Genomic DNA, 243,793 nt, shown 5'->3' on the forward strand with positions numbered 1-243,793 from the left:
TCTATGTGACGTATAAAATTTTCTGACGTCAGACACACAAATCAATGAATGTGTTTGTAGATAGATGTTTTTGTGTTCTGTTAAATTGTTACTTTTAAAATTGTTATACGATGATGACTGATGTACCCAATTTCTGACTATTTTATTTATTGTGTCTGTTTAGCTAACGCATCAATGAAAATATAACGGAAATTGATGAGACTGTCATCAAAGTGAGAGGGTTAGCGCTATTAAACCAGGTTTAATCCACCATTTTCTACATTAAAATACCTGTACCAAGTCAGGAATATGACAGTTTTTGTGCATTCGTTTTTGATGCGTTTTGTTATTTGATTTTGCCATGTGATTATGGACTTTCCGAATTGATTTTCCTCTAAGTTCAGAATTTTTGTGATTTTCTTTTTTATGGCAAGAAGAAGTCATTACAAAAGCAATTGCCCCATCATTATTTATGAAAGTTTATTTGTGAAAATACAAACAAAGATATTATTTTTCTTGATACAGTCATTCATAAAGGGAAGAGGTTCATGAACACCGGTATTCTTGATATAAATAGCTGCACACCACCAAGTAATTCATATCAATATTTGAATAGGGCGTCTATGCATACCCCATAATCTTCTCTTGAATTATAAAGTGGGACTATTCGCCAGCATCGACATAATAGTAACACACAGATGTTAAAAGATACAATTTGTAAATTCAAAGGTGATCATAAGCAAATTGGATATAAAGAGTATGAAACATATATATAACTAATCACAATATCGAACAATCGGAGTTATTCCGCTTTATATACCTATATGGAGTTATTTTTTTTTCAGAACGACAGGTCATTCTTTTTCAGAATCAACCTGGACGATACCATGTTTCATTGGAATATGCTAAAAGGCATAAAATAATGACCTGTGTGAGGTCATTATTTTCCTTGATAAAAATGCAATCTATAATTTACTTCAAAATTTTATTCGTCTGATAGTTTTTTGTTGCCGATTTGGTAATTTATATTTTAAAGTTCAATCGATGATAGATGTAAAAGAAACCTTCATTGCCCGCTTTTTAATTTTTAATTTGGTTGCTTGCTTAACGTCAAGTGGCAAATATTTCATGCATGTTCAGGACGATAAACGCTGAATAAGAAATCATACTGTGACCTACATGTATTTATATTCGTCTTTGTGTCAGTTCTTAACTTTTTTAAATTTATGTATACCTTTTACTCTATCAAACGATCAACTAATAAGATAATCTTATATTCTATTGAATAACATTAACGTAACTCAGAAAAGGCTTGGGTGGGGAGGGTATATAATTATATCCTGATTATCTATTAATAAAATGTATTGCTATTCAAAAGACAATCTTTCTGAATTTGTCATTCGATTCAACTAAAATTGTTAAAAAAAATAACCACTTTTTCGCGATAGAAATGACATTACAAATAGAAAAAAAACACCTCCCCCTTTTCCATAAACTAAGTGGTACAATAAATTACTTACAATGTGTCTTGTATTTGTCATACACCGTTATCGGATGGTAACAATACATTTGTGTCTTACTTCATGGAGTTACAGTAATATTTTTATTGTGTATGGATAATATTTTTTAAAAGGTTTATATCTAGATTAATTAGTGAGTTTCATTTTACATTCAAAATGAGCTGTAGGTCGTATTAAAACCTGAACGCATTAGAAAGGAATATCCCACTTTAGTGTTGTCGGTAATATAGGATACTAAATTTTTCAAATCTATATAAAAAATAACATTTTTTTGACGGTATATAAGTCAGATAATGCATATATTAAGGTTTTCTGGTCGTAGAACACACCTCGGGGAGTCAGGATTGCTCAAAGAAAGACCTCCCTACTGTCGGTCTTTCATTTGATCAATCCTGACACCCCTCGGTGTGTTCTACGACAAGAAAAACCTTAAAATATGGATTATCTATAACTTAAACAAGAATCTGACAAGCATATATCACTTGTATTTATAACCAATATCACTTTAATTAACCAATAAAAAAATATAAATGAAAATTACTTTAGAACGCAAAATTAAGGGGGCATTTTCGAAAACCACAAAAAGTATAGAAGATATCGGAACTGCAAAGAAACACAGACTAGCTCGCTTGTCAAACCTTAGAAAAATATACTGCAGACACACGATGTGAGTTCCTATAGAAACAGCCAACGTAGCTGTTAGGTACTTCTTAAAAGTTAACAAGTATATGACCTGAATTCCAGTTTTGCTAATAACCACGTGTTTGTTCATATCAATTACCATGAGGAAATGTTTGCAATTCAGAATGCAGATTATGAAATGAACATTGCTTATAAAGTTAGTCAAAAACTAAAACTTCGTCTCCAAATGATCGGTTTAGGAAGACAAAATCGTATTGCCACACCAAACACCTTTAGTTGATAATATAGAAATCAATAAAACAATTTGTCATTAGGGGGCCTTTTATGGCTTATTTTACAAGACGGGATTTGTGCATTGCTACAGGGCGTAGCTGACCTGTAACTGTTCACATCTTTGTCCTAAAGGATTTATGAAAAGTTGTCTAATTGCAAAACATACCATTATTTCTTATTTCATATCTATATGAATAAATTTGTCATTTTGTATTTACATACATTATTGTACTGGTTGGAAAATCAGAAAAGAAAACTTTGTAATTAGTGTTGTTCCTTTTTTATCCGTCCAATTGAACTTTTCTTTATCACAAAGGAATTTTCCAAAAATGTTTTAGAATAAACACATCAAAGTCTGTTAAGAAGAGGGGGAACATTGCAAATAACTGTTTTCGTACACTATTGAAAATAAATTTATAACTCATTTTTCTATGTGACAAAACATTACTACACCTCTTAATTGTATTTCCAATCGGAACACGGAGCGAACTTTCGCATTTTTCGTAATCAATGCTAAACATATGCATGCAAATATAACATGTACGATGATTAATCGTTTTGTATCTTTAAGTTCTGTTTTCATCCACAAATCTACATTCATTCTGATGTAATTATTCCATAATGAATTGTATAGGAAAATGTTTGGCTTGCTAAGGTGAGAATTATCTATATGTTAATATTTACTTGAAACCAAGGTGGTAGGTTTTTAACTAGATAACCTAAATTTTAATTTAAGCACAACAGATACATAACTTTCAATCATAACTATATTATATACCAGAAGATATGACGGTAAATAAACTTTAATATCATTTTTTTTTACAAATATGTCAAATATTTTTGCAGTTATTTAATTGTTTTTTTTTTATAAATCGATACCAACTTAGTTGTATCGTGTCAGAACAAAACCACTGGAAAAGTGTTAATGTTTTTTAATGTTTCATTTAAACGAAAGTCTAATAACTATTTTCCGTGGCCACTGATTAGATAACCAGAAATTCTGTCATATTCCATAGTAGAATATACTCACCATTAAATACACTTTTTAAATGTTTTAAATCTAGACTAAGAGTTTCAGTATCAAAGCTTCATCTGTTTATTCGGATACTTCAATTCTGATTCATTGTTATGCTTAACGTCATTAACATGGACATGGACATAAAGGTAAATGGTAATTCTAAATCTAATATTTTTTGGAAATATGACCGTAAAAAGAAAAATCCCAAAAATGAGTGAGACATACAAAGCCTAAGTTTGGTCAAAATATTGATTGATCTTTTTCTATAATGACTAAAATTTAAAAAAAATGACTAACGCATGTGTGCTACTAACTCTATGTTTTACTAAATGTTGACAGTTTGTTTAATAGATTCTTACCAGACAGTTGATGATAAAGTTTAACATTTAATTTTGAACTCCTCTTTTCTTTTGAATATGAATATGAGTTTGTTTATTTTTGTGATTTTTTTTTCAGTTTAAATGCAATTTTCATTTTAAATCCATTGCTTCCTTCTTAAAAAATTCAACATACCCCCTTTTGACTCAAATAGATTTGTTTTAAGCAGACTTATGGGCGACATTTACATCCTATAAATAAATATTGGTTGTCGCTGTCGTTTGAGGCAAACACTTTCAGGGTTCGATCATACATTTCTTTTCTATTAAAGCATACAATTGATACTTCACTTAAACACAATTTATTTTTGCATTTGACAGATATTAACACATTTTTATATTTCATGCTCATGATGTTCATACAACAATTTCATAATTTAGTAGGATACAAATTAAGACGTCATAAATCTGCTTCTTTTGTTTGTTCATTAAACAAATTATTGTACATTAAAATGACAATGGCACAGTTTTTAGCCTTTTAAGCAAGGTTGCTAATGCTTTCGTCTCACCATGATTTTATTCGATATTATTAACAGAAATATGTCTTCTCGAGTTTCACTTTGAATTTGTCATAATTTGCCTTTAAGTTTATTGCTCTTCAACGTTTTATACGTTTTGCATATTCAATATCTTACTTTAAACACTGACAAACTTTTTTGAAGACGTATCACAGTTAATTTTAGTACTTTATTGTGATTATGCATTTTTCATTTATTCTATAACACACATATAATGCTTAACCAGTATAATAAGATGTAAATTATCGCTAATAGTTTGAGCAAATACACGGCCATTACAATTCAGCTTAAACCATCAAAACACTTTAGTATAATGAAAACACTTTTAGATTTTAACGAGAGAAATTTATGTATTACTGAAAAATTATTACACAAGGGTTTTCGATATCACAAACTAGTCAAAACATTTGCTAAATTTTATCATCGGTATAAAGACATTATTCGTAAATATAGCTCAACATGCAGACTTTTAATACGTTCAGGTATTTCACATCCAATTTTTTATGGTAATATTCTTTATAAAGCACAAAGGTGTCAGTATTCACCTCAGAAACTTACAAAACCTTTGAATAGACTTATTAAGAAGGGATATAATTACGATACTGTTGTCAAGTCATTAAAGATTGCATATTTTGGCGTTAATATTGAGTCATTGATAAGGTCTTTGCATCGGAACTAAACACATTTATTCTAAAAACAGTTGTTGGCATGACACGGGTTATGTTCTTCTCATATATGTTATGATGGTATGATACTAAACCCCTAACGGGAAGGATTGTGCCTGATGTGCATATGATGAAATCATAATCTTTCAGTCAGTTTAGTTGAAGTCTGGAGCTGGCATGTCAGTTAACTGCTAGTAGTCTGTTGTTATTTATGTATTATTGTCATTTTGTTTATTTTCTTTGGTTACATCTTCTGACATCAGACTCGGATTTCTCTTGAACTGAATTTTAATGTGCGTATTGTTATGCGTTTACTTTACTACATTGGTTAGAGGTATAGGGGAGGGTTGAGATCTCACAAACATGTTTAACCCCGCCGCATTTTTGCGCCTGTCCCAAGTCAGGAGCCTCTGGCCTTTGTTAGTCTTGTATTATTTTAATTTTAGTTTCTTGTGTACAATTTGGAAATTAGTATGGCGTTCATTATCACTGGACTAGTATATATTTGTTTAGGGGCCAGCTGAAGGACGCCTCCGGGTGCGGGAATTTCTCGCTACATTGAAGACCTGTTGGTGACCCTCTGCTCTTGTTTTTTATTTGGGCGGGTTGTTGTCTCACATTCCCCATTTCCATTCTCAATTTTATGATTTTAAACCAGTGCTTTGACTTTGAATAAAATATAGGAAAGCTATCAATCGAAACTAGAAAACAAATATCTTAGCTTTCATTGATTGCCTAACATTAATTGAACCATATTCGTCTTTAATATCAATAACATAAAAAATTGATTTTACTGTATGTTCATCTTTATACCTTTTTTTTTCATTCCGAAGGTTAAGATAATTTAAATCAGACGAAATATGTAATACAGACATATAGGTATTTGTCTACTAAGGAACATATTTTAGTTGTTGTGTTTGTTTTAATCTTAACATGTTCTGTCCGTATAATGTTTGGGTGGATGACAGGTCCTTATAGTCACTAATAATAAGTAAGGTCTAATAGGATAAAAATTACCTGACCTGTCCCTCAAAATATCCATAAAATGCCTAAAATTATGGTATTTTAATGTATAAACGAATAAAAAGGTATAACCTACGGACTTTACAATATTTTAAACAGAGTAAAAAGGCGTTCTATTAATGTTTGCGATTATGAAAATATCTTTTTTTTCAGACTGTTGAAAGATACAATGGTGTTATGTTAAGAAGAAAAAACAATTTAATAAAGAAGTACGACAGATACGCGATCCGTCTACTCAAGACTCCTCAGTACTTGAATAAAAACAATTGAAAGGTAAAATTCCTTGCAACTTTTTCTGATTGGAAAACACAGAAATACGAAATATTGATCGAATTGTGAACAATGAAATATTCTTTTTTTTAAACGGAGAGCAATATTTTTACACAATGCTTTTATTAAACAGTTTGATTTATAATAACTAAGTTGTTTGGAAGGAATTTATGTTTGAGGGAAATCATTCATTATCATGAAAAGATATTTTTTTTATAATTTAATATGGAACAAAAAGTAATTTTATCTTTGCTAAAAAATCATAGAGATATTTGTAAACTATGATATTGGAGGATTAATTTTTTATAAAACTGTAAGATTTGTGAGAGCCGTGGTGTAGTGGTTAACGCATCGGACTTCAAACACAAAGGTTCCTGGTGAGGAAACTGGGCTGGTGATATCCTCAAGGGTATCACCAGCCCAGTAATTAGCACTTCGGTGTCGACATGAATATCAATTATATGGTAATTTTTATAGATTTCCTGTTACAAAACTTTGAATTTTTCTAAAAACTAAGGATTTTTTTTATCCCAGGAATGGATTATCCTAGCCGTATTTGGCACAACATTTTGGAATTTGGGGTCCTTAATGCTCTTTTACTTTGTACTTGTTTGGCTATATAACTATTTTGATCTGAGCGTCACTGATGAGTCTTATGTAGACGAAACGCGCGTCTTGCGTACTAAATTATAATCCTTGTACTTTTGATAACTATAAGGAACTGAATATTTGGCTCTCCCTCGACCGCATTTGCGTGTATTGTCTTAAGAAACGACGATAGTCCATCGGAAAGGGACGATAAATGGCTGACCAGTGTTAAGAGAGAACAATATGTCATATGTCTTGCACGTAAAAGATATTCTTGTTGATCCTTAAAAGAGCATGCTAATGCCAGGATTAATATAACTTGTAACAACTTGTTTCCCAACTCACTATAACTAAATATGTTGAAACTAAAACTCAAGATTTAAAATAGGTGAATTTCAGAATTGTGCCAATTAAAGAAAGATGCTTCTTCATGCGCAATTCGAAAAGTATAGCAAACCGTAAGTAACATCAAAATAAGAAATAAGAAATATGTATGATCCGTTCATCCTATTTTGACTCTTTACAATTCAAGAGTCTATCCTAAATTGATGTAAATTATATGGCCTTCCAAATACCGTTTCGATTCCTAACAACACTGAAGAGACATTAATGGTCGAAATCCGGATCTGAATTTGCACTTCATGTGTGTTGTTTAACATCTTTGCCGCAAGTTTATTGTTTTCTGTTTAGAATTCAATTAGTATTCAGATCCATTTTGTTACATCTAGTGATCAATTTTATTTGTCAATCGCCAATGGCAGTCAGACGGGTTTAATAACATCATTTATTCGACCTGTTAGTCAAATGCGTTTTGTAAAAATATACTTTTTCACTTTTTCGGTCTGATGTGGTATGAATGCAATTAAGACAACTCTCCATCCAAGTCACAATGTGTAAAATATTAACAATTATAGGTCAAAGTACGGCCTTCAACACGGAGCCTTGGCTCACACCGAACAGCAAGATATAAAAGGCCACAATATGCATATGACTAGTGTAAAAAAATTCAAACAGGAAAACCAACGGTCTAATCTATATAAAATACGAGAACACTTAAGAACTGCATCAACAAACGACAACCACTGAAACAAGTTCCTGATGAAAACAGGTGCCAAAAAATGCAATGGGTTTAAATTAATGACCGATATGTTCTATCATTTTTTTTCAAATAAGATATACTTAAACTAAAATATTGTAAAAATTTAAGCGATTTCTGCAATTTTGTTCTTTTTTTATTTCGATATTACCTTTTTTTTCTCCTATTAGTTCAACAGAAAAAAGTACCTTAACAAAAATGCATGCTTCTTTCGAAGGCAGATTATGAGCTCAAATGAACGGTTACACCATATTTTTTATTTAATTTTTCTATTAAGTATAGGATAAAGTTTATTTATAAAAAAAATTGCGAAATCCTATATTTGAATTTTTTTTATGATTTATACCCGCGGGCCCCCTTAAACAGGCGCCAACCTTCACCTCATATACATCCAGGTGCGGAATATTTCTCTGTGTTGAAGACCCATTAGTGGCATATGGTTGTTTAGTTGGTTGTTGTCTCGTTGACATATTCCTCATTTCCATTCTTAAGTTCATATATTGAAATTTTTTTGTTACAATAGAGAAAACAATATAAAAGATATGTTTTTACATATTAATTCAGAATATAATTGAGATACCTGTGGTAACCTCCTGAAGGTAATGCTAAACATTGATTACATTAAGAGTATAACATGTAATATGTTGGATCTTCTTTTTAACATTTTATTCTTCACTGTAACATTCAATTCGTGGAAGATCTGCAATATTTAAAGTTGTCATTGGTGAATATAACCATTCAGGATTATGATCGCATGCTTTATGTGACTATTATACAAGTAAAAGGTTTAGCTAGCTATAAAACCAGGTTTAATTTATCATGTTCTACATAGAATTCGACAATTGTTTTTCAAGTGTTGGAGCTTTTGATTTTGCCATTTGATAAGGAACTTTCCGTTTTAAATTTTCCTGGGAGTTTGGCATTTTCGTTTTTTTTCTAGATGATATAAGGAGTAAATTAATTAATCCAAGTTTATGATTTAGGTTGAAAAAGAATATAAAATTATAAAAAGAGCTAGTTTTTATAAATGACACGATTTTTCCTATTATAAAATTACCGTCACACGTGATGCTCAATTACGGTACCCTTTTATACCTAGAAAAAAAAAGAGAAGACTTGAAATAAATGCTAGATAATATCTAGTATTGCTAAATGAACGAGTCATTCAATATAGGGATATGATAAATTTTAGCCCCATTGGGTAGTTAATCAGTCATTAACAAGACGCATACAGCACATTTGATTTTTTACTGAAGAAAACAGATACTTGTGTATTTTCACATGTATCTTTATTTCAGATTTTAATTACATTTGGTGATGTAGAGGACGTTTAGAAATTTATAAATATTGCTAATTCAAAGTTTCTCAAGAAAGAAAGATCTCCCTATTGATTTCCCTGGCATCTGGGAACTGATGAACTCGTTTGCGTCCCTGTTTCGCTCATGGTTATTATATATCTGGCGAAGAACATTCAAATATGTTAAATTTCCACATAAAATTTCAAAGTCTTTATTCATATATATTTGTTTATTTCATGATTGAGAATGATATAGTTGAGCACAAGTTATAACTGACGTTAAATCTAATAATACTTTTCACAAAATATCCATTGATTTCTGGTAGTAACACACAGGGATTCTTCACCTGACTGTTGCACTAGAGATATATGTTGTGCATAACAATAATAAAAGAAACACATTGCAAAACACAGAAAATCTAAAGAAACCTTGATGTACTTGTCAACGATCTTGCTGCATTACTTACTAGTTGATGCTAACCTTTTCTTTTTCTTTCTGTCTAGCAAGAAACAAAAAAAGAAGACGTGTTACAATATACAGCTTCTCATGAAGCCATTCAGAAGATTTTACAAGGTATAAGCGAAAATCCTTTGGCTCGGAAAGCTTTACAACATCTTCGTACTGAAATCTACACCATAGTTAAAGATGATTCCACCCCATATAAGTGTAGTATCTATATTCAAGATTTGGCATTCTCTTATAGTATTGGAACAGGAGGAAACGAATTAGTTATCAATGTAATGGAGCACGGGGCAGAGTATCAATGGGTGTACAATAAAAGAGGATGGTTTAGTTGGTATTCACCTTCAAATCAGAGTAGCAAGAAACTAGCAATTAAATTCAGGGAAGATGAAACCACCAATGCAAAAAGTACATGTGCATGTTCATGTACATGTAAGTGTACAAAGAAGAAGGAATAACGTTTATGATTTTATCGGTCAACTATCTAATGTATTGTTTTTTTTTTATATACGAGGAATTTCGGAGAATGGTTTTAACTGTAATTATAAATAACTATGTCAATTTGCTGTGCAAATTGTTTTTTTTCAATGCAAATGTCATTTTTTATATAAAAAATAGTGTTATTATCTAACAGTTCTTATCATATAAATCATCAATAAAATTAAAATGCAAATATGCTTACTTCTAAATTATACTGTCTTATGGTTAGACAACACATTACCTATCTGTTTTATTGTATTTGTGATGCTGGAAAGAAGATGAAAAAAGTAAATAAAATAGTGTGTAAAAGACGGATGTGGACGATAATTCTGAATTGTGCAACCTTCAGTGTTTTTTGGTCGATGGTGATATCAAACATGTCTGTAGAAAAAGGGTGTACATTCTGAAGTGTCTGGTTTTTTTTTATACAATCATAAATATGCAAATGAAATCAAATTTGGATAATTTCAAACAAACACAAATGTTGGCAGTGTTGAAAGGATCTTGTACAAATACAAGAAAATTGGATAAAAGTCATATAATAAATAATTGTTGACTTTTAATTTCAATTGAAACAATGATTCATATCTGTGAGGTTGATAAATCCTTGTATCAACCTCATCAAAAGTCAATAGATATACAATAACAAACGTTAATATCAAACAATAAAACTACTCATTTATATTTTTATATTTACTTAAATATATCAGCTTATCTCAATTAAATTTTCTCATATAAAAAAATATTTTAAGAAACCTGCAAACAAGATTCAGAAATCTCAGAGATACTTTGATGAATATTAAAGCACTTCTCCCAAATTGTCTCCTTATTGCATAAACAAATTTCCAATCATAATAATAACAATAGAAGGATACAAACTAAATATGGTCATGGCCTTGAACACATTTTAATGTTGTTAATTCAAATACCTTCAATAAAACAGACCTTATTATCTCTATCAATTATGGCTTGACATTTACGAAACATTTCACTCACACAAATCAAATACAAATACACAAAAGAATGGAGTCTCCTAATCGCTGCTGCCAAATTTTTCGAAAACATGATATGTGGCAAAATATTGTAGGTGTGTTGTTGCAAAGGAGAGGGTACAACAGTGTTCCGGGGATAACAATGTTAAGTGCTTGGTTAAGCATATTTATTTCTATAAGCATGATATAAGCATGTTGATATCCACATGTTGATCTTCCCGTTTGAATGGTTTTACACTAGTAATTTTGGAGCCCTTTATAGGTTGCTGTTCGGTGTGAGCCAAGGCTCTGTGTGGAAGACCGTACCTTGACCTTTAATGGTTTACTTTTATAAATCGTTACTTGCATGGATAGTTGTCTCATTGACACTCATACCTCATCTTCCAATATCTACTTACGACACAACTAAACAAGTTGCAAAAAAAAACAAAAAAACTTATTGATATAAGATATTTGATGCCTTTCCACCCGAACCAACTTTACGTAAGATTTTAATCAGGATTAAATCTAATAGAAACACACGTGACAAAGAGGATAGCTCATTTCACACTAAATTCATCAATAGTGTTTATGGAACTTCTTTTTATGGCATAAGTAGATAGTAAGCACCTTCCATTCAAATACAAATCACTTCGAGATGTCATATAAGATCTTACTTCGCGCTGATGCCAAAATTTTATAAATCCTATATTTATTTATAGATATAAGGGATAACATCTTTTTTTGCTTTCACGATTTTCACTTCCAGTGATATATGTTACTTTACTTACACCGTTTCGAAATGAATATATGCATATATGATATAAGTGCACAGAAAGCTACCTCTGCTTTGGAAAAGTTTTCTTTCGATTGACTTGTTGTGCAGTCATGTATCTGCAGCCTAGTAATAATAGTTAAAGAGAATTATCATCGTACAGCTTATTTAATTTACAAAACGGAACACTCCAATTTATTAATCAACGTACTTAACAAGCAAAATTTTTATGTTTCGACATGTCGCAATTAATAATTAAGTTAAAACATTATGACTATAACGTTAATCGTTTCTGAAGACAAGTGATATAAAGCACAAATACAATTTGAACATGACCCTAAACTCTGACCTACAACTAATTCCTTCTTTATGATTATGGATTCATATATATATATATATATACAACTCGTCTAAACATCATCCCAACAATGTTAGATCTGTAAATTTGCTTTCGCAAATTTTTGGTTCTTCCCTCGCCGGGATTCGAACCCATGCTACTGTGATATCGTGACACCAAATCGCCTGCACTATAGCCGTCCCGCTAGACCACACGACCACCTGGGCTCTCACAAAAAGAGCTTTCGCTGGCCGTATGTTACATTTCCTCGTCAGTTTTAATCTAGCGGCGAACTACAGTACATGATATATAAGGCATGAAGATGTTATTGTTACAGATCAGCTTAATTATCTATAGCAAAGGATCCTACAAATTAATGTAATATACAGTCACAGAAAATAATTATATTTATAAGTACGTCTGAGTCAGTGACAACTCTACAACAGATGTATCCATCGGATCGCCATCAATGATGGTGATACATGACTTTGTACATAATGTATATACAACTCGTCTAAACATCAACCCAACAATGTTAGATCTGTAAATTTGCTTTCGCAAATTTTTGGTTCTTCCCTCGCCGGGATTCGAACCCATGCTACTGTGATATCGTGACACCAAATCGCCTGCACTGCAGCCGTCCCGCTAGACCACACGACCACCTGGGCTCTACCAAAATAGTCTAGCGGGACGGCTGTAGTGCAGGCGATTTGGTGTCACGATATCACAGTAGCATGGGTTCGAATCCCGGCGAGGGAAAAATTTGCGAAAGCAGATTTACAGATCTAACATTATTGGGTTGATGTTTAGACGAGTTGTATATACATTATATACACAGCCATGTATCACAATCATTAATGGCGATCCGATGGATACATATGTTGTAGAGTTGTCACTGACTCAGACGTACTTATAAATATAATTATTTTCTGTGACTGTATATTACATTAATTTGTAGGATCCTTTCGCTTGCACACATAGGTCTAAAAGTTGTTCAATTACAAGCACAGAAAAATAATAATGCAAACAATAAAACTTCCCGATTTAAAATTGAGATAAATCGGACAATATGTTTTAATGTTTTTACTGTTAAAAGAACAGTAAAAACATTAAAACATATTGTCCGATTTATCTCAATTTTAAATCGGGAAGTTTTATTGTTTGCATTATTATTTTTCTGTGCTTGTAATTGAACAACTTTTAGACCTATGTGTGCAAGCGAAATGTCCGATAAATTATGTCATTTCGCCCCAACTTTTACGTTTGCATCTGGACGACGTTTATAGCGAAAACGTTCACCTTTTTAGAGTGACATGCGGTACTTCAAACAAAAATCGCTTTTATCTTTTAAAATTTTATTACTGTAAAAGACTGGTTTCTAAAAGAAAAACTTTCACACAATCGAATGAACTAGGTATAAGATACGGAAAGATAAGTGAACATAACATTTTGTTCGTAATCCTGTAAAAATATAAAATTTAAGGTAGTTAGTGGTTGATTAGAAGCTTTATACCTACCTAAAAATCTTAATGAGCTAAAAAACTTTACTTTTAGTTATCTCTGGTGTACTTCTGATTGCTTGGCTTGAAGCGAGAACAGACGAAATATGTCTAGTGCTGCTAAAAAACGGCCGTCTTTCCCGAACGTCGCGAAAAAAACTCTTTTGTAAACGTAAATAAAGGTGAAAAAATATTTTATTTCATGCACATATATTACAGTTTGAAACAAAATAGAATCTTTGCTTCCTAAATATCTACTTTTATTCACATGTTCTGCCTCCAAAACATTAATTCGGCAGTTTAAAGAAAGTTCATTTTTTCATTTTTTGTCCAGTGGCAGATATAACGTCTTTGACGTCGCAATCCCACAGAGTCCCTAATAAATGTAAAAAAAAAAAAAAAAAAAAAAAAAAAAAAAAAACAGGTAGCCTATGTTCTCTCTAAATAGAACTGCAAAAACATTAAGACTTGTATGTTCTCTCTAAATATGCATGACATACTTGCAACTGGACAATACGCGATCATCAGTTTAAAGTTTAGTTTAAAGTTAATGTGTACAGTACAACTGTAAAAACATTAAAACTTGCAAAACTATTGTGCGCTCTAAATATGCATAAAGTACTTGCAACTGGACAATACGTAATCAACATTCTAAAGTTTATTTATACACTACAAAATAAATTTGCATTTAAAACCGGCGTTGATCACATAACAGTAATATTCATAAAAAAAAGAATCTATAAAACTGATGCATGAAATATTTGGCACTGGACGTTATGTTTCTTATCGTTTGTCTTTAGTGATGGTGGAAACCTAAAATTTATTAAAAACCCGGATAACAAGTTTATAATTTGATCGGCTTTTGAAATAAACACAAACTATTGACAAAAGTAAAAAAAAATACTGTTAAAACCCCGCCATGCAATATTCGGATAAATATAAAAGGCATCATCGGAGTTTATAAGTACAAAATAATTAACAAAGTTAACGATTAATTCAACTCCAGAACTATGTGTATGTTCGCTCTAAACGAATATGAAATACTTGCAACTGGACAATAAACAACTGCAGTCAAAGTTACTTAATAATAACAGATTAATTTTGCAATTATTATAATCATTAAAAACTTACATCGAACTAACTTAATCTGATAAATGACATCTTCATCACGTGTCTCCCATCATAGAATTGCCGTAAACGTTATCAGCGATTTTATTTAAGAGATACATGTAAAAGCGCTAAAAGACGTGTAACGTTTTGGCGTTAAATATTGGACACGTTTTGGCGAATAACAATTATCGGACACGTTTGGGGGTTATAAAATCGGACACGTTTGGGGAATATTGGATATTACGGACACGTTTCGGGAGAATAGACACGTTTGGGGAATCGGACACGTTTGGAGGGAAGGACACGTTTGGGAGTGTATATATATATATATAGGTTTGAACGTAGTTTTCGATTTAGACTCATTTATATTTTTTCGTTTGGGCTTGTACCATATTTTCCCTCCGGTTTATATGATCCGTTCATCCTATATTGACTCTTAAAATTCAAGAGTCTATCTAAAAATGAGTGTACTTTTTGTATGGCCTTCCAAATACCGTTTCGATCCCTAACATCACTGAAAAGACATTTATTGTCGAAATCCGTATCTGGTGTACTGAAAAAATATTGACACCGTATGATTGTGGCATAACATCGTGGCCACAAGTTAAATTGTTTTCTGTTTAGTATTAAATTTATATTACGATCCATTTTGTTACATCTTGTGATCAATTTTATTTGGCAATCGCCAATGGCAGTCAGCAGGGTTTAAGAACATCAGTTGTTCGACCTGTTAGTCAAATGCGTTTTGTTTAAATATACTTTTTCACTTTTTTGGTCTTTTGAAAAATGTTGTTTGTGCTGTTATTAGACCCTTCTACAACGAAATTTGTTTTACATGCACACGTATAAAAATTGCGGTTTTTTTCCAACGCAATCATAGGTTTGAACGTAGTTTTCAATTTAGACTCGTATATATATATATATATACCTTTGGTCTCTATTAATTTAACAATCTTATAACAGCTCAACCTACTGAATAAAAAAACCCATGTGGTTTCAAAAGAGGGACGAAAGATACCAAAGGGACAGTCAAACTCATAAATCTAAAACAAACTGACAACGCCATGGCTAAAAATGAAAAAGACAAACAGAAAAACAATAGTACACATGACACAACATAGAAAACTAAAGAATAAACAACACGAACCCCACCAAAAACTAGGAGTGATCTCAGGTGCTCCGGAAGGGTAAGCAGATCCTGCTCCACATGTGGCACCCGTCGTGTTGCTAATGTGATTACAAATCCGGTAAATAGTCTAATTAAGAAATAATTCATGGAAGCCATAGATTTGTTGAAAATTTACACATGGCCTGGGCCGTGATATTCGAATTTTATCCTGAGCGTTAGCGAGGGATAAAATTAACGAATATCACGGCCCAGGCCATGTGTAAATTTACAACAAATCTATGGCTTCCATGAATTATTTCGATTCTAATAGGACAAATAAGTCCATTCAAATACCGAAGCGAGGGTGGGTATGCGTGTGTGTAGCTGTTCTTTTTTACTCCTTGTTGGATAAAGCTCAAATATTTTCATAAATCTGTAGCTTGCATTGATTATTTCGTTAATAACCGCTAGAAAAAATATGTTTAATTCTCAAACCCAATATTCCCGATTTTTAATTTACATGTTTTCTCGTAAACTACCGTCAAATCCAAAATTGACATTTCGTAAAAGGAAGGAGCTGCCATGTTGACTCGCTGAAATCAAATGCAATAGAATAGAAAATAAAACCTCAGAATTCCATTTTAATACAATATTATACGAACTTCGATGGTTACAAAAAAGTTTATTATTTTTGTGACATTGACTAAATATTGTTTTTTTTATACTGCAACTCAGTAAATTAGTAAATTGATAGCTTTTTTAATATCGTAACATAAATATCAAGCTTATTTTCATCCCTCAATGACCCCCTGATTGTAGAGAAAGTGTTCCATGATGAAATTGACATTGCACAAAATATAGCTGTGTTACAATTTCGGAAATAAACAAAACTAGTTGCAATATATTAATTCTTTTTATTATGCATCCGAATAAGAATAAAAGTTCTTTTGTCTTTTATTTTATTACAATTTATAATACAATAAAATTGGCAAAGCTTTTGCAAAGTAGGTTCAAATACATGTGGATTTACGTGGGAGGTAAATGGTAACATTCATTATTATGTATATCTCTGAGTCTGCGCTAAGTATAGATATATCGAGTTTTTTCACACAGTGTTGTTTACAAAGCGAAAGAAGGACGTCATATTAGAATTCGGTAGGTCACATTCATGAAAGGGAAGGGGATTGTAGTTACGACGTAAGGAACATATCCGATATCATTTGTGAGACGGTTATTCCATAACGGTCAACCAACTCGTGATGGCGTCCGTAAAATTTACGAAGGGATGATTCAACTTCAATATATGTTTGCCTGAAATAAAAGATAACTTTTTTCGGTTTTACAGTATACATTTTTGATATAATATGATAGCTTTTCTTTCACTGATTTTGAAAATAATAATTTGTCTGGTCTTTTCTTTGAAATTATGGGCGATAATTTTCTACTTACTTAATTTGAAGTAAATCACTTCCGGTCCCATATCATAGATTAATGTATGCCGATTAAAAATATATGGTTAAAAAGGTAGGGAAAATGCATTTCCGGTTTACATTTGTCAAGGTAGTTAGTGTTAGATAGATTGTTTCATCTGACTGAAAGACACCGATTTAATATTTTTGTAAAATCACTTGACCTATTATTTTCATTATCTGCATTTAGGTTCATCATTTCTATAATGTCAAAATGAATTTGTCTGCTTAAAGTTGTACATATTTATTCATGATACCATGTTAGTTTTATGGAAACGAATTTGTTGATCAATACGATGTGCCGGTGTCTAAACGAAGATATGCAAGTAAACATTGATAAAACAAACAAAAATCAAAGCTTAAACAAATCTTAAACAAAGTACAGTTACCATTTTATAGTGCACAAAAAACGCAAAAAAACACACATTTTTCTTTAAATTTGCACTATATAATGGTAACTGTTCTTTGTTTAAGCTTTTCCTTTTTTTTTTTGAATTTCATATTTCTTTTGGCTCTTCTATCCAAAATTTAATCGGAGAAAGATGAATTGTGCCAAGTACTTTTTAACACTTTTTTTAATCTCTCTACTATGAGGGTGGTAAAGGGTTATTTTCGTGCAACGTGATCGCCGTTTTTTATTTCACGTTCAACGTGTTTTTACTTTTTTTATTTGACGTTCAGTCGTGCAAGACGGGTGCCTCGTTCAACGTGTTCTGCTTATTTAATTTAACGTGCATCGTGATTTTCAAAGACTTATTTTGCGTGCTCGGTATTTTCAAATAAAATTCAAACACTTGGCAGGGATCGTCAAGAAATACTTTTTTAAAAGCCGAAAACCAATTAAATCATAAATGTGTATACTAAATCGGGAATATCAAGTAAAACAAAGAGTTAATATATACAAAAAGACAGTGATTCAGTCACAAAAGGTTCACATAAAAGTATTTATTTTTCGTGCAACGTTCATTACAGAAATTATTTCACGTTCAACGTGAAATTATGTCTTATTTCAAGTTTTTTCCGTGCAAGCACCCACCCCCCTTTACCACCCTCTACTATGAGAGTTTTTTTTAATTTGAATGACCACTTATTTGTATTGTGAACACGTGAGTTCTTTAATAATCCTGAAGCTAATACTGACAAGCCGGGAAGCTGTTTTCAATTTTTACAGTGTTTTATATTATTTTGATTTAGATTTATCAATGTTTACTTGCATATCTTCGTTCCTTACCACATTGTACTTTTCACGTCTAACAAATCTCAACAAAAATACCATAGTTTTGAACGACAGACGAGCGTTTCGTCTACAAATGAAACATCATTTAAACTAAAAAAAGTTAAGGCCAAATGAAATATGAAGATTAATAGAACTGAAGGCCATTAAATTCCGAAAGGTATTTACAAGCTTAAGTTTTTACCAAAAGTTAAGGTTATAAGACGAAAAAATAAAACAATGACTACACATTTCACTTGTTTGCTTTTGCAAACGGAATATTGGTAAATTATGTCCACTGTAGAACATACAATTAACTTCAGAATATAATTAAGACATTATTCATGCTGATCAAAATTGTGCTTCTACTATCGACAAACTGATGAAAAGACCTTAGCATGAGTTTTTGAAGTATTCAACTAAATACAAGAATTTCGAAAACCTAAACATGTAATTTTGTAGATTTAATATACTGTCAGACAGAGTTTTCCCAATTATGTTGATTACCAATAGATCATGTTTTTTTTATCACTATTTACGTCTGGCGTACAAAATTTGATCCTGGAATGTATAATTTATACATGTACATAATATTTTCGTTCTAAATCTTCTTTTAACGTTTCGGGAATAGGTTCACATTTACAATGCTATGTCAATTATTCTGATACACGATTTTCAATTTGATATTTGTTTACTTTGTGTATCAGACCCATTCAAATTATTACTTTATTTAGAAGCAACATTACTTTTGGCGACTTTTAAATATCATGAACGGAAGGAAACTTTAAAAGAGAGGCGAAAAGAACGAAAGGTACTTTCAAGTCAAAAATAAACAACTCCGAGACTAAAAAAGAGAAAAAAAACAATGGTACTGCAAACACAACATAGAAAACTAAAGACTGTGCAACACGAACCCCTTAAAAACTGGGGATGAAATTCTGGTGCTCCGGAAGGGTCAGCAAATTCTAAATTAAATTTGATGCTGGTATTGATATTATACACAATATATATTTAATAGTCTTATACATTTGTAAGTTTTGGTTGTCACGTAGAACGAGATTGCTCAGATAACTGATAGCCACGTACGCACAGAGTCATTTAAAAGACATTCATACGCGAAAGCAATCACAGGCTAGTTGTTATATGTAGTTATCGGATATCAGACCACATTCCATATGAACTGTTGAATATGTTTTGTAGAAGCAATGCACAAGAATTTGATCCCACTATCGTTCTCTTTGAAAGTATCTTGTTTCATATTGTTATTCAACATATAATGAAAGTCACTAGGCTTAACAAATATATGACGTTTGGTTTTGAGTTCACAGCCAAATTCAATACATACTAGTTATACACACAAAGAAAAACAATTTACCCCCAATTTTGAAAAATATACAAAAATAAGATAATTAGTCGATCCGGGAACGAATATCTTAATCGAAACGTTTCACAATCATATAACTTTTGGTCATTTTTTATTTTCAAAAACCAAAGCATATTTTGTGTTTAATTGGTATTTAATTTGTAGATTCATCAACTATATTTCATGAATCATGCTAGTTAATTCATGTACTAGGATATTATGTTACTAATTGAAGGGCATTCGGTTTATCAGCGGCTCCACCTTTGCCATATTCTCCAAAGTAAAAATCCAGCTGGACAACTTATTAGTAACGATGCAATTCCAATCAAATCGAAACATGAATAACCAAATAGATTTAATTTTGATAGATATGTTTTCTTCTCTAATTTGGAACACTTAACTTTAGGGTTTCCGTTTTCTGAGTTTATAACAAAGGAATTTCTGCCATCTCCACTGACAAGGACCAACGTTTTCATCGAATCGTAGATATAAACCTTCGCATTTTTGAATATGTTCTTGTCATACTCATCAGTATAAAGACGATCTATTGCAGCCTGTAAAAGTATTCGCATTGATTCGTTTTTAGAGGTTCCTTCATTTCCACATTTTCGTATAATACACTTTCCCAGAAATGTCTTAGTTATTTCTTTGCAATGAATTTGTTCAGGTTTGTTTTCAATGGCTGTTATGGTAATTAGAGGATCATTTATATCCGTCAAGTCAATGTTGATCTGGTGATTCCCGTGGCCACTGATGATTTTCCATTTTTGGTTATTTGGTCCTAGCACGCTAATTGACGCATTATTTACTTCAAACCTCGCTCTTTCTGCAGAAACGAAAGGAATAATGTGCTTATTTATGACGTCTTTCACCGAAACTGGAAACTTTGTCATCAAATCGCGCAGATGTCTTTCAGTTAGTGACGGTATCGTCCACATCTTTGTCTCATTAGCATTTTCTAGTTCAGAAAAACTCAACCCAGAACCTAAATCTAATGAATTTTCTGAATTGAAATCCATCTTATTGCAAACCCTAGAAAGAATTAATAAAAATAATATGTTGCCATTAGAATATAGGATGTCAAATTTTAAGTTAGAAGAAAATATAAATAATCGTAACTAGAAAATACAATACCTGTATCTTGGGATTGCACAAGGTCATATATTTTTTTCTGTCTGTGTACCACATCTTTACACTAAATCCAATAGATGTTGGATGTGTACTGATTATTAATTTAGTCTTAGATGCATGCTTTTTTGTTAGTTGTGATTGGCTTCGAACTAGCTGTCAGTAACTTAGAATTTTTATTGTTTGGATGTACAACTATAAGTACCCGGCCACGTCCACTCTGTGTTTTTGTTAGATGCAGTTCCATTTGTATTCATCAGATGAGATTTTTCGAATGATTTTAATAGTAAGTTTTTATGTTGTACTGTTACACTACTGTTCCAGATTAGGAAAGGGATGGGATCTCGCTAACATGTTTAACCACATCATATCCTGTATGCATTTGCCTGTCAAGATTCATGAGTCTATAAATCAGTGGGTGTCGTTTGTTGCTGTGTTTGTTTTTCTTCAGTTTTTGAACATTAATTAGGCCGTTAATTTTCTCGTTTGAATTGTTTTATATTTGTAATTTCGGGGTCTTTTATTGCTGACTACGCGGTATTGGCTTTGTACATTGATGAAGGCCACATGGTGACCTTTAGTTGTTGTTATTTTCTGAGTCGTTTGGGATCTTGTGACGAGTTGACTTATTGCCAAAATACCACATCTTCTTTTGTATACACACTAAAGTGACGATTTAGGTGATTTGAAAATTGAACGAGATATAGTAAGAGAAGATTGGTTATCGGGGCTTTCATGAACGTTTATTTGTCTCCCTTGTATACATCAACATGAATTGTCTATAATGTAGCTAACAAAAGGAATATATTTCTGTTATATTTGTTTTGGTCCATACAAAAGTAGTAATACATATGAAACAGTTCCACACGACGAATACAAGTCGTACAAATCTAAACATATTGTCCGAATTTTATTGCGGTGCCATGTCTTGTCTCGTCTTGTGTGAAAATCCTGTCTTTCAAAGACAAATCTCTGGTTACAGAGTAGAATGAATGGTGTCTTTAGCACCCACTAAAAGTTTATAACAATTTTAAAATCTAAAACAAAAGATAATTTAGATTTTGAATATTCACGCCTTTGACTGAGTGGTTGCCAGCAACCATTTCTTGCAAAGCAAAGCAGAGTTTTCTACTTATGTATTCTTGAAGATGAAGAAAGTCTGTACAGTAATTTTGTGATTTTATTTTAACATTGACAGTTAAAGGCAAGGCAATAACTGTATGTACACACAAATATCGTGATGCATGTATACTTTGGCATTATTTCGATTGAAATTGTCTTGGTAATACAGTATCATTCATATGTTGATATTAATAAATGTATTGTTTACAAAACCTTGATTTGTTCGAAATACTCAGTACGTTCTGCCGTAGGAACAGATTACCTAAGCCTTGGTTGGAATAACCTTTTGGAATATTTTATTCTCAATGATTTTCAAATTCTTATTTTATTTGGCCTTTTGAAGAAAAACGTACAGCTTATAATGACGCAATACATTCGACACCAATATATTAGATAATGATCCATGGACAAGCAACTTTTTTGTACAAAGTTAATTTTTGATATATTTTACCATTCAGTATTCCTTACATTTTAGAAATAAATATGAAGATATTTTATTTATTTACAAAAAAAACCATTGTAATCTTAATCAAACACAACAATTTAGAAATAAAAAGTACCTACACATTGACATAAAGGAAGGCGTTGAACGCTTTCAAAGATGAGAAATTCATACATTTGTTAGATTATTATCGACTTAACTGTTCATTGAAGGTGAAGATTTGATACAGATATGGCGTGATATTAACATACTATATTCCTTTTGGATTTATTTTGAGGATTTTTCAACTAGAGCTTAAATAGGCAATTGCTACAATTTAGACGAACAACTAATATATGATTTGTATTTGTTTGAAATATTTTGAAAACATAGGCAAATAAAATTTCGCTGTAAGTAGTAATTAGTTATCAAAGGTACCAGAATTATAAGTTTGTTTAAAGGTTCGATGAGTTTACACGGAGCACATAGTATGTTCTGGTTGTTACAATTTGTCGATAATTAGGCATTGCACATGGTCATATTTGTTTTTCGTTAATTGTGTTTGGTTACAAATTAAGCAGTTACTTTTCACAATTGAATCATTTAACATTGTTTATGTCGAGGTCTTTTATAGCCGACTATACTGTATGTTTTTTTTTCATTGCTGAAAGCCGTATGGGGTTTCCTATAATTGCTTATATCCAGTTCTATTTGAACTTTATTGGATAGTTGTCTCATAGTAAATTATACCAAAGCTCCTTATTTTTTATATTTTACTAAAAGAACACATTACATAGGATAATTCACCCCCAGTTTTAGGTGGGGTTCGTGTTGTTTAGTCTTTAGATTTCTATGTTGTGTCTTGTGAAGATAGATTACCTTAGCCGTATTTCACATCACTTTTTGGAATTTTGAGTCCTCCATGCTCTTCAATTTTGTACTTCTTTGGCTTGATAACTATTTTGATCTGCGCGTCACTGATTGTCTGTCTTTCATTTTAGCCATGGCATTGTCAGTTTATTTTTTTATCTATGAGTATGAATGTCCCTCTGGTATATTTTACCCCTCTTTCATAACGATTCGTTATAAAGGTTAATATTTATAACTAGAACTAAGAAACAAAGGCTGACATAAGTGTTGAATTTTCGGTAAAATGTTACTTTATATGCTCAAATTTTTTGGAATCAATAATAATTTGCAAAACTAATCAAGTCTTAACAATGAAATCATTTGGGTAATTATTTACAAGGATTCTCGTCCAAGTGCTTTTGGTCAATTTATTTGTTATAACAGTTCAGAAAAGTGTAATAAAGATAAAAAAGATTATGTACATAAACATGTTTTTTAAGAGAACATCATCAGCATAAAACTAAAATTCTATGTGTAATGATCAAATGGTATATGCTGCTATGTTTTTAGTTGTTTCATATTTTTACATTATGATATAAAAAGAAGATGTGGTATGATTGCCAATGAGACAACTATCCACAAAAGACCAAAATGACACAGACATTAACAACTATAGGTCACCGTACGGCCTTCAAGAATGAGCAAAGCCCATACCGCATAGTCAGCTATAAAAGGCCCCAATAAGACAATGTAAAATAATTCAAACGAGAAAACTAACGGCCTTATATATGTAAAAAAAAATGAACGAAAAACAGATATGTAACAACTAAACTCATTAAAAGACCTTTAATAACTTGCTGTTCAATATTGATTATGCTCAATGCTGAAGATTGTAAAGTATCCTCCTTGTCTTTTTAATTAGTCATTTCGATTTTATAGTTATATATGAAAAAGTTGTCATTTTCTACTTGATACATTTTTTTACTTGAGGGGTAGTTAGAAAAAACACTCCAAGTCTTAGTGTTGTGGTTTTTTTTTACCGTCAACCTGAATTTTTTTCTGTCCCAGGGAAATTATACAAAAGATCTCATATAAATCTTCTCAGCCTGCTTATCTAAAACGGAAACCCAGTGAATAGTCGGTATCCTACAATGTCCGTTGCACATCATGTATTATTCACTTATAACAAAATAAATGAAAAGAAAATCAACGTATTTATGATCTGTATAAATTTTAAAGTTAAATAGAAAGTATTCCTATCTAATCATACAATCTTTAAAAAATAATCTTATTTTAGTGCTATCTTTCCTTATGATACACAATAATCTCAACTTTTAATTATATTTTCAACAAGAACACGAAGCAACTGTCTCATTTTCATATTCGATTTTTAATAAATCAATACAAACATTATGTTTAAATGTTGTTTTTTTAAAATTCTTTTTCAGTTTTTTTTCATCCTAAATAATGTAATGCTTACCTGCTATATTGAAATGTTTCCTTGCTGAGTTTAGAATAATAAAGGTATACCTATTTACTACACACCAAGGTGATATGCTTTAACTAAGTAACCTTAAAATTTATTTTAAGAACAACACGTATATAACTTTTGAGCAATACTACATTTTATATCAGAAGATATGACGGCAAGTAAATTTTACCAATATATCTAAATTTTTTAATCTCATTTCATTTTTTTTAATCGATTTAAAATGATATATTTTGTGTCATATTTCTGGAAATAAACGTAAATGTAAATCATAAAATAAGCCTATGATCTACCTTTTGAGAGATGTTCGTTAAGAAGTTACGGCAAGACAGTTTGAAGTTGTTACCTCTGGTTTTTTTATTACTTAAAATGGATCTTATTTTCAAAATAAACAAATAAAGATCAACAATGATTTTTGCTCAATTTAGATATTTTTTTTAATAAACCCTTACCAGTTTTAGTCAATTTTCATGTTTATATATATTAAGATGCATTTTCTATCTAAAATACACATGACACAAACTTTCACTCAAATAGATTTTGTGAGGGAGATTTACATCCTTCCAAATATTTATTTGTCGCCGATGTGATTTCATTTAAAATTGGATTGTTTCTTTTAAATTGTAAGTTACTTCAACAAAACATTTATTTTCAAATGCGAATATCGTGTATAATATAGTTTTTGTATCTGATAACTCTATTCACTTTCAGAGCGATTGAATACAAATCACGCCTTTACATTATGATTATCAACATCATTATTAAAGTGGGGTATATAGTTAATTGGATATATGTTCGATTATGTTTTTGCTTTCTATTTTGGTTTGGATGAAAGAAGAGGATTCTGTTTTAAGAAATCAACATATTACCCCCGTCCCTATTAGAGATATTGATGATGGGCCTTTGAATAAATTGAAAGTCTCTGACACAACTTAATCGTCGTTTGGCTGCTAAAACCCCAAAAAACAATTAAAGCTAAATCTAAACATTAAATCAGAAGTATGCAGATTTCAAATTTACAATAACATTAACAGATTTGAATGACAAAATGTCCGTTTATGAGATCAATACCGATAAATTAGCTTCAGGGATGATGATACCCTCGGAAACCAAAAGCCCACCTGCAAATTAAAGATACCGACCTTATAGCACAAGATGCACACTTCAATGATTTGTGTCTCTCCTGTAATGTTCGAGGTAGATATTTCCCTTCATTTAAAATGTAAAATCACAAAAATACTGAACTCCAAGGAAAATTCAAAAAGGAAAGTCCCTAATCAAATGACAAAATCAAAAGCTCAAACACATCAAACGAATGGATAACAACTGTCATATTCCTGACTAAAAATGATTTCTCAATTAATTTTACATCATCAAAAAGCATAAATGATATGCGCTAGTAGTGCATTGATTATTGAAAATCTTATCTTAAATATCAAGAAAGTTTTGGTCAAGCATTCAAAAGGTTGGGGAATGTAAATGTATTTTTTTTAACATATATGTAAATATATATAATTATTTTGAAAAGTAACATTTTTGAAAACAAATCATTTGAATTCTGCATTCGTATTGAAGAGAACATTCAGTTTAAACTGTTATACCCATCATTATAATAAAAATAGCCAATATTTTGAGAAATGTAAGTCAAAAATATATTTGTTGTTAAACCTTTTAACATTTCTTCTATACTTTCAACTGAAAGCTCTCTTTTTTTTATCTCATGAATTATTTTATCATAGTACAGTTGTCGTCTACACATATTACATCGTCATGTGTTCATATAATGATTTAAGGTTTGTTAGGCAACGGTTTAAGGGTATCACAAGCCCAGTAGTCAGCACTTTTGTCTTGACAGGAATAATCATTGATATGATCATAATTATAATTGTTTTTTTAGATACTTAATGGTCTTCAACTTCGTACTTAATTTTGTCTTATTTAACTTTTTTTTTATTCGAGCGTCACTGAAGAGTCTTTATTAGACGAAAGGCACCTCTGGCGCAAAAACAAATTCAATCCTGGTATTTATGATGAGTTTATTTATTATCAACTGAGAAGTCTTTGTACTCTGCATTATTTATAAATAGTTGGCGTACTCATTTTATGCATTTATAATTGTTAAATATTGTTTCACAGCAACATCACTCACAACAGACAGTGTATATACAATACAAGACATCTCATGAAGCAATTCAAAGTATATTAAAAACCGCTGAGGGAAATCGTTTCGCTCCGATGGCTTTACAAGAACTTCGTACAAAGATCTACGAAATTATTGGTGATGATGACACTCATTACAAGTGTCGTATATATATTCAAGATTTGGATTTCGCTTTCTGTAATGGAAAAAGAGAACAATGTCGTAATGAATTGGTAATCAATATAAATGACAATTGTAAAAAGTATCAGTGGCAGAATCCTGACAAAATTTGGCTTACAAGTTGGGCTGGATACGTTTTAAAAACTTCAAAGAGCAAACAGCTTTATCTTGAGAATGTTAAATAACATAATAAAAAAAACGGAATTGTACCTACAGTTAAGAGAAGAAAAAAACCGTATCATAATAATAGAATGTATAAATCTAGATCATGACAAAAGTTGTATTACTACACATTTTTAATTATCAATGGTCTTACATCATAGCGAAACTTTTAGTTTGTTATTTCACAAGGAAATGCATATTCAGTCTTTTCATGAAATTAAATGTATTTCTGTCGGATGTGACTCTTCATATTTTACTGAAAGGAAATATAATTTATTTATAAGTTGCTCAAAAACGGTTTTTAACATTCCATATGTACCTGTCTGAAGTCAAAATCTTGCAAGACACTTTATTTTTTGAATATATATATGTTTTAGACCATATGAGTATTTAGACCGTATGCGCACTGTCCGGACCGTATGCGTATACTCATACGGTCGGACGATATGAGTATACTCATACGGTTTAGGACGAACTTGACCATTCAATGTATCTGAATTATATGGTTTAGACAAATATTTATCAAATTCTTTTATTGAGTTTCACAATAAGATAAATGTTTTGAAATAGTGAACATTCATTTAAATGTAATTAAGGTAGTTCAGGGGTATAGAAAAAAAACGACAGAATTTTCTTATACTTTGTGAAATTTAACTTTGAAGTATTGTAAATGAAAAAATGCAAAAAAAATTGGAGGTCACCGGTCATCTAAAAGATATTTTGACCTCTGAAAATGAGTGCAAATAGGTTATATGGAAATATAGGGAAAATGGACAAAAAAACAATTTGATTGAATTTTCAATGCAAAATAAATGACAGAAGTTGCTCATTTTTTCATAAAGTAAAGCTTGATGTCTCTATTTTATAAAATTGAAATAAAATTTGGGGGTCACCGGCCACCCAAGAGATTTTTTGACCTATGAAAATGAGTGCAAATAGGCTAAATATATGGAAAACAGGCATAAAATATATTTGATTGAATTTTCAGAGCAAAATAAATGACAGAAGTTGCTCATTTTTTCATACTGTAAAGCTTGATGTCTCTATTTTATAAAATTGAAATAAAATTTAGGGGTCACCGGCCATCCAAGAGATTTTTTGACCTGTGAAAACGAGTGCAAATAGGCTAAATATATGGAAAACAGGCATAAAATATATTTGATTGAATTTTCAGAGCAAAATAAATGACAGAAGTTGCTCATTTTTTCATACTGTAAAGCTTGATGTCTCTATTTTATAAAATTGAAATAAAATTTAGGGGTCACCGGCCATCCAAGAGATTTTTTGACCTATGAAAACGAGTGCAAATAGGCTAAATATATGGAAAACAGGCATAAAATATATTTGATTGAATTTTCAGAGCAAAATAAATGACAGAAGTTGCTCATTTTTTCATAAAGTAAAGCTTGATGTCTCTATTTTATAAAATTGAAATAAAATTTAGGGGTCACCGGCCATCCAAGAGATTTTTTGACCTATGAAAATGAGTTCAAATAGGCTAAATATATGGAAAACAGGCATAAAATATATTTGATTGAATTTTCAGAGCAAAATAAATGACAGAAGTTGCTCATTTTTCATACTGTAAAGCTTGATGTCTCTATTTTATAAAATTGAAATAAAATTTAGGGGTCACCGGCCATCCAAGGGATTTTTTGACCTATGAAAATGGGTGCAAATAGGCTAAATTTAGGGAAAACAGGCATAAAATATCTTTGATTGAATTTTCAGAGCAAAATAAATGACAGAAGTTGCCTATTTTTTCATACTGTAAAGCTTGATGTCTCTATTTTATAAAATTGAAATAAAATTTGGGGGTCACCGGCCATCCAAGAGATTTTTTGACCTCTGACAACGAGTGCAAATAGGCTAAAAGTAGAAAAAAACAGGCATAAAATATCTTTGATTGAATTTTCAGCGCAAAATAAAAAACAGAAGTTGTTCATTATTTCATACTGTAAAGCTTGATGTCTTTATTTTATTAAATTGAAATAAAATTTGCGGTTCATCCGCCATCCAAGAGATTTTTTTAGAAAAATAAATGACAGAAGTTGTTCATTGTGCAATGAGGGGTTTACCTCTGCGGTTGTATAAAGCTGCGTCCTGCGGAGCATCTGGTAATTTTTGTACTTAATAAACCATATTTGTGACAACATATGTTTTTATCCATAAGTCTCATTCTGACTTTCTATCTGAAAGGTTTTTATGTGTCAATATTTGTGTTTCAATATAAAAGGAAGATGTGGTTGATAATTGATTGTTAATGAGGCAACTCTCCACAATAGACCATAAGACACTGAAGTTAACAGCTACAGATCAAAAGCTTTTATTGCATAGTGAGCTGTAAAAGGCCCTTCAATTACTAATGAAAAACAATTCAAATGAGAAAACTGAAGGCATATTAATGTACAAAATGATGAACAAAAAAAATATGTTACACAACAAAAGACAACCACTATCTGAATTACAGGTTCATGACTTGGGACAGGCACATACATAATGTTGTGGGGTTAATGTTTGAAGGTGACAACCCTTCCCCTTAACCTGGGACAGTGGTGTAAATTGGTACAACAGGGGTCTTATCAATTTGTATTATTCATTTTTGAACTCTAAATCTAGCGAAAAGTAGATTATCACAGATAAGTTTGCAGAATGAGTTGTATGAATAGTCGGGACTCTTGTCTTACAAACTTTATGGAGCAAGAAAAATGTGATGAGATTTGTATGTACATAAAGTCTGTCATAAAATTAAAGATTTCAGTATATTCGCATTTTACAATATTTTTTGTAACTGCTGTATTTAACATGTTATTTTTCTTTTCTACTGTAGGATAGAAAAGAAAAGTAAGTGGTTCAAATATACATGTACAACATGTATGCCTATTGAGACTAAAATTACATGCAATAAAAATCAGCCCCCAAAAAAGCAAATTTTAATAACTACAGCTGTAGTATGCATTTTTAAATGTAAATACAATGTATGTGCTAGGGGCCTAAATTAACCCTGAATTATTTCAAGTGTTTTAGCCTTAGACTTTTTAATACATAACGTACTATTAAATTATTACATGTAATATACTATGCCATTTGTAATTTCCTTTCTATTTAAAGTACATTTTAAACATATCGGAGGATTCAGAGGTGCCCAGCCCTGGGAAAAATTTGGTTAATAAATTAGGGAATCACTGGAGCATGACCTGAGCGGGTCCCCTTTTAGGCAGTCAGTGAGCCCCCACTTATGAAAAATTCTGGATCCGCCACTGGGATTATTTATACAACAAAAACATTCACGAGGTTTTAAATTGCAGGAAAATATCACCTCTTCATACAAGCCCTCCCCCTTTTCATTCAAAAACCTACTAAACATGCTGAAAGGCACATACTCATACATTTTTATAATTTTGACTTTTGAATAATTATTATACATTCTACATGTCTGATACATGTACATGTACATCAAATTAGTCTTTAAAAACATTTGTCTATAACATATATCTTATAATTGCCATGAAACTTGGTCTGTAGGCTTTTAATTTAGTAAGCTCTGGTCACACAAAGTTGGTTAAGATCAGTTAGTTCCTACTATATCCTATTTGATAGGAACATAGTTAATTTATTATCCTTTGATTTTATCTTTATTTACAAAATACAGACTTTAGTTTTCTCGTTTGAATTGTTTTACAGTGTCTTACCGGGGCCTTTTATAGCTGACTATGCGGTATGGGCTTTGCTCATTGTTAAAGGCCATACGGTGACCTATAGTTGTTAATGTTTGTGTCATTTTGGTCTTTTGTGGATAGTTGTCTCATTGGCAATCATACCACATCTTCTTTTTTATATCTTGTGTGAACATTACAATGCCTGAAGCCATCAAGAGAATATGACACCCACTTAGTGCAGGTGTAATTTTTAAAAGTTTGCATTTAATGTCTTTAACATATTAATGAAATGCACTTCGAAATAACTGTGTAGAGACCTAACAGGCTTTTAAATTTAGAAAAATATCATTTTTATGAAAAGACCGCTTTTCCTGTTTAGGTAGTAAAAGTTTTGTTTTCTCTCATGAAGATTCTGTAGGATCAAATATATTATAGGAGGGTAAGGAAAAGATTTAAAGAATAGAGAATAATGCATGAAATGTTCACAATACATTTGTAAATATAAAAGAAAATAGACATACATGTAACAATGAAGAAAAACGGGTTGTTAAATTATAAGAAGTACAGAAAAATGGAAAAAAAATAAATAGAGATAAATGGTATAAAGAATTAGATAGGAATGAAATGAAGGACCCTCAATCCAGACCATCGGTTGGAAAGGTAGTTTTGTGAAATGATTCATATTTAAAAATAATTTATACAGTCTAGATCCCGCTAACTTGTTTAACCCCACCACATTATTTATGTATGTGTCTGTCCCAAGTCAGGAGCCTGTAATTCAGTGGTTGTCATTTGTTTAAATATGTGTTACATATTTGTTTTTCATTCATTTTTTTTAAACAAACAAGGCCGTTTGTTTTCTTGTTTAAATTGTTGTACATCATGTACATTGTCATATCTGGGCCTTTCATTGCTGACTATATATGCGGTATGGGCTTTGCTCATTGTTGAAGGCAGAACGGTGACCTATAGCTGTTTATGTCTGTGCCATTTTGGTCTCTTTTGGATACATTGAAGTTGTCTCATTGGCAATCATACCACATCTTTTTTATATAGATGGGTTTTGTTCTAACATGTCTCAATTTTTAAGTGTGCATGCTTAACCAAAAATGTTATAACTGGAATCCTAGCAAAATCAACTGCATTCACATTCGAATACTCCAGGTTTACAACAAGAAAATTCTGTTTGCATATATACATGTAATTATATAAACCCCTAGTCCAAATAATTAGGACGTCTGGCCAGGCTATTTTTTTTTCTTTCTGGGACGCCTTCCTAGCCCAGAAAAAAATAAAATAGCCTTGCCAGACGTCATAATTATTTGGACTAATAAACCCCCTACTTTCATGAATCATGACCTTTTCTCCCAGAAACCTAAATGGTCTGAACTCTATGCAGATGACATATTTCTCTGGTCCACAAATTTTCAAATCTATTACATGATAAAAGTACCATGAGCTATGCCTTTATTTACATTCATAATTAATTTTCAGCCTGAAAAGGGGGGGGGGGGTGTCATTGTTTTGTTGTTCGACACGGATATTGTTTTGAAATTTATTTACGCTTAAAGGTTATTTTTCAGTGGTCGTGAATCGCTCTTTGAACTTGTATATTCAATTCATTAGTACTTACTTGTCAGTTTAAATTCCCCCTTTTCATGATTTGTTTACATCATCTTTCGCATGTTTGTCGGACCCTATCTAGTGTAAGACAAGGGTGAAACTGCTTCATAAGCTACCAAAATGAAGATCGTTATCTATAATTTCGATCTGCATTACAGTATTCATGAAAAGCAGTCCACGTGTTCAATAAATGTGAGTTATTCTCTTTTCATTCTTCTCCTTCGTCAGAAACATGCTTCATATTTATTTTTAGAACGGAAGTACTATTTCAACAATGAAAATTGTAGGAAGAAATTTTATTAAGTTTTAAAATTGCATTTTAAAAGTTATTCAACTCTTTTTCAATGCATTTGAATAAAAAAGATTATTAAAAAGATCATATTTTACTGTTATAGAAAATTACGACAATGTACATCACTTACGATATCAATGCGCAACTTTATGCGCAGACGGCGCGAAAATTTAAATCCCTGAACTACCTTAAATATATATAATTGAATTCTATTGTGACACTCTCATCCAGGTTGACACTTGCTGCCATAAGGAACGTCAGATCTTTTTTACATTTACATGTTTTGTTCATGTAGGTTCCTTTGCCACAAGATAAAAGTTTGTTTGATTTGCGGCAGCTGATGCAATAAAAACTCTTCTGTTCTTTAATGTGCAGTTTCAATTTTGCGTGTCAATAGATCTATATCATGAATATCATATGCTAAGAGTTCAATATGCCAAATTCACATGATAGTTAGAACAATCTTGCATCTCCATTTAACTCCCGGTAAATTCAATTTTTGTTGGCATAATTAAATTGCATCTATTATTTACTTGGTAAATAACAGAAGCTTAGCAGATTAAATTAACGTAACTATTTGTAGATAGTTTAAATATTAAGTTTTTATTTCTTTTACTATTGAACATTTTACATTAATTCCAGATTTCAGCGTAATTGATCTGTTGTAAACATTCATATCTTATATCGGAATTTGACTACTTAAATATGTCCAAATACTCGTATGGTCGGGAACATATTTACATAAAGCTGTATTCATCCGATACATCTAGTCTTTTATGTGGAATACCAGTACATGAATAAATAGATTACACAATAATTTTCATTCAGCGCTAGCTGTTCCATAGCAAATAACGATTAACTGCATTACTTTGACTGAAGGTTATGACCACATTGAAAAAAAAAACTACAACAGTTCTCGGTATGTTTGCCATCAGAGATATAACTATTATCATTGTCAGCGTCGCTCCATAGAGTTGATATAGTTCAGGAATTTTTTTAACGATGTGTAAAAAAATTGCTGACATGTTCAATTAAAAAACAGATAAATAATATTTGTAAATCAAGAAAAGAAATTCAAAAAGCCTTACGCTTTTTCAGATACTAGGGCGAAGAGGAATATCATAATTCAACTAACGATATCTTCATTTACAGTTGGTTGAGTAGTGTAAAACGGTGCACATAGTGCAGACAGCGTTACCACGATGTCAAAGGCATAATGTTGGATGTTTATATAAACTATGATGTTTACTCCGTGTAGCCATAGGCATTTCGATGGAGAACGTCTGTCCTATAAATTGGATACATATCTTATATAGATATAAGAAGATGAGGTATGAGTGCCAATGATACAATCCTCCATCCTAGTCACAATTTATAAATGTAAACCATAATAGGTCAAAGTATGGTCTCCAACACGGCACATTTGCTCACACCGCCCAGCAAGATATATAGGGCCCCCCAAAAATACCAGTGTAAAACCAAGCAAACGGGAAAACCAACGGTCCAATCTATATAAAAAACGAGAAACGAAAAACACTTCAGAACCAATGCAGCTTACGACAACTACTGAACATCAGATTCCTGACTAAGGACAGGTGCAAATAAATGCATCGGGTTTAAACGTTTAAATAGATACCAACCTTCACCCCTATCTGAAACAATAATGTAACATCACAACATAGAAAGACACACTAGGAAATGTCAAGTGACACGGCTAGGACCATTATTGATACAAAAATGTAAATAGATAAAAACTATAGATTTTATATCACAAATTACTGATTTAAACCCGTTCCAGTTCTAAAACTTATCAACGATAATATTTAATTGTTGATTCAAGTTCACGTCAACGTTCAGACTGAAATCACGCATTGTACATATGATTCCAGTTGACAATCAATCAGACTTTAAGCAGGACAAAACCTTTTAAAGTAGAAAAGTAGAACGTGTTTCAAATCTAAATGATTTCTGTGTAATTCAGTTTTACGATAAAACCAAAATAGACAGTCCTTTAGCTGTTATACTAGAGAAGAGGAAGACATTGTATATAATCCCTGGCAATTGCGTCACACAGCCATAAGACATTTCTTCTCGATAAAACTCAATTGTAATATCAAGTTTCTACTAAATTTAAATACTTGACTTCCGTAGGTCAAATAACGGGAAATAAAATGATAATACTTATTATGATAATCATTTATCGTCCTAAACATTCATGGCATATTCTAGAGTAAGAAAGCATAATTATGCAACAATCTCTTTTGTAAAAAAAAAGGTTGATATAAGATTAATGTTTCCTCTATTAAAGTTTTAAAAAATAAACAGGAAAAGCAATGTTATTGAAAACAGAATAAAAATTAGAACAAATTCGATATTACCGAACATGTTTAACTCAAGAGTTCGTTGATAATTGACAGAAATTAAAAACTTATATTGGGTTACGAAAAACCCATTCTTGTAAGCGTTCAAATCAAAATCAGGTAGTAGATTTAATTATTGTGATGCCAAATCTATCCTCTTTCTGTCTAGTATTTTTTTCTTTTTCTTTATATTTTTCTTTTCATTAATTTCGTTTTGATTAATGCAGGTTCATGGTTATATGATAAAATAAACCTATTTATACATATATTGCAAATTGCTTTTTGATATGATGCAACTAACTTGTCAAGTCTTCATTTTTTTTATAGAAAGCATTTGCCAAAACAAAACTTCAATTGAGGAGTATATTCTTAATGTTTATATTTTTAATCGTTCTATCTGAAAAAATCAGGAGTCTTAAAAAAAAATATACAGCCGAAATTTACCCAAAGAAATCTTACTCCAAATGTAATCAAATTAAAACGGTGAAAACTGTCCTGTTCTAGATATATATATTTCAGTTTTGCACTAAAAGTGACGACATTTCATTTCCTGTTTGAATTTTTTCTTTGGATGGTAATCTTCCTTTTGTTCTATTTAAAGGTGTTGATATTTTACAAATGGTTCGGTTTGCCCGTTTCTTAAGTGTTGTTTTGCATTTCAGTGAACGTAATCTATGTATTATTGTATATTATATTTGCTTTTCGTTCATTGTTTTGTTCGATAATCAAGTCGTTAGTGTTCTTGCTTAAATTGACATTTGTCATTTCGTGATCTTATAAAGCTGACTTTGCAGTATGGTTTTTTGGTCATTGATGAAGGCCGTACAACGTTCTATATTTCTATAGTTGTAACTATGTAATTTAGTCTGTTGTAGAGAGTTTTCTCATTGGGAATTATACCATATCTCCTAATGTTTACATAATCTTCAGGACACAGCTTGAAAAACTTAAAACTGAGTAACATTACCTCTTAATAATTGTACAAAATGCACTCAACATCATGATTTTCTACCGCTAGAATATATTATATTAGTTGTATTTGGTAAACCCTTTTTGGAATTTATTACCCTCAATGCTTCTCAGTTTCGTTCTTTATTGCGCCTTTTTCAATTTTTGACTCGAGGGTAACTGATGAGTTTTTGGTAGACCAAAGGTGTGTCTGATGTTCAGAATTATCAGCTTGATATCTTTGAGGTGTATTCTTTGTATTTACTGAGTCACCGCTACTACTGATGGATGTCTCCTCCAAGTTTATCACCAGCCGCGTAGTCAGTACCTCTGTGTTAACAAAAGTTGTATGGAAATGTTAACTTATTAGAAAACTTGAATTCTTTGAAATTTAAGATTGTTATACCCCAGAACTATAGAATCTTCAATGCTTATCAACTTAGTACTTTGGTTTAGTATATAATGAAAAAAATAAGACTAGAAGTATATTGATCTTGATTTGAAATCCACGTCTGATTTTATTAAAAAAATATGCATAATTAATAAAAATTCGTTATGGGTTGTGCGGAACCCTGTGTGTCGCCTACGATGTCTGCTGTCAGTGTTTTAGTGTTATGTTAACTATAAAAAAAAAATGAGCTCATTAATCAGTAAAACACAGAATACAAAACAAAAATTTAACTTTTTCTTCAGATGCAATTTCTAGGTTTTGGAGATTAGCTTCTGTCCAAGTGTCATGACAATCCATGAAGGCTTACAAACTAATCATGTAAAAAAACAAAAAGAATCACGGTTTGTAAATATTAACTGTACAAAATTCATCAATCATAAAAAAAAAAAGCTTCTGCTAACGTTTCATAAAATTCTATGACGGTTTGACAAAGAATTTGAAGTTTGAATAAACTCATCATAAATACCATGATTGAATTTAATTACTAAATTTTATATTTGCGCCAGATGCGCGTTTCGTCTACAAAAGACTCACCAGTGACGCTAGAACCAATAATGTTAAAAAAAAGTAATAAAAAAAACGAGCACACTGTAACCTCATAGGTATCTACTTGTTAAGTGTGAAATAAAATAACTTCATATTTCATCAAAATATAAAAAATGAAAATTGATATTCATATTTTTATCTCAAGTTTGAATATATCCATGGTAGGTGAGTTTTACCACCTATTAACTTGATCGGTATATGCTTTTAGATACTTATTGTTGTCTTTTATTTTTAAATAGGAGAGGGGGCTACCATTGCTGAACAAAGATTTTTCTTTATCTTTGATAAATTCAATGAACCTGGAATTCATAAAAAAAATAAGCATACAATGTTTCTTTGATTCAACAACAAGCCAGCATAGATATGTACTTATCGTTATTTTATAGTTATTATTACATTCTAAATCTATTGATTATACTGATTACATTTTCCCTTTTATAATTGTTTAATATTGTTTCTTAGCAGAATCAGCAATTACAGTCAGTATATAGACAGTACAATACATCTCATGAAGCAATTAAGAGTATATTGAAAACCGTTGAGGAAAATTCTTTCGAACAGATGACATTACAGATTCTTTACTCTAAGATCTACGAGATAATTGGTGATGATGACAAACCCTACAAGTGTCGTATATACATTAAACAGTTGGATTTTTCTTATTGTATCGGAAAACGAGAACTATGTCATAGTGAATTGGTAATCAATATCAATGACAATTATAAAACATATTGTTGGTTGAACTCTGACAAAAGCTGGTTCAAAAGTTGGCTTGAATTCGGTTTTAAAGCTTTCTAGAGCAAACAACAGCTCTGGAGAATGTTAAGTAACAGTCCTGATAACACATTTTTTTTTATTTCAGTATTTTATGGTTTTTCTTTGTATTTTTCTTTGAATTAAAGTAACAGTTAATTCATATCGAATGATTCATGTCATGTCATCATATAAAATTAGATATGTCTACTGATTCGAGGTACACGGGGTTTATCAAATAAAAACAACAATCACAGGACATTCTCAAAAAAGTATTATCATGTCAACAGCTTCACTATTATAAGTTTCCAAAGTTACAAAACAAATCACAAAAGTACTGAACAGTGCCTATGTCGTCTAAAAATAACGTAAAAGTATAGAAAGCGTTTTCGTATTTTAAAGCAATTTCTCGAGCAAATAGTACACCCTGAGATTTATAAAAAAAAACTGCCAAACGCATACTGAGAATAAATCACACATTGATGATTTTGGAAACACTTTGAGATTAAATATATGAAAGGTAACTCAGATAAGGAATTAATTGAAAAATTGAAATTACACATTCATTTTGTGTGCACATATTAAAGTTCAAACTGTATTCAAACCGTCGAAGTATTTGCATGTGGTCAAATAATTAACATTTTGAAAACCAACTTGTAATCATTCACAGACAAGTAATGCATAATTGTTTTGTTTTTTGTTATGTCCGTCACTTGTATCTGAATTTTCTGACATCAACCTCTCCGACAAATTCACAATATTTGAAAGGATTTAGTTAATAAAATTGAGAATGGAAATGGGGAATGTGTCAAAGAGAAAACAGCCCGACAAAAGAGCAGAAAACAGAACACATATATCTCTTTTATGTAAATGAGGCCAGCTGTAGTTTTTAACTTACTTTACACATCTCTTTAAACGGAATGGCGTGAGTGTTATCTAGGAATATATAATTGATAAACATTTTACTATCCAATACATTCGTTTTTCATTATACTTCTAATAATTGTTTTAGTTGGTATCATATTATACTATATAAGTGTTTGATAAAGTATCTATTTTTGTCTTCAAATTCAAGTATACTTGACCACTCTTCTTATGACGAGTTAATAAACATTTGTTTTGTGTTCATTCAGAACTCTACCAAAATGATGATCTAGGCTTGAAATGATCGTCACTAATCCAAGACTTTCAGTGTTTTTATATTCCCAAAATAGTTGGCCAATCCTCTCAGGAAGTAAATATGATGCCGGAAATTGCTACCCAACTAATTGTATGTGTTATTCCAGTGAATGACAATTTGCAATAATCATTGACTATTTTGATTTTGCCTTTTATCAAGAAAAAAGAAAAAAAGATTGAAAGTTTTAATAGCAAAATAATCAACAAGACAACATTCACAAATATGTCTACAACAAGGCAAGCATAGCATATTGCCATTGTTTAGAATTAACTTATGGAAAAAAGACAATTTTTCAGAAATATAACGATCTTACATACTAAGTATTGTTAAAGTATTAAGTGCATGGTTCACAAGATATTGTCTTGTAAATAAATGTTTCATATGATTTAATGTTTGTATTTTTGTTTCATCTAGAAATGTTGATGTGTATAATTTTTTTAACTTGATAACAGTGTCCATTTAAATTAAGTGATGTAATGCCATCAGTTCTATAGATCTAGTTTTGGACTGCAATATACATCCAATTGTAAACTGTGTATCTTGTTGAATGAGTCGAGATAATGCTTGTTAGAATATTAAAATGTTATGGCTTTCGGATTAGAATATTTAAAGGTTGTACAATTTAGCAAAAGATGTACACTATAACATTTTTCAAAATAATAAAAGGATTTCATTTTATTACTTGTTGCTAATTGGTTTCCACTTATCTACAGCTGTCATTATATATACACCGTCTTACGCCAATATTTTCATGAGCATTTAAAAAACAAATCATTTCAATATCTTTATCTTAACCTCTGTTTTGGCTCAGTTTCATCGATGATGTTGACATGTTATGGATTGAATCCCAACAAAAACTGGATGATTTTATCAAACATACAAACAACGCCCACCAGTCAATTAAATTAAAAGATGAAATGTTTGACTCTAAAATATCTTTCTTGACTATTATATTTATTGTGTCTGTTTATTTAACGCATCAATGTAAAAATATCGGAAATTGATGAGACTGTCATTACAAAAGTGAGAGGGTTAGCGCTATAGAACCAGGTTTAATCCACCATGTTCTACATTTGAAAATGCCTGTACCAAGTCAGGAATATGACAGTTCTTGTCCATTCGTTTTTGATGCGTTTTGTTATTTGATTTTGCCATGTGATTATGGACTTTCCCAATTGATCTTCCTCTAAGTTCAGTATTTTTGTGATTTTACTTTTTTCTTAGACACAACTACATCTATAAAGGACAGTCTCGTATCAACTGACCTCTACTATAAACATACAGATAAATATCAGAACATTTTTCCCTACAGCTGTCATACAAAACACTGTACAAAACGTATCTCGTACAATATAGCTCTCAAAGTAAAGCGGATTTTATCCTTTGACGAGTCTGTCACAAAACGGCAACAGGAACTCCATGGATTTTTTACCAATGTCATAAGTAATGGGACCTAGATAAGGGTTTAGCGCGTGCTAACAATAACAGCCGCAATGACCTATTACAGAAGAAACAAGAAACGAAGCGAAATAGTTTGTTTTAACATACAATCTGTCACGTTTGATCAGTGCCAAATGAACAAATTATTGCCAAACTACCTGTAATTATCCAAGATCTTTCCCAAACCTCTTGTCTTACCTTTTCGGAGACCAGCAAGTCTGAAAGACTTATTTTTGATAGCTGATGTCTCCTCTAACAAAATCCCTTCAACTACAGGATGGTGTAAGTCGTGTAGTCACAGACGATGTCTGACTTGCCACCACATAACGAATACTCAGTTATTTACAAGCCACTCCAACGGGTCTGTGTACACTATATTTTACAATGAGTTTTGCAAAACCTAGAATGTTGTATATCTTCTTCAATGTCAATGTGGAATACAGTATGTTGCCGAAACAAACAGAAAATCAGCAATCACATGAATGGTCATCGACGCGACTACAATTGCAAGCTCGACCTCCCGAAAGTTGACATTTGTGATCACCTATACACGCCCAAGCTGATCTCAAAAACCTTACTATCACTATCATAGACCATAACGAGGGTAAAAGACCCACAGACTTGCTCTTATAAACTTAAAAAACTGGAAAACTGCTTCTAACATACAAATTGACTTCTACATCGACATACATTGAAAATGAAGTGTGTGCATTTCAGCGTTACCATCATCGCACGTCGGTGTAGCTATCAACAAGATAGTGTCACAATGCCATCATCGCACTTCAGCGTGATCAAAAACGCACTTCAGCGTCAAACTATCGCACATCAGCGAGACAATCGCTGTTAGGAGTACCGTCGCGGTTCAGAGTTCTTCAAATATATTATGTTCAGTCTAAGTAGCCGAGTGTTCTAGAGCGACGGAGAACAACTCTACGACACACCCATCTATTTTTTAATATAAAATGTGTTTTCAGACATGTATCAATTTCACTTGTGTTCCAATGGATGAATGTGTATAGATATAAAAAAAAAAGAAGATGTGGTATGATTATCAATGAGATAGCTCTCAACATGGGACCAAAACGACACAGAAATTGACAACTATAGGTCACCGTACGGCATTCAACAATGAGAAAAGCCTATACCGCAAAGTCAGCTATAAATGGCACCGAAATGACAATGTAAAACAATTCAAACGAGAAAACGAACGGCCTAATTTATGTTGTCACTTGTTTCGGCGTTACTTACTTATGTGGCTGTATCTTTAAGATCCTTTACGATAGAAATTTCGCTAGTCTTCAATCAATTCCATCATCGTGCCTTACATATATTAGTCAACAAAAGAAACGATACACGACTTTTGTCATCATTTTCTGCAAAATTAATTTGACCCTTGTGTTCAATAACTTTGGTCCGGTTGCGGGATTTTCTCGTTGCGTTGAAGACCCATTGGTGGCAAAAAAGGTCATCGGAATGTACCAAGAACGTTTTGATAAATATTCCGTATCAACTCCACAAAAAATACATGGTCTTGAAGTATAGATTCTGGGTACTGACGTTGTGCATCATCTTAATAGTGTGTTATAGTTTTCTTTTATTTGTCTTTATTAATATAACATTTACCAAACAGTCTGTTTTTGGTGGTATCCGTTTGACTTGACTCTATACTTATACAATTGTCTATATGCCTTTTTGTGTTTCTTTATTACATATGACGTGGTCATGTACTCATACATCCCGTAATTGTGTTATTGTTCTATGAGACTTTATATATTCTTATCTTTCATTTTCGCTAAGATGCTGTGTCTATATGTCATTTTGTGTTTTTTGTAACACAAGACGTGTCTCAGAACTTATAAATCCCGTCATTGTGTTATTGTGACATGGTATATGTTTGTCAACATATTTGTTTGATTTTATAGATATCAGGATTATAACACAATGTTGACTGCTGTACCCCTAATTTTGACAATTGTACCTATTATGTTTGTGTTGCTCCCACATCATTGTCAATATAATGGAATATAATGCGAGTGAGAGGCTTAGCTAGCTATAAAATCATGTTAAATTCACCATTTTCTAATTAAGAACAAACCTGTACCAAGTCCTGAATACGACAATTGTTGTCCATTCGTTTGATGTGTTTGAGCTTTTGATTTTTCAATTCGATTAGGGATTTTCGATTTGAATTTTCCTCGGTGTTCAGTACTTTTGTGATTTTCCTTATTTTGTATAGCTGTCTTATTTGCAACCATACCAGATCTTCTTTATTGATTCTGATTTAATATCGGGCAACCATACTTACATATTAAGAATTTGACAATGAGGGTTTTTCGAGAACAAAACTTTACGACATAAGAAATTTTTAAGCTTCCCTATTTTGAAATTTCAATTGTTATGTAGCAACAATACAACAGCGCCAGTATGCGGAGTATATATCTCCCATTTGGCATATATTCCAGAGCTTACAGTTCTTATTATGATTTTTCCTTGATAAAGGGTTGGTGTTCACAAAAAAGCTTATAAACAAAGGGTTCGAGTGAAAAAGTTTTGGAGATTTGACAAACATAATTAAGAGTTGGTTAACCGTTGTGAAATAAATGTTTCAAAGATGACGACGAAATTGTTCCACATTTCGTAACTGAAATCCGATACTCCTTTTTTCAAATGTGATTTTCCGAATTAGACTTGTTATTTTCTCTCTATATATAATTTAAGATAATTGATAAGCTATTTCATTTATATGATTTTTAGTTGAAAGCACAGTTCTGATTTAGAAGAAAAAACAACGACATGGTTAAAAAATACAAATAATAACACCATAACATACACATTTCCATTTAAATATTCTCGTCATAGTTAGAAAAGACATAGCATGACACCATTACAAACTCAATCTTAAATTCTATTTTAAATAAATAAGCTTTAAAAATATTCGAATTAGTTCTCGCCGCAATATATCCTTTTTGTGCTTATGCGGCGTAAAGCAAACAACAATCAATCAATCAATAAAAGAATTACCTGTGATAATATGAATGTCAGAAAAAATACGTAATGTTTTGTGTCGTTGATAAATTCGTTAGTCGCATCGTTAAAAATTCGTTTGTTGTGTTTTGCTGTGTTGTAGTGTCATATGAGGTGTTCGATGTTATTCTGTGGTTTACATGATGCTATGTTCTATTACATTATTTATTTATGTGTTTCTCTGTTCTGAGTATTTTGGGGTATATTTGTACTGTATTCAAAATTTAATACTGGTATCTATGATGAGTTTATTTACAACCACTGGGTCGATGCCACTGCTGGTGTAGTTTTAATTATCCAAGGGTATCACCAGCCCAGTAGTCAGCACTTCTAGGAATGTTGGTCATCAATGCTCTTCAACTTCGTACTTTAATTGGCCTTTTTACTTTTTTGGATTCGAGCGTCACCGATGAGTCTTTTGTAGACGAAACGCTCGTCTGGCGTAAATACAAAATTAAATCCTGGTATCTATGATTAGTTTATTTCCTTTACGTAATGTTGATGCGTAAGGTTTATCAAGCCATAAATTAAGATGCAACCCTCCATTTTGTTCTTAAAATGCCCTGTACTAAGTCAGGAATATGACAGTTGTTATAAAAAAAGTTGTTTGTTTTTGTTGGAGTGTTTCTGTTGTGCCGATGTTTTCCCGTTTTAATTGATGTGTTTCCATCGGTTCTGGTTTGTCAAACCGGATTTGTTTTCGCTTAATCGAATTTTGACTATTGAACAGCGGTATACTGCTATTGTTTTTATGAAAACTTTGGGAAGCAAAAGGAGTTTACTATTCCCGAGATCATATCTAGTTATTGTTTGGGTTAAAATTATTTAAGTTTTTAGTTTTTTGTTGTGTTTTGTCTATTGTAAATATTGTAAAAGAGCTAGATTTGAAAGATTACATCAAACTTATTTCATAGATCCCTGAAGTCTTTTATGTAGGTACATGAATTAATAAGTCACATAACAGTTTAAATTCAGTTGGTTCTGTCTATATTTACATCCACTGAATTTTTTCGGCTGAAAGCACTAACTCCATAACGGAACACATCTATTATACTAACTTTTTGTGTCAAATGTTGTATTGAATTGAACTAAAATCTGAAAGGATAGAAAAGATATTTCTATTCCTTTGTTTCAGTTAATTTTTTTAATGGGGCACTAACATTCAAATATATGTTCTCCGATTTGACTCAAATTCTCTTATCTGATTTATAACATTTAAAACGTATATCGAATTTACAATAAGTCTGAAATAAACGAAGCATGTAATCGATGATATTTATCAGAATTTCGTGTGTATTTAGTCAAGGCGCAACGAAATTACCTCCAAATAGTGCCGACGATCACATAACCCGATATAAACATAAACATAAATAAAAACAGATTGCGACTTCGTCCAATTAGATTTTAATGGGTCTGTTTGGTAACATGTTAAAGGTTAACCAAATAAGTTAACTTATGCTTTTACCTGAATAAGAATTATTTTTTTTTGTGGATCGAATTAGTCAACGAAATTGTTCACCTTTGTTTCACTTTCAATATTGACATTTTATCCTTTTAATTGCTGAATACGAATTATGCATGTGTAACCAATCTATAGCGAATGACTGCAATTGACACACATGAATATAGATTTAATGAGGTTGATTTTTTCACTAGCAAGTGAATAATTCATCAGCTATATTTCTTTGCTAATTTTGACGAAACTAAACCAAGTTGGTTGCTTAAAACGTTTTTTTTTTACTTTTATTAATGATTGAACCTAACGATATTTTGTTTTGATATCTCGTCGCTGGTCCCCTTTTAAATATTTTCAGTTGAACCAAACACATCAAAGAAATGTTTCAAAAAAATTAACAAACATTGTCAGTGACCCATACACAAAAATACAGATACTTTCATTTTGGAAAAAAGAGAAACAAAGAGCATTTAAAAATACTGAGGAATGTCTTGAGGTATAAATTCTGTTAAAATAGAATGAAGTGAAAATTTGTCACTAGGGCTAGAAATTATTTGTAGATTGATAAACACAAAAACACGACACTAGTATTGTAAACGTGATTTTTTTCTCGCGTAGTAACAAATCATTTCATCATGCATAATTGATATCATCGATCTAAATTGCATATCAACGTAAGTATGTCTTTGATAAGTTTTACCTGAGACAAAATTATTCACGTTGCTTAATACTTTTTCATTTACATTACCAACTGAAGGGTAATTCCTCTGTAGTATATGAAAAATAAAGCAACTTTAAGTTGAAGTGTTTGTCAAATGTGTCCGAATTTTGTAGAGAGTATATATATATATATATATATATCTTTAACTTGACGGCAGACATTTCAATTTGATAAGCCGTTGTTATACAAAGCTAACACAATAATATATAAAGTTCGTCTCAAATCTAGACCAAAATTAAAGAATCACATTTTTGTTCTTCCTTCTGCGGTGTTTGGACCTGCTTCTGAGGCAAGCAAGCCTGCACGGTGCCCAATGTCATAGACTGCTCCACCAGTAGAGTTTATAAAAGTATTGTCTTTCCTCGTCGGACCTAATGATTTTTTTTTTATTAAACTCTGATTTTGATATATGTATTTTCAGCGACAACTTCTCAGCAAAAGTTCTAGATCCGTGATGGATTCCAAATCGAGTCATTGTAGTGTTGATATGAAAAAATGAAAAAAAAATAAAAAAAATTATAATACAATAAAATTGAGAATGGAATCTGGTAAATTGTTATATCTATGATGTAGTAACCATAAATTACACAAAAGCTTTGGTTTTCGTAGATACAAAGATGATTTGGAAGTTTGTTTGTAAAATTGTTTTTGGTTTACATTCTGAAAGTTTATAACAAAATCACAATCATCAATAATCCAGCTGAAACCGTGTCCCTCTAAATATACTATGTAACGGACTTTCTACAACAGTTATATTTTAAAGCTATAATTAATCAGGGAGAGCTAGAATTAAAATTTTATAGAAAACTACCTTCATTGGATATCTGATTGTTTTTATGCAGATACATTCATTAATAAGTCCCATAAAAGTTCATTTTAGCTGTTGTATTCTTAACCCTTTAACGATCCTATCGTACAATCTGACCGATAGGCCAAATTTTGATTAGTTATTTGCATGTAGTGTGGTACTGTTGACATTTTGTGACGTACAGATGTGGTTGTGGGCTCAAATTAATGTTCAGAATACCAACACCTTTATTGTTGATGCCTGAAACCAACACCATGCAATACATTATGTCAATTTGCACTTTATCGGCAAGAATATTTTGGGGAAAACTGTTTTATTCTTACTTTTAAATGGACTATTTTCAGAGAATATAATAAAACAATTTTTTTTGTTTTTTTTAACATGACAATTTTGATAACTGTGTCGTGTTCTTTTACAAGAATGCTATTGAAACTGTAATTAAAACCTGTAAACATACAAAAGATCTGATTCATAGAATATCAACACTGAAACAAACTCAAATCACACGGAAAATTCATGTTTTGTTTTGTCAGTTTTTATGGCAAAAGAGATGAAAACATCTAAAATGTCTTGAAAATTCTTAGCTGAGTTGGAAAAGCAGTTACAAAACTTTGTTTCTTTAATGTGCAATTATGAGTATGTTGGATATTTATGTCGCTTAGATAAAGACATAGTGACAAATCGATAAAAAAACGAACATTTCTGAATAACCTTTTTATATATTTTCTTTAAACATAGTGATTTGCAAAACTAGCTTCCTTAGAGAAAAGAATTAGAATTCTGTTCTCCCAAACATAGTTTCTCTTCTTACAGAGAAGTTGACTTATATACATAAATTTCATAACTTTTCCATGGTTTCTGTGGCTCAGTGGCTCAGTGGTTAGATGAACAATTTGACGTCAGAAAGATCGCGTGTTCAAACCTCACTGCTGGGGGTAAAGAAATAATTTCCTATATTAAATGTAAACTTTACTTTCAATTTCAATTAAGACAACTGAAATGCATGATTAAGTTAATAAAGCAATTACCCCCCTTTTTTTCCTTTCCCCTCTCTCTCTCTCTGCTTTTGTTACATTCTTAGCCTGGCTACTCAACCATACCAGATTATCATTCAATATTGACTGAACATTCTCTCTTAAAGGCTCATTCTGTAAGCAATTTTGAATATTACATATTTTACATAAGTTTGGGCTATTTATTTGACTTTGACAAAAAAATTTCAAAAATCCACTATTTTTCAGAGTTTCTAGCATTGATATATCTACTCGTCTGGCAGGTTTTACATCTTTCTGTATGAAGTTTTCACCAAGTACGTTTCAAATAGTCTTCATGCATTACTTTTACACTAAAACTTTGTTTCATTTTTGTCACTAAATGTCTGTACAACCGCTTTTCCGGTTGAATTGTACATTTTTTTCACTTTAATTCGGCATGTCACGTGACTTTCTGAGAGATATCATGTGACTAACGGAAGAATTATTTTCCTTCAATCTATGAGGATGACTCTTCCTCTGGTATCTTTCGTCCCTCTTTTAAACAAACCACGGAGTTACATGCTCCTGACTTGGGACAGGCTCATACACACGGAATGTGGCGGGGTTAGACATGTTAGTGGGATCCTAACCCTCCCGCTAACCTAGGACAGTGGTATAACAATACAACATAAGAACGAACTATAAAACTCTGTTGAAAAAGGCTTAACTTATCAGATGGATACAAATAATTCAAATAGAAGTGGACTTGGCCGGGTACTTTTACATCCAAACAACACAAAGACAATAAGTACAGATCTGAAAGTTCTCGCAGTTACTGACTTCAAGTTCAAAGCCACTTACAACTAATAATAAAAATCATGTATCTAAGTGTTAATTTTCAGTCAATACATATCCAACATCCAATGGATTTAGCATAAAGACGTCATAATCTGTCAGAGAAAAACATGACCTTGTGCAATGCAAAGATACAGTTATCGACAGATTGTACATAGTTTGCTTTTCATTTCCTGATGACAAAATCAATATTCAATGATCAAATTACAGTGTTGAATTGGTAACCCATTAAAATAATTTTATTTAAAGGATCGATAAGTTTACCAGGATCTTTTCTAAATTTCCGGGCACGGTAAACAACATTTCTGTAAACATGAGGATGTTCCATCCCGTTTTAAATAAGTTTTCTACATTTAGAACCAAACTTCCAAACCAAATCTTTATATCTATGGAAGAATTTAGTAAAGGTTTTAAATAATTTGTGGTAACGAAATCCCTGGCTAAATAATTTTCCAGTAATACATAGATTACGTTCGTTAAAATAAAAAACGTAACAACAGACACGGGCATAGCGAACAAATTGTGAAATATAATACCGGACGGGTGACCCGAAAAAGTATACTATTATATTTTAAAGACTTGTCAAGGAGAATCAATTTGAAATCCACAAAAAGTAGCTTGTTTCTGAAAATTGGCTCTGTCATTAATGTAGTTTTTATATGATGTAAATCAACTTAACATTTTTTTTTAGTCATAGCCCTTTATTCATGTTTCTGTCTTTTCGAAGGAAAATTATTATCTAAATAATTCTTTGATCTTAAATGCAAAATCTTATTTTGACTTCTACAGAAACCATATATAAACCCTTAAACGATTGTATTCTTAATTCATTTGAATTTGTTTGTTGAAAATTGCAACAACAAAACTGAGAATGTCAGGCATTTTTTACCTAATATAAAACCACCAATCTCTTCAGAAAATGCCAGTAGAAAGTCAGGAATAAGACTGCTGTTTTTCATTTGTTCCGTTGATTGATAATATTTGATCATGTCAGGGTTTTTTTACTTCCACGTTTTGAATTTTCCTTGGAGTTTTTTTTATACTGTTTATAATTGGAAGTGACTGCTTCTCTTGGACATAAAAGTTCTCTTGTATTTTCTGTTGGTAGCATGATTATGTTGCGTTATACCATAATGTAAACTTTTTTTTTCATTTTACCTATTATGTCTGTTTGTTTTGTTTACGCATCGTTGTCAGTATAATGGAATTTGATGCGACTGTCATACAAGTGAGTGGTTTAGCTAGCTATTAAACCAGGTTCAATCCACCATTTTTTACATAAGAAAATACCTGTTCCAAGTCACGAATATGACATTTGTTATCGATTCGTTTGATGTGTTTTAGCTTTTGATTTTGCCATTTGACTAGTTTTGAATTTTCCTTGCAGTTCAGTATTTTTGTGATATTACTTTTTACAACTCACTAACACATGCAGGCAACGCAGAAGTATTAAATAAAAACCAAAAACTAAACTGATGCACACTTCATATCGGTGTTATTGATTACTAGTATTACACTAATCTAGCTTTGCCAACTGAGTTTTATTTGAAGTATACACATGTTTGAATAAAATATGAAATCATAAGGCATTGCAGTAAATACACATTGTGACAGGTATTATATTCACGATTTCAATTCAATTAAAGTGGGCTTACACAGAGTTTAAAGATAAAATCATGACGTATCAACTTGACATTGTTTTAAAAAGGATGTCACTTTGAATTTTGATCAAATATTTTCAGTTCATAGTTAAAAAAAACTAATCTTAGTTATTTCTTCGTTATAAAAGAGATCATAAAGATTCTAGAGAATCATTCAAGCATCTGCTCTGGATTTAGATCCATCTAATAACGACGGTTATCTATAAATAATAACTATATGGAATAAAAAAATTATAGATAGTAAATTTTTATTTAAAGCATACTAATTAACAACAAAAAAGTAGACACTCACGCACTTAATTTCGCAACAATATTAAAATTATTTTGAACCTGTTTAGAATTGAGGGCGTACGATAAAGTTGCAGGGGAGGAAATGATGTTGCTAACGTTAAATGTTATTTTCGCGACAACAAACTGTGACATATCGGGAAAGACACATTTTTCGACTGACTTTTATCATTCAATCTGATTTAACTTGAAAACGAGTTCATGGACCCCTCGTTTATAACATGACATTTGGTTAAATAACTTATGAAGGCTATTTGTAACAATTTTCATAAAGAAGTCAATAGTGCAATTTTTTAAAATTTGATAAATTTACAGCAAATATTTAATTTATGAAATTTGATAAACATGATTTATTTCTAAGAAAAAAATACACAAGTTTATATAACATTTATATAGAATAGATATAAAATAATTTAACAAAAAACAAATTTTGTCTATCTTTTTAAATAAAAAAAAGGTGTGTTATTCTTTCAAAAGGAAAAATACGTCCACAAATCCGAATTTTGTACAAAAATCTGAAATTTCGGCCTCATTTACCCAAAAATAAGCACATGAAGGTATGTTTTTCATGTTTGATTTATTCAGGTAAAAAATATCCTATATGCAAATTTTCATCAAAATTTCAATATAGGATCAAAATTGTATCGTATGCCCTTAAGATAGATGGTGAAAAAATTCTTAGTGAAAAATACATGATTGTGAAAATCAGTTTACAGATTAACCTTAACCGAGTATCATCAAATGAAACCTTCAAATGATAAAAAAAAAAGAAGAGTTTAGAAAAATACAAAAATATTCGTTTAAAAGTTAATCGGAATATGAATCAACGAAGTACATTTTTCAATCATAGAATCAATATATGATTTTGATTTACACTTTTTCTGCTCTTTTGTGCTATATCGAAGTATCAGACGTTCATCCGCTGAGTTTATAACAAAGGAATTTCTTCCATCTCCGCTGACAAGAATTAAAGTTTCCATGGAATCATAGATGAATACCTTTGCATTTTTCAATATATTTTGGTCATAATGGTCACATAACTGATCAATGACAGCCTGCAGTAGTATCCTCAGTGATTCGTTTTTATGTGTGCCTTCATTTCCACATTTTCGTATAATACACTTTCCCAAAAAGATCTTAGTTATTTCCTTGTTGTAAATTTCTTCTGGTTTGTAGTCATCAGCATTTAATGTAATCAAAGGATCATTTAAATCCGTACAGTCAATGCAAATTTCGGATTTTCCATGGCCACTGATGATTTTCCATTTTTGATTGTTTGGTCCAAGCACACTAACAGAAGCATTTTCTAATTGAAATCTATCGTTTTCAGTAGAAAGGTATGGAATGATATGTTTCTCCGTGATTTCTTTCATCAAACCTGGAAAATTTTCCATCAGCGGACGCAAATGTTCCTCAGTAAGCGACGGTATTGTCCACATCTTTATTTTATCTGCCTCTTCTGGTATGTCAAAAGTAACTGCTCCTAAATTCAATCTATATTCAGAAGACTTCCCTTGGCAGAAATCCATTTTATATCGACGGTTCCCTAGAAAAAATGAGTTAAAAGAATATATAATGTTAATTAGTGATTGAAGTCAATGTTGAAGTACAACTGTCATTTGATATCATAAATTGAGGTACACATAGACAAATACTGATATGATAACAATAGGAATAACGAGTTTAAAAAATTCAAACAAGACAAATTATTCGACAGGATAAGTACACGCAGGTAATCTTTCTGGAAGATGAATTCAAATTAAACGCAGCAAAATACTATACGATACATTATATTTTAACAGATAAGTGACCAACCTTTCTAACATTTATTATGAAAGAGATTTTCTTATATTGATATTGATACCAGTTAATTTGGTCTTGTAAATTTACATTTTTTGAAAGGTAAGTTATTTATCACTTTATTTCTTATGCAGCAAAAATACTGCAATCTGATTGCTTAATAACCCCGGTGTAACAAAATATTTTAAAAAAGAAATGTAAAAACAACAGATAAAGAATGAATGAATTTGAGGACAAATTTTTAGATAAATTTAAACAAAAATATTTTCCGAAAGTTCTAAAGAACAATTTTTTTTTCTGAATTTCCCAAAAATTAAATAAAAAATATTTGTCAATGCGCAGCAACATCGACGTTGAAAAAAATCTTACAATGGAAAATTTTCATTACCTTTTTTTTTTCAATTTAACGTCGTGGTTTAAAAATGAGTAAAGGAATCGTTCATAAGAAATGAATTCGTTTTCTTGGTGTAATCAGCGGTGTACAGAATTTTACATCGTTGTTGAAAATTCATTCACTCTGAGTACACCCCTGATTACACTAAAATAACTATGCAAAAATTAAAAACGGAGGAAGGAATTTATTAATTCAATTGATACATTGAACCTTAAAAACATTCCAACCAAATGCACATATTTGAAAAGGAAGATATTAACACATGTAACATGTCGTTTAAAATTATTTCATTTTCGGCGTCAAATGAGATCGTACTTTATGTTGATTCCGTTTATATATTATTTTTCTTGAAATACAAATGTAAAGGAGATTTTCTGACTTCACTTACAACTTTATATTACAGGTTACTTGAAACTGATTCCAAAAATATATGGTTCTATACAATTACGCCACAAAATGTCACTTCTGTGTGATTTTTTTGTCTGCAACATAATACAAATAAGTAGTTAATCAAAGATCAAAATCTAAAACGTCGAATTAATCTTTGGCCTTGGCCTTGACCTAAATTTGAATGTAATAAAGCAAGAACCTTAAGTTAAAAGACTTTATGTGTCCACTATATATGTTTAATGAATTATCATCACGCAGCTAATTTTGAATGTAACAGGGCAATTAAGTCCCATTATAGGACAACGTACACTATCCACTGAATGTTTTGTGTTACGACAAGTCGCACCTGGTAATTAAGTAAAATACATTTTGATATCTAATACGGCCATGAACTTGACATAATTATATTTTGATGGACCAATCTCATGAAATAAAAAGACCATAGGTCTCTATCCCTTATGATATTCCAGTTACAAAAACTTATATCATAAACACAAGGAGAAATTACTATTTCGATCGCTTTGGTCATAATTGTTTCCGATATTTTGATGATGTAACGAACAGTTATGATGCTCTTTTATGATCAGGAGTGTGAAAAATAAAATCAGTGTTGAGAAAATAACTAATAAAAGAAAAAAAAGAATTCGGTTAGACAGGGTCAGTGTTGAAATTGCCCAATAAAATAAACAAAATGTCTAAGCGACATCTTTTGAAACAACAAAAATGAGCAAACAAAATTACTCAATAAAATAAATAGAAAAAGTGCCCAAAAAAACCTCCTATTGTTGAGAGAATAAAGGTTTTCCAAACCAAATGGACACAAGTCAATGACATTAAAATACCTTTGTTTTATCACCATGCATATCATACGAAATATGCCAAAAAGGAAAAATCATATAAGAAAGGTTATCGTACCCTTTGAAACAAAAAATCCTACAACGACATGCTGCAAATAATGATTCCGTGAAAATATTTTGTAGATATCGATCATAGCTTCTTAAGAGCAGAAAAAACTATCAAACATAAAAGTTCGGACGTAACCTTGACCATAGACCTTGATCTTATTTTCCTTTATTAGGACCAATGACATCAAGAGACGTATGGTCTCATTCACTCACGGTTTATATTGCGTGTTACGATTACATTTAACCAACCTCCATCACACACATGGAAATGATAATCATATGGTGAAATTACTCAAGGAAAAATGTTCGTTCAAGCAGTGACAGTTAAATCAAATACATTGATATATATACTAAATATCTAAAGAACGTCTAGTAAAACTACAACAAAGCATAATTAAGAAGAAACAGAATGAAGAATAAATATAAAGATCGATAAATAGTTTGAAACCAAATGCTGAGAGAGTAATTGAAGTTCTTTCTTCCCAAAATATTCACACTCGGTTTTTAATGTCAATTCTGGTGTCAGATAATAGTTTTGTTTACACTTATACCAATAGTTTTTACATAATTCTAATAACAAATGAGAGATAAGTGGATACCTCTGGTTCTAATAACTCACTTCTGGTTTCATTTTAACAGAACTTCAAACTGGTTACAAAACAAAGAAAGTTCTTGTTCTTTTTGCATGAAAATAATGCTTAATTTCTACTTCCGATTTACCACAGGTCAGAAAGAGTTGACCGTATTCAAGTTCATGTGCCTGTTTTCAACGTAAAAGACTATGACTCTGTAAGTTACCAATACGAAGTTAAAGCAAAGATAAAAATCAAGTCGGAAAATCAAACTTTTAACTGACCGCATTTTTAGATATCAGAAGGCTAGGACCTCAAATAAAAAGCCCCATGTCACTTGTATAATTAAGAGCATTTACATCATGCAGCTAATTTTTAATGTGAGAAGGGGTAAATTCCTAATGAACGTAATATTTTAACCAAAATTTGTTGTGACATGTTGCAACTAACATTTTAAGTACAGACAACAACAACAAATCACAATAATAAACAGAATGAAGAAGAAAAATAAAGATTGATAAAAAGTTTGAAACCAAATGCTGAGAGAATGATTGTAGTTCTTTCTTCCCAACATATTCACATCCGGTTTAAAATGTCTATTTAATTATTAGTATGGATAGCAGGAGGGATGTAAGGTTTGTATTTTGTGATGTATCTAAAGCTTTTGATAAAGTTTGGCATAAAGTACTTTTATTTAAACTTAAACAATCTGGCTTAAATGTTCGGTTGAAAGTTATCTTTCAGAACGTCAACAAAAAGAGAAACAGAAGGCTTTACGTCAAATCTAAGAAGTACACATGCAGGTGTCGCTCAGGGATCAGTTTTGGGACCCTTCCTGTTTCTTATTTACATAAATGATATAGTAAATGACATTGCTAATGATATTTTCCTTTATGCAGATGACACCGCTTTATTTGTTAAAGTAGATGATGATCATGCTTCCTCGACTGATGACTTGGATGTTATCTCAAATTAGGCAAAATTACGGGCTGTTCAATTTAACTCTAAGAAAACTAAAAATATTGTATTTTCTAGAAGGGAAAGGGAGCATCCACCTGTATTTTTTGGGATAAATGGCGAAGAGGTTGCGAAAATAAATGTTCACTGTAATCTTGGGATAAAATTTCAGTCATCAGCTTCATGAAAAACACAAATTGATATTATTTATAAAAAAGCATGCTCTCGTTTATCTGTGTTTCGTCAAGTTAAACATTTATTAGATAGGAATTAACTTATACGCATTGATTATGTTTTTATTAGACCTATATTAGAGTATGGTGATGTTGTTTGGGGCAATTGCTCCCAGCATGAGTCATAGCTTCTTTATTACAGGATTACGACGTAGTTCCTCAAGACAAAAACTTTATATTGCATTAGGTTTAGAAACTCTGGAGAATAGAAGTAATAATTATAAGCTTATACTATTCTATAAAATATCAAATGTAATGACACCTGCATACTTATGAGTTAATTCAGCCATATCTCCCCAGACAAACCCCTTATACTTTGAGGAATGAAAATAACACTTTTCATCTGCTTCTTGCTAGAACTAGCTCCTATTTATAGTTTCATTCCTTTCACTATAAGACTTTGGAATAGTATTCCTGTGAGTTTACATAAATCCCCAAGTTAAGGCATATTTAGAAGTGTACTGAACAAGTTTTATAGAACTGATGATATATTCAAACCTTTCAACTATGGGATAAGGAAACTTAATATAAGTCATTGATGTAATACAGATCCTATTTGATTCCATTTATTCCATTGCTGATAATGTTGACATAAATATTGAATTATTACTTTTTGGAAACAAATTATTTTCAAATTGTATGAATATTGCTATTTTAAAATCTGTTTAGAAATATATCAGTGACAATTAACGTTTTGTTTGTTTACTAGAATTGTAATATATTGTTTAAAAGATCCTAACCAAATTATAAATATAAATATTAATATGTATTGCATTCTACAAGTTCATATATATATACCAACACTTGTTTATTTTAAACAACATATTTGTCTCACTTCTTGTTTTTGCTAATTAGATAATTTTCACATGTCTGATTTATCTTTTATATTATATATCATTTCATATATATTGCACAACACATCACACAATTTGTAATTGCAAAAAAAAAAACAGACCTTCGTTAAACGCATACCTGTCAAATAAAAGGTGGCAGTAATTAGCTTAAAGTGAACAGAATGTGCCCCCGTGCTTGTAGTATATGCTCTCATGATTTTACAGTTAGGGTTATGTGCTTGTACATGTTGTAGGACAGGTGTCTACATATTCAAGTATTTGTCATTTAGTTTCTTGTAAAGAGTTGTCTCATTGGCAATCATACCACATCTTTCTTTTTCTTAAATATATAGCTATTTTAACAGGTACTATTATTTACTAAATATGATTAAAAAAATGTTCATTTAAGACATAGCATAATGACCCTAAACACAATTTTAGAAATTATTTTTCCATTTTAATCAGAATGTAATCAAAAAGAAATCAGGATTACAAGGTAATTGTAATATTTTGTTGTTGTTGATTAATGATAACAATGGTTACTTGAAATAGTACAAGGCTTATAATTTGATACGTAAGACGCGCGTTTCGTCTACATAAGACTCACCAGTGACGCTCAGATCAAAATAGTTAAAAAGTCAAACAAGTATAAAGTTGAAGAGCATTGAGAACCCAACACTCCAAAAAGGTGTGCCAACTACGGCTAAGGTCATCTAAATTGTAATCAATTACAGCTCATTGAGGATTACAATTGCAATTAACCCAAATCTGGTTTAAAATAGAGGCGAACTATATCTAAGAAATATTCAAACTCATCAGTCTTCTCCTTTTTATAATATTCTATACTTGCCCATATTTGATTACTGTTGTACCTAAGAATAGATTATTTGACATAAAAAGGAACTACTTTAAGTTTGAAATTTCAAAAATGTGGTGTTAGCATCTAAAGTAGGTGCCAATATTTTCACCTCTTTAGAACATAATGTACCGACATTAAAAATGCTGCTTTTGGTTGTCAGCATTGATATATTAGGTGCTTTTTTTCCTTGTGTTATAATACAAATGTATGAGGTAACAGCAATAAACTGCTGATATTTCTGATAACTAATGATTGATAGTTTTACAAAGATTAAGATCTAGATAAGTATACAGCTGTTAACTCTTATGTCGAGAAAAAAAATGTCAATATTTCTATTCTACTTGAAATATATCATTTTATGACTAATTCGTATATTTTAACTAATTTGATACATTCATGGATAGTCACATGTTAAAATATATTTTCGAAGGTAGATAGAAAACGGCGGATAGCAAAAAGCATATTGCACAGGAAAAAGCATATTGCACGGTTATTTTTAGAAAATCTAAAAACCGATATAATGTGTGACGTCATGAAATGTATTTCATGATATTGTTAAAAGTTATGATCGATTATTTGAAGAAAAAAATATTTAAATACATAAGAAGAAAAAAAGTAAATGAAACTAGAATTGCCATTGCAACAAATAGCGGATGTCACCCTTCCCCCCCCCCCCCATTGCCACTAAGCGGAAACATGACATTTTTGCTGTTTCCATGGCAACGGCAGCCATTTTGAAATTTTCAAAGTCAAAAGTCTCATCTATACATGCCAGTTTACAATAATATTAAGTTTCATTAAGTTTGGAGCATTTCGAAAATATTTCACATTTTTCCAGTTTCCATGGCAACGGTAGCCATTTTTGAAATTCCAACTTTAAAAGTCTCATGCAGACTTGACAGTCAACAATCCTATTGAGTTTCATCAATTTTGGAGCATTTTGAAACTTTTGAAATTTTTGACATTTTGATTTGTTACTATGGCAACAGAGACCATTCCCAAAAGTTAATGGCATATACCACATTGGCACATGGGAGGGACCATACCATCAAAGTTTCGATCAATTTGACCTACCATTTTAAGAAAGTAAATGCCACTTTAAGGTTTTTGAACCATTTTGACCTGTTTTGCATTGTTTCCATGGTAACGGCAGATATTTTTGAAATTCTAACGCCAAATTCCACATCTACCAATGTTGCTCATCGTTACTGTAAAGTTTCGTTAAATTTGGAGCATTCTAATATTTTTGAAATTTTTGGTGTAGTTTCCATGGCAGCATAGTTTATTCATTCATTAAAACCAAAAACTGGATTTTTTCACAATTGTTCTGTTTCCATGGTAACGGCAGCCATTTTTAAGTTCCAAAGTTGCACTGCAACTCGAAAGTCAGGGTTCCTTGTGATAGTGAACTATCATTTAAAGGGTTCCTTTGTTTCCGAGAAAGCGGTCGGACAAAATTAGGTGGAAGAAAAAAAATAATAATACGGAAAAAGAAACAGAGGAATAGCAATATGTCACCCGACATTGTCGATCGGGTGACATAAATTTAGATTGGTTCCTTTGGTTCCGAGAAAGCGGTCGGACAAAATAAGGTGGAAAAAAAATTAATAATACGGGAAAAGAAACAGAGGAATAGCAATATGTCACCCGACATTGTCGATCGGGTGACATAATAACAACTAATATGTTGTTATTGTCTATCTCTAAAATTCCAACAAAATCAAATAACGATTTTGATACAAATGTGGTTGGAAATTAATAATATAACAATTATATCATATGTATGGGGTTAATACAGGATATAGCGACCAAAATAAGTATATCGACCTGGTAAATTTGAATGTGTCAAACCAGGAGTAAACCAAAACATCACCGTATTGAATCATGAAAGGTGTCAACAATATAAATTTGATTGACCAACAGACAAATTAATAAATACTAGAAGTGCAAACTAAAATACCGATAATTAGATATAGGAAGATGTGGTGTGAATGTTTGGTTTTTGACAACACTCAATTGATTGTCGTTGATTCCCGTAATGTTTTTGAACAAGTCACTGATTGATGTGTTGTCAAAAGTGATGACATGCATGATAAGTCAATTCAGTTATTTTGAAAATATTGATTTTGGTTAATGATGCACACTTTCGTGATCTGCTGAACAATTCTGAAGACTGATATAAAGATAAAGTAATTTCACCTTTAGGGCAAAAATGAGTTTGCATATCAATTTCCTAAAAACTCGACAATTAATAAGAATTAATGATCTAATTAATTTATTGCTTTCAAAATACATTTATTTATGTGTTGTGTTTCGAATGTACATTGAGTCAATTATTTACCATTTAAATCCTTACATAACCGTATATCTAAACATACAAAAGAATATGCTTTGACGCGCCTCGTGGAATTTGGTCATATATAAACACGTGTTCACGCTCAATTATAATTCCACATTATTTTTTCAATAAGATTGCACAACCCAACCTCCATCTCATTAATAAACAAAATTGCTGCGCTTTAAGTTTTCTTTTCAGATTGCATGGTGAATAGATCCAAATGTATTGAATGATCCAATAAGATTGTCATGTATCATCGAAAATGCCAGACGTTACAACATTCATCGGCAGATGCAACGAAATCTAAACATGCAGGGAATATGCAGTAATAAATACAAAAAATATATCTAGTCATGGCATTCCTTTAAATATGGAAAGTGCGTTGGATGTCAACCTCAACATGATTCAATTAACAATTATTCAAATATTGTTCCATGAACTGTTATGGATCTGCCCAGCGCAGCCGAAGGGTGTACAGGGTACTGAAGGGTGTTAAAATACCCATATCTACGGATATGAACGTAGATAACAAATTTATCCCCGGTCAAAGTCCGATTTGGGCGATTTTTAGGGAAATTCGGGTACAAAGTGTAACGTGAAAACAACGTTTTTTACATTATTCAAAAAAGTTTTATTGAAATTTGGAAATTTCACATATAAATATTGTACATGTTATGAATTGTACAATGTAAAAATATAAGTTATAACATTTACAAAAGTACCTCGTTAATATTATAACATGTACAAAATGTTGCTTATTCTAATCGAAATGGCTAGTTCGCATTATCCAATTTGCGATCATATCTCATTAACTAATTAGAATGACTTAATTCGTATTCAAAATATTTGACGTTCGAACGTAAATTTTTGATACGAATTGTAATGTGCGTCAGAATCGCTTTAATCTCCTAATTACGATCACGTTTTTAATCTCATTATCAATAAATTAATTATAATTTATAACAAAACAACCAGTTTAGCTCTAACAACAACTACCATATGAATTTTGTTTGGAGGGTGCTTGGATCAAATTTGAAATAAAAAGGATGGATCTCAAAAAGCCTTTATATTTCTCGCTGTGTGATTCTGTCAGTTTTTCTTCTTTTATATAATTTAGATCTATTAAATTATTGTCGGGCATGTCGGACTTGTCGGCATATATTCACGCATATGACGTCAATATGAATATAATTTCATTACCACAATGACATTATGATTTTGGCATACAAGAATTAAGTGCCTGCGTGTACACATGTCCTGGCGGCGTTAATCGATACTTGCTTTATGAGGTGCTCAAGGTTGATAAAAGCACGGGTTTAATGAGTATGGAAAATACTTGATTTTACTTATTATAAAGGGAACATATCTGAGAAAGTACTGCAATTCTTAGACATGTGTACATGCAGGCACATAATACAAATGTAATAAAGGGCTGCGCTTTAGCGCATGATACGCCCGTTGCTCTTTTAACTTGTCTTTTATGCTTTAAATGTATTGTCCCAAAATTGGAAAATCCCCCCTTTTTTAAGCATAAAAATTCATAACACGGAAATGTAAAATCTGAAATTTATAAAAGTTGAAAGGGAGCATCAATAGATATAAACAATTCACCAAAGTTTCATGGACATTGGTGAAAGCCTTTTTGAGTTATTGTCCGAAGTGTTAAAAATCCCCCTTTTTTTATGAATAAAGCCCCATAAATCTAAAACTTAAAATCTGAAATTAATAAAAATTGAAAGGGAGCTTACATCAATAGATATAAACAATTCACCAAAGTTTCATGGACATTGGTGAAAGCCTTTTTGAGTTATTGTCCGAAGTGTTAAAAATCCCCCTTTTTTTATGAATAAAGCCCCATAAATCCAAAACTTAAAATCTAAAATTAATAAAAATTGAAAGGGAGCTTATATCAATAGATATAAACAATTCACCAAAGTTTCATGGACATTGGTGAAAGCCTTTTTGAGTTATTGTCCGAAGTGTTAAAAATCCCCCTTTTTTTATGAATAAAGCCCCATAAATCCAAAACTTCAAATCTGAAATTAAAAAAAAACGAAAGGGAGCTTACGTCAATAGATATAAACAATTCACCAAAGTTTCATGGACATTGGTGAAAGCCTTTTAGAGTTATTGTCCGAAGTGTTAAAAATCCCCCTTTTTTTATGAATCAAGCCCCATAAATCCAAAACTTAAAATCTGAAATTAAAAAAAAAACGAAAGGGAGCTTACATCAATAGATATAAACAATTCACCAAAGTTTCATGGACATTGGTGAAAGCCTTTTTGAGTTATTGTCCGAAGTGTTGAAAATCCCCCCTTTTTTATGAATAAAGCCCCATAAATCCAAAACTTCAAATCTGAAATTAAAAAAAAACGAAAGGGAGCTTACGTCAATAGATATAAACAATTCACCAAAGTTTCATGGACATTGGTGAAAGCCTTTTTGAGTTATTGTCCGAAGTGTTGAAAATCCCCCTTTTTTTATGAATAAAGCCCCATAAATCCAAAACTTAAAATCTGAAATTAAAAAAAAACGAAAGGGAGCTTACGTCAATAGATATAAACAATTCACCACAGTTTCTTGGAAATTGGTGAAAGTGTTTTTGAGTTATTGTCCGAAGTGTGGACGACGGACGGACAGACGGACGGACGGACGGACAGACGGACGGACGGACAACGGTATACCATAATACGTCCCGTCCCGGGTGTATAAAAAGCTTTTCTTGATAATCATCCTAAAAAAAAACTATTAAATGGACATTCTGTTTAGATTGGTTAAACTGTTAACATAGATCAAATGAATTCAGTTTGGATTTCAATATTAAGAGTCGACAATTTTATTTTTAATACCCAAGAAGGTTGTATAACAAATACAATTTACAATGAATTAAACATTGCAATAAAAATTATTTTTTCAAAGTTAGGATTATTGAACCAAATTTTGAAAATAAATAATGTATCCAAAAGTGTTAAAAAACTTGTATGCTCTCTACATAAAATTATTTGAATAAAGAAAGAAATACAAAACTTTGTTCGTGATACAATTTAGTCAAATATACAGGTTGCATAATATTTTAAAAATTACCTTGCCTAGTTGTGCCTAGTTGTGAATGACTTATCCATAAGATATTAATGGTAAAAGGAAAACAATTTATGGTTATGTATTACTAGGTCAGCTGATTAAATGTAAAGTATCAAGTATCAAAACGTTTCGAGCAATATAGATATAAGAATCAGAAATTATGACTGTAAGTACACACTTATATTACTTTTAATACAATTTCTTCAATATTAAGATGTATATTTACGTTTAGCTCGTATTTTTGTCATTTACAATATCAATATCAAAGTAGTTTCTTTGTACACATATGTTTTTGTCTTCACAAATATTTTTTACAGACAAATTCATAAGAGAATAATCGGATATTAAGTTTTGAATTTTTTGTTGATTACAGAACAGTTTCATTTGTTACGAATGTAAAAGTAAAATCATAAAAATTCTGAACTCCGAGGAAAATTTAAAAGCGGAAAGTCCCTCATCGAATGGTAAAATCAAAAACTCAAAACATCAAAGGAATGCTAACAACTGTAATTTTTCTGACTTGGTACAGGCATTTTCAAAAGTAAAAGATGGTGCATTAAACCTGGTGTTAAAGCTAGCTAAACCTCTCTCTTGTATGAAAGACGAATCAAATTCCATTATATTGACAACGATGTGTGAACAAAACAAAAAGACATAGAAGGTAAAAATGTCAAAAATAGGGATACAGCAGTCAACATTGTGTTATAATCTTAATCGCTAAAAACAAAAATACGTTATAAAGAATCACTAAAAGGCATGTAAACAAAGCACAAAAGCAAACAAGAATTCTGATTCATTTAAATGAAAGAAGACAATTTGAAGTTGAAATGTTACAAAACATATCGCATGATACACCCCGTTACTTTAATAACCGTTAATGTAAAGCGAAAGAACAGTGATAATCTGTACCTGTATATGCTTGCTGTAGCATCTTCGTTGATTCAATGTACGAGTTTCCGAACCATTGAATTTTTACTCGTCTCTTTTCTTATGCAATGCATTGAATAATATTTTTGTCCTCCTTAGAATTAAACAAAAATAAACTTTCATTTATGATTCCTGCTTGAAATATGTATGTCAACACGTTTAAATTTTTTAGCATCGACTAGTAATATAAAGTATACATTGAGAACGTTACATAGAGTCACAGTATTCAGAATATTATAGTACTTTGCTTTACTGGAAAGTAAAAAAAATCATTACATTGTTTGCAATTAATTACATTGATTTTCCAGTTAAATAAAAATCGATAATTTCACCAGTCCCGTGAAATAAACGTGTTTTGTTTTTAACTCTCTGACGTCATACACAAGAGTCGTTGTCAAGACATCGAAAATGTCGGATCAAAACAAATTGTAAACGCGAACAAAAAATTAATAGACCTTACATTTTCTACATTATAAAAAGTCATTTGCCAATGTAATAAAGAATAACTAATCAAAGAATTCAAAAAGAAAAAATAATTAACTGGTGATTACGCGCATTCGTGAATTATTGTGTTGTTTGGTCAGTCGTTGAATATTTTTCTCTATTTGAATTCTTCGATACATTATTCCATAAACAATTATCTATGATATTTTCAAAGCTCAGGTGTGATATGAAAAGTGCAAAACACGACAATATGTCAAATGCAGACCTTTCATTATGTTTGTTAAGAAGCTAACACATTCTAAAGGCAGGTTAAAATACTGCACAAAATGTGCACCTAATGCACACTATCAAATGAATGACCGCCTTAAACTTCGTTGTGTACGATTGAAATTGTTATGATAAACTATGAAAAAAAATGTGTATGATAAAACAGCTGTCATGTCATAATTTTTTGTTGAAGAATAAAAATGAAAGACCGTAATGTGCAAAAGCATTAAGAAATTTCAAGGTTTATGGTGTATTACAGGAAATCATTTATTGAGCCTCTAAAATGCTATAAAAAGCTGAAAAAAATTGAGAACAGAAATTGGGCAAAAAACAGAAGAAGGCCACCAATGGGTCTTCAACACAGCGAAAAAATCTCGCATAAGGAGCGGGTTCAGCAGCTGGCTTCTTAACAAAAATATGTACTAGTTCAGTGAAAATCGACGTCACACTAAATTCCAAAACATATAAATGAACTAAAATTTAAATTAATTAAAAAATATATAGAATAAAAAATGCCAAAGGGTCCTGACTAGGAACAGGCGCAATAAGGCTGCATGTATTGTGAGATCGCAACCATCATATTTTAGAGCCAATATAGAATAAACTAACGCAAAGCAATATTACAGTAAAATTCAGTGGAATTATACTCGGAGATCAGTTTTTGTGTGATTTTACTTTTATCAAATGATGTGAAAGAAACGATAAAATATAAATAAGAAACTCCATTTTAAATGTGCATGACTGATACGTGTTGATATATTTTATTCATTGTTTTAGTTATTAGTATATTAATTTGATTTAAAATTATATGAAATATGGCATTTTATGGTTCGATAATGTAAAAAAAATCAAGCATCTAGTGGTTTATAAGTATTCAAATATATGTGTAGTTTCAAACTAGGCAAACAGCTGAAGATGACATTTCCACCACCTATACATATTCGACTTTATGTAAATTTTTCCCCACTCACATTTTGTTTGGAATCTTTTATAAATTAGTCACTTGCGAAATATTGCGATACGTCATAAAAGAATGCATTATGAATTGAATGTCATCGGTTTCATTGTTTAGATCGAAATATCTTTGCGTCAATAATTCATTTATTTTGATTATTTCTTTTTCTTTTCTATTTATTTCTCACTAGCACCAACCAAAAGAACACACGGTGGTAAAATACAAAAATTCTCACGAAGCCATTCAGGCTATATTACTAAGCATAAAAGAAAATGAGTTGGCTCGAAAAGCTTTACAGCTCCTTCGTACGGAAATCTATAAGATTATTAATGATGATAAAACCCCCTATAAGTGCCGTATCTACATTCAAGATCTGGATTTTGTTTTCCGTATTGGAGTAGGAGGAAATGAGTTGGTTATCAATGTAATGGACATCGGGACAAAATATTGCTGGGTGAATAATGAAAAAGGATGGTTCGGAAGTTGGTTTCAAACTTCACTTCCGAGTGGCAAGATAGAAGCAATTACATTCAAGGAAGATAAAACAACTAAGGCAAATGAAACAGATATTTGCACATGTATGTGTTCCAAAAAAAGGAACAACGTTTTGTAATTACACATGTCGTCAATTTGATATATACTTTTTGCAGACAAGGAATTTGAGACATGTAACTAGTATTATTTATGTCAATATGTTGAGCACTTCTTTCTGTTTTGAACAAAATAATCTTTGCCAAATAAGACCTTGTATATATAACGATACATATCGTTTAGAAGACCGTAACTAATAAAAGTGTTATATATTCTTCTGCATTTGCTTATGTCTTATTGTTGGACAGGAGAAATTTACCCATCACCTTTATCGACTGCATATCCGCTACACATTAGTTCAAACCCGCTTATGATTGGGTCTGTGTTGCTTAATCATTGGCTACATTTAGGTTTCGGTTTTTCTTGTGCCCATTGTGTTTATATGTTTTTATTTGCCTTTTCATCTGAACTCAACATGTTTAAACTATAACATGTTTACATATATATAAGACCCTCTATCGAGAAATTTCATTTGCATGCTCACGTATAAAAAATGCTGTTTTTTTCCAACGCAATCCTAAGTTATTTTCAATTCAGAATTGTTTATTTTTTTCGTTTGGACTTGTATTATATATGCCTTCGGGTTTATAGTATCCGTTTATCTTATTTCAACTCTTTAAAATTCAGCAGTCAGTACTTAATTAAGGTATATAATACGACCTTCAAAATACCGTTTCGATTCCTAACATCACAGAAGAGACTATCATTGTGGAAATCCGGATATGGTGTACAAATTTTTGCACCCCATGTTTGCGTTTTATCAGCTTTTCCGCAAGTTAACTGATTTCTGTTTGGTTCTTGATTAATGATTTAGATCCATTTTGTTACATCTGGTGATCCGTTTATTTGGTTGTCGCTATGGCAGTCAGCAGGGTCTAAGTCCATCCGTTGTTTGACCTGCTAGTCAGATATGTTTTGTTAAAATATACTTTTTAACTTTTTTGGTCATTTGGAAAATGTAGTTTGTGCTGTATAAAGACCTCTCTACCACGAAATTTGTTTTGCATGCACACGTATGAATATTGCGGGTTTTATCCAACGCAACCATATGTTTCAACGTTGTTTTCAATTTAGACAATTTGTATTTATATATATATATATATATATATATATATATCAGCGCCTTAAAAGTGTACAAAACAACACCAATACAAAGAAAGGAAACATTAAATGTTATTATCTATAAATATTTCAGATAACAGATATCCTTCATCAGTATTTTTATTATGTAAATCATAACAATCTTTTCTGATCAAACTGTAACAATCTTGAAATTTGAGAAATGAAACTGTTAAAACCGAACACAGAAACGCTTGTACAATTCAAACATTTCAAAAATGACGTAGGTTATGTTGATATTAACAACAGAGACTGCAAATATATGCAAGGATAAATCAGCTCTCACAATACTTTTAGGCCTACAAAAAGCAAGTACAGGTGGCTAGGTGAAAATATTGCGTAGATGAACTAACTTTCCGTACACCCAAAAGCCTAAAAGACTTGCTGGTAAGAGCTGATTTATCTCCTAAAGCTTTTCGTCTTCGTCATGTAAAGGTTGCGGAAACAAACAATGTCTGGCTTTTGCTCATAAGGAAGCTTTTAAACCAAGAGTTCCAAATGGTTAAGTTGAAATCATCCCTTCATACTTTTGTTGACCGTGATGGAATAAAAGAGGGACGAAAGATACCAAAGGGACAGTCAAACTCAAAAATCTAAAACAAACTGACAACGCCATGGCTAAAAATGAAAAAAACAAACAGAAAAACAATAGTACACATGACACAATATAGAAAACTAAAGAATAAACAACACGAACCCCACCAAAAACTAGGGGTGATCTCAGGTGCTCCGGAAGGGTAAGCAGATCCTGCTCCACATGTGGCACCCGTCGTGTTGCTTATGTGATTACATATCTGGTAAATAGTCTAATTCGGTAGGTCACATTCATGAAAGGGAAGGGGATTGTAGTTACGACGTAAGGAACATATCCGATATCATTTGTGAAACGGTTATTCCATAACGGTCAACCAACTCGTGATGGCGTCCGTAAAATTTACGAAGGGATGATTTCAACTTCACCATTTGGAACTTTTGGTTTAATAGCTTCCTTGTGAGCAGTAACCCTCTATCAAGAAAATCATGATAGGAAATGCAAGTACGGGAATATCGTATCAATTGGGAGATATATACCCAGTATGCAGGTGCTGCTGGAATGTTGCTACTTAGAAATGGAAAGTTCACAATTGGAAAGCTGAAATCATCTCTTTTGTCGTAAAGTTTTGTTTTCAACCGACCCTCATTGTCAATTTCTAGATGTAAGTCAAGATATGAAGCCGACTTAACTGTATCTGTAGTATCCTTTATCTCCAATTCGATGGGATAGATGCGTTCCACATAGTCACCAAATTTCGAATTGTTTAGTGAAAGAACGTCATCTATATAGCGGAAAGTAGAGTTAAAGGATATTGCTACCTTCTTATCTTTTCCTAAGAAGTTCCTGCATGAAGTCAGCCTCATAATAATAAAGACACAAGTCGGCAAGTAGAGGGGCACAGTTTGTTCCCATTGGGATGCCGACAGTCTGTTGAAAAACACGTCCTCCGAACGTTTCAAATATGTTGTCAATCAAGAAATCAAGCATCTTGATAATATCGGTTTCAGATAATTTTTTGTTTGAATCAGAGTGATTCTTTACAAAGTATGATTTATCCCTCCCTAAGACAAGATACTTGTATCTACGTTGGCCATTCTTTTTTATGAAGCAAAGTAATACTAACTCTTTCAATTTGTCTTTTAGTTTGGAATGTGGAATACTTGTGTAAAGAGTAGAAAAGTCAAATGTTTTAATACTGTTACAAGATGAAAGAGAGTTAGATTGTATGTACTCTAAAAAATCTTTGGAATTTTTAAGTATCCACATCTGATTCACGCCACCTCTAGAATAGGCAGTTTCACAATAACTTTGAAGCCCGTCTTTGATTGCTGATAAAATAGATGTTAATAATTTAGAAAGAGGTTTCGTGGAGCACTTGGAAGACCCAGCAATATACCGTTGTTTGTAAGGACACTTATGGAGTTTAGGTATCCAATACAGTGATGGAAGATCTAGTTCTTCATCTTTGGTTGAAATACCAAAGGAACAAAGAACAGACCTATGATTATCCAGGATTTCCTCTTTGGTAAGTGTCGTGAGGGTATATGTTGAGTTTCCAAGTGAATTGTCTATACCTAATTCGTTTATCAAGCAATTAATGTAGTGACTTTTACAGACAAAAACGATGTTATTTTGGGCTTTGTCTGCGCGGACAACAACATATTTATCATGGAGGTCGGATAAGTGTTTAGCAACATTTGGGTCTTTAAAGATTGACGTAGCATGGGCATTGGTGGACCCATTCAGTTTCTTGATTCTGATTTGTATTAACGACATCACTGCCTTAATCCATTCGGATAGAGTGCCTACGTCTTCCTTTTCACGTTTAGCCCATTGCCTGGCATAATCCTCGACTGAGTCCATCAAAGTTTTAAAGTTGTATTTCCAATTGATTGATTTAGGCTCATGATATTTCGGACCTTTCGATAACACATTTCGTAGAGAAGTGTTATTCACAATGTTAAGGTCACCGCTAATAACGTGGCCAGCAGGATATCCATTTCTCAGCTGATATTGGATATGTTTCTTTTGCCGTAACTACAATGCCCTTCCTTTTTCACGAATGTGCCCTACCGAATAAGATTATTTACAGGATTTGTAATAACATAAGCAACTCGACGGGTGCCACAATGCAGCATCTGCTTACCCTTTCGGAGCACCTAAGATCAACTTCATTTTTTGGTGGGATTCGTGTTGCTCAGCCTTTAGTTTTTTATGTTGTGTCTTTTGTACTATTATTTGTCTGTTTGACTTTTAATTTTTAGCCATGGCGTTGTTAGTTTATTTTCATACCGAATTCTTATATTTGTACATTTAAGTATGACACGACCACGTGTACTCTTAACGTTTTGGAAATATTTTTGTGTTGCGCAGTTAGAATTACACAAAATTTTGAAACAAGTATAGTATTAAAGATGCGTGAGCAAGACGTATTTAGGAAATGATTTAAATGTAATGACTATGTATCACTGGTTAATGATGTTGCATATTGAAATAGATATGTCAATTAAAAATCGACATATTTCATTGATTTGAGAACGTCTTCACCATCTCAAATAAACGAACCAAGTGTCAACTTTCTAAAACTAATAAAGAAATAAACAGAGTAATCATTAGTCAGATAACATATTGATCTGTCTTATCCATATACATAACTAAAAATTAGAGAATCTAAACTATCACACAAAGGGTTATATCCCATATAACAACAGAGCTTGGACGCTTCTCCAAAAATGATATTGCATCTCAGAATATTAACCAAGGGGTCAAATAAATTATTATGTATAATATGTATCTTACTGTTTATGAAATAGATGGATAAAATCTAATTTTGTATGTAAGTGATATAGCAAATATTTTACATGTTGCTTTTCTAAATTTCTGAAAACGGTTTGTTTAGAAATCGGCCGTATTTTTATTTTTAAAATCTTTTAAATGTCGAAAAACAAAATTGAATTTCACATCAACCAATTTAACTCATAATTATTCTTAATTAAGAAATAATTGATACAAGCTTTACTTTATTGTATTTATAACATGGGTAGGCATTATATTCGTGATTTATGATTGGCTTTATAACTATTTTGATCTAGGCGTCACTGATGAGCCTTATGAAGACGAAACGTGCGTCTGGCGTATAACAATTATAATCCTGGTACCATTGATAACTATTTACCACTGTGTCGATGCCACTGTTGGTGGACGTTTCGTCCCCGAGGGTTTCATATGCCCAGAATTTAGCACTTCGGTGTTGACATGAATATCAATTATATGGTCAATTTTAAAAACTTTGAATTTTTCGAAAAACTAAGGAGTTTCTTATCTCAGGAATAGATTACCTTAGCCGTATTTGGCAAAACATTTTGGGAATTTTGGGTCCTCAATGCTTTTCAACTTTGAACTTGTTTGGCTTTATAACTATTTTGATATGAGCGTCACTAATGATTCTTATGAAGACGAAACGCGCGTCTGGCATATTAAAATTATAATCCTGGTACCATTGATAACTATTATTGTGCGAGAGCGATATTGAGGGTTAAAATAATACGAATATAATGCTTACACATGTTAAAACAACAATAAAGTATAGCTTGCACCAATGATTTCGATTCTGATAAGGACAATTAAAATAATTTCTATGTCCAAATTGTGCAAATGTACAGCGTCTGTGTGTGCTCTTCCATGAACTTCCCCTTTTTGTAAACAAGCAAACGACTGGTAATGTGATTTTTTTAAAGGGACGAGTTTTGAATAGCCAGGATGAAAGGTTGTCGTATTTAGGTCAAATATGTAAATTTCGAATTGCAACACATTATAGTCACAATAAATGAATTAGTAACAACATGTGCATCATTTGTATTGAATGCATGCCAAATAGATCAAATTCATTATTCTGCAGTAGTCAATAAACGTGTATGCAAACAAATTTTATTGGATTTAGAGCACGGGTTTATTCACAAAGCGAAAGAAACACGTCACATTAGAATCTTATTTATATCATACGTTATGCTCATTTTAACAAGGTAAGGCAATATATTTGTCATTGTCTTTACACCAAGTGTAATAGTCGAATAAAAATATATCAAATTGAAATAAAAAGTGTAAGGGAGCAAAGGAATGAAATTATCAATAAGTCAAATTAAGGCACAATACAGTTCTGCACTAAAATAAATCAACTACATACCTTAAGTGTATTATATACAAATATGAAAAGAAATGTTTTATGCATATGGTTAAAAATTAATTCAATTCAAAAATTCAAACTGAAAATGTTCGTCCTGTATATTCGAAGTTATTTCTACAACGTTTTTAATTATTGTTTAAACCAGATATAAAATTAAAATTTCTGTTTTATTGAGAACTTAATGTGTAAATTTGAGAATAGAAATGGGGAATGTGTCAAAGAGACAACAACCTGCTCATAGAACAGACAACAGTAGAAGGTCACCAACAGGTCCAGCAGCTGGCCCCTAAACAAATATATATACTAGTTCAGTGAAAATGAACGCCATACTAAACTCCAAATTGTACACAAGAAACTAAAATTAAAAATAATACAAGACTTACAAAGGCCAGAGTCTCTTGACTTGGGACAGGCGCAAAAATGCGACGGGGTTAAACATGTTTATGAGATCTCAACCCTCCCCTATACCTCTAGCCAATGTAGAAAAGTAAACGCATAACAATTAGCACATTAAAATTCAGTTCCAGAGAAATCCGAGTCTGATGTCAGAAGATGTAACCAAAGAAAATAAGCATAATGACAATAATACATAAATAACAACAGACTACGAGCAGTTTACTGACATGCCAGCTCCAGACTTCAATTAAACTGACTGAAAGATTATGTCTTCATCATATGAATATCAGGCACAATCCTTCCCGTAAGGGGTTTAGTATCATACCATTATAACATATATGAGAAGAACATAACCCGTGCCATGCGAATAACTGGATTTTAAATTAATGTGTTAAGTTCCAATGCAAAGACCCTATAAGTGAATCAATATTAACGCCAAAATATGCAATCTTTAATGACCTGACAACAGAATCGTAACTATATCCCTGTTTAATAAGTCTATTTAAAGGTTTTGTTAGCTTCTGGGGTGAATACTGACATGTTTGTTCTTTATAAAGAATATGTACTTGTCAAAAACTAACTACATGTATAAATTAAAATAACAAAAATACTGAACATCGAGATAAAATTCAAAACGAAAAGTCCCAAATCAAATGGCAAAATCAAATGATAAAACACATCAAACGAATGGACAACAACTGTCATATTCCTGACTTGGTACAGACATTTTAGAATATAGAAAATGGTGGATTGAACTTGGTTTTATAGCCCTTAATATCAAACTTGTATGACAATTGCATCAAATTCTATTGTATTTATAACGATGCATGACAAAACAGACACAACAGATAAAATTGTCAAAATAGGGATACAGCCATCATCACCGTGTCACAATCTTAACCAGAACAAAAACAAAAAAATATGTAACAAAGAAGCACGAATAAGGGGGAAATATAAAATTTAAGAACCACATACATTGCTTCTTATCTATTATTTAAAATCAACCCAAAAGGACTGCATGGAGAGGTTCACATGAGTCGCGTGTTTTATGATACTTAATCTGTATCTATATCTGTAATATTAATTCTGCCAATGTAGGCACACCTCTTTCGAGTATTGGAGTTGACAACATGAATAAAAATATCTTCAACCAATATCACTGTACACTATTTACATTGTATTCTTGTCGATAAAACTGGGCTTAATGTCAATATAAGCTACATCACCACTATAAATATTTTAAAATCTAAAATAAAAGTAATAGAATTTATGAATTTCGAACAGAGGTATACTACTACTGCCTTTATTTACCGCATCAAATGTTTACTTTGCATCAAGCATAGTAATTATTGTTCGATCTTTAACACAATAAAGAAAACAGTAGTATACCTCTGTTTGAAATTCATAAATCGATTGAGAAAAAAACAAATTCGAGTAACAAACTAAAACTGAGGGAAACACATCAAATATTAGAGGAGAACCGGGACACAATAGAAACAAAACACTCATATGCATCAAACACAAAAAGGAACTATAATATAACAATGGCCATTTTCCTGACTTGGTACAGGACATTTTATGAAAAAATGTTGGGTTGAACTTGGTTTTTGACATTGCCAAACCTCCCGCGTTTATGGCAATGTCAAATATAACATTAAAATGGCAACATTACATGACAGGACAACACAATCTTTATGAAATTCTTCTATACTAGAAGAACAGTTAAATGGTGCTGTTCTTCTAGCATAACCACGTTGTAACGGATTTTGATATTTTATAATGTCAGGATTAATTCTGACCTTTAAAACATCCTCAATGAGTTTGGATAATGTTAGAGGAATTGTTATTCTACGAAAAATTTAACTGTCTTTACAACTTCCCTTATTCTTAAAAAGTGGACTTACTATCCCTAATTTCTGTTCGTCTGGTATATAACAAAGTCTAAAAGTACTATCCAATAGTTCTTTAATATGATAGATAAGAGATTGTCCACCTAATATTAAATTTTAGTTGAAATTCCAAATATATCTGGTGATTTATGTAAAGGAGAAGGTCCAGTAAGACCCCTTTTTGGCCCCAAAATATAGCAGTTTTACAAAATTGTTAAAATGTAAACTTTTAGTTATTTATTTGACAGTAGAAAGCTTCTGCTACATTAATATGGGCTCTTTTTGACAATACAATGCACATATGTCAGGTACTGGCACCATTAAGTCATGCTAAATTACTGAAATCTTCACAATTCTAGCATTTAAGGTAAATTTTAGACGGTTTTCGTGTTAAACGAAAGTGGCCGCATTCGTGTTCATCCTTAATATTGAAATGTAAATTGTATTTTATGATAATACATAACATATATAAAGGTTGAGGATGAACACTTTCATTTTTGACAAATACCATCTGAAAAGTGACATTTTTTGGCATATTTGGTAGATTTTTCATATTTGAGCTTGAATCGGATAGTTTTTAATGACTTAATCAGTTAAAATCTTTCACATAAACTAATTGATTCAAATGAAATAGACACTTAAGTGTTTAAAAAGTGGTCAAAATCTTTTGTCAGATGAACCTGAAATTTGAGGCCAAAATCGGTCCTTACCTGACCTACTCCTTTAATAACTTCAAAGCTTCTTCTATTTCATTTTCAGTAATACTTTGGTGCTGAACATAGCTCTACAAATGTCAATTATATCAATATATTCTTGTTCGACCTTTTGTTGGTACTTGTTATCAAAATGCTCATGAATATAATATTTCGTTAAAATTTTCAAAATTGTGTTTCCATCCAATTAAAATGTTTTCTTCTGTACTATACACTGTGTCACCTACAGCTAATTTATATATATGATTACTTAATTGTCCCCTCTTTTTTTTAATAAATTTATCTGGTAAGTTTTTTATTTTCTATATTTACTTCCATGATCTTTTCTTTTTCATCAATTCTATTCATGGCATCTGCCTTGCGATAATGTTTTCGTAAATTTTTAGTTGCCTCTTTTCTTTTCTGGATATAAAGTTCGTTTCTGAGATTTTCAGACCGCCCATTAATTTTCCATTGATAAAAAGAGTCAGAAATTCTTCGTTCGCTTCTTTTAATTTTGATCTTCTAAATCTTTTTCGTGGAGCTGGACAACAACTTTTTGCTGAATTAAAGAGTTAATTGTTTACATTGTGAAAAGCAAGTTCCACTTCATATTTATTTTCTAAAGATGATGACAAGTTATCTAAACCATTTTTAACTTGAATTTTTATGCGTTTTTATCTCTTTTTTCTATCGAGTTTTACCAGACATGGATAAAAGTTTTGAATTTGAACATTTTGTTTTTTCTTCAGCATTGATGATCTATTTCACTTTCGCTTGAACCGGATACTAATCAGATACGATACGTTAGTAGCTACATTGTCCATTGTTTCCATGCAGATCATATTCTCTTTAAAATCTTGTTTAAAAAGTAAAAAGTCAATAGTTGAGATTCTTCTACCGCTACAATTTACAAAAGAAATTCCTTTTACTCCAGTATATAAACGATTTTCATTCAAAAATCTTACCTAATATTTGTTTCTTCTCGTATCGATTATCTCAAGATATTTTCGTTAAAATCGCCACCAATTATAAAAGATAGAGAGTCACTGTATCTTTGAACAATTTCATGTATTTGATCTATACGGTTATGAAGGTATAATAAATCAAATGGTGGTCCTTTACATGGTTAATAAAAAGAGGCAAAAAGTAGATTTCAAAATCCTAAAAGTTCAGCTCAGCAAATTCTATCATTTCCTATATCTAATATCTAATGGGTTAATAAAATTGTCGAAATCTTCTGAAAATAACTTCACACAAGAAGAGATATAAAACAATTTTGTCGTTGAAAGCACTTTCAATATTATAATAGAACAATAACATAATTACATTATAATAGAACAATAACATATATAGATACATGTGTATATATATGGTGGGATGTTAAAAGCACAAAACTACGTCATGTACCAAAGAAACACAAAAATAGCACGTTCAAAGCACACCAGCAAAACTGAAAGATATTGCAAACAACACATTGATATAAAATAATTTTGTAGTTCAAAGTATATTAAATAAAGGCAACAGTAGTATACCGCTGTTCAAAACTCATAAATCCATGGACAAAAAACAAAATCGGGATAACAAACTAAAACCGAGGGAAACGCATTAAATATAAGAGGAGAACAACGACATAACACTAAAATGTAACACACATAGACAAAATCCCACGAGAATAACAAATATAACATATATATATAACATCAAAACCAAATACATGAATTTGGGATAGACAAGTACCGTGACACGTCTTATCGCAATGTGAATTTACACTCAAAAATAAGAGAAAACAAACGACACAACGTTATAATGTAATACACACAGAAACGAACTATAATATAACAATGACCATATTCCTGACTTGGTACAGGGCATTTTTAAAGGAAAAAATGGTGGGTTGAACCTGGTTTTGTGGCATGCCAAACCTCGCACTTTAATGGCCATGTGAAATATAACATCAAAATGACAACACAGGACTACAATATAAATAAATTGGAGAACACAATTGACAAAGAATCACACGAACAACAGCCAACAAGAGGCAACAAGTTCAAAATTTTAATACGCCAGAAGTGTATTTTGTCCACACAAGACCTATGTGTGACGCACAGATACGAAAGTTTGAAAGCCGAAACGAGTACAAAGTTGAACAGCATCGAGGACCAAAAGATCAAAAAGGTTGTGCTAAAAACGGCAAGGGTTTTCTGTTAAGTTACCAGAAAATCCATATAATTTAGAGTAATTTATACTTTTGCAAACAGGAAATTTAATAAAATGAATATTCAAAAGATGTACATGATAAAGCTGAAGTATTAACTAATTACAGGAAACAACTGAAATACATTTACATAACCAGACATTTGAAACACAAAAGTAGACACATCCGAATACGTTTAAACCTCTACGCCAAGTGACGTCCTATTTGAAACTGAAAAATGACGAAAAAATGACGTCATTTGAATTAGTAAAACAGAGCATCAAAAAATGAAAAATGACGTCACATAAGAATGAATAAGATAGAATTAGGATTAATTTAAGATTATATATTTGAACTAAATACTGATATTGCATTTAATAACAAAGCACATTTTAATTCTTATTAATATAAAACTGAGGTAGCAATTAACTATATTATAAAACTATGTCAGGTTTGTTATGAATCTAACTTCAAACGTAAAATATCATACTGATTACTTTGAACGAAATCAAATCTGATAAATGAAGGCGGTGATTAATTATCTTTACCATAACACATAAATATAATAGAAAAGACGTCAACACATTTGACAAAATCCGATGAGAATTACAAATATAACATTAAACATTTAAACTAAATACATGAATTTGGGATGGATAAGTACCGTACCACGTCTTATAGTAATGCGAGTTCACACTCGGCAAAACAGTCACAATCGGGAATAAGTCACGTTTGGTAATTAAAAGATTAGACGACATTATGACAAAACACAATCTACCATGTGGTAAAAATGTCCTTAGCTAGTTTGGTCAACGAAACATCGTATGGATCCACCAAATCGTGATGGTGTCCATAAAATTTACGGAGTGTCAATTTAAAATCATAATAAAACATTAAGATCATAGTATTTTAATAAAACAAAAACATAATGACGGGACGTTTAAAAGTACAGAGCCACGTCATATGTACCAGAGAAAAACGAAAAGTCACACCCGCAAATAAAGAAAGATATAAAAACCAATTCACCCTATGTATAAGTACCGAGCCATGTCAAATGGATATTACCGAAAACAGACCAAACAGTAAAATGAATATAAATAAGAGAACAAAGACACTTAAAGGACAAAATAGCACGTTATTAAATGATAAACTACGTCACTACAAAGAATCTATAAACCTAGACTATCAGGCATTATTTGTATATTTGTAAAGTTGATACGATACCTATATTAACAAGGTATTGGTACCTTCATTTGGACATTGTAGAAAAATGACAAGACATTCTTAAGCGTAACCCTGGTTCATCAGCTTTTTGTTCAGACACTGGTGACGTTTATCAAAATTTGAAAGGAGCTGCAAGCTCTGAAATATTGAATAAGTTAGGGAAAGAATATCCCATATGCAGGTGAAGTAGGTATATTGCTACTAAGGTGGGAGAAATTGATAATTTAAAAAAATAAAATCGTCTAGTTTGCCATAGATTTTGGTACTGAGATGACAATGTATGTCATATTTGAGGTATACATATAAAAATGACTTCTAGTTCTGAGGGATATATTAATGGAACCAAAAGGTTCGGATTGTTAAGGAAAGGAAAGAACTTCATCAATCTATCTGAAAGTGAAATTAAATAATCTGGCTTCTTTGAAGTATTTAAAGTCTATATGGCAGGACACGTTTGAATTAAATTGTATATATCATAAGTACTTGATCCATTGCTGTTTTGTATTATCTATAACAATTGCATTAAAGAATCTATAAAGTGATTACTTGCCTTTTTAAGGAGTATAAGGGCTCAACTTTTTTGCTTTTAACCGTTTGATAGTACTTGATTTTAAAGTTAACAGAACACAACCTTTATTCGATACCAGAGATCTTCTATGCAGAATAAATGGATAAATAGATCAGATTAAAGTTTCAATACAGACTGAAACTACGTATTGTATAAATGATTCTCGTTAACATTCAACCAGTCTTAAAGAAGGTTAACATATCTTATCAAAAGAAGAAAAGTAGAACATATTTGAAATTTAAATGGTATCTGTGCAATTCAAGTCCATGATTAAACGAAAATAGCACTCCTTTATCAGTTAGATAATATAAGAGGGTGACACTACATGCAATCCCGGTCATTTGCGTCACACATTTGTTCTCAATTGCACTTAAACATTAAATCATTAGATATAAGAAGATTAGGTATGAGTGCCAATGAAATAACTCTCCATCCAAGTTACAATTTGTAAAAGTAAACTATTTTAGGTCAAAGTATGGCCTTCAACACGATGCCATGGTTCACAGCGAACAGCAGTCTATTAAGGGTCTTACAATTGACAAGTTTCAAACCATTCAAACATGTTTTGACGTTAATTAAAATACATGCATTCAGTAGGTCGGGTAACAAAATATCAAATAATGGTGCTTATGATGATAATGTGTTTTCGTCCAGAACATGCATGATATATTTACCACTGAATGTTAATGATGACAATTTGAAAGAGAAAACAAATCAGTTAATCCACTGTGTTACTATTAATTTATGTTCTGAGCTTGTCTACCGAAAAAAGGGGCATTCATGCGTTTAAAGTCATCGTCACTTTCTTTTCATATTAAGTGATCGGTTGAAGAAGATGATGCTAAATGATACGAATTATTCGACAATTTAATTCTTATGATTGGGAATCAGCACTGTAGTGGAAGATATTGGCAAGCAAAATCAAGGGAATTGTGAAAATGATGATACAAGCAAGAAAAGTAGCACGAAGCATCATTATTATGTACTTTTTAAGAAAATACTGCTTGCCATAAGAAAATTTCATCTTTTCAAGATGGCCACCATCTTTTCTAAAATGGCTGGTTTTTTTTAGATTGAAATACTTATTTTTCTGGAAAACGTTTTCTTTGACCTTCTTCGAGTAAAAAATATTATCAGGTTTGAAAGATACCTTCTTTTATACATGTGACGTTTATACTAGAAATGAATATTTGACAAGTTCTGGGTTTGCGCATGCGTGAAAATGTAACAAAATTCACAAACAAACATTTGAACTATTTATTACATGCTTAGCGCTTTTGCATTTTTAATGATGTTATGATTTTGTTTGATGACATTTTAAGGTTATGATACACATGCGTGTAACAATTTCGCGCATGCGCAAACTATTGGTATAATAAGAACGAATAAAACGTAGTTCAAGGGCACAATAATGGAAATCGTAATTCATTTAACAGATGAGGATTTGAATTTCTTAAACATATCCTGGATCATCCTTCATTCCTCTAAGCAGCTAGGCTCTTCTGTTCGAGTATAAAGTGTTACTTCTTTGATGCCACTGTTTAAAACACGCCCTTTCAGTTGCAATGATCAAGCAGTCGATTGATAAGGTGAAAAAGATTGTTAACTTTCTTAATATCTGGCAAACATCAATTATAGCTTCAGATAAACCCTTTGGCATTGGCTAAGCAATTTCAGTCAGATTTGTATGGAGAACATAATGTTATCGTCATGTTTGGTCGATTGTACATTACAATGGCTTGTTTTAAAATTCTGAGTGATATATTGCTTGATAGTGGATGGACATGTGCCCTCACTAAAGCCGATATTGCAACACCTAGAATGGCAGATGCTTGTCATGTATGTTCAGATTTAATAAGGAATAGACATGCGCATCAGATAATTGTATGTGGTTTGCTTGAAATGATAATGCCAGCCGATATGAAAGCGTAAACATAGAACATATAGTTCATGACTCTGTAACGTTCAAGTATGTGATCAACGGGTGTAAGGAAAGATAGTGATATCGACCACAGATTAATTTTTGGCGTTCAATTATGAGTTAAGAACTTCATGTGCCTTCTATGGTACGCCCATTTCACGAGTCAGACATCGTTCTTTACAAACAGTTCATATCAAGCCTAATACCAATCTTGGTCTTGATCGTGTAAATTATGCTCGATTGTTACCAATCCATCTCCAAGATATAGATTCCCTTTACGAACATCACTCACATGTGGCAATGGAATTTGAAAATGATAATTTTTACTGTACGTAAGACCAGCGAGTTGATTTCTTGTATTACAATTGATCAGACACAAACACAGAATAATGAGTCGTGAACGGCGATGTTGGTACCATATGTTTGATCGAAGATCCCTTTGAGACGATGGATGGTAGCTGGACTAGAAGTCAGTAGACTGGTAGATGAATTTGAAAGATTTAGTGGTTTGTGTCATTCAACAACAGATGAACGACGTCATGAAGATTTTACGAGAACAAAAAAGGATGTCTTCGAAAAACTTTAAAGGCTTTCTGAGCGAGTTGAAATCTTTTCTAGATTTGTACAAAATTTACTCTTTTAAGGGAATTGTTGATTCAGCAGTAGGTAAGATATGTATATAAACTCTAAGATATTGTATCCAAAAAAATAGTGTATCCATATAAAAGTCGTAAAATAAAACTGGAAACTTCTTTGTCAAAAAAAAAAAGCTAAAAAAAACCTGAACAGTGATTGCGATCTCTTTTCTCGACTTTTCGTTTCTTCTTTAGCCATGAAAACCAAACTGCTCCTCCGTCTTCGTGTCAGGATGTGATATTAAATCGCAGCAAATGGGTTTACTCGAAACATTCTACGATTTGCCATCAACTGATCCAGATTTTGACGCATTTATCGTTGGCAATGCAATGGTGCATTTATTGCCACCACTTGGGGCAAAGATATTTGATGATAATGCAAATGATATCAACTGCCTTATATCAAATCTTCCTTCGATAAGTATCCAAGAGTAGACATCGATTTGATGTTTACTAAATTATTCATTTAAAGGCTGGGACGAAAACAAAAGGCAAAGTACTGGTGCTTGAAGGAAAGTTGTTGTTTCTGGTAGAAAGCAAAGGGTTTGGATTAGTTTTCTCTGTGAAGATGACAACAAAACGGAATTGTTCAAGTTTTTTGCTGCTGAAATGGCTGTAAAAAGTAATGTTACGTCGTACTGACATAGATGTAGTAGCATTAGGAATTGCAGTACTCGCAAGATTAGGTGTGGACAAATGGATAGGTTTTTGAAGGAATAAAGACTTTCGATTACTTCCTGTACATGTTATATCAAATGCGTTTGGTCCTCGTGTAGCAGCTTTTTCTTTCTTCCATGCATTTAGTGGGTGTGACACTGTGACAGTATTTCATCGGAAAGTGAAGAGGTCAGCATAGCAGACATTGGAAGTATTCTCAGATGTAACGGAATTATTTCCCGATTTTGTATGAAGACACAGACATTGACATCATAGAAGAATTTGTTTGCATCATGTACAGAAACATCACCGTTTGCTGTTAAGGAGGCACGATTTAAATCGTTTGCAAGGAAGCAGTGGCCTTATGATGCTATTCCGCCTACCATAAAATCAGTATCAATACCAGTGATAGGCAGAATAGCATCATTAGGCCGCTGCTTCCTTGCAAACGATGTAAATCTTCTGAAGCACATCGACATGTTTGGGCTGGTCCGGATTTATGCAGTCGACAGGTTCATGTACCAAGTCATGTACACAGGAGTTGGGTTAAAGAAAACAATGACAATTGGAAACCAAAATAGACTTCTTTGGTGGCCGCTGATCCTCGTGTCATGATTGTTTGAAATGCGGATGCAAGAAATTCAGCTGTGTTGGGAACTGTAAATGCTACCATTTTGGGACCGGAAGTCACTTTTTTGCTTCGAGGAAGTATTGTTTTTTCGTACTTAAGGAACTGTAACTTAATTTTTATCAAAACTTACATTGGATTATACCTATTACACAGCTTTCAAAAGATTTACGAAATGTAACCAATTGGATATGACGCCATTTGCATTTCCATCTGGAAAAAATGATTTCTTTTTATGGCCAGCAGCGGATTTTTTCAATTATCATTTATTCTACCCATATACCAAATTTCATGCTTGTATCACGATTTGCACAATTAGGTCCATGGGCCACTACTGCTGTCATTTGGAAATTGTGATTAAGTGCATTCGAAAAAAAAACAATATCTTGAGTTCATCCTGCATAATGTCGACCTCGACGACTCTTGATGAACCTTGATGGTGCAGGAATATAGGCAACCCCTCTGTTTCGTAAATAATGTAATACAGGAGGTCATAATTGACAAACTGTTCTGGCGAAGAACGAACCTCGAAAGTGGTACATTAGCTAATAGTAATGTATTTTTCTTTCAGCAATACACTCACTTTAAATACAGTTTTATCATCCTAACACATTTTATAGGAAATACAAGACAATGGCAGGTAAACAGATACCACTTGAATAGAGAGAAGTTTTTAAGGAAAATTTGTCATTATTTTGTTTGATTTGAAGAAATGGCTCAGTAAAAAACATAAAAGAACAAATTGTCGGCTTCCCACAGTAACAGTCCGGGAGACTTAGAAACATTATCCTCAAAATATATATTTTGACAAACAAACAAATAAACATCTAGGTTGCAAAGAAATTTGAAGATATTTAAGAATTATACAATTGAAATTATCGAAACAAAATTCAAAGAAAACAAAAATTAGAGCAGATACTCAGGTATGCAAAACTCATCCCGTATAGTCAGTTATAAAAGGCCCTGGCATGAAAAATTGAAACAAATTGAGAAAATAACGGTTTACTTCATAACTTAATAATGTACCAAAAACCAATATCGCAGACAATAACCAACGACTACCAGTGAACTCTTCAGATTGATACAAAGCAGAAAAAATAGAACGGACGAGGCTGCACATTCAACATTAAAAAAAAACACAATTAAAACCCAATTCTTCAGAGAACAATTGAAGGTCTTTCCACCTCGATAATAAAAAAGATATTTAAAAACGATGTCAGAAAATGTCACTCCTTGTTAAAGTAATTTAATGCGTTTCCCTCGGTTTTAGTTTGTTACCCCGATTTTGTTTTTTGTCCATGGATTTATGAGTTTTGAACAGCGGTATACTACTGTTGCCTTTATTTGGCACTTCAAACTGATATAAAAAAAATAAGATTAATAGGTATATGCAGAAGACTTAACTGTTTTATAATGAACAAGAAAGAATTTTTAGCAAAGGTCAAAATCTAGAACGTCAAATTGACCTTTGACCTTGACCTCAATTTCAAGGTCATACGTCAGTGACCTTAAATCAAAAGACCCAAGGTCAATCACTTGTATGGTTGTGGAGAAATACTGATTCAAATACAAATGGGGAGAAAACTCCTATCAGGGTTGACAAAAACACTTTGACTTATATGAGTTGTTGTTGCGCCTTATTGTAAACAGTTATTTGGAAAACACATCATATCATTAACTGTTACTGTTTCTTTTGAATAAAAATAACAAGCAAAATTTAAAGTTTAACATGACCTTGACCTGTGGCCTTGGTCTCAATTTCTGCCAAATGGACCAAGGACTCCAATTCAAAAGACTTTAGGCCTCTATGACTGATAATGTGTGAATTTATCCAACATATCGCCTATCTTAAATTTTCAAAGGGAAATGACCCCCATAAGATGTCATCCGATCACCCCAGTCAAAATTAACCAAATCATTCTGCAGAGTAGACGAACAAATTGGTGAAAACAGTTTGTTAAAATCTTGTACAGTTTTAGAAATATAGCGATAACAACAAAGGGGATGTGGGGAGAAAACTCCAAAAGGAATAAGTGTTCGGTCACACAGGGTGATTTTTGAAACACCCATTACTGTACAACATCATTGGCACAAAATCCATGCGACATGTTGTAAAACAAAAAAGCATCTCAGGCGGCAGAAGAATAAAAATAATCAGAAGAAAAACAAAAGGTCTTTAAACGAAAAATGGAAGACCTTATAAATAAACATAGGAGAGTACTCGCAGTTATGCAGCTGTTATACAAGTGAAAAGTTCAATAAGCTATAAAATCAGGTAACATCCACAATTTTCTACATAAGGACATGTCTGTATTAAGTCAGAATATGACAGTTGTTTTTCGTTCGTTTAATATGCTTGCTCATTAGTGTTTACCATTTTTATAAAGAATTTTTTGAATTTTCCTTGGAGTTTTTTTTATGTAATTTTATTTTTACTAACAGCTAATTCAAAGACAAACAACAAATGAAATGCATAAAAGACTAAGATATCATCGAGTACATATCCGACATCACTAGTTGTAACCGAGAATGGTGATAATAAATAGGATATATCATTATTGTATTTGATTGTCCTTAGTGAAATTGCATAAAAGTTTACACAAAAAAAGTCTTAGAAAATCATAAATATGCATAGGGCAAGCATGCATATGTTAGCGGCAATAAGTGAAACTATGCATTAAGCTTAAATCCTATACAATAAGCTAACGCCTAGTGATTCAGCTATTGCCTGAAATTTTCAGGCATTAAGGTGGTACCTAGGGTGCAATCAACAGTTTTTTTCTATGACGTCACATTTTGAGGGACCATGTATAAGTGACCCTTCGTGGTGGAATGATTTATAAAGATACTTGTATAAAACTAGATATCACTGGAATCAAAATGTTCTCTAGTTTATAATGGAATAAAAAAAAAAGTGTACTTTTAATAGTATAAAAAAGTTTTATCCAGAGAAACTGGGGAAAACATTGCCTAATTTAAGCTTAAAAACCTGAAATCAGGTCATGTGCACACCCCTGAAGACATGATACCTACACATTTTTCATAATCAAAATTGTATGAATTTCATAGATTTTTACCTGGTCTTTCAAAAAATTCATACTTCAGGCAACGAAAAGAACTACAGTGGCTGCAAATAATTTTTCAACTTTCACTGCCAAAAAAAAAAGACTGTTTACAGTATTGTCTCCCTTCAAAACATGTATATCTAATCTATTTTTTAAAATCGTTTTAATCATTCAACCTGCTGAAATTGTAGTTAATTAACATATCTTTACAATTAAATACAAAAAACATGATAGTTTTTCACCAATTATGTTGATAAAAAGGGACTTCCCTCCATGTCTATTTTTAGTTGGGGAATAACCCCTAGTTTTTTTTATACGAAACTGTTTATAGCACCCCTAGCACTTCAGGGAGATTCTGTGAAATCAGTTAAACATTTTTATCACGTGGTATTGTTAAGAAAATTGTAAGCTTCTCAATGATCAAAATTACTGATTGTCAAACTGCTATATATCCAACCAATTTTTTTCCGAGAAAGTGATTGATTCAAGATTATTTTTTTTTCAAAGGGTCGAAGAAAATATTTGCTCAAAATTTCATAAGATTTGAACGAATTTTAGTCAAGGTGTCGGGTACCACCTTAAGTTTATTTCCTGAAATCTGATGATGATTATTCAGCCTTTTGCGGAACATAATTGTAGGCAATTAGTGAACTCCAGAATTTTTCTACATTCAGTGGTTTATTCTTGAAATAAAGTAATTTCTTAATTACATATCAATCAAATATTAAAAAAAATTTATTTGACAGATTGTCAAATTTTAGTATTTTTCGTTTTCAAAACAAAATTAACTCATACCTTTTTTGTGGTTACAAAAACTAAAAAAAATAAAGGTTTGAAAAAAAGTGATTGTATCCAATTGAAAAAAGGGGGTAGGAATCTATATTACAATTATAATAAAGATTTGACATTTTTTGCACTTCACTAGACCAGCTGGTTTGAACTGGTCAAAAGTAGACAAAATTCAGATATGATTTTTTGCTCACACCATTTTCCAAATTCTTTTTTATTGAAAAAATAATTTTTCTTTGTAAAATTTTGTTAAATAACCCAGGTCATTTTATCTTTCTCACTTCTTTTCTGGATTGTTAGCATTAAGTGACAAGATGTCGATTAAGGACACATTTCTTGAATGTTTGCAGTGTAAATTCGAATCGGCGAAAACTATGAAAATAACCTTACAGAAAAGTACCATTATATTTTGGCAAAGATTCAACTTTTGGAATCATCAGAAAAGAAGGGGAAAAAAGATTACTACTATTTTAAAAGATATGATTAAACAACTGAATCAATAATGGATATTCTAATATTACCCGTGATGATATCGAACTATTTCTTTCACTTAATAAAAAATTTTAATATGAAAAAACACAAATAGGGAAGGGAGTAGTAGTGACGCCTTGTCATTTTATCTTAAGACTTAAGTAGTAGAGAACAAGTTGATTTGATGGATTTTCAAATATTTAAATAAAAGGTGCAAATTTTAAAAAAAAATAGGAAACAGTGCAATAGTCGATGCCACAGTTACAAATACTCAATTTGTGATAATAAATGATATTAAGATAAAAATAAAATGCTTCGCTGAGCGCAGCCTGATACGACCACAGTGGTCGAACTCTCAACAGTTGGGGCAAATTCGGTCACAAAATTCAAGCTTGATACAGAGAATTTGAATTGTGATCAAATTTTTGAAATAATATAGGTTTTTGACACAAAATACATGTGGTCAAAGATCTTACAAAGCTATTGCGCAATACTGTACAATTGAAGATTTCTTCTTTAAACTTTTTGAAAATCGAATTTTGAAAAATTTTGAAAAAAAATATGAATCCTTCATAAAAATTCTTGTAAACAAAAAATCCCCCCAAACTAATTGAAACCCCCCTTGGAGCAATAACCCCAAATCTCAATCCCAGACTTTCCTTTGTAGTATGGAACCTTTTAGTACAATTTCTTTGAGATCTATACACTTAAACACAAGTTATTGTCTGGAAACTAGAAACATACTTGTTGGCCCCTTTTTGGCCCCTTATTTCTACATGTTTTGGGCAATTAACCAAAACCCAATCACAGCTCCCTTTGTTATATGGAACATTGTGGTACAATTTTAGAGAGATCTATACATTACACACAAGTTATTGTCAGAAAAATAACAAAATGATTGTTTTTGCCTCTTTTTGGTCCTTTATTCCTAAACTGTTGGCCCCATATCCCCTAAAATTAATCCCAACCTTCTACTTGTGGTTTTAAACATAGTGATACCATGGCAGAGCAATTGAAATAATTATACACAAGTTATTATCATAATACTAGAAAAATGCTTGTTTTTGGCCCCTTTTTCGGGCCTCTTATTCCTAAACAGTTGGGACCATCATCCCCAGAATCAATCCCAACCTTTCTTTTGTGTTATTGAGACTTCAGAAAACAATTCCTAAAGATCTATCTACTTAAACTAAAGTTATTGTCCGGAAACCAATGTGTCTGTGGACGACTCACACATCGAAGACGACGCAGACGACGCAGACGACGACTACGACACCATACCATTATACGATCCCAAAAGGTCTTTGCGGTCATATACAAAAAACAGGAGACAGTGCAATAATCGGTATAAATGAATGAGTCTTTTATTTACTTGAATTTATATTTTAAGCATTAAGCTTATTCCCTACACACATTTTTCAGGATTTAAGCTTAAATCCTAGGTTTTGAGACTAATGCCTAACATCATTTAGGTAATGGACATAATGCCTAGACGTTAGCTTATTGTTTAGGATTTAAGCTTAATGCCTAATTGTACTTATTGCCGATAACAAAGAATGTATTTATTGCAAAATGAAATTTCTTTGGGCTGAGACAAGTGTAGCTGATGAGAGCAAAGGTTTTGATTCATTCATACACATAGTATATATAGATCTAAATAAAAAAAACATAATACTCTTACATTTTTAAAAATACAGCCCCAACTGAAGCTGTGCAGACCACTTTAAATGATAGAAAAGGTGGAATTAGAATGCCTGAGAGAGCAGATGATAGAGGGTTTATCTTTACGGTCCCGGGCAAACTGGCATAAAATGGTGAAAAATCTTCCCAATTTTTTGGTAAAAAAGAAAAGAGAAATTTTATAAAAAGACAATGGTTGAAATAATTGGTGATTAAGGTAATCATTTATCAAAACATTGCAAGATTCACTTAGAACAACATAATTTTTATGAAAATTTGTATTCAGAGAGAAACATTGATTGTTCAAATGAAAGTTTTATCGCAAAATGTTGTCCTTACACAGGATAGCAGGACCTGATTGAAGGTAACTTGACATATGAGGAACGTGCTAAAGCATTGAATGTGATGAAAAATGGAAAATCCACCGGAAGCGATAAATTTACTGTCGATGTTTACAAATTCCTTTGGAGAGATCTTCAAAAATACCAAAATAAGGAAAAGATAGGTAATATATTGGTAATTGGCGACCTACCAGCTTATTAAATACAAACATTAAAATAGCTTCTGCAGCTATATCAAAGAGTCAATAGATAAATGAAGATATGGTATGAGTGCCAATGAGACAATTCTCCATCCAAGTCACAATTTATAAAAGTAAACCTTTATAGGTCAAGGTACGGTCTTCAACACGGATCATTGGCTCACAACGAACAGCAAGCTATAAAGGGCCCCAAAATTACTAGTGTAAAACCTTTCAAACGGGAAAAAAAACGGTATAATCTATATGAAAAACGAGAAATGAGAAACACTCATGAACCACTGAATATCAGATTCTTGACTTAGGACAGATGCAAATAATTGCAGCGGGATTAATGGTACCAGACATTCTTTCTTTTCTAAAACAGCAGTATAACATCACAACATAGAAAGACACACTATAAAATATCAATTGGAATGACTTAACTCAATCTAAAAACAAAGTGACACAAATAAACACACAATCAACGAAAAAAAGTTATCTGTGATACAATGTAAATATAGAGTAAATAAAAATAAGGGATGAATTATTAAAGTAAAAGAATAAAACTGCTGTGAAATGTTTAACAATTTTAGAAAAACATCAACTTTGAAAAAAATCGTTATATCATACAAGTTATTAGGTATACTTCTTCTGTCTATATCATATTACCATATAATATTAAGGACACTCAAAAGGAATTTATAAAGGGGAGGTTCATTTGGGAGAACTATAGATTATTGTATGATTTGATGCATTATCTTAAATATCTAAACATGAGCGCATTACTATTATAGTTTGATTTTGAAAAGGCATTTTGACTTTTTTTTTACAAAAAGCATTAACAAGTTTTAATTTTGGTCCTTCGATGTGCAGATGGTTCAAGACTTTCTACACAACTGCTAAAAGTTATGTAATCAACAATGGCCTATTTAATTTTTTTTTTCAATCTGACGAATTTTTCACCGGAAGGATTAACCATGGTGCATTTTAATTCTTTCTGTACATTTTAAATATTCTTGGGTAAAGAGATTTTTATCAAAATCAGATGGTACTTGGCAGATTTCGTTACTCTCAGAACTAAAACATTTAGGTGGTGACAAAGTCTTTACATTACAAAAGGATAAGATTAAAGAAATTTCTAATTGATCAAAACCCCATTTTGGAAAGACATATTCAATCGTCTACACATGGAAAAGCCATATAAACAGTAATGTGTTCCAGAAATTATATCATTGGATATTTAAAACTTGATAATAATATCTGAATACCCTGTTTATATGAAATGGAAGTATTATGGTAAACAATTTATAAAGAACATTTTAGATAGTCAAAGTAAATCATTGTAAACATTTCAACAAGTAAGACAAAAACTTAATATGGGAATGTTTTTTTGAAATACTATTGTTTATTATCTAGCATCCCAAAATATATTAGAAAATACATCAAAGATTATTGTATTTTGAACTTAGAAAAATTTGTTCCTTTTGACGCATTCTCTAAATAAGATCTTGGAACATAAAAAAATGAAATTTGTATACAGAGATCAAAAAGATAAAATATGCATACATCAATACGAGAGAAATTTTCAAATGGGAGGAAGAAACAAATTCTGAAATCTCAGAATGGCCTAAAAGGAGCGGCGAAATGTACCACAGGGACATTCACACTCAAAGATCGAAAATAAACTGACACCGCCTTGGCTAAAAAAAGAAAAAAAAAGGTAAACAGACAAATAATAGTACACAAGACACAACAGAGAAAACTAAAGACTAAGCAACACGAACCCCATTAAAATCTGGGGGTGATCGCAGGTGCTCCGGAAGGGTAAGCAGGCCCTGCACCATATGTGGCACCCGTTGTGTTGCTAATTTTATTGTAATCCCGGTTAAAAAGGGGACGGGATTGTAAATACGACATAAGAAACATATCCGATATCATCTGTGAAACGGATATTTATTAACGGTCACCCAACTCGTGATGGCGTCCGTAACATAACGTTAGATGATTTCAACTTCACCATTTGGAACTCTTGGTTTAAGCTTCCTTGTGAACAGCAACCCTCAAAGTTTACAAAACAATTGGTATTATTTATATATTAGTCTTAAATTCATATGAAACGAGTGACATCCGAAAAATAATGCTAATCCAATTCAAAAACCAATGCAATCTTGTTGTGCGTATCTGTTCTAGGTTCGGAACCACCTGATGTTCAGTGGTTGTCATTTGTTGGTGTGGGTTATAAGTGTTTCTCGTTTCTCATTTGTTTACATAGATTATACCGTTTGAATGGTTCTACACTAGTAATTGTGGGGCTTTGTATAGCTTGATGTTCGGTGTGGGCCAAGGCTCCGTGTTGAGGACCTTACTTTGACCTATACTGGGTTACTTTTACAAATGTGACTGGGATGGAGAGTCGTCTCATTGGCACTCAAACCATATCTTCTTATATCTATATATAATAAATATATTCTTCTGTGGAGCCTTTTATTAATTTTTGCATCCATATCGTTTGATCGTTCAAACAATATTTCCCTCGATCAGTGTTGATGTGACAAATGACAGCTAATCAATTGTCGTGTTTTGAAGCCGAAAATTTCCAATTGTCACCTTTGTAAACCCTCAACAAAAAAGCATGGAAATTGAGGTAAGTACGTGTAGAACATGTACAATTAGATATGAAAATAGAGAATGGAAATGGGGAACATGTCAAAGAGACAACAACCCGATCAAAGAGCAGACAATAGCCGAAGGCAACCAATGGGTCTTCAATGCAGCGAGAAATTGTCGCACCCGAAGGTGGTCCTTAGCTGGCCCCTAAATAAAATTGTGTTCTAGTTCAGAGAAAATGGACGTCACGCTTAACTCCAAAACATAAAAATGAACTAGTTTTAAAAACATACAAGACTAACAAAGACCAGAGGCTCCTGACTATGGACAGGCGCAAAAATAGTTTATTTCAAAGACGGAGCGATGTTTACGTTTGTTGACTCTCTCTGCCCCGTTGGTTTTCCCCTTCGCACTTGCATATTGCGATGTTCGATTTTTTTTATAAAGGTCACGCTAATTTTTCTGCATACGGGAAACTGATCGATGAATTATTATCTGGAATGCCAACGATTGAAAAAGATTGGTTTTTTTTTTAAATTTGGAAAAATTAAATATTTTTTTCAGTAAAAAGTATATGTACATAAGATTTATAACAACAACTTCCATTTAGTTATAAAAACATATGGATAATTTTTTTTTTAATTTAAAGTTTCATAATACTTTTAATATTTAGGTCGTCAAAACTTTCGGCATTTTTAGGTCATGAAACATCTAGTGTGTAACAATGAATGAGTCTTAAATTAATATCGATCACGTGACTGTGGTGACAAAATAAATTGGTGCCTATATATTCAAGAAAATGTCTCAAACTGAACGATGTCGATCACATATTGATCAATGTTCATGAATCATTTTATTGCTCTAAGGAGTCGTCAAATATTTTTTTTCGTACTCCCCCCCCCCTTCCCCCAAATGTCAACACTTATAGAGGGCTGTTTGAGTAATTGAATGTTCGCACCTAGCGCAATGACCAGTTGAAGAGTTATATACACTTGTAGTGTAATTTATTAAAGTTATAAACTAATGCATATATTCATATTGCATATTTCCAAATTATGTAAAACCATTCAGATTCTTATAAATTTTACTCTTAGACATACTTGAAGAGTTAAATTGAAATCACTTATTTCATTGGTTTCAATGAATTATAGTGATTTTCCAGTGAAATAAAAAAAAAACGTTGATTTCACATGTGAATGGAACTTAAAAAAAAACCTGTTTATGTGTGGAAAAAGATAGCATTTTCAACATTATTCCGTTTAAAGGCCCATCTTCGATGTAATAAAGAGAATAACTAATAAAAGAATTCAAAATTTAATTATCGAAAAATATTTAACTCTTGATCAAACAAAACGATAATAATCTCAGGAGCGACGCCCATTCGTGATTTAATGTGTTGTTCGTTCACTTGGTTGAAAATTTTTATATAGTTTTTGAAAATTTTCAATAGTTAAAGAATAAAAGAAGTCTCAATCATATATTTAAGCATGCATGCATATACGTACAGTTTTTTGTTTTGTCTCAATCAATACAAAAATGAATCATAAACCTATTCTCCTTTTATATCTGCTTACATTTTGATATATGTATTCAGGGTTTATATGCTTTCAGTACTGAAAGGGGTTTTAAATCAGCGGTTGGTAATATATTGTTCTGCTGTAATACAAGTATGCATTAAACAACATGTGGTGATATCTGTTTACCAGGTGATCAAGAATGTACACAAAGTTAAAGCATTTGAAGTAAGAAATAATTTTGTCTTATCAATTACCCCATGTTGTGTGACACAATCAACTTAAAACGTTAAGGAAGACCGGGAAGCCCCCAGACCGCACATCTGTGACCTAAAATGTCCACATGGTATGGCATCCGTTATATCGATTGCTGTCTACCTTTAAAAAGATTAAAAAGTATACGGAACAAAGAATGTGGTTTTTGGTTTGTATAAAAAAAAGTATATGATCAATACTTACGTCCCTTTAAACAATAACAAATTCATAATAAACTCCAATGGGGGGAGTTCATTTATCAGTAAGATACGGAATAATGAAAACAAATACATTACTTATTTGCTGTTAATACTGTATTTTGACAAAATTTTATAAAAGTACATGAACAATAATCGCTGACTGAACCTTAATGTTGATGTCGACGCTGACGTTCGAATTGATAATGGCTAAGCCTCACTTTCGGAGAATAAAGGCAACATTAGTATACCACTTTTCAGAAGTAAAAAATCGATGGAGAGAAAACAAATCCGGGTTACAAACTAAAACCGATGTACCACATCGATTGTAAGAGGAAAACAACGAAACAACAAAACACTGAACTAAAAATGTTCATCTACATTCCATAAATGATTTTAAAAAGTTATCTCCTCTTATATTGCTGAGTTGAAAAATTTAAACGAACAAAACCAAATATTTGGTATTTGTAAAAAAAAGTTTAATGGAAGGCACTTATCTTTTTTTCTACATATCAATAGACAAGCTTACTCATTAATTGTGATTTGTTTAAAAACTGGCAGATTGAAACATAGAACAAGGCCTATTATTTACTGCTTACTTTCAAAGATGGCCATATATAGTCAATTATACCATTATACAACTTTTGTTCATTACTTTCCGAAAGTCGGAACATATATTGTGTTTGAATGTAATTTGATTTTTATTAATAAACGATATTTTATAATTGTACTAGTATTTCTATGTACTAGTATAAGAATATTCTATAAAGACAATATAGATCTAATTGAAGGGAAATCAGTTTATCGGCTGCGCCACCATTTACATAGCTTCCAAAGCGTAACTCCGTGACAGATTACACAAAATGGCCATGGAAACAGTAGTAAAAATGTTAATCCAATCACAATCACACAAAATAGTTTTCTTTTTGATTGATATTTTTTCTTCTCCAAATTTGTACATCTAAGAAGAATGTTTCCATTTTCAGAGTTTATAACAAAAGAATTTCTGCCATCTCCACTGACAAGAATCAACCTTTCCATTGAATCGTAGATGCAAACTTTCGCATTTTGCAATGTATTTTGTTCATACTCATCATGCAAGCGATCTATTGCTACCTGTAAAAGCTTTCGCATTGTTTCGTTTTTCTTGGTCCCTTCATTTCCACATTTTTGTATAATACACTTTCCCAAAAACCTCTTAGTTATTTCTTTGCAATGAATTTCTTCAGGTTTGTTGTCGTCAGCTTTTATGGTAAATATAGGATCATTTATATCCATAAGCTCAATGGTGATCTCGTATTTCCCGTGGCCACTGATGATTTTCCATCTTTCATTGTTTGGTCCGAACATACTTATGGATGCATTATTTAGTTCAATACTCAAATTTTCATCAGAAATAAACGGAATAACGTGTTTTTTTATGATGTCTTTCAACCAATCTGGAAATTTGAACATCAATTCATGCAAATGTTCTTCATCTAACGACGGTATCGTCCACATCTTTGGCTCAAGAGTATTTTCGAGTTTGTCAAACTTAAATCCGGAAACGAAATCTGACTTTAAATCCATTTTTGTGCACCTCTAGAAAGAATGAAAAAAATGGGATTCCTATAACATTTAAAATATATAGGATGTCAAATATAAGGTAAAAACCGGAATAATATAAAATACCGTCAATGCAGGTGTAAAATAACCACACACTAAATAAAGTAAAGTAGCATTTGTTGTCTTTTCGTTTGATGTGTTTGAGCTTTTGATTTTGACATTTGATTAGGGACTTTTTTTTTAATTTTCATCGGAGTTCACTATTTTGTGATTTTTACTTTTTAACGTGATTTCACTATTCAACGAGCTATAAACTGCAATTAAGGTAGCACTGTATTTCACCACCCCAGTAGCCAGTACTTCGGTACTGGCATAAAAATACAGATGTTTTGTGTTATTAAAATTACTGTTACAAAATGATAAAAATTATTATAAATTAAGGAATGTATCTCCCTCATGCAAAGCTCTGATTCCTTTCACGGATTTGGCTATACTTTTTTGGACCTTTTGGATTATAGCTCTTCATCTTTTATATAAGCTTTGGATTTCAAATATTTTGGCCACGAGCATCACTGAAGAGATATGTATTGTCGAAATGCTCATCTGGTGCAAGAAAATTTGTACCGTTAATTTTATTATGGAATATTGTCAGGACGACACATTCTGAAAATTACAGGTAATTGTGGCATTTCAACTGTTAAGTTATCACCATTATATATTATTAAAATGAATAATTAAATTAACGAGATTCATCTTATAGCAAAAAGAAAATTCATAATGAAAAATCCCAAATGACCACAGACCAATGAACAAGTCAAGAGATGTTCTTGAACTGTAATCAGTACCATTTTGCACCTGGTCTAATCCAATTAGTTGCTTTTGTTTCTTATTTATTATTTATAACTGTTGATGCAAATGTCCTTTGGTCTAATGAGACTGTGTTTACTCCTTGGTTTTGATTGTTATTGTCTTTCCATTTCAAAATCAGTTACAATAAATTATCCATAAAAACTAAGAAATGTAAAAGATCGGTAAGAAACAAATTAATATAATTTAATGAAAGGAAACTATATTCGTGAAGAACGAAACTCGAACAACGAAACGTGGGATCATTAGTTGTGTTCTAAGGCCAAATGACAAAATCAAAAGGCCAAATACATCGAACGAACGAATAACAGCTGTCAAACTCCTAGCTTGATACATGCATTTTCGTATGTAGATCGATGTATTCAATCAACAATCTATGATAACCAGTATATTTCATCGGTCAAAAGAAAAACATTGACTTCTCAGATAATATATGGTGGTTTTGTAGTGTAGATTCTAGGTACTAACGTTGCTTGACATCTTTATAATGTGTGCAAATGGTCCTTTCTTTATCTTTGAAAATTATTACCGCTACCATGTTTACTGTTTAGTCTGTTTTTTATATCTCTTTAGCGGAGCTGGGTCTTAATACAGCCGTCATTGTGGTATGGTGCTTTGTACAATTTTTGTAGTCTTTTTTTTTTGACATATTTTTTTTTATTCCTATAGTGATTAAAATTAAATCAAAATGTTTACTGCGGTACCAACCCGAATTCCCGATTTTATCTATTTTGTATGTTTGTTTTGTGCACACATTGCTGTCGATATAATCAAATTATATGCAACTGGCATGCAAGTGAGAGGTTAAGATAGTTATGTATATATATATATATATACAATATTAGTATCGGTAGAACCTCGCCCTTTCCCAGTTTCTCAGCTTCATACAAAAAGGTTTATATTTTTGTGACATTGACCTTATATTGTTTTCATACTGCAACTTAAAATAATACATTGCAAGCTATTTAAATTGTAAAACAAATTTCAAACTTATCCTTTAAGGAACACCTGATTTTGGAAATATTCTCCATGATGAAATTGACATTTCACAAAATATAGCTGTGTTGCTTTATTAAGGAAATAAACACAGCTAGTTGCAGTATAAAACCAGTTTCAGTCAACCATTTTCTACTTTAAGAAAAGCATGTATTAAACATGTAATATTAAAGACGCTGTGTTTGAGCTTTTGATTTTGACATTTGATAACCGTTTCAAAATTTCCTTATATCTCGGTACTTTTGGTATTTTATTTTTTATGAACAACGTTATCGTCTAAATTTATGATATTGAAATTGAAATAATGTTACTAGTTTATTATAAGGTACAAACATAAACACGGTTTAAAAGTAAACGATAAATGTCACATTAAAGTTTATAAATGAAATCTTATATAATATATTATTTATAGCTTAATGATAAACTTAATGATATATTATGAATGTACTAACGGCTTTTATTATTTTTGAGAAAAAAATCCATTACATGATAATTTACAAATTATTGATTTATATATCATTTAACCCAATTTAATGCACCACTTATATATGCATTCCAAAATCGCAATACCGACTGCTTAGGATACCATCAGCGAAGAAGGAAAACAAAATTTGAAAAACTTAAATTCATTTTTTTGGGGGAAAGCGTATTCCTTGAGTTAACTTTGATAAAAGAGGTGTCCGAACAATCTGTGAAAGAAGGATACAAGTTTTAGAGGGACAGTCAAAATGTAAACATATTCAAGAAAATCTGTTTATTCTTTGATTAGTGATTAATATTATATTACAATGTTTACTGCTATCTCACTAACATAATAATTTCTAAACATATCCATGCAAGCACAACGTTTAACATTTTATGTTCATCCACATATTTCATTATTCATTATTCTTATGCAACGCTTACCTTCTATATTGTTTATAACAATTTACCTTGTTTAGCTGTGAATTATCAAGATGTTAATATTCCAATGTGATAGATTCCTACTAGATAAATTTAAATGTTTGTTAAGAACAACAGGTAAAATACTTTCGAGCGACACTACAACATACATCTCAAGATATGACGGTGAGTAAACTTTAAATCAAGATATTTTGCAATTATGTCAACATTTTCTGCTCTGGGTTCATATTTTTATTTAATTGCTATGAATGCCAGAACATATGCACCAGACAAGTGATCATGATTTTCAATGTTTGATATGGTCGGATTTCCAAAATGTGGTTTTGTCATATTATGAAGAATTTATTCGTCATCAAATATACTTTTAATCTGAATTGCGATTTTCAGTATAAAGACTTCATGCATTTATATGAATATATTCCTCTTTGTGTCATTGTTTTACTAATTTTTTCTGGAGATAACCAAAATATTTTCAGGCTAAAATTATACTGAAATCTAGCAGTTAAGAGGTGACGGTAAATGCGAAAAGGGTGAGAAATTATGAATTTGACCAGAGTTATGATACTTGAATTAAAAACTTAAAACCAATACCATTTTTTAATAGTTAAAAAGATCAATAATACATGTTTGCTTTTATTTATGTTAAAATGCTTACCAGTTTAAATTCCTGTTTATATCAATATGTGATAATTCTAAGGCATTTCTATCTCAGGAATAGATTAAGCTGAAATATTTCGGAAATTTTGGTCCTCAATGCTCCTTAACTTCGTATTTCATTTGGCCATTTTAATTCTTTTTTAGATTTGAGCGTTTCCCATGAAATGCACTTAACATACATTTTCACTCAAATAGATTTTAGAGCGAGATTAACATCGTACAATAACATGTATTTGTCGTCAAGGTCTTTTGTTCACAAAACCAAAATTCAAAAACGAAGTTTTAAAAACAAAATTCAAAAATCCAGATTTCAACCTTCAAATGTTAAAATCACTTTAACCTTATGAATCATTTTCATTCCCGGTAAAATCAAGTGCCATGAAGGACAATACTTCAAATAATTTTGTTAACTAGCATATCGGGTTAGGCATTAAACCAGAAGTAACAAAACACTACAGTCATATATAACCTAACCATGATTTTGCGGATAGTTTTGTGTTTATAGACTACTTGTTTCTTCAGGGTTTTTCACAATAATTGCTTTTTCCATAGTATTATATACTGTTGTGTATATTATTTTGGTAAGATGTCTATCACATGATGAATTTAACACCTATACCCTCTTTCCACCTTGCAAAATATCATATACTTCAAAGGGTATTCAATATATAGATAAGAAGTACGGCCTTCAACAATAGGTAAAATCCATACCGCATAGTCAGCACTTAAATTCTCCGAAATCACAAATGAAAAACAATGTAAACGAACAATCGGACAGCTTGATATACGTTTAAATGATAACGAAGCCCCTACTATTTTAATTTTATACAATAAGACTTTTCTCAAAAAGTGTATTTGACGGATTATAGTGATGAAAGGGAAGTTTTTTCACTTTATTCTTTTCCAGTTGATATCTTAATGTTTTGGGGTTTTTTTTTATATCCAGGTTCAGTAATTTTTATCAGTTACAAGTTTTAAATAGTGCTATATGCGTTAAAAAAAAACTATTATGGGATAGTTGTTAAGAGAAACCCAAAGTTTGAATTTACAATAAAATTGACTTTACTTTAAAACATTCAAAATTAACTAATTTTAAACTAATCAGAATAAAAGAGAATTCTGAATAAATATTTTGACATAAACTATGTTAGATGTACAGATGTACAGATGTCAGTAAATCTATTCAAGTTTTTATAGTGAAAAGGGTGTTGGCCAACTTTTTTGATATACTACTAGTCATTAAATCAATTATTTCGTAAAAATATGACCATATGAAATTCTTTCGGCAGGGTGAAAAATAAAGAATATATATTTGTCTTTATGTTACGACCATTTTTAGCCGTATGTTATTCAAATTCTAGACGATTGTTATCCCTACTGCCATCGTACTATAAGTGAAACCAGTTATCATAATTATCAAAAAAAACTTAATTCACATTGTTTTTTCACTGACCCTTCCGCTCTTAACTTAATTTGGGAAAATGGTTGACTAATATGAGCATATGCTATCAGAATATTCTTTTTGTTTTCCTTAACAATGTATGTGTTGTTATGTATATTGACTTGGGCATCATTCTTTAAATATTGTAAAAAAAGTGATGTGTATTTTTATATACCTAAAAAATATCACTGTTAAATTATAATTTTATAAACACTACATCCAGCATGGATTCTGCATGTCTTATCCCCTCCCCCAAAATTGGCACGGATGAATAGAGGGTTTAAGGTTTTGATTGTTTTAGGTTCTTTTCTCAAATGAATACATAACAGATCTTTGTTTCAAATGAAAATAGCTTTAAGCTATAGAATAGTTCATTGAAATGAATGGTATGACAGGGCAGCCGACTGTGGAGATAGTGAAAAGCACAATCCCAAATGAAAGTAGTTATTGTGATGTGATCTATGCAATTTCTTTTCAACGCCTGTTGTGTCGTGTTGACAATGTCATATTTTTCTACTATCTCGAAAAATTCTATATAACTTTTAAATTTTTATTTTAATCTTTTTTTAATAATTGAATACCCATCACAGTAAGATTTATAGTTTGTTTTTTTAGAATTCGACCATGCCATCTGGACCAAAACAATCTTGGTCTGTGTGTGAGTTTCATATAATTTAAAATTCAGTATCGATAAACTTTTGGACTACGTAGATACTATGGTTCATTTCGCAAAAAACGTTGCTTTCCAGTACGATATGATGGCTTTCATTTGGTTTAAAAGTCCAAACAAACGTTAGGACCGAACTTGAATCCATTTTTTTCATTCAAAAGATCGATGTAGGATAAATAAAAGTTGCAGGGATTTTGCCCCTCCAACCCCCTAAATATTTGAATTAAGTTTTATGTATCCTACATTGATCTGTTGATGTCGTCCATAAGATTTTAAGGTTATTCAATATTGACATCTCGTGAATTTGCTTCTTTTTGTGTATTAATAAAACATGGTTGTGAACTACAGTTTCCTTTACGCCACTTCTTTTTGTATGAAAGAATGTTGTGTTTGTTTTTGCTTTCGTAAAACTGATAGAAATTGCAATTTTATTTACGGATAAGTTAATTTCTTTTCAACGTTTTAAAATATTTTTGCGTTTTCATTAACTGGTTTTAACTGGTTTGCTTATACCAGGAAGGGATTACCATTAACATTTTTGAATTTTGAATGCTCTTCAACTTTGTACGTGTTTGACTTTATAACTATTTGATCTGAGCTTTACTGATGAGTCTTATGTAGACGAAACGCGCGTCTGGCGTAGTAAGTTATAATCCTGGTACCTTTGTTTTTTAAAACACTACTGAGGAACGTTTTTTAAAGACGTGTTGCGTCGTAGATTGAATTCAACATTTTGTGATTTTTCATTATTTATTTTTTTTTGCTCGCGAGTCCTTTTTGTATCAAGAATTAGATTGTTGCTTTTAAATTGTAAATTACACCAACAAAAAGTCAATTTAAGAAATGTGTATAACGTGTATAAATATATTTTGCATCTGGTATTTGTAGCCAATTTCAGTAGAAATTGGTTGAATACCAATGCTACATTTCGCCTTGAGATTATTAACATTATTTAAGTTGGATCAATTAATTTTGATTTAAGTTTTATATCTTTATTTAAGTTTTGGTTTGGCTTAAAACAGGAGATAGCGGTTCTTAGGAGTTTAAATTAAAAACCCCGTTCCATCATAGAGATGTTGATGATAGGCATTTAAAAGAAAATATAAAGTGTAAAACTTAACTCAATTCTTCAAGGCTGATAAAACAAAAAAGGTCTTAAGGTAAAACAAAACCTAGCCTAGGAATTAGTGTCAGCAAATTTTAAACTTTATAAAAGAAATTTGATAAAAAATATCTGCATTGGAATCCAAAACCGATAAACTTTGAACTGGTTGTAATCTTATCGTGTACTAAAAGTTTACCGACATACAAGTTTCAAAATATGATTCATCTGTTGGTAGATAATGTTAGGTGTAGATTTTAAGTCCTTTATTTCAAATGATTTTGGAAGTCTAAATCGGCATATAGAAATATTGATGCCAATATTATGCCCTATAAGTATTTCATTTTATAGGATCATCAATTATGTGATTATATCTGTTAGTATTAAAAAATAAACAAAAAATTAATATGAAAATAAAAATAAAACATGCTGTATGATTGCTTATAAGACAACTCTGCAAAACTACAAGACTAATTGACGTAGTCTTTTCAGCTATACCAGTTTTTATTATTCAAATACATTGTATAGTTGTATCTCATGTTTAAAATCATCTTTTAAAACATTTCATAAATTTATGCCATCTTAAAGCTCTTTTTAATCTTATAAACTAAGTAAACGTCAGTTAAATTGTCCTTCACATGGAATTTCTCACCGTTATCTAAATAAAAATAAACTAATACCAGCTTGAAGCTCTTTTTTATCATATGAATTAAGTAAACTACATTTCAGTTGTCCTTCACACATGGAATTTCACACCGTTGTCTTAATAAAAAGGTATAATCTAATACATAAAACTCCATAACAACCTAGGATTCAGATCAATATATAACAAAGGTAGCTGTATAGTGTTTTGAAAATCCAAGTTAATTTGAAAAATTCAAGTTGATTCTGAATTCAGTACGACTAAAAAGTCTAGCATTTTTAACCTATTGATTAAATCCTCAAAAATATCAGCAATAGAACAAACTACCAAACAACCTGGCATAGCTGTATAATTTGATGAAAATCCAAGTTGATTTGAAAAAGTTATAGAAATAATTGAAGATGACTACTGTATTTGAATTGAATCAATTCTTTTTACCTATTAATCTAATTGTTTAATTTTATAGCAATAAACCAAACTGCCAAATAACAAGAATTTTGTAAGATCTAATTTTAATTTAGTTAGATGGGCTGATTCAGACTAAACTAAATTTGAAGGTCACGACTAGTCGAGACAGGTCGAGATTGATCAAGACTGATCGAGACTAGTCGAGACAGTTTGAGACTGGTCGATACTGGCCGAGGCTGTTTGAACCTTATCAGATACCATTTCAGACAACACCAAGATTATCATGTATTGGATCAGACTTTTTAAGTAACGTCGAGACTAGACGAGTAAAATATGTGCTCGATTTTACTGGTTGAACATAAAATATTGTCTTTTCAGACTCTGGGCAGTTTGTAGTGATATCTAATAATTAAGTTATTATACTGGCCACTGTCCTTTCTAGAATAACATATAATTTTGAAAAAATCTTTTAAACTGACAACAATTTCTCCTTTATAATTGTTTAATTTTGTTTCATAACAGAATCAGCCACAACAAACAGAATACAGACAATACAGCACATCTCATGAAGCTATTCAGGCTATCTTGAAAGCCGTTGAAGGAAATAGTTTCGCTCAGTTGGTTTTACAGGAACTTCGCACCAAGATCTACGACATAATTGGTGATGATGACTATCCCTACAAATGTCGCTTATACATTAAAGAATTGGATTTTTCTTACTGTATCGGAAATACAGAAAAATGTGATAATGTTTTAATGATCAATATCAATGACAATTGTAAAAAATATCGTTGGTTGAACCCTAACAAAAGCTGGTATTCAAGGTGGTTTGACCTCATCCCTTACTATTACAAGACCAAACTTCTTGCTCTTGAAAATGTCAAGTAACACTTACAAGCAACATGACTTATACCTACAGAAAGGGTAAAACCAGTCATAACATGATATATTGTTTTATGAAATATGTTTAATTCATAATTTCTGGCATTGGTTATACATGAAACTGTAAATAAAATGACCTGATAACACAGAACAAAACTGATTTATTATACTTTATGTCAAAATGCCAGATTTTGATTGGATTATACGAGGGAGACATTGACAATGTTTTCTATGGACAATAATCTTCTCTATCACCATTTCAGCTATGTGTTATTGATATATTATCCCCTGGCTCAGCGGGAGACTTTTTTTAATGTCCCCCTCTCGTGCGGCCAAATCAAAAATCGATAATTTGAAGGACAATGCAAGTACATTAATGATTCTAAAGACAAAGCTGAAGCTTTTTTCATTGATTGTCGCTTTGAATAAAAAAAATAATCTTGCTTCACTTTTGTTATTTTTGTACAATTGTAATGTTGTTTTGTAAACGACTCTATAAATCATTACTTTAATTTAAGTTCAAATGACAATAATGATAGGACATTCGGTATATTAAATTAAATAGCACATAGCTGAGAGGGTGGTAGAGCCGAGTATGACCACAAAAAACATTGTTAACGTTGGCTTCGCCGCGGTTTAGAGTAAGCAACACACACCTCAACGAACATTGTGTTCTGGCGGGGAGCAGGTCCAAGCAAATTGTCGTGTTGATAAAATGGCAAAACATTAGTGATAAGTCCAATCCGGTGTAGCTTGTTGGATTAAAAGGTAGCTGTACTTTTACTTTTCAAAATATTTATTTATTATTGATTTTTTATTTATCGAATGTAATTATTTTAAAAGTCATCAGGAAATATGCTCAAAATTTTAAAGAGATGGGGTCCGTTTAGAGAGGTTCAGTTATATATTTGATTAAATGGTATTAAAATTTAATGTCAGTTAATTTTAAAAGTGCACAGGTCAAGTGTGGTTTCCAACTTTGATGTAATGATTAGTTTGATCTTAAACCTTTGCTTATTTAAGAGCATGCATTTTGTATCATGATTTCTTTGATTAAGGATTGGTGTTACGATGACTCTATTTATGGACGCGACCACGAGTTTGTAAATTGTTGAAATATCTGTTTTACGTTCCAATTGTTGTTACCATTATCCCGTCATACTTTCCATGTCCTCGAATGTGACCTACCAAACTGACTGGTGCCACAAGTAGTGCAGAATTTGCAGTTTATCCTATTGAAACAACAGCAATCAATCCCGGTTGTTAGTGAGGATTGTGTGCTCAAACTTTAATTTCCTATGATTGTTTTTAGTATTGGTTTTTATTTTGTCTGATGACCATTTATCGTTTAATATCATGGTATTGTAAGATCGTTTTGAACTAATGAGTTTTTATATGATTTTGGTGTCTTTCGACTCTCCATTAAATACATTTCTCTGAACAATTTCAAGCGGATCCTTTTAAATCAATATAAGATAAATCTAATACAAACAATACAATAAAAGTGCTCTAATCGCATTAAGGAAGGTTAATTTCAATTTTGAAACAAAAATAAATCTTTAAATTTTCAAAGTTTGATATAGAATCATAATTTCTTTCAGAATCTTCTATCTATGGGACTTTCTAAAACAACAAAATAATTATGCTCTTTCCACTCTTTCCAAACAAAAAATCTTTGAAACTGACATTATCAAGATGATTGATTTCTTGATTGACAACATATTTGTTATGTTCGGAGGATGTGTTTTCCAACAGACTGTCAGCATTCCAATGGGAACAAATTGTGCCCCTCTTCTTGCCAAGTTAATTCTTTATTATTATGAGGCTGAGTTCATACATAAACTTCTTAGTAAGAAAGATAAGAAGTTAGCGATATCCTTTAACTCTACTTTCCGCTATATAGAAGATGTTCTTTCACTAAATAATTCAAAATTTGGTGACAATGTGGTACGCATCTATCCCATCGAACCAGAGATAAAGGATACTACAGATACAGTAAAGTCGGCCTCATATCTTGACTTACATCTAGAAATTGACAATAAGGGTCGGTTGAAAAGAAAACTTTACGACAAAAGAGATGATTTCAGCTTTTTTTGAAGTAATTCTCTTTGTAGAACCGCTTTGTTCTCATCCAATCTTTCGTGATAATTTATAAGTCAAACTACGAGGCTGACTAAACCATGTCCTTTATTTCATTTGTTAAACATAGGAAATTAATGTATATAACTGTTATTGAAAACTGCCATATATGTGCTGAGCATAACTAGATCAAATGTTTCCCAAATATGCACTTCGTATGACACTATCGTGTTTCTTAATGCTAAAAAAATAACAATTCGGAGACCAACTATTTATTTTTCTGCAACATCATGTAACCCCCTTATCTTATTAAGGCTGTTCATGTCTCCCAATTACGGAAAGGTATCAAACACCCTTAATCCAAAATCTCAAACACAACTGCCTTTTAAAATAGTTTGTGATCGAATTCACCGAAATCGTTCCTTTGTATGAATATATTCGTATTTGCATAAGCCATTTTTCATGGTGGTAAATATCGCGTGATTCAATTACGATGTATTTAAAAGCTACTGAAACAAGGCTTTTACGATATGAAGTTGAAGTCAACATTACGGAAAAATCATAATGGTTGGCATCTATGCAATAATTCGAAATATTAACGGAAGTCAACATGATCGCAGCGTTATGGAATATCTGTGTTACTGATGGCCACACATATCTAGTACATTTATTCTCACCGGATCAATTCCCGAAATGTACATGTAGTGAGTAGAACAATATGTGGGAATTAGTATAGAAGAAATTGGTAACACTTCCAGAGCACCTGTGGTCACTTCCTGGTGTTTTTTTTTTAATTTGTGTTGAACAATATTTAACTCTTAAATATTTATTTATGATTTTTTTTTAAATAGCTGTTTCTTGTCTTTTCGACGTCTCTCATTGGTAATGGTGTTGTCTGTTTTGATTGGATTTTCCATTTTATTGATGTCTATTCCATTTTCTTAATCAAGACATAGATCTTTACCACAAATTGAACAAATAGATACTTAATATTCGGTTAAGTATAGGTTCTTGAATTGAAGGTCTCGTGTTACAATTAACTGCAACATAGTCAAATATGAAAACAAAAGAAAGATCACTCTAACATGTTTATCTATGTAGTAAATTAGAATTAAATGATGAGATTCCCTCGGTTTTAGTTTGTAATCCTGGTTTGTTTTCTCTCAATTGATTTATGACTTTTGACACAGGTATACATCTTCATTTAATACTGTCATTCTGAATAATATAATTTTGAAATGCAATGTATCGTTTACTACAATTAGTAAATATTTCATCATTATTTGTTCATCAAAGAAGAAAAAAGGGTTATTTTATACAGTTGATTAATGAAACAATACATTACTCCGGGGGGAAATTCGAAACGAAAAGTCCCTAATCAAATGGCAAAATCATAAGCTCAAACAATTCAAACGGATTGATAACAACTGTCATATTACTAACTTGGTACAAGTATTTTCTTATGTAGAAGATGGTGGGTTAAACCTGGTTTTATAGTTAAACCTCTCATATGTATAACGGAAGATCAAAATTCCATTACATTGACAACAATGTGTGGACAAAACAAACAGACATATGGTCGCAATTGATAAGGGGATCACAGCCGTTTTAGCTTATATTTCGTGTCAACACAAGCGCTTCGTATAATATGGTTTTAACGTAAAAGAGAAGTTTGTTTTGATACTGTACCCAACAAAAACAAAGATACCAATATTGAAATTTTTCAAAGAAAACCAAATCTGCACTCAACGTCAACCAATCATGCTTTAAAATTCTTAAAATAAAGTATGCGCATATATATATATTTTTCTTAACTAACAATCTTAAGCGGATATTTTTAGATCTCAGTCCGAAAAACTTATAAAAAAAAAAACCAATGAAACAAAGGTATCCTCATCTCATCAAGAAAAATAAATTATAATTTGAGAACAAAAATATATTTTTGACATTTTTTTAAGTTCAAGATGCCCGGTGGTATGTGGATAATTCGTTCCTAATCCGATTCGTACCAACCATTTTGTCCCAAGTAGCTTGGCCAGTTTGTTCCAACGTTTCCAAGAACCGTGTTAAACAATATTAACTATAAAAATAACCTTGTTTTTTTAATTCTTAATGCTGTACATATATAAATGTATATAAGTACTTATTCAAAATCTATGTTTATGGTTTATTAATTGGGATTGATCTTTTGACAATTATATTTATTATACGCATTTCATGACAATTTAACATATATTAAATATCAATTAGTAATAACAAGTGTTATTTTTAAGGAAATAGGTATCATTATAATTCAAAGAAGACGGAAAACAAAAGAAAGAAAAGTATGGGCTTCGAGATGTGGAATTCTAATACTATAACCTTTTTTTTATTTATGGGCCTTTTTCAAAAAATGTGGATTTTCTTGTACAATCAATATTTCTAAAAAAGTATAAATATTTATATCCAATTTTTAGATACACCATTTAGTTTTTGGTGTGTGTAACAAGTTCCAGCAAATTCATTTAGCTACAGAAATTGCTTCCAGTGGGTTTCAAAGGGTCCAAAAAACCCAAAATTGCTTGTAAGAAATTGAAAATCTAGTCTTTTTTAAATGCTGGTTTTAATACCCAGCGGAAATTATTATTTTTCTTTTGTTATTATAAATATATAGGTATCACTGAAGGTATGTATACACAAATACAGGGAATTATTAGATTTTATTAGCATTTTTTTTTACTTTTCATTTCGTACTTAAAAAAATGTCAACTACATAACACAAATGAAATAATGTTGCCAATAAACAACTGATTATATCCCTTGTAATTAAGGAAGTGCTCTCTACTTACTCTTCATCCTCTGATGACGTGCTTAAAGTTACAGGATGACATCATTGATTCATTTCATTATAGATTAGTTTTTGTGAGTACAAATTACTCCGTAATTTTATTCTATGTCAACTTTGTAACGGCAAAAACATTGATAAATTTTGGCATAAATATTTTTTTTTACATAAATCATTCAAAGTCTATAATACTGACTCTAATTCAATAAAAACCATTTATCTGGTAGTATTAGGGTCAAGAAAAACATCCAAAAACCACAAATAGGTCAACTACATAACGGTCAACTACATAACGTTATGTAGTTGACAAAAAGCGTTATGTAGTTGACAATGCTGAATTAAATTCACTTTAAAATATGTTTCTAAAAAGTGTTATATTAACCATGTTAACTGTTTTGAAAAAAGTATGATGATTTTTATGGAAATATATATCAAGCAAAATGTAAATATTATTAAAAAAAAATTAGGGACCGAAACTAAATCCGTTATGTAGTTGACATATGTCCCATACTTGCTTCTATGTTATTTTTAAAAATATTTTTGTAGTAGCATTTAAGATTGCATATTTTTATTTCAGGTTGTATTGTTGTTAAACTATTCAATTTCATATATTAAAGTTGAAAATTGAATATTTTTTTGTAGTGTTATTTCACAACTGAAATATCCACATTTTTTGAAAATGACCCTTATGGTTCCTTTAATCAAGGAAAAATAAATTTTGAAAAATAGATATAATAAAAGATTAATGATTCCGAATATATTTTAATTCCATCATCGAATCTTCGTGTATTGTGTGATATGTAGAAAAATACGGAGGAATTTGTCACAAGTGAATTTTTTTATAACAATTTAGAATTCAGATTGTTCAAATGAAAATATACAACAATTGGAACGACAAAAAAACGACTCACAACAAAATCTAAAAAAAGATTGACATACAAGGAGTTAATTTTTGTCATCGGATTCTTTCAACATGAAAACGACAAGTGACCCTGTCAAAATCAGGTCACTAATGATCAAATACTAGTACAACAAATTTCTGAAACGTGGCTTCTTTTAACTTTTGAGATACTAATAAATTGATTCAATAAGTTGTATGCATAATAATATGAACAAAACCCGTTATTATGATGTGTTTCGGAAGGGTTATCAGTTTCTTCTCCATAAGTGATATCTGTCATACTGCTCATAGTATAAAATACAAGTCAGTTATAACTCGTATACGGTTGTTTTATAATTAGAGAAAAGAGGTTGGGGTTGTGGTCCCGACAATAGGGACTTTTTCGTGGTCACCTTTGACACAGATATTCAAAAACAGTCAACTAACTCGGAATGACATCCGTAAAACTATTGAAGTAATGATTTTCAATATTTTTACCTGAAACCCTTAGTTCAATAGAGTCCTTGTAATCAGCAACCTTCTACATAGTAAAATATGATAGTAAACAAAACACAAGATCTGGAATATATTATCAACCAGCAGAGGTGTAGTATGTATGTAGGCGCTGCTATAATGTAAATACTAAACAAGAATGTGTCCTCAGTACACGAATGCCCCACTCGCACTATCATTTTCCATGTTCAGTGGACCGTGAAATTGGGGTAAAAACTCTTATTTGGCATTAAAATTAGAAAGATCATATCATAGGGAACATGTGTACTAAGTTTGAAGTCGATTGGACTTCAACTTCATCAAAAACTACCTTGACCAAAAACTTTAACCTGGAGCGGGACAGATGGACGAACGGACAGACGGACGGACGAACGGACGCACAGACCAGAAAACATAACGCCCCTCTACTTTCGTAGGTGGGGCATAAAAACAAGTGTTTGCCAAGGCATCCAGTTTAATGATTAGGAGGACAAAAACTGTATAGTTGAACTTGAATTTAAGAATACGGCTACCTACTTTTGATTATTTCTGAAAAGCCTCTATTAGGGTTATAAATATATGGAGGCAATTTTGTGAGAAGAAAAGTATGGTTGTTTTCTATGGCAATGCCGGTTGCGTTCATTCTGCATAGTAAAACAAAACAGTGAATCTAATTAAGTTGAATGGAACATTTTTAGGCAATACCTGTACTAGGGGTTATCTTCTGTTGTTAATAATTGCAATAGATTTTTTTTAGAACCAGTAGATGTATACACCTTTCACAACTTGTACATTATTTATCAAAAAGTAAAATAACAAAAGTATTGAACTTCAATGAAAATTAAAATCGGAAAGTCCTTAAAAAATGGCAAAATCAAAATATGATACACAGCAATCAAATGAAAAACAACTGTCACATTCCTGACTTAGTACAGACATTTCCTTATATAGAAAATGGTGGAACAAACCTGGTTTAAATAGTTTCCTAGAGAAGTATGGTTATGAATATACACATAATTTTGTTAATTGAATATCTGAGTATACATGTATTATAATTGATAATTTGATTGACATGGGCATTAACATGATAAATATATGTTCACATCATAGCACTGTTGTTTAAAGGTAGAGATGAGGCTTGGAAGATATAGATATCAAGCCAGTGATTTTATGGTTAATTTGCATGTTATGCAATCTTTACTTCATACAATACAAAACTACTGTTTTATATCATATATTTTATTGATCTTGCATCTTTACACATTTATAACACATAACACATTCTTAATGTTAAATGACCTAGGTGAAATATAAAGATGTCAACAAACAAGATACCCATCTATCATCTTTATAAGTAAGTTTATAATGTATGAATTATCAACTCTTCAGATAGATTCCAGATAAACATGAAATCACAATACAACACATATTTTTAGTAGTACACACAGGAGACAGGTAACTTTTGTTGATTCCTGGATTCATTTCAGTATCAAGCATTTCTTTGTCTTTAAAATACCTTACAGCGGTTTATTTTTAGCTTCGTGTAAATTTCCCCTTATTTTCACGGATTGAACAAAATTGCAAAATTAAATTCCACCAAATTAAAAGGGCACATACAAAGGTTTTGAATCGGCCAAAATAATAACTGCTAGCATTTATCGTATACCTGATTCAATGAAAATCCCGAAATTTTACTCCTGAAAAATAACCCACTATAGGGTATATGATGGAACAAAATTAATAGAGTAGATATTATGTTCGCAATAGCTATATCAAAATATTCACACTGATTTTTATGGATATAAAATATATAGAAGTCACTCAGTGGTGATTATTCGAACTCATTCATTAAAGATATTGCTGATTTGAAACCTTTGACATAAAATTTCAATAAACTTTATGAGTATCACATCAGCATTTTCATATCAACATTTGCTGTTGTTTTTTGAAGTTCCTAGTATGCCTCCAAATAGGTTCATTTTGCATTTTCACTTTAAGTTATATGTCATTAAATAAAAACAATTGATATATTAACAATATCAAATGAAAGATCTCACATCCTTTATAAGAATAAGAAATCTAATGGATTAATAGTATTCAGCATGCAAGTGAAGCTTATCATAACAATAAGAGACAGTATCCAAGATAAAACATTAAGAAGCACACATGTATGCACCAAGTACCTGTAAATAACATAATAAATAAGAAATATGCACCAAATCAACTTAAAAAAGCACTTCATCATGTTGTTTTAGGCAGTTCTTAAATAAACAATCATATTCTTGCAAAATATATTTGAAATGTAATTGAATCAATATAAGGAGGTTAACCCAGACTAAGGGACATAACTCCTAAAAATTACAGATATGTTTGTACCAATTATTTTCAAAAAATAAATTTTAAGTTTCTAAATAACAGACTATTTGTATCCTGTTTGAAAATAAATGGTAAAAAGATTTAAAGAGTTCTCTCTCTTAACCAAGATCTACAATCTTGAGGTATCTATACCATTAGAGACCAACAAACCACAACCATGATATGCAGACTCTGTATTTCTAACACAATTAGGATAAACTTGAAATTAATTTCAATACAACATGTATTAAGTATATTTTGGTTTTAGCTAAGTGTGTCTGTCATAACCAAATAGAGAAGCACTTGTGTATGCACCAAATACCAACAAAACAAAGAAGACTGTATAAGTTTGATTATGTCTCATCCTTTTTTGCATATTTAAGCAAATATAATGTTTAAACTAAGTACAAAATAACATGATAGGCAGATCCAGGTGGGGGCCCTTTTGTTTGGAAAATTTATTATATAGGAAATTACTGAAACATGACTGGAGCCCCCCCCCCCCTTTTAAGGCCTGTCAGTTGGTCCCCCTTATAAAAAAAGTTCTTGATTCGCCAGTATATATTCATATGACCAGTTATTGTCCTTTCTTTAATTTTTAGTCAATTTCTAATCTAAAATTTCTAAGGTTGAATTATATTTTTAAATTTTCTTGTTTTCCAATTCATTCCCTACAATTATTTCACAAAAAGGTGAAAACTCATGATCTACCACATATAAAGAACTAATCATTCAGCAGATAACTAAAAAAAGCAGGATATATTTTGTCAACATTTTATCTAAAAATCATCAAATAAATAGATTCCTACACTAAATCTTGCGCATTTGATAATCTCTTCAGTTAAATGTCAACTATTCAAAAACCCTTGGCAAGCCTCACTGTCTAAATTTGAAACTTAAAACTGTCTTGAGTCAAAAAATATCCAATCACACTTGTTAAAGTGGTAGAATATGCATACATTATTTGCTGCTGAACATATACACCCATCCATTGATAAACATTTTCAATATGGAGCATGTAACTAAATAAAAGAAAAATCTTTCCAATCAAAAAATAATAATTCAAATGTTGAATGCAAGCTAGAAATTCATTGGTCAACATAAAAAAGACTGGAAATTTATACATTTTAACAACCTTTATGCAGGCAAAATAGATCAATAAATATCAATTCATTTTAATAGTACTATAAATCTTTTAGAGCATTATACTGGAATTATATAAGCAATAAAGTAACTTTCTTTTAACAGAAATCATTGATGTATTATTTTTCTAATGTACATGTATTAATTATTGTGAAACTAAATAGCTTAACCTAAAAAATCTTTTGGTTATACAAATGTGTTGAGTTTATGAGCAATTTTTTTTGTAACAGCATCACTGATGAATCTTTTCAGTTAACAAACACATCAATGATTGTCTTCAAAATAATTTTTTTTTACAATAATAAACAAAGAATGTAAAAACATTCAGACATTAATAAAAAAAAAATGTTATCTTTTACCATCATCAAAATAGGCATCAATCTTTACAATTTAATTGCAGATTATAAGATACAATGCAGTTCACAGGACAAAATGCTGATGTTTTAAAGTTTGTTGCAAGGTAACAGCTATTTTTTTATGTTTTTTTTTAATCTTTAATACTTTGAATTATAACTATTTGGTTTTGTAATTTAGTTCTTTTTTGAGTCAGCAATTAATGAATTCCAGGTTCACCTGTACCCACATAATCAATGAAAACTGCTGTCCCACAAATAATAATAAATCCACAGTATTATAGGCAAATATCATTTACAATCATGAAATTCTACCAGCTTCATATTTGTTCCATATTATAACAAAAATTTCGACCCATTGGGTCAACTCAATAATCATCATGATATGGCTGTAGAGCAAATTTTGCAAACATCATCCAAATTGACGATACAATGCCAGCTACTGCTAATGCCCAACCTGTATAACTACTAGAATACAAAATCAACGGAAAGTTCAAAGGCAATGTAAATATTACAATCTGTTCATTTAAAACTAAAACATTGTCATAAAGTAAACCCCATAAAATATAACAGTTTGGTATTGAGAATAATACAAGAATTATTTCTGTCACACCTCGTGCAAACATCCAAGATGAATTATAATTCCAAACGTCACTACGATATAATGTTGCAGTCACTAGAATTACTAAAGAGGTTATTTTTGTTGCAGTGGTTTGGTTGTCTTCTCGTAGACTACTGAAGATTCTCATGTCTTTTTGTAAACATACTAAAACAAGGCTAGCTCCACAACACTGAAATAGAAATAAAAGGAATATAAAAAGATAACAATAAATTATGCTATATTTAGATTTGATCATGTGTCTGAAAAGAAAGCTGATTTGTTTTTTAAAGAAACACCTAAAAAAACAAGAAAATTATCTGAGCCTTTCAACAGACAGGAAATATTCTATGAACTTTAATGAAAATGATTCCAGACCTGTTTATGTTTTGGATAACAATTAAATTTTTGGAATTCTGGAAATCCATAAAAAACATAGAACTAGATATAAACAAAGTATTGACTCACTCTGCTTTCCTTTTTACTTTTGTGCCTTGTCAATAGAGTGTCTATATGTCATTTGGTTTTTTTTCTGACATAGTTGTTTGTTTTTATAGTTTTCAAAATAATAATACAATGTTGACTGCTGCACCCAATATTAAACACTTTTACATTTTATGCTCACACATTGTTGTCAATATCTTTCATTTCTTTTTGACTTTCATACAAGTGAGAGGTTTAGCTATCTATAAAACTAGGTTTAATACACAATTTTCTACATAAGGATATGCCTGTACCAAGTCAGGAATATGACAGTTGTTTTCAATTCATTTGGTGTGTTTGATCTTTTGATTTGATAAGTGACTTTTCGTTTGAATTTTCCTTGGAGATCGGTATATTTTTTTAAATTTTACTTTCACATCATAAGTGACTTAACAAAGTAAAAATGAATATAATATTTATAAATTAATATTTATGTATAGAATAAATATTTATATATAGAATAAATATTTATTTATAGAATAAATATTTATTTATAGAATAAATATTTATTTATAGTATAAATATTTATTTATAGAATAAATCCATATGCCTACCCAAACATCATGGAAGAAGCTGGATGTTGGTGCCATCAGACAAATCATTAAAAATGATATGAATGTAGCTATGTTGCCTATTGTTGGTAAGTACGGAACCTCTTTATCATCCTTTGGTTCTGTAAGTGGTAGGAGTTCACCAATCTACAATAACAAGATATCAGAGATCAATATGCTTACTTCTATCACACCCATCAACACCCTAGTCATCACAGACATTTTAACTTTCACTTTTATAAGTTAAATTATATGCACATTTTAGATTAATTTCTATGACGAGCTTTAAAAATTTAATGAGTAACAGTTAAATCATTGAGATCTCAGTTCCATTGTAGGGGGTCACTTGATAATTTTCCTTTATAAATACAAACTCTTCCTAATTGAAAATAAAAATTGAAACTGCAAGTTGTTAAGGGGAGACAACTAGTAAATTTTCTAATAAGTAATGTGAAGAAATATAAATTTCCTTCATCTTATCATTAAATATATAAAATCTAACCTGTCTGAGTGCCAGTAACTTTAGACATATGCTGATAACAAGATTTGCACATAAAATTAATTTTAATGATGGTAATGTTAGAAACATCTGATGATTTTCTCTTGTTGCTATATCTGAGATCACTGCTACCATGGAAACCACAGCCAACATGGTGGACCTACAATAAATCAAAGAAAATCAAAATGGTGCTTTAATGCCACATCATTACACATTGGCTTTTTAGTAGTGAAATTCATAAAATTGAAAATGATAATATGGAATGTGTCAAAGAGACAACAACCTGACAATAGAGCAGACAACAGCTAAAGGCCCCCAATGGGTCTTCAATACAGCGACAAACTTCTGCACCTGCAGGAGTCCTTCAGCTGGTCTCTAAACAAATATGTTACTAGTATAGTGATAATGGTCGTCATAATAAACTCCAGTTGTACACAAGAAACTAAAATCAACAAGAGTGCACACGCTGAAATGTCTCGCCTTCTATACTAATCATTGATATTATGTTGATAGTCCTAAGTAAAAAGCTAAGTATATAACAACTGTACCATAAACTTAACATTTACCAAGATAACTAAACAAAGACCAATGAACCTTGAAAATAAGGTCAAGGTCATATGAACCATGCCAGGCAGACATGTACAGCTAACAATGCTTCTATACAACATATATAGTTGACCCATTACTTATAGTTTAAGAAAAATAGACCAAAACACAAAAACTTAACACTGTGCAATGAACCGTGAAAATCAGGTCACGGTCAAATAAAACCTGCGCGACTGACATAAAGATCATTAAATATTTCCATACACCAAATATAGTTGACCTATGGCATATAGTATTAAATAAAAAGACCAAAACTCAAAAACTTAACTTTGACCACTGAACCATGAAAATGAGGTCAAGGTCACATGACATCTGCCCACTAGACATGTACACCATACAATCATTCCATAAAACAAATATAGTAGACCTATTGCATATAGTATGAGAACACCAGACCAAAACACAAAAATTTAACTATAACCACTGAACCATGAAAATGAGGTCAAGGACAGATGACACCTACCAGTTGGACATGTACACCTTACAGTCCTTCCATACACCGAATATACTAGCCCTATTGCTTATAGTATCTGAGATATGGACTTGACCACCAAAACTTAACCTTGTTCACTGATCCATGAAATGAGGTCGAGGTCAAGTGAAAACTGTCTGACAGACATCAGGACCTTGCAAGGTACGCACATATCAAATATAGTTATCCTATAACTTATAATAAGAGAGAATTCAACATTACAAAAAAATTGAACTTTTTTTTCAAGTGGTCACTGAACCATGAAAATGAGGTCAAGGACATTGGACATGTGACTGACGGAAACTTCGTAACATGAGGCATCTATATACAAAGTATGAAGCATCCAGGTCTTCCACCTTCTAAAATATAAAGCTTTTAAGAAGTTAGCCAACGCCGCCGCCGGATCACTATCCCTATGTCGAGCTTTCTGCAACAAAAGTTGCAGGCTCGACAAAAATGATACAAGACTAACAAAGGCCAGAGGCTCCTGACTTGGGACAGGCGCAAAAATGCTGAATACAGTAGGAAAATTTTACAAAGGCTGATCCATTTAAAAATAAATTCTACCATATCAATACAATGTAATAATTTCAAAAATTCATAACCATAAACAAAATTTGTTTTCAATCTATTTACTTTAATTTTTACATGACAACCATAAAAATAGGACATAAAAACTATTTTTCAGTGATTTTTTGGGTAAAGGTCAACCAAGAATTTAAATACATGTATTCAACTAAGTACCAATTTTCTATAGTAAATGAATCAATAGTAAATCCCTGTTATTGGGATAGCTTTCCCAAATTCTGTTAAGGTGGTACCTAACACTTTAACTAAAATTAATTTGGCTCGTTTAATTTTCTTAAAATTTTGACAAAGTATTTACTTTGACCCTTTGACAAAAATATAAAAATTTCAAAAAATTTGAACCAACCGTTTAATCAGAAAAATTACACTGGTTATATAGCAGTTTGACAAACACTTATTTTGATCATTGAGAAGCTTAATATTCCCTTATGAACACAACGTCAATACAAGAGGCTGTCACAACGACAGCAAACCGGATTTATTAACATTTATTTGTGTCCTGGCTATATCACAAGAACCATTACTGATGAATGGTGAAAGTGAAAATCGTCAATATCAAATTTGACCTCCATTTTGTCATCAGTATCAACATATTAAAATTTGAAAAGCTTAGATTGAATGGTTCATGAGTAAATGCAACAACCTGAATGGAAACGCCATTTTACGATCTTTCAAGAACCATAACTCCTGAACGGTAAAAGTCAAAATCGTCATTATTGAACTTGACCTCTATTTTGTCATCAGTAACAACATATTAAAATTTCAAAAGCTTTGGTGGAATGGTTCATGAGAAAATGCACGGACACGACGGGAAAAACCATTTTTCAATCTTTCAAGAACCATAACTCCTGAACGGTAAAAGTCAAAATCGTCATTATTGAACTTGACCTCCATTTTGTCATCAGTAACAGCATATTAAAATTTCGGAAGCTTTGGTAGAACAGTTCATGCATAAATGCACGGACACGACTGGAAACTCCATTTTTCAATCTTTCAATAACCATAACTCCTGAACGGTAAAAGTCAAATTCGTCATTATTGAACTTGACCTCCATTCTTTCATTAGTAACAACATATTAAAATTTGGGAAGCTTTGGTAGAACAGTTCATGCGTAAATGCACGGACAACTCCATTTTCCAATCTTTCAAGAACCATAACTCCTGAACGGTAAAAGTCAAAATCGCCATTATTGAACTTGACCTTCGTATAGTTGTCAGTAATAACATATTAAAATTTTAAAAGCTTTGGTTGAACGGTTCATGAGTTAATGCACGGACAACATTTGATTGACGCCCGCCCGCCCGCCCGCCCGGCCGCCCGCCGTACATCCCCAAATCAATAACCGACATTTTTGTCACAAAAATCCGGTTAAAAACTTTCTGCTGATTTTACAGAGTTATCTCCCTGTAGTGTTAGGTACCACCTTAAAATATGCTGTTGACTAAAAAACGTTTTATTGACTTACATCTTAATAAATCTCTTTTCAAATGTATGCTTTAGATGCTGGGCTTTAATGAAACAGAGGATGATGCAGGTTATTATACAAGATGACAACATAAACAAGAGCACACCTGACACAGGTATATTGTATTCTGGATACAACTGCAAATATAAACATTATAGCTCATTACAAACAGAATCAAACATGAAACAGGCATTATTTTGGGGAAAATATGCAAATATAAAATTATTATGCATCTTTAATAGTTTAAAAGTTAAAACATATGTAAACTAATAAAGAAGTTATTTGTGGTTTAAAACTGAGACCAAACTGAATAAAAAAATTTTCTCACATCAATCACAATTTCCAAATGAAAGATGTTACAATATCAAACCAATATGCAGGACTAGAGGTGTGATGGGGACAATGAAGTGTGATAGTCTTATCCGACCTGCAATGGTCCGTATGCTGATGGTCTATTTGACACATGATCACTAGTTTAACAAGAGGCTCTCAAGAGCCTGAATCGCTCACCTTAATTTTTTTGGTAAAATCTCTCATCAATGATTATTTTGGCTTTTCAATTTATTTAAATGTTCTTTGAATCGTCCTATTTTCTTCAAAAGCAAAAAAAAAAATCATTTTCTCCTATGTTCTATTTTAGCCATAGGAGCTATGTTTCTGACATACAAGGAAATGAAATATAAAATTTATACTAGATACTCTGAAACTCATTTAGCCTAAGTTTGGCTGAAATTGATACAGCAGTTTCAAAGGAGAAGATTTTTTAAAGTAAGTCAACATGATGAACAAATTGTGAAAAAAGTCTTTAAAGGGCAATAACTCCTTAAGGGGTCAATTGACAATTTTGGTCAAATTGACTTATTTGTAGATCTTACTTTGCTTAACATTTTTGCTATTAACAGTTTATCTGTATCTATAATAATATTCAAGATAATAACCAAAAACTGCAAAATTTCTTTAAAATCATCAATTCAGGGGCATTATACCTGAAAAACCAGTTACCCAATTCGGCTGAAAATTTCAGGACAGGTAGACCTTGATCTAATAAATACTTTAACTTCTGTTTTATTTGCTCTAAATGCTGGAGTTTTTGAGATATAAGCCAAAAACTGCATTTTACCCTGTGTTCTATTTTTAGCCATGACGGCCATGTTTTTTGACGAAATAAAAAATAAAGCACAAGCTTTATTTTATACACCCTACTGATCATTCAGTTGAAGTTTGGTTGAATTTGGTGAAGTAGTTTTAGAGGAGAAGATTTTTTAAAGTTAGCAAATATGATGAACAAATTGTGAAAAATTGTCATTAAAGGACAATAACCCCTTAAGGGGTCAATTGACAATTTTGGTCATATTAACTTATTTGTAGATCTTACTTTGCTGATCATTTTTGCTGTTTACAGTTTATCTTTATCTATAATAATATTCAAGATAATGACCAAAAACTGCAAAAGTTCCTTAAAATTACCAATTAAGTGGCAGCAACCCAACAATGGTTTGTTTGATTCATCTGAAAATTTCAGGGCTGATAGATCTTGACCTAATGAACAATTTTACCCCCATGTCAGATTTGCTCTAAATGCTTTCGTTTTTGAGATATAAGCCAAAAACTGCATTTGACCCCTATGTTCTGTTTTAAGTAACAGCGGCCATGTTTTTTAACGGATCAAAAATCGAAGCACACACTTTGTGCAGGATAATCTAAGGAACAATCATGCTAAGTTTCATCCAAATCCATTCAGTAGTTTCAGAGGAGAAGATTTTTTAAAGTTAGCAAATATGATGAACAAATTGTGAAAAATTGTCATTAAAGGACAATAACCCCTTAAGGGGTCAATTGACAATTTTTGTCATCTTAACTTATTTGTAGATCTTACTTTGCTGATCATTTTTGCTGTATACAGTTTATCTTTATCTATAATAATATTCAAGATAATGACCAAAAACTGCAAAATTTCCTTAAAATTACCAATGAAGTGGCAGCAACCCAACAATGGTTTGTTTGATTCATCTGAAAATTTCAGGGCTGATAGATCTTGACCTAATGAACATTTTTACCCCTGTCAGATTTGCTCTAAATGCTTTCGTTTTTGAGATATAAGCCAAAAACTGCATTTGACCCCTATGTTCTATTTTAAGTAACTGCGGCCATGTTTTTTGACGGATCAAAAATCGAAGCACACACTTTGAGCAGGATAATCTAAGGAACAATCATGCTAAGTTTCATTCAAATCCATTCAGTAGTTTCAGAGGAGAAGATGTTTGAAAAATTGTTAATGACGACGACGACGACGGACGCCAAGTTATGAGAAAAGCTCACATGGCCTTTTAGGCCAGGTGAGCTAAAAACTAAAGATGTGCAATCATCATGAGAAAAATACTTTTTAATAGTTCGAAAATAAAGTCACATTCATTATTGTCTATAGATGGCTATCCTTAATTATACTTGCATACTAAATGAGAGGTCATCCTCTTTGATTTTCAAATCTTGTTTGTGAGTAATTATAAAGTTGGGTTTTAAGTTCCCTATGGTATTAAGTCTCTATGCAAACAATCTGAAAGCAGCTAAAACTGTGAGTATAGATGTGTATTTAACAATTTTTTTTAGCAAAAGTCTTTTTTTATTTTGTTATCATGGTAACATACACCTACCATAATAGCTGCTCTGAATCCAGGACACAGACCAAGTACTGCTGAACACAACATGATCTGTAGAAATTGTGTCACTGAGTCTGTTACCATGACAATTACAAAACTAATAACACTGAATACCTCTATCCATTGGAAAACACTGTAACTGAAAACATAAAATCAAACAGGTAAGTTTTAACTGTAACCAAGTAGAAATGTAATTCAAACATTGCATTTTACATTTTAACTAATCATCTGGAATTCTCATAATAAATTATATTAATAATATATATATAAAAAGACAATTGATAATTTCCATGTCAGATGTAGCAAAACAAACATAATCCTGATTTTTTAAGTTTTGTTATAAATGTGTCCAAAATTCAATTTGGCATTTTAGGAACACCAAGCAAGATATGATGATATGTTTACCCTTCAAGAGCACTAAATTTCACTTTTTAGATTTGAGAGTTGCTGATGAAGGTTAATCCAGAAAAGCCATTTGACACAAAAAATGTATGATACTTTTATTTTAATTTTTAATTTTCACCTTAGTTTAGAGTCCAATTCCTAACCAGAAAGACAAAAAAAATGTAAAGAGTACACTTACAGCGTTGGTGTCAAGTCAGGTCTAAATACTATAAAAACCAGACCAAGAAATATACCCAGAACCCCTGTGTATCTGACTCTGAGGTCCTCTGGAACATGTATCGACTGGGCTATAATTATAAGTACACCACACACCATACTGCATAGTCCTGCAATAATAAAACATGAAATAAAAGCAATTCTAACAGTTAGTCTGAAGAAAGATTTGACAATGATTTTACCACATTAAGCCTATAAAGCGATTTTGATAAATTTAACCTAGAATGAACGGGGTTGAGATTTTACAAAATATTGTCTTATTAAAAAGTATACCTCACTTACAAAATACGATGATTTCATCCATTATATCTCAGCTACTTTAAAATTTTGTTTAGGCTATAAGCTATGACAAATAAATATAGATAATGAAGTTGTAAAATGTTGATGCACTTTTTATCATACAACCGACCAGAATTACATCAAATGGCCATAACCTGTTCTGAAATTGATTTATTTGAAAAGCTTTATTGCGGTAAAATAAATGTCTTCAATATTGTATGTTACAGACACCAAAATCAGCACATTTTGAATATATATTGTCAAAAGATTTGGTGCATTTTTTGGACAAAGCTTAGGAACATGCAGCAACCTATGATCCAAAATGTTTTTAACCAAAAAGTACCAAACTATTATATTGCATCCTTAGACACAAAAAAGATATCCTTTTCACAAACTTACCTGCAATATCACTAGGAGCAGATTCAGTCATAAATATATAAGATGATAAAACATATATCAGTGGATTGGCATTCAGTATGACTGATACACATAATAATCCTAAATGTCCGGTAAACTGAAACAAAGAAACAATACTCAAATTTTACTATCAATTGAATCATACTTCTATTTATAGAGCTGTCAAAATATTCACCAACTTTAATTGTTGACAATTGTCCAGTTACACATTTTATTTAATGTGTTTTGTCTTTGGAGTTGATGACCAATCTTTGAATTATTCACATTTTATTAGATGCAGTGCAATTTTGATAAGGATATATTGTACAGATACTTGTCCATTGTTAAAGACAGTATGTTAACCTATAGAATTCTGTTTGTTTACTTTATGTTACATGTTTGCTGTACCATTGATACAAGGTCCTCACAAGGTCATTCATTCCTAAAAAGTTTTAAAAGATTACCATGTACAAATGTATAATTGAAGAGCCAAAATGTTTATCAAATATATATTTTTGAGAATAATACCTTTATACCAAAGTTTCTTTCACTTTCATTAATGTTATTTTCATTCTTTTGTTAAAAGATGAACATAAAATGAGAGATTGACTTTTGGGGACTGCAGTTAATGCTGAATACAAACAATACCATCAAAATTAAAAGTGAGTTTTAATTTTCTATAAGGTTAAATAAAGACTTTAGCCAAACCAAGAAACCAAATACTCATAAAATTACAAGTTTTCCTAAATCCACAAAAAAAAAATTGGTTTCCACCAAAATAAATGTATTCACAGAATATATACAGTATCACTTACTGAATGAACATTTGTATCGAACTCTGTGACAAATATTCTAATGATCATAAACACCAGAAACAGGATAGTAACGTAGCTGTAGACTGGTACTTTGTTAGGATGGAATACAAAGTGCTCTATCAACACAATGGTCGCTTTAGACAGGTATAGAGACATGCAGAAACAACTCAATCGTAACGGTAATTTCTTAGATAAATGTAATCTGAAAAATAAAATGAAATGATGATGTACTTCTTTCATAAATTTACCACCATAACAATTATGTGTTAACCAATTCTTATATCATTTTATCAAAAGTGATTTTAAAAATGTCAATTGTTTATAATAAATGATATTAGGGAAAAGTAAAATATAAGATGAAAACTTAGTAATTTTCATACTTTTGGTTCTATTCTGTTATATCAGCTCTTTGAAGTTTATACATATAAGGTTTTGGATTTTCAAATTTTTTTGAAGAGACAATAATTGTCCAAACACATAAGTAGTGTAATTCATTGGTACCACAATCTGTCGATAAAAAACTTATATCAAATGTGCATTTCACGGCCTTTTAGAGATGACTATGCAGCTGTACAGTGACTATAGTTGTTAATTTCTGGTTCATTTTAGTCTCTTGTGGAAAAGATGTCTCATTGGCAATCATACCACATCTCCTTTTTTGTATTAGCCTTAGTTCAGGAGCTTGAGTTCAATGGTTGTCGTAGGTGCATGTCTGTCATATTTGTTTTCAGTAAATTGTTTTGTTGTAGAATTAAAGGTAAGTTTTCTCTATTGAATTGGTTCATAATTTATTTAGGTCTGGGTCTTTTATAGCCCATTACAGTTTGTGTTTTTCTCATTGTTGAAGGCCATATGATTGCCTATAATTGCTTATATTTACTTTATTTGAACTTTGGTGGATATTTGTCTCATTAGCAATCATACCACATCTCTTTATTATCATATCAAATATAGAAAAGTACCTCATTTAGAGAGTGACTGTCTAACCTGACAAACAGTGACCTTCATGTTGCAAAGGATCATAAAAAATCCTCTAGATATTTTTGGTAAAATTTTGTTTCATATGCATCAACCAAAACGTTGATGAACTTGTATGTTTTGTTTTCATTGTTGAAGCCCATATGGGACATACTGTTAATTACATCCACACCATTTGGTGGATAATTGTCTTGTTGGCAATCATACCACATCTTCTTGTTTTTATATTTTTGAAAATTACAGAAATATTTGAGAATAGGTTCACACTCTTATTGTCTTACCTCTGAAATGTATATGCAGCTATTACACAGGTGATTATAAACAACTGCCATCTGTATAGTCCTGCATCATACAGCACAGTTTCACAGCAAACAAACACTAAAATAAATAAAAGGTTTCAAGACAAAACAAATAGGTGCTATTCTTACAACTAAAAAGATTTTACAACATGTTTTCGTCTTAAATTCTGTCATATATATATAATACACTACTTTCTTCGTGGCAGCCCCTGCCTAACATGTAGTAATGACAAATACTAAAATGATGTTGCAGAAAACATCATATCATACTAGCAATTACTCAACAACTGCCTTTTTTATGGCCCCGCAACAAAGTTGTCGGTGCCATATAGTTTTACCCTTGTCCGAAATTCTGTCTTGCCGTAATTCCGTCATTCCGCAACAAACCATTATACAGAGTTTTTTTTCTAAACGCCTTCAGATATTAGGCTGATTTTTGGTAATTCCGCAACAAACCATTATACAGAGTTTTTTTCTAAACGCCTTCAGATATTGGGCTGGTTTTTTGGTATGTAAGTTAACCATTATGAGTTACAGATCAAGTTTAAGTTTCGTTCCGCTCCACGAATTTTTGACGAAATTACGGGCGTTGGACTTTGAGAAATTGTTGAAAATCACAGTTATATGGACTTTTTTTCTAAGCGCTTTCAGATATTCGGCTGATTTTTGGTATGTGAGATAACCATGATGAGTTACAGATCAAGTTTAAGTTTCGTTCTACTCCATTAATTTTTGCCGAAATTACGGGCTTTGGACTTTGAGAAATTGTTGAAAATCACAGTTCTACAGACTTTTTTTCTAAACGCCTTCAGATATTGGGCTGATTTTTGGTATGTGAGTTAACCATGATGAGTTATAGGTCAAGCTGAAGTTTCGTTCCCCTCCGCTTATTTTCGCTGAAATTACGGGTTTTGGACTTTGATAAATTATTGAAAATCACAGTTATGCGGATTTTTTCTCTACTCACCTCCAGATTTTGAGCTGATATTTGATATGTGGACTACCATCATGTTTGTGTCCACATGTGTTTATATTGAAATTGCAGATTTTTCAACTTTTTGGGACGGGGCCATTCGTGTCGCTTTGACACATCTAGTTTTTTTAAATAAAAGATACTTAGTATGTATTTCGCCCTATAGCTGACTAATATTTGTGATTTTTTTTATTTTCCCTCCTGACATCTGTATTTATTTTATGCAAGTTTTGTCATTCACAGATTTCTAAGTATGTCACTTCTGTATACAAGAATTTACCAGCAATATATACTGGAAAAGATTGAATGATTGATTGTTGGTTTCTAAGCACTTATAGATACAGACAGAATGCTTTCATGTTCTTACCAAAAATGAACTCTCATTAACATCTTATATTGCTTAAAATAAAATATTTTATTCCTTTTATACATACCAACAGTCTGTATACAAACAAGTATACTAAATAATTCTTGTCTCCCATGACTTCCAACATAACCAATCAAAAGGCACAATACAGCATTGGTTAACATCATCACATATACAGCAGGCAATGGCAATCCAAATATTAATTTAAATGTGTTCTGTGTTAAGGTTCAATATTTAGAAATATAAAAAGATTAATCATATACATTAGAACAACAATTTAATGCAATTCTAGAAATTTGTCAGGAAATTAATCTCTGTAAAGCTTCTAAGACTATAGCTATGTGACTTCAATGTATGCTTGAGTAATTACCTCTCAGTTTAGAATAAATTCAAGCACTTAACATAGTCAACAAAATTTAGGTTTGATAAAATTAGGTGCAAGACTGACCGTCAATAGTAACTACAAGACTGGTGAATTTCAAACGACCAAAAGTGTGTAATCTTTTTATAAAATACATGTAAAATAAGAGAACATATTGGTGTGACCAAAGTACAGTCATGGGACAAAAGTGAGTTCTCACTCAAAAAATGTCCTATCATTTCAACCAAAAATTTTCAAAAAACTATTACAAGTAACTGTATGAGCGATTTTTATAAAATAAATACCAAAAGATGTAAAAATGTCTGAAGTTTTATTGTTTATTTAGTCATAATTTTCTTGAGTTTTGTTCTCATCATCTGATGAGTTAAACACAAATGCAAATTTTTACGATTTTATTTTGGTTAGAATAATAGCAAACTTTTCAAGAAATATTTTTCTTTATGTTCATCTCGTCAGAAAATTAAAATGAGCATAAATGATATTATAACCAAATAAACAATAAAACTTCAGATATTTCTACATCTTTTGGTATCTATATTTAGAAAATCGCTCAAACAGTTACTTCGTAATATTTTTTTGAAAAATATCGATTTTAGTTGAAATGATAGGACTTTTTTTGACTGGACACTCACTTTTGTCCGATGACTGTATATGAACCCTGTTTTGCATAAGTCTTGCATTCTATACTGGATTTTATACATATGACCTAAACAGACAGCAGTAACAAGCTAACATGTCACATGTACAACACTGGATACATCACCCTAGCTACAACACAACCTTCAAGGTGACATCTGCCTTGAACAATTGAATAATTGATTAAAATCAAGCTGGGGTTTAAATGCGTAAGATGATTAAACTACCATCAACAATTTAGTGCATGTTAAACAGAATGATAAGTAACTTTGGTGTAACAATATTTTCCAAAAAAGGATATGCAAGTTTCCATGGTAACAATGATCCCCATAGAACAGAAAAGATAATGGCTACTGCTAACACTCCATCAGATATTCTCTATAAAATAAAATACACCATATCATAAATTTATACAGCTGCATTTCTTTCTTAGAAACTGATTAGCAGTTAATTAAGTATTTGTAAATCTCATATAATTAGCATAAAAAAGACAAAAAGATGTTTTTATAAAATATTTTTAATTATGACATGAGGAACTGCTTCATGTCAACCCCAGTTGACCCTAAATATTGTTGTCCTTGCTCTGATTTGAAAAAGTCTTGTGGGTGTTGGTTTTTTTCTTCAACTAATTTACTTATGAAATTATAATTATTGCAAAAGAAATGCAAGTTTTCCACTTGTAGTTATATCAATCTGTTAATTTATTTTTTGATTCTGAGGAGTTTATTCACTTGGGCATTAAATTTCTTCTACTATGTGAATTATACCTTGGTTTTCTTGTAACTTAGAACTGCACCAAAAACTGAGTATGTACCAATGGCAGCTGGTAACCAAGGTAAAAAGTGAGAGGATATCCCAAGATGCATCAGGACTGGATAACATAAAATGGTGGCTGAAGCTCCACTCAACCATCTCAACTTTACTACTAAACTATGATCATGACCTGTAATTCAAAAGAATGTTAAGTTTTGTGCTTTTCAGTTTGATGCAATCAAATGTACCAATGAAACCATGCATGCACGATATAAATAATTCTTTCTGCATATTCATTTTCTTTTTGTTCTTAATGTGCACAACTTAAAAATTACAACTTCTATTACTCTATATCAGTAATAATGAACTGGGGAAGCTGTTATCTCCAATCATGTATATAATTTTTTTAAATCATGTATCCATATTTGTTTTTATCCATTTTTAATAATTAACAATCAGTATGTACATTAGATTCCAAGTGTTTTTTGTGTTTGGATATTAAATAAACTTTGTGATGTGTATTGATTGATTTAATTTTGATTTGTAATTTCTCTAATAAATTGCATTATTTTTAATTTTGTTCTCTCATTATACATTTATCTCTACTACTGCTATCTTATATAGATATTATAATATACAACATACTGACCTAGAGCTTCCACTAATGGTCTGATGCTCATCAACGTTAATAAAAATATCTGTGTCATGGATAGAAAAATAACTTCAGTCTGAAAATATAGATGAGTTTTGAGTTTATAAAAAGCGTTTTCATTAATGCTTTTCAAGATTTTTTTAAAAACTAAACCATAATAATCTGTTTTTATATAAAACAAGAATGTGTCCCAAGTACACAGATGCCCTACTTGCACTATCATTTTCTATGTTCATTGGACCGTGAAATTGGGGTAAAAACTCTAATTTGGCATTTAGGTAATTTAAAAAGATCATATCATAGGGAACATGTGTACTACGTTTCAAGTTGATTGGACATCAACTTGATCAAAAACAACCTTGACTAAAAACTTTACCTGACGGAAGGACGAACGGACGGATGATCTAACAGACCACAGACCAGAAAACATAATACCCCTCTACTATCGTAGGTGGGGCATAAAAAAAAAGCTTGAAAGAAATGCATAATCAAAGAGCTGATAGCTCTGAGATGGAAGAAGGTAAATAAAAGGTAACTTGAATTACCATAAAAGCAGCCCCACTTACTTAAAATCTTTAATTTGGCAGCAAAATTAGAGAGATCATATCATAAAGAACACATGTGTACTAAGTTTCAAGTTGATTGGATAAATTTCAACTTCATCAAAAACTACCTCGGCAATAAACTTTAACCTGAAGCAGGACAGACGGACAGACCAGAAAACATAATGCCCATAAATGGGGCATAAAAATAGTAAGACTTGTTACATACGTGCCATCTTTTGAAAGTTCCCATGGGGGTTTTAAGTGCGCGACAACAATTTTAAAGGTTACAATGTTTAGCTAAGTGCACGATCTGGATTGTCTAGAAAAAGTGTCATATTTGTATGATGAACTAACATGCCATTTTCTCGAGTCTGTTTGCATGATTCTAGTTATTAAATCGGTAGAAAAGATGAACATGTAGCTAGCAGACCAGGGTTTATTTTCTTGTGTAAGAATATTAGATGCTTGTTAAAATTTCAAATTTTGAATTATGCACAAAGATGGACCTTTAACAGGTTGGGAACAACACTCCAAATGAGGGGTAATCCTCATTGGAAGTACATTACAACCCACTGTAAAAAAATGAGCACCTTTATATTCATATTATTTGATGAAACTTTTCCCCAAGAACTATGCACCTATCAAGTATTAAATGGTCAAAACATGTCAAAAGAATTTTGTGATGTTTCTAAACTTATATCTTCTTTATTAATTTGAACCCTCATTTAGAAAAGTTGTTCCAAATATAATGAATTTTCCCACTTTTGAGTTAAAAATCTTAAAAATGTTCTTTCTTCTTTTTTTTCAACAATGACACCTTGTTTTAGGGAGTCCCTCATTTAAAAAATACCACTCATAATGGGGGAGGGGGGTTCCCAACCTGTTTATTTGGTCTTCGTGAAAAAAGATTAGTACATTGTCCTTTAAATTATTTAATTGAATACAAAAATAAAATATGTTACAACAAGTATTATGTCAAAAAATTAGTGTAAAAAAAACTATTTATCATCTTTTATATGGTAGTACTGCTTCATTGAATTTTGTCAATCAACCATGCTTTTATCCTTCAGCTGTGTAAGAACCTACTTGAAAATGAAAATTCACATGCCATGTTCACTGGCGATTTTACCACTAGATGAAAACAACACAAGTTCAAAATCTAACATGTGAGAATAATCTTCAGAGAAAACGTTTTTGATTGGCTTATTAATTGATCATGAGAAACACAGGATTTAATTGGCTGAACACGATTGTCTTACAAGGAACACGTTTTTTTAAGAGTTTTTTAACGATACCCTTAATATTAATATTTTTTAATAAATGCAACAAATTATTATAAAACATCCTTGATAAGAGTAAAGAGAATGAACACAGGGCTATACGGGCGAAAGAAGTTGAACAGACCAAGGGTGAACATGTAAACAGGGCGAGTTGTCCCGATACCCAATTCACGCATGCGTACTACAAATATCTACAGTAAAAACATCCGGTTTCAAGTAAACAAATGACGTTCATGTAGATGAGATGAAATCGAATAATTTACATAAATAAAAGGGTACATATTAACGATAGTCAGTGATTGTCTTTCAATCCTTATAAAATAATTTACAAATTTAATGATTCAGATGCTTAATTATGTTAAAATCGGTGTCAGGAATCGAAAGTTGTTATGAAATTGTAATACACGGAAACGAATGCGGCATACGGAGAATTAATGATTTTAAAGTCGGCACCATTGGCCTTCAGAAGACTTGAAGTCTACTTCCGCCATAAAATTGTAAACAAAAACATAGTAGTGGTTCTTAAAAAGATATTCCCTTCACTTCAGGCAAACTTCTTAATTCATGAAACATTTCCTACTTACAACAAATGAAATATGAAACATCTGACTACGATGGACAACATGTATAACAATCTGTAGGATGGTTGGTAGAGTACAATATATCACAGAGATAGCCGTCAGACTGGCGACCTTCAGGATGTTACAACTGTCCTCCTCTGACTTAGGTTTTCTGAATGATGATGTGGTAGGTGCCATAAACAGCTGCAGGAATACAAACCTGCAAAATTACAAGAACATGTTACTGTATAGTGGGCAAAAATTTCACGATTTTCATTGAATAATGTATACAAAATATTTTGGTGGTTATTATTTTGACAGATTCAAACTTTAATATACTTTAAATTGGCAGAATTTATTTTCGCAAGTTTGTTTTATCTGTGAAAATAAGGGAAAATTTACACTTCGTGAGAATAACCTGCTACACGGTATTAGAAATATTGAAAGGAAGTGGCACTTGGGTTTAGCAACACTGATGAGTTTTTTGTATATGAAATGAATGTCTTGTGTGTACAAAATTAATCCTGGTATCTAGGATAAGTTTATTTAGTCTAGATTATTTGTATTATTAAACAAGTTCACTTTTTTTATATATCAGTTTAATAGCAAGTTAAAATCGAAATTATATTACATTTTCTTGTTTATAAACCTTTTTGTTTGAATAATCATAATGAAATTAATATTGTTTCATTGTATATAATTGTTTGTCATTATTCATCTAAATTTTGGGAGCTGTGATCAATAGTGTCTTCTTTTATTTTCTACTTTATAAAATTAGTAAGGATGATGTCGATAGAAATAAGTTATCATTTACACTGTCAAGTGATTTCATGGTTTTACAAGAGTCTGCACACAAGCCTAAAGAAAATATGTACTTCATTTAAGAATTGAATGCTTTTTTTTGTAAATTTATTGGGGTGTAAAAGCGTTGACCTAAGTACATTTTGTATGAAGCACAGAAGCGCTTCATTCTAAAAATGTGCGCATGGTCAACGCTTTTACAACCCTATAAAGTTACAAAAAGAAGCATTCAATACTTATAATTACATTTTTTAGCTATGATCATGAAAACACGAATTTTATATATTTTTTCATTTAATTCACCTGTGCACTTTATTGTTGGACCACGTCGTGTTACATGAATGAAAAGTTGTATTGAGCAATGCAACTGCTTATGGAATAACATGTGATGTGCAGTTAGCCAATCAGAATAAAGTATTATAATGAAACATACATCTAATGTAATACACCTTATTGCTATTAGCCTTATCGGCCGGCCGACCCGGCCGCTTGAACTTTTGACGCATACAACAATCACTTTTCCATTGTGGCGTCAGATATTTTGTTTTATGACGTCAAAATTTTACAAGAACCTGTGTGATATCCAGTAATGGCGGACAAATAGCGATAAGGTGTATTATTTAACATTAAAATTCATGGTTCACCTGAACACATGAAATCTATGAAAATTGAAATCCCATGAATAATATTGAATCCACAATCATTAACTTTATTAAAACATACCCTATAAAAGCTAAGAGGAATGGAATATGTTGTATTGGTACCACAGTGGATGCGGCCCAGCATAACAGTCCTGCCGATATGGCAGGATATACAGCAAAAAGTGTCTCCTCAAAAAACTGTAAAATAGAAATATTGTAGTATATGTAGCAATACATGCTTAGGCATTAATGTAGATTTAAATTTGAGACAAGAAAAAAAACCATGCACAATCAGAAATTGATTTAGGACATTTCTGACTAAATATATATAGAATTATGACATAAATTCTTTTTGAATAATATAACATTGTTTTGTCTGAGCTCAAAACAAAAATTTGCTTTATTTTCCTAATATGCCAAGCAGAAAATGGACTTCATACAGTTATTCTACTGACAATTATGACGCTGAACTTCAGAATGATTCTCTTCTACACCTATGCCCAGTTAAAGATTTAGATGTGAGTGTATAATGAGTATCCCCCATCCCTTTGAAATCAAAAAATGTATATTTTTCTGACGTAGAGTTGTCAAATTGCTACGTTCAAGGCTAATTTTACCATAACCATACATAAACAAAGGGAGATGACTGATGATTTTATTTGTAGGAAATTTCAAAAGTTACCAGGTATAATAGAAAAATTAAAACAAATAAAAGCAAACAAGGAAAACAATCAATTTATAGTTCAAGTGTAGTTGTTTTTTTCTTTTTCACTTTATTACTTTAAATAACATTCTAAACAAATATATGACCAGTACATTGCACTCTTAATGACTGGATCACGATATTAAGATCCAATCAAATTTCAAAAACAATACAGTACAATATCTCAGATTCGAAAACTATTAATTTGCTTTAAAATTATAGATTATCATTTGTCATCTCAATGAGATTGATTTTCTCGCTTGAGCTGGTACAGTGAAATGATGATTATTTCTATTTTACCTATGACAACATTGATAATTTCATTGACAACGTCACATGCGCCCTTAGTTTTAAGTAATATTTTTCATATCACAATGAAAGTTATCAGTCAGTAAGATCAAAGGAAAATTTCGTAAAATAGCAATATTAAATGTGATTGACTAATTTTCTTACCACACAAACATCATATTCGTTCATTCTGAACACCTTGAACTGTAGAATTATCCACGCTCCAGTCATCAGTATAAAAGCATTAACTAGAACTAGTAATATGAGATTCAAAACAGATACCCTGAAATGTAATATGTAAGTATGAAAGTAAATTATAAACTTTTACACCAGACTTGTTCGATTTTGATATGTATATATTTTCTGAATTTACTCATTTAACAAAATAAACAAGCACTGGAAATTTAGAAATTTTTGAAAATTATTTCAGTAAGATATGAAAAAGAATTCTGTTTTAGGTCAATACCTCAGACTGTCTGTTGATTGCTACAATTATTAATTAAATTTTGAAAACTGAAAACAACTATCAGCTGATTCGACAAAACACTGTTTTGATTTTATCATATTGTAATCATTGTCTTTATTTCTTAAGACTTCTCTTCTGACATAGACTATTGAATGCTGAACTCTTATTTCAAAACCTATAAAACTATTGCCCAGAAGGAGTTCCATTTGTACATAGATAAATAAAATTGTATAATATAAGCAAAACGAGGACATTGATTTTGATGCATGCCTCTTTGTGCTTCTTTGTTACATTTGTTGTTTTTATAGTGATTAAGATGATAACACAATGTTGACTGCTGTACCCCTATTTTTGACATTTTTACCTATTGTGTCCGTTTGTTTTGTTCACACATCGGTGACAATATAATGGAATTTGATGCGACTGTCATACAAGTGAGAGGTTTAGCTAGCTATAAAACCAGGTTCAATCCACCATTTTCTACATAAGAAAATGCCTGTATCAAGTCAGGAATATGACAGTTGTTATCCGTTCATTTGATGTGTTTGAACTTTTGATTTTGCCATTTTATTGGCATGATTGGGGACTTTCCTTTTTATGAATTTTCTTTGGAGTTCAGTATTTATGTGATTTTACTTTTTGACATGCTATTTATTAAATATTTGTATAATAAATACATGCACTATTTCTGACACATGATGTTTATTATACTTACCAGATTAATGGAAAGAATGAGTAAATGATGAGAATATGACTTGGAACAAAAATGGACATAAATACAACCATACTCCTGAAAAGAAAGAACAGTATGAATTTTGTTTACAAGCAACTGAAAGAGAAATAAATGTCATTAAAGGGGAATTAGCTACAAAGTTGACAAAAAAATCAAAACATGTTTTTTTTGTCTAAACATTTATTTAATTCCAACTTTGAAATAATATTTCACTGTTAGCAAACAGTCTTGGTTCGATTTTTTAGAAATAACCTCAAATTCATTGATGAAGTATTATTCATTTGCAAGTCAATAATAATAATTCAACTCATTTGAATCTGTATCCATCCAAATTTCAATTTTAAACTCTCAACTGGGATGAAGCCAACTATACTTAGTTATTCTAAAGAATGGCAATGGCAACATTGAAAAGTGAAGTAGAGCATCTGAGAATTCCTTTTGTAGACTGATTCTGGCCACCAAAATCATTCACCTACAGGTAAAATGTTTATTTACTAAATCTTTTTAAATATATAGCATGAAATCAAACAGACCTAAAAAATCTGCATATTGCCTGTGTATTTATATCTATGTTTACATCAGCTCATATGACCTATAGAATTCTTCGGAGATAATCTTGATGTTTAATTAGATCATGTGTAATTCTAAGATTCACACAAACTGTTGATACATTATAAAGTGTCTATGGTGAAATGTTTCTTCAGGACTTAAAGTCTTTCTGTAATATTAGGCTTGATCATTGAAAATAACTTTTTGTCTAAAATTTCACTATTTTATAAGATTATGATGTCTTGCTTTGGTCTTAAAAATGTAAATATTTATTCTCTGTTAACATAAACAGTACTACAATTTTATCTCAATTAATCATATTTCAACAGAAACCTCATAATTTTGTTTTTCTTAAAATCCAGTTTTCGTGATTTTTTGACACTGTATAAGGTTTATTTACCTTTGATGTAAGCCTTTGTTGTCTACACATAACAATACAGCTAGACCAAAACATATCAGCAACACGAGTCTACAAAGAAAAGAAGAACAAATATTGTTACATACATAGATATATATAAGAAAATTTACTTCAAACCTTAAATGTACTTGATCAGGTCATGAGCCTGGAATTTAGTGGATGTTGTTGGCTGCTATCTGTCATATGATTGGCTGCTATCTGTCATATGATTGGCTGCTATCTGTCATATGATTGGCTGCTATCTGTCATATGATTGTTTTGCTATGCGGGGACCTTTTATAGCAGACTACAGTGTGTGTTTGTTATGTATATCATTGACAAAAATGATTGAAAACCTTATGTTTATTTAAATTTCAAAAAGTTTAGATTCCATAAATTTGAGAATTAGTTCTCACAGTTGGCAAAAACTTATTTTCCTGCAACCAGTCAATTTAAATAACAATAATCTATGTAGTATTATTCAATAGTTAGATCATACTCTGAATACAAATTCCTCAGATGAAATAGTTGATTTAGATGCCTTAAAATACTTTAGATCACCCTGTACTCTACGTTAACAATTAAGGCTCAGCACAAAATTGAAAAAAGATATTGATTAAATATATATTCTTCATGTTCTTACGTTTCTCCAACCATTGACAACATGAGCAGAAAAACAGGCAAGGCTACCACACATACTCTTCTGTTATACAGAAAAGGACCGGGGTCCACCAGAACCTTTGGAGGTTCTAAAATATCTCCATTATTTTCTATTTCTGCTTCATAAGCCTCTTCACCAAGAGGTACATCTGTGTCTATGTCATCTGATAAAGTTTGAGATGGTCTTTGGTGCAAGTCTGCCTCCATGACTACAGTTTAATTACTAGGTATATAGTATTCATTACTTGGCTGAAATTATAAAATAAAATTTGCAATTTTTCCTTTTGTAAATGAGGGTGGTAAAGGGTTATTTTCGTGCAACGTTTTCGGCCATTTTATTTCACGTATTTTCGTGTTTTGACGTTTTATTTCTCGTTTTCTCGTGTTTGCCTCGATTTGCGTGCTTCGTGTTTCCCCTTATTTATTTTCCGTGTTTCGTGTCGGTGCTCTTAATTTCTCGTGCATGTCCCGAATTTGTTAAAAAAAAGTCAGTGTGTTGTAATACCTTCTGAAACCTGTGTAAACTTATAGAAATTGATGTATATTGTTACCATTCTACTTTTGCAATATGTATGGTATTAATGAAGTCCATCTAATTGCTATGAATACTAATTTCTTTTTATTAAATAAGATGCAATTTAAGTAGCGGACGCTAAAAGGTGACTGCAAGGTCTTCATCTTCATTACTTATAGCTGCATGATCTCCAAGAACGGCTGAGTATAACTTCTGGTACTTGTTTCGGATAAATTCCTTAATATTTACGATCTTATTTCTCGTGCTTCATTTTTCCCGATTTTTAATTTTCGTGCTACGTTTTTGCGTTTTTAATTTCACGTGTTTCCGTGTTCAGTACCCCCCTTTACCACCCTCGTAAATGGGCATGACTCTAGAACAGCTGAAGTGACACTACCAAAATTCATACTTGATGTGTATTTTGTGGTAATAAGCATTGTGTATAAGTTTCATAACATTTGGTTCAGGAAAACTAATGTTAAGGTCAAATAAAATAGTATGTGTGGTTCCAGTTACATTAAAAAAAAATTAGGGTAGGAAGGTAGGGATCTTTTTTATTTTATGTTATTTTTTTACATTGAGTCTATGGGCGCAATATTCTGATTTTAACAGTGCTTCATGGAAAATGACAAAAAATCTTTAGGGTAAGCTATTTTTACGACTAAAAGGTAGGGTGGTAGGGTAACTGGAACCACACATATATTTTTATTTGGCCTAAAGAACAAAAACCAATTTTCGGATGTACGGACAGACAGACAGACATACAAACAGAGAAGGGGAAAACCTAAAAACCCCTCTGCTATGCTGAGGCATAATAAAAGAAAGCAAACAACCAAATACATAACACAACATAGAAATTCTAAGAAGTGCAATACATTAAACTGGACACACTTTACCGGGGTCTCCTTGGGGGTTCTGATCCCGGATCCCTCTTATTGTTTTGTCAGATTCCGTATCCCGCTTTCACTATATAATGTACGTAAGCAATTCTCTTTTTTCCTAATTTCCCGCGTCCCACTAGACTTCGTTTCCCATTTTCACGGCACAATAATTTGACTTACTCAATGTTACTTGTGTCATGCTTACAAAAAATCGGCAATCACGCGTCACACTTAGAACCCAATGAGACCCACTTTACCTGCTGTGATGTAAGATTTTTCAGGAGTATAAGCAAATCCTGATCCACATTTGACACCTATCATGATGCTCATGTAAGTACAGGCTTGTACATAAGTATACTTCAGTTATATTTGAATAAAGGAGGATGTAATTGTGGTTAGGAAACTCAGAAATATCTGTCTTCATCTGTAAAGCTGTGCTTCACCAGGGTTCTCACTAAGGATTTTTGAAGGCAATTCCAGGGACTCTCTATTTTTGTTCATGGTGAGGCCAACCATTATAGAAGATATTTTAATGCAATATAATTTATTCATTTAGCTTGCACGACATAATAGAGCAATGCAATGAAATGAAAATTCAGACTTAAACTTTTGCCATAAAATGATATATGTGTTCAGTTTATAAATACAAAATATTTCAATCTTGATGCATCTTTCATTGTATTTGGATTCAACAGATTTTCATGAGTCCAGGACTTGTGGACTAACTTAAGGTAGTTTTTATCAAATAGTTTGATTTGATGTAAGTTGGCGTTTGTTTTTGTTGCAGTTCAATATTTTTGTTGTTCCATTAAGTTGTTTTTCTCTATAGTTGACAATGGTTGATATAACTTTTCCTCAGTTTTAGTTAGCAAACCAGATTTGTTTTCACTGAATATATTAATGACTATTGAACAGTAGTATATTACTGTTTGCTCTACAAATGTATATACATGTAGATATAGAAATATGTGATATGAGTGCCAATGAGACAACTCTCCATTCAAGTCACAATTTATAAAAATTTATAAACCATAATAGGTCAAGGTACAATTTTCAACACAAAGCCAAGGCTCACACCGAAACAGCAAGCCATAAAGTGAAAGTCTAATCTATACAAAAAACGAGAAACACTTACTGTCCCAAGTTAGGAGCCTGTTATTCAGTGGTTGTCGTTTGTTGATGTGTTACATATTTGTTTTTCGTTCATTTTTTACATAAATAAGGCCGTTAGTTTTCTCGTTTGAATTGTTTTACTTTGTCTTATCGGGGCCTTTTATAGCTGACTATGCGGTATGGGCTTTGCTCATTGTTGAAGGCAATACGGTGACCTGTAGTTGTTAATGTCTGTGTCATTTTGGTCTTTTGTAGATAGTTGTCTCATTGGCAATCATACCACATCTTCTTTTTTATATGTTAACATTCAATAAATATATACAATGTAATATGAGTTTGAGTCATATCTGTTTGGTGACTTTAAGAAGGGTAAATCATTGGTTTTTCTTACTTCATTGCACTTGGCTTAAACCAGCAGTTACTTAATTACAACCAGTGATATTGTTGGCTTTTTTCAAAACTACCTCTACCCTTTTTTATTGGGAAAATATGCGTCATTTTTATCAAATTGGGAAATTAAAAATAAACCATGACTTTGACTGAAACTTCAATTTGCAGACCCCCTTTCAAGAGTCAAACCCTGCTTTGAAAAAAGACCCCTTATTGTCAGTGATGATACAAAGATAGACCCTCAAATCTGTACATATAGTCATTTAAGACATGAAAATGTATAAATGAATGTTTTTCAGTTTGAATTCATGCAAAATTACTACTGAGACTGCACTGTTTGGGAAAAAAGTTGTCTTTTTGGGAATAATTTTAAGCCATTTTTTTTCAAATTGGGATTCTTCTCCAGGGGAAAAAGCCTTTGTTCTCCTGTAATTAACGGCAAACAATATCACTGACAACCAAGTGAACCAACTTGGCAAAGTCTGATCCTAACTAGATTGTTACATATAGCGTTGTGTAGAACTTAAGTCTAGCGGTGAATTTTGCTGAGTTATGAAGTAATTTTTGCATATATATCCCTTCAACATTAACTCTTCAGTCACTTGCTCAAAATGTATGTGTCAATCAAAACCCATCTATATCCAGAATTGAAGATTGCTTTTGCTGAACTTTTAATTCTTTACTTTTTGGACTCTTGACTGTTACTTGTATACAAAATAGGATGCCAAACATGCTACTTCTCAGCAAGAACTACTCAGATATGTCATAACCTCTCCTAAGGATGTAAGGGAGTTTTTCTATTCCTTTTTTTAGATCAGTTATTGCAATTGACACAAGAGGTTTAAATAATCTTCCACAATGTCATATAGCTAGTTTAATTTAGTATCCAGTGACAAATGTCCATGTTCAGGATGAGAACAAATAAAGGGGGTCTCATTGAGGGTTTAATCCCGGATCCCGCTTACTGTTCTGTCAGATTCCCATATCCCGCTAATACTATTTACCTTAGCCATTCTCATTTTTTTGGTAATTTCCTGTGTCCTGCTAGACCTTAATCCCAGTTTTCACAGCACAATAATTTGATTTCACCTGTTACTCTTACAAAAAATCTGCAATCCCATGTCAGGTTTAGACCCCAATGAGATCCACAATAAACAACAAACATAATACAATAGAAAGGTCCTGTTATAAATGTTTTCTTGTATGGAGATCTTGAAAATTTATACTGCCCGTGGAATATGAGGTCAAATTTCATATGGACAGACATTTTGATTTAAAACACGAACAGGCCACCTTCATAACATACAGAGAGTACCAGCAATTTCTTTATACAAGACTTCGGATGTCACAACCCCATTTTGACCCAATATGGATGCATACTTTAACCTCCCGCACCCCACACAACCAAACAGAAGCCCTTTTACAGGGTAGTCCAGCCCTGGCCTCAGTGACTTATTTTCATTTTTTTATTTTTTTTGTTGTCACTGAGTCCAGCTCGCCCTCCATTGCCTTCAATGGTGCAAGCTCCCGGGTAGATTACCCGGGGACGATATAGACAATGCCAGAGCGCTCAAGTACGAACAATGTATCACAAATGGTAAAACTTGATAAAATAAACAATTTGCATACCTGAAATGCTTGTACACTAAATGGAAACTCATCTTAACAGAAGGAAATCCCTTGCAGTCGGAGCTGTGGAGATCTTGTTTACATCGGTAACGCTATATTACGGAACGTGACGTTTCTACGCTATAACGTTAGACGAAACGAATTCAATGTATCGATAAAGATTTTCAACGTTTAAACTCAACGATTTTGCACCTCAAACTATTCAAACGCGGACCTTAGGGCACTGAATGCTGCTGGTAAATTATGACACTTTTAATCATGTTTATATGTATACCTTCTGTTGTTCAGTTGAAGTTTACTGATTGTGTTTTTTTCTTCAGTTCCCGGCAGAAACAGAAAGTTCAAACCAAATTAATCAGTTCAAACTTTTCCACATATCATGGTTCCTTTCAGTAAATGACAGGACAATTATAATAATAAATTTCTTCATTAATTTATCATCACACTTTTATTTTTTTAACTATTTTTCATCCCGAATTTCAAGGAAAAATCCCGAATATTTAATTTGGGGGTACGGCCGACAGACCCCCCCCCCCCCCTAAATCCGCCTCTGCAAAATGAAGAACAACTTTAATACTGACGATTTTCATTTTCTGTCATTTTGTTTAAAGCTCTTGTTAATATTTCAACGCGTTAAGTCTTTTTTTTACTGAAGCAGCGAATGATAAGTCTGAAATTGTTTTTCACTTAAAGTCTTTTATTAGTGTATTCAATTTAACATTTGAGTTTAATGCAATTTAATACATTTTTCTTTCTTTCAACTTAAAGAAACACATACCCGCTATTAACATATAGACCAAAATAAAGTATTTTGGATTGTGATTAATCATTTTCAAAGTCCAGTTTCCAAAATCGTATCCGGGCCAGACCATCTCCGTTAACATTCGGATTGAAAAATTGTTAAAAAATAAAAAAAGTAATGATTAGTTGATGAAGATATTTCTTATTGTCCCGTTATTGACTGAAAATTTACGAAGAAATGGAATAATCCTTCGAGTTATATTAGATTCTAGTTTTTTAGTCCTAGAAGATATGGCCAACTATGAAAACATTCCTTTACAGGTGTGAATGTTTTTTTACCCGCGGAAAACGTCCATACATCCCAGTTAATGCAGCAAGTTCTTTAATTACGAAATTATTAGAAAATAAAAATTCTTTTTGTTTTGGTAACTATGTGACATTTTTAACTAAATTTCCCTAGATGCAGAGAGCCGACAGATTTGATGCAAAACGTAACGGTTATTTGACATTGGTTGCTTTATCGTTTTCCCCGGAATATTCTGCTCATTTTTGACCTTCAAAAATATCATTTTAAATATTCTATTGATACCTAAGCATCTGCAAGATTTATCTATATATGTATGTATGTATGTATGTATGTATGTATATATCTTCTTATCCATTACGAACTGAGTTTTAACACTTTATTTTTATTCTTGGCTGCAATAACTTCTCATTTATATTCTTGCAAAAACTTCTCATTTATAATGCACGCCGTATCCCTATGAAATTTTCTTTTGAAAGTAGGAATTTAATTTATAGAAACTCAAGTTGATGTGTGAAAATCCAGGAATTGTAACACTATTTATGCAATTTCGTTGATCCCATCTGTTTTAAAATTATAACAAAAGACACCGCTAGAAAAATAGAAAAACGAAATTTATTGGACTGAAAGAATACGGATGGAATTAGGAAAAAAGTAAAACACAAGCAGACGTTGAAACTCATGATCATACAGAAATGAGTTTGTTAGCATGGAAAACAAACGGTTAGTGTTCGAATAACTTTCCCTGTATTCCAAGACCTCTTCCAAGTTAAAACAGTCTCTGAAATTCATTGTTCTGTACAGAAGAAATCCGATATAGAACCGATATGGTTTCGGGATTTTTTTTTAGTGTTGGTGTTTCTTTGTGTGAATAAATGGAGATATGGGATATACAATAAGATATCGTCAGGTTGTGGTTTTTTTTTTAAATAACAGGTTGCTGGATTTGGCATTATGATACATGATATAAAATAAAACGCAGACCCCGGCTTACATGTCGTACATGCACAATTTCAAACTGGAACTTTAGAGCGGAGTGATTTACTTATATAGAGGGTGCATATGTTAGCGTAATTTCATTCGACCGTGTATTTATTCCGGGTATCTCTTTTTCACTAGAAGTAAAAAGTGTGAAAGCGTCAATCTTGGTATCGTTGTTTTGTTTATATTGACCGGTTTATTGTTTACATATACATATATGGTTTGAAATTAGAATAATTTTCAGGAAACCAGTTTAAATTGTGTGAATCAATCTATCGTTTTATGATATGTAGCTATAGATATTGTAATTTGACATAATTACTAAGAAGATATGATTTTATCTCCAAGTCAACCGAAACGCAAGTGCACAGAAAAACTTCAGCAATCAAGTATATGAATATTACAATTAGTGACAATTCAAATCATATGATTTAATTGATTTGCATAGAAAAATCTAATTCATCAAATAAACGTTATTGTGCAGCTGCTATCATTTGTTAAAACAAGTACTAAAACACTTCATCAATGTATGGATCTAAAACACTCGTGTAATGAATACCGGTTCAAAATAATTAGTGCAATTAATCCTGGTACACAATCACTAATGTAATCATTCCTGGTACAAAAGCACATCTGGTTTAATCATTCCTGGTCTACAACAGTATCGCTAGTGTTCTCATTCCTGACTCAAAACACTTACAAGTGTGAACATTCCTCCGATGAAAAACACTTGTTTACTTTGTCAATTTTTTACGTAAATCAATTATGCAAGTTAAGGTTAATTCAAATACACTAAAAAAAAAAAAAAAAATGCCGAGACCAAACCCCACTTGTTATATATAATACCCCTTCAAAAAACTCTCTTTATAATATTATGATGAGTGGTGGATATTTGGAACTGGATCCGGATTAAACAACCTTTTAAACTCTGTTGATGGATAAAAAGCAATATGTGAATTTGTCGCAAAAATTGACGATTTACTATATAAAAATTACAAGACCAAAAATGGTGACCCAAGTTTTTTTTGCATACAATGACTTATACTGATGTAACTCGATTCAAAATACAAGTGTGCCAAAAAGTTTAGAAATCGGGAGATATGCCATTCGGTATCGTGTTTATACGAGTTTAAACGTTGAAAATCTTTATCGATTCATTGAATTCGTTTCGTCTAACGTTATAGCGTAGAAACGTCACGTTCCGTAATATAGCGTTGCTGATGTAAACAAGATCTCCACAGCTCCGACTGCAAGGGATTTCCTTCTGTTTAGATGAGTTTCCATTTAGTGTACAAGCATTTCAGGTATGCAAATTGTTTATTTTATCAAGTTTTACCATTTGTGATACATTTTTCGTACTTGAGCGCTCTGGCATTGTCTCTATCGTCCCCGGGTAATCTACCCGGGAGCTTGCACCATTGAAGGCAATGGAGGGCGAGCTGGACTCAGTGACAACAAAAAAAATAAAAAAATGAAAATAAGTCACTGAGGCCAGGGCTGGACTATTTTACAGGGCACTTCAGCAAGCATTTTACTGCCCGACACTAGACATCAGATTTTAAGACCCCATTCTAGCACAATGTAGCTGTATACTTTGACCACCTGCACGACCAAACAGATGCCCTGTTTAAACTTTAAAGCCCCTTTCACAAGCAATTTACTGCCCAAAGAAGGACAAAAAACCTACTTTTATTCTGTCATCCCTGAATTTTACATACTGCTTGAGTGTGTATTGAAATGATCTTTTAAAGGACATTTGCTCCATATTTCCTTGATAGCTGCATATGCTATCTGCAGGTTTTTTTTAGTTTCATCTGTATTTTCTTATATTTTGTGATTTATTTACAATGATTTTTGTGAAATATTTCCACGTTCAAATATTTTCAAATCAATTTGATAAAATATAGAACTTTTCAGATGCTTCGAAAAAATATGAACTTCATCAACCGTGATATGATATGTTTTCATTACATTACCATTCAGAGATATCAAGCTTTCTAAATTTGGCAAATTGAAGTCAATCTAGCACCTGCCATATTGGGAAAACCCCTTTTGAAAAGGGGATTCCTTACGAAAATGAATGACGTCACGGCGAGAGTTCAAAGATGGCGGCGGTCGGGTGCATGGAAAGTTGTGGACAAGATAGTGAAGAAAGCCAAGAACATAGCGTCTCTAAACTGGAACGATATAGCAGAAAAAATGGATTAAATCATCGCTGTTTATGTACCCAAAGTTCTCTTGAATGCAATAAAAATAAAAGTGTTTTTCAAGAAAAAAATCATAAACTAAATGGCTTATTGAAACAAAATTCATTCACAAAACCGTCTACCCCGGCACTTCGATCTCGTAGTGAGCGGAATTCTGTGGGATGTGAACCACCAAAAAGAAGGAGAAGGTCGTCAAGACATGATAAAATCGATGTGAACAATGCGTAAGTTGAGTTTTATTCTAAATTTTCTCAAATTTCGCATTGCAGTTTTACACTTTACGGACAAAGACATCTGTGATGGGGTACATAAAGGGTGTGTGATAAATGTAAAATTACACAAAAAATTAAACAGCATTTATTTTTCATTTTAATGAAAAGAATAGTAAATGTATTGCCAATAGGGTTGATAAGGGTTCGTGATATTTGATTATTTACTCTGAAATACATGAAGAAAATGTTCAACATAGAATCCAGTCCCCCCTTGGTTATTATTGTTTTGAGGAGGATAGCCACATCACAAACCTCATATTAAAGGAACAGATCAACTGTTTTCTTACAGTTTTGAGGAGGGAAATTACCTCACTAACCAAGGAACAGTCCTGTTTGAAATTTTGAATGTCTTTAAATTTTAGGAAAATAGTCACAATGAATATTGTGAGTGCTGACTAGGACTACTATAACACAGTACATTTAGTTATATATAGTAGTCTCAGGTGCTGATGTACATTTCAGTCATTTGTACAATCATCATGGTTATGCTTTTATTGAACAGTGGCATTTATACTTAAAAAGCATAAAGATTTATTTAAAACTGGTTATACATATTACAATATACAACATAAGTTCTGTACAACTTTGACTTTTTAACATGTAAATCATATTAATTATACTGATCAAAATAAGCCCATGACTTCAATGTTATACCCCTTTCTTGGACCCTGGAGAAAATGTCTCCTCATGTACATTGTAATATTATGAGTGTAAAGACACATGTATATTAAAGTAAAATATTTAAGCTTTTTCTTGAAAACTTTCTGACAATTAATGTTGTCACACATACACTGACACAGATATATTTAAGAAGTAAATGAACATGTGCAGCGAATCAATTTATACCTGTATAAAATGTATGTATAAACTGTTTGCTTCCAGTCCTTCTTGATATCTTTTGGTTAGATTTGTGTTTGGTTGCTGCCTCAGTGAGTCCTGCAGTCATTGAGGTTTACTCCATAACTCCTTTAATCAATGTTCTACATATAGATGTTGACATTTACATTTTATTTTCTCTACAATGTGCATATACATTAGTAGATTTTTTTTAAATGAAAATAAAAATTCATGAAGGTCAGAATGACCAAAAAAATGTACATGTACAAAAAAATGTATGTTACAAGGTTATTGACTGCATGTTAAATTTTTAAGTAAAAAAATAAATAAGGCCATAAAAAAGAATAGGTTTGTTTGTCCAAATGCTACCTACCCAGAAAAAAGCTGCCTACTCAAATTCTTTTATTGTCCTGATTTGAAGAAGTTTTTTTTTAATCAGATAGGCATGAAGACTAATAAACACCAATACTTCAATTTATCTTTAAAAAAAAAAGAAAATGCCTACCTACATGTACCTACCCACTGTCTCAACCTTTAAGTAGGGTTTGGGCAAACCAAAATATTTTTAATTGTGGCCTAAAAGCAGAAGAATCCAAGATTAACATTGTTTTTTTTATATCAAGAAATTCATAAGAACATAGATCAGCGGTAAAATGATATTTTGGTTCAGTAATTTTTACGCATTTTCATTCAACATGCAATGCGGCATGCTGCCCAGATCCAAAGGCCTTTCAGACTCTTCTTACAATTTGGCAAAATGACATTTGTAAGTTTCCAATGTATTTGTGATAAGGTCAGCTGGGTGACTATGCTGTGACATGTGTGATACTGAAAGTTACTTTGGCACAGACTGCCCTGAATTATTTTTATGATACTCTTCAGTAAAAGTTATTTCCCTTTTGAGAAATATTCTCATATATTTTCCCCTAGCTAAGAATGTAATAATTTCAATTTGCTGTGAATTAAAAGAATGTATTTTACAAAATGTACCATGCAGATATAAGATAGTGTTGTCAGCTGTTAATTATAAACATACTGGTACATACATTTTGTACATACATGTACATGACGTGTATGCATATATTAACATGTGTACATTTTGTAAATCATACATGTACATGTGTATGCATATATTAACATGTGTACATTTTGTAAATCATACATGTACAAAAATGTATACATGTATGTGCAACAATATTGAATGCAGATATAAGATAGTGTTGTCAGCTGTTAATTATAAACATACTGGTACATACATTTTGTACATACATGTACATGATGTGTATGCATATATTAACATGTGTACATTTTGTAAATCATACATGTACATGATGTGTATGCATATATTAACATGTGTACATTTTGTAAATCATACATGTACATGTGTATGCATATATTAACATGTGTACATTTTGTAAATCATACATGTACAAAAATGTATACATGTATGTGCAACAATATTGAATCGGATTTTGCATTTTATACTCTTATACAACTGTTAAAATTCAAAGAAAAAGTTTTTATAAATTATGCATGAAATTGCATAAAATTACATTGGAAATTGCTTCAATAAATCTCTGTCTATACTAGGACTCATCAATAAAATGCATATTAACATGTGAATACACATGCATACCATCTGCTTACATGTGAAAAAACACTCTTTGTTGCATAATCATAAAAGCTTATCATATTTTTATCAATACATTATACATGTACGAAAATGGATATTTTATTGGACAAAACTACATAATAATTGGTGTACTTAACAAGGAAGCTATACAAGGTTACAAAAATTTTGTTGCAATGAGATTTTAACTACATGTATATAGTATGGCGTTCATTATCACTGGACTAGTATATATATATTTGTTTAGGGGCCAGCTGAAGCAAAAATGTTGACGCCTCTGGGTGCGGGAATTTCTCGCTACATTGAAGACCTGTTGGTGACCCTCTGCTGTTGTTTTTTTATTTGGTCGGGTTGTTGTCTCTTTGACACATTCCCCATTTCCATTCTCAATTTTATATATATTTTACACTTAAAAAGTTGTAAAAATGTTGAGTCTTGTAACAATACATTTAAGATATTTATTAGAATTTAAAAGTCATTAATTAATTGCCTTTTTTTGTGTTGATCTTTTTGAATCGGGTACTAATGTACATATATATGCTCAAGGAGCATTATGTCAGTCTATTTATAGATACATAATTAATCTTACATGTACATGTAACAGTCATTCAATGCAAGGAATTAATCAAATCTGGAATAATTTTGACTTTTTGGAAAACTGATAAGGATTACAAATGAAAACTGACCAAATTTAGGTGGGTTTGTTATATGAAAACTGTAATTATCATTGTCCTGATTGTAAAGTATTATTAAAATTAACCTTATAGCTATATGCGTGCAATTGTCTAACCCTCATTAAGTAAGTTTAATATTCATCATACATTTCTTAATATAAATTTTTCCAGAATTCAAAATCATTCCAGATTCAAATACATGTAGTTAATTCCTTGTTAAATGTGGATGTACATGTATGTGTATATATATATATATATATATATATATATATATATATATATATATATATATCATTCTCTGGTTGGTTTGGTTAGAGTTATGTTATGATTTTATTTCATGGTAAACCACAGCAATCCTTTGTTGACAGAAATCTCAATCATGATTAAGGTTTTACGACTTTTGGTAACTTCACCCACACCAGGTCGAAGAAGACACCATGCTTTATACTTGAAGTGTCATATTATACTGTGACGTCCAATAAATTTTTCATTATCATGATTATAATGTAGTTTTTGTGCCGACAGACTAGCAGTCACCTTTAATTTGAAATTAAAAGTTTAAAATTGACTACTATCAGTTCAGGCCTATTTAAATAAACTATCCTTTTTTTGTAACCATATCCTGTCCATACTATTTACAAAATTAAAAAAACACACATACATAAATCATCTACATGTACATGTTTTATACATGTATTATTTATGAGTTCAATGTGTAATGTATTGCACAAATATAAATTAAAATTATTTACTTTGTCAACTTCTAGTTAATTTACAGTTGTAGTTGCAGTAAAAACTTTTCAGTCTAAGAAGCTAAAAACTGGCCAAGGATTTTTTTGCATTTTTATGTTGCTGTCTTATACAAAATAAATCCCATATTTTTATATGTATTAGATTCATACAACTACATTTGTAGCTTTATCTTTGCCAAATTCAAGTTTCAGAACTATAAAATTGGTATAAAAAAACGCCATTTCTAAATAGATCAATTTTTACATGTTAAAAGTCAAAGTGTCTTTGAACTTGTTTGTACATGAAAAGAACAAAAAAATGAATCCATAACTTTTTGTGTAAGTAAATTTGAAACACAAAGAACTTGAAGGTGAAGGTTACTTTTTATTATGGGGCAATACCCTGTCTGTCTCCTGTCCAATGACCTTCTGATCAATAACTAGTTCATCACGAATCCTCATTATAAGTCTAATGACCCAATAAAAATCAATACACAGAAAAAGACTTTTACAAACTGTGTATTTGTAGATCATGATCATTCTGAGATAACAGAAGTGCTATTATGTCAATTATATCTGGATATAAGTATTCATGAACAGACTTGAAAAAAAATCGCAGTTTTTCTTTGAAATCTCTGAAATTGATATGAAACAGCATTGCTCTCTATATACTTAATGCATCTGTTAATATTTTTATTTTAAGTATTTTACATTAACTTTATTGAGGATTTACTTCCTGTTTAACTGGATTCTTAAAATAGCATAAAACATACCCCTTTCATTTCTGTATTGTTTACTTTTTAATGTAATTTTTCTTGTCTATATTATAATATATTACTATATTGAAAAGCATTTTACACCCATATGGGTCAATGGCTTAAAACATTAAATCTCTGGGAATTTTCCTGTATCTACCAGTTTCTTTTAATAAACAGTGGTCACTTATTCAAAATTATATATTTTTTCCATTATTCTGTATTCTTTATAGTTTTGGTCCATTTTTCTGTAAATTTAGCCCACTATTTATAAGTTTGTAAACCCCATCTTAAACCTCATTCTCATCCTGATAAACTACAATGTAGTTATTTTTTGTGCCTGTCTTGCAGATTTTCAATTAAGTGTCTTGATCGATTGTCAGCAACAAAAAAGTTCAATTTATTAAACTGTTAAAACTTGCAATAAATCTCTATATGTAACATATGAAAATGTGTATATATAGGAGTAAGGAAACTTTTCTTTAAACAGTCAATTAGACAGCTACAAATTAACACAAGACAAAAAACCAAAAGATTCATGCATGTAGAGGTTAGCATGGGGTCTTCAAGATTCCAATATCTGACAAAATTCTATGGAATTTGCCACACACTCATTTTAAGAGTATACCTTGCATTGGTATGACAGCAGTCTAGCAACACAAAAAAAATCAAAAGCCATTTAGTGATCAACAAATGATTTTTACTGGTTTACCACTTTCTACACCGTACATTAAAGTATTTTCATGGAAATTGCATAAGGATTAAAGTTTACACCATACGAATCACAATTAAACAGGCCTTTTTCTTTATATCATTATATAAAAGAGCAGTTATTTTGTTACTTACAGTATATGAGAATATAATTTGACTTAATTAAGAGAAAAATGTTTGAAATGATACATTGATCTAGTAATCTTAGATCACATTGCCCTACATATTTAGCTCTGGGTGCAATTCTGTCATTAACGTACAAATTATTGACGACATTTATGATTTGACATATTTAAGCACCGCTGCAAGCTTTGTATTGCAGACATCATATGCTGAGTGCTCATTTGTATTTTTTATTTATCGTATTTCTAATGATATTCCATACTTCTGTGTAATTATAGTAATTTTGAAATGTCATATAACTATAAATCTCAATATAACAAAACAAAATAGCCTCATTATCAATAATTTAAAAAGAAGATTGTGAATTTTGTTTCTTTATGAGTAAAACAAATTTCAAAGAGGAATTGGGAAAAAGATAACTTATCTGGGATAAGAACTGAAAATAACTTTGGAAATGACAAAACGAAAAATGAATACTTTACAACACAAAATGAGGAAACAAATCTGAATCAACACATGAAAATATCTAATAAATCCTGGAAAAAAATGAGTCATTTAATATGTCAAAAATTTTACTTCCTCTGGCCTTCGTTATAATCTTGTATGTGTTCATTTATATGTTTTGGAATTTAATAAGACGTCCATTTTCACTGAACTAGTACACATTTTTATTTAGGGGCAATCGTTGAGGACCCATTGGTGGCCTTCTGCTGTTTTCTGTTGTTTGGTTGGGTTGTTGTCTCTGTGACATATTTCCCATTTCCATTTTCGATTATAAATACATGTATGTTAAAGACTATATATATATATAGTCTAAAGTCTAATTGAATCATTACCAGTAGATTGATGTACTTTTAGCTTGCAATTTACATACATATGATATGATGCATCCTTAAATGACACATGTTAAAATCTGTCAGTTTAGAAATAAAAACTGAGAGGGTTAAGTCATATATGGCTAAGTATTCAGTATAGTGTTGTTATTGTGTGACAACATGTATGATTTTAAAAGTAGCTGTTTCAATCTTAATAACATGATTTTCTGAAAGGAGAATGATTCTAGTTTAGGGTTTTACATGTAAAAAGATAGTTATTTAGTCAGAAAACATAAAATTAGACCTAAATAGCATGTTGGACAGAGGTTATGTTGGACGTAACAGGACATTGAAAAATTGAATATTTTCCTTTTATATGAAGGCCTAGTTAATAAATGTATCAATTTTTCTCTGACAGTTCATAAGATCTTCAATTAAAGTATATCATTTTGTTAAATTTTTCAAAAACTAACTTATAAGTTGGAAAAATCTTAAAATATGTCGGACAAACGGGGACATTTTTGGATGAGAATTTGTTCCATTTGCATCATTGAAAGTCAAAAACAAAATCAAAACTATGCTGTTTATACTAATATCTACAGCTGGTGTTCCTCAGCAAGAGGTAAAATGGTTCATTATTAAATAAATGGATAAAACAAAACCATAAAAAACTGTAGGACAAACATAGGACAGATTATATTCCCTGTCGGACAAACATAGGACAGAATTCATTAATTTACTGATCCTAATGGGAATTTAAAAATGGGCACCTCTTAAGAAGAGACTAGGAAGGGTCTGAGAACTATTTTTTAGTTTATGTGGACTTGTTAGTTGTTAACAAGGTTCTTTTTACTTTTGAAAAGCTGTTACGTCCGACATTAGAAGATTTTGTCCTGCGGTTCGTCCAACAGAAAATTAATGGACTCTTGTTACGTCCTAATTTTCAAAATTATGTCAAATTTAGACTGTCAACAGTTTAAAACCTCTTTATTTTTCATTTATATGGTAGTATTTAAGGTTAAGTAATTGTCAAAGTAGAAGCGAAATTGATTCTGTGACTTGTGGTAGCCATTTTAGAGAATATCTTAGATGTTGGACGTAACATTTTTTTGGACAAATGTTGGATGTAACTTTCATCTCTTGGTTGGACAGAAAGAGTGTTCACCCCTTCAATGTCGTTGACCTCAAGTAAAAAGGAACAGTTGACAGCAATACCGTATGCACATCGAGATTGTCGTAAAATTTGTTGTCATAAACATTAAAAAAAACTTAAACTGAGTTGGCAACTTGCAAATGAAAATTGAAATTTTCGCCCGTAACGGTTGGACAGATTTTTCAAGAGTAAACTTTAATGACAATTCCTGAAAAAAATAAAACTTTCTGCTGTAACTTCATGATGAATTATCACATTTTAGTTAATAAGCTCAAGCCTCAAGATATTTTGTGCTTTTAATTGCCCTCTATTGTTACATAACTTATATTTCATTTTCACATAGGAAGAAGACAGAAAATGTTAGTCCAACAACATGACCATTTAAAATTGTTTTTAATCCTTATTTTTCGATGATTTTTCATGTTTTAGTGTCCTTAACCTTGCCAACCCTATTGTTTTACCTGAAAATCATTTTTACCTAGTTGACATTCATACAAAAAGGTTAATAAAACAATTTTGATTTTGGGTCATTCGACCATGTCACAAAATAAGCATGCAAAAAATAGGGAATTCAACACTTCATTTATAAAATACTTTATTCAACAATAAACTTTTCATATGAGACTGTTTATATTATCTCTTCATCATGCAGTGAATTGATTAGCTACCTGCATTAAAACTCAAAATAATTTAAAATATGAAAAAATGCATTTTTCTGGGACACCCATTGAAACAGCACTTTACTGAATACTTAGCCATATACCATTGATTTTTCCATATTAAAATTTAACCATCATTACCATAGAGGGTTACGTTTCCAAAATATGTAAAATAGATGTACATGTACATGGATCATATACAATTAATTTTCAAACTAGAAAAAAATATATTTATATATGTCTTGACTCGCATTCTGGCATTTCTGTAAATATGTCTGTTACAGCTATTTTTGGATGTTTCAATTTAATAGGACATTTATGTAATAGTGCACAAGTCACATCCAATAACTTTATCAGTTAAATCAGGCAGAAATATCTGACAGGAAACCAGTTCTGTAGAGTTATGTACTGTATGAACTTCTGACCTAATAAACACATTAGCTAATGTCTATGTATTGTTGGTACACTGGACAGAAGCCCTGTACAGTGGCTTTTTAAAAAGAGGTTTAATTTGATTTTAAAAATCATTAGAACAGATAAATTGTCCAAAATATTGACTTTTAATGATGAACATGTCAATTGGTCTCTTGTGGAGAGTTGTCTCATTAGCAATTAAACCACATCTTCTTTTTCACATGTAATAGATTTATATGTGCATACTTGTTTTTTAGGGTAAAATATTAGTGTCACTGTGTATTGGCATAATTAATGTGGATGTCAATCAATATACAACTTTTTACCAAGATTTTTAAAAATGCATTTAAAAGGTAACTTTTTTTGGGATTTGAGCGTCACTAATGAGTCTTTTTTAGACCAAACATGAAACATGTGTCTGGCGTAAATACAAAATTTAATCCTGGTATCTATCTGATGACTTTATTGACAGGCTAACATTACAGTTCAATATTAACTGATGTTTTATAACTGAATTATGTCATAGACTTAGAGGCTTTATTGTAAATATAATGGATATAAGTATGATTTCATCACACAACATATTTTACCCTTTTACGATTATGTGAATGGAGCTCTAAAGAAAACTAATGAGACAGCAATCCAACAAATAAAAATAATTTTAGGGCTGTTAATTATGTGGAAGCATGCAGGCAGCTACATATGTACCTCCTACTGCAGGCAAACCCCAAAATTATGAAAATAATAAAAGCAAGAGAGAAAAGAACTAAAAAGAAAATCATGGAAGCTCATGTCCGATCATAATAAAAGGTAGATGCTTTAAGTTGTCTGTTTTTATACAGCACAAGTACACTTATGTAATTAAGTACACATGTACTACTCATAAGTATGAAATAAGGATTAGCAAATTGCTATCACCTTAATGTCATCTATAGTAGGGAAAATGCAGCAGCTAAAACTGTGAAGCACCTTTAAAGGATAAACCTTTTTTCCCAAGTTGTTGATCACACTTTCAAGCAATGACCTTCAAACATTGATCACACTACATTGATCACACCACATTGACCACACCTTCAAACATTGATCAAACCACATTGATCACACCACATTGACCACACCTTCAAACATTGATCACACCTTCAAACATGGATCACACCTTCAAACATGGATCACACCTTCGAACATTGATCACACCTTCAAACATGTATCACACCACATTGATCACATCTTGAAACATGGATCACACCACATTGACCACACCTTCAAACATTGATCACACCTTGAAACATTGATCACACTTTCAAGCATTTGAAAAAAAATGTCAAAGACACCAGGCACATTATTTTGTATGTCAGACACACTTTTAAACACATCTTTAAAAGACTCATCAGTGACCCTTAAATCATAAAGGTAAAAGGCCAAATAAGGTATAAATTGAAGAGCATTGCGAATCCAAAATTCAGGACACAGCTATTTTTTTAAAGTGTTATGGTCATTTCTGATTAGAATCTTTCATACGTATTCATGCTTGAACAGCTGTTGTTATTTTACAGGCACAGTTTTCTGCGGATTAGTTGTTGAGTCTCTATCAGGTTAATCATAGATATAGTCTCTATCAGGTTAATCATAGATATAGGGGTCATACATGTTTAACCCCGCCGCATTTTTGCGCCTGTCCCAATTCAGGAGCCTCTGGCCTTTGTAAGTCTTGTATTTTTTTAATTTTAGTTTCTTGTGTACAATTCGGAAATTAGTATGGCGTTCATTATCACTGAACTAGTATATATTTGTTTAGGGGCCAGCTGAAGGACGCCTCCAGGTGCGGGAATGTCTCGCTACATTGAAGACCTGTTAGTGACCTTCTGCTGTTGTTTTTTCTATGGCCAGGTTGTTGTCTCTTTGACACATTACCCATTTCCATTCTCAATTTTATCTGTGGGTTGCATTTGAAATTAAATTTGTGGAAGATTTGAGTTTTCATACATGTAGTTTCATTGATTGTTGAAAACACATTTTTCTTGTGTTAATCAGAATAATTTGTAGGGGTTAACAATACATACATGTAGTCTGAGACAATATGATTATCAAATTCCATTTGGTTGTTTCTCCATATTTTAGTCATGTGTGAATGATACATGCATATTTAAATTAAACTGAATCAAATTATATTGTGGGAGGAAATTTGTGACATGCATATAGTTTACTATGCTTACACAATACTTTGTTATGCAACTTACTCATTAAGGGGGAAGTAACTCTCAAATAATACAATTAATCATTCAATTAAAAGATCATTATTAATAGATTAGGGTATGAATTAACAATGCCACTGTGGATTTTGGTAGTATTGCAGACACATGACTTTGTATAATTAGTCGGCTTTTAACCAAACTCCAATTTAAAGAAGATCAAAAATAGATCTAGCCCTTATTCATTCTGATCTATTCAATTCCTAGGAAGGTTGCTGATATAGGCTGTCATGTGTAGTCTTAATGTGTAGATACTTTATCAAATGATAAGCATTTTGAAATTTCCTTTTATTCTTAACAAAATTTTTCCAGATAATGGTTTTGTAAAAGTCTGTTTTTTATCCAGATTTTCATAATCTCAAAATTTCAAAAGAAGATAGATCAAAAGTAAATCTACAAGTAGTCATTTTTCAAAGCTAAGAAAGATGGCTTTGAGGCTCAGGGGTTTCATTATCTTTCATGTTGACTGGTACTTTCCACGTTTCTAGGTGGTACTTTTCAATTTATTCCATGAATATCTTATATAAAAATTCCTACATTTAGGCGGTACTTGTCAATAGCATAGGAGGGTAAAAGTACCGGGTACCGCCTCCTAATGAATGGCCTGGAGGCTAGAGTAAATATTTTATATAAAATACAAACGGAAATTGCTGAGCATGCAGAATATTGTTCTTTGATGTGAGCGTTCACTGTTACTTCCTAATATTGATTGCATTATATCTCCTATTGATTAGATTCTACAGATTTCTAGTCGCTGATGGGCTGTAACTGCATATGTGTACAGTACTTGAATTGATGAGGCATGTTTATACATGTTTTCGTTTTCAATGCATTAAATACTGTACTGCGTCCGACAGAGTATTAACAAGATTACCTGTACTGGCAGTGCATCTTGGCTAGTGTACCTGTTTATATAGACTACAAAGAGTTTTTATGTAGAGTGGGTTAGTAGGTAAAACGTTTATCAAATCGACTAGCCATTTAAAGAGGTTGTAGTGCTATAAAAATGGAATTATCAAAAAGGTGTTAAATAGAAAGTTATATATATGTTATAATAACTGAGACCATGATAATTAAATGCTTTGTAATATTTCCTCATCAATAGATAGATTTGTATATTTCTGTTTGAATGAATACAAAGGTTGATTTGACTAGGCAGTTATCAGACAGAAATATACATGTTTATAAACATTATGTCATGAAATGTACGTTTGTCTGTAAATTGTCTATTGCGACATGTGCTATTTTATAAGACCCTAGTAGTGCAGGTACATGCATATATTTTGAAATAAAATTTTGTAATAAAAATTTACTGAATGAGCAAGAATAAATTTATTAATATGATTTTGATCGTGTTTGTAAATGTTATGCCATGATGTGTATGTTATTCTGTAAGTTGTCTATTGCGACATGTGCTATTTTATAAGACGCTAGCTGTATAGAAGTGCAGGTACACTTGTGTATATTTTTAAATCATAATTTCCTGAATGAGCAGGAATAAATTTATTAATATGATTTTGATCGCATTTGTCACAGACTTTGTGACAGCAGGCTGAATTGTATAGTTGATTGTTGTAAAACTTCAATAAATGTCTGGTTCCATTTATTTTATGCATATTCAAGGTGATGAATTGTATTGGAAATACAGATGAACAGAGCCTTATCACGAAAGCAATTCTTTTCAGCCAGTTCTAATGTAGGAAAATGCTGAAATGATAAAAAAAAATTACATATTTTTGAAAAGTATTTTAAAGTAGTATATGCGATGAATACAATTTGATTCATTAAATCATAATTGTTGTTTTATGATTATTATCTTGAAAATCACCAAGTTGTACACAAAAAGTGCAACTTAAATTAATGAAATCAAAATAAATAGGGTATTGGAAAAATGCAATTATTTTGGGCGATGGGGTCCCCAAATTGAATTGTGATTTATCATATAAACTGTAACTGTTGACTCACAACAGAAGCAGTACACCAGGAGACTGTTAAAATATTGTCGTTTATTGCTTCATCTTATCTGCACAGCTGTATTTGTATAGCACAATGTACTTTAGTAGAAAGGTCTATTTGGATAGAATACTTGTATGCTACACATGTATCAAAGTTGCTAATATAAATTTACAAATCATTTTGATGGATTTGTAAATAATGGCATTAAAGTGAAATTTACATGCAGGTGTAGGAGTAACAATTTATATTTATTTATTGAAAGCAAACAAGGTCAAGGTCATTTATTTTAATTTATTACTGTACTTCAAAATAATCTCTCTCCTGCTGGCATGAACCATATAAATTAATTCTGAATCCCTTATATGATATCAATAGTAACTTGACCACTTGGCTGATTTGATTTATATATAAAACACAAAATAAATGTTTTTTTAAAGGCCAGTTGAATATAGGAGGAAAGTTGTCCATGTTGTCCATCTGTCCAGTTAAACATATTATCGTATTTCAATCCTGAGTTCATACAGGAATGGTTATAAATTATTTAGCAAAAGTGACTTCAGTGGACAGATCATTGGATACTTGGAAAAATAAGGTTACAAAACAATGATTTATATCAAAGTCCAAAAACTAAGTATATAAGGACAATTTTGGGGGCTTTTTAATGTAGAACTATAACGACGAAATGTCACTGAAAAATTACAAAGAAGCAATATTTTTCTAAGACTAAGTCGAAACCATTTTCTTATGAACAGTTTTCATTATTCAAGTAAAAAGATTTGATTTATTGGAATCAGATGTTTTGGCCATTAGTGTTCTTCAGTTTCTGTGTTTTCTATTTCTGCTATGAGATAGTTCAGTCACTGTTCACAAAGCATATAATGTACTTGTATTATCTTTTCAAATTTATTTAACTTCTACATCAGAATTTAAAATTATTGATTTAGCTGCATTATACAGCTGAAAGGATAAAACTTAACGGGTTTATCATGTTCCTGCAATTGGTAAATTTAGTTCTTTATATTAAGCAAGCATTTCTGAGAGCTGAAATTTATATTTAGAACTACTGTATACAAGTTCCACTCAAGTCAGCTGAGCTTAGAAGGCTTTGTTGTCTTAACCTAAGTTTTATAATTTAATCTCCTTTTTCCTTGCAGTATATTGTGCTTAAACTTTGAAGACTATCACGACTAAAAGGCAAACATGAGTTATCTAAATTCAAAGCTAACATATTGTAGTTTGTGTACACATGCAGTAAAGAGTGCTGTCTTTATAACTGGAGTGAGATTTGATAACTGATATATATCTCAATGTATGTCACATTATATAATGGAAATCGACTCACAAATCGTAAGTTATTATGTCAAATCAATAACCGAGATTGTAATCAGAGACAAATATAGTAGTGAAATAAAATTATGTTGTCGACACCACTAATTTGTGTTGGCCCTAAATTTAGACATGTGACAAATTCAGTCAGGGCAGACTGGTTTTAAGTGTTATTTGACATAGTTTTATGACAGTTGTTGGATGTACAATGTAGTATGATGTCCTGCATGAAGGACTTATATTGTCTTGCATCTTCAAACCACCAGACAGTATTGAATATTGTACTTCACATCAAAGTCACAGGATGATAAAAAAGTTGACTTTATTACAAGTATACTACACAGCTAAGACACCCTGTTTGTCAAGAAACTGTAAAAAAAACTTAAAATTTGGCAAGATAAGTAGGGACACAAATCTGGTGTCTTCCCTGAGAAATTTCAAAAAGCATAAACGAAATTATCAAAGTGTCTTGTTGCTAAAATTACTTGACCAACAAAATGTTATAAGAATTCTGAGATAATTTCATTTCTAATCAAATCTAAACGATTATATTTTGTTAATAATCATATAACATCAGGGCACCCTCATGTTATAAAGTTCTTCAAAGAAGTTTGCCAATATTTTGTCAAATTGATATTACACTATGATGTTTTACAATAGAAAATTTGAATAACATTTTTATGTGCATGAAAGTCAAAATATCAAAAATAAAAAAAGGACTACCATGGCATGAGGCTTAGGTCCAAATTTTGTAGTCCACAGTACTAGTCTGGTTTTTTTTTTTAGCCTCATATTCGAAAACAGCCAGAACAAGGGACCTATTTTAAATGTTTATAATATCTCTATCCTATTTCTTGGAAATACTACAATATTTAAGTAACTTGTAAACATGTACAGAATTATATACATCTACAAGATTATTAAAGCATTTTCCCAGTTTATAGTAGGAAGAGATTCGTATATCAAAGGTAATATATTCCATTACAACATGTTATCATTTATTTTCTGTTTTAAGCAAAGGACCTTACAAAAAATTAATAGTATAATTTTGACCTTTATAAACTATATACTACAGAAATAGATTTTTTTTGAAAGAGGTTGGTGACATATTTATTAACGTACTACACCACTTTATAATTGTCAGATCTCGAGTAATAATTTAACTTTGATTTAAGTAACGTCCCTATATATATATACATGTATACCAAGACATGTTTTAGAATAGAATTGTCATTTCCTATGGGTAAGAGTACAATTATTTGTAATGCATAGGGTACCAGTAGTGTTCAAAGTATTTTCTTTAGAATAAACATCCTGAGTAGATTATAGGTTTTGAAGGTTTTACATTTATTTAGGCTGTCTTTGATTCACATGTATTTATTTTTGTGAAATTCGTGAAAATAAGTACACCGTAAAAAAAAGTGCATATATACAGCTAGTACATTGTAGTATTTGTACATATTAAAGACTTGCCTATGAAATGATTTTGTTATGCTCTTTCTGAACTTAACTTCAATTTATATAAATTAAAAAGTACTTAACTTAAAGAGCATCAATAATTTAGGACAAAGCTATTATAATGACAATTTTCATCAGCATGACCTAATTATGTTAATTGAAATCCTGTGGGAATTTGGGAAATCTATTTTAACCACTGGTTCCTCTCTGGATCATAGTGACTGTAGGCATGTAAATATTGATAATAATGTTGATATTTGTGATATATTTGCACTCCATACATCCCATCTAGCAGCAAGATTTTTTGCTATAAACTTTGTGCTGATGTACAGATCTTTAATATAAAAAAAAGGGGGGGGGGGGTTGAGTTGAGACATTTGGAAATATTTCCATGGCTGAATTAATATTACCAGGGTATACCTTGCATTTCGCACTGGTATTAGACCTGTTACATAAAAATTTTAAAATGACCTAGCATGCAGCTGTTAAGTCTATTGTGATTTTTTAAAGTTGAGCATTTTATTTTTTTCTGTCTTAATATTTTGATATTGGATGGTACTTTCATTGTATTTGAAAAGGTGTCAATATAACCAGAAATTTTCAAAGATGTTTTTATTATCTAAATGTTATCTGTTTTCGCTCATGGCAATGTTCAGTGTACTGTTGTTATAATTTTTAAAGATTTTTTTTGCATAGATTTTAAACTTTGTATAAGATATTTGATTGACCTGGGTCCAATTATCTGCAGATGTGGATGGATCAATGAAATCAGTTTCTGCTCCAGTAGCAGCAGACGACATGTTTATTACTGTTGACCTTCACCTGTTGTCTGCTAACTGTGTCAGCATTGGAATTACCTGGATTTTGTTTGATCTCCTTTGGGAGTACAATCTGAAATGAGATGTGGATGAAAAGTAAAGATAATGTACAAATACTATTACCATGGTATACATGCATTTTAATGTTTTATCCTTAACGAAATTAATGGCAAATTAATGGCCGTGGCCAATGTCTATACTTTTGTCAGACCTTGAAACATCATATTTTTGAAAATTATCTGATCTAAAAACTTCTTATAAGCTCATGTGTACAAATAACGTGAAGGTATATGATTTTTTTCTTCTTGTAAGATTTGAAGTGTGTTAAAAATCTATTTACAGTTTAGTATATATATAGTACTGTAAAATTCAGTAACTAATGGGCATATTTTAAAGTTTTCAAAATTGTGCAACGAGCTATAGGTTACAATAGTATTTTAAAGAAGATAACTATAAACCTGATTTTTACATACATAGACAGTCTCAGTAACTTATGGACCTGTCCCCCATACAAATCATTATATTAACATGTTAATGTATCATTTGCACAAGACTTTGCGGCAAATAAGGAAAGGATTGTTTCTGAATATTAAATATTATGGATTTATAACGGCATATCATATAAATATTATGAATAAAAGGAGATGTGTGGTATAAATATTAATAAAGGCGTCTGATATTTAACAACATTAAAAAAAAGACATCTATAGATAATTTGGATTCTTTATTCATTATACATATTAATGTCTGCATCCTCGCAGTACACATTAAACATTTGACAATCAATAATTTTATTCTTTGTTGAAAGCGCTTAATGTCGAGTGCAGTTCCACTATTACAGCTATAATCAAATGCTTATACATAGGATTAAAAATTGGAATGGGGAATGTGTCAAAAAGACAACAACCCCTACCAAGAGCAGACTACAGCTATAGGCCACTAATGACATGAGCATTACAACACTTTGAAAACACTTAGAGAACACTTTGTATATTGTCTGGGAAAACACTGGTCTAGTGCATTTATTTTCTTAAATTGTTACAAAAACATTTCCATTTCCTTTTGTGGTAATGACGTTTGCAGAAAATCCTTTGTCGGAAGGCAATGTAATGTCAGTTAGTATTAAATCGATAAAAGTTTTAACAATTTCAGGAATATATTTAATTGTTTTTCAACAAACTGTAAGCAATACTTAAATCAATAGGAAATAATAAGGACTAATTGAGTCTGCATGTTCTAATTATATTTTGTGCTTTAGAATAACTTCCAGAAGCAATTACATCTTTACCTCTTAAGGTGAAGTTCTAAGTCTGTTCCTAATAATTTTCTGGAATTTTAGTTGCAATTTAAATTTGTTATTTGAAATTAAAGATTGTCTATTATCCATGCTAATATATATATTAACAGATATGCCCTCCTGTTTGCATTTACATAAGTTGTATTTTGCTTGATGAATTTTATGAACGTCTCCGGTAAGATTAGTTTTGTGACTTACTGTGTAGCCCTCTTTAAGTAAAGAATTAATCATTAATTTTTATTATAATTTTCTGTCTAATTTCAAATGTTCATTGATTTTTGTTGACACATTTCTGAAGCTCCGTATTATTATTGTGCATCTAGCTATTAAAAAAAATATGAAATGGAATTGTTTTTAAATGAACACTTAGATTATCCCAAACTTTCATTCTATCATAATAATTACAGAACTTTGGTAAACTGTAAAGTTGGGATTAAACAATCATAAATTATTTAATTTATGTATTTTTTGCCAAGCCTACAATAGTTTAGGGATTTGTGGTCTGTTCATTCTTCCATTCATCTAGATCTGTCAGGTAGAAGGTTGAATGATTGGTTAAAATTTTTGTGGTCACATAAACTTGTAATTTTTTTTTAGCATAGAAATTATATATATATGCCGCAGATTACATGTAGAGTTTTGACCTAGATTTAGCAGTTCTAAATTTAAAAAAGCATGAGGATCATGTTGCTCTTTGTATAAATTTTCTTGTTTAATAATTAGTTTTGTAAAATCACGTTCTATTTGGAAGAACAGTGCACTTTTACGGAGATAAACAGATGTAAGAGACACTTCCTTGTTCGAAGCATACTTCAACGATTACTAATTTCTTCATCCTGGAAATATTAAGTATGATTTTTACAATTTCTTTGTCATGTGTTTTGTATGTGGTAAGGTTTTTAATCCTCTTTAATATGGAAAGACAAAGGCACTTGTGGTTTCTATTCGCTCATAATAACTGCTCACAGCTTGTGTGATTTTAGATAAAGTTGAGACAGTCTGTAAACAAAACAGAATGCTGTAAGTTGTTGATGCTGAGTAATTATCGTATTTATCGAAAAAAATTGTAATCTTGAGGGAAGATTTTCCAGACAGTATTTCACATCTTATGGCTTTAGACAACGTTTATTGCTCTTACAACAAATGCAAGTTAATTGTTAGGGACTTATTTTGTAATGATTTAACCATGTTGGTTTATTTTTTTTTAAATTTTGAATTGAAATATTCATGTAATATATGAAGTATTTGAGGTCTGAGCAACCTCTTAAATATTACTTAGAAATAATGAATAAAGAACAGAACTTTGATTTATTGAGAGAGTTGCAAGAAAAAATAATTCGCACAATGACAAACTGTTGAGAAAGATAGTCAACCTGTCAAAAGAGATGAAGAAATTATGAAAATATAGATTAATGCAACATATGATTTTTTTTCTTTTCTTGAAAGTTGAAAAGAGGATTTATAGCAAAAAACAAATCATAAAATGTTAATAGTTCTTGGATTTTTTATATTGTTTTTCATTTTTCTACATTGTCTGGTATAGTAAAACATTTATCTGAAAGGGACACCTTTTAAAAATAGTGTAGCAAAATAATTGATTTTACCAATTTTTGTTTGTAATTCGTTCTTGATGTAAAATTTCGACTGTAAAATTTGTTTTCCTGATGAGACATAAAAATTTCATAAAGACACAGATTTCATTATATAATATCCATTTTATATTTTATAAAACAAGAGAACCTGAAGAAAATGTAAAGAATGTATTCATTCTTCAAATAGTATAGCAAACATGCATTTTATTTAAAGCTTAACTGAAGATTACCGATTACATTTTACAGTACTATTTATAAATAAATATTGGCAAAAAGTTGAAGATGATTTACTAGTGTCTTTTTATCACAAAAGATCATACGATTCAAATTGATCATAAGTTACAAAAATGTATATTGAAATATTCATGACTTACAAGTGTTTTCTCTCTATTTGATCATAAGTTATATTGAAGTGTTCATGAATTACAAGTTTTTATACGACTGCAAAAATTGAAAAACAATTTTGGTAGTATATTGGTATCACGTTGGCGTCGTCGTCCGAAGACATTTGGTTTTCGCACTCTAACTTTAGTAAAAGTAAATAGAAATCTATGAAATTTAAACACAAGGTTTATGACCATAAAAGGAACGTTGGGATTGATTTTGGGTGTTTTGGTCCCATCAGTTTAAGGAATTAGGGGCCAAAAAGGGCCCAAATAAGCATTTTTCTTGGTTTTCTCACAATAACTTTAGTATAAGTAAATAGAAATCTATGAAGTTTGAACATAAGGTCTATGACCACAAAAGGAAGGTTAGGATTGATTTTGGGAGTTTTAGTCCCATCAGTTTAGGAATTACGGCCAAAAACAGGTCCCAAATAAGCATTTTTCTTGGTTTTTGCACAATAACTTTAGTTATCAAATTGGTCCACATTGAGGTCTAAAGGGTCTAAAATTGAACATTATTTGATTTCACCAAAAATTGAATTCTTGGGGTTCTATGATATGCTGAATCTAACCATGTATTTAGATTTTGGATATTGGACCATAATAGGTAAATGTCCAATTTAAAATTTTTAAGTTTTTAAGTTTAAATTCTTAGACCACATTCATTCTGTGTCAGAAACCTATGTTGTGTCAACTATTTAATCACAATCCAAATTCAGACCTGTATTAAGCTTGAATGTTGTGTTCATACTTGCCCCAACTGTTCAGGGTTTGACCTCTGCGGTCGTATAAAGCTGTGCCCTGCGGAGCATCTGTTTTTTTCTCAAATTAATCGTAAGTTATAAGTGTTCATGACTTAAAATGATTTTTTCTTGTTTGATTTTTTGTGAGAGTTGCAGGGTTTATACAATACAATTGTTATCATGTAGGAAGTATGAGAACAGTTCTCAGTTGTTTATGTAATATGGAGGACAGATCGTGATAACATATAGATAAAATATGATGTAAAAATGATAAATCGTCAATTTTTTTACCATCATAGATTATAAATAAGGAAGTAATTTATACATTGATTTCTACCATTTATATATATATAGGGTAGTTATCAGTTTAATCGGTTGTTGGTGTTTTAAATTTCAACCCTCTGATGTTATATATTACATTGTATTTAAATAAATATATTAAATAAATAACTAATCTACTTAGTTACAATTTGATATTCAAAAAGGATGAAGAATTGCAATGGGTTTGTATTCTATCCCAGACTTATTTGAAAGCTAGCAGTTTCAGAACTTAGAATAAAGCATTTCAACTGTACTGTCAGAGTATTACAGGGTAATATTTCTAAAGAGTACACCAAGGTGTTGATGTCATAGCATCCCATAAAGCAATGGATACACAAAAAATTACATTTTTTCGTTTTGATGTACAAACATACGAATTATTAAAACGTAGATCCTTCAGTTTCATGAGAGTGTTTAGGTACAGTCCATGTTTATTTCTGTATAAGTTGACAATCAAGGTTTAATGAGGGCCCTCATGGGGTTTTTGATTATGTGATTACTTGGCCGTTTTTTTAATGATTATTTGATTATTAAGCCAAATATTTCATGATTATTTGATTACCTAGGACTGTATTTTTAGTTTATGATTATTTGATTACTAAAGATAAGCAAATATTTAATGATTATGTGATTATATTGGCAAAAAAATGGTGATTATGTGATTACTAGGACCCCCCCATGAGGGGCCTCTTTAATCCAGGGTTGTAATTATTGTCACCAGTATTATTTGCTATAAATGTAAACCACAGATTGCATTTCTATCTCTTACTAATTTGAATGTTATTTTTCAGGACAATCACAGAAGAAAAAGTCCAGAAACAGTTAGGTCTATCATGCCTTGATCTCATTACAGTGAAAAGAAATGGTGATTCATGGTAAGTGCTTTGACATCTAGGGCATTAAAAATGTACTTACCTTAATATAAAAACTTTATAGATTAGAGCTGGTATAGACATTTATGTATTAGATATAAGAAGATGTGGTATGAGTGCCAATAAGACATCTCTCCATCCATGTCACAATGTATAAAAGTAATTCATTATTATAAGGATAAAGTACAGTCTTCAACAAGGGGCCTTGGCTCACACGGAACAGTTTGAAGCCTTAAAGGGCCCCAAAATAACTAGTTATCAAACGATATATTGTTCATTACTCTTAGTTGACCTTGAGATTTCTGCTGGTTATTTGTGCCATTGGGTCGCTGTCTTAATGTCATCAACTATTCAGTTAAAAGAGACACATACATTTTATAATTGTTACAATATCTTTTTCCAGATTTGATCTGCATGTATTTAGTCTGACCCTTATGTTTGAGTGTCATGCACACTTTGTCATACGTAGTGTTTGTGGTTACTCTACCGAAAAATCATCACCTGTTTGCCATGTTAACAATTGTTGCTATTGAATTTAAAATTCTTTTTTTTTTTGTTATGTGTTTGGTTACTAAAGTGTTGATTTTAAGCTTGAGTTAAATTTGAATAACATCTGTAGTCATTGTTATCGTTATTTATTTACAGCTTTATAGATGATATGGGGAACGACAGTTGTTCGAATCTGCTAACACCAGATGCTTCTCGTTCGTGCACGCCGCTGTCTGTCGCAGGAAGTTGTGTGTCTAGTCAAATCAGCAAGGACTCTCGGGCCCCTGACGTCCAAGAGAGTTGCAAAGAGACCCCTTCTATATGTAAATGGAAAAACTGTGATATTTCTTTAGATTCTTGTCGTCTTATGGACCACTTAAAACATTGCCATGTAGAACAGCAAACGGGTGAAAAATTTCATTGTCTGTGGGAGGGCTGTAAAGTTTACAATCAATCTTCTAGTTCTAAATCTTGGTTAGATAGACATATTCTGACACACAGTGGTGACAAACCATTTAAATGTATATTTGATGGCTGTTACTTAAGGTTCACGTCGCAGAAAGCACTGGAACGTCATGTAAATACCCATTTCAATGCATTACAACACACTAGCCAGAAACCATCAAAACCTCGGGAAGACACGCCAACCAAACAGTATAGGAAAAGAAGGTGTAAGAGAAAAAGACCTCTAGGTGAGTAAATGTTCTAAAAATGAGGTGAGATTGCTTGACATTGATATATAAGGTGGTACCTAACACTACAGGGAGATAACTCTGTAAAGTCAGCTAAACGTTTTAATTACGTTGTGTTGTAAAAGGAATATTAAGATTCTCATTGATCAAAATTGGTGTTTGTCAAACTGCTATATAACCAGTGTAATTTTTCTGACAAAATGGTTGGTTCAAAATTTTTGAATTTTTTATATTTTTGTTAAAGGGTCAAGGTTAATACTATGACAAATTTTATGAAAATTAAACGAACAAAATTAATTTTAGTGAAAGTGTTGGGTACCACTTTAATAAATTTTAGGACGGATAAAAATCAGTGGATTTGGAAGTTAAAGTTTAGTAAAAATAGTAACAAGCCTTGCATCATCATGATCATACTGTAAATGCTCACCCTCTAAAAAATTTAAGATGTAATATTTTCTAGTGTTTACAGCAAATGGAAAAATTACTCGTGTTCTAGGCTCCCCCATAAGAAAAATATTCTTTCTCCTCCATTTTGATATTGAGATTGCAGTTCAATAATATAGTTCTCATTGCTGTCAAGTGAGTCTCAGATTGAAACCACAAGCTAATAATCAAGAAATCTATACATGTATTAAGCAGTTTTGTAATTCTCGGAGTGAATCACAAAACTGTTTTAAACAATCTGAAAGCTGTTCTATTTGAGATATATAAGCTAACAATGACAGAACAAGTGACAAATATAGATACCATTTTATAATTTAAGAAATCAAATTTACATTATTAGTTTAAACGAGTTCATAAGTTTTTCTCATACTGGTTTGGTTCAGGGTTTTATTTGGGGGGGGGCTTACAGATATAAAGTGCCTAGAAAACCAACTTAACGATGTTAGAGTAGATTTGATTCGTAACTTCCTCCCCGGCGCTGGGGCTGTATATAGATTATAGCAGTTCATTAAACTTTGCAAAAAAACAGTTTTTGTTTTCTTTAATGAAACAGTTTACAGTTGAGCTGAACTCATTTTAATGAATAACCCTTTCATAAATGGTAAAGCTGAAAAATGAATGTTCTAAAATTCACATGTCGGGTTGACCAAAGATTCATAGATTAATTTTGGAATATTGTTTATCATCAATATATAAGATAAAGCATCATAGTTTGTGCCAGCTCTGATATAAACCCAGCCAATTACATTTGAACTGATTTGCAGACTTTTTATTTTTATTGTCACCTGTTAATTAGTTTTGAAAATTCTTCAGTTGAAAAAAGTGAATACAGAAGGGGTTTAAATCCAAATTAAATTAAAAAAAAAAAAAATTGAAGTTCATTATTAAGGTGATTCAGACTTCCGGAGAGGTTTAAGATGTCATTGAATTTAGATATAAGTGGTCGTTGGAGGAATTAAGTTAGCCGAGGGGCTGAAAAGAAGAAAAGTTGTGACTGGTGCAAATTTTCCATAGAAATAAATCGTTTTCTGAACACAATAGTCCTACCCTGAGGGCAAATAGATTTCGAGTAATAAGATTTTTCTGCATGACTTAAGTAAGCATATGTTTTTGTCGGGAAAAGTTTGGTTTTGATGAAAATCAGTCAGTGCATTTTACATTGGTCATTGATCAAGTATTAAATGGCTTATCCAAATACGATCAGATAAAAATAACCACAAAAATATAGAAATTAGTGAATATGAATAACATGAATAAGCATACAGGAATGTAGTTAAAATTTATTTATCTGTGATGTTTAGGATTTTAATACCTATAATATTTTCTATGTGTAGACTTGTAAAATACTTTAGTAGTGTATACCATACAGCGTAGAAATAGTCTGATTAATTTGTGTTTCTGTATTTTTAAGTGTCACTTGTGGTTAACCTACATTTTCTATATTTTTTTTTATTTTTTTTACCTTTCATATTAAATGTGACACATTTTAATTAATATACGTGAGAGAGTGATTGAACATAAAGTAGACTTTTATTCCAGAGGAAAGGAATAAAATTTCTTTTCAACTTTTTTTTCCATTTCTTAAAGAGGGTCAGAAGGTACCAAGGGGATATTCAAACTCTCATGCCAATGACAAAAATAGCAATGCTATGGCAAATTAATAAAGATAGACAATTAGATAATTGAAAATTCAATATATTGTTATTCAAAAGTTTTTATTTTTTTTTTTAAATATATATAATGATTTTTTTTTTAAATTTGGTTTAAATTATCCATGAAATACAAACAACCAAAAAAAATCTTAAGGATCACAAAGTAGAAAATACGAAAATAATTTCCATGATGTGGCGGATCCAGAACTTTTCCTAAGGGGGGGCCCGCTGACTGACCTAAGGGGGGGTCTCTCCAGTCATGCTTCAATGATTCCCTATATAATCAACCAAAATTTCCCCACGAAAGGGGGCCCGGGCCCCCCAGGGCCCCCCCCCCCTGGATCCGCCTATGCCATGAAATCAAATTCATGGACAAAACCACAAAATTCATGTTGCTACAGTATATATAAACATATGTCCTTTGAGAACTCATTACCCAGATTTTACTTTGTTTGATCATTGAACTAATTAAATTTCTGCGCTCAAGATAATTCTATTTTCTAATTAAAATATTATTTTCATGACTTAATACAGAATAATTTGCAATGAAAATCTCAATAAATTGAATGATTTCCTTGCTGTGGTTGACTTGTATTTTGTGTCTTACTTTGTACCCCACACCTTGTCAGGTTATTAGATTTGTCAAAGAAAGTTGATCATTAGTCATAAGTCTTCATCAAGGCTCATATTAATTAGATTTAGTCAATTTCAAGATGTGTGGTACATCACCTGTCTGCAGGTGTGGTGAAATAAAAGTTTAGTAGAAATTATAACCACTTGGAATTAACTTTTTATATATACATGTATATAACCTTTTAATATTTTAATTCTGATTACAAAATACCACCGATTAGCAATAATATTGTTATGTTGGTTTTTTTTTACATTAGGTTGACCTTTCCTGAAAATGCATGAAATATCTGCATACAAACATTAAGCAAACAGCAATCGATCAATTGATTTTGTCATTCTCACCCATCCATGGCAGAGTGACCATTTCTTCTGAATTGTCGTTTATGGCCACCCTATGGAGTGAACCTACAAATGGGCAAACTAAACACAATTTTATCAATTCACTTATAAGTTTGTGGTACTGCAAACATTTGCCCAAATGATAAAATTGAATTGCATAAATTTTGTGTTTAATATCAGTTCAAAATCTTATGTTTAAGTGCTCAAGTTGGCTGCTTGGGTGGGCAAGTTGAAAATGACATGTAAATATATGTCATTTGTTGAGAACAACCCACAGCTGTGTTTTTCAATGTGCAAAATGTAACGTGATCAAAATATAGCAGCTAATTTTACTCAAACATGAGAGACTGGATGACATAGAATTTGACAACTATAGGCCACTGTACTGCCTTCAACTACAAGCAAAACTCATACCCCATTGTCAGCTAAAAAATGCCCTGAAAGCACAAATGTAAACAATTCAAACAAGACTGACTGTCTTAATCTCAGTGAGATAAGAGTAAACATTCTTGCTCCATGATGAAGTTGATTATTTTGAGATGAGAGTAAACATTCTTGCTCCATGATGAAGTTGATTATTTTGAGATGAGAGTAAACATTCTTGCTCCATGATGAAGTTGATTATTTTGAGATGAGAGTAAACATTCTTGCTCCATGATGAAGTTGATTATTTTGAGATGAGAGTAAACATTCTTGCTCCATGATGAAGTTGATTATTTTGAGATGAGAGTAAACATTCTTGCTCCATGATGAAGTTGATTATTTTGAGATGAAGAACAGCCCAGTACCTTGGCTTTTGATTTTTACATAAACATGCATTTATTTTGCATCATAAATTGATATACCATTACCAATATCATAGGTCGGTTGCTCTTTCGGGCACTCCGGCTGCCTCCATCATTAAAAACTGACCTCTAAATAGCACAATTGTGTTGGAAGTGGTGTTAAACACCTGTCAATCAATCCTAAATGTATTGCATTCTGTTTAATCTTTAGATGAAGTCCAGTGACATGAAGCTTTATAAAATTCAATTCTGATCCTATTTTTTTAAAATGACTTGCAATTGCTCAAATAATATATCAACTGAGTCTCAAGCTTATCCAATTTGATGGTTAACTATGACTGGTTGTAAATTGTAAATTTAAGATTTTGAGATCTGTTACCTAAAAACTATAATTGGTCACACTTAAGTTATCAAAACACAGATTATATTTCTTCATGTCAACATAGACCTTTTAATAATTTAATCCTCTCTTGAGGTCTTTTAAATGATTCACTAATGAAAATATGGTATACCACATTTCTGTTTTTAGATAAAAAAAAAAAATGTGTGGGAGAATTAATTTCCTTTCATAAATAAATAGTAGAAATACATGTATAAATAATTTGAAGGATTGACGGAAATTTTACATAAATGTACATAGACCATATGTTATAAAACTTGTATAATACATAAAAGAAACACATTAAAAAAAAACAAAGTGCTCCTTAATTTGAAAATTTGAATTTATAATTAATGCACTTTTTATGCCCCACCTCTGTGGATGGTTAAGTTTTACTTTTGTCAGTCTACTTCCATTACTCCATCTGTTCATCCAAAGTCCAAAATATATCCTCAACCAAATGTTTGAAAATTATACACAAATTGCTTATTACCTCAAAACTCAGATCTAGTACGGATATGGGTAGCATAAAGGGGCGGATCCAGCCATTTTTAAAAGGGGGATCCTAAACCAGGACAAAGGAGGGGGGGGGGTTCCAACTACATGTCCCCTTTCAAATGCATTGATCGTCCAAAAAAAGGGGGGTTCCAATCCCCAGAACACCCCCCCCCCCCCACCCCCCCCCAAGGTTCTGCGCCTGGGTTTTACCGTTCTTTAGTTATGTTCCTTTATAAAGCAAAAGGAAGCATCATCTATGTCATTCCCAATTTATTAGGGCAAAACATGTTAAAGAGATTTGAATTTGACTAATTTAAAATCCATCTATTTTCTCAAGTAATATATTTTGATGGAATAAGCAAATTTTTATAAACAGGATTATCAGAGCAGCAGAGTCTACAAAATTCTAGTTCAATGATTCTTTTAATGTTCATTAAAATCTTTTATTAAATTGGACAACACTAAAGCTATATCTCATTACTGCCATTTAGATTTTTATTATGCAGCTGCGGGCTATAGGAAACTTTTATTTCAATGTTGCATGTTTATAGAACATAAGAAAGAAATTTTGTATGCAAGATCTTATCAGAATTTTACATCAGATAATATTTGTATTGTCACTTTCAGATACTTTGCTACATGTTTTTAAGCTCCACCTATAGCTACCTAAGTACGGCACTTAATGTTTTCTATTCTGGGTGTCTGTCAGTCTGTTCCTCCCTTATCAAAGTCAAGTTTACATTGAAGTTTTGATCCAATATTAACCAGAAAATTCATAACTGTGGTATTTTCATTGGTACATGTATGGCACTTAATGTTTTCTATTCTGGGTATCCGTCAATGTGTTCCACCCTTATCAACGTCAAGTTTACATTGAAGTTTTGATCCAATATTAACCAGAAAATTCATAACTGTGGTATTTTCATTGGTACATGTACGGCACTTAATGTTTTCTATTCTGGGTGTCCGTCAATGTGTTCCACCCTTATCAAAGTCAAGTTTACATTGAAGTTTTGATCCAATATTAACCAGAAAATTCATAACTGTGGTATTTTCATTGGTACATGTACGGCACTTAATGTTTTCTATTCTGGGTGTCTGTCAGTGTGTTCCACCCTTATCAACGTCAAGTTTACATTGAAGTTTTGATCCAATATTAACCAGAAAATTCATAACTGTGGTATTTTCATTGATACATGTACGGCACTTAATGTTTTCTATTCTGGGTGTCTGTCAGTGTGTTCCACCCTTATCAAAGTCAAGTTTACATTAAAGTTTTGATCCAATATTAACCAGAAAATTCATAACTGTGGATTTTTCATTGATACATGTACGGCACTTAATGTTTTCCATTCTGGGTGTCTGTCAGTGTGTTCCTCCCTTATCAAAGTCAAGTTTACATTGAAGTTTTGATCCAATATTAACCAGAAAATTCATAGCTGTGGTATTTTCATTGGTACATGTACGGCACTTAATGTTTTCTATTCTGGGTGTCTGTCAGTGTGTTCCTCCCTTATCAAAGTCAAGTTTACATTGAAGTTTTGACCCAATATTAACCAGAAAATTCATAGCTGTGGTATTTTCATTGGTACATGTACGGCACTTAATGTTTTCTATTCTGGGTGTCTGTCAGTGTGTTCCTTCCTTATCAAAGTCAAGTTTACATTAAAGTTTTGATCCAATATTAACCAGAAAATTCATAACTGTGGTTTTTTCATTGGTACATGTACGGCACTTAATGTTTTCTATTCTGGGTGTCTGTCAGTGTGTTCCTCCCTTATCAAAGTCAAGTTTACAATTGAAGTTTTGATCCAATATTAACCAGAAAATTCATAGCTGTGGTATTTTCATTGGTACATGTACGGCACTTAATGTTTTCTATTCTGGGTGTCTGTCAGTGTGTTCCTCCCTTATCAAAGTCAAGTTTACAATTGAAGTTTTGATCCAATATTAACCAGAAAATTCATAGCTGTGGTATTTTCATTGGTACCAGTTTTGGTGGATTGAGTTAGAATGTTGAATTCATGGTTTTTGTGGAAGTCTGTATACCAGCCTATAGAATTTTGTTCTTCATTTGAAATTTAAGTTTGTGGCATACTTTTACCCCAAAAAGTATGGTGTTCAAGACTTTTAGGGTTGTAATTTTTTTGGGGAAACTTTTGGAGAAATTTATCTAAGGTTAGATCACTTAGACGATATATTTGATAAGTTCGATAGACTTGTTAAATTTGACATTAATCTGTTTAAACAGATTGAAAAGTGTGTTTGTGATTGCAACTGTTATTTAATTGCTCTGCATCTAGGACAAGATTCAATATCCTTAAAAGGATGAGCAATTGTATTTGAAGATTTCAGTATAAATCATGGTTAGACGTGGAATGAATGTATTTATTTTAATCCATTCCCTGTATTTATTTGATGCGTATTAACATGCCATCTTATTAAAGCAGCCAGTTTTTACTGCAGCACAGAAAATGCAATTAGTAAATTACCGACAAATCGTTGACTTTGTCGCGACATAGGCAGAGCATGCTTGACAATAAATCACATTCTCTATTGTAATGTTAATAGTTGATTTTCTACAAGACCGAGCTCTGTATTCGGAAATAATATCGGTAGAGTACAACCTAATTACGACCTGTATAGTCCATATTTAATGCAGTGGATATGCCCTCGTTGTCCTTGTTTGTGACCAAAAACATTATAATTATAAATCTTCAAACTAGGATTTCTTTAAAAGAAATAATAAGATAAGGCTATAAATCGCGACAGTTAAATGGTATATTTTTCCGAGTTAATGAGGTTTTGGATGACAGGAATGGTATTTGAATTATCTATGGGGTAGTGCAAAGTTCTTTGTTTTTGTTTAATGTGCAGAAAATTGTAGACCTTGTCTAATTAGATCGTTTAAACATAATGTTACTGTTGCGTTGTGTAATTAATCAAAATTTTCTTTATTTTAATTGTTAAGTCTGGAACAATTTAATACTGTAATTTATTAATTTTAAAATATGTCTGGAACATTATTAATGAATGTGTGTTTCATGCATGTATCTTATATATTTGAAAATTTTATCAATTTTAAGACCTTTAAACAAATTTGTTTGATATTTATAAATAGACTGGCTCCTTATGTAAATTACCGTAGACAATAATTCATACAAACTCATGACACCGGTGACATCTTTTTTGTATCAAGTATTTTAAAATTAGAACTAAATGCACATATTTTTGGATCAAATTTCATACTTCTGCAGATTTCTTTCCTTTGTCAGTTTACTTATATATTTTTTAAATCATGAACAGTTAAAGAGACCCCCAAAAGAAATACTATTTGAATATTCATTTAAATTATATTAATATGTATATTTCTTTCATTTGTTTTAAAAACAAGATGATTATTTTTATTTTGTGACTTGAAAAGAAAAATATTACTATTCTGTTCTTTTTGATTGAAGATGAAATATTTGATTTTTAGTGAGTTGTTACAGAAAAAATTACCAATTGGGTTAAGATAGAAATTAATCTGAACAGGTATAAAATGATTTTTACTGACAAAAAAAAGTAGGTTAATCCATTTAGAAATAGTTTGTTTGAAATACAAACAAACTTGGTGTGGCCTTGTTGAGTCACATTGATACAACTTCCATCAGCAAGGTGAAATTCTAATGAGCATTGTTACATATATAGTATTTTTTTTTAAAAAGCAAAGGAGAAAAAAAAAACAGGCTTAATGGAACAATGACAGCCTACAGGTCTTAAATACATGCTCTTTTCTTATATAACTTGCATGAAATGACCTCCTGTCTTCTACCAACAAATAATTCAGTCAAGAAGTAGACAGGATTTTAAGAAAGACTTACATTATACATTAGCTTTTTATGCATTAAAGGTTATGTAGAAATGGCTTTTTCCTACACTCAAGTTTGAATCTTGCATCTTATAGTTATACAAATGATGACAAAAAAAAAACTTCTTTTGAAAAAAAAACCCAGCTCAATTGCAAAGTGCATGTACTCTCCCTTGACACCATTTGCGAGTATGGTCTTAAGGAAACGATGATAGTCCGTCGGAAGGGGACGATAAATGGCTGACCCGTGTTAAGAGAGAGCCATATCTCTTGCACGTTAAAGACACCCTTGTAGATTTTGAAAAAGAGAAGGCTAATGCCGCTACAAGGCAGCACTCGCACCTGCAAAGTGGAAAGGGATTAATATAAGTTGCAAAACTTGTTTCCCAATCCACTATAAATGAGTATGTTTAAACATACTCCAGTAAACTGGCTAGATTTAAATGATGTATTAGTTAATTTTTGTAGAATTCCAGTAGGTAAATTTTGTTTCAAAACCAGACCTTTTTAAAATGTGACCACTTGCTTGGAAATTGTTTAAACAGTTTATTATGTAATTTTAAAAGGTAACTTCAGTACTATAATAGAAACAGGTCAGAGGGGTCATTTCAACTCCTTTAATTGTTACTGATTTGAAATGATGAAAGTTGAACCAGACAGAAAATTTCCCTTTTTACATGCCATTTTCAATGCTACCATCTTCCATAACAAAGGACAAGTTTTAATTAAGAATTGAATGCTTCTTTTTGTAACTTCATTGGGGTGTAAAAGCATTAACGGAAGTACATTTTGTATGAAGCGCAGAAGCACTTCATTCTAAAAATGTGCGCACTGTCAACGCTTTTACAACCCTATGAAGTTACAAAAAGAAGCATTCAATACTTATAATTACATTTTTTAGCTATGATCATGAAAACACAAATTTTATTATTGTTTTATTTAATTCACCTGTGCACTTTTTTGTGGAACTACATGTTATCATGAATGATAAGTTTTATTGAGTAATGCAATTGCTTAAGGAATGACACGTGATGTGCAGTTAGCCAATCAGAATAAAGTTTTATAATGAAACATACATCTAATTTAATTATTAAGCAGTACACATATTTTAGCTTGACCAGAATTTAATGTGTAAGTTCAGATTTTTATGTTTTGATTGGTTTATATTTTCAGTGAAAACAACAGATTACTTTGACCCTGGCATCATGGAAAGGTTATCAGACCAGGTGACTTTTGTCACAAACAAAACACAAATTGATCTCAATGGCAGCTCAGACTCAGTCACATTCCATAGCACTGTAAGTCATTGTGTCTAGTCGCATTCCATAGCAGAGTAAGTCGTTGTGTCTAGTCACATTCCATAGCACAGGAAGTCATTGTGTCTAGTCACATTCCATAGCACAGGAAGTCAATGTTTCAAGTCACATTCCTTAGCACTGTAATTCCTTGTTTTAAGTCACATTTCTTAGCACTGTAATTCCTTGTTTTAAGCCACATTTCACAGCACAGTAAGTCATTAAGTCACAGACCATAGCTCTGTAAGTTGTTTTGTCTAGTCTTATGCCATAGCACAATATAAGTCGTAGTTTTAAGTCAAATTCCATAGCACATTAAGTCAATGATTTAAGTTGCATGACATAGAAAATTAAGTCAATGTTTTAAGTCATTGTGTCTAGTCACATTCAATAGCACTGTAAGTCAATGTTTTCTGTCACATTCCATAGTATAGTAAGTCGAAAATTTAAGTCACAGTACATAGAACATTAAGTCGTAATTTTAAGTCACATTTCATCTATTTTTATGGTTTTGGCTGGTTTCATCTTTCTGTTAAGGTTTTGAGTTTTTGTTCCTTTCTCAGGTAGAATTAGTTTTTGCATTGAATTTTTTAATAAAAAGTGAATTGACATGCTGACATGGAGAAAATGATAATTGAAAATAATTCCAGTTCTAAGCTTGGAACCATATTATTTAGTATTATGTAAACATGGAATTATCACTCATTTTGGTATTTAAATATTTTTTACCTATCACACAGAAAACAAAGAAAATTCTATTTACTCTACTCGATTTTTCACACAAGTTTCAATAGAAACACAAGCATTTCTATGAATTTTCGGTACATAAACACTCACGTTTTATTAACTTTTCTATGGTTTGCCTGGATTTTCATTGATTTACTAGTAACCGGTAATATGAAGCAGACAATTTCTGTAACCGAATTTTCCAAATATAAATATTGTTACGTGTGACTACGTGAGACAGTTATTGATGCTTCCAAAGGCTTCGTGTTTTTAGCATCTCAGTATGTTTTAATTTCAAGACTGGGTTATTGCATAGCAGCATGGATAAGGAACAGTTTTAGGTTAGGGTTAATTAAATATATTTCTATATGGAATGGTTCCTCTTAAGTAAAAGGACATAAGTTTATTCCCGAAATTTGTTACATTAGGTTCTGAAATTGATATCACATCAGAGTTGTATATAATGCACCTTATCACTATTTGTCCGCCATTTGTGGACATCATAAGATTCCTAAAATTTTGAGTCGCTATAGAAAAGTGATTGTTGTAAGTAGAAGGTTGGGATTTATTTTAAAGGTTATGGGGCAAACAGTCTAGGGATTAAGGGCCAAAAAGGGGCAAAAAAGTAACATTTTTGTAGTTTTGGGACAATACTTATGTTTAACTGCATGGATTTCTCTGACATTGCACCACCAGGTTCCATCCATATAACACAGGGAAGGCTTGGATTCAGTTTGGGGTTAATATCCCTGAACATTAAGAAATAAGGGTAAAAAAAAAGGCCAAAAAGAAGCATTTTTCTAGTTTACAGACAATAACTTGTGTTTAAGTGTATGGATCTCTCTGAAATTATACTGCAAGGTTTCTTACTAGAAAGGAAAGGCTGGAATTGAGGTTTGGGGTTCTTGCTTAATAGGTGATGGGCCAAAAAAGGGGCCCTAATAAGCATTTTTGTAGTTTTCAACAATAACTTGTGTTTAAGTTTATAAATCTCTCTGAAATTATACCACAAGTTTCCATACTTGTGGCTAAAATCTTTAAGCAATTAGGGGCAAAAAAGGGGGAAAAGAAGGGTTTTTCTGGTTAAAGGACAATTTAGACAATTTAAAAGAAGTGAAGGGGAGGTAATCCAATTAAAATTAAAAGAACACTGATTTATATATATGTTTGATTATATGATTACCTCCCTTACACTGATTGAAAATTATGTATTAAGAAATGATGATGGTCTTGAGATGTGTAGCTGTAAATTTATTTTTAGAAGTTACTGTTAATATTAATTTTAATCATGACTGTATGTCATTTTACAAAGCAAAAAAAAAAAATTTTAAGTTCATTAGACCGCATTAATTCTGTGTCATAAACCTCAATTCAGAGCTGTATCGATCAAGCTTGAATGTTGTGTCCATACTTGCCCCAACTGTTCAGGGTTCGTCATCTGTGGTCATATAAAGCTGTGCCCTGCGGAGCATCTGGTTCTCTAGCCTTCCCTTTATGCACTGTTATTCTCTGTTAATTTCAATATAATTAAAGACATTGGCCACCCATAAGGGTCTTGTACAGATTGTTAACGTATTATAATGATAAGCCGACTTTAATAATCCAGTAACATTACAAAAACTGTGTTGCTAATAAATTTGAAAAATGCTTCTTTATCTTAAAATCTGAGGAATCAAAGACAAAATTCAAGCAGAAACCAGCAGGATCTCTACAACATCTTGACCCACATTTGCATATCACTTTTGAAATCTAGATAAGATATTATTGCTGCATCAATATACATGGGATCTGAATCTCTACAGAAAATTGTAAATATTTCACCTTTTTGTGAAAAAAAAAATGTAGCATTTGCCTTGGATGATAGTTTTAGAATTTGAAAAAATTGAAGATTTAACCAAGATGACATCAGCCATAGTTGCGTTTTTCAATTTTGTTAAATTTGGGAAATCAAATATAAATTATTGAATTGCTACTCTTTGATATTCCATGTATGTCTCTATGATATAAAGAAAAGGAGATATAGGGTTTATGTCAATGAAACAGCAACCGAGCAACTTAAAAATCAAAACATTAAGACAGGCATCTATAAAATATATATAAGAACCTATTTTAGATCTAACCTCGACATCAGTGACAAAAAAAACCTAAGTAAAATAAAAGACAACTGCAGCACTGCTTTAATTTAGGTTGTAAATGATATTCATGTTATTATTTTTCTATCATTAATTTACACTTTGTTCTAAATCACATCTAAAGATGACTCATGCTTGTGACTTAATATGTATTTTGTTCAAAAAGAATGTGGGATGTCAAAAGACTGCATTTTGCAGCTGCTCATTTTGAAAAGCATTATTTTAGTCTTTAGATAATTTTACAGATTTAATTGTTTTTTAACACCATTCAATTACATGCCTTCATGCAGTGATCCAAAGCATTGCACTGAAGTCACAGCATGTGATCAATCTGGAATATATGTCTCATCCACTGGAATGGAATTGCCATTTGTTACAGAAACTTATTATGTGTATTCAGGGTTATATAAACCTGTGTATTGAAAATCATGGTTTATTACAATTGGAATAGAAAGTAATAAAACTGTGAATAGAAAGGAGTGTTAACCATAATTCCAATTAAGGGAATGATGATTAGAAGTTTTGTATTAGATTGGTTGATGTCTTTGAATTAGGTTCAGGAATTAGGTACAGCCGGAACCATACACCTGTTGTTTGATGTCTTTGAATTAGGTACACTAGAAACTGTATACCTGTTAACCATAACTCCAATTACTGTGCTTATCCAGTGACCTTTGGGGTATCACATTAGCAAAGACCAAAACAGTTTACCAAATTGCAGTCAGATTTCTACTCCAACTAACTGATCAACTGGTAAAATATTTTAGCAGATTGCTCAAGTGAAATGTTGTTAGTATGAAGTGAGTGCTGTAAAATAAAAAGTTATACTTACCATCCAGATCCAGTCAGTTGATACCTTTGTCAATCATTTGTAACACAAATAATATCTTACTATAGTATGAGTCACTGAATAAAATGGTCTAATTTTAACATGGAAACTTCTATCATAAATAAATATTATAAATGAATAGTTCAAAACATTGTTTTGTAGGTGTATATTTTATAGCTTTGTCTTCTAAGATGAAGTTATTGTGCAATTGTGATTTGAATAACATTTTGTATACAAATTACTGATCTGCTGGCAATAAAGGGAAATAATTTACATTACAAATAATCAGCAAAATTTTGTTCTGTCTGACAAATATCAAATTTCCCCATTTAATTTGTTGTAACATTATTTCTGTTATTATTTAACTTTTATCCTCTGTTCTAAAACGAACAATGAAACTTATTTAATGATGAAAGACGATTAACAGCTGTTTTGCAAAATGTTGAATTGTTCAAAGTATAAAGGATTGTCTACCAAGGAGTACAAGATATCTTATAAGCAGTATTTTGCAAAACCTTTCTAATTTGTGTTTTACATGCCCTTCAATTTCATACTAATTTTGCATTTCATTTTTTTTTTTTATGAATCTTTTGTAGGCAAAATCATAAGCCTCGTATCATTGATAAAATTTTATGTGTACATTTGAACTCAATATAAATTATTTCCCTTTAATGACAGCAGATCAGTAATTTGCATAGAAAATGTTATTCGAATCACAATTGCACAATAACTTCATCTTAGAAGACAAAGCTATAAAATATACACCTACAAAACAATGTTTTGAACTATTCATTTATAATATTTATTTATGATAGAAGTTTCCATGTTAAAATTAGACCATTTTATTCAGTGACTCATACTATAGTAAGATATTATTTGTGTTAGAAATGATTGACAAAGGTATCAACTGACTGGATCTGGATGGTAAGTATAACTTTTTTTATTTTACAGCACTCACTTCAAACTAACAACATTTCACTTGAGCAATCTGCTAAAATATTTTACCAGTTGATCAGTTAGTTGGAGTAGAAATCTGACTGCAATTTGGTAAACTGTTTTGGTCTTTGCAAATGTGATACCCCAAAGGTCACTGGATAAGCACTGTAAGTGAAAGGGTATTAGTAATATTGTATTGTTGTCTGTTGTCATTTGGTTCAGCAGAAGCCATACACTAGCTGGTAAACAATTTTTTCCCCAGTTCTATTATATAATTATTGTCACAATAACTCAATAAGGTGCAGTTTGGTCAACTAATGAAAAATTAAGCTCATTGAAAGTGAGATAATGAAAGTGCAGTGTGATTAAAATATTCTTTACTTCTAATTCCAATGATTGACTTTCTGTTTAAAGAGATGAACTCGAGCAGCAACCCTAAAAAAATAGGCACATTATTGCTTAGGACTTCACAATTGATCACTTGCAAGAAATTTGGGTATCATGTGTGCAGCTATTATGTAAATTTTCCAAAAATGTATTGATATAATTATTTATTATAAAGAAAAAGAAAGCCCAAAAAAATCAAACAGAGAAGTTTAGAATCTTTATTTTAAAACTCCCTCCCTTTTGTTTAATGAAAAGTAACTTTAATCCTCCTTAGTTCAAATCTCTCTATCAGTTTTATGGATACAAGAGCTTCCACTTTTCATCTTTTAATTGGGAAAAAATGAACAGGAGACAAGATTACGAGAAAATATAGTGGAATGGCCATAAATATTGAAGAAATAAGTTGTATAAATATAGAATAACCATACATTGTCTCGAAATATCAATGTTATTTGTACAAGGCTTAGAAACAGGTAGAAAGCGAGGCTGTGCCGAGCATTTCTACCTGTTTCGAGCCGAGTACAAATAACAGATTGATATATCGAGACAGTGTATGGTTATTCTTTATATACTGCAACTCTTATAACTGTTCAAAATGAAGTATTTAGGGTAAAAACCGTTATTTTTTAATTGAGAGCGGACAACGTAAAATTGCCGCGAACCTGTATGTTTTATTGACGTCATAAATAAAACTCTACGGAAACACATTGTCAACGTCATAAACAAGGTGATATACGGTCAGTGACTGTATATCACATATGAATATACGGTCAATGCAATTTGACTGCTCAAATAGCACAGCTGCAGTATATTATAAAATAATCAAACATTATCATGAAAATGGAATTTTTGATAAAATCATGTACTTGAAACACCCTCATTGGTCATTATACAAGCTTATGATAACTTATAACTGTTTCCTTTGTGGAATCTAAAGATGATATTGAAAAGAATTTTAGAGAGAAAAGGAAATAAGTTTATTTATTGGTCATAATTTTTTTTATAGGTAATAGCCAGAAGAACAGAAGATAGCTGTAAAGTCAAGGTTTTATTACAATGGACACCCAGGAATGTGTAAGTTGTCATCTGCTAATTAAGATGAAAGTACACAATCTTGTTACAGATGATATATTTAGTAGATGAATAATTAAACAAAATATCAAGAGATAATTCAATTACTCAGAAACAGGAAATGTATTGTAATTATCAAGAAATAGCATAAGTACTTAGAATCAGGAAATATATTGTATTTTTGTTTTTGATGCCTCACCACTAGGCTTCAGTGATATGTTCCCACACAAATGCATTGATCGGCCAAAAAAAGGGGGGGTTCCAACCCCTGGAACACCCCCCCCCCCCCTGGATCTGCCACTGTAATTACAGACTACACAACCAATCGTATATTAATGCTGGCTACCTTCACCTTCTAATCGTATGTCTTTATTTTGATTTCATTTTTTTCAGAATTCCAGACTCCTGGGTATCAGAAAAAGAAGCTAAGTCTTTATCAACCTGTGTCATTCCACTCAGAAAACTACCTCGTGACTCGGTCGCGGCGTTACATCCATCCTTGTTTAGTCAGCTTCGCTACAGAAGACATAGGCGGAAATGACGAACCATCATCTTCATCATCAACACAGAGAAGAAGATATTTTATTAATCATTATTTTGACCAAGTATTTTAGATTCCGTTGAATCTCAGGGATAAAAGTTGATCATTGAAGGCTGACGATGCTGTTCAAAATATGTTCTCATTCATGTCATACGTGTGATTTATAGCGTGAATGGTTAAACAAGTCCTTTTCAAATTTCCACTTAAATGCACATGCTTTTGTTTGTACATGTATTTGCTAGATAACATATTTTATGTATATAAGATGACAAAAATGAACAGTTTAGCTTCAAATTCTATATATGTATTTTTTTTTTATTTGGACATAGGTTCAACCTAAACTAGGTAGCTAAATGTTTGATGAATTCAAAAGGTTTAAGTTTAAAATTGTCACTGCATATTGTTATCTCACATCGACACCAAATATTCATGTAGTTCATATTGTACTGCTATAAAACATTGCATTTATTTTGGGAAATTTGAAAGGACATTGCTAATCATTCAAGCTTTAGAAAGGTGCAATAGAAACTGTACAACAATGATCAAATCACTCAGGCACAATGGATTATAAATTTGAAAATTGTCTCAAAATTCCTCATATCAAATGTATATTACCTCCCTTGGGAGTCACAGTTATTTCCCTTGAAATTTTATATTCTGATGATATTGGTTAATTATGACCATATTGTCAATATTTGCTGCAAACATTATGTTTATTTTTTTGCTTTATACTGTGTATATTATTATTTTTGCCATTTTTTTTTTAAATAATTGTAAAAAGACTGAAATTTAAGTTATTAAATTTCTTTAGTAGAGGTAGATTTGATTAATTCACAAAATGTATTCCAGTCAGTCAGTTTCATGAAATGAAATGACCAAAATTAAATTATGTGCACAGTAATTAATTTAAACAATGACATTTTTTTTAACATCACTAGTTTATGTAGTGCCTTACACAATGTATGTCACCGTAGAAAGTTCATGTTTCTTAGACCAAAAAAAAATATACAATCTAATTGAAATCATTTGATGTACACATTTTTTCCACACAGATAAGACTTCTGTTCATTGTAGAGAAAGTTTAAAAAAGCATAAGCAAACAAACAATTTAGCAAGTGTTTTTTTTTTTAGATTTCACATTTGAAATATAATAATAAAAAAGAAAAATTTTAATAATTGAAATTTCTGCTGATGGCATTTATTTGCAATGGACAATTTAAAAAATTCTTGAATTCTTTTACAAATTCATAATTTTCCTTTCAAATTAGCAGATACACATGCCAAATTTCTCCAAATCTCGGTGGTACAGTATGGTGTTTTTCATTGCTACTTGTGACAATATTTTTGACCTCATCATTTAGTAAACTCATTATAACCTTCTGCAATAAAACATGAAAAACATCATTAGCCTGCTTAGATTGTACACTATGATATGAATTTATTGTTAAAATTTGGGAAAATTCCTATGTAACAATATTTTTATAATATAATGTTTAAATATAGAAGAAAAAATCATGGAAATTTGATCCTATTTGGAACATAAAATCTGATTTTAGATTACCAAAGACTGAAAAAGTTCAATATCAGTCATTATATATGTTTTAATTTTTGTGTTTTTGTTTTAAACTAATTTTTAACTTGTTACATAAACTCCTTATTATTTTTTACTGTAAATAAACTTTATTTTTAAACTAAAATCATTAAACTTGCTTCTCATTACATTTTGCTGCTGATTTCTCATCTAGATTAAATGCTTACCTTCAATTTTGAGTAATACATAGAAATGTTTGACCTTTACCCTTTTTATGAGGTTTTAATTTTAATAAATGATTTAATGCAATATTGTCTGCATGAAGCAACACCGATAATTTCCTGTCCGAGATGTCAATGCTAATATTCAATTCATTCAGTTCATTCAGTTCATCTATTATGTCATTTATGAAAATTGACAACAATGTAGGTGATGAATTGTCACCTTGTTTTACACCAGACAATTTTGATTTTCATCTCTGTAAAGATCACCTAGTAGGACAAGGACTATTATATAAGAAATAGTTAAAAGAGAGGTATTACTATTTGATACATAATTAAGATCCAGGACATTTTAAATGTCTAGTCAGATTGATATTTAAGTGCAATTATTTAGTTTTCATTAATTTTTGTCTCGCCTTGACAGAGTCAAAAAGCGAGACATAGGTATACTGTTTCAGGCGGCGGCGGCGTCAACAATGTATTAGTTTGTGATTAGGTCTAGTTCATTATGAACCACTAGTGGTAGGTCAATGATATTTGATATGCAGTTGTATTAGCATTGGCACATCTCATTACCATGGAGATTATGTGGCCCCCACACCCTCAGTCAAGTTCTATTGACTTTGAAACTTTTCATAGTTTACATGTATTAGTTTGTGATTAGGTCAATTTATGGGGAACCACTAGTGGTAGGTCAATGATATTTGGTATGCAGTTGTATAAGCATTGGCATATCTCATTTCCATGGAGATTATTTGGCTCCGCCCCTTAGTCATGGTCTATAGACTTTGAAAATTTTACATGCATGTAGTTTACAAGTTAATGTTTGTGTTTAGGTTTGTTTAAAGGTAACAACTTATGATAAGTCAATGATATTTGGTATGCTGTTGTATTAGCATTGGCACATCTTATTCCATGGAGATGGTTTAGCCATGTACCTTGAGTTATGGTTCATCGACTTTGTATATTTGCATTATCAAAATAACAAAAAGGGGAGACATATCTCTGTGATAACAGTTTATTTGTCTTAATCATTAGATTTCATAAATATTCTGATAAGTTAATTGTATTTCTATCGATAAATGAGTTAAAGTCAATTTGTTTTAAATATGGAATACATTATAAGTAATGCACAATTATTTATTTAAATTACCTTATAAACATTCATTATATGCTTATTTTTTTATTAGAATTCATACAAAATGTTTAAAGAAAGCGTTCACCTTTAGAAGGTGTAATATAATTTCCAGCCTGACTATTTTGAGACTAAAGAAAAGACCAATTTTGGTTATATCCATTTTGTAAATGGTTCCAAATGTCATATTGGTTAGAGAGGGATCACTGAAAGTCTACTCAATTATGAGAATTGCCAATGAAATTTGAATATAAAAAGATAACAGTTCTTTTCAAATCAGCCCACTGGTTCCTTGTTAGTTGTTTACAAGAACAGGTAACTACCAACCATTTGTTTTGTGAATAATAAAAAAAAAAACAGACAAAATTTTCCATATTTTCACATATCAATAGATAATATATGCTGTTAAAATGCAATGTAGCATAACTACATTCACCTATAGTAAAATTGCTTCATACTGCATATTATCTTGTATGAACAATACTTGACATAATTTTTCTGTTTTTATTAGCAAAACATAACATTAATTATGTCCCCTTTGGAAAATATTTTAATGCTTTTTTTGAAACTTTTCATAGTTTACATGTATTAGTTTGTGATTAGGTCAATTTATGGGGAACCACTTGTGGTAGGCCAATGTTAATTGGTGTCCATGTGTATAAGCATTATCACATCTCATTTCCATGGAGAATATTTGGCCCCGCCCCCTCAGTTATGGTCTATTGACTTTGAATCTTTTGCTTAGTTTGCATGAATTAGTGTTTGTGATTAGATCAGTTTAAGATAAACTGCTAAAGTTAAAGCAATGATATTTGGTATGCAAGTGTATTGGCATTTGAAAGTATCGTTTCCATGGAGATTATATAGCCCCACCCCTAATCATGGTTCATTGACTTTGAAACTTTTACATACATGTAGTTTACAAGTTAATGTTTGTGTTTAGGTGTGTTTAAAGGTAATGACTTATAATAAGTCAATGGTATTTGGTATGCAGTTGTATTAGCATTGGCACATCTCATTCCATGGAGATTGTTTAGCCATGTACCTTCAGTCATGGTTCATCGACTTTGAATATTTGCATTAATTAAATGTGAAAGTATTGCTATTTTAATTTCGACATTTGCATTATCAAAATTACAAAAAGGCGAGACATATCTCTGTGATAACAGTTTATTTGTCTTAATCATTAGATTTCATAAATATTCTGATAAGTTAATTGTATTTCTATCGACAAATGAATTAAAGTCAATTTGTTTTAAATATGGAATACATTAAAAGTAAAGACAATTATTTATTTAAATTACCTTATAAACATTTCATTATATGCTTATTTTTTCATTAGAATTCATACAAAATGTTTAAAGAAAGCATTCACCTTCAGAAGGTGTAATATAATTTCCAGTTTGATTATTTTGAGACTAAAGAAAAGATCAATTTTGGTTATATCCATTTTGTAAATGGTTCCAAATGTCATATTGGTTAGAGAGGGATCACTGAAAGTCTACTCAATTATGAGAATTGCCAATGAAATTTGAATATAAAAAGATAACAGTTCTTTTCAAATCAGCCCACTGGTTCCTTGTTAGTTGTTTACAAGAACAGGTAACTACCAACCATTTGTTTTGTGAATAATAAAAAAAAAACAGGCAAAATTTTCCATATTTACGCATATCAATAGATAATATATGCTGTTAAAATGCAATGTAGCATAACTACATTCACCTATGGTAAAATTGCTTCATACTGCATATTATCTTGTATGAACAATACTTGACATAATTTTTCTGTTTTTATTAGCAAAACATAACATTAATTATGTCCCCTTTGGAAAATATTTTAATGCTTTTTTTACACAAATTCATGTAAAGATTGTAGAACATCTGCTGAGTTCAAAGCTTTGCCACTGATATTCTTTCTCAAATAATGAAACCGGTAAAGTCTAATTTATATCAATCCTACCTCATATGCCTCAATGAATTAGGCTTTCGTTCATTTGACTTGCACTATCTTGTAACAGTGTATTATCGAATATCTTATATACAAACACACCAGCCATTAGGTAATCACGATGAAAATGGGAGAATTTCTACTGAATAACAGTGCCTTCAGAGTATAAGTGTACTTTGCTCAACATGGCCAGTAAAAGAAGACTTCAAAAATGTGCTACAAATCGATAGTTATTGTTAGAAGCTGATTCGATATCTGTATGAAAGCATGATCTAGTTGATAAATAGTTGAAAAAATCATAATGTAGCTAGGTTTGAATCAGAATTTGGGTATCAGAAAAGTACATGTGTAATATTTAACCTGAGAATAAGAATAGAATGAATTTTAGTATGTTTTAAGACTTGTTAAAGATAATACCGGCCCTTAAAAGTTAGTGATAATAAATTATGACAAAAAGGCAAAAGCATAGGATATCATATTTATTTATTTTTTCACAATCTTTTGATCTCTCCAATGAAGGTACATTTTGAAAGGATTGATTAAAAGTAAATGTGTAGTCTAAATTAATGAAGTTGTAATTTGTATTTATAAAAAAGGAGTTTTGTATTCATCATTTACATTATCATCAGTTATGTATTTCAACATCAGATACTTTAAATGTGTTAACTGTTTTTCTTACAACTGTCACGGTCAGTTGAATTGAAAAAAATTATTTGCAAATGGTATTTAAACATTGTAAGAAGTTGTTATATACCAATTATACAGCTTTATTCAGATAGACTGTCATTAAAATAAATTTCAAAACAATTTCATTTCTCAACCTCTTGAATTTTTAAAAGTTTTAACTTTTATTAACAAATTTTTTGTATCAACTCCTTGAATTTTTAAAGTTGAACTATCACTAAGCTTTTTGTAGAATTGACCAGTGGCAATGGAAAGGTAAACACCTAAAGTGTTTCTGGAGTATGTAAGCATCACCTTCATTTGCCTTTAAAATGTGGGAATTTAGTAAACTTGTAATTTGAAAGTTTGTGATTTAAATAATTATTCAATGAGTTGGCATATAAATAGTCTGAAAATTTAGACATGCAATCAAGTCTCATATATTAGTGTCGTGGTTGTCTAATTGGTTTAAGCTAGACCAGCCATCCAAAAATAATCTACTTTTTGACAATTTTTATTGTGTGATTGGAAGTGGTGCTTGAAATACATAATTAACTCTCTAAGAGTTTACACTAACATATCTTTAATTTTGTGTACACATGCTTTAATATAATGTATAACACTATCATGCAGTTTCCATTGTAACTATGAAACATCCATTATTATTATAAAAACATACTAGTTATTGATCAGTAAAATAAGAAATGTGATATTTTTTGTGATGAATTTTTATTATAACATTACCAAATAAGCTATGACCCATGCTATTTGAAGAGTGCTAGAGGTTAATTAAGGGGAGGTAAATCTTGGTTTAGGGAGATAACTCTATAAATCACTAATGTGTTTGAAATATACTTTTTCATCAATGCTTTTTAAGCATTCATTGAAACTGAAATAGAATAGTCTGTGTTAACCAGCAGCTTAGAATATTTTGATGAAAGTAGTTGGCACAAACGTACCAGAAATTTTTAAGAGTTATGTCCCTTGTCATGGATTTTTGAACCCCTCAACTAAGTTGTAATTAATTTTTCAGTTCAAACCAGTATTTAAATTAGCAGTCCACATTGAGATGGATGGTTCTCTACGCGATGTCCAGCTACCTCCATTGATAAAAACTTATCAACACAATAACATGAAAGTGATGAAAGTGTCTTTAAATACCAACACAATCAATCAATGGATTTTTGTCTTCTTCTAGACAGAATGTTTTGTAATTTGGCTCAACTCCATGAGCCTTAAAAAGAAAGGCTTCAATTTGATATTTGGTCCCTGCTTATCATAAACAAAATTCGTGATTGTTTGGGATCTCTAATAGCAAGATTGTAAAATTAAGCTTTAGGACTTGGAACACTTAAATTACAACATTTAATAAGAATTATTTTTATCACTGGTTAAAATGTAAGAAAACAGTAAATGGTATTTGTACCCCCAAGAGATTCGATTTCCAAATGGGAAAACAATATGAGAAAACAAAATACATAAACAGCTCAGTGTAAATAGTCCATGCTCGGAATACTAGCCAAAAACTTATGCAGGGTCATATCACAAAACAAGCAAACTCAGGGTGAAAAAACATCAAAATGGTAGATTTTATAATGCCATCTAAAGTACATGTCATGTGTGTCAGCGTTGTCAGTATTGTCATCACCATTGTCATCCATTATCAACGTTGTTACCTATATCCTACGTAACGGTAAATCATGTGTATGCATGTAATTTTGTGAATCAATAGTGTGTGTTATTTTATTTGTGTGGATATTTATAGTGATCTTAAGAATTGTAGTAAAAATGTCATGAATGAAATATATACATCCTATATTATTGCTATAGAAAATGTTATACACAACAGCCAAATTTGTATGCTGTGTTGGATAGAAGTTGATAATGAGTGATAATTTAGAAAAATCTTTTAAAAAAAAAGCCAACAAATTTCTAAAGCATCTTTTGACCATTGCATCAGGAGGCATTTCAAAGAAAATGTTGAAAGTCATAAACAGTACATTAAAACTTGAGCTGTCTTATTCTTAAAATAAATATTACATTTTAAAGCTGAACATAGCATAAGTGATGATATATGTTGTTTACAGTTGTGATTTGGTGTTATTGCACATACCAACTCTTTCTTTAAGATAAGATGATGTTTTATAATATTCAAGTTCTATCTAGCACTGTCAGTTTGAAAATACCATTGAAAATAAAGTCTTAATTATAATATTGGCAACATGCATTTATATGTTTGTACCTTTCACAAACTTTTGAACATGCTTCTATTTGTATTTATTGTGAGGCCTAGCAATTAGACAATAGAAGCTCCCCGTGTGACCTTAGGGATGATTTGGTTAATTATTACCATACTCACACTGATAAGAAATTGATCAGATGATTGACTTTCAATGGTATTTTTAAGTGCATTATAAGAGCCCAGTAATCATGTTCATTTTTCACATGGCGAGAAAAAAGTGGTAACGATTATGTATATATTTTCCAATTAAAGTGAAGAGTTCAAGTGTTTGCTATTTTCCATTGGTCTGAAGTTTGAATGGAAACCCTTAGATGCACATTAAAATTGTAAAGAAAATACATTGTACATGTACATAACAAAAAAATAAATGATATAAAATTGAAAATATGAATTTTAAGTGAAATATGGTTTTGTACTATGTTTTCACTTATTGCAATGTAAATGAAGTAAAATGAACCAAATGAAGTGGGACGCAGAAATTAATTATGTGAACAATTAGAATGTTCGTCAGGGTCTCTATGTATCTTAATATCTGCCTGTGCTTATATTTGTGAGAATGCTAATTGATAATAACAATTGTACATATTATACAATATTTATTGACAACAATTTTGACTATTTATTTTTTTTATCACAAAGCTCAAGCTAATGGTAGATATTTTGTATTATATAAATACGTAGTGCAAACTGATTTTTTTCACAATGAATGAAGCAGCGATTTAACAGTATTTATTTAGCCGCAATAGATTGATTGTCATATATATACCGGTACACAAATATCAATAAAGATCTGATTTCTTAATTCATGTAACAATTTTTTTTTAATTTATATTCAAATTTAAAAACAATTAAGTTTGAATGATTTATTTATTACAACATCAATTTCAAAGTGATAAAACTTAAGTAAATTTTAAATACATAAATGGATTATATAATCCACACTTTGATTACGAAACTTTTGACTATTGGCACTTGTTTGACTGAATAGCTGTGAATGATTGAAAAATTCTGTATAAAATATGTAATAAAATAGTTATTTTATGTTATATACACATGAGAAATTTAGAGCTTGTTATGAATGGGGTAAAATGACTAGAAGTTTATTATCATAAAAAAAGATGTGCTAAACAGAGCCATGAAATGGCATAATGAAAAATCCAATAGCTCCATGTGTAGAGGCATGATTTACTTCTTGGCAACTTTCCAATTACAAATTATTCTATGTTTCCTTTTTGAGTTTTTTTCTTATTTATCTAAGTTGCTATTCAGTTTTGTGAAAAAATGAAATGCATTTAAATTCATATACTTGTCTAGATAATCTTGCCCTGTTTTGTTTACAAATTCATACAAAGTTTTGAGAACTTTTTGTGGACTTGTTAATATTTTCAAACAATTTATACCTTGAATTTTGATATTTTGTTAGAAGCTAGATTTCAGGCGTCTCAGATCAACACTTTAACGTCATGAGATTTTGATGTTTTTGTATTGTACAAAATTGATTGCTGTACAACATTATTACTTTGTTAATATTGTATTTAGTATGTATATATATAAGTAAAACAAGGCTGTGTGATGTTTTTACTGTTGTCTGTTGTTAAGGTATTTTGTTAAGTAGGTCACAGCAATCAAATTTTATTCAGTCAACTTGTTAGTTATTACTGTAGATTTGGAAAATATTGCAAAAAATGTGAAAGGGTTATAATCGCAATAATTAAAACTCGCATTCTGATTTTTTTTATATAAATCAAACAAGATTTTTCTGAATATCGCAAAAATTAAAATCGCAATTAAATTAAAATGACAAAATTGCAATATTTTCTGAATTTACAGTATTTTTTCACTGAAGTATTCGTAGCTCACTGATCTTATTGAACCAATTTGATTTTCTCTATTTTATTAGAATCACTTGTTGGTAAAACTTTTATATGGTGCTTCTGAGACTGATAGTAGATTTCTATTTTGTAGTATTTAATCTTTTAAGAAACCTGTCTAAGCAGAATATTTTTCCTGTTCTTATCAAAGGCTCTTCTTAGTCAATTAAAGTAGATGATAAAAGCTGGAGGCCAAGTCAAAGCTAGAATATTTTTCTGAGAATTCTGTTATAGTGAATTTATCAAAAAAAAATTGATATTCTCTGACTTGGCATTATTGCTATCGATTCATCAAGATAATTGATTAATAAGAGCATAAACTATTAAGTTTTTGATATATTTATTTCTTTTTCTGATTGTGACCGTTAAAAAGGTAAATTCTGGTGTCAGAGGCATTTCATGTGGTTAGTTTTTTGATAAGCTTTAAATACAAAAGATATATTTCTGTTGTAAAGTTTGAGAGAAAGTTGTAAAATATAATTTTTAGAAGCTTTGACAAGTTTAAATGTTATGATTATTTGTTTTTGAAATATTTTAAACTGTTGCTTAGATACAATATGGAATTATACATAGGGAATAAAATGGATTGTATGTTGTATAAATTATCACGAGATATTTTGTGTTATGGTTAATTATTCTTGATATTTATATATTTTGTCGTCATCCCTTTGTATGGGAAATTTAATTTTGAATTTCACACCTTGTAGTGTATACTGTTGGGGTAGGGATGGGAAGAGTTCTGAAACACCAATTCCTGTCGTTATAGGATGTCTGAAATGCTAAATTTGACTTATCAAGTTACCTTTTGAAATGAATTACTCACCTTCATGAGAACGAGTACCTTTGGTGTTTAGATACAGTGAAGCAAATTTTGAATTAATTTTGACTTTTTATATACAACCTTCTAAAGTATATTCTGTAATGGATTGGATTACAAGATTGAAGTAAAAATAAAATTTCATATATAACGCAAATCAATTTTCAAAAAGAAAAAGGTGTATTTTTGAGACAGACCATATGGGTTACCACTTTGTACATTCTAAACCAATTCATATACAGGTCTTCATTATGGAATATTTATGCTTAAACTGGATTTTATACATCTATTAAATAGTGGGTCTTTTTTTAAAGATCTGCAATATAATTTATATTATTTACATTTTGGGGTACAAATTTTATGGCAGTCTTTTTAAAACAGACCAAAGTTGTTTATTAAGGACCTTTCCTATATTTAGGTCATTTGACAACTAACTTTTTAATATTGGGTTATAAACTTTTGTACTGGTTTTAAAAGACCATTTTATGTATATTTAAGAATGATCTTTCTGGGTCTCTAGAAGACCATAAATTTATATATAAGGGTATGAATTGTGTATGGGCCTTTGTGGACCGTGTATGGTCTTCCGTGGACTGTGTATGGTCCTCCATGGACCGTGTATGGTCCTCTGTGGACCATGTATGGTCCTCTATGGATCGTGTATAGTCCTCAATGGACCATGTATGGTCCTCCGTGGACCGTGTATGGTCCTCCGTGGACCGTGTATGGTCCTCTGTGGACCGTGTATGGTCCTCTATGGACCATAAGGTCTCCTCTAGACCACTAAGGGTTAATTGCTTTTGTATAGAATGCTGATGAGTGTGTAAATGGGTGTTGTCTATATTTATTATCATCTCATCTCTCATTTCATCATTCTTCTTTTTAGATTGTAATTTAGATGGTTTTGTATAAAAATAAAATGAAATTTAAATATGAATATTGTTATTTTATTACATGCACAAACAAGAAATGGGGGTCAGGCTGTGAAAGTGCTGTTTCTTTGCTTTGGGTATGTTTGGAAAGATTTGTGTCAATTTAAACTTATACCTTTCTTTTCCATATAAGGTTTCATGTTCAATCAAAGGGGTTAATCTGCTCTAGAATGAGATTTAGTGTTTCTGTTTGTCTCCCACATAGTTATTAATGTCTCAACTGATGGACGTCAGACTGTGAAATTGCCATTTCTTTGCTTCGGGTTTGTAAGAAAGGATTTTGTGTCAATTTAAACTTAAAGCTTTCTTTTCCATTTCTTATTAGGGTTTCATAGTCCATCAAAGTGGTTAAATCCTCTATTAAATGAAATATATCCAGTGTGTCTGTTTGTGTCAGAAATTTCAAAGGTTTTTAAAATCTCTGTTTGCTGTTTATCTATCCATTTTATTCCCTTTAACTTTTGTGGATCCTTTTCTGTCCTTTAGACTTCCTATTTATGCCCCTGCAACTGGAAGTTGGGGCATATTAGTGTCCCCTGGTCTCTTCATCTGTCCATCCCGTTATGGGTATGTAACTATTCCAGATAACTATTCCTACAGTTTGAGTTCTAAGAATTGCCCACTTTGCTGGCTGTTTGTACATATATTGAAGATGTGAATGTGGCCAGGGTTTTGATTTTGATTTTATATTTACATTGTTGAGTCTTTGATTGTTCTCTGCTTGGGTTCACGGTCTCTGTCTCTGACACATTCCTTGTTTTTAATTATGGTGGATTCATTTATGTTCATGAATTCTTATTGTCCTATATTGAGGACAACTTGTAATTTTATGGATATTAATTTTGATTTCATGGATTTGTCTACCAGCCTGTAGAAAATATGTGTACTTCATGGTACATTTAAAAACCTTGTTTACCTTCTACCACTGAATCCACAATAAACAGCTGCGCCATGAGCGCATGATACGCCCGTCGTCTTGTGTAGAAGTTTTTTGCAAAATCATAAATAGTTTCTGAGAAAGTTTTAAGCAATAACCATATATTGTTTTTGAGATACGGCGGGACATGTGAAACCCCTCCTGTTTGTTTTTTTACAAAAAACTAAATACCACTAAAATAAAATTTTGAAAACCAAAAAGTATACAGATCTTTAGATTAATATAACAAAGAAGTGTGTAAAGTTTAAAGCAATAATCATAAATCTTTTTTGAGATGCAGCGCGACATGTAAAAAAACCCTCCCCCTTTTTTACAAAATACTGAATAACTTAAAAATGAAATTTTGAATCATCACCAAAAAGTATACAGATCTTAAGATTAATATAACTAAGAAGTGTGTAAAGTTTTAAGCAATAATCAAAAATCGTTTTTGAGATAAGGTGCGAAATGTGAAAAAAACACACCCCTGTTTTCGTTACAAAGTGCTGTAACTCAAAAAGTTTTATCTTATTTTCACCAAAAACTATACAGATCATTTGACTATCATAAGAAACAACTATATAAAGTTTCATGAAATTTGGATAAGTCGTTCTTAAGTTACGGTGCTACATGTTTATGCCGGACAGACAGACGGAAGGACATTTGTATACCATAATACGTCTCGTCAAAATTTTGACACGGCATATAAAAATTGTATCCTACAAATAATGCATCAACAGTACTCTTAAAAAGGGGACACATCATCAAAGCAGGTATAAAAAAGAAGGAAAATGCCAAAGCCAAAAGAAAAGACTAACAGTTAATAAAAACAACACTGAAAACTTGAACCAAAGCTAAACGCACAAGAAAAGACCCACAGGAACATTTTGGAAAGGTAATCTAATCTGTTCATTTGCCAGAAGCGCAGAGAAATTACTCTGAAAACCCATTAGGCATTACAGGGTTAGGCATGATCAAGGAAGCCCGATAACAAATTTCAGGAAGGCCTGATTTGTATATCCCCAAAAAATGTGATGAATAATGTTATTTATGATGATGGAAGTCTTTAACGACCTTGACTGGCTATACAGCCCTTGCACGGTCAGTATGTTATTTATGGCCTGTCTGTTGCTATAATATACAAGAATTGGGTAAACAGGAAGTATTGTATATGTGCAACTACGGTAATCTGAAACCATGTCATACAGAAAAATAACAAATTTCATGCAGCTCAGACTTGTAGCATCTAATGAAATGTGATGGTAATTACTGGGACGGAAGGAAACCCCAGTTGAAGGGTGAAAAAAAGAAAGAACAAGTGAAACGGTGAGCTACTGATCACTGATTATACCACCGCCTCAATACTTGACAGTAAACAGGAAGTTGTTGAGTGATGAATCTGAAAATGCATCACACGATAAAGCTGACATATAGATAAACCCTAAACCAAATTTCAGAAATCCTTGTAATGTAGTTTCTGAGAAAAATGTGACAAAAATTTTCAACTTGGTTGTCGTGTGTAAAATGATTTAAGAGTTTAGTAAACAGGAAGTTGTTGATGGATGAATCTGAAAATGCATCACATGGTATAAGTGACTTATAACCCTGAAGCCATTTTTAAGAAATCCTTGTAAGGTAGTTCCTGAGAATAATGTTACGAAAATTTTTCAACTTGGATGTCATATGTCATGTGTTCAGTAAACAGGAAGTTGTTGAATCTTGACACGGTATAGCTGACTTATATAAACCCTGAAAGCAAATTTCAGAAATCCTTGAAATGTAGTTCCTGAGAAAAATGGGACGAAAAATATTCATGGGACGGACTGGAGGATGGATGGACTGACAGATGGATGGATTGACTGACGGATATACAGGTGGATTGACAGACAGAGGTATTTTGTTTATTTTCTTTGGTTTCATCTTTCTGACATCAGACTCGGACTTCTCTTGAACTGAATTTTAAATGTGCGTATTGTTATGCGTTTACTTTTCTACATTGACTAGGGGTATAGGGGTAGGGTTGAGTACTCATAAACATGTTTAACCCCACCACATTTTTGCGCCTGTCCAAAGTCAGGAGCCTCTGGCCTTTGTTAGTCTTGTATGATTTTCAATTTTAGTTTCTTGTTTAAAATTCAGAGTTTAGTATGGCGTCCATTTTTCCCTGTACTAGTATAGATATTTGTTTAGGGGCCAGCTGAATGACACCTCCGTGTGCGGGAGTTTCTCCCGCTGCATTGAAGACCTATTGGTGACCTTCTGCTGTTGTCTGTTCTATGGTCAGGTTGTTGTCTCTTTGACACATTTCCCATTTCCATTTTCAATTTTATGTATCTTATTTTTTTAATATAAGAGACAAAAAACATATAAAACATATAGATTATCTGTATTTCAACAAATGCATAACATCACATACATGTATATATTTTTAAATTTTAAATTTATAGACATATATCATAAAAAATATGAATTTGTTAAGTATATCATTATGGTGGACAAAAAGCATGTTAAAACTGTTGAGACCGACATATAAAATTATGCGTCATCCTTAACCCTGATATTTTTACACACAGTTTGGGATATCTGGATAATAACATAAGGGAGAAAATTATAGTTTTGAATTGATAATTTAAAAGTTTAAACTTTTCAGAAAAGAATCAACATTTTGGATGTGTCAAGGAGGCTCATATTGTTAAATAACTTTATTTTTGGCATACAAACATTTGTAAGGTCTTACGATTTTCTGATGTCCTTATATAATATAATCGTAAAATAAAGACACATGGGAATAAAAAAAGGCTATGCAGACCTATTTTTGTAGATTGTTTGGACAATCAAACACAAGACTCAATATCTAGAAAAGTAAATACTTTACATAAATTCATTTGTAAATTTTAAAGCAGAGTAAAAAAAAAAATAACAGCTTAAGAGTACAATAAAATTGGAATTCTTAAATACAAGTATTTTTTTTATTGGACGATAGTTATATAATATGCACAATAGATAAATAAATAAAAAGAAACAAAAATATCACAGTCATTGCTTACAAAACATGTTTACCAGTCATATTATAGAATCAAAATGCACTAAATATTGTCAAAATGCATTTCCAATATAAGAATAAAAAACTTTAAAATATATGGAAACTGAGAAGAAAATGCGAAACTTCAAGATAAGTGATATAAACCAATAAATTGTTGTCAAAACCATGATTACAAAAACTTCATATAAAAAAAAAAGTCATTTCCAAATATATAATATAAATTTTCAACATTACTTTTATAGAGAGAAGACTTGCATAAGAACAGAGGTCATTCATTTGCTGATCAAGTTACTTAAATTGTTACAAAATTATTCGACCTAAATCTGTCCCTATTTGGTAAAAAAAAAATCCAACCTGAAACAAGCTGTTTTACTTGTGCATTCTAAAATTCATTTACAATCTGATCAAATTGATCTGATTAGTTGCAGGAAAAACTTGTTTACAAAAGTTAGTTCTCACAGTACTGGTAATATAAATTATCTACAGCAAGATTACTTATCATATATATAAAGTTGAAAATAGATGCAATTCTGAAATTTCAAGCTTTCGCTGTAAATGGTCGAAATAATGAGATCAAGCAGAAGTTGACAACTTAACTGTATTAGTTCCTGGATTTTAGGAATGCATCTTTTTAAGAATGTTACGGTTATCCTCTCACGGTAAAAAAACTTTTTCCAATATTTTTTATTTAAGGCTGTTGAAGAAAAAAGCTTAGATCTTTCATACTGCATAGAATAACAAAAATACTCGAAAAAATACAGGAAATTATCTTTAAATAGTCCCTGTAACCCTGGTTCGAATCAATCTTCACAACTCTTGTCAAATATAAAAATAGTTTGAAATATCCTTTTTCAAATATCATAATCACATGACTTATTGATATCAATCGCATGACACATTATTGATAGCCACATGAGTCATGACACATTATTAATAGTCACATAACACATTATAAATAGTCACATGACACATTATAAATAGTCACATGACACATTATAAATAGTCACATGACAATTATTAATAGTCACATGACAAATTATTAATAGTCACATGCCTCATATTTAAAAGTCACATGACTCATTATTAATAGTCAAATAACACATTATTAATAGTCACATGACACATAATTAATAGGCACATGACACATTATCAATAGTCACATAACACACATTTTTAATAGTCACATGACATATTATTAATAGTCACATGACACATTATTATTAGTCACATGACATATAATAAAGTCGCATGACACATTGTTCATAGTCACATGACACATTATTAATAGTCACATGACACATTTTAATAGTCACATGGCTCATTCCATTTCCATTTCCATCTCTGCATCTAATTCTCTAGGATCTCGTACACTGTTTATTTGACTTTGGTTTGAGTTCATTCCAGACGACACTTTATCTTGTTGGGGTGCTGACTGACCACGGGAGGCATTAGTAATTGTTGGTACAGGTGTATGGGGGACAACTCCATGCACGTTTGCTACTGGTTCCTGTTGTTGAATATATTTCTCCATTAACCAAGCTTGGCCTCGACTTGAAAAGTTTCTACTCAGTTCAAATAAATTAACCACAGACATTCTCTGTGAATCAGTTAAGGAAAAGTTTTATTCAGAACATAATACAAAGTATATTTGATTATTATTAATGTCATATCTTAACATTCTATATTCTATATTTTTTAGCTTTAAGAACTCTACTGAAATAATGAATTTTAATATCAGGAATAGTGATTTGAAAATTAAATGTCATTTATAATTCATTTTAACTCACTTTCTCAATTTGAGGTTTAGATAAGAGCAAGTAAATGGACATGACTGTTTTTCCAATTTATTTAACCAAAAGCTATATCTAAAATGGGTGTATGGCTCAAATATGCAAACTTCTGGTACAATTTATCTAAATATCATTAAAAATGTTAATGTATAATTTCCTGCCTATATCTTAGGCAGACATTTTTTTATGAAAAAAACCTTGTGAATTTTATCTAGTATTACTAATTACCCATTGGTAGCTTAAAACTTCTGTACGGTAATTATTATATTATTAAAGGATACACTTTTGGTAGGTAGCGGTGGTAACTGGAACATAGAGGGTGGTTGTGACAACCTCAAATCAGTCGACCCTGGAAAAGATAAAACACTGTTTCTATAAGCTAATGATCAGTAATTCATGACTTGTTATTTAAAGATATCACAGCTTTTTAAGATTTTTACCTATAATATTTGTGACTTTTTACTTGAAAGGCTGTTTCAGAATCTAATGCATTTTGGATAAAACAAAATTCATAAGAGTACACCAGAACATTGTGATTGGCGAACAAGCATCCTAAACAATGGAAATTTAACCAATGGCCTGTTCTTGTTCTCTTTTTCGAATAAGAGCAATGAAATTACCCATAAATCTTTGTTAGATTCTGAAACAGCGAATTGACATATACATGTATTTATCCCATACCTATATTAGAGGATCACTAAACTGATCATTTGGTCAAAAGGTTAAAGGATATTCATACAATATCTATAGTGTCCTGAACATGCATACTTTATATTAAATTGAATTACCATATTTGATCACTAGTTATAAAACTTAGCAAAAAAAAAACACATAGAAAGGATTGCAAAATACATTTGAAAGTCATTAATAAAATATGCATTATATTCATGTGCACTACTGACTTGGCTGTGACACTGCTAAATCAATTTTTATACCTGTTGTACAAAGACAACTTTCAGATTGTTTGCATTTTTGTCAAAAATTTAGGTTTTAGTGAACATCATTCTTGTGTTAAGGGGCATCGTCACTTCCTTCCCATGTTCAGGGAATCCCCCTGGAATTGTTGAAAAAATAAATAATTGACAAACTTTTTCCAGTAAAGGACATAACTCAAAAGTGGTCTATATTGAATGAAACAGAATATAACAATTATGTCAGAGTTTTAATGAATTGCAACAGATGGAAATAAACCATCTCACAGTATGAATATATACAATATTTACCTGTGGCATGGAAATACTGATGAGCTCTTGGATTAAATATTGTTCCTGTTTTAAATGGCATAAATAAAGCTGGTAAAGTGACATCTGAAATTGAAAAAGGATTTAATGATTTTTAAATTTTATTTGGGTTTTATTGACATTGCAATATATGCATTAATAGTATAACAAAAAAACAAAAAACAAAAATTACCTAATGTATAAGAATAAGATACCCCAGAAAATTATCTATCACAGGCAGCAAAATGTAAAAGGTGGAATAATAAAGTATCATTTTTTATTTTTGTGGACAAATATAATAAATTTTCTCTAAGATCATTTTAATCCTATCAATAATTTCACCACATAAATAAAGTTAAAATCAATGTTCAGCTATCTAAAATTTACTAAGTTATTAGTAACATATTTTTACAATGAAAAATTACAACATAGCCAATTTAATTCTCATTTTCAAGTCAAACACAATTGATTTTTCAAGACCTCAGCAATAAGGCAGTCCACTTCTGTCTAATGTCTAAAATATTTATATCAATTATGACAATACTGTGGATTCATTATTATTCTTTGGATATCAATTTTCGTTTATTTCGTGAGTACATTTGAACCACGAAATTAAATGTTCAACAAATGACAAATTTTCTATAGGCTTGTATGAATATTTATGCAAAACGGTGAAAACCACGAAATTAAATATCCACGAACATGCAGGTTTTACTTAATCAACGAAAATTGGTACCCATGAAAATAAATGAATCCACAGTAACTTGCTTACCTTTTAAAGCATCATAAATTTCTTCCTCATGTTTACTTAGTTTATGCTGACCAGCCAGTTTCTTTTCTAAATCATCCCTGATGGCCTTAGTTGTCTTTTCCATCATTTCTTTCTTATGTTGTTTGCTTTCATCTTCAAAGAACTGAAGGCGCTCAAAGAACTGGAAAACCAATGTATCCATTACAGAAAATATTTTTTGTAGAACTATTTTGACCTAGTTTTAAACAAACATTTAGAGGTGTAATATATGGTTTTTAAGTAAAGAAAAGTTTCTTTTTAAAGTGTCAAGTCCTTTTTTCTAGACAAATTGTGAATAATTTTAAGGGGGCTCACGGGTATAAATCAACTTTTTTTTCTAATATAGGATTTCGCTATTTTATTCTATAAATTAACTTCATCCTATACCTAATAGAAAAATAAAATAAAAATATGGGGTCACCGTTTATTTAAGCTCACAATCTGCCTCCGAAAGAAGCATACATTTTTGTTAATGTCCTTTTTTTTTCTGTTGAACTAATAGGAGAAATATGGGTAATATCGAAATAAAAAAATAACCTAATTACAGAAATCGCTTTAATTTTACAATTATTTAGTTTATGTACAGCTTATTTGAAAACAATAATAAAAAATATAGGTCACCTATGTGTTAAAAAAGATATTTCAATTTTAATGCCAAAAAATGTCATTTTTGCACCAAAGGGAGATAATTTGGAGCTTTTTCAATGATATAAACATTTTAAAAGTCATCTAGGGCCAATCCGAATCGATTTTTTGGGTTGCTTTTTGTACCATATCATAAAGTTATAACTAATAGTGTAATGAATAAAATTTGTAATGAAAATTCAAAGGAGTAGGTCCGGTAAGGGCCGATTTCGGCCTCAATTTTCAAGTTCATCTAACGAAAGATTTTAGACACTTTCTAAACACTTAAGTGTCTATTTCAATTGATTCAATTAGTTAATGGGGAAGATTTTAACTTAATAAGTCATTTAAAACGCCCTGATTCAAGCTTAAATATGAAAAATCTATCAAATATGCCAAAAATCGTCACTTTTCAGATGAATTTTGTCAAAAATGAAAGTGGCCGCATCCGTGTTCATCCTCAACCTTTATATATATTATGTATTATCATCAAATACAACTTACATTTCAATATTATGAATGAACACGAATGCGGCCACTTTCATTTCAGACGAAAACCGTCTAAAATTTAACTAAAATGCTACATTTGTGAAGATTTCAGTAATTTAGCATGACTTTATGATGCTAGTACCCGATATATGTGCCTTGTTTTGTCAAAAACAGCCCATATTTATGTAGCAGAAGCATTCTACTTTGCAATAAATATCTAAACGATTACATTTTCACAATTTTCTAAAACTGCTATATTTTGAGGCCAAAAAGGGGTCTTACTGAACCTACTCCTTTTAATTTTTTCTGAAATTTTTGTGAGCCTCCTTAATAAGATGCTTGAAGATTTTAAATCAACACTAAATTCCCTTAAGGACAAAAAGAAACGAGTACAATCCAATGAGAAGGTTTCTGACATGGGCTGGCACATTTTTAAGTGGTCACATTAAACAAGTTTATATACATCAATCCAGCAGACTCCTTCAATGTGAATCAGAGGAGTTACAAAAGTTACACAGAAAAATTTTAAATAAATTCAGAAAAAATGTCAAGAAAGATGACAGCAATACATCTTTTTTCTAAAATTGTTTAAAAAAATTATGGAGGGGAGATAACTGTACTTACATCTTCAGGGACTCCTGTAGCGATATGTTTATCTGGTTGTTGAGAAGCTGGAGCTGAGGTTACATTCTGTCTGGAAGCTATTGGTTTCAGTGTTTTACGAGGTCTATGAGGAGGTGGTGGATGAGATTGAGATTGTTGTGGAATACGATCAACAGAATCCGATCTGTAATTCAAAATGTTTATGAAATAAAATTTAGAATGGAAATGGGGAATGTTTCAAAGAGACGACAACCCGACCATAGAGCAGACAACAGCCAAAGGCCACCAATGGGTCTTTAATGCAGCGAGAGAAACTCCTGCACCAAGATTGCGTCCTTCAGCTGGCCCCTAAACAAATATGTAAACTAGTTCAGTGATAATGGATCATACATTCATTGAAGGCTGTACTTTGACCAATAATAGATAACTTTACATGCATTGTGACTTGGATGGAGGGTTGTCTCAATGGTCCTCATACCACATCTTTTTATTTATATTCATATGATATAGATTAAAAGGAATAGCTGATATATTAGAAGTGTAAAACAATATAATAGAACCTTTTAATTTTTCACTTTAATTTTTTTTTAAGAAACAATCAATATTTTCAAAAACAAAATCGATCATTATCCAATTCTGTTTTCTGCGGTATGCAGATGGTTTTAAATGAATTATATTGTAACTGTGTGACAACCTTCAAATTATGTTTCTCATAATAAAAAAAGTCATAAGAAATGAGCATTTTTATTTTTCATAAACAAAAAAATAGAACCAACTTACATTTCTACAAGTTTCTGTACTGGTGGTGGCTGTTCATGGACAGGAACCTCATGTTTCTTGTCAGGGGAGGGAACTCTTGGAGACAATCTGGCAGGAGATTTAGGAGGAGGAGCTTGGTTCTGATTGGCTGATTTCCTTCCAGTACTTCCTGCAGATTTCCTACTCTCTGATGATACTGGTCGTTGATGTACCAGAGGTGGGCGCTGTTTCTGTTGTTTTTGTTGTTGCTCCAACTGTTGTTTCTGTTGTTCCTGAGTTTGTTGCATTTCATGCATATTTTCCATCAAAGACTGCAATCTCTTTCTGTTATTAAAAAGCAGAAAGAAATGAATTACTCTCATAAGAAGTTCATTGTTGATTGATGCAGGCTTGACTTCAAGCTGTAAATCCGGTGTTTACATATATAGGACTTTTCAATGGGACAGCCCCTTGTGTTCATTTCAGCATCAAATAAATAAATAATACTTTATTCCAAAAGCAAGTACATCTTATAGGATATACATTCAAAGCCATGATAGTTTATTTATATTGAGTGATATTTATAGATTGTGTTAATCTAGTACATGGTCAAGCCTTGTTCTGAATTTTGTAGGTAACTTGGTATATATCGTGTTGAAGACCAGTTCCTTTTGTCTTTGATTTAAAGTGACAGAACCTGTAAAAGGACTAAACAAGGTCAGCGACTAAACATGTACTCATAAAAAATACTAGTTACGATCTTGCAAATGCTCTAAGATGTTCACTACATCAATCTGGCAATCACCAGTGTTTCTGTACTAGTGAGATTTGAGACTTACTCATATTCTTGTTGCACAAGTTCTAATTCAGCATTATGTTTATATACCAAACTTTCAACATCAGATTTCTTCACCATTTCCTTAAAAAGAAAAATATAGATTGTAGACAATATTTATTTTATTTATTCATGAAATACAATAAATCAATAATTGTTGCATACTTCTAAAATATGTCTTTAACATAACATTGAATAATTAAAACAAGTCAATGTCTTAAAAAAATACACAAATTTCAATGATAGAAATTATTGAAAATATTAAATTATTTGAACTTATACAACAAGCAACAAAGATAGTAACACAATAAACAATGTCTATCTTTCTGAAGAAACAAAACACTTAATGGATATCTAATTACTGTTAATTCAGAATTATTTTCTTTTTAAAATGCAAATTATGTAACTCCTGGAGTATTGCAATAATTTTTTATATAGTTCTTTCTTCAAAATAAGCAATAATAAATGCACATAATAATTTCTGCATTTACAGCATCACGTATTAACAAACTGTCATAAGCTTACACATGTGCACTACTTTGTGGAGTAGGTAGAATATTCTAGTGTAACTATTCTTACCTCTTTCACAGGAGATCTGACAGGTGATTTGGCTGGTGAAGGTGGCTTTTGAAGTTCAGGTGTTTGCGGCTTTGGTGGTTCTGGTGTTTTGGGTTTTGGTGGCTCGGGAGTTTTAGGTTTGGGTGGTTCTGGTGTCTTAACCTCTGGTGAAAAAGAAATGGCTGACAATGCCTCGTCAGCGAACTCTCTAAACATATCATCTCTCTTCCATGATGTCAAGTCAATACCAGCAACTTCAAATACAAGGTCATTGAAGGGCATTGTACCTGTAAATAAATTGTAAATAAAATACATACCTATATTTTCTTTAAGACAGGAATATTAGAATTGACAAAGCGAAGAAATCAGTAACAAATGAGCAAACAATAAAAATATTATGAACAAAATGGGCTTTTACTTTAGAAAAAGAGTACTTTCAGTTATGTCCATTACATCTATAATGAGTTTATATTCAAAAATTTTAGAATAGCTGGCACCTTTATGGCATCATGTATGGCTACCTGCTAGATAAACTTCTGTATCTCAGTCTTTTATGACAGCAACTGAGGCAAATATCCCACAACCAAATTTGCCCTTTGACTAGTGTGTTTTCTTTTAAGTTGAACATCATTTGAAAAACAGAAATTTAAGAGAAGTATTTGCAAAATTTAGTTGGTTAGACACATAACATCCCTCACTTGAGGTGATCCAACAACCATGACACCAATGGGGAATTTCAAAAAACAAAATGACAGGGAACTCTATATAAAGTTTGGTAAGCCTTTATATAGATAAAAATTCAAATTAAGGTGGCTTGTGGGTACAAAAATTTTAGCAAAAAATTAAACCTTTATTTTTTCATTACAAATTTTATTTATTACACTATTAGTTATTACTTTATGATATGGTACAAAAATCAACCCTAAAAATCGATTGGGTTGGTCCAAGTTGACTTTCAAAATGTTTATATCATTGAAAATGCTCCAAATTATCTCTCTTTGGAGCAAAAATGCCATTTTTGTTGCATTAAATTTGAAATATCTTTTTTAACTCATCGGTGACCTATATTTTTTATTATTGTTTTCAAATAAGCTGTACATAAACTAAATAATAGTAAAATTTAAGCGATTTCTGTAATTAGGATATTTTTTTATTTGGATATTACCTCTATTTCTCCTGTTAGTTCAACAGAAAAAAAGGACATTAATAAAAATGAATGCTTCTTCCAGAGGCAGATTGTGAGCTTTAATGAACGGTTACCCCGTTTTTTTATTTCATTTTTCTTTTAAGTATATGATAAAGTTCATTTATAAAAAAATATAGTAAAATCCTATATTAGAAAAAAAAATTGATTTATACCCAGGAGCCCCCTTAAAGTCATATGAAACCAGTGAGTGGTGAAAAATAATGTTTAGCCAATTCTTGAACCAATGCATGTATATATCATAAATTTAGTCCTCTGTGCACGATTTTATCATTTTTTACGCAAATATATCGTATAATCGTCAATTTTTTCTCTCTCTGTCTGTTATGATTTAACAAATATGGCTGCTCATTAAATGCCGTGTTTTGAAGCCGAAGTTTACCGATTGTCACCTTATAGTAAATAAATAACAAAAAGCATGGGTATCGAGCACGTGTTTAACATGTACAATCAGATAATTGTTTATTTTAATAACAGATTCATGCGTATTGCGATCACCGGATTTTTACGAGGAGGGTTACGCACAGGTCACTATGCATACGGAAAATATGTCGGCGAATTGCTTCCTGGAAGCAAGCAATTAAAAATAAGTAAACTTCTTCTAAATGTGGACAAATTAAAGAACTTTCCTCAGAAACAAGTATATGTACATAAGTTGTATAATGAAAACTATGCATTTAGTTGTAAAAAACATATGCATATTTTTTTTTAATTTGAGGTTTCTTATGACTTTAACTAAAGAAAACACAGTTATTCATGAAAGATACAAACTCTTCATCAAGACAGACAACAAAGAATTATAATTACCTGCTTGTCGAACAAAAGTTCTTGGTTTGAATTTTTTGGCATAATAAAATGTAATTGGTATGTAACCACATGGTTCATGTTTTCCTCTCGTTTGATTCAGAGGATAAACAGGGAAATCAAAAGATGCAAATTTAGCTGCAGGATCAGCTTCTTTCTTTTCGTCTTTAACTTTATCTACAGATTTGTCACCCAACATTAGATCAATATCTTCTGATATTGATTCAACGTCATCACTGTCACGTGGTGTATGTGGGGCGTCATCATCTCCGTGAGGTTCAGGCAAAACAATGGTTGGGAGTTCCTATAAAATCATCAAGTAAAAAGCATGACTGTCTTATATCTACAATGGATGTAGAACATAAAGTATAGTGGGTAATTTTCTCGGCGTGTAAATTTTTGGGGATAGGACAAAATTGCCAAAATAAATTCTGCCAAATTAAAAGTGTATATGCAAAGGTATTGATAAATGTTTTGAATCTGCCAAAATAATAACCTCCAACATATTTCGTATACCTAACTGAATGAAAATCGCTAAATTTTACACCCGCGAAAATAACCCACTAAATGGTACCATTGCTGTCCTTGTTGTAAAAAAAAGTAGTTTAGTAAATTATTTTGAATAATATCTGTGTTTCATAAAAAGGATTTTGTAAGATTTATTTGTAATGCACATAAGAAACTGTGATGAAAACTTGTGTTTCCAAAAGCAAATATCCCACATTGGTTTGAAAATGTACACTCTAAGCAGTCGAAATTCTTACTCACAAATAACAACTCTGGGAATAATAAAAAAAAAAAATAGTCTACTTCTTGAACATTTCAATGATTAGGGCAAAACAATATTATGAAAAAAAACGTTTTTTGTATATAGCTATTATGACTAAACTGTTCCACCAAAATATGAAAAATTCAACACACTCAAAACAAATGGTTACTAACAAAAATCAAAAACTCTAAAAAAAATGTTATTATAAATTCAAAAAAAACCATAAAAGTTAATTACAATTTCCTACTTCAATCTATAAATGACATTATACTTAAGATTGTAAATCATGGGGTTTTTTTACGGGCAATTTTCTTCCTAAAACTCTGCCCAATCATGCATGCATTGCAAGCTTCAGTAAGCTTAAAGCTGTTTCTAGATAAAGGAGTAGGTTCAGTAAGACCCCTTTTTGGCTCCAAAATATAGCAGTTTTACAAAATTGTGAAAATGTGATCTTTTACCTATTTACTGGAAAGTAGAATACTTCTGCTACATAAATATGGGCTGTTTTTTACAATACTATGCACATTTATCAGGTACTAGCATCATTAAGTCATGCTAAATTACTGAAATCTTCACAATTTTAGCATTTTAGTTAAATTTTAGATGGTTTCCGTCTTAAATGAAAGTGGCTGCATTCGTGTTCATTCATAATATTGAAATGTAAGTTGTATTTGATGATATTACCTAACATATATAAAGGTTGAGGATGAACACGGATGCAGCCACTTTTAATTTTGACAAAAAACATCTGAAAAGTGAAGTTTATTTTGCATATTTGATAGATTTTTCATATTTAAGCTTGAATCGAAGCGTTTTTAATGACTAAATCAGTTAAAATCTTTCACATAAACTAATTGAATCAATTGAAATAAACACTTTTAAAGTGTTTAAAAAATGTCCAAAATCTTTCGTTAGATGAACCTGAAATTTGAGGCCAAAATCGGCCCTTACCTGACCTACTCCTTTGTGATGTCTGCACGTTCATAATCTTTCACAAAATTGAACTTTGATTACTTATCTCATGTGTTTTGATGCAGCAAACATTTTGCTGCCGCTATTATTTATGACTATATAAACATGTTTTTATATATAGTCACTGACTTTATATGGTTACAACTTCCAACATATTTCAGAGGGAATAAAGATACTAAGGATACCAAAGGACAAAGATTTGGATTTGAAAAAGTATATATATGGTTCTTCTACAAGTCATGCTGGTTGACTTAGAAATAAGGATAAAGTTCAGGATTAAAAACAAGGAAAATATCTGATCAGGTGATTGGAGGACAAGGATGGATATGGGAAATAAGTATGAAGATCAAGATTTGACATAGGATGTTTTTTCACCAAGATATTACTATGGGATATTTCTATACAGAATAGTTTCAATCATATTCAAACAAATCAGTAAGTTGTGAAACTTAAGATGGACAACTCTTGCTTGTCAAATAAATGTATTCACAAAAAGTTAAGAGTTTTATTGATGCTGAATATTTTTGATGGAAAATAAATCTCTTCTTTCAGAATGATGCACATGCAATATGATTGTTTTCTTAAATGAGTCTATTTAATAATCTACTTGTACATTTCAACACTACTTTTGGATCAATAAAAGAGGCAATCCTAAAGGTGAGTCCTAGACTTTTCTTTCAATCTTGTATAAACTGAAAGTCATTTCCTTGGTATGGAATTTACTATACTGCAAGTTAAGGATCATCAAAAAAGTAACTAAATGAAATCATTATATGAGATTATGGTAAGAAATTGTGCTAAAAAAAAATGTTGACTTTATTGCATTATAAACCCTTTTCAAGGCTCATATAAAGAAATTCCAGGATCAATAACTGCTAACAGACATAAAAGCTGTCCTTAGCTGTACTATAAAAAGATTGATTGATTGATTTTTAGTGTTTTAATGCCACTTTGGGGCTATTTCCTTGCGGTCATTATTTTATTGATGGAGGAAGTGCCCAGAGAAAACCACTGAACTTTCTATAAAAAGAATTACCATCTCATCAAAATCTCATCAAAATCTTGATAATACTGGACTTGTGTGTTTAGAGAGAACACATGTTCTTCAGGTTTTAAATATGTATATAATTGATTGATCGATCAATTGGTGTCTAATGCCACTTACAGCACTATTTTGCTATTTTGTGGAATTTGGTTTAAAGCATTTTATTGGTGGAGGAAGCCTGAGTGTCCAGAGAGAACCACCCAACCTTGGTTGGAAATTTTAATCCCATTTGATGCAAGATTGGAGTCCTGCACACCTGCCATGTGTAGGATTCCAACTCACAACTCAAGTGTTAACAGGCTAGTTATACAGTAGTGCAACGTCTACGACCACACGACCACCAAGGTCCCTAATATGTACTTTAGACTTGACTTTGTATTTAAGACTTTACATATGTATTTACGACTTTACATATGTATTTAAGACTTTACATATGTATTTAAGACTTTACATATGTATTTAAGACTTTATATATGTATTTAAGACTTTACATATGTATCTACGACTTTACATATGTATTTAAGACTTTACATATGTATTTAAGACTTTACATATGTATTTAAGACTTTACATATGTATTTAAGACTTTACATATGTATTTAAGACTTTACATATGTATTTAAGTTTTAAGATACAAGACATACATATACTACAGAAAAGAAATGACACTTCAAACATTGTTTTTACAAACAAACATGCATCAATCCACTAAGTCATTCAATACTGTAGCCATTCTGCAATCTACTTACCCCACGCTGTAGCAAAACAATTGTTTAAATTAATACAAACACACAGTATACAGAAAATGTCATGACAACCCAATTAAATGACAATAAAATAATTCACCACCCATGCCAAATTAAGTTTTGTTCTTTTGCATTCTGGCCTTGAATTCATAAAAAAACTTTCGAGTCATGTACTCATACTCAAAAATCAACCAAACAAAATGTTGGATTTCATGTTTCGAGCATGATTTTTGTACTCCAGAGCACTGAGCAAAGTTTTATGACTTCAACCCCTGACGTCTGAAAACTTTTGATTGTGGCTGTATTCCATTCTCAATTTTACATAAAAAAAAAGTATCCAATGATTTATCAAAATGCAAGAAAAATATTACTGTGCATAACATCAAAATGTGGCAGCTGTAAAAGTTTATATAAATTGTGCAAGTTCAACAAAAGTGAATTATTCAGTTTTATCATGCTATTTAAAAAATTATGTTCAACCTAAATGTGCATCATACCACCAATCTTTTTCAAACAAATCATTTATTTCTAGTCCTTTTAAACTGAAACTATTTACACAATTTATGTCCTCCTTTTTTTCTAAAAGATATTCAAAATTACCAGAACTTGTATGTCCTCCAGATTAATGGTTGCCATGGCAATCATTTCCTCCATTTGACCTGAGTGAATAGAGACCTTGACATTTTGGTCTGGTTCCTCTTTATTAGGAGTTGGCAGACGGTCACCAGGTAAATCAAATACTACATCTTCATGAATCCTAAATAGTCAAAAAAAATAAAAGAATATTTATTAAACAATTATATTATTATTAGTTAATAAGTTCTACCAATACAACAGTCATTTCAACTGATGAAATTAAGTATACTATGGCAACACTTAATATGTAATCAGCACAACAAATAGCAAAAAATGCTTTTTATGTTCTTCATTTTTTAATAATAATGGAAAAATTCAACTGATTATCATTTATTACTCTTCTATAATGAAAGTGTCTAAACAATACAATTTCACAGTCAACCATGTACAAGTGGTAACAAGCCCTCTATAAACTTACGATGGCACATCTCCTCTCATCTCCTGCATTTTCTTCTCCAATACTGCCTTTTTGTCTAAAACAAAACAATACAATATACTGATAATAACATCACTTTATAATGATCAGACAATCTTAATATAAAATATCTATTATTTAAAACTTTGGTAGTTGAACATGTTTTACAGTAAAGATAGTCATTTGACTCTAAAGGACGCTACATTACTTCAAAAAAAACTTATATGGTTAATTCTAGACGTAAGAATTGGAGAAATACTGATTTAAACAAATGTTTTTTTTCTCATGAATAGATTTAATATCAGATAAAGTTTATAATCTGTATTAAAAATTGAACATCAAATGTTAGAGATAAAAAAAAAACTTGCCCACGACTACAATATTATAAACACTTTCTGTTTCTGTTAAATCTTTTTACAATTACTTTAAACTCTGGGCGATTCAGATATAAATATTTTATGGACATATGTCTGTTGTTGATTCTGTTTTTTACTCAGCTTCTTTGAAAAATGTGATCCCAATTTCTTTGAAACTAATCTTTCAATCTTTTCAACATTCCTTTACACAATATCTCTTTTTTAAGTTTGAAATTAATATAAATCATAACTTAATACTAAATTTGAGTAAAATGTAGTGAAACTGCATGTGAAGGGAAATAATTATACAAAAAAATTATATAAATGTGAAAGTAAAATTTGCTATAAAATTCATTTTTTAAACATGTGTATAAAGCAAAATATAACGGCAAACTGTTGTATTCAAATTTTTCTCAAGTTGCTATTATAATAAAATGTTATAAAGCAAGTAGATTTCAATAATCTACACACATGCAAGCTAAATATGTAAATATTACAAATTATGTAGGGTTAAAAAATATGGACTCTCAAAATTATATACTATTCAGGCTACACAACATATTTAAGTTTTTGCTTCTCATCCACTCAGTCTTGCTTTAAAAAAGAGGAGACATCAATATATTTTACTTTAATCTTCATATTTCTTTCTGTTTTAATGATAAACAAGAAAAGAAACAAATTTCAAAGACTCTGTAAACAATCAGAAAATTATAACTAGACCCCTTGAAATCAATTAACTATGTATGAAAACATTGTTTATTAGTAAGGTATTTCAAGATAAATAAATAAAAAAAAAACACATTTGCACTTATAAATAAGCTCTTCTATCCAAAACCAAGTATGTTAAAAGGCCTGCATGAGAAACAAAATCTTCAATTGCATAGCATTACTATATAAAGTGACAAATCTGATAGCTTATAAAAATTGAATAAAACTCCACACTTTTGCTTCATAATCATACACTATATATGCCTGTCAGCATTAATAATTATATTTAATATATACCAGTTTACATTATGCTGTTTACAAGAGCATTTAATTTAAACATAATACCTAGTATTAATTCAGTAATTTTTTAATGCATTTATCATTAAGATTGGTTGACAATAGACAAATAAGTGGAGAAAGTGTCCATGGGACAATAGATGCCCCTGCTTTCATATAATATTATAAAGGATCATAACTCAAGAACAGTTAAAGTTATGCAACCTAAATTCAAACTTGTTAAATGGAAATAAGCATTGTGTATAAGTTTCATGTTCATTTGGCATACTTAAGTTTAGAGAAGGAAAACTTATTTTTGAATATATGTATAGATAGACAGACAAGGGTAGCAGTTGATGCCCCTTTGCTGCCGCATAAGCACAACATATGTCAAAAGTGAGTTTTTAATATTTTCAAAATCTATAGTGTCACAATTTGATATCCATGAGTTTCCCTATATGGTATAAAAGCTAAAAATCTTGTAAGGTGTAATAACTTATTAAGTACAGCATAATGTAAGCATAGGTATAGCTAACCTATTATATCTCAAACTATAAGTATTACCTTAAGCATAGGTGTCATAGAAGGTTTAATCTGAAATTTTTCTTGATTCAAATTAATAAACAGGATATGGTTGAAAAGAAATTAATTAATCTTTGTTAAAAAACAACTTCCCAGAGCAGAGGAAAGACGGAATATATTTATCTTAAACATAAAGTGTAGGTTAACTACATAACTATAGGATTTGTGTTGGGTATTGTTTGAAGTTGGGATAAGTTGATATATTTGAAATGATATATAAAACTAAGATTGTACATATGCAATGTATTTTTTAAATATTGAAATTTAAAGGAGGCAACAAACTATTTAGAAAAAAAACAATAGTAAAATCTATATTTTTGAATTTTAAATATATAGTAGGATTGGGATAATAAATTTTGATAATAATAAACTTGGGTATATAGAAGGATTGGGAATTACAATTTTTGATAATAATAAACTTGTGTATAAAGAAGGATCGGGAATAAAAAGTTTTGATAATGATAAACTTTCTAAAACTCCTGATGTTAGCAGCACACACCTTCAGCAGGTTTAGCTCTAGACCCAATCAAACCTTTCTTAGGTTTCACTTCCTCTTCTTTTGGGGTTTCTGGCTTCACCTAAAATACAAACAAAATTCAATCATTTCTGCAATTTTAAGTTTAAAGTTTAATTGAAAATAATGATATACCATTTTTGGATCCTGCTATCATGTTTAACCCCACCAAATTCTATATGTATGTGCCTGTCCCAAGTCAGGAGCCTGATAGTCAGTGGTTGTCGTTTGTTGCTGTGTTACATATTTGTTTTTTGTTCATTTTTATGTACATTAATTAGGCTGTTAGTTTTCTCTTTTCAATTGTTTCACATTTGTGATTTCAGGGCCTTTTATAACTGACTATGAGGTATGGGCTCATTGTTGAAGGCAGTACGGTGACCTATAGCTGTTAATTTCTGTGTCATTTGGTCTCTTGTGGAGAGTTGTCTCATTGGCAACCATATTAAAAATCAAATTTATGAACTCAATATAAATTCTCACCTCTTCCACAACATCCAGCCTACCAGTTTTAAGTATTTTATTTTGGAATGTGATCATGCATTTCAGTTCTTCCTGTTTGATAGATTTTGGTGTGTGTACCCTGACATATAAATAATGATCATATTCTGGTTCATGTGTCCACACAGCCACTTCTTTCATTTCTGGTTTGGGTGGCTCAGGTGGCTTTTCTTCCTGTTCTTCTGCAAATCTTACTTTCTACAAAGATAAAAAAAAAATCAGACATCTTACCTTCTTTCTGATTTGATTATAAAGATTTAGTTAATAAAGTTATAAAAACTTACAGAAAACATGTTTAACATTTTGTATGTGCTCATTACATTTTGTATGTGCCTGTCATAAGTCAGAAGCCTGTAATTCAGTGGTTATCGTTGCTGAGTTACATATTTTGGGGTTTTCGTTTATCATTATATACATAAATTAGACCTTTGGTTTTTCTAGTTTGAATTGTTTTAAAATAGTCATTTCAGGGCCTTTTATAGCTGACTATTTGGTATGGACTTTGCTCATTTTTGAAGGCTGAATGTTGACCACCAATAGTTGTATATTTCTGTGACATTTTGATATCATGAGGAGAGTTGTCTCCAATCATACCACATTTTGTTTTTATAGCTCTTCTGCCCATAGGTTACTTGAACATTTAATCTTAAATTGGGTTGCAGTTACCTACAATTCTTTCAATGTATACCTATATATTTAGTATAACTGCAAATTGAAAATTCTTGCACACATAAATTTATGTTAATAGGCAAGAAAAGATACATTCAGAGACAAATTACTTTAATCGTTCATTGACAGCATTTAAATAAGATCCATTTCAGCTCTACATCTCTATCATTCTTTTGTTTTTAAACATATTTTCATAACTTCTATTTGAAAAGTTTTTTATTCTCTACAACAACGTTGAGCATAGACAGTTTTGCAGAATTTCCACAAGCCTCTTTTTGGTTTCATGTCTGCCAAATAATGTACTGCAGATTCATTTATTTTCATGGATTATAAAGGTAAACTTACATTACCCATGTTGATGGATTTTTAATTTCTTTTTTATGCAGAAATCTGCTGAAAAGTCTGTAGGAAACTTTTCATACATTAAATATTTAATTTAGTGGTTGACCGGTGATTTATCATAAATGTTTCACAGTGTTCTTTGGTTTAATGATCTCTCTTTTTTTAAGCCTTCCAAAATTTTGATTTTTAATATACCCTGTGAGGATTATTACATAAACATGTTAACCACAGCATGTGTTTTTTTGTCAGCCATTTTGAACAAACCTTAGGAGATTGCTCCCTTTCTGCATCACTCTCGTATTCCTCTAGTCCTAGTTTCTGATCACTATCTACACTTCCTTTGTCACTGCTAACATCCTCACCCTCTTCTTCTAAATCCTAAAATAAACAGAAATACATTACACATGAAAGATATCACAGGGTCATTCAAACTCATAAGTCAACAAAAACTTACAACTCCATGGATAAAAAGAAAAAGACCAACAGACAAACAATATTACACAAACCACAACATAGAAAACGAATGACTGAGCAACACCAACCCACCAAAACCTGGGGGTGATATCAGCTTCTCTGGAAGGGTAAGCAGATCCTGCTCCACATATGGCATCTATAGTGTTGTTCATTAAGTACAAACCAGTTAAAGGGGACTGGACTGTATTTAAGACATAAGAACATATTCGCTATCATCTGTGTATTCATCAGGTATTATTGTTTCTTTGTAATGTTTTGTGGATTTTTGGGTTTAGGTTTGTCTATTTTTTTCTCTCAGTCATGTAATTGTCTCTCTTGCTTTTGAGATTTTTGTCAGATTTTCGGAGATCTCTGATTTATCAATTTGAACGCCTTAAACATTTTTGCCCATTGACCCCCAATTTTCTATTCATAAATCTTTTACATGTATAATTATAAGCCATCTGTAATAGTCTTATAAAATCTTTGTTATTCTTTAATAGTTTTTGAGATCTTAAACTTGTCAATGATAAAGCAATGAAAAGTCAAGAGAAAACATTTTCCCGCCAAAATTTCAATGGCTAATATCTTGAAAACAATTTTTTTTTTGGCTCTTTTGGTTCCTTTATTAATTCTCTATGAATATATACGAGTGTTATGAAAAGTGTTTTATTTTGAAATTAAGTAGCGACCTTCCTTAAATTGCTAATGGTTCATTTACCTCCCATCTAGTCGTCTTCATTTTTTTAATGATATGAAATTAGTCAATTTGATTCAATACACATAAGGGTGCAGACATTGTTCCAGAATATTTGTTTCAAGACTTTTACAAACAACATAGATTATTGCATTTTTACCCATAGTGTATCAAAATGAAGCAACACAATTATTTAATTTCATATTTTTATAACATAAATATGTTTATGCCTTCTTTAGTTTTGAAATATTTTTATTTTCAAATTCAAATAATATAAAATCGAATGGGAAATCAGAAAGTTTAAAAATTTTAATTACTATTTTACAAAGAAAATTATCTGAATGCTATTAAAATATACCACTTTTAAAAATCTATTCTAATAATAAGATATGACTAAAGTAAAAAAAGTAAAAGAAACAAAAGAAAAGAAAATAGAAGGTTCATAAAACTAATAAGCGTATAATGATAAGAAAACCCATGTCACAGAACAGATAAAATAAAATAAACTGATAACTTTTGCAGAGCTCAAACAAGATGGTTGATAGAAATCACAACTTAATCAATTCAACATTTTAAGAATCTAGCTGCTAAAGTCATGTTGCAGAGAATAACTAATCTTAATAAAAGATTATATCCTTTAAATGAATATTTTAAAGTAAAGATAAATTAAAATAAGATTTTAACAGATTTGAGTCAATATCACCAATTTGAAATTTACTTACATTTCTTCCCTATAGAAATAGCAAAAATTATTAAGACTATATCAGACATCAATTGTTAAATAACTAAGAAAGTTTTTTAATTTTCTGAAAATATGCAAGAGTTTCATCTGATCCAAGTTACAGCAGATCCTATGCCCATTTTATGTATATATATTAGTTCTGCTTTGCATGCATTACATGAAACAAATTCAGTTAAATAAAATTAAGCTTGTGTAATTGCCCAAGTTTCAGCTAGTTACAAAGGCAGAAAATAAGACGGTCACCTTATTTGCAATCAAATATCTTAATTTTTTGTCTAAGAGATGATTTTTTTATACATTTATTCTATTGATTCCAAGCTAGGCAAGTTATTTAATGCAGTCACTCATGTGAACAATATAGCATTAGTGAACCCAATATTAGTTAGTTTCCATGCATTTTCTCATCATTTAACTTGAATGGCTTGTATCCTCCCCCTCCCCCTTAAAATATATGCCTGATTTGGACAGTATTTCATTGATCACTACAAGTATTTAATTAATTAAATTTCAAAAAATTTTGAATAAAAAATAAAAATGTAGTACCGATAATTTATCACTATCATCTGCTTCATCTTGAGGCTTGAGGGATAATGGCATTTCGTCGTCCTCTTCCTCTTCTTCTTCATCAGAACTTTCCTCTAATGCTCTTGTGTACTCTTGAACATGCTCTAATCTATAATTGTAATAAAATTTATCAAGGAAAAGTGTTTGCGTCTGTACCAAGTCCGGAGCCTCTGGCCTTTTTTAAGTCTTGCATGTCTTTTAATTTTAGTTCATTTATATGTTTTGGAGTTAAGTATGACATCCACAGTGTTCTCCCCAGAAATTTTGGATAGCATCACATTTTGCGTAAAAAAAAATAACTATTTTTTTTTAATGTCATTTGTTGCGTCGCGTTAATGCTCTATTTCCTTTTTATGTTTTAGTTTATATTGTTCAATTCATAACTGAGAATACAATTATATTACAACCACAAAAACAGTTGTGTTCAGTTTATGTTTTCTTTATTCATTTATAGTTACAGAATTATTGTTTTCCTCTTGTGCCAAATAAAAATAAATATGTGGTTTCAGTTACCTTACAATAAGTCAAATGAATGAATGGTTCATTATAGTGCAACCTGTATATATACAAAACTAAATATCTAGTACACAAAATTAACTATTTTTATATTATATTAAGTAAAGATAAAGCAGCAAAAGTAGCAAAAAAAAAAATCAATTTAACAACTTTTTTTTATCATGTTTATGAAATTCATTGTTTCATGGCACTCAATGAATTAGTCCCAGTTGTTTCTTATCTTTACATCAAAATGATATGTATTTTTAACAAAGTTATCTAACAAATAGTCTGTTAATGCGTAGTTTTCTCTATTGATATATTTTTTCTGTCTACTGTCCATCTGCTGTCATTATCGTGAAGATGCGGATTTTTGTCATATCTGGTCCGGTTCCGATCCGTAGTTAACACAAAAATGTGCAATGGCGGCCGTAGAAAAAATTACGAAAATGAGTCCGTGAATAAACATTGTTTGACAAGAGATTGAGAATGAATAAGACGCTTTTAATGCATTAAATGGATTAAACATAAACTTAAGCCAATTATGATTACTTTTTAAAGAAGTATAAAACTTATTTTAGCTCAAAACCTAAATTCTCGCTCTCGTATTACCGGAAGAGAAAGAAAATATTTTTTGGAGAGTTGCACAAATAAACGACCTTTTTAAAAAAAAATCGTTTCAATCTTTGAAATTTCGTAATACAAAACGTAGATTTCGAATTGTTTTGTGATTGCATTTTTCCATGTCGAAATTGGTGATTGCATACACGTGGTATTAGTCATGTCACAAGTGTCAGCTTGGGATATTCGCATCCAAACAGTCTGAGGGCAATTAACACCTGGCTATTTAATCTCTTAATTGCCTTTAGTGTCCGACTTAAAGGGATTACAATTAAAGGTGATATAATTTTTATGATCATAATCGATAATAGATGAAAGTTCAAAATTGAGGACAAGTAAAATAGCATCTTCAAAATAATTATAGCGTCGCGGGAATTATTTTAGCATCACGGTGAAAAATTATAGCGTCGCGGTACCGCGACGCTAAAACGGCCTGGGGAGAACACTGATCCATTATTATTTAGGGGCCAGCTGAAGACCCATCTGGGTGTGGGATTTTCTCACTGTTTTCAAGACCCATTGGTAGCCGTTGGCTGTTTTCTGCTCTATAGTTGGGGTTGTTGTCTCTTTGACATATTCTCCATTTCAAGTCTCAATTGTATTTCAAATGTTCCATTCTTTAGCACATACCTTATCTGTTTAAAGGTAATAATTCCAATATATATTTGTAAGTTCTTTCAAACTTTTTCATATTATGAAATGTATGCCTGATATCACCAACAATGCAATTTTCTATATATATTTCAAAGGACCATCACTCCTGTAAAAGATAGCAGGTCAATGTTGATTATTGAACTAGTCAAAACCCTTGCTAATATTAACTTATGATAAAATATTTCCACATAATAGGACAGAAACTGCACACATAACTTACTCGCCAACTTAAAAAAACATATGAATAATCTTACCCTAATTTAGCTTTCTGTTTTATAGATTCTATCAGAAACTTCCATCTTCTTCCATGGCCTTTGTTGCTCATTATTTTAGAAAATAATTTCTCCCAGTTCATTATTTTCTTCTCTCTTGCAATTTGCTTTGACTAAATAAAGAAAAACAATAATTATATTTATTCAAAATGTCTCATAACAATAACTTCCAAAAGCTATACCTCAAAATTGAATTTAAAACTATTATAATAGTGATTTCAATAGCAGCTACTTTTCCTATATAGCTGCATGTAAGTAAGATAAGGGGAGATAATTTGAAATTATCTATCAATGTGTTATTTGTTTAATCTCAAATTGAGTTGAGATTTCACCTTCATATGATACATATCTATATAGCTACCTTTCGTTGCCTATAATTGAATAAATGTATTGGAGCTGCACTATAATCAACTACCCAACTTATTCTTTTATTGTATAAAATTTCATTTTCATTTTTTTTTTGTGTCCATTAAAAATCTAAAACTCAATGAAAAACATACCTGTGTTTCAACCAACTTTAATCTCTTAATTGCTATGTTTAATTGTCTCTGGTTACTCTCATAGTCCTCATGTAGTTTCTTCAGAGCAGCACTTTTTTCTTCCCACGGAGTAGAGTACACCCTTACCAGTCTTACAAGTTCATTAACTGGCATGTTAGCATCACTGACACTTAAAGGATAAAAAAAAATCATTTCAAATATTTATAATGAATATGATAACTACATGTATTGTAAATAGATTCATGAAACATATTATCAATTTACTTTCTTAATTTTTCTTTACAACAAATTATTGGATTTTATTCAATATATTAAATTTGAATTTTCTCTTTTTTTTTAATCAAAGGTTTGCACACTACTCAAAAATATTTGTAAAATTGTTGGGTACCTTTTTACTTTTATATGTCACATTAATAAAAAAATATTTAGATTTTAGTTTAAACATATTTATTCATTAAGTTTAAATTCATTGATCATTAGTATAATTGTATTAATTTTTAAAAGTGGATTTGAAAACAATTTATTATAATTTAGATTTTATTGCAGAAAGATCATATCCACTATTTATGTTAAAGTAAATACCTTCTAAAAACTTTTCCTGTTATTGTGGCCAGCTTCACAAGAACTGTTGGAGGCAAGGCATGCTTGATCATTTCATCCTTCATTTCCAGTAACTACAAATATACATATGTTTCAAAAAGATATTAAAATAATCTAGGGCTATGGAAAAAATATAAGTTCTTGCAAAAGTTAAGCAGGAATTACCATGTTATCATGTTTATGTTAACACTGCACATCATTTTTCTCCTTGTCTTTAACGAATGTTTAATGTAAATAAATGTAAAATAAATGTAAAATGTGTTTAGTTTCCTAAGCACCTTTATGCTTTCCTGTAGCATTGAATTGTGATTCTTACATAGCTGTGCAAATCATACATGTAGTTATAAAAGTGAGAACTACATAACACAATTTGTCCACCTACCTCCGTCATTGCTGTGTGAACCAAAGCCATAGCATTGAGAACTCCATCACAAAGATTGTCAAATTTGTTTGGTTCACGTCTCTTTGCTGCTGGATCAGGTTCCTCATCACCGGAACTATCTGATTCATCAGATGACCCCTAAAATATAAATACATTTTAATATATAATTTAAATGATAGAAAGAAATGTTTATTTACAGATTCAGACAGTCATTGTTTCTTTATTTTTAAGTGGAGATATGTTAACACAAGACACACAGCAAATTAAACATCCAGATTGCAAAGAACCATTATTGTTTATATGCTAAGCTTGTCCTATGTTAAGAGAGGTTGAGCACTCACAAACATGTTTGACCCTACCACATAATGTGTTATGTGTGTTTCAATTCAGGTTCCTGTAGTTCAGTGATTGTGGTTGCTTGCTGTCTCCCATAATTTTGGGGTTAATCATTTTTTGCAGAAATCAGGCTGGTTTTTTTTTAATTTTGAATTGTTTCACATAGTCATACTTGTGTCTTTTATTGGCTATACAGTATGGACTTTGCTGAGTTTTCTCATTATTGAGGACTGTATGGTGCTTTGTAGTTGTTTATTTAGTCCTCATCTTTTGAACTCTGGTGGATAGATATGTCACTGGCGAACCTACCACATCTCTTTATTTTCATATTGGGGTAGATCTGGAATAAACCTTTGTCTATGGTAAATGTCTTTTTGTGTCTTATCATCTTTCTTTTATACCCTACATTTCTTTTTTAATTTTTAATTGGGTCTAACTGTTAGACAGGAAGGAGACAGGACCTTTTTCTGGACGTCAAGATCGGGTGTTTTTAAGCTCAGGATTTTGGGATTGACCCATTCAGGATCAGGGAATTCTTTTTTCAAATTTTTGGGATGTCAGGATTTTAAATTCTTTAATTTAAATTCAAGACCTCTGGATTTCAAGTTTTAAGCCCAGGATTTTGGGATCAGGATCCCTCCAACCCCTGCCCCCATCAACTGTTACTCTAACATTTATATAACATTGTACTAATTACCTGTCTCTTTCTTTCATCGTCTGAATCTTCAGGCTCCTCTCCCTCTTCCACCTCATGTAGGGCCTCAAAAAAATTGTTTCTTCCTGAAAAACAAAGTATATTTAATTACCATTGATCACATATGATACACTAGAATTACAAAAAAGATTTTTTAACAAAAACTTTTCGAGGAAACAAATAGCTGTGGTTGTGAGTTACAGTATCTTTTGAAAAGTAAATGTTGTGGTTATTCATTTCAGTGTGGATTAAAAAAAAAAATTGTAGAAATATCAGGCAACAATGGGGCAAACGTAGTTTTTTTGTTACAAAGAAAGAAAATAAAGAAAAATATGTTTAAGTTAGTTGTTAGATGGTGAAAAACAATTGTTTGTGGCGAAAAATATCTAGTTTTGACGAAAAAGCAAAATGACCCAGAGGAAACCCTGATAGCATTAGACATGTTAGAAGATTTGAATTTACTTGTGAACCATTAGGAATCAAACCTACATTAGAACAACAAACTAGCAATCCACAGACTGAACTATCAATGATAATGACCTAGCTAAGGCCAAATAAAAATATATGTGTGGTTCCAGTTACATACTTTTAAAAAATAGGGTCGGTAGGTCGGCAATATTTTTTTTTTTTTTTTTTTTTTTTTTTTGAATGTCAAAATCCGGAAAAAAATCGTGTGTTTACCGAAATTTTTTCCGGTATTACACACGCCCCAACCGGAAGTGTGCCATTTTTACATGTGTTTGGTTGAAAATAAACAGTCATGATATCTTTTTAGTTAATTTTGTTGCATTCTGTTATGAATTGTTGCATTTTAGCCATAACAGATACTTCAGATGACAGAAATCTATGAATTTAATTATTTTAATTCACATTCCTCAAAATTTGATCGTTTGAAAATTTATTTTTCAGAAATGAAAAAAAAAGTTCTAGGGTCGGGGGGTTTTAACTAGGGTCGGTCGGGTTACTGGAACCACACATATATTTTTATTTGGCCTAATACATGTCTTCAATAAAATGTAAATAAGAGAGATCAATAAGGCACTCCATAGGTTAAATGGTGGGTCTCATTTGGGTCTAAGAATGGCACAGGGTGGGCTGAGTTTTTGGAAGCGTGACATGTGAAGGTCAAATAGGCCAGTTCCGGGCTACAGTTTTCAGACGAATCTGTCATGTGACTTCCATCACCACGTGACAAAAATGCATACATAGAAATTTCCAACACATGTTGAGCAAACGAGTGAAAAAGTTTTATTTCAGACTGCACAAAATATTTTGGAAATTAAAATGTAAAAGTCTGGTCACCCTACCTCAGTCATAAGGCGATTTGAATTATGTACTTACAGAACATTAATTATTTCTATACTACCCTACAGAATGATGATTATGAAAGTGCTGGAAACTTTTAAAAGAGCAGGGATACAGATGCGCTTTTATCTGGTAAATGACGTCATAAAGTGTGCGAAATTGACGATCTTTTCCCATGAAAGACATGATTCTAGAAATGACCTATTACTGTACATAAAAATAGGAAACAAAGTAAGGTTAGACACATGAAATTACAAGCGTTATTATTACATAAGAGGATTACATGAATCTGACAAACAATAAGCAGAATCCTTGATCAGACCCCTGTTATACTGTATTATATACAGTGGAGTCCCCAATGTCCACACGGCCCGTGATATTTGGCATTAGCTGATTCCGTCATATCAACACAGTAACACATACAAAATCGTTCTTGTTATTGTTTTAGCCTTCTGAAGGGAGAAAAAAAGAATAAAATTGATAAGTTCAAGAATAAATTAATAACTGCAATCCTGTGATTTACCATATTTGGCCAATTTTCATTAAAAGAATTACATCATCAGATAGAATTTGTTTTATTTAAGTCAAATTAATATCAGATTGAATTATTTTTTGCTCTGCATCCTTGGAAGTGTGTTTGGTACAAACTCCGCTATTTTTCATAGTATAACATATTTCCTTTATTCCAAATAAGCTATTTTTGGAAGGCATGCACGAAATCACCGGACATTGGAGGAACTCTCAGAACAGGGGTTTCCTTAAATTTGGACACACATTACACAAAATCTAGGGGATGAAACCACACAAACAGAAGATTTTATGAAATAAAAGTATGTTATGAATGTGTTGACACAAAATTATCCAATTATTGATTTTATCTGTTGAATGAAGTGAAGTCATAAGTCTTAGGTGCGTGGATACACTGGACTGCACTGTTCATGTATAATGTTGCATTGTGTTTTTGTTGAGTCTGTAGGGTGTGCTGTCGTACTACTATTTTTACACATTTAAAAAAATTACTTAAATGCATCACTAATTATAATAGTATAAAAAAAGTCTTTTTTATGAACGGGCACCTGTTTGGTAGCATTACACACTAAGTGCAATCTCAGTTATTTGCAAGAGAGTCAGAAAACGGAATTCTATCAACTTTTGTTATGTTTCACAAGAGTTACCTCTATCCATGGTTTATTAATTCTAAAATGTAAACAAAATATTAAAGTTGGCTAATGTCGTCCTCCATATTGTAAACGATGGAAGGTTGCTAGTCACGTGATATTTTTTAACGGTAAAGTTGTGAATTAAATCACGGTATGTGCAACCTAGGATCTAACAAATGACGTAAAATATATAACATGTATAATATCTGAGGCAGGTGTTACCTGTGAAAGGATACGAAACCAAAAAACCTTAAGAACACTCTACTTTATACCGGTATAAACAGCAAATTTATATATAAAACACTTATTGCAATTTCCAGCATAATTTCTGCTGTTAATTAAGTAATTTAACCTATAGTACAAATCCTTGATAATTTCATCATTTAACCTAATTTGATTAAACACATGATTTACGCATAAAACAGAAGCATAGAATGCATATTATTTGGGGTATCATACGTCTTATAAAGTATTTAGCTCGATAGATAGAGCAGACGGGCATTAGTATAGGAGAATTTTTTCTCATATTAAAAAAAGAGCTTTTCCAATGGGGACTAATCACTCCCCTTTAATAACTTATTTTTGTACTGTTATGAATCACAGGTTATGACAAGTAACGCTTGAATGAAACTTTTGACAATGACCAAATTATTTCAATGGCCCAAATAATGTCTGAAGTTGAAAAACAATGATCGAGGACTCAAAATTCAGAAAGGTATTTATATGTTCTCTTTATTAAATTTTGAACTTTTAACCAGGCTGAAAAGGAATGGAATCATTGAAAATGTGATGTATCTGATAAATAAGCAAACAAGATTGGTCTACATATATATCATCAAGAAATGTGTGTGAAAATTCTACTTTGTATAAATATAAAAAAAAGAAGATGTGCCGTGTGGTATGATTGCGAATGAGACAACTAATTTTCCACAAGAGACCAAATGACACAGAAATTAACAACTATAGGTTACCATACGGCCTTCAACAATGAGCAAAGCTCATACCGCACAATCAGCTATAAAAGGCTCCGAAATGGCAATGTAAAATAATTCAAACGGGAAAACTCATGGCCTAATTTATATACAAAAAATGAACGCAAAAACAATTATGTAACATACACAAAAAATGACAACCACTGAATTGTAGGCTTCTGACTTAGGACAAGCACATACGTACAGAATTTGGCGGGATTACTGTGACATGTTAGCGGGATCCCAATCGGCCTCTCTCTCAATGACTGGGACTGTGGTTTAACAGTACAACATAAGAACGAACTATAAAAATCAGTTAAAAAAAGGCTTAACATAGGGCTTAACCAATCAGATGGATACAAATACAAATACTGATACATAGTGAACGTGGCCGGGTACTTGTATATCCCAACAACAAAAAGACACTAAGTACAGATCTGAGAGTACTCGCACGGCATTTACTGACTGACAGCTAGTTCAAAGCCACTAACAACTTATGAAATTCATGCATCTAAGACTAAATTATCGACGAGTACACATCCAACATCCAATGGATTTAGTATAAAGACATCATAAACAGTCAGAAGAATGCTTTTAATTTACCGATAATAAAACCAACACTAATTCCAATAAAACAATATTCAATGATCTAAATACAGTGTTGAATAGATAACCTTTTTAATAGAATGAGTTTATCTAAAAGATCGACAAATTTTGACAGGGTCGTTTCTAAATTTCCGGGCACGGTAAACAACATTTCCGCAAAAATGAGGATGTGCTATCCCGTTTGAAATAAGATTTCTACAGGTACAACCAAACTTCAAAACCAAATCTTTATATCTATGGAAGAATTTAGAAAAGGTTTTACGGAACTTGTGGTAACTGAATACCTAGCTAAATATTTAACAAGCAATACATAGATTACGTTCATTAGAATAAAAAAAAAAAAAACATAACAACAGACACGAGCATAGCGAACGACTTATGAAATATAAACCCCGTATTTGTAAGATGGTGACAAAGTAACATCGCCAGGTGAACCAAAAAAGGAAAAATAACAATAAAGAATGAAAAATCGTAATTTTTTCGTACATTTTAGTGTGCAGTTTCCCGTTTAAAACAGAAATATCTGAATCTAGGAGAGCGGACAGTTATTACCGTATACGTTTGCTTTATTTTAAGTAAGTTTCTTATGGTAAATTTCGGCAGTATATTTAGAAAATTCATGATCATTTAACGAATTTAATATCATCAAGATAACGGTAAGTGTTGTTTAATTTATCAATTAAATGCAATTTAGACGAGTTTTTACTGAGCAAACTCAGTATTTGGCCAGTCATAACAGTACAAGATTTATGTTATTATGACGAGAATTTTTTTAATAAGTTCACAAGTGTGGACACAGATGAGTGTGGATAGTATGTTTGGATGTTTGACAGTGTTTTATGATAAATGTAGTTCTATGATTTTCCTATATGTGTTATTAACTGTGTTGCACGATGACAACCAACCTGAGCATTAGGAGTGTTGTTTATTTTATATTTAGTTTAGTTTTTATGTTCAAGACAGGCATGGAAGAGACACTAATTGCATTAGTTACCAAATGAGTATGATAGAATATGTTCCACATCTTTGATTTTGGATACATTTTATAGCTAGGAGCGCAACACATAATAGGTTCAATTTTTCGTGATTTTTTTAAATTGGGAGATGATATCTGAGAACATGATATAAGGAGCCTGCAATTCAGTGGTTGTCGTTTGTTTATGTGTTACATATTCGTTTTTTCTTTATTTTTTGTACATAAATAACAACTATAGTTTACCATACGGCTAGTTGTTATTTTTCTCCTTTGAATTGTTTTACATTGTCATTTCGAGACCTTTTATAGCTGACTATGCTGTATTAGCTTTACTCATGGTTGAAGGTTGTGCGGTGACCCGTAAATGTTAATTTCTATGTCATTTTGGTCTGTTGTGGAGAATTGTCTCATTGGTAATCATATCACATCTTTTTTTATATGTATTTGCTAACTATTTGCATGGTTCTATTTATAAATCTTTGTGGTGGCTTGTCAGTATCATTAGTAAAACACTTTAAAATGTTGAATTGATCCTCAGATTAGCAGACATTATTGGTTTTTAGTAATGACAATGCCTAACATGATGCTTGGGCCTGATGAGCTAGAAAGTAAGCTTCTGTGCTGTTTTCTATCAATTCTTTGATAATATCTCCTTCAAAGCTGGTGAAAGCAAAACAAATTTGGTCAATGGACAAATAATGTTTGGTTCAAACAAAAAATAAAATGCTTTTATCTCCCTGTTACTTACATTGTACATAGAAATGATAATACTTTGAGACATCCTTGTACATGAGAGTTGTCTGTAAAATCTAATACGATACTGTTGTCAAGTCATTAAAGATTGCATATTTTGGCGTTAATATTGAGTCACTGATAAGGTCTTTGCATCGGAACTAAACACATTTATTCTAAAAACAGTTGTTGGCATGACACGGGTTATGTTCTTCTCATATATGTTATGATGGTATGATACTAAACCCCTAACGGGAAGGATTGTGCCTGATGTTCATATGATGAAATCATAATCTTTCAGTCAGTTTAATTGAAGTCTGGAGCTGGCATGTCAGTTAACTGCTAGTAGTCTGTTGTTATTTATGTATTATTGTCATTTTGTTTATTTTCTTTGGTTACATCTTCTGACATCAGACTCGGACTTCTCTTGAACTGAATTTTAATGTGCGTATTGTTATGCGTTTACTTTTCTACATTGGTTAGAGGTATAGGGGGAGGGTTGAGATCTCACAAACATGTTTAACCCCGCCGCATTTTTGCGCCTGTCCCAAGTCAGGAGCCTCTGGCCTTTGTTAGTCTTGTGTTATTTTAATTTTGGTTTCTTGTGTACAATTTGGAAATTAGTATGGCGTTCATTATCACTGGACTAGTATATATTTGTTTAGGGGCCAGCTGAAGGACGCCTCCGGGTGCGGGAATTTCTCGCTACATTGAAGACCTGTTGGTGACCTTCTGCTGTTGTTTTTTATTTGGTCGGGTTGTTGTCTCTTTGACACATTCCCCATTTCCATTCTCAATTTTATATATTTTACAAAGAATGAATTGCATAACAATGAACCGAGCTCAAAGCAAAGCACTTTAATAATACACTTAGACAGAGAGCTCAATCCAGTGATATACTTTGTAAGTCTACAGGTCCTTCATGATCGACATCCATCAACCAGAACCATATCTCAATAACATGCCATACTACATGGTTGGATCAGAAGTCCTGAAAAAGGCATGATTTTTTTAATAAGTTCATCACATAAGTTAATGAGTTTCAATAAACTACATATAGCTAGTAACTATTGTTACAGCGGATTACATTGAGTGTGTAGCGAAAGTTAATATCTTTATTAAGCTTGCTTGTTAGCTCGACCGTGAAGTAATTATTAGGTGAGGTATACTAACCTCCCTTCGAAGTAGCACAGTCCAAAAGACCGATCGATTGGTTTTCTGTCGGACTAGACTATTCTTAAGTAAGGTATTTTACCAAACCTAACAACGACTTCACGGTTCAGCTAACAAGCAAGCTAACTAACGATATTACCTTTGGCAACACACTCAATGGAATCCGCTGTAAGTGGATATTTATACAAGCAGTGAACATTTCTCCCAATCAAAACTCGGACGAAAAGTATGCATGTTGTCAAAGTTTTACTTTAGGTTGTGAGGATTAATTGATCCTACCAGATTTTTTTTCTATATTCTAACTTAAAGAAGAGGGGACCCTCAACATGCTCAAAGAAGCTTGGATTTAAAATCTGTTGACTACCAATTTTTTGGGAAAGAAATACTGGCCAATAGTTCATATATACCATTAGTTCAGCTTCTATTATTGTGATCATTTCGTCATCATGCCGCACTTAGCACTTCAGCTTAAAAAATTCAAATTGTTAATCTCAATAAGACAATCAGGGTTCAGATATATAGTCTAAATAGCACAACTGTCGCCTGTGGAAATATATTCTGTTAAATTACATCAAAAACACGAATCATTAAAGAAATTTTGCCCATAGTTGATAAGTATATACAATTGACAAAACAACAGATAGCAGAGAACAATACAATGATGCAATAAAGGTGCAATTAATTCTCAATGCAGGATCTAATTTTACATGCATCTGATATATGTGTTGTGGACCGAATACATTTATAAAGTGTATATATGTGTTGTGATCCGAATAAAGTGTAACTAATTATGTATTTAGGTATATGTTTTGTTTAACATTTGAAGAGTTCAACGATCTGCAGTTCATGTTTACATCACAAACGAAAGTACTTAAACATGGAAAACCGGAAACAATAAATTAAGATGGTGATGGAGATCATCTGCCATTCATAACAGTAAGTTATCATTTTACTATCAAGGATTGTAAAAAAAATTAAAACAGATTAAATGTTAGAATACTTTAACATGTTAAACGACAAATGAAATAGGAGACTAGATTTTTCTGCATTCCGAATGAGTAGTGCAATGAGCACACTATTCATTTTGAATGAGATTTGAAACGGTTATTGCATCAAAAGATAACAAGACAAAGGGGTCGTAATGACTTGTCTCCAGGACACAGTATACAGTTGTATAAAAAGTAACACACAACACCCATAGGTGTGTTTAGAATACGAATATCTGTACAATAAATACCATTCACAAAGCGGGGTTGACATTTTTTTGCACACTTAAAAGTTAAAAACTCACTACTGACTTTCAATACCAAATTGAATTGTTATTCTAATACTATTTTCACTCGATACTTCAATGATTGACTATTGGTGACAATTTCCGAACATACTGCAACTTAAAGAAATGACGGATGAAAACGAACAAAGTCACGGCGGAGTTCTCATAGCAATATAAATAAAAAATTGTAAGGTCTAAAATAAAAGAACTAAAACGAATCGTGAAATAGTATATGTAGAAATCAATACAGCTGGTTCTAAAAATTAATTTTTCAACTAGCATCATTCTATAGACCACCTTCAAACAATTCACATCAGAACCCAATGCCACAGTACCAGCTAAAGGACCTAGTAATAGTACATTCTGTAATTGGTTTATATTTTCAGTACCTTCAGAAGTTTCACCGATTTAAGTTTTCTATCAGAGAGGTCAAGAGCATGGAGAATTTAACCGAGGAGTTCACAACTAACCTTGATGTCAGAAGCACCGAAAGTCTCGATAAACGATTACTTTTCCTAATGGACAAAGCAGCAAAGAAAGTCAAAGAAGTAGCGCCTATCACAGATTATGTTCATCAGAAAGTTGCAGATTATAGAAAGCAAAGACCTTACGATACAGTAACAGTGGTTGGTAGTGTAGGAAACGAGCTTTACATTCCCGAGATCATGCCGGACGGTTCTTATTTGATAGAGGTAGATGTGTTGTATAACAGGGAAATGCCAAATGCTATCCTTCCCATGTATATGCCTCCTGATGATGTTCTGTATACCAGAGAAAAAACGCGTGTTGTCATGCCTACTGAAAAGCCGCCTGTTATAACCGTTAAGATGGATTTCATGAATGACGAAAACAAAATAGTGACTTTGCCAATAGGGGCATGCTTAGTAGAGGTTACCGGTAACATTGATGAAGTGGAAAAAGGTCAGAGGTGGAAGTTTTTCAAAGAACTTTGGAATGGTAAAACTTACTTGAAATCTTTGGGATATACATGCCTAATTCCACGACAGGAAGATCCGAGTATTTTAGGGGAGATTGAAATTGAACCATTGGAAAAGGCAAAAATTTTGCAGTTGTATAGGACATGTAGAACTGAGATGGATACTATGCTTGTTGATGGAAGAGAGCTTACATTTAGAATTTTGGTTGACAAAGTTTCTGCTCTAAAAGGTCCTTGGCCTAATATGCTGTCAGATTTCCAGAGCCGCGCGAGAAAATGGCCAGAAACAAAGATAGTAGAAAGTATTGTCAAGGATGGTTGCTTGTTGACACACAAGCCATCACTGCAGGTTTATCCTTTGCAGTGGAAAATTACATTTTCGCTAGCAGAACAACAACTGACAAAAACGTTTTCATTTCATCAGAAATATTTGTTCATATTGATCAAACAAGTGAAGAAGAAGTATCTGGACATGGGTTTAATGGAAAATGGAGTACCGATTGTGGGTTTAACATCATACCACTTGAAGACAATTTATCTATGGATGTGTGAAGCCACGGATCCTCAACAGTTTATTCAGCATCCAGGTATATGCTATTTAGTTTTTCTGAAGAAGTTGAAGAAATGCATTGAATTTTACGACTGTCCGCACTTTTTCATTTCAACATTAAATGTCATGGAGGGACTTCAACGATATAAGAGACCGCCTACAGAGGAAGAAATTGAAGGATGGACGCATAAGCGGAAAATGCTCCAAAACATTACACTCCGACAAATTAGTATTTTAATGCAGAAGCCTGAAAATTTCTTGACCGATGATATCCTTGATGAAATAGATGAAACTCATATTCATCTGTTAAAAAGGACAATTGGAGATGAACAATAGGGTTTTCACTATGTGTGAAATTGAAAGGTGGTAAATATGAACAAAATCATTTACTTCGAATCGTGAATTTATTTATTCTAAATGATTTTTCTTTATTTTCAAATATCACAATTGATAGTTCTTTTTTCTTTGTTTATCTTTTTACATATTGTGATGACAGTAAAAGTGAGAATAACGAATAATAAATGTGCTTGTTCACACTATACGGACTTCATTGGCACGGATGTTATTGCTTTTTATACTGCTCCAACCGAGTTCTAGACAAATTAAATAGTCGCTACAAACTTTTTACAATGATCACGAATTCGTCAATTGACTAGTTGCATGTTTTTTTTTTAATTTGTCATTGCATCAGCTCAAACTCCCCCCCCCCCCCCACTGTTTATGACGTATTGATACTAAATCGTTGGAGAGGTTTTGATTCTTTTTTTAATCAAGGAAACCATAGTCTATTAATAAGCTAAAATGCTATGCATAAAAAATACAAATAGAGTCAAAGATACATTGTTTCGGTTAACCAGTAAACGTTGGTTACCGTAAATCTTCTTTAGAGGATCTCAGTCGTTCATCATCACTCCTCGGGCAGGTTCCGAGTTAGGACTGTCAACGTATATTTGTTCCGCCTAACAGAAGTTCCAATGGAAACTTTGTTATAAACATTGTCGTAATATCTATTCCTGTTGGAACAAATATTCTATACCATTTATTCCATTAGGAACATATAATGTATTATTTATTCCTGTGGAAATTATATTCCAGAATAAATTTTCCTTTTTGAACTTATATTATGAAGAAACTTCTATTCCGTGACACTCTTTATGAATAAGAGACAACGTCACTGGTTGATCTTCAAATCTCGTAAATCCATCAAAGAATATACAAATTAAGATACAAAAAATAGAGGGAATCACATGAAGTACAAATAGAATGAGACAGGTTGCGTTGACAAGGTAATGATCTCCTGCTGAATTTGATGCGACTGTCATACAAGTGAGTGGTTTAGCTCTATAAAACCAGGTTCAATCCATCAGTTTCTACATTTAAAAATGCCTGTACAAAGTCAGGAATATGACAGTTGTTGTCCATTCGTTTGATGTGTTTTATCATTTGATTTTGCCATTTGGTTATGGACTTTCCGTTTTTAATTTTCCTCGGAGTTCAGTATTTTTGTGATTTTACTTTCTACTAATGCATTGTCCAACATGCGAATATAAACCCAACAATACTGTTACTCTAGCTGAATAGGGATAAGGACGGAATCAGTAAATATATAGATCAAACGACAGTTTTGGAAGCAAAAAATCTAATGATTTGAACATATGTCTCTTGTGAGTAGAAACATCGACTTTACTATCGGTCAACACATTTATAACGAGAATGTAAGACTTGTGTACTATCGATTTTATTCGTTCGTTATCGTCATAAAAATAACATTCCCGGATATGTTTTGTGTTAGGAACACACCCTGTTAATCATTAAGAACCAACAATAGATTTCCGTACTAGATCCATAAAGAATATACAAAATAAAGATAAAACTGAAAAGAAATTAAAGAAATACCATTGACGACAAAAAGTAAAAACACAAAAATACTGAACTCCGAGGAAAATTCAAAATGAAAAGTCCCCAATCAAATGGCAAAATCAAAAGCTCAAACACATCAAACTAATGGATAACAACTGTCATATTCCTGATTAAGTACAGGCATTTTCTTATGTAGAAAATGGTGGATTGAACCTGGTATTATAGCTAGCTAAACCTCTCACTTGTATGACAGTCGCATACCATTTCATTATATTGATAACGATGCGTGAACAAAACAAACAGACATTACAGGTAAAAATGTCAAAATACAGCAGTCAACATTATATTTCAATCCCAATCACTAAAACTACAAACAACAAAATCGTAAATGATCGTAATCTGGTGATCCAATGAATGGACCTGTCGTTAAGATGTTACTTGTTAAGACGTACTTATTAAATTTTTTTTCTGTGACTGCAGCTTACAATCTTTTACGATAGAAAATTTGGCTAATCTGCAATCAATTCCAACTTTATATGTCTATTATATCATGTACCATGTTGCAACTCTAGTTTCTACCGACGAGGAAAGGTAAAACTAGGCCACCGAAAGCTGAATTTTTAGATAAGTCTAGGTGACCGCGTGATCTAGAGAGATGGACAAAGTGCAGGCGGTGTTGTCACGATATCCAAATAGCATGAATTCAAATCCCAGCAAAGAAAGAACAAAATTTTGCCTCTGCAAATCTGCAGATTTATTATTATTGTAATAATTTTAAGAAATTAAGGATTTAATTATACCAGGCATAGATTACCTTAGCCGTATTTGGCGCAATTTTTTTGGGAATGTTGGATCCTCAATGCTCTTCAACTTTTGTACTTGTTTGGCTTTATAAATATTTTGATATGAGCGTCACTGATGAGTCTTATGTAGACGAAACGCGTACTAAATTATAATCCTGGTACCTTTGATAATTAATTAAGCCTTGTATCATCTTTACTGGTGGTCTAATGGACGAATCTATCGTATAGTTGTCACTTGTTTAGACGTGTGTGTATGTCCATTATTTTGAACTTGTTTTGAATTCTGGGGTTATCTCACAGAACACCAAAGACCAAATGAATGGCTGTCGTTGGTTGTAGTCTGTCATACTTGTTTTCGTTCATTATTTTACCATAAAACTGGCCATTTCTTTTCTCGTGTAAATTGTTTGTTGTTTTACCAGACAAAAATCAACAACGACCTTGGTTTTCTCGTTTGAATTATTTACAATTAATTTGTCATTACAGGGCTTTTATAACATGTTTAACTTACGACTCGATATGTGCATGTTTCTTTGTTGAAGACCGTATAGTTAGTTGCTTACATAAAAAACCTGAATAATAGATATTTTAAAGTATGCATTTTAAATATGAAAAATTTGCAAGGGTTCCGCGGATCACAGTGTCTATCCTACTTTTATTGTAAGTCGATGGCTCAACCAAAATGGGGAAAAAAATATTTAAAAAATTAAAACTTTGGTAGAAATCTAGGATAGTTACGGACGCTATCACGAGTTGGTTGACCGTTATGGAATAACCGTTTCACAGATGATATCGGATATGTTCCTTACGTCGTAACTACAATTACCTTCCCTTTCATAAATGTGACATACTGAATTATTTACCGGATTTGTTATCTCATAAGCAACACGACGGGTGCCACATGTGTAGCAGGATCTGCTTACCCTTCCGGAGCATCCGAGATCACCCCTATTTTTTGGTGAGGTTCGTGTTGTTTATTCTTTAGTTTTCTATGTTGTGTCATGTGTACTATTGTTTGTCTGTTTGTCCTTTTGATTTTTAGCCATGGCGTTGTCAGTTTATTTTAGATTTATGAGTTTGACTATTCCTCTGGTATATTTCGCCTCTCTTATTTTATAACCATTCGTGTTTACCAAAAAATAGCTATGAAAGATCCAGAAACAACATGTAAACCATAATAAAAAAAACGTTATCATTTATATTTTGTTTGTTTGTCGTCTTTCGATTGTAACTTTATTATAAATCAGGCAATTTATGATAAAACCACACACAGTTCAAGCGAGAAAAACAGATGACATAATAATGTTTAGTATAAAACAAAAATGAATAACCGACATCACAGACAGCAACCAACGACAACCACTTAATTACAGGCTCCTGATTTGGAACAGGCACATTATATAGTCAATGAAATAAAGGTTCATAAACTTGATAAAGATTATCTGTATAAAATTCTTTGTCTTGTTTCTCACATTGTTTTTTTTTTGGTATATTTAGGCTGTTTCATTTGCTATCATACCGCAGCTGATACCTTTTGTTTAATACGTATAGGTCAACGCGATATTATTAGTTATCTTGGTGTAATCAGGGGTGTACCGAATTTTACACCGTTGTTGAAAATTCATACACCCTGAGGCGCAGCCGAATGGGTGTATGAATTTTCAACAACGGTGTAAAATTCCGTACACCCCTGATTACACCAAGATAACGAATTTATTTCTTATGAACAATACCTTTACTCATTTTGAAACCAGGACGTAAAATTGTAAAAATGGTAATGAAAAATTTCCAGCGTAATATTATTTCAATGTCCATGTTGCTGCACATTGTCAAACACTTTTTAGAAAAATTCAGAAAATTTTTGTGTTCTTTTGAGTTTACAAAAAAAAAAAAAAAAAAAAAATATTTTTTAAAAATTTCTTTTTTTTTTTTTTTAGCATTTTCTTCTTATTATTTTTTTTCTAATTTTTTTTTCTTTATTTTGTGAAAATTTTATTTTTTAATCTTTTTTTGGCAAAATTTCATTTTTTTTTTAAATTTTGGCAAAATTTTATTTATCCCCGGGTGAACAAGGGTGGGGTGTTATTTACACCGGGGTAGTCAACCAATCAGATTGAAGTATTTTTGCTGCATAAGAAATAAAGATTCATACAACGGTCTCTAATTTAAGAAAGTTATTCAAATTTTAAAAACTTTAACCACGGTGTGAATATTTTGTGGATTCCGCCGACGACGGAATGTAGGATCACTATGTCTCGCTTTTCTGACATAAGTAGCAGGCTCGACAAAAATCGTTCGTGCTACATCTTTAAATTTATCTCTTTATGATATATGACACATCATAAACATATCTGTTCTTGTTAAAAAAATTTGTCAACCGAATAAACTTTATACAGTAATTATATATATATATACTAGTATATGATATAATAGATAACGATAAACATGTTTAAGGATCTGCATACATGTTTACATCAAAACGAAAGTAAATAAACAAAATAAATGTTGATGGTGATGTTGATAGTCTGTTATTTCTTATAGTAAGTACATGTATAATGTTTATACAATCAACATTTTCATTTAAAGTCAAAATGCTACATTATTTCATATGATACACTAGTGGATCTAAAGACATGATAAGTAGCAGGAGATTTATTTTGAATGACTTTTGATACTGTTCAAACTAATCTCAAAAAGTTAACCAATTATAAAGTTTGGCCATTCGTTAAATATTTGTCGGATTCTTGGATTTGTTCTTTAATTATAGAAATGTATAGCTAAATTAATTTAAACAGAAGAAACTGTATCTCAGATGTTCGTTTTGTATCTTATCATAACTTGGTTACTTTTGTAGCTTGAGGTTTCTAATCGCTGTTTCGATTTCAGCTATGTTTATTTTCCCTCCTGGGAGGAGGTCATAATTGTTTTGCACATGACTCGAGTGTGCGATCTACGAATCCACTCGCGTAGGCCTTGAAATCACTACCAAATTTAGCGTTTTCGGTTTGTTTATACACGCCTGCATAAAAGTCAGCAAATGTATTTGAAATATCTTTAGGAGATTCACACTGTCGGTTATGACGTAGTATTTCTGCAGTTTGGTTGGTTTTACGACTTTTCTGACGGGATATCAAGCGACAAAACAGTCTAACATCACACTCGGCTACTTCGTCAATTTTACGGTAATTTAAGTAACATCCATGTGAACGTTATGTGGAAAACGTTGAAGATTAAAAAATGATTTTTTTTTCTCGCAGATTTCTATTCAAAGAAAGAAAATGACTACCCTCGGCCATGATTAATCCATATCCGGCGAGCTAAGTTTTCAGCTTTGTGGGCTTGTTTTACTTCATCTGACCAGTACGAGTTAGTATTGGGATTAAAGCTAGTTGACGGTATTGTTACATTATCACTCTTTCAGTGTAACTGTTAGTTTGCTAGCTAGTGTATCTAAATCGGACAATGTACTTAATGGTATATCCAAGACCTATGCACTTCACTTCGTTTAAAGATGCAACACCAGTGATAACAACTTCTAAAACAAATAATATTATGATTTTTCAAAAATTCGTTTGTCCAATACTAAGTATGCCTTTTATTTACTGAAAAAAAAAAAAATGAAAAAATAAAAAGCAATAAACCTTTGAGATTAATGTGTAGAAACATGACCCAATTGTCTTTAGATAATGATGAGGGTGCTAAAATATAAAAGAGACTTTTGAACCAAAATGTAAAAGATAGAGAAAATTTTAAGTATACAGAACTGAAGACAGCCCATAAAAACCCATTTAAACAGAACTTGTCAACTCAAAAAGCATAGAAGTCATTAGTTGATTTGACGAAAAATGGAAACTGAAATGCAAGTTCTTTTGTTCTCTGCTGGGTTAAGCAGCATACAAAAAAATGCATTCAAGGCAATCGCACTGTAAGTGTTAAAAAGAATCAGACTACCCCAATATGTGTATATTTCGCCTTTTTAAAAGAATGATTATATTTTTGCATCTGATGTAAATTTGTATAAGAAATAAGAAATATATTCTACAAATATGTGAGAAACTTTTTTTATATTTTTAGTATCACCTAAAGTGTCACTGAAGAAATATCACAACAATGGCAAGCTTACCAGAGGAGTTCTCAATAAAATTAGATATAAGCAGTTCAGAAAATCTCGATCAAAGATTACTTTTCCTGATGGAAAGAGCAGCAAATAAAGTAAAAGAAGTAGCGCCTATCATTGATTATGTTCACCAGAAAGTTGCAGATTACAGAAAGCAAAGACCTTACGATACAGTAACAGTTGTCGGTAGTGTAGGTAACGAGCTTTACTTCCCTGAGGTCATGCCGGACGGTTCATACCTAGTTGAAGTTGATGTCTTGTTTAACCGAGAACTTCCAGATGTGTATCTTCCCGTTTATTCGCCACCAGGTGAGACTCGTAAAACGCCACCTTTAGTTACCGGTAAGCCCGATTATTTCCTGGATGACGAACACAAAGTAGTCTCGACACTTCCAATAGGTGCTTGTCTAATAGAGTTAACCAGCAATATTAATGAAATAGACGAAAATCAGAGGTGGAAATTTTTCAAAGAACTTTGGGATGGTAAAACTTACTTGAAATCTTTAGGATACATATGCTTAATTCCACGGCAAGAAGATCCTAGTATTTTTGGCGAGGTTGAAATTGAACCGTTAGATAAAGTAAAAACGGTGCTATTATATAGAACATGTCGAACGAATATGAACACTGTGGAAGTGGATGGGAAAGCAATTAAATTAAAAATTTTAGTTGATAAAGTGTTTGCTCTGAAAGCAACTTGGCCACATAAGTTGTCAGATTTCCAGAGCCGCGAGAAAAAATGGCCTCAAAAAAAGGTAGTCGACAGTATTGTTCAAGATGGCTGCTTGTTGACACACTTAACATCATATGTGGCTTATCCGTTGCAATGGAAAACGACATTTTCTCTAGCAGAACAACAACTGACAACAAGGTTTTCTTTTCATCAGAAGTTTCTTTTCATTTTGCTCAAACTGGTGAAGAAAAAATATCTGGATATGGGGGTAATGGAAAACGGAGAATCACGTGTTGGTCTTACAACATACCATCTTAAGACAATTTATCTATGGATATGTGAAACTCGGGACCCTCAACAGTTTATTGATTATCCTGGTACAGGCTTTCTGTCATTTCTGAAGAGCTTACAGCACTGCATTGCATCCACAGTATGTCCACACTTTTTCATGCCTACCCTAAATGTCTTGGAAGGACTCGGGCACTACAAGAAACAACTTACAGAAAATGACGAAAAATGGACAAAAGAGCACAACATTCAAACAATTTTAATCAATCGAATTGATGAAATAATAAAGGCTCCCGGTCAGTTTTTGACGGACGATCTTCTCGATGTCATTGATGAAAAACATATACACCAATTACAGAAGACAATCGGAGAGGCAGTTTAAAATCTTTTACTTGTGAAAAAATGAAGAAAAATCATGTTGGTACTTTTATGTTTATAGAATAAAATTGAAGATGAAAATGAGGAATTGGCCAAAGAGACAACCCAACTAAAGAGCAGAAAACAGCTGAAGGCCAACATTAGGTCTTCAACCCAACAAGAAAATCCCGAAGCTGGTCCCTATACAAAAATGTCCACTAGTTCAGTGATAATGGAAGTCGTACTAAACTCCTAAACAAATAAATGAACTAAAATTGAAAATCATACAAGACTAACAAAGCTGGGACTCCTGACTTGGAACAGGCGAATACATGCGTCGAGGTAAAACATGTTTTGTGAAATTTCAATCATCTCCCTATACCTCTAGCCATTGTAGAAAAAACAAACACACAGCAATATGCACAGTAAATAAACTCATCATAGATACCAGGATTAAATTT

The 243,793-nt window shown here is 31.4% G+C and overlaps 5 protein-coding genes and 3 long non-coding RNA genes across 11 annotated transcripts; 6 read left to right on the forward strand and 2 right to left on the reverse strand.

Moving 5' to 3' along the window:
• Positions 1-3,162: 3,162 nt before the first annotated feature.
• Positions 3,163-10,402, forward strand: LOC143049012 (uncharacterized). Its single transcript, XR_012969994.1, has 3 exons — positions 3,163-3,206; positions 6,169-6,288; positions 9,771-10,402. It is a non-coding gene; the product is annotated as an uncharacterized LOC143049012 (long non-coding RNA).
• A 52,561-nt stretch (positions 10,403-62,963) lies between these two features.
• On the forward strand, positions 62,964-66,346 carry LOC143049013 (uncharacterized). The gene is made up of 2 exons (XR_012969995.1): positions 62,964-63,113; positions 65,731-66,346. It is a non-coding gene; the product is annotated as an uncharacterized LOC143049013 (long non-coding RNA).
• A 31,896-nt stretch (positions 66,347-98,242) lies between these two features.
• On the forward strand, positions 98,243-104,143 carry LOC143049014 (uncharacterized). Its single transcript, XM_076222830.1, has 2 exons — positions 98,243-98,349; positions 103,628-104,143. The coding sequence occupies exons 1-2, from the start codon at positions 98,344-98,346 to the stop codon at positions 103,991-103,993; spliced, it is 372 nt and encodes a 123-aa protein (XP_076078945.1). The 5' UTR covers positions 98,243-98,343; the 3' UTR covers positions 103,994-104,143.
• Positions 104,144-111,485: 7,342 nt separating this feature from the next.
• On the reverse strand, positions 111,486-145,458 carry LOC143048880 (uncharacterized). The gene is made up of 20 exons (XM_076222750.1): positions 145,337-145,458; positions 136,791-137,056; positions 136,151-136,219; positions 135,184-135,258; positions 134,168-134,285; positions 133,094-133,209; positions 131,594-131,789; positions 129,182-129,260; positions 128,547-128,722; positions 128,079-128,157; positions 126,829-126,969; positions 125,404-125,500; positions 124,145-124,346; positions 123,329-123,447; positions 122,617-122,808; positions 122,028-122,172; positions 119,377-119,513; positions 116,248-116,404; positions 115,749-115,892; positions 111,486-114,904 (listed from the first exon to the last, which is right to left on the reverse strand). Exons 2-20 carry the CDS (start codon positions 137,012-137,014, stop codon positions 114,482-114,484), a joined length of 2,889 nt encoding a protein of 962 aa, XP_076078865.1. The 5' UTR covers positions 137,015-137,056; positions 145,337-145,458; the 3' UTR covers positions 111,486-114,481.
• On the forward strand, positions 145,439-188,483 carry LOC143049945 (zinc finger protein aebp2-like). The gene is made up of 6 exons (XM_076223720.1): positions 145,439-145,791; positions 167,279-167,362; positions 168,005-168,540; positions 178,294-178,418; positions 184,432-184,499; positions 184,890-188,483. Exons 1-6 carry the CDS (start codon positions 145,466-145,468, stop codon positions 185,035-185,037), a joined length of 1,287 nt encoding a protein of 428 aa, XP_076079835.1. The 5' UTR covers positions 145,439-145,465; the 3' UTR covers positions 185,038-188,483.
• Positions 188,484-199,679: 11,196 nt separating this feature from the next.
• On the reverse strand, positions 199,680-228,134 carry LOC143049946 (uncharacterized). 2 transcript variants are annotated; one of them, XM_076223722.1, is made up of 21 exons: positions 228,032-228,134; positions 225,555-225,637; positions 224,522-224,659; positions 224,122-224,213; positions 223,540-223,708; positions 223,022-223,152; positions 220,977-221,106; positions 218,806-218,919; positions 217,513-217,728; positions 217,048-217,093; positions 214,597-214,651; positions 214,143-214,299; positions 210,014-210,314; positions 208,024-208,289; positions 207,449-207,528; positions 206,652-206,954; positions 205,893-206,055; positions 204,138-204,297; positions 203,369-203,452; positions 202,427-202,494; positions 199,680-201,952 (listed from the first exon to the last, which is right to left on the reverse strand). In XM_076223722.1, the coding sequence occupies exons 1-21, from the start codon at positions 228,039-228,041 to the stop codon at positions 201,674-201,676; spliced, it is 3,045 nt and encodes a 1,014-aa protein (XP_076079837.1). In that variant the 5' UTR covers positions 228,042-228,134; the 3' UTR covers positions 199,680-201,673. The 2 variants fall into 2 exon arrangements, with proteins under 2 accessions (XP_076079837.1, XP_076079836.1); XM_076223721.1 differs by having other exon boundaries at positions 217,015-217,093.
• Positions 228,135-233,331: 5,197 nt separating this feature from the next.
• Positions 233,332-234,751, forward strand: LOC143049947 (uncharacterized). The gene is made up of 2 exons (XR_012970372.1): positions 233,332-233,410; positions 234,134-234,751. It is a non-coding gene; the product is annotated as an uncharacterized LOC143049947 (long non-coding RNA).
• Positions 234,752-240,334: 5,583 nt separating this feature from the next.
• On the forward strand, positions 240,335-243,426 carry LOC143049015 (uncharacterized). Of its 3 annotated transcripts, none has more exons than XM_076222832.1 (3): positions 240,370-240,437; positions 241,155-241,292; positions 241,972-243,426. In XM_076222832.1, the coding sequence occupies exon 3, from the start codon at positions 242,008-242,010 to the stop codon at positions 243,355-243,357; it is 1,350 nt and encodes a 449-aa protein (XP_076078947.1). In that variant the 5' UTR covers positions 240,370-240,437; positions 241,155-241,292; positions 241,972-242,007; the 3' UTR covers positions 243,358-243,426. The 3 variants fall into 3 exon arrangements, with proteins under 3 accessions (XP_076078946.1, XP_076078947.1, XP_076078948.1); XM_076222833.1 differs by having other exon boundaries at positions 241,155-241,263; XM_076222831.1 differs by lacking the exon at positions 241,155-241,292 and having other exon boundaries at positions 240,335-240,437.
• Positions 243,427-243,793: the final 367 nt, after the last annotated feature.

The sequence above is a fragment of the Mytilus galloprovincialis genome, chromosome 10 (genome assembly GCF_965363235.1).
Source record: "Mytilus galloprovincialis chromosome 10, xbMytGall1.hap1.1, whole genome shotgun sequence".
Taxonomy (NCBI): domain Eukaryota; kingdom Metazoa; phylum Mollusca; class Bivalvia; order Mytilida; family Mytilidae; genus Mytilus; species Mytilus galloprovincialis.

Excerpts from the sequence above, each read along its gene's own strand:
- LOC143048880 (XM_076222750.1), bottom strand. The coding sequence starts at position 137,014 with ATGGAGGCAGACTTGCACCAAAGACCATCTCAAACTTTATCAGATGAC. Across the intron at positions 123,448-124,144 it reads TCGATACAAATGTTCATTCA|TTTACCGGACATTTAGGATT; the intron begins GTAAGTGATACT and ends TCTTTGTTTCAG. Across the intron at positions 122,809-123,328 it reads CCTAGTGATATTGCAGGTAA|ACTAACTGTTAGAATTGCTT; the intron begins GTTTGTGAAAAG and ends ATCTTTCTTCAG.
- LOC143049945 (XM_076223720.1), top strand. The coding sequence starts at position 145,466 with ATGGCGGCGGTCGGGTGCATGGAAAGTTGTGGACAAGATAGTGAAGAA. Across the intron at positions 145,792-167,278 it reads AAAATCGATGTGAACAATGC|GACAATCACAGAAGAAAAAG; the intron begins GTAAGTTGAGTT and ends GTTATTTTTCAG. Across the intron at positions 168,541-178,293 it reads TAAGAGAAAAAGACCTCTAG|TGAAAACAACAGATTACTTT; the intron begins GTGAGTAAATGT and ends TTATATTTTCAG.
- LOC143049946 (XM_076223721.1), bottom strand. Across the intron at positions 224,660-225,554 it reads ACGATGAAAGAAAGAGACAG|GGGTCATCTGATGAATCAGA; the intron begins GTAATTAGTACA and ends TTTATATTTTAG. Across the intron at positions 218,920-220,976 it reads ATGATAGTGATAAATTATCG|GATTTAGAAGAAGAGGGTGA; the intron begins GTACTACATTTT and ends TGTTTATTTTAG.
- LOC143049015 (XM_076222831.1), top strand. The coding sequence starts at position 242,008 with ATGGCAAGCTTACCAGAGGAGTTCTCAATAAAATTAGATATAAGCAGT.